Source organism: Pinus tabuliformis, chromosome Q, assembly GCF_031772625.1.
Source record: "Pinus tabuliformis cultivar Carrire ecotype Pingquan chromosome Q, CPIR1, whole genome shotgun sequence".
Taxonomy (NCBI): domain Eukaryota; kingdom Viridiplantae; phylum Streptophyta; class Pinopsida; order Pinales; family Pinaceae; genus Pinus; species Pinus tabuliformis.
The window spans coordinates 727,414,671-727,703,028 of NC_142296.1; the positions used below are offsets into that span (position 1 = coordinate 727,414,671).

A 288,358-nucleotide genomic window follows, 5' to 3' on the forward strand; every position below is an offset into this window, starting at 1 on the left:
TATAAAGTGTGTTTTTCATCATAATTTTGGATAACAGCCTCAAATTAATATAATCTATGCTATAATAAACATTGTGAAGTACACATCTTTGTAAAGTGTGTGTTGTTGCATCCTAACTTTAGAGAAGAACCTCACATTAATATAGCTTATGCTATAATAAACATAGTGAACTACACATCTTTGGAAAAAGAGCCTTGATAAGTTAGAGTAGGGCTAGTTATTATTATTATTTTTTAAAGAAACGGGTAGAAGCTTTAAATTATAATCAAAATCTAGTTTTAAGGCCAAAACAATTCAACATATTATGATTTAGCACTATTTACACCATGCCAAAAGAGAGCAGTTTTATGCCTATACTAACTTTAACCAATTGTTCCATACAAATGCATACTATATACCCTACAAAATACTCCTAGTAATAGCTTAAACTTGCAGAACAATAATCAAATTCAGAAAAATGTGAATTATTTGTGAATGGAAGGCCCAATTTTAGGAGTAGTGTTCAACTATTCAATGTCAGCGTCCTTGGTCTGCATCTTGTGATCCAAATCTTTTCTAATATTTTTCTTTGGTGGCTCCTCACTGACGTCTGAATCTTCATGATCACCCTTTGTGCCCCTACTGAGGTTTTCCTTTGTTGTGGATAATATGGTGTTCAACAAAACCAATTCGAACTCCATTTCTACCTGCAAGTTCTTGATTTCCTCTGTGTCAGTTCAAATTTTTTATCTAATAATGCCAATGCATCCACCTTTCCTTGTCGCCCAAATCACTTTGTTGTCTCATTGCATTCAACATACTCTCCACAACCTCCAACAATTGTCTCATTGCAAGCAGGAGAGCCTGCCTGATTCTACCATACTTCAACTGATATATTTTTGACATTCCACCACTTGCCGCTCCAAGTTTCCTCAAGTTTGACTACCTTCAAATTGATGGTATGTTGCCATTGAACATTGCAATATGGAGTATTTTTGTTCTGTCATGTCGCTCTCCATATTATTAGGATTACTAAATTCTTTAACGAGCCTATGTGCTGGTAAGTCTTGTTTGTCCATGACTTACTAATATTTCGTCTTTCTCCACAACCTTGGAAGCCATTGTGCTCATTTTTTGTAGGAGTATTTCTCCAAATTCTTCATGGAAAGGGTGAATAGACTATGAAATTTGGGTTCTTTTTTATTGTTCCCTGATCCAAGGTTCTTCCCTTATTTGCTAGTGCATCAACTTTAGAATTCAAATGTTAATACACATGGTAAATTTTGATATTCTCAAATTGTTAAATTTGCAAGACAATCTTTTGCAGAATAGGAGTGAGGGAGGTGATATTGTTTCTCCTAGCTTTCTTTACTTATCTGGTCACAATCATGGAATCACCAAAGACTAATAATTTGTATATTCTTCTCATTAAATCCAACTTTAAATCTTTCCATAATACCAAATATTCAACTTAGTTATTGCTTGAAATACCCAATCCCAAAAATATCACCCATCCCACTTTAACTTTTTTTCAAACTTATTTATATTTCATATTTTTTTATTATACTAAACTAATTACCTACACTATGACAACAGACAATTTTATGAAAAATAAAGCTAGAACATCTAAACTTTTTGTTTATCTCAAAAAAAAATTGAGAACATGCAAAAATATGTTTACAAGTGATACATGCCGATTTGATAAGTCTATTTTTCATTCACGGGTAAAGAGTGAATTTTAAAGCCAGCTTCTTAAATACCTTCATAAGTATGCAACACAATTGATGACAGAAATCTTGATTACCACAACCATTAATACAACATTAAATATCGAAAAACCAAGATCAGTGACTTTAATGGCTTTCCACACAGCTAAAACCCAATTAAATTGGCTTTCTACTATTTATGATTTTGTGGAAATTCTGATGCAAAGGCATCATATTCTAGTGGCTGACCTCAAGGCACAATTGTATATAAGTTTTGAAAAAATAATCTTCGATATAAGGATGCCCAAAAGGTCTTTTTCCATCATAATAGAGTATTTAATATCTTAAATCGCAACATTTTGACATAAAGATAAACTTTTTTGCTACTATTTTTACCGTTAATAGAGTATTTAAAATCTTAAATCTTAACATTTTCACATAATGATAATTTTTTTTAAACTATATTGTTTAAAAACATTTAAACTATTATTTTCTTGGTTGATGGTTTTCTTTAAATTGGATTTATTTTTTAATACATAAAAACACATTAAATTTTAAAGTTAGAATATTACTTTACTTTACAGGTAAATTACGGTAATTTGTTTTATTGTATAATTAAACTTAGGATATGTTTTATTGTATAATTAAACTTAGGATATTTTGTTTTAAGTTAGGAATAGAAAGTGGAGACATATTTAGCTAATAGCTAAATCTTAGAATAGCATTGAAAATAAATGAGGAAGTTCGCCAAATCTTAAATTGGATTTATTTTTTAATACATAAAAACACATTAAATTTTAAAGTTAGAATATTACTTTACTTTACAGGTAAATTACGGGTAATTTGTTTTATTGTACAATTAAACTTAGGATATGTTTTATTGTATAATTAAACTTAGGATATTTTGTTTTAAGTTAGGAATAGAAAGTGGAGACATATTTAGCTAATAGCTAAATCTTAGAATAGCATTGAAAATAAATGAGGAAGTTCGCCAAATCTTAGGGCAGTGACTTTTATGGTGGATGGGTATATGGTTTTTATTTTTTCCTTTAATTTTTGGTTTCAGTATTTTCATTTTCATTTTATTTTTTTTAACATTGTTCTGGTATATTATGTCATTTTATTGTGTTACTTCATCAATTTTGAAGAACCAGAATTATATTATAATAGTAAGCGAATATAAAAGGTTCAAATTACCTACAAAATTTTTGTTGAAATGTGTTTAAGTAATTTGTATGTATTTTTGTTCTATATATAAAAGCTTTGTTTATTAATAACTATGTAAATTTCAGCTACTTAAACTTACATTGAAATTATTTTTATAATTTTTTTAGAAGTTTATGTGAACGAAATCAATATGATTTACAGTGACATTTAGACGCTCCATCACAAAGACTTCTTATAATGTGAAGAGTTTTCTATGATGTGAATGATGCTAGTGCACATAAGCTTTGTCAAATCAACTTGATTTTAGGTATTTATATGAATAAATATTTGTGTTTCGCATATATGATAATAATATTTTGTTTTTCTCTAATCAGGGTGACATGACAGGTAGAAAGGGATGTTGGGGGGCACCCACCACCCTGCCACCTCCCATGACATTTAATAGGGGGGTAGTGTGGCTTACCCATCCCATGCTATGCATGCAGAATTGAATTCAACCTTTTACGATGGACATCTTTCATATACTTTTTTACCCTGGGCATAGCTCTGTGCATGGTGGTTATTTATGCTAGTTCTAGTTGTCCTTCCTAACACTAGTGGGATTTTTTTGTTGGAATTCAGTCATGCCTAGATTACAGTCAAGAAAAAATTATGCAAAAAAATGGCATGCAATTTGGCTTTTTGCTATGATGAGGTCATCAGCGTTTGGTTTCAAAGCGTCAGTGGCCTGGGCTTGTCACCCCCTGCTACTGGAGGGAGTATTTACTCGCCAATCTAAAGGTATTAGGCCAGTCTTCAGTAACTTGCCTGTTGAGTAGCAGCGATATTTTTGGGTTTTCTCTACAAATGAATTGCTTACTTCCAAGGAAGTATGGGCAGTAGATTCAGACTATAAGTAGCCCATAACCCTTTCGGCCATGGGTAAATTTAGAAGCTTTCTCAAGACTCTAAACCGCGGTTTGAAATATGAAGTTATTTCTCCATAACATTCAGGTTGTGCAATTTATCAATACAGTTTAATTCGGGGGGGGAGGTTAATTGGAGGGTTTTCCTTGCACCTAATGCCTACTTCCTCATCTTCTTAGACATCCTGGGACAATGTTCTCCAAGAACTGGCTTTCTTACTTATCCATGTTTTATGTTCTCTCCTCTCTAATTTTCCATGGTTCTTGGTTGGTGTTTTAATCCACCCAGGGGTTTTCGACATCCTGTGCCTTGAGATATTATGGTGTGGGGGTTACTTTCCCTAGTGGGTGTCTTCTGGACCTGTAGTGATTTGTCCTTGATTAGTGGGTTGGCTCCATCTTTGTCTTATTGCTCCTAGCACTCTCTCTTATCTGCACTTGGTGGGTACTCATATTCTCGTTTGTCTTTGTATATTTTGGTCCACAATTCCCAAGCAGCATATGTGCCACAGTAGAGGTGGATGTGGGAGGGGCAGTGGTGGTCGGGGTCTACAAGGCCAACTGTGTGCCCAAAATCAAGCCTAGGAAGTCACTTCAATCGTCCATTCTGCCACTCCTCAAGAAACTTGAGACAAATTTCTCTAATGTGAATCATGGACCTGTTGTAGCGGCTGCAACCACCCTCCAAAATTTTGCCATTGCTTAGATTTTGGAGCATAATTTCCCTTCACAAGAGCTTACCTTGCACCACTATCAAGTATCTATTCTTTTACTGATGTTTATCTTTCATTTTTTCTTGTGTTCACTTTCTCTTTACTTAGCAATTTTTCTAAGTCACAAGATGACCTCCTGTCAAAGCCTTGAGCAGCAGTAATGGGCTTGCCTCCTCAAACTGCACAATTCATGAAGCTAGTCCTGACCTTGATGTCCAAAATTGTGCAATCATGGCTCGCAGCCTAGCGTTGAGCATAGAAACTGCATAGTCATGATAGGTGGCCCAGCACTAAGCCTAGAAACTACACAATCACTCACTTAGCTTAGAAAACACACAGTGCACTGAGTCGGGGCTGCCAGTTCCCCGGAACTGCGCAATTATGCCCAGTGATGTGCATGGCAAGTTTTCCTAGGAAAAGCAAAAAAACTGAGAAGAGCAAAAGGCATCCCTAGAATCTAGGGATCTATTTTTAGTAACCCAAAGGTAGTGCACCTGTTATTTTTGGAAATTGTCACCATGGGTCGCTTTTCCCTTTATTCGTGGCATGTGTGTCATAAACCTTAATTCCTCAAATATATGTGGTCTTCGCTCCTAAAGCTCATTCTCACGCTCGATCTTAGAGCTCTAGAATTCCCAAGGAGATCAAGTAACCTTCTGTGCGATCATCGTCGCTTTTCTGGGCGAGTTTTGCACTTATCGCTTTTAGTCACTTTTTGTCGCCTTTTGTCGTTTGGCTTCAGTGAATGTTGTTCTACTTATTTCTTTGCATACATGCTGGCATTTTAACTTGATTTAGCTTGTAGAAGTGTTGTTTCATGTTATCATTTTCCTTTCACAAGTGTCAAAACAGCTTCTTCATTTTTGCACCGATGGTCATCATTGCGGCAACACTCCTCACTGATTTGGTTTTCTTCTCGATTAGTTGGTTTTTGCACTTGTTTTGTCTTATTTCATTTACACAGTCAAATATGCACTCAATTCATCACTATCTCTCAGATCTGCTTGTTTTCACACTTCCCTTGGGCAGATCTACAATTTCCTGGGCCTGATTTCACCTTACCCAGTTGGGCACTACGCAATCTGGAGGCTCAAGCTAAGAGTTTGGCCTCTGGAACTACATAGTGTGCAGTACAGGTTGGCCCAACTACTCATTGCGCAGTTCTAGGGCTCGGTCTGCATCCCTTGCCATTGAGAATGTGCAATGCGCAATCTCTCCTAGCTCAATGCCTAGGGTGAACTGAGCATTGCACAGTTTCAGACCTCACACTTCAACCTTGACTATTAGGACTGTGTAGTGCGCAGTTCCCATAGGCAGCCAACCCCTCTTTCCAGTGAAAATTTTTAAATCCCCTCCATAAGATGCTCGGTTTTCTACATGAACGTGCCTTGAAAGTTGTTTTTCTTAAAACTGATGTTTGCTTTCCATGAGTGCCTTGTTTGTCCCATAGGTACAACAGTTGTTCAGCATTTCTCTAGCATTCACTATCACAATGACACCAAAGAGAGTTTCCTCAAAAGAAACCACTGAAAGCAGTATTGGGGAAGTAGTTGAGCAAGTGCCAATTAACTTGCCAGTATATGCAGACACTCAATTGTTTATGGAAAATGAGTTAACACTAACATGGCAGCAATTCTAGCAACAGTAGCATAAGGTAGCCATCTGGTACAGGACAAGGAGAAGAGGAAGGTTGCTGACAGTGTGGAGGAGGAACAAATCTAGAAGATGAAACGGATCCAATCCTTACAAAACAACTTTGGCTATCGAAGCAAAAGGAAGCAAAGGCAACAGAGAGCAAAGCAGAGGAAGTAGAGCTAAGAGCGCAGAAAGCAGAACAAGAGTTGAAGAAGGAACAGGAGGTTAGAAGAAGAGAACAAGAGGAGAGACAAAAGTAGGAAGAAGAAGGCAAGCTGCCACATCAAAAGAAACGACACCCATACAGGTTGAAGAGTCAGATACAGGATCATCCAGCAGCAAAACAAGTGAGCGGCTAGATGCAGGAATGAGAGTTTTCTAAGGAGGTTGAACAATTGATTGAAGTCACAGACAGTGAAGTTGGACTGGAACCGCAAGATGAATATGTGGACCTAATGCCTAACGCACCTCAAGCCACCATTCAGACTCCACTACCTTCAACTGCAGAGTAAACCCTGAGCAAGGAAGGGGAGGTAGTTCCCCTTGATGATGATCTAGTGATAGATGTGTACAATATATCATTTGGTGAACTAGAGAAGAAGATTGTACAAACACGAAGAAAGCACTTCCCAGTTGATCATGCGTCTCATGCATTCATGAGTGAAAGGGTAATTGTGGGGGACACCTGCAGGAATCCAAACACTATTGCCGAAGCCAAATTGGCCTTCGCAAGTGCTACGAAATCAAACACCCAGTACATGACGGTCGAGAACAAACAGTTGGTACAAAACCTACAGGTTGCTAGCAAGAGATTTAAAAACTCCGCACAACAACGCAAAGTGCAGCTTCCGCACAGTTCTACCTAGAAGAAATGAGAGTAGCGATACTTGTTGAAGTATCCGCACTTGGAAACGCTATGGGGGAATTATATGAGGAGCTCATGACTGTGCATAAGGCAGTTGTCTGATTGCACAACGTGCATCTTCAGTGCAGAGAGTTTGTCACTATCCTTAAGAATGTGCAAGCTTCCATCACTTATGTGCATGATTGGACAACGCGGTACAAGGAGGCACCACTCACATTGGTAAAGATGATGAAGCCGTAGGTAGAGCTAGAGAAAGCAATGGTTCAAGTACTGATCCATAACAACAAGCAGCTTGCCATGTTCATCACAAACACTCATGCTGCATATGCACAGTTGTACAACCGTTTAGACATATTGGTGAGAACCCACAAGATCCCATCAGACAGTTCACTCGCCCACGCTAAACGTAAGCACCAAGTGTGACAGGAGATTGGTGAGTACTTGGAGCAACATGCAAAACTACATTGATAGCCCTGTTTAGATTTGAACGATGTTGTTCCTGACTGAACAAGAGGTTTTGACCGACTCCAAGACATTTTACCCAAATAGATATGAAAGCAAGACTCTGCTTCCATCTTGACACCATCTCGCAGTTTGGGAAGATCATCGCACAATACCAAGCTTGGCATGAGTATGTGACCGTGAGACATCAAGTTGAGGTTGTCTGTCTTGAGTTCACCCAAACTTTGGCATCATAGTGTTTTGTCTTGTTAGGCTATCAAGTTGTTTCTACCCTATTTTGTCTTATATGGGTATGAGTGGAAAATGTATATATTTATAATTATTGTAAAAGTGAAATTCCATGTGTCCATGATGGAATGTGAAGAGTCATATGTAATGTGAGGAGTCATGAGGGGAGTCCAAGAGTCACCAAGGGGGCATGCCAAGAGTCACCCCCTTTTGGTTATAAATAGATCCTCATAACTCTTGTAATGGGCTTTTGGGAGCCAAGCCTTTGGCTAGGCTTAGGCTTAGAGAAGGCTTGGGAGTTTTTTGTCAGCCTTGGCTTCTGCATACCATAGAGGGAGTATACTTCTTTGGGACGAGCAGGTGTTGTTGACTTCACGTTCCACTATTGGGGCAAGTGGTTCGTCATGTTGTATGTATGAATGGAACTTTCACTTATAATATAATCAGAGTCGGCATGTCTTCATGCATATATTGTAAATGTAGTTGGACTATTATGGTTATGTTTGCGATGTATGTTGTTTAACTTACGCATATGCTTATGAACTATTTCGTTTTCATTTGTACGAATCGTGTTGAATGCGTGCTCATGTTTTAATCCATCACCTTTAACTTGTCGACTATTCTGCTTGTTAGTTTGTGTGATGTCTTTTCAGCTCGTGTGTTCCTTTCAAGTTGTGTACTATTACAGGCTTCCAAGGGGCACACTTCCTTCCCCCTTTGATGTTAGAACCACTCATACATCATATTGAATTTCTATAAGGTCACCCACTTTCTTTAACCAAAGACACAACACACCACTCTATGTGTTTTGCGATCCAAGTCATATCATTAAACACCCCATTGTTGGGACTCCTACTCCAAACGATGTGAGGTCTAGTTGGGACTTCATATCGGAGAGATCCCCTGAATGTTGGTGGGTCCAACATCGTCACATTTCTAGCACTAGAAAGAGGGCCAGATGACAAGCTGAGCCCTTGAACTCTGTTTTGAATTTCCACACCCATTTTATGAATTCTTCCATAATCAAACCCCCGGCATGTTTTTCCAGAGATAAAATTACAAGTGTTGGCGAATATCATTGATGACTTGTCACATCTTAAGTTTAATGGTGAGGGTGAAACAACCTTGCTTGAGCATATTGAATGTTTTATTCAATTTTTCACAGAGCACAACATCTCCCTTGAGGATGTTGCTTGTAGGTTGTTCATTCTCACACTCGAAGGGCGCGTAAGGAAATGGTGTTACACATTGACCGATACCTCCATTCACTCTTTCAAAAACTTTGTCACATAATTGTCTCGTGCTTTTGGTAGATATGATCACGAACATCTATGCCAAAAAATTTCAGAATTGTGAAAATCACCCGATGAATCGTTACGCCATTTTCACAATCATTTTGTACATCTTTGTTATGAATTTCCAGAAAATGAATTTGATTGGGATAACTTAACCGAATCATTTCTACATCTTGTTCGCATTTCATTAACTTCTCAAGACTTGGAATGTTTTAAGTCACTCCCAGCATATCACAAGGTTATAGCTTCCAAATATGTGACGGACAGGGTTGTTGTTCCAAGTAACCCCCCATCCGCTTCTCATCAAACAACTCTAGTTTTGCGAGTTGAGGTGGAAAAAATTGTGAATCTTTCTGTTGAACTATCACCTTCTCTTCCCATCTTACATGCTCATAACTGCTGCGCAATTTTCGACTGCAAGTATGATGTGTGTGATGAAGTGTTTTCCCCTCATCCTCCACCCTTCGGTCCCTCTAATCCTCTGAATTGTGAGTTTGTGTGTTCATCTGTTTCAAATATTTTCTTTGATGTTCATGAGGATCAGGTGTTGGATGGAGTTGTTGTTGAGCAGCCAAACTGTGATATCATTTGCGATGAGTATGTCTGGGAGTCAAGAGTCGAACAAGAATCTGCAATGAAGGATGATCCTATTCCTTCCGCAACTCTTCCGCACTATCCTGACACTGTCTGTGATTCTGTCATTCCAGTTGAATCATGTGAGAATTCACTTTCTGATCATATTAATACTTCCAATCATTCGCAAAATTCGTGGAATGCTAGTTTTTCATCTAAATGTGGAGAGGTTGAATTTGCTATCACGGATCTTCCCAATTCCTCATCATGCCTTTCTAGAAACATAAAGGGTGAAATTTCTCATTTTTCATCTTCCCCTCTATACAGTTCATCAGATCATGAGGATGCCCCCATTGGCGATCTTGAATTTTCTGATCATGGTTGTCATGACCTGTTCATCGATTCAGCTGGTCACAAAGCTGATTTTTCCACTGTTGATTTTTTGAAGCCACCTATCTCTGATGATCTACCTTTTGATGAGGTGGAACTTCATCAAGTTGTCAAGACACTTCAACTTGAGCTGATGGTTATGTCAGGTTCTCGTAGCCTTGAGGTCAGTTCCATCTCTGATCAGAAGAATGTTGAATTTATCGAGGCTCCTCATCACTTCACCGCACATATTGAAAATCTTTCTGTTTTACAATTTTCGCATCCTCCATCCATTTTTCACGACCCTATCGCTTAATCTTTGGAGGATTCCTATTTGGCGAGCACCACAGCAAAACGAAAGTTTCTTTCCTTCTTTATGTTTACTCAACCTTGCAATTCGAAATTTTGCGTGTGTAAGTCTTTGTCTTGCGGTGTGTCCGGACACCATGACATAATCGTGGAATGTCACCCTTGTTCTTTTCGCTCTTATTTTTCCGCGCATTCATTCAAACTTTGAATGTTTTGTTTTACATTGTTTTATCTTTCTTGTTTTGTGTGTTACTTGAATATTTTTCTTGACATGTATCCTCGTGCCTGCGTAGGCCTACCAATGTGTCGGTGGCCGCATTAGAAATATCACTTTACGTGAGATGGGCCTACTTTCTGCTTAGGTTAGGAGTAGGACTAGTGTTCGCTTTTCATTGTTCTTTGCTTTGATTTGCTTTTGCTCATTTGATTACAATTTTTCTTCTTTCCTTTGTTTGTTTGTTTTAGTCTTAGGATTGTTTCCGCAAGAGTGTGTTTGGCTTCGGAAGAAAGCATGATTAAATCCAAGAGGAAAGATGTTCTTCTACCAACACTTGGTTTTCTGGCTATTCACTCTCTCTGTGAAAATCTTACATTTCTATTTTGGTTGATGATAATCAGACGGAAAATATGTTCCTTATCAGAGAGAGTCATGGTGAAATCATGATGTTTGGGTTTTGACTGGTTCCACCTACTCTAATCATTTTTTATATATTTGGTTAATCCTTGTCGCTCTAGTCAAGTAGAGTAAGGGGGCGGAGGATAACAAGTATGTCAAAGGTGTACATAAACATATTTCTCTAAACGAACAACCTCTTCTACTTTCAATAAGTCGGGACCCCTCTTCCCCCCATGAATAAATAAGTGAATGTGCACTGCTCTTTGAACAAACAAAAAAATGAAATAAAGGGCGAAAGAAGAGAAAGGATTCCTCTATAGAGAGGTGAAGCAAGCAACTCCTTCGAGGTACTATCCAGGTTCCCTGGCAACAAAGCAATGCTTTTGTTTCTGGAGTGACTCTATCGGGGCACTGTCCAAGCCTACTAGCAGCGGAGCAACACCAAAGATGAAAATAAACACTAACATTTTTCTTTTACTTGTGCATCTAAATACTCCTCATCCCCAATCGAGACAACTGTGTAACTTGGCTTGGTTAGTGTTCCATCGATGAAGAGGATGGAAAGGGGATATGTCTTCAACTCGGACTAAGTGAGGAAGATGTCATAATCAATGAATTGAACAATACTTCTGAAAGGGTGAGATAGGTTTTACACAAGATAAGATTCATTCAGAGGGCTGGAGTTCTACCAGTGTGTCACCAATGTTGTAGCGGCTACAACAACCCTCCAAAATTTTTCCATTGCTAAGATTTTGGAGCCTAACTTCCCTTCACAGGAGCTTACCTTGCACTATGATCAAGTATCTATGCTTTTATTGATGTTTATCTTTCAGTTTTTCTTGTGTTCACTTGCTCTTCACTTAGAAATTTTTCTAAGTCACAAGCTGACCTCCTGTCTAATCCTTGTGCAATAGTTTTGGGCTTTCCTCCTAAAACTACACAATTCATGAAGCCAGTGTTGACCTTGATGTCCAGAATTGTGCAGTCATGACTGGAAGCCTAGCCTTGAGCTCAAAAAATTTGCAGTCATGGCAGGCAGCCAAGCAACTGTGCAATCACTCACTGAGCTCAAAAACTGCGCAATAATGCCCGTTGATTTGCATGGCAAGCTTTCTCGGGAAAAGCAGAAAAGTTGAGAAGAGAAAAAGGCATCCCTAGAATCTAGGGATCTATTTTTAGTAACTTGAAGGTAGCGCACTTGCTATTTTCAGAAATTGTTGCCATGGGTCACTTTTCCCTTGATTCATGGCATGTGCGTATTAAACCTTAATTCCTGAAATCTATGTAGTCGACGCTCCTAGAGCTCATTCTCGCACTCAATCTTAGAGCTCTAGAATTCTCAAGGAGATCGAGGAACCTTCGGTGCAATCGTCATCGCTTTTCCAAGTGAGTTTTGCACTTATCGCTTTTAGTCGCTTTTTTTGTCGCCTTTTGTTGTTTGGCTTGTGCGAATGTTCTTTCGCTTGTTTCTTTGCATACATGTTCGCATTTTAACTTGCTTTAGCTTGTAGAAGTGTTGTTTCAAGTTATCGTTTGCCTTTCACAAGTGCCGCATCGATTTCTTCATTTTTTCACCGATGGTTGTCGTTGCAGTGACTCTCCTCACCGATTTGGTTTTCTTCTCGTTTATTTGGTTTCTGCATTTGTTTTTTCTTGTTTCATTTTCCCTTAGTCAAATCTGCACTCCATCCATTACTATCTCTCAGATCTGCTCGTTTTCACACTTCCCTTGGGCAGATCTGCAATTTCCTTGCCCTGATTCCACCTTACCCAGATGGGCACTGCGCAATCTGGAGGCTCAAGCTGAGAGTTTGGCATCGGGAACTACACAGTGTGCAGTGCAGGTTGGCCCAACTGCACATTGCGCAATTCTAGGGCTCAATCTGCATCCCTGGCCACTGAGATTGCGCAATGCGCAGTCTCTCCAAACTCAATGCCCAGGATGAATTGCGCATTGCGCAGTTTCAAACCTCAAGATTCAACCTTGATTGTTGGGATTGCGTAGTGTGCAGTTTCTACAAGCAGCCAACCCCTCTTTCTAGTGAAAATCGTGACAACCCCTCCATCGGATGTCCGGTGTGCTACATGAACATGCCTTGAAAGTTGTTTCTCTTAAAACTAATGTTTGCTTGCCATGAGTGCCTTGTCTGTCACACAGGTATAATAGTTGTTGAGCATCTCTCCAATGGGCATAGTCACAATGACACCAAAGAGAGTTTCCTCAAAAGAAACCACTAAAAGAAGTATTGGGGAAGCAATTGAGCAAGTGCCAATTAACATGCCAGTATATGCAGACACTCAATTGTTTATGAAAAAGGAGTTAACACTAACATGGTAACAATTCTAGCAACAGTAGCAGAAGGCAGCAATCCGGCACAGGACAAGGGGAAGAGGAAGGTTGTTGACAACATGAAGGAGGAACAAAGCTAAAAGATAAAAATGGATCCAATCCTTACAAAACAACTTTGGTTATCGAAGCAAAAGGAAGCAGAGGCAACAGAGAGCAAAGCAAAGGAAGTAGAGCTAAGAGCGCAGAAAGAGGAGCAAGAGTTGAAGGAGGAACAAGAGCTTAGAAGAAGAGAACAAAAGGAGAGACAAAAGCAGGAAGAAGAAGGAAGGCAAGGTGCCACATCAGAAGAAATGACACCCATATAGGTTGAAGATTCAGATACAAGATCAACCAGCAGCAAAACGAGTGAGTGGATAGATGCAGGAACGGGGGTTTTCTAAGGAGCTTGAACAATTTTTTGAAGTCACAGACAGTGAAGTGGGACCGGAGCCGCAAAACGAAGATGTAGACCTAATGCCCAGCGCACCTCAGCCCACCATTCAAACTCCACCACCTTCAGCCGCAGAGCAATCCCCGAGTGAGGAAGGGGAGGTAGTTCCCCTTTATGATGATCTGGTGATGGATGTGTACAATATGTCATTTGGTGAACTCCAGAAGAAGATTGTACAAGCATGAAGAAAGCACTTTCCGGATGATCATGCGCCTCATGCATTCATGAGTGAAAGGGTGATTGTGGGGGACACCAACAGGAATCCAAACATTATTGCCGAAGCCAAATTGGCCTTCGCAAGTGCTGCAAAATCAAACACTCAGTACTTGACGGTTGAGAACAAACAGTTGGTACAAAACCTACAGGTTGCTGGCAAAAGATTTAACAACTCCGCACAACAACGCAGAGTGCAGCTTCCGCACAGTTCTACCTAGAAGAAATGAGAGTAATGATACTTGCTGAAGTATCCACACTTGGAAACACTATGGGGGAATTATATGAGGAGCTCATGATCGTGCATAAGGCAGTTGTCTAATTGCACAACTTGCAGCTTCAGTGCAGAGAGTTTGTCACTATCCTTAAGAATGTGCAAGCTTCCATCACTTATGTGCATGATTGAACAATGTGGTACAAGGCGACGCCACTCACATTGGTAAAGATGATGAAGCTACAAGAAAAGCTAGAGAAAGCATAGGTTCATGTATTAATCCAGAACAACAAGCAGCTTGCCATGTTCATAACAAACACTCAGGTCGCATATGTATGGTTGTACAACATTTTGGACTTCATGGTGAGAACCCACAAGATCCTATCAGTCGGTTCACACTAAGCGCAAGAGCCATGTGCGACAGGAGATTGGTGACTACTTTGAGCAACTAAAGCAGATCACCACAAGGGAGGAGTTGAAGTTGAACAGACAAAACATGCAAAACTACATTGGTGGCCCTGTTCAGATTCAAATGATGTTGTTCTTGATTGAACAAGAGGTTTCAACCGGCTCCAAGACATTGTACCTGAATGACTATGAAAGCAAGACTCTGCTTCCAACCTGACAACATCTCACGATTTGGGAAGATCATCACACAATACTAAGCTTGGCATGAGTATGTGACCGAGAGACATCAAGTTGAGGTTGCCCTTCTTGAGTTCACCCAAACTCTGGCATCATAGTGTTTTGTCTTCTTAGGTTGTCAAGTTGTCTCTACCCTATTTGTCTTATATGGGTACGAGTGGAAAATGTATATTATTTGTAATTATTGTATAAGTGAAATTCCATGTGTCCATGATGGAATGTGAAGAGTCATATGTAATGTGAGGAGTCATGAGGGGAGTCCAAGAGTCACTAAGGCGGCATGCCAAGAGTCAGCCCCGTTTGGTTATAAATAGATCCGCATAACTCTTGTAATGGGCTTTTGGGAGCCAAGCTTTTGGCTAGTCTTAGGCTCAGGGAGTCTTGGGAGTTTTTTGTCAGCCTTGGCTTCTCCATAGCGTAGAGGGAGTATACTTCTTTGGGAGGAGAAGGGGTTGTTAACTTCACGTTCCACTATTGGGGTAAGTGGTTCATCATGTTGTAGGTATGAATGGAACTTTCACTTATAATATAATCAGAGTCGACATGTCTTCATGCATATATTGTAAATGTAGTTGGACTATTCTGGTTATGTTTGCGATGTATGTTGTTTAAATTACGCATATTCTTTTGAACTATTTCGTTTTCATTTGTACGCATCTTGTTGAATGCGTGCTCATGTTTTAATCCATCACCTTTAACTTGTGGACTATTCTGCTTGTTAGTTTGTGTGATGTCTTTTCAGGTTGTGCGTTCCTTTCAAGTTGTGTACTATTACAGGCTTCCAAGGGGCACACTTCCTTCCCCATTCGCTGATAGAACCACTCATGCATCATATTAACTTTCCACAGGGTCACACACTTGCTTTAACCAAAGACATCGTACACCACTCTATGTGTTTTGCAATCCAAGGCATATCATTAAACGCCCCACTTTTGGGACTCCTACTCCAAACAGTGTGAGGTCTAGTTGGGACTTCATATCAGGGAGATCCCCTGAATGTTGCAGCTCCAACACCGTCAACAGGACCTCAAATGATTGTTAGGCTTATTTTGATTTTGAGATTCTAGAGGAGGTGTCCAACTAGGTTTCTAACTCTGGCCATACCAAGGAAAGACAAAATCAGTATCTGAATTCAATCACCCTCCACTGACATATGAAAACTCTTTTGGGACATGTCCTGAAATAGAAGCATGAAGATAGCCATAATGAAATCATATCCTCTCTGAAAAGGAATAATCGAGTGCAACAATATTAGTGTACTTACTTGGCTAGATTTGATGCTCATTTGGCTCATTTAGAAAGCCACCTCCAATGTGATCTCAAGCCTTCTACTCCAATTGTTGAGTGCACAGGATCCTGCTCCTGTGACTTCTTCTAATACTTGAATCTATGTGATTTATTTTTATTATTATTTTGTTTTTCTTTGTATTATAACATCGGACAATCCATGATTTACTTTGAACTAGAGGTATTATTTTTGGCATTTTTGCTTTTAGATTACTGGTCAATAGATCTGGTTTCCCTTGTAGTAGATTGAGACTAGTAATATTTTAAACTATTGTAATAATTATGATATAATTTCATTTCTAAGGCAATACAAATTTAACCTACGAAAAAAAATGGTTTAGTTTCATTCAAGGTGTTATTTCTACTTAGTAGTAATGATTTTGTATTTAGTTTTCCTTTCCTTTGAAAAAGGGTTAAAGGTTAATTACATTTAAAAAGATTTCATTCATTTATTTAAGAAAATAATTTGCTTTTAACTATTTCAGAAATCAAATAATTGATGCACGTCGAGTCCTTTAGACATGTCACACTAGCAAGGTTCATCACAGTGACTATCCGACCAACTTATGATTACTTTACTTCTGGACTACACCTCTAGCACTTATACTTCTTATTCATGTGTAAGACTTATTATGTTAGTGGAATTAACAGTCATTCTTTAACACAAGTATAACTCCAAATACATTAATGAATATCTACATATAACCATGAACATATGGTACATAAGAAAAAGTTGCAAGTATATAACATCACAATGTAACCATGAGAAGAGTGTGAAACATATATAAAAGGGAAGGGAGACCTTCAGTTCACCCCTTAATTCCTTATGCAAATACAAAATGAATCTGAAATATATAAGGAGTTGGGCACCCGACCTACTCTCAAATAGAACAATAAATAGCCCACTCAGTTCCAATCCGAGTTTGAAACATAAACAAGAGACATCCACACCTAACCCTTCCTTACATGACTCTAGCACAAGAGCTCATTCACATAGGCTTGTGAGGATGCCCATCTTGGCCGCAACACCTCTTGACATGTTGTTACACAATACAAATCTCAAACTCGTGGCTCACTTCTCCAACTCACACATGAGGCAATTTGGTTCACCTCCTCTACTCAACTCCTACTCTACCACAAGGGTAGAGCGATTCGGATGTGAAATTATCTACAACTCGAACTTGTGGCTTGTCTAGATAAGATATGAGTGCATCATTCCTTGCTTCAAATCGTCTCTCCACTTGAAAATATATACATAACTCATAGTGAGATGAAGGGATGTGTCACATGAATTGATGCATCATTGCGGTTGAGATGACACTAAGCATAGCTCGACCAACCTTCGTTCTTCCACATATATCAAAAGAAACCCCCAATATCCAACCACTTATATTCAAGCTGGCTCAACATGGGTTAATTTGGGTGCTCCTAGACAACTTGTTCATAGTCTCATACATCGCAACTCTTCACAAGGAACACAAAATTTTCATTGGTCACAATGTTTCTCTCACAAGCTAACTTGTCTCAACCACTTGGCTCAGTCATGCTCGTCTTGACTCATGTTCCCTTGCTTTATCTCAACTCAACTCGATGAGGATGAATCAATGTTTGGGGCATTCGGTGGGGATGAATCAATGTTCGGGGCACTCGGTTGAGATGGTGACTTGAATTGAGATGCGAAGCACAGTCATGGGAACCTAGTGCCTTTACATCCTGCCCACCACGGTTCATTATTATCCTTGTCAACCTTAGCACATTTAGGTGAATCTCCTCCCTAAACTCGCAAATCTATTTCTCCCATTGATCCAGGTGGCTCTAGAGACGCTCAAAAGTCAAAGAGGCCTCAAAATAGCTCAAAAATCAAAGTTGTCGGATTGACGTGAACCCAAGACCAGATTGTAGTGTTCATCGCCCTGATACCAACCATGCGAACAACACTCAAATACGAGTTTGTATGCTCCATATATTCGCAGTCAAATTTCAGGTCAAACTTGGCCAAGTGGCAGTGTTAACGAGGAAACAATTCGGTAGCAACCCAACGCATGGAATCCACCACCGGAACAAGCGAATTTGTTTCCTACTTAATTTTCCCAGTGACCCTTATTTTCTGGCAGATTAAAAATGACTATGTTGTTTAATTAAACAAAAAAATATAATAATAGGGGTGGCAGGTTGCCACCCCTGCATTGTATTGTATTATAATGAGTGCGGTGAGTGGGCCACCCCCGGACCGCTCAACACATATCATACCACCAACCGTTGTATATAACCAAAAAATATAATTGCGAAATGGCATACGCTAAACCCAAACTATATATAGCAACCATTATATGCCATAATGTTACCACGTCGTTAACATTCAACGTGTTATATTGCCATGTAACTATCAACATGTATGCTGACGGTTATACAATTCAAAATGCGCCAAAACAGTTGTGATATGGTGGGGTGGGGGTTCTATCTTGGGACCTTTATACCCCAAACTTAGCACTCTGCCAATGACCCATTGGCCTCTCATTGGAAAATTTGCCCATTGACTATTATTTAAACCTGTAAATTCATTCGACCGGGGGAGCAGACCAGCGAAGGAGCGGGAGATGGAACTTTGAGCGTGAAACCTGAGCGACCGACAGACGTGTGGAACCCTGAACATGGAGAATCTTAAGATCCCTAAAAAGATTCCCTTAGAGGGCCAGAGATGCTAGTGTCAGAATTTGACAAGTTGATAGTCATTTTTGCACATTTTCTCGCCATAAGCCCAACCGTGCAGTGAAAATCTACATCTGAGCAGCACAAATTCAAGGGTCGAGCAACAAGGAATCTTTGGAGAATCTTGTGGAATCTAAAAGATTCCCTTGGACGCTGATTTTTGACCGAGGCAGAATGATGCCAATTTTATAGTTATTTTTCACAGAATTTCGTAGGGAGCGTAGTGGTGTGCTCAGAATCTTCATCCGAGCAGCGGATTTTTTTGTTGTCTTCAAGAAGGAATCTCTAGGGTAATCTTCAAAATGCCCAAGAAAAATTTGACGTTGCCATAAAGGGGCAAATTTTATAGCCATTTGACACAATTTCGTGCCACAAATTCAGCGATGATGTTTGTTTTAGCAGATGAGTTTTTCATTTTTCGTCCATCCCTGAGAGTAGAGGTATATGATGCAGTTATGCCATGTTTTTCTTTTGATTTGCTAAGATGATGTTTTTGTTGTTGATATCCCTGATTACCATTATGTTTAGGGATGCATGTATGCCACATCATGTGAGATTTTATTAGCTTGTGACACTGAAGGAAGACCCATTCGAGTGAGAGTTCCTATAGGGAGAACATCTCATTAAGAGACATGCCACTATGGTTGAGGGTATTCATCCTTGTAATGACAAAGAACATGCCATGTATATCAGCATCATTTGTAGCATTAATGACGCAGCCTCCCCACTCTTGACACCGGTGCTCGAAGACATAACCCACACTGGGTGAACTCTGTTCTCAATGTGTTGTGTTTGTGATTTGATGGTCGTCTTTATGTTTCCTCTTCTTTACGGTATGCACATGTGGTTGTTCTATACTCTTTTATATGCAGTTATGCTAACATCACAGAAGTAGAAGATCTTGGTTAATTATGGTAGCTAAAGAGATCCAGATCAAGTTTGGTATTAGAGCGGTCTTCTCACTTATGTGAATTGCAAGTGTGAAAGATTGAACTTGCCGCTAGAAAGAAAATGGAGGATGACAGAGATATGTACGAGGCCTTCTACAGGATGTCAAAAATGGTAGACATAATGTATGCAACTTATGAGAAGAAGATGGCAAGAGAGTAACGAGAGAAATAAAGAGCAGAGGACAATGCTCCATCTACCCCCTCGAGTGTACATTCATCTTCTTCATCGTCTTTTCATCATTTAGATGAGGAGATCAATCAAAGCCTTCAAGAAGAGAACATTGAATTGAGGAGACTTCTACGGAAAGAGAAAGAGGAGAAGCAAAGATTGTGGCTTCAGCTACGAGCCACAGAAGAGGCCTTGGAAGAGTTGGCACGCAACGAAGGCTTAGCGAAGCGATCATCACATGTTTCAAAATCGACAGCTGAGGTAAACAATGTTGATCATTCTTCAGTTTCGTTTTCACATGACATCATTTCTGTTGGAAATATGGAGGTACCCATTACAAGAACTGACATGAGACTCCTTACAAAGATGGGGTATAAAGGAGGAGGACTTGGTGTTAATGGCCAAGGGATGACTCAACCATTGGAGGTTGTAAAAAGACCTTGTTTTGCAGGTTTGGGATACATTGAAGGAGAATGCTCAAATGTGTCAGAAGCTTCTGATACATTGTTGAAACCATCGAGGAAAGAGAATGATGGGAACACATCATCATCCTCCCATGACAGTGCACATCGCAAAGGGAGAGCTAAGGCAAGCTCTCATCGTGCGAATCGCACCAGAGACAGTGAAGAGAGCTATAAATAGTCTCAGTATTCTAGAGTTCATTTTGATTACAAACATATTGTTAATGATGAACAAAAATCATAGCGTAGGAAACCATGTACTTTTTGGGGCTTTCATAACCATGTGGTTGTTGAGTGCTAGAAGAGAACGGCGGCAAGAAAGAGGATGAGGCATGAAAGGCCTTCTCCACATCAAGGAAGGAAGCAGGTTAAGTAGCGCTGAAGGAAGAAGACTTTTCGTTGCAACAGAGGTGGACATAAAAAAGCCACTTGTTGGAGGCTCCATCCAGGGCAGTGTCTCAAGGACAAAGCACCCATGCAGGAACCAGTTGGAAAAGTATTTCGACAAGTGAATCTGCCATAGGGAGATGACTCATTCACCATGATGAGTGACAGATGGTTTTACTAGATATGATAGTTTGCCATGCCCGCATTTTGTAAATCATATATTGTGATATAATTGTAAAAGTGATGATGTGTTTTCCATCACATATTAAGGCAACGATGATGTTTTGGCCTTTTATTGATAGTTGGGTATTGAATTATATTCTGATGTAAACTTGACCAAAGATTGTGTCTTATAAACTCTTGGCAAGTATGGGGATGCTTGGGTCATAGTTGGTCATGTAATTAAGCATGTAATGTGCAAAGATTGTAATACAAGTTTGCAGAGGATGTAGGTGTCAGTTCATCATTTATGGCTCTGAAGGACAAAGGTGAAGGAGAAGGAAGGGTGACCTGTCAGGACACTTGTGGTGCAGACAATGTAACACAACAGTTGCATATTATGTTCATGCTTTTGGAGGATCAAAATCTCCTCAGTGAGGAGGAATGGTCCAAGTGGCCCCAAAGATGCTCAAAAGTCAAGAAGGTCTCAGAATAGCTCAAAAATAAAAGTTGTCGGGTTGACGTGAAACCAAATCCTAATCATAATGCTCATCACCCTGATTCAAATGGTGCTAACGACACTCAAATTCGAGTTTGTATGCTTTAGATATTCATGGTCAAATTTCGGGTCAAACTTGCCCAAGTAGCAGTGTTAACAAGGGATCAATTTGGCAACAACCGGCACATGGAATCCGACCACCAGAACGAGCGAATTTGTTGCCTACTTAATTTTCCTATTGACCTTATTTTCCGGCGGATTGAAAATGACTATGTTGTTTAATGAAACAAAAAAAATATAATAATAGGGGTGGCAAGCTGGCACCCTCGCATTGTATTGTATTATAATGAGTGGGGTGGACAGGGCACCCCCCGACCGGTCAACACATATAATACCACCCACCGTTGTATATAACCAAAAAATATAATTGCCAAATGGAATACACTAAACTCAAAATATATATTGCAACCGTTATATGCCATAATGTTACCACTTCGTTACCATTCAATCTGTTATATTGCCATGCATGCCAATGGTTATACAATTCAAAACACGCCAAAATAGTTGTGATATGGTGGGGCGGGGGTTCGATCTTGGGACCTCCATCCCCAAACTTAGCACTCTGCCAACGGCTCATTATCCTCTCATTGGAGAATCTGCCCATTGAATATTATTTAAACCTGTAAATTCATTCAACCGGGGGAGCGGACCAATGAAGGAGTGGGAGATAGAACTTTGAGCATGGAACCCTGAGCAGGTGTATCCCTGAGCAATCGGTGACCTGTGTAACCCTGAATGTGGAGAAACTTAAGATGTTGAAAAGATTCCCTTAGATGGCCAAAGATGCCAGTGTCAAAATTTGACAAGTTGATAGTCATTTTTGAACGTTTTCCAACTATGCAGTCATAATCTCCCTCTGAGCATCGAAAATTCAAGTGTCCAGCAGCAAGGAATCTTTGGAGAATCTTATGGAATCTAAAAGATTTCCTTGTAGGCTGATTTTTTACCAAGGCGGAATGATGCCAACTTTATAGTCATTTTTCACAAAATTTCACAAGGAGCACAGTGGTGTGCCTTCATCCAAGTAGTGGATTTTTTGGCCATCTTCAAGAAGGAATCTTTGGGCGAATCTTCTAGATGCCCAAGGGTCTAGAATTTGACATTATTAGAAAAGGACAAAGTTTATAGTCATTTGACACGATTTCGCACCACGAATTCAGCAATGATGTCCGTTTCAACAACTAAGCTATGCATTTTTCGGCCATCCCCGAGAGTGGAGGTATATGATGCAATTATGCCATGTTTTTTTTTATTTGCTGAGATGATGCTTTTGTTGTTGAGATCCCTGATTACCATTATGTTGAGGGATACTTGTATGCCACATCATGTGAGATTTTATTAGCTTGTCATGTTGAAGGAAGACCCATTTGAGTGAGAGTTCCTATAGGGAGAATGTCTCGTGGAGAGACATGCCACTCTGGTTTAGAGTATTCATCCTTGTACCGACAAAGAACATGCCATGTATATCATCATCGTTTGTAGCATTAATGAAGCAACCGCCCCACTCTTGACACCAGGGCCCAGAGACGAAACCCACATTGGGTGAACTTCGTTATCAATGTGGTATGTTTGTGATTTGATGGTCGTCTTTATGTTTCCTCTTTTTTACAATATGCACATGTGGTTGTTCTATACTCTTTTATATGCAATTCTGCTAACATCAGAGAAGCAAAAGATCTTGGTTAATTCTGATAGTTAAAGGGATCTGGATCACCCATCCCCAAAGTGACTCTCATCTCCCATCCATCCTTCGTAGGTGCATTCTTCCAACGCGTGAGATACTCTCACTTCCTATTGTTTTCTATTCTCTTAGTCTTGTAGGAAATTATCTCCTTAAGCTCCAAATTTGGATGATAAAAAATCAATGTTGGTCCACATGATGGCTCTACTCTCTTAGGGTCCTCTATGTTTGACCAGTATGGTTTCAATTGACTCATGTGAAACATTGGATGGTGGTCATGCAAGTGGAATGGAAGCTACAACTTGTAGCAAACATCTATAATCTTATCAATCACCCTAAATGGACCCTTGAACCCCCTGATCAAGGACTTCAACATCCCCTTCGACAATGGAAATTCCTCCTTCATCATCCTGATGAAAACTATATCACCCACACTAAGTTGTGGATCATGTCTATCCTTATCTACACACTTTTTCAACCTATCTATTTCCTTTTTCAAGTTAACCCAAACCAACTACATGTTCTTCTTCCAGCCTGCCAAAATCCTCAAGGGTAAAGGACTCTTCCAATGAATGCCTACATGACTACATGATGTGCAATTGGAATTTTCCCATTGACTAGCTCAAACAGAGTATAACCCATCACAAAAATATTCTAAAGGTTGTAAATTAACTAAGTTGCATCCAATAGATCCAACCAATTCTCCTTATCGTGTTAGGGTCCAACCCTAACCCCTTTATTAATGTAATAGGCCCAAAGGGCGCCATAAGAGTGATAATCAATTAGTCTAGTAAATAAAGCCCATAAGCGGTTATCTGCATTAATGATGATTGTAAGTGGTTGACCCTCATTCTAAAAAAGGGGACCACGATTAGTTAGTTTAGTTAAGGATGATGAATAAATGAGCCATAGATTATAAATAAAGTGGTTAACCTGCATTATGCAAGGGACCACAAGTATTTAGGGTTTTGGATCTTATGAAACTATATATAGTTAGAGATAGAAAGGGATGTCTTGTCTTGTGTTGTGTAATTGAGCTTTTCTCTACTAGAGGTTAACTCCTTGAAAAGGCAAGTGAACAATATTGCCATAGATCTTAATAGAATATTTCCATTTCCTATCATTGCATTGCGTTATTTTCTGTGGTATTTCTGGCACATTACGCACTTCTGATATTTTTTGCAAGTTAAGCATACTACAAGTGGTATCAAAGCTCTTTCCTAGGCCAGTCGCAACCCCAATTTTAGCAAAAATTAATTAGGCTAGAGACATGTTCTAGCATATTTAAATACAAATATTTGTCATTTTGTGCATCAACTTGCAGTTGGGGAAGCATACACACAGGAAATACAAGAGGTAGTCACACTTGTTGGACTCCCTTGTAACCCTTGTTGGTACCCCTTCGAGTAGTAGCGCATCAAACAACACATGTACACGGAATGCTCTTCCACGTACCTCTAGTATATCAGAAGTTCCCCAAGGTTACCTTGAAACTGGCCTTAGATAAGTTGTCAGTCGTCTTGCTACTACAGTTCGCCAAGAACAACACTCAAGGAGATTACTTGCATGTACCCAGGGTAGTCGGGTAGTACGGCTAAGGGCACGGTCAATCCTCCTTGGTGCTCTGAAGGATTAGGTTCAGTACTACTATTGAACCCTTACAGTGTATCATGATGTGGCACTTGACACTCCTTTACTATAATAGTTCCCTCAATTCCTACACATTTTGCAGTATCCAAAAGTTGGGGTTTTTGTCGTCGCAATACAGATCAATGGGAGAAGTTGGGATTTTGGTCACCGCAGTGTTGATCAGTTCAAAGTAATATTCCTCTCAGAGTTCAAAAAAAAGTTTGGTGGTCTCAACATGCTGCGTGCAAGAGACCTAGCCCACAGGATTTAGGAGGACGAGCTAATCATAGTGATACCATCCACTGGTAACCTTCTATTTTTCAAGTGATCCCAATTTTTCGAAAGTGCTTTCAAGTGACCTAAAACAACAGATTCCTCACCTCACACCCATTCCAACCACACTACTCTTAAGTAAGCCAAACTTTGACCCGTGAAATTGTATGGTAGGTACATGAGCTCAAATTATGGAAAACCTTCGAAAAGATTGAAAACCCTAGAGGAATCCCTCGGCGCTACACTCACAACCATAGTTGAAAAAGCAGTGGCAAAGGCCATGGAAGCCTGACACCTCAAGGCTAAAGACCCCATGGGGAGGGGAAAAGTTAAAGAAAAACTTAATCATACCAAGCTCCTTACACCTTGGAAATTCTGAATTTCCTCCTCCATTCTTTCACCTTCAACTTATAATCAGAAGCCAATCTCCCTATGTTTTCTTCCTAATGAAAAATATGGTCACGTCCCCTTTGAATTCAAACCATTATGGCTCCAATATCCTTATGCTTAGCAAATCCTTGACGCAACATTACAACATCCAATTCATGGCTCTACCTCATTTATGTAGAAATAAAAAATAAGAGACACAAATAAACAATTGAATCCTTGGGTCAGAGCCTCCATCCCCTCTCCTTCTTTAGAACAAGAGGTAACTAAACACAACATGGGCATCTTCCAGTCTCTCATGGAATCAAAAAGATAACACCAAAGGTGTTAGCACAAGTCCATCAAGCATTTACGAATGTTTAACACTCACAAATGATAGACAAGATGAATATAAATGTGAGATACTCTTTATTCACAAAGAGTTACATATTAATACATTGTCTTATGACCCTTGGTTTTCATCTAAGTGGTCTCTTAGACTTCTCCAACTGCTCACATTCATCCACGCCAACCCTTAATGGATTAGGCGTCCAACATTTCCCCATTAATCTGAAAGGGTGCATATGAGTCCAAGAAGAGAGTTGAAATACAAAAGTGAAACAATGCATGACAACAATTGGTTGATTGTGCTCTCTAAAATGGTGGTTTTTAAGGAAGACAACAAACCTGAAAGGTGGGAGAACTTGAGGTATCAACCGATGGTGTTTTAAGGTTGACCACAAACACAGGAGCACTTGGTGCAGTTCTTAGAATAGTTTTGAATCTGAATAGAAGCTAAAGTCTTATGGTAGTGGAATTGCTCCCTAATCTTCTGAAAAGGGAGACCAATGAGGTCTCAACCTGGAATGTTTGATGCAATTCCTAGAACAATGCTAAAGCTGGCTAGAAGATGTAGTCTTTTGCTAGTGGAAGTGCTCCCTAATTCTTGGAAAAGGGAGACCATTGAGGTCTCAACTTGTGGTGGTTTAAGGAAGTCCACCAACCAAAATGCATGCTCGTGGGGCATGACTCTGACTCTGGCTACAACTTTGAATCTGGGTATGGCTAACTCTAGCTCTAGGCTCAGATAGTAAGCTAAAGTTGTCACTCAGGCTCGCTTGATGTATCATTGAAGCTTGTAGATGACCATCAATCTTCACCTGCTAGATTAAAGGTGAGAAGATGAAGAAATCTCAAATGCAAGAAGTGTCAACAAATTTTGTAGTATGACCAAAATATCTTCTTGGTTGTAGAAGCCCATTACCAAGAAGCAACCCATCAAGGGGGATCTTCGTTCTTGCAGAGGAATCCTTCTGGAACATCTATTTGAATGATGAGTGTATTTTCCATAGTGCTCACAAGGGTGAAAATCAAAACATTGATCTTTCACATGGCTAACTCGATCACAGTGTTGGCATCTACAAATATGATGTTGTGGAAGAGGAGCAGGATATGAAACAGGTGAAGATGAATCGTCTTGAAGAAATCTAGCACTATGAAATTGGATGGGCTTAAAGTATTCTATAATATGAAAGGACACATCATTCTCATATCCAAGATCGATTATGTGTTTGTTGTTGACAAGCTCTTCCCAAGGTCTGATGATAGGGTTGGGAAGTGCAATCTCACTGATCTAATTAGTTTTAGGTTGCTAAAGGGAGTTTGTCTCAAACTTAAATAGAGAATTGTTCTGAACAAAACCAGTTCAGAGTGATGACTACATTGTTGTACCTGTGATTCGAGTTAGAGAAACTCGATCTTTTCCGTGCATTTTGCAAACAGGTTCGAATGACGGAACGAGAGGCTTTGTTGACATTTACCATACCATCAACTGTGGAGAGTATCAGAGTATTCAGTAACTCTAATAATTCATCAAATTTGGCCATTTTCCAACAGTTTAAATTTGTGGATCCAAATGTACTCCCAAAAACACCACATGTAAGTGTAGTGCCAAGCCTGTCCAAAATAAATGCAATTATCTTGCACTTCACTTCTTCAAAACAAGTTGCAGTAAAAATTACACAGATTTTAGTGCAAAGAATATATCAAGAGGTAATTAAACAAGCGGAAGAGATGTGTAGCAAAATGGAAGAAGGCTCTGGTGTTTAAAAGTCCCCAACCCCGCGCATTCATGTTTGTTCGAAAACCTTTTTTTGGGCTTTGGCATGGAATTGTTTCTTGCTCAGAATGTAACCCTTGCAATTGTGGAAATTATGTTTGGTGTCCCTAGGGTAATACACAATGTTGAATATTTGATTTGGTTCTAGATGGACAATATATGGTGCGCTTTTCAATCCCAATAGTCGATTCCTAGTGTCGATCATGGCATTGATCAGAGTCTCATAAAACAACTATGTAGGCAAGGCCGACTAAAAAAGGAACTCCACACATTGCAGGCTATGGACCGGTGAGGTATTCCACCATACAAGCTATACCTATGATTCTCTCTTGCATATTTGCATCAATATTAAATTGATAGTAGCATGCAAACTAGTCCACGCTCATACCATTCTAACCAAATTCAAACACAAGCTGATGTAAATAGATTTCACGTTGACTTATCTTCAAGTACAACTCACATTAGAAGTCAGTGCTTATCATTTCTTTGGACAACATACCAAAACTCTGTGACATAACGCTCATAGAAAATGTGTTTATGACACCATATTTGTCTCTAACCAAGCCTTCAAATGTTCAGCAAGGAAAATTTTGTAGCACTCTCACTGCAACTCCACAACTGCTTGTGATGCTACTCTTGGATGTGGTAGCTTAGCATCAGTTTCAATGTGCTTTCTTTCAAAAGTCGAAACAATAAAAGATGATGTAGTGTCTTTGTCGCAATCTTCACCTTGATGAGCTACAACAACTCAACACCAGAGAATAAAGTATACATATTGTAGTTTCTCATTTTCTTCAAACTAGATAGCTCTGTCGAGGATTTTGATTAATGTGAGATGTCGGCCACCACTATAATAGTGATCACTAGTGAAAATAACATTAAATGCATTGAGATTCCAAACAAAGAAAAAACATGTGAGTTTACTAAAGTCACTTTTCTTTCGAAGCTACAGGAGGGGAGCGAGAATGTTGTTGTATCCCATGCTTTTCTGCAAGAGCATGGAACATTAAACATGCAGGGAACGTTTTTGAAAACTATAGTAGAAGTGATGGGAAGAGAGATAAGCTAGTGAATATATGGTGAGGTAGGGAATTAAGTAGCCACTAAGGCGATGTAGCTAGAAAGAACGTAAATGAAACAACCTAGTATTTTTCAAAGGACAGGCGGGTCTACAATGTGACAGACAAAGGGATAGGCTCAAAATGGCAAAGTGCTTAAGTTGATCAGACCACAAATCAATTCAATTTCTAAGAAGGCCACAAAACCATGGCTCACAAACTTTAAGCAAGAAAGGAGTTCGCCTACTCTGATACTATGTTAAACACTCACAAATGATAGACAATATTAAGATAAACGTGAGATACTTTCTATTCACAAAGATTTACATATTACTGTAGTCTTATGACCCTTAGTTTTCATATTCCAAGTGGTCTTGTGGACTTCTCCAATTGTTCATATTCCTCCACATCAACCCTTAGCAAATTAGGTTTCCAACAAGGAATGAAGAGTAGTATTGGTTATTAAAATCCGAAGGTCTTTAGCTAAAAGCATGTAACCCTCCCCACACCCAAAGAAAAAAAAGCATAAACAAGCCAAAAATTGCCAAGCATGCAACCATGCATTGGGGATAAACCTTCCAGATGGATGAAAAGTGACCAAGTTCAATGAGTTTCTAAAGGTAGCCAAAGAGTATTACAAGAACTTGTATCCATAGGGATCATCAACTTCAACTATAGCTATGTAGGATATGCTTCAAACCATCCTTGTAGTAGTAACCATTGAAGAGAACCTATCATAAATGAAGTGTCACATACCAAACAACAACGTAACAAAATTAAAATATGGGAGGGGGCTAACTCTACATTCCTAACACATATCAAAATAAATCAATCCAAATACCTTTGCATGGTTTAGACCAAGATATTTATACAACACCTCTTACAAGATTCTAGCAAAAATTATTGCTAGCGAGTTGAGTGCTTTACAATTTCCAAGCCTAATTTGAAATGACCAAGGAGGCTTTGTTTTAAAACCACAAATAGTTGATAATGTTACTCTTGTTCAAGAGGTTACACACTAGATAAACAGACAAAAAAAGGACAAACACAATAAAGCTTGACATGCCCAATGCCTTCAACAAAATAAAGCATTAATTCCTTCTTGAAATACTCGAAAAGACTTTATTTTTGTAGGGTTATGGTAATCAAGTTGATTCTCACTGCTTCTAATCTTCTTGAGCTTTATTCTAATGCAAATGCTTAGAGAAACTTTTGAAGAATTGTATGGCAGGGGGGAAAGGTCAACAACAAAAAAAATCAATTTCACACGTTAGTATATCAAAAGCAGATTATGAAAGGAAGGGGATTGGAAATTCGCAAGCTTGTGTCTACACATGAAGCTTTGGGTGCTAAACTATTGTGGCAATACATGTCAAGAAAATTGAAGTGGTGGAGAGGGGTTTTATGGGAAAAAAGCATATATAAGAAGAGGAAGGCTTAGACCTCGAACGACCCCTTGCTAAATGGCTCTCCCACATGGGCCATGTTCAATGCGTCTACTTCAATTATTCAAAGATCATATATCATGGATATCCAAAAATGACAAGCTAATCAGATTTGGTCAAGGAAAAATGGCAAGTCCACTTCCCTTGATTTGGGATGTATCCCTCCAAACATAAAGGCTTAGATGACAATGCAAGGAATCATAACATTCTAACTTATCTCCCTGGAGCAAAAACATTTGAGAGGGTGGATTATCAATTGCACCATCTAAAAGAAACAATAAACCCATTTTCCATTTGGGGAATTTCGAGGTAAAAAATGGGCCTAAAAAATGTACTAAATAAACTAACTTTTAAAGAACCAGTAGGTGTCAAGGTGATGATGCCATCCCCAAGGAAGAACATTTTGGAGGGAAAATAAATAAATAAATAATTAGTTTTTAATTGTATTTTTGGCTCATCTGCTCGTATGTTTACTCAAATGTCAAGTGTAAACACCTATTGGATGTGGAATTAAATTCCACATCCAACAAGTACCACTCAACATACTTCTAAGTAGATCCACATCGAAAAAAAATACAAAATACACGAAAAATTTGTGTTTAACGTGCTTTATTCATGTATTTTCAACTTATTTTTTTATGTGGGTTACTCAGAAGTATGCAAAATGGGTAATCATTGGATGTAGAATTTAATTATGCATCCAAGAAGTGTCTATGCTTGACATTTGAGTAAACCTATAAGGATATAAGTCAAAGATACAATTAAAAAATAGTTTCCTTTATTTTTCTTTAAAAAATCATAAGTCTTATTTTATTATTTTAACTATTATTCTATTATTTTCCTTAGGAGGCCCATTTTAGACCTCAAAATTCCCCTAATGGGATGGTTTTTTCAATACTCGGGAACAACATACACTCAAGGATGGGTCCATCCAACAAAAACCATAATATAAATTATAGTTACTTCATTATATTAGCAAACCAAGACTCACCACCAATATCAATAATGTAGCAACACATTTAGGAAGGGTATTGTCTTTCACAATAGAGTTTTTTCTAGATTTTAGCTCACACCAAAGTATTAAATGTGGAAAATATTCATAAAAGAGGAATCCAAAGGCCCTTGGTATGTTGTTTGTGCATTGCAATAAAAGAAACATCTAAGTCCTTGTTTTTGGAGTGTGTATTCACCATGCATGTTTGGTAGATTGCTTTTGAGGAAATAGGAGCTTGGAGTGTGTATTCACCTTTGAGTCATTAGCAAATGGATTAATATTACTCAAATGTTTGGCACTACAAATAGTGATGAGGAGTGTGGGGGGCTAAGTTGGTACTACATGTAGGTTTAATGCAATAGACGACATGTTTTGATAAACTTGGCATTGGGATATGGATTAATATTGCTTTATTGTTTGGTACTACAAATCTAAGTGAAGTTTCTTTCTGTCAAGCGCAAGAGAGAGGTCCCTTTCTACTAGGTGCTAAAGAGAGCAACCATCCCCCTACCCCAAGCTCTAGCCCCTTCTACACATGTGAGAGCTACTTGTTTGAGTTTATTCTATAAGGAATTGAAGTTATCTTAACATTTCAAAGCTAGTTCATCCTATAGAGGTGGTGACTATGGCAAGTTGTCATTGTGGAAGTGGATGTTGTGGTATGGGAGTTATGAAAGGTTGATCAAGGGGTGAATGTAAATTTTCAAGCCCTAGATGATTGCTTTCTTATGCTTCTCTCAATCAAATAAATCAAATGTAAACATATTTAATCACATAAATAAATATTTTTTAACATCCAACAATCACATGTATCACCAGAAAATCAATAAGAGCATAACATGATACACATACAATTACCCCTAAATTAATTTTTCATTTAATATTCCAAGCGTACAAAGAAACTTCCACAAGTTGTCAAACTAAAAGTTGTACAATATACACAAAATCAAATTTATAGTTACTAAGATAAAAAATCATGTAGCACAACCAAGAATATGATTGTTTAAATTGTTGAACAACATTGTTTGACTCCATCCATATAAAGTGGCGTTTTATATCTAAGTGCTTTGATTGGTCATGAAACATTAGATTCTCAAAGAGTTAGATACAACTTTGATTATCTCAGTAGTGGGATCCAACTCCTAATCAAATAAACCTACAAGCAACTTATAAAGCCAAATGACCTCACAACTTGTTGTATTAGCTTCCATATACTATGCCTATGTTGAGCCAAGTGCCACATTTTAAATTCTTTATACCGGCTATAATCTATTTTATTTCAACAATTTAAACAAAACTTTGAAGATATTTATCTCAAATAAATTATGAAACTACTGATAAAATAAATGCGTTGATATGTTAACTCAGAAAATAATTTGCAATGGAAACAATTGCAGGAAATCAAGCATGCAACAACAGAAACTTCACCCAAACAATTCTCCTATATTTTTATTAAATATGGAAAATATGGGTTAGACCTAGAAAGAAAATTTTACAGAGATATTTTATTACTGCAAGGAGACCTGTAACTCAACCTCTTCTTGAAATCGACCTCAAAAATTCAATGTCAACTGGAAGAAATCAGCCTGTAAGATTTTTCGTCATGTTGTACAATTGTTGTATATCACCCTTGCTGCCACATGTGTGGGCTCATCTTGTTGCTACTGCACGTGTATACTTGGTTTACTATACTCATCCTCCTCTCAGTAAACTAGTCTTCCTTCTCTTGTTGTACTCGGCCTTTTCTCTCTCTCTCAAACTCGACTCCTATGAATTTCTCACCAAATCACCTCAACAAAATTCCCCTCTTCCTCCTTAGTCAAGTCAAGCATCTCTCTTAAAAAAATCTCTTGCTCAAGTGGTCAACAATAATAATGTGTCTTTCACCTCATCATTAGGCTTATTTAATGATTTCATTAGGCCAAATTCCTAACCATAATTTCCTCAGTGATCAATGTCTAAAATGAAATCCTAAGATCAAGTATTGAGATTATATCGTTTAAGTCACTTAAATAAAGTAACTTACTTATCATTAGACATAGGCCTAATAGTACTCAATAAATAATTATTGACGTATTCTTAAGTTAAACTTAAGAAAGAAATCAAAAATCACTTACAGCTCATATAAAATCACTTACACCTCACATGCAAGCACCAAAAGAGGCAAATCAAAGTCTTCTCCATGCTAAGACACGAAGTTAGAAGAAGACCTTTCACAACTACAAAAATCAGCACTCCCTCCGAGCCAGGAAGGGATTCTCCACCACCCCCAACTTGTCCTTGTAAAGCATGAACTTTCCCTCAACTAGAGGCTTGTTGAGAACATATGCAATCTACTCCCCTATATGTATGTATTGCAATCTCACAAAATCTCTTTAGACCGTGTCTCTGATGAAGTAATACCTGATCTCTATGTTCTTGGACTTATCATAAAACATTGGATTCACTAAAATCTTGACACAGTTTTGGTTATCGTAATGTATCACGGTAGGTCCATTAGAGAAATTTTGAGGTCAAAAATGGGCCTCGAAACAAAAATGTACAACCAAAATCATCTTTATAAGAACCAATAGGATTCAAGACAATGACGTCAACCAGGGGGGATGATTCACCATTTTTAGAGTAAAACAAGTAAGAAGATAGAGAACAAAAAAAAAAAAAAAAAACTATTTTTTCAACTTGTATTTTCAACTTATCTCCCTACGATTTTACCCAAATTTCGAGCGAGAGCACTCGTTGGATGCAGAATTTAATTCCTCATCCAAGGAGTACCCATGTTGCATACTTTCGATGGACCCTACTACATGAGTCAGCATTTAATTCCTCATCCAAGGAGTACCCATGTTGCATACTTTCGATGGACCCTACTACATGAGTCAGCATTTAATTCCTCATCCAAGGAGTACCCATGTTGCATACTTTCGATGGACCCTGCTACATGAGTAATCATGTAGTAGGGTCCGTCGAAAGTATGCAACGTGGGTACTCGTTGGATGAGGAATTAAATTCTGCATCCAACGACTACTCTTGTTCGAAATTGGGTAAAATCGTAGGGAAATAAGTTGAAAAAGTAGTTTTTCTTTTCTTTTTTCCCTCTAAAATTTGATGATTTAATATAATCTTATGTTATTATTTCATCTATTATTTTACAATATTCCTTAGGAGGCCCATTTTAGACCTCAAAATTTCTCTAATGCCATATCAATATCAAATAAACCTATGAGCATCTTACAAAGATAGATGGCCTCACAACTCGCCAAACTCATTTCCATGTACTCTATCTTTGTTAAGCTAAAAGTGCCATTGAATGTTGCTTCTTGTTGAACCACAAGATCACTACTAACCCTAAGTTGAAACAACACCCAAAAGTGGATTTCAAGTCTACTGCACTCCCTTCCCAATCAGAATTTGTATAGCTTTGTAGTTATATTCCACCAACTCTGACATACCTCGGTCCAAAATCCACTGTACCACAAAAGTACCTCAACACATGCTTCATTACCATGCAATGAACTTTCCTCGACTCCACCATAACTGGTTCAGTGTGTTCACTACAAAGCATAGATCTAGCCTTGCATTAACAAGATACATCAAGGACCCAATAAGCTTCTTGTACAAAGTGGGATCCACCAACTCACTCTTGAAAGCACCAATCCTCCTCAAGTTGGAAATAATGGGTGTAGACATGGACCTACAATCTGTAACGAATAAAATATATAAATAATATAAATATAATGTAAATGATAATAATCATAATTAATTATTAGTTAATTAGTAATTAGGTTGAAGAGGCATGTCTAAATGAGACATGACTCTTCATGAAGAGACACTTGCCTGATATATAAGCAAGCCTCTCATTCTCATTTGTAAATCATTCATTCTCATTCATTCTTATTCACATATTTAATATATATTATTTGTATCCTCATGGATATCTTGATATTCCAAGTCTTCTGGAGTAATTAATTTGTAGAAGGAACTTTGTTCGCTTGATTTGGTATCAGCGCAGTTCAGTCCTCTAGGTTGCTTAACCGGTGCACATAGCTCATTCTCCGATCCAAGTCTTTGGTTATCGACTCTTCGTCAAATTTATTGTTATTGCAGTTCAAGCTTTTTGCTAAATATTTTGGAGTTTCTCCTTTTCTCCGTTTTTCTAGGCCTTTGGCCATCCATATATATATATATATATATATAAGAAGAAGAAAAAAAAGTAACAAAAAAACAAAACGGATACAAAATCTCATACCAAGTATATTTAAAACTTTTTACGTGGAGAAGCCCATGGTTTTAAAACCAACCCATGGTAATTGCCCATGGTATTTTAAAAAGTCAAAAAATACAAAAGGAATACATTTTACTTTTTACGTGGAGAACATTTTAACGAAGGTTTTAAAAACAACCCATGGTAATTGCCCATGGTATTTTAAAAAGTTAAAAAAAAAAAAAAAAACAAAAACAAAAAACAATTTACTTTTAGCCGGAGAACATTTTAACGGAGGTTTTAAAAACAACCCATGGTATTTTAACATCGTGACCATGTCATATGAAAAGACGTGACCTTTATATTTATTAAGTGGGGTGACATTCAAAATTTATCAAGGAAGTAATTAAGTATATAAAAAAAGGGACCAATTTATTATTAAAAAAAAAAAAAGTGAAATTATTATTATTATAAGATAATAAAGTTATTTTGAAAAGGAGTCTTAATATAAAGAAATACACACATATATAGAGGGCAACAATATAAAGGAGTATTTTTTTTAAATAAAAGGGTATTCAAGTTTTAACAATCCACATTGAAGGAGAATATTTGGAAAATATATATTAAAAAATAAAAAAAAAATATATATATATATTAAAAAAAAGAGTAATTTAAAAAATATTTAATATTCAAGAAGCAAAAATGGAGTCTAATACAAAAATGAAGGCCATAAGATTCCCAGAAACCGTACCCAGAAACGGTAAAGCGTTACATTTGTATCACAATTCTCAGTTCAGACCCTATGGAACAATCAAGGTGACATTATTTTGGGTTTACCTTGGATGGAAACTCTAGGTTCCTTTATTCTAAATACAAAGAAGAAGTTTTTAATATTTACTTCACAATTCTCAGTTCAGACCCTATGGAACAATCAAGGTGACATTATTTTGGGTTTACCTTGGATGGAAACTCTAGGTTCCTTTATTCTAAATACAAAGAAGAAGTTTTTAATATTTTCTTACAGGAAGAAGAAAATAACGCTCCAAGATTTTACACTAAAACCAAATTCAGTAACACCAGAAGATATCTCAGATATTTCAAAAGTAATGTTTACAAAATATGCAAAAAGAAATTGACAAAATCAATGTTGACAAAAATGAAGAAGTTTCTCGATTTAAAAACCATAGCGAAAAATTACTATCACAATTAAAAAACTTAAGAAAGATAAGAAGTCATTAGAAAACAAGGTACAACAACTTATCGAGAAAGAAGCATCAAATGTAGGAACTCAAGTTGATAACAAAACAACAAATACCAATCGAGTGAATATGACAACTCAAGAAGACAAGTTAGTTAAAGAAACGACACACGTAGATGTTGCAGTTCAGACAATGAACATCCCAAGTGAATGTTCCATAACCATCTCAACAACATCTTTGCCAGAAGAAAATATAAAAATTGGCACATGCCCAGTAAGGAGAAATCAAAGCAAAAAAGTTCCATATCGGCATCTGAATCATGAGAACAGACGAATCAACCATGCTACATATTTGAACCAGTCAGAACCGAAACAACAAACTGATGTTCCGAATAATAGTGATGTAATCTCAATCCAGTCTTATGCTGACAAGTTGTTACAAAATTTTAGTGATTAGAATGTTATATAGAAGATTAATTTAGGATGGTCTGATCCCTTCTCAGTGCGACAATTTTGTTTGTCACTAAGAAGATCATATCAGCTTGTATCGACGAAGATGACTATTCCGAGACAGAAAGACATTCGAAGCCGAAAAAGAGATCAAGTCTTTTTTCATCGCCAAGCTTTGAGGACAAAGCTTTTTGAGGAAGGAGGCAATGTAACGAATAAAATATATAAATAATATAAATATAATGTAAATGATAATAATCATAATTAATTATTAGCTAATTAGTAATTAGGTTGAAGAGGCATGTCTAAATGAGACATGACTCTTCATGAAGAAACATTTGCCTTATATATAAGCAAGCCTCTCATTCTCATTTGTAAATCATTCATCCTCATTCATTCCTATTCACATATTTAATATATATTATTTGTATCCTCGTGGATATCTTGATATTCCAAGTCTTCTGGAGTAATTAATTTGTAGAAGAAACTTTGTTTGCTTCACAATCTACTCAAATTCTCAACTGAATGCTTGTTTTGCCCAAGGAAAATCTCTCGAAGATGTTGTCGCACCTCCAATCCAAAAATGTAGTGCATGAACCCAATATCCTTCATCTTGAACTCTGAAGTAAGGTCCTCCTTGCACATCCTAATGAGCTTCTTTAATCACATCAAGAAGAAATCATCAACATAGATTACCAAGATGAGTGGTTCACCCTTAACAAGTACATAGTACAAATTTGAGTATGCCTCACTCTTGGTGAATCCCAATCCAAGAAGGAACTCATTGATCCTAGAGTACCTTATGCATGATGTCTGCTTAAATCCATAACTTCTTCAATCAAGATGCACGAGACTCCCTCTTATGCACCTCAAATCCCTAAGGTTACTCCATTTACACTTCTTCCTCAATCACCCCATTGAAGAAGGAAGTCTTCACATCCATTTGATGCACCTCCACCTCATCTTTAAAGTGCAAAGGTCTCCTTGTAATCCACTCTCTCCTTATGGGAGAACCCTCTCACCACGAACCTTGTCTTGTACTTCTTGACACTACTATATCTTGCATGCATGATCTTAAAGACCCATTGATAAGTGATCACCAACTTCCCACAGACCTTGGAACTGTGTCCCACAAATTGTTCCATGATGGAATTGCACTCCACCATCATGGCATCCATCTAAACCTGCTAATGTGCTGCTTCCTCAAAAGTAGAAGGCTCGGAATCATTGATGTTTCTCATCAAGGCCTTATAACTAGAAAATCTAGTTGGTGGTCTACTTTACTTGAACATCCCTCTAAGCGTCTCCACCAGCTCCTCTACATCCCCCAAAGTCTGCTTGGCCCAAATCAACCTCCTCTTAGTAGAGCTAGAAGGAACATCTCGCTCCTCTTGAACTGAAGGTTGTGTCCCTGGTGTTGTTGGTCCCTCCTCAACCTTCGAAGCCTCTCACTCCAGCTCCTCTACCACCATTGGTTCAATATCATGTAACCTCCTAAAGGTCCTGCCTTCCTCGAATCTGACATCCTTGATGATGACTCTCCTCTGCACTAGAACGTAGACCCTGTAGGCCTTTGAGACCTCACTATAGCCCACAAAGGTCCATGTGTCTGAAGAGGGATTCAACTTAGTCCTCTTCTATAATGGAATATGGACATAAGTTGGACTACCAAATATACGAAGGTGGTTCACCTCCAATATCACTCCTATAAGAGCCTCCTCAAGAGTCTTGTCCTCCATTTCCCTACAAGGAATCCTATTCTATAGGTATATTGTTGTATTGTAGACCTCTGCCCATAAGAACATAGGAAAGTCTTGATCATGGATCACTTCCTTTGTTGCTCCAACTATGATCTTGTCCTTCCTTTTTGCAGCCCCACTCTGTTAAGGGTTGTAATGCATTATGAGTTCTCTCTTGATTCCTACCTCCCTGCTAAAACCCTTGAACTCCTTGGAGGTATAATCACCCCCATTATTTGATCTCAACACCTTGATCTTCTTCCTAGTCTAGTTATCCATAAGAGCTTTAAACTATTGGAACCAACCAAAGACCTTATCCATGGCCTTCAGGAAGTATATCCATGCCCTCTTGGAATAGTCATTTATGAATGTCACAAAGCAACTAAAACTTGTGATCCATAGCACTGACATAGAACCACATACATCTAAATACACCAAGTCCAATACTACCTTGGCCCTAGTCTTGGTGTGAGGAAAGGTTGTCTTGGCATGCTTTCTAAGCGTACATCCTTTACACGCCCTCCTACTCCACCTTGATCTCTAGAAAACCAGTGACTATCTCCCGCAACAGTGGTAAAGCACTGTAGTGAAGATGTCCCATCCTCATGGGGCAAAGTTCATTCTAGTTGTCACTGTCATGCACCAGGGCCTTCACAAGTTGTCCTCTCAAGAAATATAGGTTGCTCTCCCTGATCCCTATCACATGCCTCAATGGAATCCGCTCCTCTAGGCCTCACAGAAACTTCATCTCTCATGAAGTTTCCCTTGAATCCCCTTTCCACTATGGTCGATACAGAGAGCAACTTCTTCAACCCAAGTATATATAACACCTCTTTAACTTCCATAGGATGCCCTAAGTCCAACTGGAATTGTATGTCGCCAACACACTCCACTGCAATTCTCGCATTACCTCTGAGCTCTTCATGGAGATCTCACGACTCCTTGTCGAAGCTGGTAAAGAGGTCTTGAGATCCCATCATATAATGAAAAGCTTCATTGTCCACTAACCACACACACAAGTGATGTTGTCTAAAAGGCAAGAGACCAAAGCAAACTCCTTTCTGAACTTATCAAAGAACTCGTCCATCTGCAATGTTGTTGCTATAGAAGCTTTCCATTTTCCTTTCATTTTGTTGGGACATTGTTCGACATTATGATCAATCTTGTGACATGCAAAGCATTTAACTTTGTTCATCTACTTTTTCCCTTGAGAAAGTGCTCCTCCACCCTTGATCTGCTTGGATATGCCCTTGTCCTTCTTCACTTGTGATCCAAATTGGATCATTATATTTTTTGTCATCCAATCTCGATGCATTGGGAGTGGAAAAAGTGGAGGAATCAGCTCACGAGGCCATTTTCACTGGCAAGACCCAATTTGGCAAAACGAGGTCTGAAACCTTCCAGGATCATTTTGACGCATCAAACAACATTTATTGTGGGTAAAACTTTTCCACTTTAGTGTTGCACCCTTTCATATTATTCCACACACAAAGATCTTTCCAACGATGCAAGAAGTGCGTCAATCGAAGTCTGTATGTGAAAATTATGTCACTCAGAAGTTGACCTTCATGTTTCCACCACCATGGTTCAAGAGGATGTCGTGCCAGCCCCCATTGTTCATGGAAAAGGGGCTAGACACGTGATTGTGAGGAATCAGCTCACGGGACCATTTTTACCGGTGGGATCCAGTTTGGCAAAACGAGGTCTAAAACCTTCCAGAATCATTTTGACGCAACAGGCAACGTTTTTTGTGGGTAAAACTTTTCCACTTTAGTGTTGCACCCTTTCATGTTATTCTACACACAAAGATCTTTCCAACGATGCAAGAAGTGCATCAATCGAAGTCCGTATGTGAAAATTATGTCACTCAGAATTTGACCTTCATGTTTCCACCACCATGGTTCAAGAGGATGTTGCGCCAACCCCCGTTGTTCATGGAAAAGGGGCTAGACAAGTGATTATGATGTAAAAGACTCTAGAAAATTCTATATTGTAACTATGGTTAAGAGTTGAGGTAGTCAAACTTAACCACTAGTAGGCTATCAGGTTGTGTTATAACCGGGCCACTAGGAGGAACAGGCATTCCATCCTTTCAAGTGCATGTGTTCCATAGTTGAGCAAAAATAGCCAAGAGGGAAAGGAGGCAAAGCACATAGAGAGGATTTCGAAACTGTAGCACCTCACGGGCCACAAGCCATACTTCTTTGTACTTGCGGCCATATTTGCAGACAAAAAAAGAGAGCGGAGCGACCTCACCTTCCAACTGGGTTTTCTCCCTAACAGGTTTCCCACAACATATATTGTGTCTTATGTGTGTGAGAGCTTTTATTTTGTCGTTCTCTATTTTTTGGCATTAGAGAAATTTTGAGGTATAAAATGGGCCTCCTAAGGAATATTATAAAATAATAGTGGAAATAATAGAATAAGATTTGATTACATCATCAAATTTTAGAAGGAACAAAATAAAATAAAATAAAAATAAATAAAAAATAAAAAACTACTACTTTTTCAACTTATCTCTCAACAATTTTACTCAAATCTCGAGTGGGAGCACTCATTGAATGAAGAATCAAATCTTGCATCCAACGAGTGATCCTGCTTTAAATTTGAGTAAAATCGTATGGAGATAAGTTGAAAATATGAGTTGAAAAAGTAATTTATTTTTTTCATTTTTTAATCTTTTTACTTTTTTACTCCAAAAATGGTGAATCAGCCCCATGGTTGACATCATCATCTTGAATCATATTGGTTCTTATAAAGTTGATTTTGGTTGTACATTTTTCTTTTGAGGCCCATTTTATACCTCAAAATTTCTCTAATGATAATTTTCATTCTCATGCATGCACTAATTACAGTGAAATCTACAGATCTAGGAATTTAATAAAAACTATAATAGTGCAGAATTTCAGATTTTTAATATAATATTATCATATTTGTTGTGAAGAACTATCCAGTGGAATATCCACGACATTTTACGGATCAACTTTCCCAACAAGAGCAAGTATTTCCTCGTCTTTTCCCTTGCATTGTCCATCAGTGATTGAACTTTACTAGATCTCCTTTTAGGTAAAGTCATCCCACAACTGGTTCCAATCTAGAAGCTCTTGCCTGGCAAAGATCCCCTCTACAAAGTTGGCCCATTGCTTTGCACAACCCTATAGAGCTACTTTTACAAGTTCTGAATCATTCATGGATTTCCCCACAACTGATAAGTTATCATGAACCTATTGAATCCCGGTGAGATAAGAAGTCACAGTCTTATATATGTTCATGCAAATGGGGTTTAGCTTCTCCCTTATCACCATCTTCTTGCCCTGGTCACTTTTATGATATAGCCTAGTCAAGGTTGTCCACATCTTTCCTGTTATGTGAGGGGTCATGTGAGCCTTCACGCCATCCAAAATAATGCCTCTAGTTCTTATATATTCTATCTCATGTTCAGTTGCTTGTGTAGCATCCAAAGGAACTTGGATCTTTATGCTTGCAATTTCCAACAAGCCATTCACCATAAGAACAATGGTGATCCTCTCCTTCCATGAACTAAAATTTCCAGCGCCCTCCAACCTGTGTTCATACTTCATATTTGATGATGCCATATTATCAAATATGCTTTAGCCACAAAACCCTTCTCAAAATAAAAAAATATGTCATCATAATCATGTATCTCATATCTCCCTTCTTTAGAGTTTTACAACTACGATACCATGTTAAATTATTTATACCAACTTTAATCTATTTTATTTCAACATTTTAAACAAAACCCAAATATGTTAGACAAAATAGTTATCTCAGATACATTTTGAAACTGATAATAAAATAATTGTTAGTATTTTAACTCGGAATATAATTCGCTGTGAAAACAATTATAGGAAATCAGACATGCAATAGCAAAAACTTCACCCAAACAATTTTTCATCACTTTTATTAAAATCTAGAAAATATGGGTTAAGACCGACAAATAAAATTTTACACAGAGAAATTTTGCTACTGCAAGCAAACTTGTAACTCGACCTTCTCCTGAAATTGACCTCAAAAATTCAGCCAGCTAGAAGAAATCATCCTACAAGAATTAGCCTTTTTATGGTTGTTGTACATCACCCTTGTTGTCACAAGAAGGCATGGCCTACTACTACCGCACGTGTGGACTCGACCTACTGTTGGCCTCCTCTTAGCAAACTCATCATCCCTCTCTTGTTATACTCGCCCCTCTCTCTCTCCAACTCGACTCCTATAAATTTCTCCTGAAATCACCTCAACAAATTTCTCCTCTTGATTCTTAGTCAAGTCGATCATCTCTCTTAAGAAAATCTCTTTCTCAGACGCACAACAATAATAATGTGTCTTTCACCTTATCATTAGGCTTATTTAATGATTTCCTTAAGCTAAAACCCTAATCCTAATTTCCTAAGTGATCAATGATTAGGATTAAATAATAGGATCACTTGAGATCAACAATTGAGATTATATCATATAAGTCACTTACATAAAGTAACTTATCATTAGAATTAGGCCTACTAGTTCTCAATAATTAATTATTGAACTTTTCCTAAGTTAAACTTAGGAAAGAAATCAAAAATCACTCACACCTCACATGCAAGCACACAAAGAGGATAATCGAAGTCTTCTCCATACTAAGACACAAAGCTAGAAGCTTCCACAAATGCACAAATCAACACCACAGAACCCTCCTTCTTATTGAGCCAGGATATCATCATTGATCCCAAACTAAAGCAACACCCTGAAGTGCTATTCCTATATGTTGCAATACCTACACAATTCAAGTTTGTATACCCCTACAACTTCACTACAGCATCTCCAAATATCTCAAACCATACTCCACAATGCCTTCCAAATAATTAAGCACATGTTTTGTCACTACTCAGTGCTCTTGCCTCTACTTCAACATGAACTAATTCATGGTTTTCACTACAAAACATATATCTACTCTGACGTTAACCAAATACATCAAGGGACCTATCGACTACCTATACAACATGGGATCCACCAACTCTGAATCTAAAGTTGCCACCTTCTTCAAATTGGTGATTATGGGTGTGGCCATAGGTTTGCAATCCTCCATTTGAAATCTCTTCAAGACGTCAATTGCATACATCGCTTGCCCAAGAAATATCGCCCCTGGTTTCTACAAAACCTCCAAACCCAATAATTAATGCATCATGTCAATGTCCTTCATCTCAAACTCAATTACCATATCTACTTTGCACCCTACAATGACTTATATGCCTATCATAAACAAGATATCTATATATCGCACCAAAATAAGAAAAATACTCCCAACAAGTATATAATATAAGTTAGGATCTTCTTCATCCTTGGTGAAGCCCATACTCAACAAATATCTATCAATCCCGGCATATCATGCTCTTGATGCTCGCTTGAGTCCATACAAGGATTTCTTAAGCCTAAAAACATGGAACTCCCTCCATCTACCTCAAAGCCCCAAGTTTGCTCTATGTACATGTCTTCCTTAGCGATCCCATTAAAGAAAGTTATCTTTACATCCATATGATGTATCCTCCATCCCATGAGTGAAAGTATAGACATAACTACTCTAATGGAATTGTACTTGGCAACTAGAGCAAAACTTTCATCATAGTCCACTCACTCTTTCTAGGAGAACCCCCCCTTGCCATGAACCTCACTTTGAACTTCTTAATGCGGCAATTTATAGTATGCTTGATCTTGTAGAACCACCTACAACTCACAATTGATTTCCCCTCTGGTCTTGTCACTATGTCCCAAACATCATTCTTCGTGATGGATGTGTAATCTTCTATAATGGCATCCTACCATACCCATTGGTTTGTTGCCTCCTGAAAATTGGAAAGCTCAGAATTAATGATTTTGCCCATTGGGCCCTAGAAGTAGGAAACTTCTTTAACAGATGTAACATCATTCTTCGTGATGGATGCGTACTCCTCCATAAAGGCATCCTACCGTACCTATTGGATTGTTGCCTCCTAAAAATTGAAACGCTTGAAATCAATGATGTTCCTCATCAAGCCATGTAAGTAGGAAACTTCTTCAAAGGCCTACTCTCCCTAAATGTGTTCCTGGGAAGCCCAACATAGTCCTAAGCATCCCTCAATTTATGTGTAAAACATTGAGGTCTCTTGACAAAACTAAAAGGGGTTTGACTTTGACTAAAACACCAGTCATTGATGTCAAACAGTTAATGAACACTTCTTATATTTGTCTAGATAACATCAAGTTGGAAGCTCCACTTTTGGATGCCTGAAAACCCTAAGTTCTGGGTTTGGGTTTCCTAGACTAAGGATGCATCCCACACATATTGGAAGTTTTTAAAGAAGAAAATCATGGAATTTGTCTTGGAGATCCTTGTCATTGGACTCTCCTCTTCAAGATGTTTCCAGTGGTATGTCACACGCCCCGAGAAGCCTCTTGGTTTGAGAGATATTTAAGTTTGAAGTTGATGACCCCAGTTTCTGTGTTAAAACCCATAGGGATGGTGACTTGGAATACTTTTATTGGTTGTTAGGCATTAAATATCAAGCATGAGGGTTTCTTGTCATATTTCATGGAGAGATCATGTTAAAGAATGGGTTTCACCAATATGCTTGATAAGTATAGCTTAAATTATATATATAACAAAAATTATAATTATAATAGAAAAAAGGAAAGAAAAAGAATAATAAAACAATTGACTTTATAAGGAATATATATATAAGCTTTCGATTTGGTCAAATCTTACATTAAGGCATCCTTGTACACGTCAGATATCTTGTTGGCCCTCTCTTTTGGCCTCTCTGACTTATATAAATAACAAAGCTTGTTCTCTCTACACTATACATGATCAAACTTGCTAAATTTTGTCCAGCACCTAGAAGGATGAACGAATTTGTGATTTCTCGGCCATGTTTTTTGAGGATGTATTCTAAAGCATATCCACTATGATTTAACAAGCAAGAGAATTCTAAAAATCATCTGCGGCTAGGGTATCATAAGTTTTGGTTGGCTTGCGAAAAGGGTCTCGTTGGATCTTGTTGATGATTAAAGGTACATCTATTGAAGAAATTCCTGAGCGTGATACAAGCCCAGAACAATGACATCAAACCTACAATCTTATTGAAGAACTAGTTTATTGACTAGCAAAGAATCTGATCTGAAGCTCTTTTAAAATCACATTGAAGATCCGAATCCAGTTCTGAGATATAATTTTTGGATTTTGAATTAAAAACCACTCAGTTTCAGTGGCATTTTTGTTCACAAGGAATCGACTTCTCTTGTCAATACATCGTTATGTTATGCATGGAGCCTATCACATTTGTGGCCTGTGGAAGTTTTGTTGAAAAACCAACGAAGGGTATTTTGGTCAAATCGAATTTCATTTTGTATTATACGTTATAACTATATGATGAGAGGTACGCAACGAAATCCCCACATAGCTACGCTAATTATATAAAAACAAGTCGGAATATTTATAATAATGGCCAGTGTTACATGGGATATACTCATTCATCTAAGATCTCAGGTCGTTGGCATTTAAACAAGTGAAATATATTTACAACTATACATAAAACAATTGGTATGCTACATATCATATGGTAAGTAGTTTGGGTCCCACATTTTTTAATAACATTATTTTTGCTTTCCAGTCGATTTCATTTTGTTGATTAAATAGAAGTCCAAAATTAAAAGGTTTAATTTGTAGCAGGGTGACTAAAGTATCGAATCGTAAAATAGTTTAATATGTTTTGATTGTATTGGTATTTTACTTAGTTGATATAAGGTCTCATGTATAGTGATTGGAAGGCATTGGGAAAATTTGTAGAACACTTTAATATGGTTATCTTGACATCTTTGTGCTAGTAAACTATCATATGATACTTCATAGCTATATCTGAGTAGCAATAAGACGCATGCCAGTAGGCCTCTTTGGGCAGAGTTTGAGACTCTTGCAAGAAGGTCATAGGGGTGATATAAGGCATCTTGGATTGAGCCATCATTACACCTCAGTGATCGTACTTGCAGCAATATTAACAGCTTGGCACGGTGATTTGGACACACTGCCTCATGAGCCTTTGAACCCATATTCATTCATGAGCAGTGCAGCGCTGTGGCAGCAGCAGAGACAATGTATTGTACAATGGTCAGTGGATGTAACAGTATTAACAGTTAGGGTTTGACGTGCAGTTTGTGTATTCACTTGATTTGACATTGTGATTGAGTAGATGTCAGTTTGGTGAACAGTGTTTTACAATGGTCGATTAGAGCAGTGTTATGCATTGTGGCTACTAGGACTTGTTAGTGATATCCATACCGAGCAGAGCAGAAAAATCTTCTTTACAATTATTTTATATTGATTCAGAGCACAGAGGGGTCCAATCTGAAAATTGTGAAACGTGGTCTGCCAGCTTGTCAGGATGGCAGGGTGGTGCAAGGCAAGTGAATGGATTCACCTTCAAGTTGGAGCCTTAGAACACTTCAAGGTGGGAGGGTGCTGCTAGGGCAAGTTGTACCCTACACAGGGCATTGAAGCGTCCATCCAGTTGCAGCTGGTACACAGGGTGTTAGAGCATCTGTCAGGTTGGACCCTGATATCTAGGGTGTTGGAGCATCTTCCTAGTTGCAGTTGGTAAACAGGGTATTGGAGCATCCTACAGGTTGGAGCCTATAAATCAGGCGGTTGGAGCCTCCTTTAGTTGGAGCTGAAAACTTGATGTAATTATTCTTTTTTAAGAAGAAGGCAAATATTAAGAAGCATTCGGTGGTTTTTGACGTGGAGGGGGTTTTCCAACTAAGAAAAAATATGTGTCCACTATCTTGAATATTATGCATAGTTGAATAGTGTTGTTTACTGCTTTTGCTATCTGATACTGGTTAATGTTAAATATTGTTGAAGATTAACTAATGCTTTGAAAAGATTAATAAGTTGTTAATTGCTAAGAAATATTGATTCACCCCCTCAGTATTTCCAACATAATGTCCCCTCCACCTCACCTAAAGGTTGTTGTCTCGATCTGGAAATTGTTGGAGTCTTTAGTGACCCTAACTTAACCTTCAAAGCTTCCTGCGCCTCATTCTCCAACACTGAAACATGATCATGTGAATACCTAGATGTAAAGTCTTACTCAAACTTTAAATCCATGCATATTATTGTCTTCCTCTACTTTGAATATAGACCTTGTAGGCCTTTGAAGTCTCATTGTAACCCACAAATAAGCGCTTCCTACTAAATCGCTCATGTTTGGTCCTCTTTTTTATAGGTACATGGATATAAGCTGGACAACCAAAGATGCAAAAATGACTTACCTTTGGCTTCACACTAGTGAATGTCTTATCAAGTATCTTATCCCACAAAATCCTATGAGGACACTTGTTTTAGATGTAGATTGTTGTGTTGCATGCCTCTGCCCAAAACATATGGGCAAGCCCTAATAATGGATTATGGCCTTAACAACCCCTATAATGGATCAATTCTTCCACTTGGCCACCCCATTCTATTGTGTGTTGTCAAAAATTGTCAACTCCCTCTTGATTCCAACCTCCTTGCCAAAATCCTTGAGCTCATTAGAGGTATACTCATCCCCATTGTCTTATCTAAAAACCTTGAAATTCTTTCATCTCTACTTCTCAACAAGAGATTTGAACTTTTGAAAACATTATAAAGACCTCATACTTGATCTTAAAGTAATAAATCCATGTTTTGGGAGAGAAATCTTCAACAAAAGAAACATGGTACATACTTCCCAAAATTGATGTTATTAACATCAATCCACAAACAAACTGAATATACTAGGTCAAGAGTCTCTTTAGCCCAATGCTTGTTCTTTGGGAAAGCAACCTTGGCATGACTGCTAAGTGTGCACCCTTTTGCATATTCCTTGTTGCTCAATGTTGAACTATGGAAGACCTATGACTATCTCCCTCATTAAAGGAAATGCTTTATAATGTATATGCCCCATCCTCTTGTGCCATAACTCACGCAAGTTGTTACAGTTATGAAGTAGGGCGAACTAGGCTCGAACAGGTTCACCATGTAGCCTATACAAATTTCCTTCCCTAACCCCTATCACGTAAACTACTTTTGGTCTAAATTCCTCTGTCCTAATAAGGACTTTTCCATTCTTGAACTCTATTACATAACCCTTATCCTCCATAACCAAAATTGAAAGAAAAAAAAAATGGAAACCTAGAACAAACAAAACATCATCAAATTCTAAAGAGTTACTTCCCTCAAGTTGTAAGGGAATGTTACCAACTCCTAATATTGAATACTTAGCATCATCACCAAGCTCAACCTATACTCTTAAGTCTTACACTATTAGACTAGAACATAATTGTCACGTTAATGTCATATAACAAGATGCTCCATTGTGCATATACCACACATTCCTCAAACCATGCTAGTAGAGAGGCAAGATACCATTGAGAAATCTTTCGCAAACTTTGGCAACAAGCTTGTTCATCTAAGTTTCTACAAAAGCTAATACCTGCTTTTATTGTTGCTTCCCTTTGTCTTTCTACTTTTCTAGACATTATGATGCTTAATGGCCTAACTTGACAAATGAAGCACTTGATTTTACTCAAGTCCTTATTTCCTTATTGTGAAGTTAACTCCTCACTCTTACCCTCTCCCTTACTGGGTCTTTTCATTTTCCCTTCTTCATCTAACCAAGTAGGGTCGAGTTCTCATTAACACAATTCTTGTTGGCCTTTGACTCCATCTGAGTTTCCTCCTAGAGACAGTCATCCCACAAAGTTTGAAAGTTACGAAGATTTTCATGAGCACAAACACCCTTGACAAATGGTTCCTATTGTCGCACAAAGTGTCTAGGCACCACGACAACGCTCAGAGTAAGGGCTGTCACTCTTGATCCTTACTCTGTTTAGACTCTCTCCTATGCAAGTCAAGGGGAATAGTCCCTAAGGTAAATGGATGAGAAAGCTTGTGGAACACGGGCTCTAGGAGATTTTAGTGATGAACAACTTGATGAATTTATAGCAAGTCTCGGTCAATTACAATAGATGGATTAAGATAAGACACAATTACAAGATATAAATGACTACAGACCATTGCCTTTTATATTGAATTAACCATATATTAAGTAATAACAAGTCATCCAGAGAAAACTTACAGATGTGGCAAAGAGACGATCATGAACAATTAATATAAATGCCCAAAACTTTAACATGCAAGAGATTCTAGATTTAAAATAATTTTTATTAATGACTAAGATCCAGAATTAATTAATTTTCTCTTATCGTCAATATAATTTTTGAAACATTAATCGCACTTGACAATAGAGAAATATCAAAAATATATTTAATCACCAAATAACACTAAGGAACTTCAGATAAACAATTTAATTATTCCTTAGGAACTTAATTTAATGTGAAAAAAGAGAAAAACAAATCAAAGGGTCAATAAAATAGATTTTTAATGGGCCATAGGCCACATTAAAAATACTTAATGTGAAAGCGCAAGTCCTTTAATTTATTTTATTCCAAATTCTAAAGTCACAAAAAAATAGATTTTTTAAATGTTTTTAAATCTTTAGGATTTTTTAATTTTTAGGATTTCTTATGATTTTTTTAGAAAATTTTTAATATTTATCTTAATTTTTTAGATTTTTAGAAATTTTTAATGTTTTAGAATTTTTTAATTTTTAAAAAATAAATAAAATCAAATTCAAAAAATTAAATTGAAAATAAAAGGGAAAACAAAAATCATAAATAAAAAGAAATGTGAAGTCAAAACAAAAATAAAACTAAAAATGCAATCAAAATAAAACAACGAATCAAAAAATCAAAATTAAATGAATTTGAAATAATCTAATCCTAACCTAACTAACATAAACAATAGAATTTCAAAACTAACTAAACTAATGCATATATGATACAAATATGAAAAAGAAAAGAAAAGGAAATCGAATATGCCAACGGGAACTAAACAAAACCCAAAAGTAATTATAAACAAACCAAACAAAACCTAAAAGTAGATATAAACAAATGAAACTCAACTAAAAAAAAATTGAATGTGTGTTTGTTGTAGGTGCAAGTTAGACGGTGGTTGGAGTAGAACGGAGGAATAGATGCGTAAAGGATGAGGGCAAATGGAGGAGCGATGAGGAGCTATGCAGGTTGGCGGCAAAGGGAAAGGCAATGGAAAGAGCAACTAGAGGAGGCAGCACGCAGGAGGGAAGCCGCAGACAGTGATGATGGATGCATGGGAGCATGCAGAAGGGAGTCACGGGGATGAAGGTCGAGGGAGCGAGGGAATGAGGGTTTTGCAAGTCGACGAACAGGAGGTGGCACGCAGTTGAGGGATCCAAGGAAGATAGGCTGCGGGCTAGATGGAATTTCGAGGGGTTATGGCAGGTGGGAAGAGGATGCAGATGCAAATTTGAAGAGTATTGAGCTGCAGAAGATGGAGTTGCTTGTGGATGGAGGAAGGACCAGCCGAGGGTTTGATGGACGTAGAAAACAGCATATGAGGGTTTTGATGCAACGAAAGGGCTGAATTGGAATAGGCTGAGAGCTGGATGGAATGCAAATTGGATGAATGGGACTATTGGATATGCAGAAGAATGACAGCAAACAACCAAAAGAGAATGCAAATAGGGGTTTGATGGCTGAGAGGGTAAAAAAAAAATTCAAATTTGCACAATGAAACCCGAAAACTAGGCAACAAATCACAAAAATTGGACAAATGGTAGCCCAGAGACCCCTTAAATCCACCAGAACTTGTTTAAGAATTTTCCAAAAATCTTAATTTAAAATTTTGAATCAACTTGTTTCAGATTTAACCCTAAAACCCTCACGAAATTTCTAGATCTGAATTTAAATTTAAACACCTGAACTGCAAAATGTCTTAATAATATCAATGGAAAACGATTTTAATGAACCCCAGAGATCCAGATCTTACCCTCCAGGGCCTAGATATGGACTCTACACAGTTTTCTTCTTCAGATATGTAGCTGCAAGACAACAATAAAACACCCAAACGATGTATACAAAAACCCAGAAAAAACCCAAGTTAGAAAACCAAAAAATAATTACAAATCTATGTACATGAATGGCAGATTTATCAGATCTGGGGAGTGTGAATCCAACTCTGCTCCCAGATCTGATAATCTAAAGCTCTCAACAGCGAAATCTATTGATTTAGCACAAAAAAATTAATTTTTTGAATTTTAAAGGAAGAACTGAGCTCAAAACCCATCATGCATCACCCATAAAAAAATATCTTATGATAAGCCCGGAATCAAATTAAGTTGGGCTCTTCAGAGAACACGGATCGAGAGTTGGTTGTTTCAACCGAAAACTTCCCCGAACGCCTGATGATCTAAAAATCAAGACTTTCCTGCAAAACTCAATTCAGCCATCAACATAGAGCGAGAAAATAATAATAAAACTCAGACAAATAGAGATACCTACTATTACGTTCAAAATTTAGATTATTATTCAAACCCCAACGACTGAGCAAGATACTTGTACTCAAATCACTCTTCAGAAGCTATTATCAATGGTTAAAAAAAATTACGCATGAAAATAACACATCTTACAGTATTCCCACGAAGAGTAACACCGGCGAAAATTAGCCCCAAAGCCTTCTTTTATTATCCAAAAAGTTTACACGAGCTTTTCGCTTAGTACACTATCGAAAGATCGGATGAACTGATTAACAAATGATCTCCTATTTAAAGATAAATCCTCCAACGGCTAGTTCAAGTGATCCTCGTCAAAGCAATCTCAATTGTTGATGAGAATCAAAATTTCTTTTAATCTCATCCGTCGAAATCTTAAATTCTTGAGGAAATTCGAATTTTTCAATTAAATGAATTTTAATTAGTTCAAAAATTAAATTTTTGAATTAATTTCCTCATAATTTTGACTTTGACTTAACCCCAGGGACCAAAGGCTTAAAATTTAGCAAAATAATTAATTTACCTTCGTCCCTAAACCTCTTAAAATTAAAATTTTAAGGACCTACGAATTTTACCTTTAGAGAATTTAAATTTACCTAGGACCTAAAATTAATTAAATTTCTGGCTTAGGATTTTAATTAATTTTTGGCCAAAAAAATTAATTAATTAACCTATGAGGGGACAAATTATTTTTCCAACCGTCAAGACACTTTACATCACAAATTTCATATTTTTTACATCTCAAGGGGGACTACCCATTTGAAATAGACCCTCATAGAATACCCATTTCTGCGACATAAATATAATCCAGCAAACCAAGCAATTTGTAATAAAATAACCTAACCAAATGGTTAGGATTATTCCCAAATCACTTTTACATAGACTCGATCTATAACACTAGGACTCGCCTAAGATCCCAATGACAATCCATTCCGGCTTTGGGGTAAGGCTAAATGAAAGCTCTGCCGACCATTCGAGAATGAATCGGTGAGACAAAAAACCGCCCAGAATGTAGATCATCACCAGAAAAGTAGGTTTACCTAGGCAATTGCATACACGACACGGATCTACTGAGATTATTTACATTTTACACATGCAAAAAGGGTTTACAATATAACATGATTATCAGACTGATGATGATAGTGGAACAGCACGAACACGTCCATCAGGCGTTATTCCTTTTGTGAAAAAATGGGGTGTACTGCTATGGGTCATTGACACGTAGTGGTCAATAGTTTCCATAAAGATGGGAATCCATTCAATGTCATCTTCACCAACTCTGTGTCTACCACCTTCTCCCCAACTATTGCAAGTTGATCATGAATCTACGTGACCTTCATCAGATAAATAGTAATGTTGTCTAATCTAGTCATCTCTATGGATCTATGTTTGTTTTGCAATATCATCTTTTTGTTTATGTTCTCACTCTAGACATTAACCATGTAATCAAGCATCCACTCTATCATTTTCTTCTTTTCTTCTTAGATAGGTGAAGAATCAAATGATATTTCATAGCATCCAAGATAACCTGCTTGGCCTTCACTTCCTCTTATGTGTTTCCAACTAGTGTGGATTTGTAGGTGGAGTAACTACATTCTCAATGATATCCCACATATTTTTCTTTAAAAAGCAATGTTGCCCTGGCTTCCCAAGACAAATAATTAGAATCACCGTGTAATATGTCCTCAAATCTAAGGCACATCAATGTCATCTCTGAGATCTATTGCACAAACTCCCAAATCTAAAAATTAAAAGAAAACAATAGCCCCACAAATTACGAAACATTGAACTCCTAGAATCAACCGAGCACTTATACCACGTAAATTTTAAAACCCTGGGTAGCTATTGTCCCATGTTTCTCTTAATTAAATAAAATCAAAACTGAATTTATTTAATCACAAAAAAAAAAAAAAAAAATATGAACATGTAACAATCACACATATAGCTGGAAAATGAACAACAAAAGAATAAACATGATACCAGATGGTTACCCCTTCAAATTAGCTTTACCTTTAAAGATTCAAATTTACATGAAAACCTTCACAAGCTATCAAACTAATAGTTGTATGGTATACATGAACAATCAAAGTTGCACTTACTGAGATAAATTTGCTTGTAGGACAACTAAGAATATGCCTACCTGAATTGTTGTACAATGTTTTTCGACTCTATTTATATGATTGTACAGATTCGTCCTTTGGACTACTTCATCTCGACTTCTCTCCTCTGAAATTGCTCAATTGATCTCTATCCAATCTCCTAAGTCTTTTTGATATATAAATTGTAGTGGATATTCTATTACACAATTCGTCACAACATATCTAATAAAAATATACCAAAATCTGAAATAAATACCATTAGAGTAAATTTTTGTTAGATTTTTATGTATTTATTAAATTATTGTTTTCTATTAATGCATGTGATATATAAAATGCAGAAAATAAAAGAACAAATAAAACAATCACTAACTAACTACAATAACACCGAGACATGACATGGGAAATGCTTTTAGGAGAAAACCCAGTTACAACTCAACCCCTCTAGAGTCTTCTACACAAGGCCCATGTGGCTATCCCTTTTTCCATGAGTAATGAGACAGACGTGGCATACTCTCAAATTATGGTGGACAAAACAAGAAGGTTAACTTCCAAGAGGCATATTTTTTGCATATGCACTTTTATTAAGCTATTTTTTGCATGTTTGGAAAGGAATCCAAATGTAGAACAACAATGGACCCCAAAAAACTTCATTAAATGCCTCAAACTACCTTTGAATGGTTTAAACCCTAATTCACCCAATTCGGGCCTTCTGATAAAAATGGTCGTGCTAGTAAAGTTGTCATTGATGTCAATATGATGTCAAACCATAGGTGCATTGTTGAAGCAAACCCCGAGAGAAAACCATAAGTGCAAATCCTAAGAAGAAAACCCTAATATGCAATAAACCCTAGGTCTATGTAAAAAATCCCTCTTGACAAATTTGGTCTTGGATATGCAAGTGAGCCTTCTAGCAAAAGTGATGCAAACCCTAAAGCATCAAAAGACAAGAATGTGGAGAAGCTTGAAAAATGTGTTAATATCTCAAGCTTAAGCAGAAGCAAGGAGATGAGTCAAGACTCAAAATAACTTTAGACGAACCTATGCTCCAAGAAGTTATGTCGATGTTGCAACTAGCAATGAATATCATCAAAGAACCTCAAGGCAGAACAATTTCAGAAATGGTCCAAGACAATCTTCAAGGTATCAAACTACATTTTTTGGCTATTCTTATTCTTGTACAAGTTTTGGGCATATGGCAAAGGATTGCAGGGTTAACAAAAAGGACTATAATCAACTCCCTAGAAGTAAGATTGTAGGGAGATACTCCAATACATTAACCTACAAAAATTATGCTCCAACATTCATGTACAAAATTGAATGCTTCAAATGCCATAATATTGGACATATAGCTAGAAATTACAAATTAAGGTGGGGCCCTAGAAAATCTGAAGAATCAAACCAAGCATGAAAAAAGAGTCACAAAGGTTTGGAGGAGGAAGCAAGTTGCACCAGAAAAGGATCATGTCGAATATAATGCTCAAGGCATCAATTCATGTTGATCAAATTAGGGCATCACAGGCAGAAACTATGTTCCACCAAGGTCTTGCCTCTTAAGAAGATCAAGCATATTGTTAGGGGGAGCACAAGTCAAACACTATGATAGCGGAAGCAGCTCTATGACAAGAAGACCAACATGATGACAAGAGGAGTAGCACCATGGCAAGGGGAGCAACACCATGACATGGGGAGCATCATATGAAGAGGTTGCCATTGATGTCAAAGGGGGTGGGGGGGGAATGTTGAATGGAGAAGAGTATAGCCATCAATGACAAAGCAGGAGATTGTTCGTAAAGTTGCCATTGATGTCAATATGATGTTAAACACTAGAAGCATTGTTGATTCAACAAACCTTAGGAGAAAAGCCTAAGTGCAAATCCTAAGAAGAAAACCCTAATGTGCAAGAAACCCTAGGTCTATGTAAAAGATACCCTTGTCCTCAATTGTTGAAGCAACTCCCATGTATATGATTGCTAACCCTACATACATTGTTGTTGATAATAAAACCCTAGATGATGATGAAACCCTAGCCCTTGTTCTAATGCAAATGATGAAATCCTAAATCCTTGCTCTTGATGATACCTTAACCCTAATAAATTAATGACCTGAACCCAATCGTAGGAAACTTTGTTCTTGATGATGCCCTTACCACAATACCTTGGACCATCCATATACTAAAGGACCTATTCTAGATAACCTTACCATAAACTCCTAAAGGCTGCCACAAATTCTAAAAGATCATCATAAAAAATTAATTTACTAGTGACATTAAAAACAAAATTCTGATGTGGCACTTACACCAACTAATGGAGGACCCTAAGACCTTTCTAACAGTACTTACAATCTCCCAAAATCCTTGTCGTTAAGAAGAATCAATTGTTTTTGAGGAAAATACATCAAAAATAATAAATTGATGAGCCTATATAAGTCAACTCACACAACTCTCCAATAGAAATGTTTATTCATATATAGGCTAAACACTATATATTGGCAATAATGTCTATCCATTTGGTTGTTGGAAAATCTATTAGGGCAGCATGTTTTATCATTTTCCATTACTTGACATTTACTTGTGAGTTTATGTTCTTCTTGTTCTTAATTATGTATGTGTTCTTCTCATCAAATAAATGCCAAAACAATATGTTAAAATTGGCAACTAGGGCCAAATTCCACTCTGGACAGGTCTTTTGAAGAAGATAATTATGGCATTGAATTCCTCTTTTCAAGAGGACTGAAATCGACCTAAAGATCGTCAAATTTGGATAAGGAGAAATGGGTTTTTGAATTTATGCTCTCTCACATGTAAATTATCAAGGTTGGCCTCACCTCTATGTCGGGTCATCAAGCACAATGGTCACGTCTCTTGACCCCCATTGAATTGTATATATAGAGATGCCTTCTCCCTCATTTTACACACATCCATATCTTATTATTCTCTCTGAAATAGCCACAGAATAAGAAGATCTCCAGCGAAGGTAATTAGGGCAAGGTTGGGATCTGTTTTGGGCCAAATTCCTCAGGTAGGAGGTCAAGGTCAGTATGGAGAAAATCTGGGCTTATCTGTGGCTCATTTATCATCAACTTCAGGGCCGAGTTAGAGGCAGCTTGAGGCAAGGAGGACGAGCATCTTCTTGGGTGCAGATTTGTTGTAAAAGTGAGCCGCAGACCTAAGGTAGTTTGAGCAAAGACTTGAACAATTATTTGGGGCAGCCTCTTCTGTGATTAAGTGTGGCTTCCTTATCAGAACATGCTGCTAGACTGAAGGTGAGTTTGGGGTCTATTTTTATGTGTTTTTATACTCTGAGTTGGACCACAGGAAATGCTAATACAGCAGTTGATTGGAAGAACTTGTGGAGAGACCTAATGGCCTAATTTGAGTCTTCTTCCTCAGCCGCAGTCAAGGATAGAAGGCCGCAGTATAAACAGAGGTCTTTACTCTTGTTTGTAGGCAGATTCATGATATCGTTGGGTCAGAGATGTAGTGTGCCTTGACAAGGAGCCTCAAGTCCTTGTTCATTGTTGGATACCTAGAATAGGTCAGCTATAGGAGCAGCTCATTGGGAAGGATGATCAGTGACTTCTCCGAACCCTAACAAGGTTGTAAGCTATGTCAGCCTTACAGAACATTGTTTTGGCAAGGCTATTTTGATTCATATTATTGTACTCTCTCTTGGGGTTTTCCCCATCTTGGGGTTTTTCCCTGGCATGAGCCATATCATTGTGTTCCTTTGTCTTGGTTTGTCTTCTGCATTTACATTTAATGTTCTTATATTAGTTATGTCATATGGTGATGGTTAAAATGATTGCTTATGGTCAAATGGAATTGAATCTTGATAATGAGCTAATGAAGTAACTATCCTAAGCAAAAAACATGTTAACTCAAAATTAACATGGTATCAAAGCTCAGGTGAGGACAAGCCCAAGCAAGAAGAAAGCAATCACCAAGAGAAGATTGTTGGCAAATCTCCATGGTCTCCTCCTTGTGAAAATTTGAAGGTCATAGCAAGGTCTCATCTCATCAAAAGTCAAAAGGGTTTTTGGGATTGTTTTCTTCGCTGGGGTCTCCAAGCTCTTTTTGATCTCTAATATGGTTGACATTTGGATATGATCTCGGCTCCTTGTTCCAAGCTTATTTTTGCACCAGGACTATGAATTTTGGAGGTTTACTATGGCATGAAATTTCAACTCTCTGAGTTCTCTGTGACTTGTGAGTTATAGTGCAAAATTGTTGTCTAAGATCTGTATGGTTTTTTTTACTTCCAAGCTGGTGTTAAGTCTTCCTACGTTGATCTTCTAAGGCCTGTAAAATATTCGGCAGAGGCTCATAAATAATTTTCGGCCTGTTACAAAATCTGTCATCTATGTTTGAAGCATCAATTGTGATAATCTTAAACCTTAAATTTGAGCCCAATTCGAGGAAATACTTCTCTGACTTATTAAGGCATTTGTTAAAGTCTTGTTGGATGTTTTGAGTGAAATCTGAGGCAACATTTGTTCATCTTTGAGGACTGTCCACATGGACAATCACATCAAATCTATTATGCTTGTGATCTTCTTAACTCTCAGCCCTGGGTGTCACAATGCAGAGCATGGATGCTTAACATTGTATGGCAGCATAAGCCCTATTTTGTGACATCAAAGTTGCATCTGGATCTAGGATTCATCTATTCTGCCAATTCTGAAAGTCTATCTAAAGCAGTCACAAGAAGTCTCTGTCAAGATATTCACTCACTGATATGACACAGTTTAAAGAAAGGTGCAGTGATATTTTTTGCTTCAGGATCTCAGTACAACAACTATGTTTCACCTTGCTCTTGATGTACCTATGTCTGATGATAATGGCATAGGAAAAACTACAAACATAGCTATATTTTTACGATGACATCTCTATATCAGCTTCTACTCTATTTTGTGGCTCATCTTCATGAATCTCTACAGTGGCGTAATTGTGTCTCATTATATCTTCACATCGGCTTGATATAATAGTCTTGCTCAAACTCGGTGGATCGGTTCTCTGCTTGAGATTCGCATGATTAAGTTCTCTAAGTATGCTCCAGTCAAAATCAAGATACTTAATAATAATAACAAATCATCTCATAATATGCAGGGCCATTTGACCATCTGTGCAGATCTTTTACCATTCTACTCATCCTCACTGAAACCTTTTATGGAGACTTCTTAATGCCTCGTCAAGCCTATTTTGTAGCCAAATTCAAGTCTGGCTGATGTAAGATAATCACCCTTCTTCTCCTTTTTCTAGGGTTTTTATCACACTGGGAAAAGCAGTTCGGGGTTTATTTCAAAAGAAATCTACTTATTGGCTAAAGAAGATGGTGTTAAGATATGCTCATTTTTGTGGATCATCAACTTCCAATGACCCCAGAAGATAATAACCAGTTTGAATGGTTATCTCAAGGATTTGAATTATAGATATTGGATATCGAAATGTGTGTGCTGACCAGCTCATTGCCGCATCTATGTTGGACTTCAAAGTTCCAATGATCATTATAGCAAGTCTCCCACGAACAAGAATGCATCTAACTTATAGGAAACTGAACATATTAATATCAAGTCCCTAGCCTCCTCCCTTTCAAGGCAAGTTTGTCCATGGCGTATTGCTTTCAATTATGAAACCGATTCATGAGGCTCGTTTTTGTTTTTGGGCCTGGGAAGACTGCACATTCAACATTCTGATTCATCAGAAGGAACTCTGCAGGTTATCTCTTGTATTTAAAAGGCAAATTGAGTACTATCTTAGATGGTGTCAGGATTGGAATGATGATGAATACTCTTGTGAGAGATGTGTGATTGATCTTATTATCACCAGTTAACCCAGAAGTGCAAAAGAGAAGAAGTGCATGGCACTATAGAACAGATCTTTATATCAACCTCTGTTAGCGTAAATACTTTGAAGAAAGAAACAGATTCGGTGATTTCTTGATCATAAGGAGCAGAAGATTTTGATTTTCGCACCTCGGTTATGTTATGCCAGAATCATATGAAGGATAGTTTTATAGACATAGATGTATGAATGAGAAAGGCTCTTCCTTATCATGGATTGAGTAAATTGATACGCTGGTAACAGTCATCTAGCTATGAAGGATCATTCAGTTGTGTTGAAGAAGATCCTCAGAATGATCTTATTTGATATGAATCTTCCTAATCATATGGGAAGCCCATGATTGAAGCAAAGCTTCAGAGGAAACTATAAAATCCCTGGATTAATAGCAGATTGAAGATAGTTCGATAATTATGTTTTGGACAAAGTTACCCTTCTCGATATTCAGAGGGAGCTATGAAGTTGATATTGTCTGTACAACAAAATGATGAAGACAATTTACGAATAATTGCTTATTCTGATAGTGCACTACAGAGAGTTGTTGGTTGGGCTGTATGGTAAATAGTAGAGAGCACATCTAAGTGTCGTATCTCTTGAGGTCCACTTTCAAGGACTGAAGTCAGTTACTTTGAAAGAGAATGCACAAAAGCAGCCAGCATGGCCATTTAAGTAAACTCCACAACAGCCATTTATGCACACATTGTTGTATATTTCAGAATAGGATTCAGAGAATCCTATATTTTACATATTAACAATAGATACCACTTTATATGGTACAGCAAAGGACATTCCTGTTTATGGAAGAACACTACCAGAATTATGGCATGTTTGATTACATTAATAAATTATCTACAAAGTGGATGGATCTTATGACACTTTGCACTCTGGAAAGACAACCCTAGGCTTGTGGTCTCCCTGAGTAAGAGGGAGTAAGAACAGTTAAATATTTTCTTCATCATGATATGCAAGAAGCAGAGGATTGCGAAGTACTGCTAAGATCTCTGTTGTAAATCAGTAGGTCTATAGAAAGTTGTGTACACATCTATATGTTGCTAGGTGGAGCTATGAGGCTTCCATTGACGATTCGGTCAGCGATATCATCACATAGATCTAGTCTTGGTTAAGATGGAACATTGAGCTCTAGGAGCTCCTGAAGACTTGGGGTACTTATTGAGCTATGAGCGACCATAGGGTGAGTGGTTCACCTTCCCCTACAATTGATGACACATGTGTGTAGGGTGAGTGGTTCACCTTCCCCTACAATTGATGACATGTGTGTAGGGTGAGTGGTTCACTTTCCCTTATGGTTGATGACATATGCATAGGATAAGTGGTTCACCTTCTCCTACGGCATATGAGCAGGATGAGTGGTTCCCCAGTGAGAGATGCATTAAGGTATCTGCTTTTGGACATGTCGGTGGGACATGGTTCACCTTCTCTTGTGGATACCCCAGTGAGAGATGCATTCAGGTATCTTCTTCTAGACATGTCGGTGAGATGTGGTTCATCATTTCCCTACATGTAGGATGCTCATTCCCTACAATCGATGATTGACATGTCGGTGGGAGGTGGTTCATCATTTCCCCACGAGTAGGAACCTTCCTATGATTGATTGCAGTTCATCCTTTCCCTACTCTCAGTGATTTGCATGTGTGTAGGATGTGGTTCATCCTTTCCCTACATATGGTAATGACATATGTTTGTAGGATGTGGTTCATCCTTTCCCTACGTATGGTTATGACATGTGTTTGTAGGATGTGGTTCATCCTTTCCCTACATGTGGTTATGACATGTGTTTGTAGGATGTGGTTTCTCCTTTCCTTACGTGTGGTTGTGAGCAGGATGTGATATATTATTTCCCTGTTAATGTTCTTGCATCATCCTACCCATGTAGTTTGGGACATTTGGGATGTCCAATGAGTTGAGAAAAGTGATTTGGCACCATAGCACTACCGACCGACACATCCTCTATTGTCGTACTCCCTATGTCTAGGATGAATGATGTTCAACAAACTTGATCACTTGGGATCAAGTCTGATTGTGATTTTGCATCTGTTTTATGTTTTCCCACCAACTGATAACAGTCAAATAGACTGCTCACTGATGGGAACAATTAGAAGCACATCTCCATCTTCACACCCACTAAAAATGGTTCATATGGTGCATGCCTTGGGTGAGGATGCTTCCTTCTTATAAAAAGAGAGATCGATGATTATTATTAGACACTCCACTAAAACTTGTTTAACCGGTGCATGGTCTCTATTCTGTATGGATGATTATTATTAGCCACTCCACTAAAAATAGTTTTTAAGTGGTGCATGCGTTGGGTGATAATCTTTCTTTCCTAAAAAGAGGAAGGGGAATAAGTACTAGTTGAAATCAAAAAATTTGAGGCAATAATATCCCAGTTAAGGTTCAACCTTTGTATGGATGATTATTATAAGTCAACGGTAAACTCCATTGTTCATTTGTTGGAATTAATAACGGTATTTTCTTAACAATTTTAGATGGTTCACGAAAGCAAGAAATATGAATGTATATACTATACAGGCAAAAAGGGTAATGTGCATGGGAGAGAAAAATGAGATTAATACTGCAAATGAAACTCATCTAACTCAGGAAACTCATTATCCAAGGAACTATTCTCACCAGGATTTGAACCTGGTCCATTAACCTGGAAACACACCATCTCAACCACTCAACTATAGCCTGACAGAAAAGGGAACATTTCTATAGTAGTGTGTAACCAGCTCCTTGTTGAAATTTGAAATCAACGATACTGCATGACAAATAACATTACTAAAATCAATGCTACTTTACACATTCAGTTTTCTGCTTTCCCGCCTACATTACTAAAATGCTACTTTACATTTTCAGTTTTCTGCTTTCCCACCAACTGATAACAGTCAAATAGACTGCTAAAAGGCTCGATTGTTGGTCTAGCACAAGGGACTTCAAAAGTAATACGACCACAAGAGTCATGTTTTCCAACTGCTGAATCTGATTTCAGACATTTATATGTAGATTAATTCAGGGTGAAAGTACTTATCTTTTGGATAGCAATTAAGAAGAATAAAATCAACTGTAGAAACATTTGGATAACTGGATAATAATCAAAATCAATGCTCATTATTAGTTCTATTATACTCAACAAATGACAATAATGGAGTCTGGAGATAATCTATGGATTTACAAATTTAACGCTGATATTATTCTGCAGACCTTTTGCCTAGAACAAAACTGGCAAGTGCAATTCCAGAATGCAAAGCTTATGAGATTACATCCTAAGATTAACACATAAATCTCAAACACCTGCATGGTTAGCATTTCTATGCCTCTGAATGCCCTAAACCTTATTGATGGAAACAATCCCTCATCCATAGATGCAATGATTGTATAGTACTCACCTGCTCATTTCATATATTCCAGAACATCTCGGCTAATTTGATCAAGAAAAGAAACAAAACCCATCCCATTACTCAATCCTATTCCATCAACATCCTGTTCCTCAATAAGATACTGCTCAAAGGGTTCAGCATTATCATGGCCGCTACGAATCAAAAGAAGTTTGGGTGTGATACTTCTTTCTTGCTTCAGCTTGTTAATTATAGCTCGTAAAAGACCTGTTGACATAATGGTCAGATGGTAAGTCAAGTGTAAACACTGGTATCTGGAAGCCATAGCATGGGAGAGTAAAGTAAATGCTCTCACAAAATTTCTGTTAACAAAAGATCACAATTACAATTTTTGGGAATTAACAACCCTCACAGGAGAGAGATGTACTAAACAATATCACAAAATGGCCACCGTGTTTGTTACATCCCTCGTTTTGATGTGAAAGAAGAAAAAAGAGCAATTGATTAACAAAGCATAGCTTAAGCAGTATTTAGATTTATTAATAGTAGCTAAATTGAGAAAGAGATTAGAAACACTATGGTGAGACAGTCATTTCTTTTACCTCACAATTAGGCTTAGCTTAGAGTTAGGCACATCCCACTATTGGCAATAGGATGATATCAACATGGTTGTGGTCAACCCAATGTGGACAACTGTAGGTAAACATAAAGAATAATACGTAGAGTGACCTTGAGGACAGAGGCAATACTAAAGCACGATAAATATGCCATTAAATTCCTTTGTTTTTATCATATCCCTTTCTTCTCTTCATTGCTCGGGTACAAGTATTGCTTAGTACTTGAAACTGTTTAAACTCTAATGTTTTTGGGCTTATTTCTGGTGACATTTTACTTCAAAATTGGAACCACCCTCCTTTCTCATGTCAATGCCTATCTACATGGAAGAATTTTAGAGATCATTACAGATCAATCTACATATTTTTGTGTTTTGTAGGCAATAACTTGCCTTTTTGCATCTACAATTAGATAGCATCCCTCATATTTGTTGAGTTCCACTGATGTCCCATCATTTCAACAAAAGCTCCACCAGTGCACTGGATTGTTATATGTACTGTTATGCATTATTGGGACCATTTTGCATTCCATTCATCAAAAAGGTCCCAATATTAGCTTCTACAAAAACTTGCACTTTTCTGCATCTGTTGACATTGGGTTGCAACTCACATAGTGTTTCTGTTCCATTTCAAAATCCTTCAACTTTTTAAGGGATTGGTCTAATAATTGTGTGGCTACTTATAGTTATCGGTAAATTTCTAAGTTACATGACACGGTGAAATCTGTATGCGTTTCTGAAATGGAAAGACACTGGAAACATGACATATATATATATATATATATATACACAGCACATCCTATTGGAACTTGGAAAGAAATCATTGTGAATAAATGAGAAAGAACATTTAAATGACAAACAATGTTTTGTTAATTTTTGTGTAGCTCAGGAAGTTTTCCCACATGACTACAAGCTGACCCAGGAAGAAGACAAGTCTACCCAGAAAGGAGACAAGTCAGCCAGCCAGTGAAGGGACGTGTCTCTTGGGTTGTCACCTACCTTGACATGTATAAATAAGTTGATGTGATGTCTCATTTGACCATCAAGCAAGAGCAGGTCTTCATTTTCATCTTCTCTCTCTTGGACAGCTGCACGTGTGAAGGAGGGCCGAGTTTGACTATGTTGACCAAGTTGCTTGACCAAGATTTGGCCAGACTGTTTGACCGACAGTTGACTGCAGCTGTATGGATCCACACATGCAGATTACAGTTTAACCAGCCACAGGCCACACATGCGGATTTGACCATAGGCTGTTGAATGCAGGGCCGATGTTGACCAGGCCGAGTTGACTGCAGGAATTGACTGTTTGACCAGCATTGGCTTGCTGCTAATTTGACCAGAATTGACTGATATTTTGACTTGGATGTTGGCACAGATTTCTAGACAAATTGCTGATTTGTAAACCTTGCTGAAGAATAATTTCTCTTATGATAACTTGTTGGGTTTTCTCCCATGGTTGGGTTTCCCAGGGTAAAATTATTGTATCTATTGTGCATGGCTGTCGTTCTGTGATCTTTACTGTTTCTACTACATTTACTATAATTATTCAATGATAGCAGTGGCCTAAGATATTGTGTGCAAAATCATTAGGAAGCAACCATCTGGCAGCAAATTGTATACTATTGTACTTGTCATAGAATTTCAACATGATATGAGAGCTTTGTTGAAAGATCGGCCATTGAAGTCAGTCTAAGAGACAGTATTCAGCAGCTTGATTGGATTTTTGACCTCTGGTCAAAATGGTGCCAAGGATCAGAGTAGAAGACAAGTTGGATGGTGGTACAAATTTCAGATCTTGGAAGACCAGGATACTCCTTGTCTTGGAAGAAAATGAACTTCAGGATCATGTGAAGCCTGAAAGATGTCATTCCAGGGCCAAACGGAGCTGAGGAGAAAGCCAAGTATAAAAAGAATGAAGCCAAGGCTAAGAGAATCCTGATAGATTACATAAAGGACCACTTCATTCCTAATGTTGCTGAGTTGAAGACAGGGAAAATTTTAAGAACCCCCCCTAAATTTATAAATATAATAAATGGGCGAATCTCCATGGTATATAGGAAAAATGGAAGGCGATTTTATCAATAATATAATATGTATATATAATTTTTTGGCGAATCTCTCACCAGGCATGGCGAATATTTTACTCAATTATAAAATCTTGTAAGATCTTGGCGAATCTTTCACTAAATAATAAAACTTTGTAAAGTCCTAGTGAATCTTAGCATAGGCTACATGCTGGTTTAATTCCCCCATTTAAATAAGCTACATTCCAGGTGAATACCATGGGTCAATACCATGTGCCATTTTGGTGAATACCATGGGTCAATAACATGTGCCATTTTTATTTTTATTAATTCTAATATTAGGGTTAATAATGTTTTTTTGCATGGTATTAATAACAATCTAGTCCATGGTATTTGTCCCATAGTATTTTGGCCATAGGTTTCACCTAAATATAACCCATTTTTGAGTGTTAAAAATGTTTTATTTGTTTACCATACCTCTCGTTTATTTATATTTTTATTAATTTACCATACCTCTTTTACAAATATGGTATTTGGCCCATGGGATTCACTTAAATAAAACCTCTTTCTTGAGCCTTCATAAATAAAACGAGGGTTATGGACTAAATATAAAAAGAGGTTTTATTTATTTACGATACGTATAGTTTATTTATATTTTATTTATTTACCATACCTTTTGAGTAAGTATAAAAAGACGTTTTATTTATTTACCATACCTCCACTTTACTTATATTTTTATTTGTTTACACCCTTACATGTATATAAGTTTACACCCTTACATGTATATAAGGTGACTTATGGAGTAAATATAAAAAATGTTTTATTTATTTACCATACCTCTTTTATAAATATGGTATTTGGCCCATAGGATTCACTTAAATAAAACCTATTCTTGAAAATGGGCGAATGGATTCACTTAAATAAAACCTATTCTTGAAAATGGGCGAATGGAAGGTTGTAAGTCCTAATTTCAAGGGCTAAATTTACCTTTTTTACCCTCTCCCTTCAAATAAGGTGGGCTATTTGAGGTAATTTGTAAAAATGTACTATGATACAAAATATTCGCCCACTAAAAATTTAAAACCCCTTAATTTCGCCAAAGGGCGAACATTCGCCCCTAAAATTATCCTTGGTTGAAGACTGCCAGAGAAGTGTATAATGTTGTGGTAGGATTGTACAAGATTATCAACACCAGCAGGAAATTAACCTTGAGGCAGCAACTTCGTAGTCTCATGATGACTAGATCTAGTTTTGTTGTCTCTTTTCTTATGAGAATCTCTCAGTTGAGAGATGTGTTGAGTTTTGGTCGCTAAGGTCGGTATTCAAGTCAGCCCTAAAAGGAAATCAAAAAGAAGAAATTTAAAATTTAAAATTTAAATTTTGAATTTTGAATGTAATTTCGCTCCAAAAATGAAGTTGGCCTAGCATAAGGACAGGTCGGCCCAGCCAAAGGGACGTGCCCCTTGGGCACCACAAGATCACTATAAAAGGAACACTCAACCTCTTCTTGTTGAAGTTTCTAAGTTTACTTAGTTAGAAACCCTCCATGCACTTTATCTGATTTATTCCTACCTCCAAGTGACCCTCCAAGTGACCCTCAAGCCTCTTATACTTTTCTTGTTGACATATCAACGGCCAAGATTAAGTCCCTAATCAACGGCTAAGATTAGATCTGGCTTGATCCAATTCTTTGGACCATTCTAACACAGATTCATATTAATACACATTAATATTTTATTTTCCCTAAGTTTAGACTTAGGGACTCCATTAAAAATATTAATTATTTTAATATCTCCTGATCTGTTTAGGATCTGCCCAAACCCTTTCTGGGTATTGGAGATCTCATGTGCCCCAACCTCTCCACCAAATTTCGTGGCTAGAGCACATCCGATGCTACCCCAAATCAACACTCCCTCTTAGCGAGGACTGTGCTCTAACAATACTCCTCATTGAGTATTACTCTAATCATCCGACATCGATACCTGTGCTGATGTTAGGCCTTCCTGCCCAACATCCTCTGCACTGTTGTATCATGTATTGCTACCCATGGTTCTGCCACTGCCACTGCTACATCTGTACGACAGCTCCCTCTGCATTTGCGTTGCTGCTAGTCCTTTCTCCCAAAACTGCATCCGCACTGCACCTCCTCTCATCATGTTGCATCGTGTTGCCCACTGCTGCACTGCAACTCAGTTACTGAGAAGTAACTGATCTCCCAATCTGACCTCCCTGTTGGGCTAGAGACACCCACTGATGTTGAAGCTCCCTCTGTCGCTGACAAGTGCTCCCTCTCTGACCTTTGCACTGTTGCAACAACTCCCTGCATCTCGCACCGTTGCACACCTCTCTGTGTCGTCTTGCACTGGTGCAACACTCCTGTGCCTCTCGCACTGTTGCAGCCTACTAGCCTCACGTTATTTTGAGACTCCTGCATTATAGCTCTCTTTGTCGCTCCATCCGCATCCGTCTCTACCCACTCAACCAATCCTACTACTCTTCGGGGCTCCCGTAGCAAGGTCTAATCCAAGAGGTTGGGTACCTCGAGGAGCCTGCCCCTCATCGCCTGTAGTCCCCCTGACTACAGCTCGATGTCCCTACACTTTCGCTCAGGTGGTGCATGTGCACTCATGGCACAGTGATCATCTGTCAAAACTTCCTTCTCTGCCCATGCTAGCACTGCCTTAGTCTTGGAAGACTCTTCCTTACTCTTCTTCCTTGGACACTGGGTCGCATAATGACCCAACTCCCCACAGTGGAAGCACTTGACCTTGGAGAGATCTTTCTTCTTCCGCTTTTCCCGCTTTCCCTCAGATGCTAAGGCCACATCTTCCACCTCCTACTTGACTTTGATCCCCTTGCTGCTGCTACCCATCTTTGACTGTCGTCTGATCTCTTCCTGGCGAAGAGTTTCCCACATCCCGTCCCAAGGTGGAAGTGTCCCTTTGCCCAATATACTCTGGACAAATACTTCCCAATCTTCTGAAACAACATTCAAGGTTGTCCTCACCATTAGCTCCTAATCCGATGTCGCTCCTATAGCAGTCAACTGGTCTCGGATCCAATTTAGTCCTCTGAGGAAGGTGTCAATCGATTGTCCCTTCTTCATCTGATACGACCTCATCTAATTCTCAAGCAGCATTCTTCTCTGCACAAAAGTATACTAGTATAGCTTCTTGAGAGCCTCCCACATCTCAAATGTCGTTTCCTTCTCGGCTATATGTGGTACTACATGATCCTTGACCCCATCAAGGATAATGCTCTTGGCCCTCACCATCGCCTCCTCATACCTGTCATTATCACTAGGGTCGACTGGGACAACTATTACCTTCAAGGCGAAGTTCTTGACACGATTCCTATCAAGCACGGATAAGATTCTGGCCTTCCAGACTACGAAAGTTCGATGCTCCGTCTAGTCTATCCTGGTTTCTTACCCCGTGTAGTGCCATGATGCTCCTCTTCTTCCCTCCCGGAATTTCTCTATACGACTCCTCTGAGTCTCTACTTCCCATCTGGAAGTTCTCTTTTGGACTCCCTCTGAGTCCTGATTTCCCTCCTAGAAATCCTTCTACCGCTTGTCGAGATGCCCCCTATTTTGATCGTCTTGTGCAACTGCCTTGTTGATCCGGGTTCCTCGGCTAGAAACCCTCAATAACAACTCCTCTGGCCCTGCTCTGTCAGGTACTATTTTGACTACAGTACCTCACCAGCTCCACTCTGCAATATTCCTGCAACCTTCTAGACCCCAACAACTGCCTCTCTATGAACAGTGTCAGCCCCTCTCTGCCTCACGTTGGCCCTGCGTCAGCCCTGGATGCCCTGCATCAACCCTCTGGCCCTCTGCGTCAGCAACGCTGGCCTCTCTGAGGCTCTGCGCAGCTCCCAGCTTCCTTTGTGTGGCCCTAGCTGGCTCTACGTCACACTCCTTGGCTTCTGCGCTCCTAAAAACAAACCTCGGGACAGTTGTTTTCTGCTGCTATTGCTCTGCTCCACTGATGTCTTTTAGTCCTCCTGTGATCTGCAATCACGCTCAGATACCATGTTGAAGTTTCTAAGTTTACTTACTTAGAAAGCCTCCATGCACTTTATCTGATTTATTCCTACCTACTTGTTATTTTTCTTAACAAGTTATTTACAATGTAAATACTGAAAATAAACACTAATGCATGCTCAACATATTACAAATCAGCGACTAAAAGAAACAAGAACAAGCACACCATATGACACCATTATTTTTGGACAAATGTCCCCGGAAAAACCCAATGTGGGAAAACCGGTGCAGCTATCTGAGGGTTTTCTTATTAAGCAATATCAGAGTACAATCTGGGTACCAAAACTGGCCTACCCAACAGAGAATTTCCTTGGCAATAATACCTCTCAATTTCTGACAAATCTAGTGGCTGAAACCCCGAATAAACCTTCCGGCAGCTACTCAACACCAATCTGCCCCAGAAACCCCAGCGTCTGCCCAATCTGGACTGCGTCAGCCTCTCTTGGCCTGCATCAGCCCCAAGAGGCCCTGCGTCAGCTCACTGAGCCTTTGCATCAGCAACGCTGACCCCTCTGGTGCACTGTGCAGCACTTAGTTGCCTCTATGTGGCCCTACGTGAGCACTGGCTGCTCTTGCGTCTTTCTTTCTAGTTGCTCTGCTGCTATCCCAGCACTACCTCTGCCTCTTTGTCTCTCTATACTCAATGCCCCTCGACTGCTCTCGGATCACTGATTCTATCTTTCTTAGCAAACCCCGCTCTAGAGAATAGAATGACTGATCACTCTGGTGTATTCTCCAAGTTACCCTCAAGGTTCCTCTTATACTTTTCCTATTAACATATCAATGGCCGAGATTAAGTCCCTAATCAACGGCTAAGATTAGATCTGGCTTGATCCATGTCTTTTGGACCATTCTAACACAGATTCATATTAATACACATTAATATTTTGTTTACTCCATTAAAAATATTAATTATTTTAATATCACCTGATCTGTTTAGAATCTGCCCAAACCCTTTCTGGGTATTGGAGATCTCATGTGCCCCAGCCTTTCCACCAAATTTCGTGGCTAGAGCACATCCGATGCTACCCCAAATCAACACTTCTCTTGTGACAAATTCGGATCATCAATAATATCTTCTACAAGTCTGTTCACACGTGTGAAGGAAGGACGAAGTCTTATGAGGTTTACTCGAGCTTGTGGAGATCTGTTTGACCTGCTTTCACCAGGATATTCTGAGGTTTTCTGAGGCAGGATTAACGGAGGCACGTTGAAAAAACTTTCTGAAGCAAAGTTTGACTTGCATTGACCGAAATTTCTCTGTGATCTCTTGACCGAGTTTTTTGGGCAATTGACCGAATCTGTTTCTGGAAATTTGACCGCAGTTGGCCAAATTCCTAAGGCAGTTGCATGAGGCTGAAATTCAGCCTGTTTAACTCTAAGTTGACCAAATTGCAGAAAGTTGAAATTTGGTCAGTTTGACCAAGTTTGACCTATGGTAGATTGATGGTCTAGTTTGACCAAATTTGACTCGGAAAAATCATATTTTACTTTTGATGAAATGAACTATTTCTCCTAGAAAAGATTGTTGGGTTTTCTCCCAAGTTTAGGTTTCCCAAGTGAAAAAATTTGTCGCTTTGTGTGCTTAGCTATCTCTTTATGATCCTACTGTCATTATTGCATTACTGTTGAGATTTTCTATGTATAATTGCTTAATGATGAATGTGACATAAGTGAACTTGGCTTCCAATGGAAAGTAATCATTGGCAAAAGCTAGTTCAAGAAGAGAAGACAAGTTAGAGGTCTGGTTCTGTGATTCTATCTTGGAAGGTCGGGTATGTCATCTATTAGAAAGGAGGTTATTATGTAAATCTTAATTACAGTTTGTAATTATTAAATAGAAAGCGAAGGGCATGATAATCGTCAAGAGGCACCCAAGGTTGTATTTAAGCCAAGGGCCTCCCATATTTGTAGCATTCATTCAATCATTAATAATAAATATATATAATTCTGTTAATTTTTGAAATAATCGCTCCAGGTGGTATCAGAGCTTGTTCGGTTCTCCGGCAAGTCGATGCACAGAAACATATTACTCCCAACCATTGTCGCACCATCTGCCCTGACAATTCCCTGCAGACTATGTTCACTCCACTATCTGGCCACGTCCGTTCCGTTGTCAAGCCGTCCGAGTCCCCTTTCGTTGTCAAGCCGTCCGAGTCCCCTTTCATTGTCAAGTCGTCCTGATCTTCCTTCCGCTGGCTCGATTCCACTCCCCACCAGTCACGCGTCATTCCAATTGCAAGTTGTCGTTGTTGTCGTTCCAACCACAAGTTGACCGTCGTTGTCATTGGGTTGAACCACGAACAATGCCGCATTTTATTTTAATCGTGGGTATTAATATATATTACAATATATACAATATAGTATATATATATATATATATAATTATTATTATTATTTAATTAAAAAAATAGGATCAAGTTAAGAAAAGAGTTAAGTTGGATAAATATACTCCACCTCAGACCAGTGCTATGGCTTCATCAATGTCGATGGCTGATTTCAATAAAAGATTGTTAGACCTTGAGACTAAGGTGATTGGACAGGGCGAAAAAATCGAGGCACTCTAGGATACAACAAAGAGAATAGAGAGTCAGCTTGAGCAAAACCAAAACGAATTTAAAAAGGATCAAGCAGTCCTTTCAGATAAGGTGGATCAAGCGATGATATTGTTGACCTGTATTTGTGACAAGATGAAGGTTACACCCGATCAAATACCCCGAAATAATGAAGCTACTCAACATCTCAATTCTCCAGATTCGTCAAACTCGTCAAACTCATATGAGAAACCCGAGTCTCCATAAACATCTTCCTTGCCTAATCAAGAAAATAGTAACACGAATTTTCAAAATATGTAGCTCTGGAATCCATACACCAATATGTCGTTTTCAAATCAATACCCCTTCTTCGCGTCGTCGATAGCTAGATATCAACGAAGAGCAAAACTTGAGCTATCCAAATTTGACGACAACAAAAAATGCAGCGTTGCTTGGTTCAATAAAGTAGAAGAATATTTCGAGATTTACGGTATTGACAATGATGACGAAAAGATCAGGCATGCTTCCATGCAAATGGAAGGCAAATCATATAATTGGTATATGTGGTGGAAAAAGACAACCTTGCTATCAGTTGGAGGAAATTCAAAAATGCATTCTTTAAAAGGTTCCAAGGTGTCAAGGAAGAAGAATTTTTCTTGACACTCACCAGATTGCAACAAAAAGGAGATGTTGTCGAATACACTTGAGAATGGGAAACCTTAGCTACACGAGTACCTGGATTATCAGAAACTCGTCTCATTCAGTTGTACACCACAGGACTTAAACCCCATCTCCAGGCTGAGCTCGACCTTCATGACATCACTTCTATATAGATAGCCAGCTAGAAGGCAAAAGTTGTTGAAAAGAAACACAAAAAAATGCAGTGGTCGAAGGTTGGAAGAGTATATTCGAGACGAAGATTTTCCCAAACCGCGAACACAAATAACACAAAATATGTTCCATCACATCTTCTTGAAGGAGAAAAAACTAACTTGGAAATGCAAAGAATGAAAGACAGCAAGTGCAAACATTGTGGCGAAAAATGGGACCCTAAACATAGGTGTGCTAAAGGAAAAGAGACCAAGAATCTATATAAATATGAAGCAACTAATGATTCAGATAGTGATGAATCAGACGTAAAAGAAATCGAAGATTCCCCTCAATTTTCTCCAGAACCAGATGATGAAAGCATTCCACAAGTATCATTATCGGCTATGATAGGTATATCATAGCCCCAGACACTAAAATTAAAAGGACATATCAAGAAGAACAATGTAATGGTTTTGATCAGTAGCACCCACAATTTTTTGGACTCAACCATGGCGAAAGACTCAACATTTTTACATTTCCCATGCCCAACATGAAGGTTATGGTTGTTGATGGTAAGAAAATTGAAAAGGTAGGGAAATGCCATTAAGTCGAATCGCAGATTCAAGACTATAATCTAGAATCTTCGTTCTACATTGTACCATTAGGAGGAGTGGATGTGGTCTTAGGTATCCAATGGCTACAAACCCTAGGTGGTTATTCTGCCAACCACCAAAACCAATTTATACAATTTAAATGGGAAGGGCAAAAATACAAGTTATATGGGTTCCAGCGACCTGAGAACCAAATTGTATCATCCTCCAAGATAATGAAAATGATTCGGAAGGGAGCACCAGCTTATGCAGTACAGTATCATCAATTAGAAATGTTAACTTCGAATCTGGTGAACCAAGAAGCACCAGAAGTCCAAGAGCTAATTTAAAAGCACAAAAAAGTATTCCAAGACCTTCCGATGAAGATGCCTCCTAAAAGAGAAATCAAGCATACAATAGAAGTCAAAGCAGGATCAAATCCCATTAACATCAAACCGTATCGATATCCACATCATCAAATAACTGAAATCGAGAGATTTGTCGAAGATCTTTTAAAGTGTGGCATCATCACAAAAAGTAAAAGTCTATATGTTGCTCCAGTGGTATTAGTTCGAAAAAAAGATGCATCGTTCAGATTATACATCAATGATCGAGGACTAAACAAAATAACAATTAAAAACAAGTTTCCAATTCTTTTTATCAATGAAATGTTGGATGAACTACATGGTGCTAAATACTTCTCAAAATTGGACTTAACATCAGGGTATTACCAAATCAGAATAAGGTTGAAAGACGTAGTAAAAATCGCATTCCGAACACATTAAGGTCATTACGAGTTTAAAGTAATTCCTTTTGGTTTAACCAATGCACCAGCAACATTCCAAGCTTACTATGAACGAGCTATTCCGTCCATATCTAAGGAAGTTTGTGTTAATATTCTTTGATGACATTCTAATTTATAGTAAAACATGGAACGAGCACCTACAACATTTGGAACAAGTTCTTACTGTATTAGAAAAACATCAGTTCTATGCCAACAAGTCCAAATGCACTTTTGGGAAGGAAGATGTAGAATATTTCAGACATATAATATCAAAGGAAGGAGTAAAAGTAGATCCTAATAAGATCAAGGCTTTAAGGGAATGGCCCAAACCAGTTAATATCTCCAAGTATTCTCACTTTATGGGAATGAAGAAACCAGACTCAACAAAACAAATCGTTGAGATATTTTGCAAAAAAAAATTTCAAACTACATGGATTTCCCAAGGTCATTGTGAGTGATAGAGATGCCAAATTTAAGGGTAATTTATGGAAAGAATTTTTCAACCATATAGGAACCTACATCAACATGAGTTCAGCCTACCATCCTCAAACAGATGGCCAAACAGAGGTTGTCAATAAATGCTTAGAAACCAACCTACGTTGTTATACCACAAACAAACAAAATAAGTGGGCTCGGTGGTTACATCTCGCTGAATGGTGGTACAATTCTACTTACCACATGTCAACAAAAATCACTCCATTTCAAGCTTTGTACAGTTACGAACCTCCGAAATGGAAGGACTTTGCTATCTTCGAGACGAAACTTCCAGCCGTTAAACACCAGTTAGAAGAAACCCAAAAAGCCCTCCAAACCCTAAAAGAAAATCTAAATAATGCAAGAAATTGTATGAAGCAGCGAACTGACCAAAACAAAACAGAGAGAGAATTTGAAGTTGGAGAATGGGTATTTGTTAAACTTTAACCTTACAAGCAATTGTCCTTAAAACAGAAGGGAAAAAACAAATTGGCACCAAGGTTTTATGGACCGTACCAAATCAACAAAAAGATCAGCCAAGTAGCATACAGTTTAAGCCTTCTTGATAGAAGTCGTGTTCATAATGTTTTCCATGTATCCTGCCTTAAAAAGGCACTTGGCAAACATCAATCAGCACAAACAACACTTCCGACTTTAGATGACGAAGGAAGGGTCATTCTAGAACCAGAAGGTATCATCGCCGTCAGGGAAAAGAAGTTGCAATCACGAGTAATCAAAGAATACCTTATCAAGTGGAAGGACTTACCAGAAGAAGAAGCTTCTTGGGAGACAGAAGCGTTTCATCAACAACACTCGTCGCTACATATTCTTTGAGGACAAAGCATCTTTTCAGAGGAAGGCAATGTTATGTAAATCTTAATTACAATCTGTAATTATTAACTAGAAAGCAAAGGGCATGATCATGGATCATGCTCATTCGTCAAGAGGCACCCAAGGTTGTATTTAAGTCAAGGGCCTCCCACATTTGTAGCATTCATTCAATCATTAATAATAAATATATATAATTTTGTTAATTTCTAAAATAATCGCTCCAAAGGATGGAATGATGTTGGTCAGATTACTCTTGCAATATGTTATGTACAAGAAGGGAGGGCCAAAGCCCTAGAAGAAGGTTGTTAGACCTCAAATTTGCTAGTAATAATAGACCAAAAGCCCTCTGGTTTGTGTAGAAGCCTCTGTGAGAGGGTTGAAGCCCTAGTTCAAGGCCAAAAAGACCTAGGCCAAATTGAAGGGAGGCCAATAAGCCTCAGGTCATGAGCACATAGACTTAAAAGAATGGGCCTCAAATATCTGAGACTAGGCCGCAAGCCTAGAAAGGACTGACAGGCCTCAAACTCTTGAAGTAGAGTTGAAATGCCTTAGAAGGCCAGCAAAGGTGGGCATAGGTTGTTGATGATTTAGGAGGTCTTGTTTGACTAAGCATATTGCAGAAGGTATTGGTCATACATACATCCATCTCATCCACTCAAGAAGACAAGAATTTGTTAAATTGTTGTATTTTTCAAATTTTGATGCCACATTTTCTTATGATTTTTTTTTGACATAGAATCTTGACATCTAAGACCTCAATCTGAGACCAAGCCTTTAAAGGTTATTTAAGGATTGTTTGAAGAACAAATTTTGGACTATAGTAAAGAACCAAGGTTAGCGTATTCTGACAATAGACTGAGGGTCGAATTTGGCAGCAAAGAAATTGTGGACAAAGGAATTAATTAAGACCTATTTGAAGACCTGTTGAGGAGCAGTTTAGGACCTGGAATGGAAGACTAATAAGGCTAGGACAAAGTGCTCAAATGAAGAAGTTTTTGCAAGATAGCTTGTGTAGCGATCAATGGTCAAATTCCATTACAAAAGAATGATTGATGCCATCTGAGATAGTCCACAGTATGTATGACTCAAGCATGTCATATGATGTGATTTGAAACTATTAAGTATAGCCACCAACCTACATTTGACATGGAATAGTTGGCTTGAATTTTGGGCCAAAGAGAAGCTATAAATCTTATTAGTATACCTCATGATTCATCAATCTGTAACAAACAAAGTTCGTCTACTCAAAGGAATGCTTTGATACAAATGTAACGAACAAGGTTCATATGCTTAGAGGAATGCTCTGATACCAATATTACAAACAAAGTTCGTATACTCATAAGTTAAATACTCCAGAAGACTTAGAATATGAAAATCTCCATTGAAGATACAAATATATATTAAAATGTATGAATGAAAATGGAGTTACAAATGAGAGTGAAGGTCTGCTTATATACCCTAGGCAGGTGTTCCTTTACGAACAATCATGTCCTTTAGGGACATACCTCTTCGTTAACTAATTACTAATTAATCATTATTTATGATGTTTTACTATTATTCATATTTACGTTATGTATATCTATATTTAATTCATAACATTGCCTTCCTCCTCAAAAAGATTTGTCCTCAAAGCTTGCTGATGAAAAGGCTTGATCTCTTTTTTTGTTTTGAATGTCTTCTTGTCTCAGAAATGTCATCTTCGTTGATACAAGTGGATATGATCCTCTAAGTGATAAACAAAATTGTCACACCAAGAAGGGATCGAACCATCCTAAGTTAATCTTTTGTGGAATCTTGTGGTGGCTGAAAACTTGTGATGAATTGTTATCACATGAGTGGATTGTACAAACTTCAATATTCCTTGGAACATAAGTTTTATGTTCTGAGTGATATCAATACGTAGATTGATTGAAATGTCTACTCTTATGATTCAGATGTCGACAAGGAGTTCTTCTGTTTTGACTTTCTCTTATCATGTGTGTGGCAATTTCCTGATTTACTTTTGGTACTAATGTTGTTGAATTGGATACAAAATCTTCACTTGGAATTTCCATCATCTGAACTGTAACATCTGAATATGTTTTTCCTTCAACTGGTTTGTCATTTTCTTGAGTTGTGATATTGATTGGATCGATGTTCGTATCTTCAATGTGGACTGAAGACTTTGACACTTCTTTCATGATGAATTCTTCTAATTTTTTGTTCAATGATTTCTTATCATTTTTAAGTTTCTTAATTTGAGTGAGTAGACTTTGATTATGATTTTTGAGACGTAAGAGTTCCTCATTTTCTAAGTCGACTTTACCTTGGCATTCAAACTTCTCATTTTTTAAACACTTAATTTGTTCTAATAACCTTTGATTCAAGTCTTTTAAGCACAAATTTTCTTCTTCTTTCTCTGATAGAATCTCGTTGAATTTCTTCTTAACACATTCATTTTCTTCTTCTAATTTTTCTTTCTTTCCTTGGACTTCTTGACCTTTGCAAGTAATTTTTGGCTATGGTCCCTTAGACGCAAAATTTCCTCGTCCTTTTCTATTAATTTTTGTTCCAGTTTTGCAAGTTTTTCCTCTCGTTCAGTCATTTGCATCAGTACATCATCTTGACATTCTTCCGCATTAAATAATTTTCCACATGTTGGACAACTTAATTCGCAATTTTTATGAATCCATGGATATTCAATGTATGTTATACAAAATGGACATTTAGTCCAAAATAATGATTGTTGTGTGGAACTCATCTTCTGTGCTTTTCTTGAATTCCTTTCTCAAATCACTTTTATAATAAATTTTTTATTTTTTTTAAATTAAATAATTATAAAACTACAATACAATTATAAACTATATAATTAATTTATATATCGTTTATATATATGAGTTTATATAAAACATGCATATATATATATATATATATATATGGGGTAAGTTACAAGTGGAAAGGAGAATTGAATCGGTCGCTCAGAGATTCCGACAGCTGCGACAGGGGATTAATGGATTGGTCGAATAACATTGACGGGGGACAATTGCACTGACCGTTGAAAGGTGTGGATGGTTGATTTAGTAGTTTTTTGGCAGTTGGAATAGGTACGCATTGCAATAGGGCACAGGGTGCAGCGCAGTGGAGGAGACGTGGAAGGGTTTTCGGGAATTATCGACTAGGGGATTTGATAGTAAAAACGTTGTTTGGGACAGTAGCGGGAAGATGTTTGAGGTCAAAGGCGATGGTTTTGACAACAAAAGCAGTGAAGTGAGCAACGGCTCCAATGCAATGTGCTATTGCTCGGGTGACTATGGCAGCTTGTCTGTTAGCAGTGGATGGAAAAACCTGATTTTGGTTGTGTGGTCTCACTCCCCAATCTACATATATCACCCCCCTTCCGCTCATTATAATCCCATTCATCTCTCCTCCCACCTCGGTCCACAAAGGTTCAGCCACCCCCTCCTCTTTTCCCACACCTTCAGTTGGGCCCAGAACGATGCCCGGAGGTTGATTCAAAAGAAAAGAAAAGAAAAACTATAATTGGCCACATTCAACAGGAAATTGTACCACAAAATGCAGAAGATGGTCTGGACAAAGTTGAGACAAACACATTTCGCACATGGGCAAAAGCCAATACAATAATTATACCCCCCTTCCATGGTTATCACCCTAGTTCCAATAGGCTCTAGATGAGCCTCCTCTATCATTCAGAAACCCGTGATTGTCCCAACCCCTAGTGGGCGATGAACTACCCCACCTTAAAAGGGGTATCCACTGCTATACTTTACACATCATGCCCTCATTCCCTTGAGCCTCGAGAAGTTAACCAAAAAAAAATCATAAAAGGCAAAAGGCATATGAAGAAGGGTGGAAAAATCAAGGTCGAGGTAACTCATGTACCACAATTTCTCCCTCCTACACATCATTTACCCAAGTATGGGCTTCCCTTTCATTAGCTACCCTTGTACCATGGCATGTGACCCAGGTTTTCCCCATCATCCCCCACTCTGTTCCAACACTTCATCACATGCCACCAGCATTTGAAGGATGTACCATGGACATACCACCTCCTTTAGAAGCAGAAACCACCTAATAGGGTTCTTGGTTAACCCCCTTTTGAGCTTGGAGACATTTGCACATGCTAAAGCCCACTATGGAAGGGTATACCATTATGAAGTGCCCACATGTTTTCCATGGTTTGTAAACTCTTTTAGTTGATTTCTTTAATGACTTGGTGTACTGGAGGGCAAGGGGACACATTGGATCTTATGCTGAATTACAGATGGTCTCCATTTTGGGTTTGGTCTCCCTATATGGGGTCCTAACCCTCCAAAGAGCTACATTGGCACTTGTAGGGTGTGTGTAGAGAGCCATGGGCCTCCACAGCAACAGACAACATTCCATCAATCCTGAGAGTCATTCAGAGATTATTCGTGGTCCACCTATTGGACAAAGAAGATGCACCTAGTTCACCATGCCCAGTCGGCTCCATAGTTGCACGATACACTTGGCAGATGATCCAGGATCTATATGATGATGTGGCTTCACTTATATCATCATCCTAGCCCTTGCAGATGATCTACAGGAATCTTCGATCTGTTTGGAGACCCATGAGGACGTTTGTGTGCCCCCACATCCATTTGGGAGCACCACAGATCTACTACTTGGAGAACGACGGGCCAAACCCTTGTCCACTAGTTTTGGAGTCTTATTTTGCATTATGGCACCCATGGACTTCATTAGGCCTCCTTTAAGGTCCAACGACACTGTTATTGATCATTCGACCCTCTTGAGAGGCTTACTCCTTTGTTATTGAGCTAGTTTGGTGGGTTTGTCACCAAAAGTACTTGTTATTTTGCACATTATTTTATTCTAGGGGCTAAATTAGGCCAAATAAGCTAAATCGAATTCATTAGACATTGTATAAATAGAAGATGAGTCGATTCATTCTCTCATCATCACTTGGATTGATCATACTCTCTTGTGAGATTTTTGTTATTCTCTTTGAAGGACGAAATTAGATGGATGGATGAATTTTGATGCTTGGGTATCTACATTTTTGTCTTGGAGCTTCTATATTGGCATTTGATGATGATTGGATATACGTGTTCTCACATGTAAGTGCTCTTTTAATGCTATTTTGTCATACTTTTCTTTGTCACATAAATGATGTTGGGATTTTCGCTATATTAGGCCGAAATTTTGTTGCTTTTCTTGGGTAAAAGGGTATAAATTCGTCTTTAGTTAGCGTTGCATCATGTTATCGACCATGTTTGAATAAGTGAATGTTCTTAGAGATATTTCATTGAAATTGACCTTGACAAATGACCATGAAGCAATTTTTCTCATGCCCTAATTGACATGAGAAATTGTTCTAGAGGCCTCCTTGACTTAGTGAAACCATCCTAAGCATTGGAAGCATCTTGACTCCATTTCTCCCAAAGGATTAGGCACTAATCCTCCATAGGTGATCACCTAAAAACATATTTTTCTCACCTTCCTCTCTTTCTCTCTAGGCATATCCTACATAGGTCACCTAGGGCATCAATTATCTCGCAATCTAGCCATCCAAACACTTGGACTTTTGGTCCACATTTTCATTGGTGTTTTCTCTAGAGGCCCTCCAAATTTGAAGCAAATCTAACAATGGGATCTTGAGATATTGCAAGCCCTAGCTCGAAGACTGTTTCTTGCCCTAGGTTTCCCTTGGCTAGTGACCTCATTGGGATCATTGCATTATAGCTTTCATTACAAAATATTTGTTTGGCCTCATTCTCCTCCCTAATTAGGTCAAGTACATCATTGACCTAATCCTATCCTCGTGACCTAACCTAGGGTTCACTTGGTCCTATGTGGTCCCATAACTTTTGGAAGGTAATTATCTAGAGACCATTTGGAAACCAGGTCTTCATAAGGCTTCTAGGAATAGGTCATGTTGACCATTATGTGTCAACGACCCATAGCAGTACACCCCCTTTTTTTCGCAAAAGGGATAGTGCCTGATCGATGAATTCGTGTCGTCCAGCGATCATCATCAGCTTGATCATCATCTTATAATGTAAACCTAGTCTGCATATGTATAATGTAAATAATCTCTGCAGATCCGTGTCGTGTATGTAATCACCTAGGTAAACCTACTTGTCTGGTGGCGATCTACATTCCGAGAGGTTTTTTGTCTCATTGATCCATTCTCGAATGGTTGGCAGAGTTTTCCTTCAACCTTACCCCAAACTCGGAATCGATTTGTCATTAGGATCTTAGAGGAGTCCTAGTGTTCTAGATCGAGTCTATGTAAAACTAATTTGGAAATAATCCTAATTATTTGGTTAAACTATTTTATTACAAATTGCTTGATCCGCTAGATTATATTTGTGTCATAGAACTGGGTAGTCCATGACGGTCTTTTGCAAATGGGTGTCCCCCCTTAAGATGTAGAAAATGTGAAAATCATGATGTAAGGGGTCTTGAGGGTTGGAAAAATAATTTATCCCCTCATAGGTTAATTAATTAAATTTTTTGGCTTTCCCACGGGGTTTTGGATTAACAGTGAATGGGTGCATTGTTAAGGCACTCCTTGCGATAGATCACTGGTTCAAATCCTCCGTGGGTGCTTACCTACCAAAAAAAATAATTAAATTTTCTGACCAAAATTAATTAAAATCCTAAGCCAGAAATTTAATTAATTCTAGGTCCTAGGTAAATTTATATTCTCTGAAGGCAAAATTCGTTGGTCCTTAAAAAAACAAATTTAAAGGTCCAGGTACTAAGGTAAATTAATTATTTTGATAAATTTTAAGCCTTTGGTCCCTGGGGTTAGGTTCAAAATTTTGAAGAAATTAATTCAGAAATTTAATTTTTGAATTTATTAAAATTCATTTAATTGAAAAATTCGAATTTCCTCAAGAATTTAAAATTTTGATGGATGAGATTAAAAGAAATTTTGATCCTCATCAACGGTCGAGATTGCTTTGACGATGATCACTCAAACTAGCCATTAGAGGATTTATCTTTAAATAGGAGGTCATTTGTCAGTCAGTTCATCAGATCTCTGAATTGTGTACTAAGCTCTCAAGCTCTCTTGTATACTTTCTTGAATTAATGCAAAGGTCTTTAAGGTTTCAACCTGTTGTAGTGTTCCTCTTCATGAATTTATGGTAACATTGTTTTAATTTCTGCTTAATATTATGTGAAAACTATCAATCAATAGCTCCCTTAGAATAATCTAAATACAGGTATCTTATTCAATTTGTTGGATCTAGGGTAACATTTTTAATTTTGATTGAAGTAGCAAGTATCTCTATTTCTTTATAATTTTATTGTTGTTCTATTTCTCTACTTCATTTGATGGTTTATCTAGTGTTTGCAGAAGATCTCTTAGGTTCTCATTGAGCGTTTGGGGATAGTCTTCGGTTGAACCAACCAACTCACAACACATATTTTCTAAAAAGCCTACTTCATATAAGCCTCAGGATTTATCTAATGATAATCTTTTTTCTACAAGGTGTTTTTGGGCTAGTACCTCTCTAAAATTTCAAAATCTTTTAAATATTTTGTGGAAATTTTGATAGATCTAGCTATTAAGAGCCTTAGATTATCAGATATGGGAGTGTAGTTGGACTCATACTCCTCAGATCGGATAGATCTGTAAATTATTTGTATAGATCTATTATTTACTTGTGTAGATCTGAAATTTTGTAACATAATTTTGAATTTTAACACTTGGGTTTTTGGGATTTTCTCTATTTTTGTACATATTGGGTATTGGATTTTTCTCTTTTCAATTGTGCAGGAATAGATCTGACAAATTAGCCAAAAAAATCTTCAAATCTGAACTAGAGTTAGACCCTGGAGGGCAAGATCTGGGCTCAAAGATTGTTTGCAAAGATAGATCTGAGAAATCAGCCAAGAAAACTTCAGATCTTAGCTAATTCTAGGCCCTGGAGGGCGACATCCGGGCTCAAAGATTGTTTGCAGGAATAGGTCTGGGAAATCAGCCAAATAAATCTTCAGATCTGAGATTTTTTCAAGCAGATTTGGGGGTTTCAGACAAATCTAGGCCCTGGAAGGCAATATCTTGTCCCAAATATTTTTGCAAAGCCAGCATTAAAGATTTTGCAATAAATCTGAAGATCTGAAGCAAAATAATTTTTTTCAAAGTAAGGGTTTCAAGTTTTGGGGCTCCTAAGCTCAGATCTGTCTTCTCCTAACCCAATGCTAGTCCTATTGGGCCTAGTGCTAGCTCTCATTTGCCCTAGATTCCCCTTGCTTCATTTCTGATTTGAATATTTAATTTTCTAAAGCTAATCATTGGTGGGTTTTTGCAGAAAATTTGGTAAAAATTTGTGCTTTAGGTATTGAAATTTTTTTTGGCAACTTGGGCAAGTGATCTTCAAGGCCTGGGGCCTAAGGGTTTGATCTCTAAACCATCTTTTTCCTCACTTTTGCTACAGCAGTCATATACCTTTCTAATAGTAATGAAAAACACATCTAAGTGGTTTGAAATTAATTAAAAAAATTCATAAATACATTGATAAGTCATTTATGTTTGATGTGTATCAAAAATTTGGCCTAGATCTACATTTTGGGTGACTGTTATTTCTGAATAATTCTGTTTCTGAAGTCTAAAATATAACAGTGGCAAAGTTTCACGTAGATTAGCCTAAAATCAGTTCCTAAGTTGTCTAATACATTAAGGAATTAATTTCTTGAGTTGGGCATTCATCATTAGGCTTATTTCATGTTTTAATTGTTGGTTGTAATAAGTATATCAGATCTAATATAATTCTGGAAATCACATCATAATAGGCTCAAAATTTTTGATAATTCATGTGAGCAAGTTTGAAAAAATTTCGGTAAATTTTTGACATAAAGATATCATTGATAGCCTACTTTTTTCATTGTCATATTGCTACTGTCATAAAAAATTTCTTACTGTTGTCCTAAAAACTAATTTCTGAGAATTAAGTACTCTGTCACGGAATTGCGATAAAATGCATATATTTTGTTTCATAACTAAGTATTTTTTGAGCATCTGTTGACATTGATTGCAAAGAAGTTTTTGTTCTCTTTGAGCTATAATTGTATCAAAAAATATTTGAAATAATTTTGTGGTTTAATTGTAATATTTTCAGGGGTTTATTTTTAAGTCTTCATCCAATAAAGCGAACATTTTATTTTGGTGATTAAGGGCTTTTGCGACACAAGTGTTTCTAATCCTCGGGTCTAACTTCTTCTCATCATCTGGTGCATTTTCATATAAGTTAGTTTTGCATAAATAAAATTTATTTCCAGGCATAAGCTTGGTTGATAGAGAGATACGTATCCATCCATCTTTGCTTGAGAAGCCTACTTTTAATAGTACTTAAAACGGTGACCTTGCAGTCATCAGAGCCACAGCTCTCTGCAGCGTCGGAGGATCGTTAATCACACCTTAGTGTGCTTCAGCTTGTCTTCTTTCTGCCAATTACTATGAAATCAAGCTCAATATAGAAAGAATCAAAGGGTTAAAGCTTAGATAGGAATTTAACTAAAATTAACCAAGATTCTTGCATCTCATATTAACTTTAGGATCTGCACTTCATATAAGATAGTCATTCATCCAAGTAGCAGTTGCAAATCAATTACTTGGTCCTAAATTTCTTAGCAAGATAGTTGACTCCATAAGGCACTGGCATCAATTGCTTAAAATCTAATCAAATCCTATAAATCTTGCTAAGTCTAAATCAAGTACTTGGTCGCTTCACTGTGTCTCCCAAACTGGTTGGTTTCCAACTAGTTCTCATTCATTCCATTTTCATAGGGTCTACCCCCTTAGCCTGTTGTAGAGAAACAGCTTAAATGGAGAGATTGGGGATCAAAGTGACAGCCCCCGATCTGAGTCGTTGTCGCAATGCCTAGACATTTTGTGTGACAACAGGTCCCTCCTTAAGGAATCTCATTCCCAAAACCTAGCCCATAAGACCCTCTTGGCCCTTCTTAGAGAGCCTTTCATTTTGCCTCTTGAGCAAGCAAGCCATATATTGAGCCACTCTTGTGAATAGGCCTCTTTAGGAATCACTCTTTTCCCTTTATTAACCAATTCATCTAGGTGATTCCCTTCATATCAGGTCTCCTCCCATCGATAAAAGTCTGTAAAGAGTAGGGAGGTTTAGCTGAGGTGACAGTGGGCTACTACTCCATTGTTGCCCTTGACCTAGTAGTTGCCCCTCTAGGATCCCCTTTAGGACCCCGGCTAGTTTGAGTGGTAACAGGAACCATAAGATCAAGATAAAAGGAGCACTCAATCTCCTCTCTTGTGATGAATTTAGATCATCAATAATATCTTCTACAAGTCTATTCGCACGTGCGAAGGAAAGAGGAAATCTTCTGAGGTTTAGTCAAGCTTGTGGAGATATGTTTGACCTACTTTGATCAAAATATTTCGAGGTTCTCTGAGGTAGGATTAATCGAGCTTTTGAAGGCAGGTTGATCAAACTTTTTGAGGGAGAGTTTGACCTGCGTTGACCGAAATTTCTCTATGATCTGTTGACCAAGTTTTTTGGGCAGTTGACTGAATCTATTTCTAGCAGTCTGACTGCAGTTGGCTAAATTCTTGAGGCAATTGTAGAAGGTTGAAATTCAACCTATTTGACTTTGACTTGACCAAATTGCAGAAGGTCAAAACTCAGTCAGTTTAACCAGGTTTGACCTGTGGTAGATTGATTATCTAGTTTGACAAAATTTGACTTGGAAAAATTAGATTGTACTTTTATTGAAATAAACTATTTCTCCTAGAAAAGATTGTTGGGTTTTCTCCCGATCTTGGGTTTCCCAGGTGAAAACTTTGTGTGCTCGGTTGTCTCTTTATTATCCTACTAACATTATTGCGTTATTGTTGATGTTTTCTATGTATAATTGCTTAATGATCAATGTGACACAAGTGAACTTGGCTAAAAAAATAATTGGAAAGTAATTATGAGTTTAGAAGATCAAATTTCTCCTAGAAAATCAACAACATGAACTTAGAGCCATTGGAGATACCATTGATGATACAGAGCTTGTTACAGTGACTCTTAATCGATTTCCTTATTCATGGAAGCCATTTGTTCAGCGAATTTGTGCACGAGGAAATTTGCCCAAGTTTGATAAACTATGGACTGATTCTATCTAAGAGGAGGCCAAATTGTTGTCCAACAACAGCTTGTAGAGACCTCAGGATGAAGAAACTCAATCACTTGCAGCTCATGCAAAGAAAGGAAAGGGAAGAAGAAATATTGGAAAGTTTGATAAGAAGAATACAGGTAAAACATCAGCTCCAATTCCAAATCAGAAGAAGAAGGATATGTGAAACAGTGAAAGATCAAGTGCTTCAATTGTCATGATTTTGTCATTATGCCTCTCAATGTCCTCAGAAGAAAAGGAAGGGAAAGCAGCATGCATCAGTAGCCAATGTTGATGATGATAATGATGTGGAGCATCCACCACAAAAGAAGTCGAGGGCTATTTCTCTATCTCTAATCTTACAAGCACTATAACATATGGTAGTGATGTTTGGGTGGTGGACAGTGGTGCTTCTAGGCACATGACTGGTTTTCAAGATTCTCTCGCCGATTTGAGAAAGAGAGAGAGATTCAACATTGTCAATGGAACTTGGGGATAACACCAAGTAAGCAGTGAAAGGAGTTGGGTCAACATCGTTTCAACAAGAGTCTGAAGATTCTTTACACATGAGAGATGTTTTGTTTGTGCCAAGATTGAAGAAGAACCTACTCTTTATCTTAGCATTGGAGGATAGACAATACAAAGTTGCATTTGTTGATGGTCAGCTTCTTGTATGGCCTAGGGTCTCAGGTGTAGACTTAGCAGAAGTGATGGTGTTTGAGAGGGAGTACTATAAAGAATGATAGGCGTACAACCAATGCATTGATACATGAGAGTATCAAAGTAGAACCAGCAGAGCCAGTGAACCCGTCTTGAGATGTTGTCGTGATTAGGAAGAGGCCAACATGGCTCTGTGACACCTTGCACGATGCAGAAGGACATACAACTCCCAGAGGTACCTTCATGGAGAGTAGACGACCACAAAGGTGCTCGATGTATATGGCATTGATGAGTGACATCATTTATTTTGAGCCTTCCAATTATGAGGATTCAGTAGGCCAGCAGTTTTGGAAGGATGCCATGATGCGGTATCAATCCATCATGACGAATAATGTGTGGGAGATAGTTCTGGGACTAGAGGGAATTCAGTGGTGACTTCCAAGTGGATCTATAAGATCAAGCATGCGATAGATGGCAGCATCGAGAAGTGCAAAGCAAGGTTCGTGGTAAGAGGGTTCTCCTAGAGAGAGGGAGTGGACTATGAAGAGACGTTTGCTCCATTCGCCAGTACACTTCTATCAAGACTATTGTTTCTCTTGCTTTTGTTATGGGTTGGAGGTAACATAATATGGATGTAAAGATTGTGTTCCTCAATGGTGTAATTGAGGAGGATGTGAACATGGAGCAACCTCAGGGCTTTGAGGTACATGGGAAGGAGTCCCATTTCTGTAGATTGAAGAAGGTTTTGTACAAACCTATGTTGCAGGAAACACTGGGCTTAAGCATGTTTCTGGGCAGAAACAGTACGGAAACACGTTTGGTACGGCCTAGAAATGTGTTTTAGGTCATACTACCATTTTCACGTGTGGGAAACATGGCCTAGTACGGCCTGAAACGCATTTCAAAGTCGTATAACCATGTTTCAACGATAAAGTGACTTTTTTTCAATTTCGTTTTTTCGATTCTTCATTTTTATTTTTTTATTTTCGCTACCTGCCAATTCAAGAGTGATAGAGGGAGCTATTGAAGATTGGAAACATTTTTTTTTAGTGAGGTAGCCTAATGTTCAAGCCTATGGCCCTAGTGTTGATATGCATCCTTCATTTTCATCCTTTTACTTAAATTGTTAACATTACCATGAAATGACTCAGGATGTTTGAGACTAGTTTCGCGCTCATTGGATTTCATACGGAGAAAGTAGAATTTTAGAGCTCACTCAAAATCCAGCAGACTTATTATTTTTTCGAGATTTCAGGATTGAGGGGATTGCAATGTGTCCATTGGATTTTGTCATGTACTAGGGTATGGAACTTGTATTTAATCAAGAGAACCAAGCCCCCTATGCAGGGGAGACTACCAATAATCAAGAGCACCTAGGGTACTAGGGTATGGAACTTGTACTTAATCAAAAGCACTAAGGTTGTTCGATTATGCAGAATGAGACTACCAATCAAGCATGAGACAAGAAATTAGAAATTTCTCGTGGTGGATTTTGGATATTGTTATTTTCATTATGTGATCATTCATGAGTAAATGTGATGTAAATTTAGAGACTTATAGTTTATGCATTGACATTTGACAATTTAATCATAATTATATATATATTGTGTTTCCCCGTTTCCAAAATTTGAGTGTGTCACGTTTCATACCCGTACCTGTTTTGAAAACTCGTACTCGTTTCCCCGTATCATGCAACTTAGGTACAAACTCAAGCAGGCATCCAGGGCTTGGTATTCCAAGATTAATGGATACTTTATGAGTTTGGGCTTCTCCAAGAGTGATGTGGATCCTAACCTTTACTTCACAGTTGTTGATGGTGATCCTTTGATCTTGGTGTTGTATGTTGATCATATGTTCTTTATTGGGGCAGAGATGCTCATCGTCAAGTGCAAGAGGGAGTTGACCTCAAAGTTTGAGATGAAGGATTTTGGCTTAAAGCATTACTTCTTCAGATTGGAGGTGTGGTGAAGACCCAATGAGATCTTCTTTGGACAAGGGAAGTACATTGTTTGGATTTTAAGGAGATTCGACATGATGGACTACAAGTCCATGGCTACACCTATGACGACAAATTTGAAGAATTTGAGTGCCTACTTCAAATTTAAATTTGGTGGATCCCACAATGTACAGTCAGTTGATCGGATCCTTGATGTACCTGATTAACACCAAGCAAGATATTTGCTTTGCAGTGAGTTGATCATTTCGTGTCAACTACCCTATAGCAAAATAATTTTTTTTCAAAGCAGTCCATCATGTTCAAGCGGTCAAAGATCATCATCATCTTTTAGCCTTGAAATCCAAATTTTGCGACCCTATGTGGCCATTGTAAAAATGATTCTAGTATGACTATAAAGCCATGTAAAAACATCTAGGTAAGCCTTTGATTCTTAGCAAAGAATTTCACTCCAGGGAGTTTCTTTTCTCCGCCAAGTGTTAGCGTTTCTAGACCCTTATAACTAGCAACGTTTATCTCCCACACATACCCCAAAGCTAGAGTGGGGCTCGATGGTAAGGCCTTAGGTGAGTCCTAGTGTTATAGAGCCTATGTGATTATCATACTAGATCATGTGTATTGGGTCGCAGAATTTGGTTAAGTCTAAGTGTCTATTTTTAATTATTAAAATTTCCAACTGGTCGGAAATTTAATAATTATTTGGATGTAAATTGTAAAATCAAATGTTTGTAAAAGTTGAAGGGGGTAGAGTACTCATAATTAGAACATCTACACCTCAATTTAGTGTTTAGACACTTTTTGTGGGTTGAAATTATGTCTATCCCCTCAAATTACTTTTATTTTGGGTTTTATGGCAAAAATAGCAAAAATATAGCCAGAACATAGTCAAAATTTTAAAATTGAAGGAAATAAAATTCTATGCAAGTGGAAAAACGAATTTTTGGATAAGGTGGTCTTTCCTGAGGAAGAAATAAATTTGGCAAACTTAATTCCAAGGCAGAATAACCCACAAAAAAATCAATGGGACCAAAAAATAATGATTTTTTCAAGAAAATTAATTTTCTAGGTCTAGTTGGTTGAAGAAAATTCGGGGGTCCAAAAGAAATTAATTTTTCATGGTCCTCCATCAAGGAAAAAATCAACTTTTTAAGAAAAACTGAACTTAATGGACCAAAGTGGTTAAGTCAAAAATGATTTTTTGAGAAAAGAAATTCAAAATAATATTTTTTGGACCGAGAAGAAGGGGATTTATTATGGAATTCGAATTTCTTCATCCAATTCAAGGGACAAGATTTAATTTTGGCATGGATCAAACATCTAGTAGTTGTTATTCTCCAAGGATCAAATCAAAATTGTGCAACTTTTTGGGCCTAGCCGTTTTCCACTTGGAAGAGGATCTAGATCTCTCAATTTTCTATAAATTGAGCTTGAAGCTTCTCACTGTAATATCTTTGGATGGTGATCTGGCTCTGGAAGCTATGTATTTTTTTTAATAAAAGCAATATCTTTGGGGTTATACTATAGTGTTCTTCTCAGTTTATTATAGTAATGTGTTCTGAATTGTGCTTATGATTTCTTTGCCTTTTAAATTTTTGTTAAGTTAATTAGCCATCTAGATTTATAGTTGCTTGTTTGCAATTTTATTCGGGTTGGAAGAATTGTTGATTAGCTAGATCTAGTAAATTCTTGTTTGAATCACTAGAACTTCTTTTCATTGTGTGATCAATTCATCTGAATCTAACAAGATCTATTGAAGTTTTGTAGAAATAATTTTGTGATCAGGTGTCGAGGACATGGGGAAACTCTTGTTTGAATCATCTAAGTACTCAAGTTAGGCATTTGGGGACGTTCTTGTTTGAACCACCCATCTACTTGCCACATAAAACTGAGAGCCCATAGCGGGTATTCTGAAGACTTGATCATTCGAAATTCATAAAGGGGGTTTTCTAGCCATTAGCCTCAAAAAATTTATTAAATTCTTATTCCAAATTAAAAAGAGTTTTAATCGATACATCTGCTTATAAGAGCTTCAGTTATTGTATATTTGTAAATCAAAAATTGTGAATAATCCACCTAACCCTTGTTCATATTTGCATTATCCCTTGTATATAAATAGCCATTTGGTTTTTCTTCTTTTTAACTCTGTTTTGGCAGGTTTTTCTAATCCAGATCAAGGAGGGCCAAAATTTTTTAGGGCTTCAACATATTACTTCATTTTCTGAAGGTCTTCTAGGTTTTATTCAAGACTGTTAGGGTTTCTAGGCCTTTTAAGGCCTTTAAGGCGTCAAATCTATCCATCTAGTGGCTTTTGGAGCAGTCTTGAGTGTTTCAATTTGCATTTGTTTGGCTCTTTGCCTCAACCAAATTGTTTTTGGGGCAGCCGCAAGGGCTAGAAGCCCTTATCTCACCTAAAGTTTAAATTTTTGCAAGGGTTTCAAATTCAGAGAATTTTATGACTAATTTTGTGAATTGTTTTGGAATTTCTCATCAAAATCTAACTGTGGATGTGGTCTTGCAAGCATAATCTCATAGTTTTGTGGCTTAGTTTCAATTTGGAGGACTTATAGTGTTTGATTGCAGGCCTACTGTTAAAATTGGCAACTAGTGCCAAACTCCATGTGGGTCATCTTATTAATGGCAGCTGATATTTTTCTTACATCCCTCTCAGCAAGAGGTGTAGGATTGATCTAAAGATCATCCGATTCTGATAAGTATTCATGAAGATATGAATTTATTTGTGTTATGGGACAATTCGTCAAGGTCGGCTAGCAATCAAATAAACCCCACATGTGCTCAACGTTTTAGTATAAATAGAGGTGCCTTGAAAGTCATTTGGACACACACTTGGGATCTCTTCCTCTCTACATGTCTTTGGGTTTTAGTAGGAGGAGACATCCTAAGGGATAACGCTGCCCTAATCTAGAGGTAGTGCCCTAGGCTATATGTTGCCCTAATGAAGAAGCCCTAGACACAGGAGGAAAGGGAGATCTAGCACGGTGAAGAAAGCCCTAACGCTGCCCTATGAAGAATCAGTGATACACAGCCACGGAGGGTCTAAGAAGAGACCCTATCCGCTGTCCTAAAAGGCACCTATACGCAGCCCTAAGGAAAGAGACCTATACGTTGTTCAAAAGAACCTTAGCCGCAGTCATGAAGAGGTTCAATACTGCCCTAGCCGCAGTCCTAAAGAGGGTGGTTTAAGCCGCAATCCAAGAGAGGAGATCCCTGCTCCTATACGCTGCCCAAACTGCCCTATACATTGCTCTACCCTGCTCCTAAATGTTTCCCTAACCTGCTCCTATACGTTGCCCTAGCCTGCCCTAACTCGTTGTCTAAAAGAATGCCCTAACAGCAGTCACCAGAGGCTACTTAGCCGCAGCAAGAAGGGAGTTGTTTAGAGGATCATCTATACGCAGCAAGGTAAGACCTAAACGCAGTCATACTACACTGTTTTGGAAGGGTTTAGGACAACCCTTAGACGCAGCAACAAGGAGACTTAGCCGCAGTCTATACATAGCCAAACGCAGCCCAAAGATGATGATTGGATGCCCTTGCCGCAGCAAGAAGAGACAACAAGGTAATGTCACTTCAGGACAGCATGGAGAGCTTAGATCAGAGGCCAAGTTGTTGTTGAAGAGCGGATTAGTATGAGGGCTGTTTGAGGGTGCAAACAGGTCCTGAACAGGGTTGTCTCAAGGATCAAGGAGCTGTGGGTATGGCTGTTGTGACCAAGCCCAAAATCAAGATAGTTTGGACTGAAATCAAGATAGTTTGGACTGCAATCAAGATAGTTTGAGAGAGTTGTAGATGACAGCTATACTGTGATAGGCAGCAGGCCTTATCACCTCAAAACAAGAGACAACGTGGATAGGCTTGGGGCAGATCTGTGCATAGTATGTACAGTAGCATAATGATGTGATAGGTGGCAGCATGATGAAGACATATGGTGTTGTATAGTGCAGCCTTGGGACAACAATGAAGCTTGATGGAGCAAGCAAACGGGACAGCAGTATGGCAAGCATGGAATGACAATGTCACTAACAGTGGGACAGTAGTATGGTACATGGGACAGCAGTGGCAGCATGAGGTCCCGCAATTGAGTACAGCATGGTGCAGCACTGTGAGGTGCAGCATGTGGACGAGATGTAGCACTATGATAGGTGAAGGAGTCACCTTGGAGAATCAGTTGAAGAGATGATCTCATGTAGAGATGATCTATTCTCTTATCTAGAAAGTCTAAGTGTTGACTTCTATTGTAAATGTATTATAAATCTCTCTCTCTCTCTCTCTCTCTCTCTCTCTCTCTGAACTATTGAAGAACATATAAGAAGAATTGATCAAGGGTTTCCCCACATTGGAGTTTGTCCCTGGCTAGCACCACATCTTGTGCCCTCTTGTCTTGGCTTGTCTTCTGCGATTTATACTTATGTTCTATCCGCAATTTACTTTAACGCTGATGTGATTGCTAATCTAGAAAAGATATTAAGCTAATTGTGAAAATTAAAATAAATTGCTCTAACATAGAACATACCTAAAACTAACACCTATTTACCTTTTTTAGCCCTAGCCGCTGGCTTAAGTGACCTTTCGCCTAGCCATAGGCCTAACCAGGCCTGGTTACCCTAGCCGCAAGCCTGCAGGGTTGTCTTTCCCTTTTTAAAGGAAAATTTCTTGAAGGACTTAAGGCATTAAAGGAATTTTTTGAGGGTTTGTTTTCTAATTTGTCTTGTTTTGCAGGTCTTTAAAAGATTATTTAGGGTGGCCGCGGGCCTAATAGGCCTTGCTTTCCACTCTTATAACCCTCATTTGTTTTTAGAGGTTGATCAAAAATATTTTGCCAGGATTTCTCTAGGGTCTAGCTCCATCAAATTCCTTTTCAAAAAGTTTTTTCTTTTTGAAGGTTCCTCTAAGATGTAAGCCTCGGATCTCATTTTTCTAAGCTATCTGCTAACCTTAGAAGATTTCTTGAGGCATGTTGTTCTTGTTTCCCGTAGGCAATCCTTGGCTACAAGAACTATGCCAGGAAACCAACTCAACCACACTTTAGGTTCAAGTTGGCCACTGAACCAGTGGGGGCTCCCTCAATTGTTACATGGCTTAGATTTAACGCCGTTCACCTGTCACTGAACAGTAGCGTTTGAAGCACAATGGCCAAATTTATGGTTTTAATTGGGGATGGTTGGCGATCAATGACAATCCCTATTCATGATCAAAGGCCTCTCTCGCAGGGTCCCTTCTCAAAGTGTTAGCTTTCAGCCTAACAGAGTGACTTAGCTTTTCAAGGATTATGATAGAAGAATGTAAGGGGATTCCTAATAATTGAGCAGTCAGCCTGACAACTTAACAACTAGGAAAATTTAGATGCGTGTAGAATATTTCTACAGCCCAACAAAACATATTCAGGAGAAAATAGAAGGACAAACAATAATCAGTTCAAAGAAGAGCTAACTCAGACAAACAGTCCAATATACTGATCTCTTTAAACGATTATTAATTTGCAAGGAATTTCAGAGAGATTGAAACTCAATCTATTCTTACCCATATAATACTTTGAACATGTGCAGAAAACAAGTTATGGAAACACTAGAAAGACATACTAGAAACACAAATTCTGTCATAAACTGGAGCCGGAAGGCTTTCATTAGAAATCCTATAATAGAAGTTATTACAAAGTCAAGAGCCTTGGCATCAAAAGCCAACCCTTTTACAATGAAAAAGAAACAATATATAGAAAAATAATCAAGCTTAACTGTTTCTAGTTTTCTGGAATAAAAATCTCAATAATGTATCAAAATAAATAATATCTCTTGATTAGTTGCAGGAAATCTGGAACTGTTGCAAGTCTTCTTCCTTCGATTCTGGAAATTGATTTACTGGCACTGATTTTCCTCCTTAAAATTTGGATCTGATCCTTTGATTAGTGAAACTTTGCTCATCAAATGGGTTACTTAGTCTTTAACAGCTAAAGGACTGCCTGAAAATTTTGGATATGTTCAACTGATCTCTCGAATGCTTTTGAAAACACTTCACCCTCTTCTCAAATGAAGTCAGAATCAGTTTTAAATCTGATGTAAAACAAAGTCATGTAACTGCACTCTTCACAAGGTTTATGCATGTAACATGAACCTCTCATATTGCCCAACAATGCTGAAAAGAATCAATTGCTTTACATATGACTCTGTTCCTCAAGGCTGTCACAAAAATAATTCTCGTCTCTAAACTTCAATAAAATTAGTCTTCCAATGCAATCACCTCGCAATCATCAATGTTCAATGTCCTTTCCTTGATACTTCAGTAGATAGAATGCAACAATGTTAAAACTTGACCACCTGATGAGTGGCTTTTAGCACTTTTCAGATTTTGTTTGCCCTTGATTTTCCTGGAATATATATTTTTGTCTCAGAAGCAATGTTGCTTGTGACCTTTTATTTTTCAATTGATCAGGCTGAAATGAATTGAGTTTATTGTCTCTTTATTCTCCTCTGTAATGTGCTGAGACTTCCTATGATGCTTCATAAATACTTGCAAACTTGAACTGAGGGAAGATATTCAATTCTCCCTTCCTTCTAGACTGTAACAATCTGATGATGAATGTTTTTGTGCTCACCCCATCATGAAATATATGAATGATCTATACATCAAAGCCAAGCATATCAAATTGAGTAGAGAATTTCTCCACTTCATTTCCTTGATCTAATTCAAGAGAACAATATGTGCACTTCTCAACACAAACATGGTTACTCATACAAGAGTGATCAGAGGAATGGCCTTTCTCTAGAACACATCGCCAAAAACATACAAAACATTTACAACCACACACAGAAAGCCCCTGCTTCAATTCTGCTAGGGCTAAAATTGCCTCCAGTTGCAACTTTTGTATATCATTATTGCCAGAAAATTCTGCAGTGTTGCTGCAAAGCCACTTCTGAACACGATCATGCCGTCTCTCAGTCAATGCCCTTAAAAAGTCCTGAAATTTAGAGTGCCACATATCACCATTTTTTCCTCTTCTTTCCAAGACACTTTCTAGTGTTGATCTGAGACGACACAATATTTTATCATTCGATGTAGATTCATCTAGAGCTGCAAGCTCAAGACCTGTGTCCTGCAAATCAATGCATCCTGCCTTAACAGCAGAAAACAAATTCCTGCGAAGGATATCAACCTTCATAGCAACACACTTCAAATCTACAGGGGACCAATCCTTCGCTGCTATCTGGGCTATAACAAGTTTCAAATCCCTCAAGAAGGCACGGCCACTCTCATAACTATGTTCCAGCTCTTCCTCTACAGCCAAAGCTATATCGCAAGAAGAAACATCAACCATTGATTCCTTGATGCGAACAAGTATATTGAAATCAAAGAAATCTTATTTCTCTCAAAAAGTTTTGATTCTTCATCCTTAATCTGCTCCAATGCCTCCACCTCCATGTTGATCTTGTCAAAATAGTTTGTGACATTATCAAGCTGCCGAAACAATGGAGATGCAACCTGCCAGGTGTTAAGATGATTGGCTATTGCACTTAATTTGGAATAAAGTGTTGCTGTAGTCCGAATTACTTCCAGCTTTTTGGTTGGGAAACCTTCAAACTTCGCCAAAACCTGGGTTTCATCTGTCAGCACCTCAAGGTGAAGTTCAACATTGGGATGAAACTTCAACAGTTCAGTGAATTCACCCATATTTCTCATTTCAAAAGCATTCGATAGCATTCTTCATATCCATAATCTTGTGTCCACTGAAAATATGATGACCTGCACTTCTAGTTATTTTTGCTAGGGCTTTAGCCTTGCCTTCAGAGCTGTTATGCTGCCATCACAAATCAATTTTCTGCGAGCTTGTGATGATTGGCATGTTTGGCCAGCTCCCTCCACATTACCCTTCAAAACTCTATAGAGGTTACCTATTTGACTTGATCTCTTCAGCTTTGTATTTTATCTCCTTGAGCACAAAGCTTTGATGGCATTCAAAGGTGGTGGAGGTGGGATGTGAGTTACCAGAAATCAAAATTTCTGGAAGGCAAAGAAAAGGTGGAGTAAAAACATTCACAAAAGTACCAGGCTTCACTGATTTTCGGTTGCTCTCTGGCAAAAGCATTCATCATCCTCATTCATCTCAAGTACACGCCTTGCCCTCCTACTTGTATCATCCAGCTTCTCAAAAATATTTTGACTTAGTCGTTCCAGATTGGAAGCACCATCACATGGCTTTCGACAGCAGCCTTGACTTCTGCCGTTCTTAGAATTAGTTCTCTTCAGAGCAGAAGTGGATGCGCTAGGCACTAAAGAATGTTCCTATCCCTCAAAGCTTGCATCATTTGCTCTCCTTTCTTCAAAAAAACTACCGACCTTACAAGCAAATGAGTCTATGAAACTATCTTCCGTTACTAGAAGTGTCTTGTAAATTGTTGTAATCTCTGCATGTCATCAGGACGTTTCAAATGATAGATTTACAATGCTAAAGAACGTTCAACCAAAATCAATATCAAGACAGATAGGCTTTTGAGGACCCAAATGAGAATGTTGAAGGTAATTTCTGTGGAGACTACCTTTGAAGTGCTTCCATGGTGCTGGATAATAACCTGTTGCACAGCTGCCAATTCCATTCTGGAGATACGCTGAAATCATTGTACTCCATGAGACTTTTCGCCAAGCTGATAGGCTTGAACACGCCTTAAGCACAAAGTAAAATGTGAAGTTGTCTGGCCGTATCCCTGCCTGGTGCATACTGATTTCTTTCTCCAACTTCCAACATTGCCTGTTCTTACTTGTAGGCAGAAACCTGAAACCTGGAACATAAACAAGTAGCTGCCGTTCTCGTGGAGAAGATAGATGCTGTGCATCTGAAACATGGCCACACAAGGATGTTATTGCCACCTTAAACCCTACTTGGCAGAAATAACCTTTGCATTGTCCCTGAAACCACCAGCGGATTTCGGAGAGGGTCGATTATGGTAAGTGGATTTCAAGGGGGGGGGGGGTCCGAATTCTTCTCACTGATGCCACGTAATCATGGGTGGTTTTGTGAAACATTTAATTTCGGACCCCCCTCCTCCATTAAATGTCGAAAAGCTTGAGGGGGTCTGAAATTAGATATGTGCCTTTGATTTTGCAGGCATCTCTCATCACCGTTGAAACCTGCATACTCTTTATCCCATGCTTGGCATGTTATTTTATGTGTTGCCCAATGAATAATGAACTTTGGCATATAACTTGGAGATTGAATGCTTGGTCTAATAATTTCAACAAAAAGTTTTAATAATAAATAAATAAAATTTATAAAAATATATATAATATTTCTATAGATTTTACATTTATTAAAACTTTTATTAAAATAACATCATTTACCAACAACTTGATAATTGTTTCAAAATAATTGGGCCAAGAACAACTGCCAAATTCCACTGAAAATTTGTAATTTTCAGAGTAACAAATTATGTTACAACAAGGCAAATGCTTGGATCTGGTATCATTTTTTGGTCATTTAGTATAAATTTGAGACCCTAATAGTGGAGGTTGCAAGCATTTAGAGTTGGGTGCTTTCTAACCTGCAGACCTTGGAGGAAACGTATTTAGGAAGGCTGCAAGCCTTTTTAGCTTCTCAAACCTTTGATTTATCAATACAAAAAAATATATATATATATTCTCAAAGGTTTTGAACAGGCCGCATTCATTTTAAGATAGCCACAAAGAATTTATTTTTTTAAGGCTCCTCTTGGCCTAGCCACGGGGCTTTCAAGGTCTGTTCCATATCTATATTATTTGAAGACTAACCCTTGTCTTTTTGCAGGAGAATCTGAGCATTTTTAAGGAGGGTTTTAACATAAACTTCATTGAAAACATTGCCACATATTATTTTGATCAATTGATAAATTTCTTGGCCATAGCCACAGCAGTTTAGAGTATACTTCGGTATAGGGATGTTATGTAAACATTTATTTAATTTAATTTTCTAAAATAAAGGGCACAATCAAAGATCATGCCCCCTCATGTAATGGCTCCTGGGTTGTATTTCAGCCAGGGCCTTCCACCATTGTAATCATCAATCATTCATATTATTAATAAAAATATATCTTTTGTTTTGTCAATACTCAGCTATACACTCCATCTGGTATCAGAGAGTATAAGAACTTTGTTTGTAACAAGGCCGCACACTTATAAAGCCTTAATTTACTTGCAGAGATTATACAGTAAATTTTGAAGGGGATTATCACTCGTTTTGGGCATTCATTGTTTGATCTAACACTGTTGTTTGTTAAGGCAAAGAAAGTCCCTTGAAGAGGCCTATTATCCTTTAGCACCGAGCCTAAAAATTTTACCTTATCTCTGGTATGAAAGGGTCTGAAGTGACTTGCACAAAAATATTAAAGCTTCAAGTCTTCGAACAAATTACCCTTGAAAAATTTGGCATTTAAATTTTCCAATCAATTATTTGGGAGTTAATTACAGGTATATAAACTTTTTTTCTCCCTCGCTAAGAGCATCTTATTTACCGATGTAAAGGTGTTTTTAGTGCTTGATTTGGTGGATGATACATCAAAGGCATGTGAAGATTGCTTTCCTCAATGGGGTGATTGAGAAGGAGGTGTATATTAAGCAGCCTCAAGGCTTTTGAGGTGCATGCGAGAGTATGGGTTGAAGCAAGCTCCATGCACAATGTACGTCAAGATCGATGGATATCTTCTTGGTTTGGGGTTCACCAAGAGTGAGGCAGACTCCAACCTGTACTATTTACTTTCTGAGGGAGAGCCACTCATCTTGGCACATTATGTTGACGATCTTTTCTTAATGGGATCAAAGAAGCTCATAGGCATGTGCGAGAAGGACCTTGCTTCAGAGTTTGAAATGGACGAAATCAGCTTGATGTGCTAGATTTTGGGATTGGAGGTGTGGCAACACCTAGGAGAGATTTTCCTTGGATAGGGAAAGTATGCATTGGAGATATTGAGGATATTAAGGATGGAGGATTGTAGCCCTATGACTACACAGATGATAACCAACTTAAAGAAGTTGAGTGCTTTTGATAGTGAGCTGGTGGATCCCACACTTTATAGGTAGCTAACAGGGTCTTTGATGTATCTAGCAACACTAGGCCAGATATCAGTTTTGTTGTGAACACAATCATCGAGTTCATGGCGAAGCCAAGACAGGTTCATCAGGTGCCTATAGTTGACTTTGGACTGAGATATGTTAGAGTTGGTCGAGTAGTTGCAGGGATACACAGATTCTTATTGGACTAGGAGTGTTGTGGACAGAAAATCCATGTCTAAATATTGTTTCAACTTGGGATCATCCATGATCTCGTGGTGTAGCACAAAGCACCAATCAATGACACTTAGCTAAACAGAGGCAGAGTACATGGCAACGAGTCTAGCAAGTTGTGAAGCCATATGGCTTCACAAGATGCTGACAGGGCTATTTGGTCTTGAGATGAGGCCAACAGTGATACCCTATTATAATTAGAGTTGCTTTAAGCTCTCTGAAAATCCTGTGTTTCAAGACGAGTCCAAGGATATTGAGATCATATATCACTTCATCAAAGATGGGGTCCAAAAAGGTGTTGTGAGATTACAATACATTTCCATAGGGGAGCAAGTGGCAAATATTCTCACTAAGCCTCTAGTGAAAAGGAAGTTTGTGTTTCACAAGGACAAGTTGGGGGTGTAGGAGAGAATCCCCTCCTTGCTAGAAATGAGTGTTCAAGCTTGTGGTAGCTTTGGAAGGTCTTCTACATGAGCTTGGAGTATTAGCATGTAGGAGACAGTCAATTGCCTATTTAGGTGCTTGCTTGCAGGAGTAAGCGATTTATGACTTCTTTCTTAAGTCTAACTTATGAAAAGTACAATAATTAAAGTTAATTAATTAGTATTGACTAATAAGCCAAAAAACTAAAGATAAATAATAAAATTATTTAAGTGACTTACATATGATCTCAAGCGAGGTGAGATCTAATGTCAACCATTGATCACTTAAGAAATTAAGGTTAAGGATTTGGTTTGAATGAAGTTTATAAAGAGAACCCTAAGGGAGAGTTGAAGACACAAGACAAGAGGCAGCTACTGCATTTTGAGAAAGCATTTTTCTCAAAGAGGGAAAGAGTGATTTTTCCCAGTGCGAGAGGCTCATATAGACTGAGGAGAAAGAGGAAGATTGCAAGGTGATTCGTTGTTGAAGCTTGTGATAGCTTCGAATGGTTTTCTACATAGGCTTCGTATCTTAAGCATGTAGAAGATGATTTATTGCCTCTTTAGGTGCTTGCTTGGTGGAGTAAGTGATTTATGTCTTCTTTCCTAAACCTAACATAGGAAAAGTACAATAACTAAAGTCAATTAATTATTGTGGACTATTAAATCATTTTCTAAGGATAAATAATTTAATTATTCAAGTGACTTAGAAATAATCTCAACCATTGATCTCCAAAATCTTCTAGAAGGGATATTAGGGTTAGGGATTTGGACTTAATGAAGATTAGAAAAGAAGCCTAACGAGAGAGACACAACTACAACATTTTTGAGAAAGTGATTTTCTCAAGAAGGAGAGAGCAAATTCTCTAGAGCGTAAGGCTCAATTCGACTGAGGAGAAGGAAGAAGAATACAAGGTAATTTCAGGGTGTTTACAGGAGGCTGATTTGTTGGAAATTGGAGAGGTTGAATTGTTGAATTGAGGAGGCGTAGTTACTGGGGAGGTCGATTTGCCAAGGCCCAGTTGTGAGTGCGCAGAGGCCAAGTGAGAGCTAGGAACAGAGAACAATTTTTTGTTGAGAGGAGGGTCGATCTTCTTCAGGCCGAATTTCTTTAGAGGTCGATTTCTAGTTGACCGATTTTCCTTGGGTCGAATTATTCAAGTGGGGCAAAGATGCAGGTTCCAGTTACTGTATTCTTCTTTGTAAATTCTCCATGGGTTGGGTTGAAACCTTGATTTTCTAAATTCATAAATGACATAGAATTGTTGTGGGTGAATTATTTCTATTGAATGTGTGATTGATCTTCTCTGATTTATTTCCATTGCATATATTTTTATATGTTAAAATATCAGTGATTTTATTTTTCAGTAATTCAAGGTTTATTTTGTAAATTAAATAAATTCCAGGGAATAAATAATTGTCGTGAGAAAATAAATCTGGGCCGGTATTAGGAGATTTAACATTCGGGAGTATTGCCAGGAGGCCGAGATCTGGAGATCAAGGGAGGCCGAATTGCTGAAGCGTGAAGGAGGCTGTCAAATGGAGAGGTCGATTTATCTAGGGGCCGAATTGCTGGTGAAAGGAGGGGCAAATTCTCCAGGCTGAATTTCTTCAAGGGCTGCTTTCGAAAGGGCCAAAATTCCTTGGGCCAAATTATTCTCAGTGAGGACAAGTTACAGGTTCTAGTCATTGCACTTTTTCTGTGTATTTTCTCTGCCGGTCGAAACCCAGATTTTCTTGAGATTATTAAATGAAGGAGAATTGTTATGGGTGTACATTTGTTGTTGTCAAGTGATTGATCTCTCTGTTTTTATTTTTTTGCTGCACATTAAATTTTAATTTCTGGAAGTTAAAATACCAGTGATTTTATTTTTGAGCAATTCAGAGATTTTTTGGGTAGTAAAATAAATTTCTCGGAATAAATAATGGTTGAGAGAAATTAAATCTGGACTGGTATTAGAAATTTAACATGCATATATCTCGCCACGTCAGAACCACACAACTCCCAGGCTGAGCTAGCTCTATAGTACGTAATGGGTTCTAAAGTAATAGGTCTCTTCTTTCCTAGATCATTTATTTAGTAGCTCCAGATGGATCTGTATGTTCAGTTTGTTATGCCCGGTGGGGTGTAGTTTTCTTCATAATGACTGCATGATACCTTCTATCAAGGATATACCTACTGCAATTGATGCTGGAAAGTCTATGGGATACCAGATCAGATAAACACAAGTCACATGCTGAGTTATTTAAACAAGAAAGCAAGAAAAACCATAACCATCTAAGCCCAGCCAGTTAGCTACCCCCATCCAATGTTGTGAAAAGCGCGAGCGGGATTAAATCGACACGGGGAACGAATCGGAAAAAATCGGAAAAATCGGAAAAAATCGGAAAAAAGCGGGAAAATATCGTTTGGTACAAAAATATTCATTTTTTTTTCAATTTTTTTAATATCTAAACCATCTACAACATAAAATAAATACATGGACACATAAATATGATAGAAAAACTAATATATAAGATGTTTAATATCATTTCTAGCGCTAAAATCACACATAACATTGAATCATGTCCTGAATAGTAAGTCCTGACTCCTGAGTCCCAACTCAGCCTCAAAATATCAACAAAAAATATGATAATGTATCTCATCATGTCATAATGTCATATACAATAAAATGAGGTCTAATCCTATTGATTTCCTCTGCCCCTCTTGCGAGAAAATGCCACAGCTTTCCCATTCCCTCTAGATGTAGATGTTGGTGCCTATGCTGGTGGAGATGGCAGTGGAGTCTGATGTGCTCTAGAAGCTGAAGAACTAGAAGTAGGAGCTATAGGAGGTAGAACATGTCCTCTACTGGTGGCAGGGGTAGCCCGAGCAGGTGGTGTCACCTGGAAACATTACAATCTCCCAATCCTGAAATCCTGAAAAACTGATAAGTCTGCTGGATTTTGAATGAAATCTAAAATTCTACTTTCTCCATATGAAATCCAATGAGGCTGGAACCACTCTCAAACATCCTGAGTCATTTCATGGTAATGTTAAAAATTTAAGTAAAAGGATGAAAATGAAGATTAAGGAGAATGTCACTTTTACTTTAAGAATTTAACATTACCATGAATAGCATATCCATACTAGGGCCTAGACTTGATCATTAAGCTGCCCCACTCAAAAATTATTTGTTTCTTTAAAAAAAATTGCATGAAAAAACCCAAATGACCAAATGAAAAACCAAATTTTTTTTTATAAAATCGTGTTGTCCCGGCAACCCCGCACTTTTTTCGGAAAAAATCGGCAAAAAAAAAAACCAATTTTTTTCGTGTAAAAAGCGCGATTAAATCGGCGCGGGGAAAAAAGCGCGATTTTTTCAAAAAAGCGCGATTTAATCGCGCTTTTCACAACACTGCCCCCATCTAAGCCAAAGTCTGATGTTGATGATACAGCAGCAGTACTACCACACCCACCACCTAGCCTGCCAGGACCAAGTCCAGATAGCCAGCAAGCCCAAGCCATAAAGCTTAAGCGCATTCATGACCCAGCAGCTAAGGCAGATGTAGTAGGAGTTCCATCACTATCATTAAAGGAAGCTAGACAGATGATAAGCATAGGGCAGGGTACCACCCTAATAAGAATCTGGCCCAGCAGAAGCAAATAAGCTGATTTTGGGCAACTACACTATCTGCACATTCCTTCATCAAATACATAGATATGGAAGGTATGCTGTGGGTGAAACAACTGCTACTGTCTCCACTGTTCGATATGCTATTAGAGATGTTGCAAACACATGAACCAGAGGCAGTGAAGACAGAAGTAAAGGTGGCAGGAATTCTACCAGCCACAGAGAAAGCACCAGCAGCGGAGGTAGAGGTAGTAGATGCAGATATAAATGCAGCAGCTGGAGATCCAGATCCATATGCAGAAGCAAGCCTATGCTCGCACTTGTAAAGGAAGTGGATTTATGACAGTTGGCCAGCCCCATCATTTTGTTGCTTGTGTGCCTATTCCACATGTGAAAATGATGTTAATCGGAAGTGATCAGGTGGATGTGAGCCAGCCGATTGGCTCACAAAGTGAAAGGAAGAGAGAGAATATGTTAAACCACTATTTTGGGATTCGGCTGAAGGCAATCAGTGAATTTCTTTCCACAGACTGCTAGGTGTCTTTTACTTTACTCACTCCCTGTCTGCTGCTGAGTGAACATGCATCAGAGGAATTTTGCGCAGATTGAGTGATATCTGAGGAAACCTTGGTAAATAGAGGACTAATAGACTTACATTAGCTCCAACAAACTCTGAGCGCCAAGGCCCAAAACCCAATTCCAGCTGGTAGGTGGGTGCCCACTACCAGCCACAAGGGCAGGCAAGCCGCGAGACCCAGAGCTAATGAATAAGGCTCTACTCTACTGGTCCTGGAAGAAAGGTCTTACCTTACCTGAGCTAGCTCTGTTCTTCATGTGGTTCTCCCAACCCGGAAAGACCATTAACACCAAGCAAGCATGGCGTAACAGAAGAAAGATGTGGCCCCCTCCAAGCCAGGTCCATCACAAGAGTAAATTGATAAGCATAGTAGGTTCAATGTCAATAGCATAGATGCCTAACTGGTAAGATAATTATCTTTTCTTATTCATCTGTTTGTGTTGGACTAGGCATTGGCCTGAGGTTTTATATTAATATAACTGAATTATCTACAACTTCAACTATGAAAAACCTACTTCACCGATCAAGAACTGTGCATGATAATTGTACATATAGGAAACAATGACAATCCACTCATGCTCACCACAGACAATAACAACACTCTATATAGGACATTATGACACTTCCATGCAGTGAAACTTGCTGCAAATAACTTATCTATTAGAAAGTAAGGCCCCATTTACTTTAAACGCAATTGTAAATATTCTTTCAAGAAAGACAACAGCAACCAAATTCTATCATAATTGTGATAAAAAGGTTATTAATGCAGAACTAATTTGATAGCTGAGGAGATGAACTTACAGTTCTGTGGAGGAGGAAACGGCAATGCAGGATCTGCTGTTGAAGAATAATAAACAATGAGAGTAGTAAATGCATCAAGAAAGAAAATAGGACTGCCACTGGTTATGAGCGCTGCCCGGCTTAACGAATGACGAGGATATGCCTGCTTATCTGGAGTTGAATATGAGGACAATACTGGATATACAGCTCGTAGGAGGGAGCTTGGCTCCAGAGCACTGCATCCATAGACAGTAAATCTACTGAGCCTTACTCGGATAATTTTTCATGAAAAATCCTAACAAATAACTATGCAAGAACATCACATTAATCAAATCAATACAAAAAAACAGAACAAAAAAAAAACCAGGTGGTCCTACACAAATAGTCAGTGTCTGACAGGATGAACATAACTATACAAAATTCCATCTCATGCAAAAATAAAAATAGCAAGCCATGCCATTTCTATGCCCCACCAGGATAGTCTCATACATTGCATACAATGATTAACATAATTTGACTCTTGAGATTTGCCCCAAAAAACAACTACACAACCTCAACGGTTTCTCACCCAGACTGGGTTTTAGAGTTGCACTTATACTCCTTACACTCGATTTCACAAATGAAAAGAATGTCAGAGATAGTTAAGAATAGTTCTAATCTCCAGAAAATCACAATGTATCTGCAGAAACACAATTCTCCTACCTGAACTACACAAGCTAAACAATTTCTCACCCAGACTGTGGGCCAGATGACTGCCCTAATTTCTTAAGTATATTCCTTACATTTTATTTCAAAAATGAAAAGAATGTAAAAGATAGTTCACAAAACTTTTACTCAACAGAGAGTTCCAAATAATAATGCAGAAGCAAAAATCTCCTACCTGAAAAGGCACTGAAGATAAATTCGATAGTCTGGGTGTATACCCTCTTCATGAAGACGGAGAAGTGGACTCCTCAGTAGCGCAAATATAAGTCTTGGTAATGGTTGCAACTGTGGGCAATGTGAAAATGCAACATCAAGCGGACCAGTGGTACCAGGCTTCCCAAATTCAACAATCTTATAGGCATCATTGTATTGAGCTGTGAGAATGACAAGCCAGTCATGCAGTAACAATCTGCCCTCCTTCACACCTTGCTCCAAGGAAGCTGAAATTACCTGCATCATATATCAAGCAAGAAACAAAGAAATCTGATGAGATCAGTTGTACGCCATCCAAATAATGCAAAATTCAGTCCTGAAACATAGAAGAACTACGCGTTACTGCAGGCCGGTGCATACTACAATGCTTGATATCTTGCACATGGTGGCTGTAACGATAAGAACAAAATAGATATTGATCTTGGTCAGCAAATGTTGACAGATATTGGACCATATTAATCCCCTGCCATCAAATCTCATGATAGAACACATAATAGCTATGACAGAAAAATTCATAAAGTGATAGAACGAATAAATAAGAACATTTGGTTGACACACATGTTCATGACATATTCTGAACATCCAATCTAATTCCCTTTTCAGATATTCTTCTCCTTTCATTTATTGTTGAATGTAGTTGATAGGAGACATGGAGCCACAAAGGATAATAGGATCACGGCTGGTTAGAAGAAAGGCTAGCTTGAGTACTTTTAGTTCATATAGTAAGCTCAAGATTAAGTTAAAATTTAAACCAACCCATAACCTTGAGAAAAAACTGTCCCTTTTGATCAAGGCAATAAAAGAAGAAAAAAGAGATGAGCCTTATTTTTCCACCATTTTTTTACAACTATGCTAGAATGTCCAAAGGAAACCTGGAAACCTCATGTCTTGTCTACGTGCAAAAGTTTTGGTGCAAGCATATTTTCTGTGATAATTTAGGTACTTGTTGGAAAGTCAACAATAAATACTCGCTCTGAAAATGAAAATCTTACCTTGTGAACTAGGTTAGAAAGTATAACTTCTGCATCAGCACTGTCATACAGTTCATTGATATCTCTCGCTATTCCATACTGCAGTGTGCGTATTCTCAATCTCCGTTTAAGTGAATACTTTGGCCTGGACAAAAGTGAAAACATGAGTCCTAAATGAAACATAGCCGATTGAACCAGAGAGCTGCAAATCAAATTGAAAAAGTCCATTCTTTTGAAACATAAGAAACTGTCAAGAAGAAAGAAAATGCTAGTCACTACAAATTTACATAAAAGAATATCATATTCTAAGAAAAGATGGAAATAAGATTTTGTTATTTTATTCAACGCTTTCAGAAACCTAATTTGTAGAAAAGTACTAAACAAATACTTAAAATTATTCCTTTAAAAAAAATGATGTTATATGCCTGCCCTAGCTCAATATAACATTCTAGATGTGAACCCATAAGCAAGAAAAATGAATTACCACTGTGATATAAAACCAACACTCAAGTTTCATAGTAGTTTCACTCGAGTGCTCAAAGCAACCGATTTCTGCTTCTTGCTCATCTAGGATATTGAAGCAGAACCTAGAGAGAAGCAACATCCCGATGTGCTTTTACAATCCACCACACTGCCAGCCCAGTCAGCATCAGAATAACCATGGAGCCTTACATTCACGGCAATGTATCTCAGTCCATAGGTGATTGTGCCCCAGAGATATATCAAGAAATTCTTGGCAGCAATCCAATGTATGTGATGAGGCTCGACCATAAGCTGACTTAATGTATTCACTACAAAACATATATCCAGACGGAAGTTCACCAAGAACATCAGGGCCCCCACGAGTTGACGATACTCAGAAGGATTTCCCAAATCGGGCCCCGCAGCACTTCCACATAACTTCTTGAAGTTAAGTTCCATCAAAGTAGTCACAAACTTGCAATCTACCATCCCAAATCTTTCAAGTAGCTTCACAATGTATTTTCCTTGAGAAAGGAAAATTTCACCTAGCTTTTCCCAAACCTCCAACCCTAGGAAACAATGCATCAGTCCTAGGTCCTTCATCTCAAACTCGGAAGCCAACTCCCTCTTGCATTGATGAATGAAAGGGTCTGCACCTGTCAGAAAGAGATCGTCCACATAAAATACCAAGATGAGAGGTCTGTCATTCTCAATCTTAAAGTAAAGGCTCGGATCAGCTTCACATCTTGTAAAACCCAGCTTCAACAGATAGTTGTCGATCCTCTCATACCAAGATTGGGGAGCTTGCTTCAACCCATAGAAGGCTTTCTTCAACCTGCATACATGTGTCTGACGATCTTGAACTTCGAAGCCCTCGAGTTGATCTACATAGACTTCCTCCTTGATTGAACAATGCAAGAAGGTGGTTTTGACATCCATCTGGTGTAGGTTCCATCCTAGCGAGGTAGCAAGGGCTATAATCGAACGGATGGTGGTATATCGGGCAATCGGTGTAAATATCTCATCATAGTCCACACCTTTCTTTTAAGAGAAGCCTCGAGCAACAAACCTGGCCTTGAACTTTTCAGCACTTCCATCAGCTCCATGCTTGATCTTGTAGAGCCATTTCGAGGTGACAATGGATTTGTCCTTCGGTCTAGGGACCACATCACATACATCATTCTTCATAATCATCTCATACTCTTCGTTCATAGCATCCTTCCAAACTCAAGTGCTTCACAGCCTCTTCAAATGTGCAAGGGCTCAGATTGAACAATGGTGCTCATGGCAGCTAAGTACCCTTGGTACCTATTTGGCTTCTTACTTTCACGAAATGTCCCCCTTGGTGCAATATGTCTCTCAGCATCTTCGAGAGTTTCCCTAAGCCATGATGATCTCCTTTTTTAGGAGGAGGGCTCATGAGGAGGTGGATTAATGGGATCCATTGGTCCTTCAACATCGGGCATAGGCTCATCCTGCAGTTCTCCCTGTTTTCCTATATCTGCTTCTTTATCCTTCCTAGGAATAGGAAGGTTACTAATCTTCCCAAGGGCAGCATCTTCGTCAAAGGTGACATCATGACTTATCTCCACTTCTCTTTGACCAGGCACATAGATTCTATATGCCTTAGAAGTTTCACTGTAGCCCACAAATGTTCCTTTCTTCCCAGATGCATCCAATTTGCTTCTCTTTTCTTTTAGCACATGAAAATATACGGGGCTACCAAAAATTCTAAAGTGAGAAACATCAGGTTTCTTACCGGTGAAAACTTCTTCGAGAGTTTTGGAGTCCAACGCTTGATGAGGGCATCTATTTTGAACGTACACAGCAGTGTTGGCAGCTTCCGCCCATAAGAACTTCAGAAGGCTTTGATCATGAAGCATGGCACGAGTGGCTTCTATAATGGAACAATTCTTCCTTTCAGCAACACCATTTTGCTCAAGAGTATATGCGGTAGTAGTCTCCCTCTTAATGCCATCTTCTCTACAATAGTCATTGAACTCATTTGATTCATATTCAGTTCCATTATCAGTCCTCAATATTTTGATCTTCTTCCCGATTTGATTTTCGACCAAGGATTTGAAAGAACGGAACCATGAGAATACTTTATCCTTCTTCTTCAAGAAATATATCCAAGTTTTGCAAGAGAAGTCATCCACTAAGATAGCATGATATAAATATCCACCCAAAGATGTCACAGGCATCATACCAAATAGATCAGAATGAACCAATCGCAAAATGTCGGTAGTCTTGCTATCACTTGAGGGGAATGGTCCCCTTGTATGTTTTCCTTTGGCACATCCATGACAAACACCTTCATGTTCTACTTTAAATTCGGGCATACCTGTCACCATCTTCATACATCGGGTAGATCCTTATAGTCATAATGTAGATGAGCAAACCTCTGGTGCCATAATTCAGATTGAAGAGATGTGTCGCAAGACACACTGCATAATGGGCTTCCTCCAACTTGATATAGGCTATCAACCCTGAATCCAAGAGTAAATGCTTCTTTGAAATTTCTATCCCAAATAAGTACCTTTCCATCAATGAATGCCACCTTGAATCCTTTGTCTTCCATCGTCGAGATAGATACCAGGTTCTTCTTTAGATCAGGTACATAGATAACTTCTTGTAGATGAATGGTGTTGCCTTGATTCAATTGAAGAGTAACATTCCCAACTCCCTTCACGGGATAGTTGGCATTGTCCCAAGAATGATCTCCAAATTTGTATCCTTTTCTATCAGATTTGAAAGAGCTTCCTTATACCCAGTAAAGTGCCTTGAGGAACCACTATCAATCAACCAATTTCCCAAGGTATCCGAAGGAGAGGTAGTAGAGAGGGCAGATATAAGATAAAATTCTTTTTGCTTGTTATCTACAACATTAGATTCATCATACCTGGAGTTTTTTGACCTTTTGGAGGTCAACCATTTCCATGTTGAGTAGCGGGAGCATTCCTTTTTCCTTTGTTGTTGAATCTGCCATTCCTTTTATTGTTGTTGCCCCTGAAATTGTTGTGGTTGTGGTTGTCATCATCATTAGGTGTATCCCTTCTATTAGGACACTCCCTCGCATAGTGGCCAAACCTGTTACAAATGAAGCATTTTCCCTTCCATCTTTGAATCTCATTCTTCCTTGACATTGCTTCTTTGAACTTGCATTGTTCTTCTTTTTAGCATGAGCGGAGCATGCAGTAGGTTCATTCCTATTTGAAGGCATGTCTCTCTCCATCATCCTTGTCTCTTCTTGAGTACATCTAGTCAACAATTCATCAAAACTTGGAATCTTGTCATTGTTGAGGATAGTAGTGTTGAACACATGCGATTCACGAGGGAAACCTCCAATGGCAATGAGAGTGAGCTCTCTATCAGCAGTAGCTTCTCCAATTGAAAGAAAATCATTTTTTATCTCGGTAATCCTCATGAAGTAGGATTGGATGTCTTCACCTCTTTTCTTATTTATGTCCTTCAACTTGCTCTTGAGGAAGAGAACTTGGTTTGCTTTGCTAACTTTGAACATGCCAACCAACTTGTCATACATCTCCTTGGATGTGTTCAAATCAGAGATGTATGCAACCAAATGCTTGTTAATAGAATCCCTAATGATCTTCCTTGCTTTGACTTCACCATTCTTATACTTTGTCTTAACAGCAGCGAGTGCATTTGAAGGAGGTTCAGTAATCTTTCCCTTCACATAATCCATAACATCCTGCTCTTCCAAAGTCAAATCAAGAGACATCTTCCATGCATGATAATCATAGTTATCATTGAGCTTGTCATCAGGCTTGAAGTAAGATGTGAAGGCCATTGACTCTTGTCCTTGTCAACAAATCATAGTGATTGCTCTTTTCACGCTTGCTTGATCTTTGTCTTCACCTCAGCTCTGATACCATGTTAATTTTAGATAACAATGGTATGTTCCATAATTAAGAGCAATTTACTTCAATTTTCCTTATTAACCCAATATCAATTTCCAAATTTATCAATCACATTAACATGATAGTGAATGCAGATAGAACATAAATAAAAAGCAGGAGACAAGCCAAAACAAGAGGACACTTTTGGCAGATCCTAGGGAAAAACCCCAATGTGGGGAAACCCTTTGATCAAGTCTTTTTATTATTCTTCAAAAGTTCCGCAGAGAGAGAGAGTACAATATACAAAATTCACTTGCCCAATCACAATCAAATATGTCCAATCAAACTGCAATCAACAGGATGCCCTAACCAAAAAGTCAACACTAGTCAACTTAGCAAAAATCTTCCTCCAAATCAGTTCGGTCAAACCCAATCAATTCGACCTCCAAGGATAGACTAAATCAGCCCAAAACAGTCCAGAAAAATCTGGTCAAACTTGGTCAACACACAATCAACTTTGCGGTCAACGGGTCTGCAGTCAACATTGGTCAAACAGCTGCAAACACCTCGATTTTTGTGCCATAAGCTGCGGCCTAAGAAAAACGAATTTCCTACCTGAAAAATGCAATCAAAAGATGAAGTTTGAACCTCGATCAATGCAGGTCAACGTCCCTGTAATAGCCCAAAAACATATCTGAAATTTTGGCCTGCAATTTTAGTCAACCCAGGTCAACGCATAGAGAAGAAGGTTGCTCGTGCTTGCTATATGAACTAATGAGGAGAGGAGAGAGAAAGATGAGTGATTGATGTGTGTCTAAATGAGGTAGATGCACCTTCTATTTATATGCAACGTTGAGGATGAAAAGACATGTCTTTTGGGCTTCTGAGCCTACATTAGTTTGTTGACCGACCTTGACAATTTGTCCATAAACAAAATAAATTCATAATTCCATTTGTACATGTCAAAATGAGATGATCTTTAGATCAATCCTACACCTCGAAAAGAGAAATCAAATAAAAATATCAGCTTCATCATATGAGTTGTCCAAGGTGAAGTTTGGCCCTATTTTCCAAACATAACAAAGACCCTATCTCTGATACTAATGATGATGAAATCGATAAGGCCTTTGCTCCTACCTGTCCTCCTTATGATCCAATGTTCAAATTGTTTGAGCATTTAGATTATGATTTTGAGGAAGAAAACCCCATTGAATATAGCACTTCACCCTCCCCTTTACCTTTTTCTCTTATTCATCATTATGAGTCTTCCTCAAGCGATTCCCTCGCCCCTTTTCATATGATCTCCAGTGACCATGGGCCCTTTTACCTTCCTAGGTATGATGTTGAGGAAGAACCATCCACTAGATGCATCCCTCATTTCCCTCGTACCCTTGGGTTTGTGAATACAATCACTCCATTAAGCAATCGATCTGTTGTCCCCTTTCGTGTTTCAAGTCTCCTTTCTCCTCCCATCATGACCTTGTTACACCTACAAAGCATAATGTTATAAACAATGATTGTGATAGGGAGTTCTTGTGAGTGATCATTCATTCCACCATTGTGCACTTAGAGGGAAAGCCCCGCACTTCTAGATTGACTTATTTTCTTTCTCCTAGGGCTTCCATTTACCTCGAATGGAGATCATATATTCCCACCTCCCACCTTCTTCATCCTCTATGTGATTTTGTCCGCATTCGCTTTGGGATTTGCTACATGAGTAATCATATGGGCCGGCGTATTTGTATTGATTTGATGATGTGTTGGTTGCATTGGCTTTATGATTACACTTAGTATTAGCTTTGTACCATATGCATGTTAGGTAGGATGCATTGCATGCTAATTTTCTCATTAGAGCTAACATCATATGATATTATCATGATAGATTAGTTTCATTTAGATTAAACTTGCACTAAAAATTATTTTTGTTTCTTGTTGATTTTTATGCACTAATACTAAGCATGGGTGATCATAAGACACCACAAAAACATGTTGCCCTACGTTCTTGGTCTTTGACATGTGCAAGTGATAGGTTTGCGATACCAAGAGATTGTTGGTGTTCTCTGACCTCCTGTCCAAGTGGCTTTGCACACCCTTTCGAGAGCTCATGTCCTAATTGGAGCCAGATGTTACCCAGCACCTGTGGGTAGTGTATATAGGAGAAAAAAATTCTCCTAGACGGTCCTCAACCAGCAGCTCCTTGTAGTCACCAGATAGCTCGATGTGCCATTTTCTTTGCCACCTAAGCCAGACTTGTGGTCCCTCGCCCATCTGTTATGAATGTATGTTTGAAGATGGGCCTCCCGACTCTAAAGGTATGACATTTCATTGGTTTGGTTGAGTAATTTTGTTTACTTTTCATGGGTGCTTTGTGGCATGGATTGGTGGGGGGATTCAGCGGAAAGAGTGGGCCAGGTCTATGCTCTTGTCTATTCCACCCGATTTGGTGTTTAGCCTTATATCCTAGTCTCGTGTGATCTCCTTTATTGGCCATTAGCTTTAGGGTTGGCACTACATGGGAAATTCTAATTTTGGTTGCGTGGTTGCGCTTCCTGACACCATATACATCACTCTCTTCCACATATTTTAACCCCATTCATCTCTCTTCCCATCTGTGTCCACTGGGTCCACATAGGGTTAGCCTCCCCCTCCCCTTGTCCACACCTTGGGTCGAGCGTGGAATAACGCCCGGAGGTTGATGCAGCTAAAAAAAAAAAGGAAAAGCATAATTTGGCCACTCTTAACAGTAAATGTACCACAAAATGCAAAAGATGGTCGGGACAGACAAATTTAGCTCATGGGAAAAATTCAAACATGACCTCTACCCCTTATCCATGGCCATCAACCTGGTTCCTATGGGCCCTAGATGAGACCCCTCCATATGTAAGGAACCCATGATTGTCCCAACCCCTGGTGGGCGATGAACTACCCCACCTTAAGGGGGTATCTACTGCTATATCCTACACATCATGCTCTCATCCCCTGGAACCCCGAGCAATTATGAAGAAAAATCAATCAAAGGCAAAAGGCATATGAAGAAGGGTGGAAAAAACAAAGGTCGGGGTAACTCATGTACCATGATTTGCTCCCTCCTACACTCATATACCCAAGTGTAGGCTTCCCTTATTATAGCTACCCTTGTAACATGACATGTGGTCTAGATGATTCCCGTGATCCCCACTCTGTTCCATTACTATATCATTTGCCACCTGCCACTTGAGGAATGTACCATGGACATGTCACCCCCTTAAAGGTTGAAACCACCTAATAGGGTCCTTGATTAACCCCTTATTAAGCTCAGAGACACTTGTACATGCCAAAGCCCGCTATGGAAAGGCTTGCCACCATGAAATGCCCCATTGATTCCATGACTTGTAAACTCTTTTTTGATTATTCCAATGATTTGTTGTATTGGGAGCCAAGGGGACACATCGGATCTTATCCAAGATTGCATGTGGGTCTCCATTTGGGGTTTGGTCTCCCCATACAGAGTCTTAGCCCTCCTGAGGGCCACATTAGCACTTGTAGGGTGAGCGTTGAGAGCCATGGGCCTCCACCATAGCAGAGAATATTTCATGGATGCCCAACACTAATCGTTGATTGCTCGTGTTCCACCTTTTGGATGAGGATGATGCACCTGGTTCACTATGCCCAGTCGGCTCCACACTTGCACCATGCACTTGGCAAATGTTGCAGGTTCTTGTGTCTCCAACTGTAAAGGGAGGGCTTACATCATCATCCAAGCCCTTACAAACGATCTACAGGCATTTTCAATCCACTTGGAAACCCACGATGATGTCCTTGTGCCCCCCACACCCACTTGGGAACACCATAGCTTCTTGCTTGCAAAACAAGGAGCTAACCCTTTTTCCACTATGTTGGGAGTCCAGTTTTACATCATGGCACCCTTTGGACTTCATTAGGCCTCTTCAAAGGCCCAACGACTCATTTTATTGATCATTTGACCCACTTAAGAGGCTTATCTTTATGTTATGGAGCTATTTGATGGACCGTGGGCTTGTCACCAAAAGTATTGTTATTATGCACATTATTTTATTTTAGGGGCCCAATTAGGCCAATTTAGCTAAATCCAATTCATTAGAGAGTGTATAAATACAAGTGAGATGATTCATTTTCATCATCATCACTTGAATTGGGTTATTAGCTCTTGTGAGATTTTCTCTATCCCTTTTGGAGGACGAGTTTGGATGATATGGATGAATTTTGATGTTTGGATCTATCTATCTTGTCTTGGAGCTCCATTATTGGCATAATTTGATCATCGGATATACTCTTTTGTGCATGTAAGTGCTCTTTCCATGCTAATTCTTGTTATTTACTTTGTCACATGACTGTTGCTAGGATTTTCGCTCTACAAGTCTGAAATTTATTGCTGCTGTATACGAAATTGTGGAATTTTTGTATTTTTATAGTGTTGCATCATGTCATGGGCCATGTATGAATGGGTGAATGTTCCTAGAGATATTTTATGTCAAATACATCTCGACAAGTCATCATTTATTGCAATCAAGGTATAAAGTTTTGAAGCAACTTCTCTCATGCTCTAATGCCATGCGAGGCTATTTAAAGACCTCCTTGATTGGGTAAAACCTTTCCGAACATTAAAACCTCCTTGACTCCATCTCTCCCAAAGGACAAGGCACTAATCCTCCATAGGTGATCACTTTCAAAGCTTATTCCTTTCACCTCTCCTCTCTTTCTAGGCCTAGCCTTCATAGGTCATCTAGGGCATCACTTATCTCACATTCCAGCCATCCAAACACTTCAATTTTTCGTCCACAACTGCGCTGAGGTTTGCTCTAAAGGCCCTCCAAATTTGAAGCAAATCCGTCAGTGGGATCTCGCGTCATGTCTCTTCTCAAACACATTTGTAACAAGGTGTTGCTACACAATTTTAGCTAAGGAAGAGAACCCATCATTTTCGACTTAGGGACTTAGGAGGCAATTCAACTTAATTTGGTTGCTAGTGGAATGTGGAGGCCACCCACATGGGAATTTGAATTGAACCATTCGAATAGCTTGGAGGGAAAATCAAATAGGTGGATGAAGGGCCCACATGAGACAAGGAAGGCCCAAGGAGTTATAAGGAGGGAGCAGCTCTCATTTTGGAATTCATTCATACATCTTGCAAACAAAATCACTTGATTGTTCACTCTGTTGTTTAGCTAAGTCAATTGGCTGTTTAGCCACGAATCTCTCAAGCGGAAGATTCAACCTCTATTTCGGGGGACCATCTGTGCCCACCCTAGAGAGGCAGTTCTACAAGGATATCAGAGGTTCCGGGGAAGTGACAGCACCACCAACCAACGTAGAGCAAGAAGTGCGTATTTCTTGGCAGCTAGGAAACACGCAGAGAGAGATTGACGCAAGCAGAGATCTGATTGCTTGTCCGGGAGTTGGGGAGCTGAGATAGCAGCATTAGACCAGCGTTCTTGCTAGGTTTTACAGCCAACATTCCAGCCATTCGAACTGTTGGGCTAGGGGACAACCCAGAGGCCACACAACAAATTTTTGTGGTAATTGGGAGCCGTTGAGTTGGGCCAAGAGATCATCCGAGGAGTCAGGGATTGGATAGCACGGGTGAACTTAGCATTTTGGAGAAGTTTTCAAGTGGATTTACAGGCAGTTTCCAGCAAGTTGAAATTGGTAGCTGGAGCTAAGGTGAGGCTCCAAGGGGGTTGAAAATCAGAAGTCTAAACCAGCCAAAATCCTTTCTAGATTTTTCTGGGTTCTTCTGGGTTTTCGACAAGGATCCCAAATATAAAGTTTCATAATTTTTTTGAGCAACATTGGTGGGGTTTTAAGCCGTATCTTTGCAGCAGACATTGTAGAATTGTTGGGGATTGAATAGTGCCTTAGGGGGTCGATTTTGGGAAGTCCAAATCGAGCCAAACCATTTCTGGTTTTTGTGGGTTTTGGCCAAGGAATCTAGGGTTAAAAGCATGTAAATTTCTGGGCAGTTTCGATGCACCTTCCAGCCATTCGAACTTCAATAGAGCAGCAGTTTTTGGCAGCGCAGTGCAGATTGCTGCAGCAACTAGGCAGCGTTCAACTCAGCCATTTTCCTACCTGGGTTTGGTCCTGCTTGTCCTTTCAAACAAGCCCAGGTGCACCATTCCATCATCTATTGTATTTGACTTGCAAACATATAATAAAATGGCTCAAAAGTTCTCCATTGGCAAATTTTATATGGGTGTTTGTTGAATATTTCGTTTTTGTAATTTGTTGCATGTATTATTTGCTTGTTATCACTTGTATTCCTATTAAGGATCATTACATCTCGCGATATAGCAAGCCTTATCTCAAGGACCATTTCTTGCCCTAGGTTTCCCTTAGATGGTGTCTTCATTAGGATCATTGAATTCAAACCTCAAAGCAAAATTGTCCTTTGATCCTCTTCTCCTCCCTAATTAGGTCAAGTCCCTTATTGGGTGATCAACACCATACCCGTGACCTAATTTTGGGTCCACTTGGTCTCTTGTGGTCCCACAAACTATTAACACCATTTTCACAAAGATCACATAGAGGCCAAGTCTACATAAAGATCTCTAGGCCTAGGAGCCTTCTTGACAAAACATACTCTCGAACCCTAGCCCTAAAAATCCTCTTAGCCCTTCCTAAAGAGCTTATCACCTTGCTTCTAACGCAAGCAACCTATCTAATTGAGTCTCTCTTGCGAATAGGCCTAGAAATCACCTCCTCATCTTATCATTGACTAAATATTCTTGTGATTCCTCACATACTAGTGTTGGAAATACTGGGGGGGTGAATCATTATTCCTTTTCAATTGTTACTTTTGCCAGTTAGATCACTTGTATTTAGAACACAAAAATGAACAATAGAAATAAATGTTGTTATTAATATAATCTTTATAATGAATCAAGTACAATATGGGTTGGACTCCAACCCTTAATGAAGATACTCAGCCTCCAACCTAGGATGTGCCAAGCACCTACTTGGACTTTAGTGAGGCTCCGACCTCTAGGGCTTCAACCCTATCATATTCAAAGCACCAACCTTGAGTTTAGGAGCACCAACTCCAAGTACACCAATCCCTTAGCTTTGCTTTGTCAAGATATGTTAGCTTGTTCTTCACGGCTCCCAAAGTCTTCTTCAACGAGCCCTGTCAACCTTCAGCAATCCCTTCGCTTAATCTCCACGTCACATCATCAATGACAACCTTGTTATATAGAAAGTGTCACCATTGTTCTTCATAATACCCAATCAATCTCTTCAAGTTACCTCATCATGACATCAACACTGCATTATGATCTTCAATACAACACTTCAATGTGTCTTCAATGAACTGCACCAAGTTCTGCACCAGCTCTAATAATAGAGTTGCACCTCCTTCAAATCTGGTCCAAGGTTAGTCCCAAAGATTACTTCAAGATACCTCTAAAGGCCTGCACCAAAGTTTGCACCATGATTTCTGCACTGCACCAATATTTCAACACCAGATTACCTCAAGACTACCGGACCACTGTTGCACCAAGACTTCAGCGCTAGATTGTGACAATTCTTCTTTACAAATGTCCTTGCACCACACTGCACCAAACCACTATTCAAATTGTTCCAATATTTCTACACAAGGATTTATGCACCATACTGCACCATCTATTCTGCACCACACTTCTTCATCAATTCTACACTAATGTTCTTGCACCACATGTCACCAATACTTCACCAACAGTTCTTCACCACAACTCACCAATTCTACACCATCTATTTAGCAACAATATTCTTGCACCATCCTGCACCAGTACTTCGCCAACACTTCTTCACCACAGTTCACCAATTCTGCACCATCTATTCAACAACAATATTCTTGCACCATGCTGCACCAATACTTCACCAACACTTCTTCACCACAACTCACCAATTCCACACCATCTACAATTCCTCATTGTTCTAAACACCAAGCTATACCACTATACTAAGACTGTCATAGGTCTAAAGTTTCTTCCAAATCCGAACTTCTAGATAAGTGATTGTTTAATACACTATGCCTAGAAACTTGTTCTTGTAGGTCTGTTCACTATTCTGAAGTCTTATATGTCTACAGGCAGTTGTTCAAAGATTCAAGCCACTGTGCTACACCACAGTCTGAGGTTTGTTGCAACCCAAACAAATATTTCTCCAAAAAACTTCCTCGGTCTCCTTGTTGTCCTTATTTTGTCCACAATTCAATGAATAGAACAGCAAAAGAGGACACCCAAGCCGAGGTAGCACTATCCAACAAAAATGTAGTCAAGGGCACTTGTCTGCAGTCTTGTTAAGGTAGCATTGTCAAGGATTTTTCATCACACTAGCCGCACTTATGCAGTTGTTACTAGCCTCCAATCAGCACTGTAACAAGTCTCCCATAATGTTATCACAACCCTTCATATAGAACTATCACTAGTCCGCAATAAACACTATCACAAGCCCGCAAATAAACGTTGTCACAAGCCACCTGTCCAAAGGCGCCACTGCCCAGTTCACAATGCAACAGAGTTTGTCAACAGGTCCGTAGAGAAATCCAAGTTATTGCAATGCACCACTGTAATGATCCTGAGATACAGTCCACCAATCCGAGTTTTCACAATCTAGGAGTTATCAATAGAAGATCTAAATCTCCGTCTTAGAAACTGGACCTGTCAACGTGTAATATCCCTGTCCAAATTTAGAAAAATAACTTTTGTTCAGCTTTCATACTCTTTTTCTTCTCCTTTTTTTATGTTCTCCTTCCTTAGAGTTCACGACATGTGAACTATTTCTCCCTGTCCTGTATGATATAATCGAATTGAAGGCTGAAGAATGAATGCGTATGGGTTAATATATAGTGTTCAGGGCTCTTATAAATAGGCTAACATGAGTAGGCCAGTGTAGGTCAGCTCACAGTCCAGAGGTATAATTTAACTTGTAAAATCAATTTCTCTCTCGTTATTTGGAATTTCAAGACATGTAATAGCTCATTAGAAAGGTAAAATTATGCACTTCAAGAAGGTCTAGGCCTCATGATGAGATTCTTCCTCTAAGATGGAGAAAAATATTATTTAATGTGACTGATCATTCATTAGTGCAGAAATGGAGGCAAGGCAGAATGCCTTCGAGTGTTGGGCTTCTTCATTGATTGCCTTCTTAATCATATCCTTGTCTTCTTCAAAATATTGACATCAATGACAACTAGATTAACAACCGGGACACCTCCCATTGGTGAAAGCCAGTAAAGAATAGGGAGCTTTAGCTAAGGTGACAATGGGCTATCGCTCCATTGTTTCCCTTGACCTAGTAGCTTCTCGACAGGATCCCCTACTAGTTTGAGCCGTAACAAGACCCTAGTCCCTTCATTCTCCCCTGCAATCTGCCACTTGTCACATTTTTGTCATACTTTGCAATAGTTTAATGTTTAGTTGTCATTTATTGTTGTGTGTTGCTTTCTTTGGTATTCATTTTAAAAGTTAATTTCAATTTTTCCAAGACCTTCCCTTACAGGTTGCAATTCTCACCTAGCTTCCTAGGTTGAAAGAGTTGAATATTAGGTATGTTGAAAATGTAACTAGGTTCGGTCTTCATAATGTGTATATATATATATATATATTTATATATATTTATCATTGATTTATTTATTATATTTTTGTCAAGCATGTTGTTATGAATAAAATATTCATAATATTAATTATATAAATAATATTAAATAATAATTAAATTACATAAATTATAAAAACAGTATTATGAAGAGGTAAAACAGTCAAAGGACATGACTATTCATTCCTCATGGCCAACCACTACCTATATAGGCAAACTGCCACGAGGGTATTGTACACAATCAGATTTTTCATGAATATAAATAATTACTTATACTTACTCACATTGAATTTACATAAATTCCAAACTAGCATTTTTGTCTCTTACAGCGGTATCAGAGCCCAATGAATCCTTCCGCCTGTGTTGGTTTCACTCACCATCCATCCATCCACACCTTTGTATCTGCTGCATTCCATATACGCCCTTGCCACCGCATTCCACACTCCTCCTCTCAGTGTTGCCGCTCTGCTGCCCCATTCTGCATCGTGCATCGTCGTCCCCTCTGCACTGCCACCGTACCATATTCCATCCACCGTTATTGTCCTCACCCAACCACTTCGTTTGTCCGCTCCGCAGCCCGTCACAACCTTCGTTGCGACTCCATCACACACTACCTCTGTCGTCACCCTTATGCCGCATATCCTGCCCCAACACGCCTGTTATCGGACCCCAGCCGGTGGTTTTGTATGCCACGGTCAACAAGCAACTCTGCGTCAAAACAGTGTGGACCCTGCGCCTTGACTCTGTCCCGACACTGTAAGCTACCAAAATCCATCGACCATTTATCACGTGGTCAACTCCGTGTCAAACGGTGTGACCCTCGGATCACCAATCCAATTTTTCAATACATATCAATATATTACATAGTTATAAAGTTTTTTTCCAAAGTCATATAATTAAATTAATTAATTTAATTATTTAAAATATATATATATATAGTACTAAGCTAAGTCACATGACACGAGGACACGAGACATGAAGGACACGTAAATACGAGTATTCAATACGAAACGCAGCGACCTGGAAACAGGACATGGGGGACACGTTTTATATATATTTATTTATATATATATATATATATATATATATTCAATACGAAACGCAGCGACCTGGAAACAGGACATGGGGGACACGTTTTATATATATTTAATATATATATATATATATATATATATATATATATATATATATATATATATATATATTTTTATCCATATTAAATTGCAGGTTGCAGCGTATCTAATCAAATTAAAATATAATTACACTTCTCAAAGTTCATAGTTCACTTTAAAAAAATAAATAGAATCAAAATTTATTATTTAGAAATTAGAATGTGATATGCTTGGTCTTGATTCTTGAATATTCAATGTTCATTGTTCATGTACAACTTACAAGCACATAAGAAAATAACTAAAGTCTAATCCTATTGATTTCCTCTGCCCCTCTTGCGAGAAAATGCCACAGCTTTCCCTTTCCCTCTAGATGTAGATGCTAGTGCTGGTGGAGTTGGCAGTGGAGTTTGCTATGCTCTAGAAGCTGAAGAACTAGAAGTAGGAGCTATAGGAGGTAGACCATGTCCTCTACTGGTGGTAGGGGTAGCCCGGGCAGGTGGTGTCACCTGGAAACATTACAATCTCCCAATCCTGAAATCCTGAAAAACTGATAATTCTGCTACATTTTGAATAAAATCTAAAATTCTACTTTCTCCATATGAAATCCAATGAGGCCGGAACCACTCTCAAACATCCTGAGTCATTTCATGGTAATGTTAAAAATTTAAGTAAAAGGATGAAAATGAAGATTAAGGAGAATGTCACTTTTACTTTAAGAATTTAACATTACCATGAATAGCATATCAATACTAGGGCCTAGACTTGATCATTAAGCTGCCCAACTCAAAAATTATTTGTTTCTTTCAAAAAAAATTGCAGCTTATGCAAGCAACGTTTTCTACCAACGAAATACGCGTTTTCCAAATTCAGGACACGACGAAAACCGGCGAATACGTATTCCATTTTACAGGACACGATAAAAACCGTATTCGACACGTATTAGGGCCGTTTTCGTGTCCAGTACGTAAAATACGGGACACGGGACCCTGGTGGACGTGTCCTGTGACTTAGGTACTAAGTTGCACGATACAGGGAAACGAGTACGAGTTTACCAAACGGGAATGGGTACGAAACATGGCCCCCCAAAAAATTTTGGAAACAAGGAAATGCATATATATATATATATATATATTAGGACATTTAAGAAATATGTGCAATCATAAAGCATACATGATACATTCTAATTTATTACATTATGATTAAATTGTCAATTGTCAATGCTTAAACTATAAGTCTCTAAATTTACATCACACTTACTCATGAATGATCACATAATGAAAATAGCAATATCCAAAACCAGCCACAAGAAATTGCTAATTTCTTGTCTCGTGCTTGAATGGGAGTCTCCTCCTACATAGTCGAACGAACTTAGTGCTCTTGATTAAATACAAGTTCCATACCCTAGTAACCTAGGTGCTCTTGATTATTGGTAGTCTCCCTGCATAGAGGGCTTGGTACTCTTGATTAAATACAAGTTCCATACCCTAGTACATGACAACATCCAATGGAAACATTGCAATTCCCCCAATCCTGAAATCCTAAAAAACAGATAAGTCTGCTGCATTTTGAGTGAGATCTAAAATTCTACGTTCTCCATATGAAATCCAATGAAGGCGAAACCACTCTCAAACATCCTGAGTCATTTCATGGTAATGTTAAAAATTTAAGTAAACGTTTAACATTCCGCTGCCCCACTCAAAAAAATCATCTTTTTTATAACTTGGGAGAGGCATCTAGAAGCATCCATAAGACATTTTAGTCGCCTAATAAAATATTAGAAGCGAAAAGAAACAAACAAACAAACAAAAAAACGTGATGTGTCAACTGGAAACTCTGTCGTACGGCTTGGAAACTCGTTTCCGGCCGTACTGGCCACGTTTCCCCAGCGTGAAACAGGCCAGTACAGCTGGAATCAAGTTTCTAGGCCGTACGGTATGAGTTTCCTCATTTCCGTTTCGTTTCTGGCCAGAAACAGACCCCTGGGCAACTTTCCCTGCAACTTAGTTATAGTATTATAATAATAATAATAATAATATTTATTATTTAATTACAATTTAACAGAGAAAACATAAACAAAAAATTAAAAATTAAAAATTAAAAAAAATTAATAATAATAAAATAATAATAAATAACATAAAAAATAAATAAATAATAATAATAATAAAATTGGTTCTACTAAGAAAAAGAACAAAATGGGGTGTAGTAGTGACGACACGAATTCAAATTAGTTTCAAAACGAACTCGATAGAATGTGCAAGCGCCTTGACAATGTCGAAAAAAGCAAGATGAATTCAGAAAGGGCCAAGAAAAGTTAATTAGTAAAATGGCAGATGATATCAAAGAATTGAAGATCATGATGAGTCCGTTTATGGGAGGGACCAATCCACCTTTTAATCCCTCAAAGACACAAAGACTAAAGACTCCGGAAGGTGAAATTTTTCCAAGTCATGAATTTTCATCGATGCACGAAAATCCACAAATGCTGTGTATACAGTTCAAAGGAAGTCAGTACCATACAAAGTTTCCCGAAAGAGACTACCTTAAAATTAAAAGAGAATTACCTAAGAACGATGGTAAGGACCATAAGGGCACCATTTTCGGAGCAAACCCACCAATAAGTGAACAAGAGAAGGTCATGACCGCATCCAACAACCCAGAAGCTGAAGCATATGATTGGTTCCTATGGTGGTCCAACAAATGTGTGGCTCATTCATTCAACTGGGAAAATTTTAAAAACGCTCTATTAAAAAGGTTCCATGACAAAGAAGAAGGCGATGTTTACGAAAAAATCGTTCACCTCAAACAAAAAGGATCGGTCAGCAAATACACCCACAAGTGGGAAGTATTAGCTATAAAGCAAAGGGGGTTCTCAGACGAAGAACTACTTGAAATGTACCGATGTGGACTTAAAGAATATATTCGAGAAGAATTAAAACTATGTAAACCCAAAACAATTGAAGAAGCTAGACATGCAGCAATAATTATTGAGAGAAAACATAAGCTCAGAATGTCATCATTCAAGGAAAATGAAGAGCAACAACAACACTCCGGAAAAAATAAAAAATAAAAAATAAAAAAACTAACAAATGTAGGTATTGTGGAGACAAATGGACATTAGAACACAGATGCCTTAACAAAAAGTTATATCCCTATGAAGTCGAGAAGGAATCAAACACTTTAAGTAATGAGTCAGAAAGAAAAATAAAAAAATAAAAATCATTGTCACAAATGTGGAGAAAATTGGACACCAGGACACATGTGAAGACGCATCCCTGCGCTACTATAAAATAGTAGATGGGAAGCAAGTTGAAGTACAAGAATGTGATGAAGGAATCGTTGTCACACACAATGAAGATTCAAATTCTGAGGAACCGTCATTAGCTGCAATCTCATGTGACTGGGAAAACCATGATGAAAATAGTAACTCTCCCAAAGATCAAGAACAACAAGCAACTGCAAAATACGTTCCACCACATCTTCGAAAGAAGAGAAACCAATCTCCAAGAAGGAACATTAAGCTTACTACACCACCAACAAACATGAGGAGGAGATTATGTCCTAAAACCCTAAAGCTCAAGGGACTCATAAGAGGCAGAAATGTCAATATACTTATAGATTCTGGTAGTACTCACAATTGTATAAACATCGATCTTGCTAAACAACTTGATCTTTGTATATGCCCAATCAAGGACCTGACCATGTCTGTCGCTACTGGGCAAAAGTTCAAGGAAATAGGAGAATGTCATAAGGCTTCAATCCAAATACAAGAATTGGAGCTACAAACAGATCTATTTGCCCTACCACTCAAAGAAATGGATGTAGTTCTAGGTGCATAATGGTTAATACAACTAGGAAGCTATACTACAAACCTGGAAGAACAATTCATGGAGTTTAACTGGCAAGGATGACATTATAAATTAAATGGTGTTAACACTCCTAGCTTCAAGGAAGGTACAATTACTCGTGAAGATTGCACCAGTCAATGAAAGGATGCCACTCCATAGCAACAATGTTCAACTAGAGGAAACCCTTCTAGTTGTGCTTTGAGGACAAAGCATCTCTAAAGGGGGTGGCAATGTTACGAATAAAATATTCATAACAATATTAATTATATAAATAATATTTAAATAATAATTAAATTAAATAAATAATCACATAAATTATAAAAACAATATTATGAAGAGGTAAAATAGTCAAAGGACATGACTATTCATTCCTCATGGTCATTCATTGCCTATATAGGCAAACCACCATGAGGGTATTGTACACACTCAGATTTTTCATGAATATAAATAATTACTTATACTTGCACAGAATTTACATAGATTCCAACCTGGCATTTTTGTCTCTTACACATGTTCTCCATGCTAGAGTCAAAACGAACTTGTTTTTGAGTCAAAAGAAAGTTATTTTGTATCATGCCCCATTTGGACATTTAAAAGAAAGAAAATTTGAATTTGTGATATTCCTACTTAGCAATTTTGCTAAGTAAATTATAATTTTTGCCAATTTTGAAGTTTTGCTATCTTAGACATAGGAAAGTGGGTTAGGAGGACCCCACTTGGCATTTTTGGACTCAAGGAGGCTCCAACATAGGAAAAGGAGGAAAATCAAATTCCTAGTGGAAGGTGGGGCCACCCCAAGAGGAATACACACCCCTTGGAGGAAAATGCACTTGTAGAGAGTGAGGGAGAAGAAGGGGTCGATGTATGGGACCCACATGGAGAGAGAGAAAGCTCAATGATAAATAGGAGGAGGCATCATTTGGGGCTTTTCTATATTTGACAAACAAACTCTCTTGTACACCTGAGTTGTTGAGTCAAGTCTATGAAGTGTTGTTCAGCACACGAGATTTCTGAGGGGTGATCTCAACTCCTTCAGTGGACTTCCAGTGCCACCCTAGGGGAGCCTTTGCTACATTTGTGGAATTGTTCCCGAGGAATTCTACAGGGAGATTCAAGCTACTTTGGAGCAAACTAGGCGCAAAAAGGGACCACTCACTCTTATGGGAGAGAGAGCTTCAAGGCAAAGCTGATTCTGGGAATTTAGGGGCACATTCCCTTGGTACTTAGCAACATTTTTGCAGTGGATTGACGGGAAGATTGGGTGGCCATTCTTCAGGCTTAATTTCTCATTCCTGGGCTTGCGCAGAGGTGGCTTGATTGGGACCTGCGCAGTCACTTGAGGAGGGCATTCTTCGTGGAGGCTTGACCGGGAGTTTGGGGTTGAGTTTTGCTAGGTAACATAAAGAGAATTATTGGAGGGACTTCCCTCTTTTGGAGGGCTTTGGAAGCCTATTCTCAGGTAGTGCGAATTACCGAGCTGGAGGAGGAACTCGCACTGATTATGAGTAATTTCGAAATGTTGGAACTAGGCCCAACCCTTTCTGGCTCTTTGTGGGTTTGATGAGGAGAGCCCAAGGTTAATTTTACAAAATTTTATGAGCACTCTAGAGGGGTCAAACGGTAGTCTCTTTCCAGCAAGAAGTTGCAAATTTATAGGGCCAGCACAGAGCTTGAAGAGGAATTACTTTCCAGCATCCGGGCAACACATTTTCTCACCTAGGGTTTGTCTAGCTTGCTTTAGCAAGCCCAAGTGCACATGTTCCATACATGTATTGTACATTCCTCTTGATAATAAAATGGCTTAGCTTGGCGTAGTTTTTAGCTAAAGTTATGGGTGTCTAATTGCATGTTGAATTTTTGTGTTGCATGTGGTGTTTTTATTTTCATTATCACTGTTAATTCCTAGTAGGAATATTACAGTGGTATCAAAGCATCAGTCGTGGCTTAGCTGTGGTGAAAATTTCCAATGACCACAGAAGAGAAGCAAAACATCACCTACAGGAAGCATAGATACAAGAGTTGGGAAAGGGAATTGGAGATTATACCTGATACTGAGACCCCAGAACCAACAAGCAAAGAGGAGGCAACATTCAATAGTCTCTTGAAGGCTTTGAATGACTTGGCAAAGGGGCAAAAAGAAATGTTGGAGGAGCTTAAGCAGTAGAACCGTGACAAGAGTGTCCACAAGGATTTCATGTTTGGGGAGACTTCAGGGGCTTCCCAACAGTATGATCACCATTCCCCTTTAACTCACCCACACGCTTTCAGTGGGCCAACCAAAACCATATTGCCCATGTTTTTACCTACAGGAGCTAGTGAGCAAGCTAGGCCGGATGAGATGCCCATGGGAGAGTACTTTCAAGAGTGGCAGTCGATGGGGGAGGAATTTCGTGTTGCACTAAGTTTCAGGGACTACTGCCAACTCAAGCATAATGACAAGGGAAAGGGAACAGGAGGTTCAGGCACATAGAACTCTGAGTTGCAACGCACCACAAGGGCAAGGTTGCAGGAGGTTGAGGCACGTAGAACTCTGAGTTGCAGCGCACCACAAGGGCAAGGCTGTAGGAGTTTCAGGTACGTAGAACTCTGAGTTGCACTGCACCATTGGGAGGATGTATTTTCCCACATTCAACAGTTCATCCAAGTGCATGGCTAGGGCATGGGTGGAGAAGTTAGATACATATTTTCAACTTAGTCGGATGACTAAGGTGGAGGCCATTAAAATGGCTACGTTGCACTTGGAGGGGGCCACACACCACTGGTGGTTCCATGGGTTGACCACACTAGGGCATGCCAATGTGACTTCCTATGAGGACTTACCACAGAGGGTTGTGGAGCATTTTGACTGGAGGGATCCAAAGGCACATTTCCATGAGTTGACTCAGCTCAAGCAGACAAGCAACCCTGAGCATTACATCACATATTTCTTGAGGGTGTCGGTGATGGTGTCAGAGTTGTCAGATGTCAAGAGGGTCTAGACTCTACACCTTTGTTGAGGGTTTGGTTGAGCCCTTGTGTGGGTTAGTAAGGCCAAGCAGGCCCGCTATTTTACAGGAGACAGTGAATCGCACAAGGAATTTGCAAGACGCAATTTCCAAGACTAGGGCACCAATTCCACCACAAGCTCCTTTTCCACAAAGCGGTCGTGACACTAGACTAGAGTCAACTCCCAGATTAGAGTCTGCCCAAATGATAATAAATATACAATTTTTACAAGTATTTTTACATCCAGAGTCTTTGCCAAGAACCCCAAAATTCACCTTGACAAACTGCCCAAAATCAGCAACTTGGCCTACTCGTTCAAGGTCGCCCACCTCGCCAGGTCGGGTCGCCCTTACGTTCAGCAGCGCCCTCGCTCGTCGTGTTGTGCAACTCGTTCGGGCAGAGGCGCCCACCTGCAGGTCGCCCTCCACAACTCGTTGCTGGGCAGGGGCGGCCACCCTCTGTGTCAACCTCCGTTTTCGTTCAAGTAGCAACACCCAACATCGTATCATTCACACAGCTCGTCCGGGCAGAGGCGCACGCCTCGGATCACCCTCCGTAACTTGCCGTTGGGCACCAGCGCCCACGCTATCATGTCACCCTCCGCAGCTCGTCGAGCAAACACGCCCCACCGTCAATCCTCTGCACTGTGTTCATCTGTTCGGGAAGGAGCGCCTGCTGTAACTCGTCTGCGGGCAAGGTCGCCCACCTGCGGTCTGTTTGCCTAGAACATGCCCAAAGTCTACACTTCGTTCTTCTTTGCCTCAGCTTAGTATTGTGACCCTCGGTCCGTCTGTACTTCGCCCAAGTAATGCATCCTTTGACTTGCTTGTTGGATGAATTGATTAATGCCTTACTCCACCAAGGTCGCCACCAATATATACGCTACCTCCAAGAGCTAAGGTGGGTCGGCCTACCCAGGCCGATCATACAAATCACCTCATAAAATATCAAGAGATGCGTCGGTCCACCCAACTCGTCGTTCTGCACGTCGGCCCACCGACTCGTCGATTTTTCGACACTTCTATAGCACCCTTCTATACTTAGCCAATTTTTCCCTTTCGGTTTTTCGACCCTCTAAGTAGCTCATCGTCGCACGCTCGCCGAGGCAGTTAACCGAACGCACCCGCTTGTCGTCGCAACTTGGCTCGTCGCCTTTAACCAAAGTTTGCCACCCCTCTATCGCTTGTCACACTTCCTCAGCTCGTGGGCGTGACATGCTCCCCCACTTTAAATGGTTGTCGTCCTCGACAACACCATCCCAACAACTACCATCGCTAAGACTGCAAATCCATGTATATATGTATGGGTATCCAAATGTGTCCACCTCTAACCCACCTCGTGCCATCGATATGTCAAACTATGCAAGAAAATCATGCGTTGGTACCCCTCATGTTGGTGACTAGTGGGGTAGCTAATCCAACCATACATCGCCTCCATAAGAACGCATGCTCGTACATCATCATGACTCACCTCTGCAACCCGTTGCCAATCGTGTCCATCTCACCCCAGATGTCTGCTCAAAATATTGGAGACTCACTGCCATGAGCAACTAACAATGAGCCTCATCCCATGTTCTAAGAAGAGGGGGAGGAAGTGGAGGTCGAAGGCTCTCCCTCTTCCTCACATATCAGCTCAATCCATCTGTCAGGATCTTCCACCTCTAATCTCTGCAAGTATGCTTCCCGACTTTCCATCTGGTCATCAGGTCTAGCATCATCATCTTTCTCCATTGCCTCTAGTCTGCTTGATAGATCCAAGATACTATCAGACAATGCTCTAATCACCTGTGACTGCTCCATAAGTTTTGCCTCTGTACAAGACAACCTCTTATAGACCTCCTCATCTCGCTTGACCTCCTCCACATTCATCGTTGTCAACTTACATTCGGCTGTCGTAGTCCCTATGGTTGGCACACCAATAGGTTCTTCTTCACGCCCGTCGTAAATGTACAACTTCTTCATGTGTGGAACTATCATAGCTTCAAACTGTTTCATAAATTCCATACCCAGTACAGCTTCATAGTCATCTATCTGCACAATTGTGAAATCGACTTTCCCAGTCCATTCACCTATGCTCACATCAACTTTCTCAGCTACACCGATCACTGAATCTGGTGGAGAATTCACTACTTTCAATTGTGCTTGAACTGGTATAAATTTCAGCCCAATCTTCCTCGCAGTATCTTCACTCATGAAGTTATGAGTTGCACCACTATCCACCATCGTGAGAATAGTGCCTTTCCCAATCTTCATCTCCACATATTCCAACTTGTTCCTTTTGGGATCTCATCGTGAGACCACTTCTGTAGCCACTGCAGCTCCCAAAATTTGCATCACTCCAACGGAAGTTTCTTCTTTCTTCTTCTTCGTATCAGCTTGTGCTATCACTGCCACTTTTGGTCTTGAAGGACAATTCTTCACCATATGTGGTTCTTCACAAATCCAACACTTAAGAGGCTTCTTCGTCTTCGACTTGTCATTCGATCTCTAAGGCTCTTCTTTTGTAGATTTCTCTTTTGGCTTATCATTCTTCTTCTTTCGTTCCTCGGTTCCTTCATCATAATGTTCTACCAAGCGATCAACCATTGCAAATGCTTCTTCTAGTGTCTTGATCTTTTGTCTCTTCACCTCATTGTGTGCCCAAGGTTTCAATCCTATGATGAAATTGAACACCTTGTCCTTCTCCACCATATCAAGTAACTCCAAGATCGCACTTGAGAACTCTCGTTGATATGCTTGTAGACTCCCTGTTTGCTTCATATATTTTATCTTCGTCCTTGCATCCCAAGTCTCATCTTGTGGACTAAAATGAGTCTGCAAAGCTTTCTTCATGTCATCCCACGAAGTGATTTCCACAGCATCACCACTGGCAATCTAGTCCATCTTTCTTCGCCACCACATCTTAGCATCTTTCGTCAAGAATTGAGCAGCTACCTTCACTTTGGCCTCATCATCAAACATACCCAAATGCTCCAAGTATTACTCCATATCCCATAAGAAATTGGCAAGAGCTTTTGCACTCCTCATCCAGTCATAAGATTTAGGTTCTTTGACCTTCACATGGGAAACTCCTCCAATGGAACCTTGCCCAACTGCTTTCTTCAAAACAGCTATTTCATTTCGGGCATCATCAAGATCCTTCTGCAACTTCAAGATTTCTGTCAAACCTTGATCTCTTGCAGCTCCAATCTCTTTGACGTCTTTCTCTGTTTGTGTATAACTGCTTTCTTCAAAACAGCTATTTCATTTCGGGCATCATCAAGATCCTTCTGCAACTTCAAGATTTTTGTCAAATCTTGATCTCTTGCAGCTCCAATCTCTTTGACGTCTTTCTCTGTTTGTGTATACAGCCATTCTGTATACTCATATCGGACTTTGAGGTCTTCGAAATCTTCCTTCAACTTTGTGTGCTCTTCCTTCACACTTGCTGTCATATCCCGATGTTCAGCGTATTCAGCCCTTACCAAAGCTACTTCAGAAGGGAGTTCCTCTATCTTATCCAACATTCGATCCATAAAAATTGTCTCGGCATCCTTGCTAGATTCCCCCGTCATAACTTGAGGTTCCTCCGCTTGATCCGCCATCAACTTCGCTTGTGATCTCGTAAAGGCCATACACTTGCTTATCGTTCAACTTGACCCCTTACTTGCCCCTCTAGAACTTTCCAAAGCCCTGTAGAAAGTCTTGATAGCACCTGGTACGAAGCACAGCGAAATCTGCTTCTTCCGCAATTCAACCTTTGATACCACTTGTCACGCCCCTATCCTGGCGGTGATCTTTCAACCGCACATAGGCAGCTGCAGCATTGCTATCCAAATTCTTTTCACCAATACTAAGGAGTATAGGCTACGCCTAACATTCAACACTTAGTTATTTTTCAGCAATTCTACTAAGCATTCATCATTTTTACACAACAGAAATAACATTCATCATCATCATTTATAAATATGCACAGCGGATAAACTTCTTTTAATGGGAGGGGCAACTCCTAGATTAGAGTCTGCCCAAATGATAATAAATATGCAATTTTTACAAGTATTTTTACACCCATGGTCTTTGCCAAGAACCCCAAAATTCACCTTGACAAACTGCCCAAAATCAGCAGCTCTGCCTGCTCGTTCAGGGTCGCCCACCTGACCAGGTCGAGTCGCCCTTTCGTTTAGCAGCACCCTCACTCGTCGTGTCGTGCAGCTCATTCGGGCAAAGGCGCCCACCTACGAGTCGCCCTCCGCAGCTCGTCGCTTGGCAGGGGTTCCCACCCTCCATGTCAACCTCTGCATTCGTTCAAGGAGCAGCGCCCAACGCTGTATCGTTCACCGCAGCTCGTCCGAGCAGAGGTGCCCACCCCGGGTCACCCTCCATAACTCGTCATTGGGCAGAAGCGCTCGTGCTGTTGTGTCGCCCTCCGCAGCTCGTCAAGAAAACGCACCCCACCGTCATTCCTCCACACTGCGTTCGTCCATTCGGGCAGGAGCGCCCACTGTAACTCGTCCGCGGGCAGGGTCGCCCACCTGCAGTTCGTCCACCCAGAACGCGCCCAAAGCCTGCACTTCGTTCTTCTTTGCCTCGACTTAGTATTGCGGCCCTCGGTCCGTCTGTACTTCGCCCCCCTCGTTCGCTCACCCTTTTGGCTCGCCCAAGTAATGCATCCTTAGACTTGCTTGTGGGATGAATTGATTAATGCCTTACTCCACCAAGGTCGCCACCAATATATACGCTACCTCCAAGAGCTAAGGTGGGTCGGCCTACCCAGGCCAACCATACAAATCGCCTCATAAAATATCAAGAGATGCATCGGTCCACCCAACTCGTCATTCCGCACGTCGGCCCACCGACTCGTCGGTTTTTCGACACTTCTATAAACTCGTCGCACACGCCCTTCTATACATAGTCAATTTTTCCTTTTCGGTTTTTCGACCCTCTAAGTAGCTCGTCGCAACTCGTCATCACAACTCGTCGTCGCACACTCGTTGGGGCACGTTTAACCGAATGCACCCGCTCGTCGTCGCAACTCCACTCGTCGCCTTTAACCGAAGTTTGCCACCCCTTTGTCGCTCGTCGCACTTGCTCAGTTTATGGGCATGACACCAGGGGCTAAAGATTGGATACAGGAGAACTAGGACATCCTTAGGGCTCTCAAGGATAATTTACAAACAACCCAAAATCAGCATAAGATCTATGCAGACAAGCACAGGGTTGAGAGGCATTTTGAGGTTGGGGACTTAGTCTTTTTGAGGCTCCAACCATACAAGCAACCCACTCTGAAGTAGAAGGGAGCTGAGAAGCTCAAACCACGTTTCTATGGGCCTTACAAGGTGACCAAGAGGTTCAGAGAGGTGGCCTATGAGTTGGAGCTCTCACTTGAGAGCAAGGTGCACAATGTATTTCATGTCTCATGCCTAAAAAAGGCTTTGGAACAACAAGTGACAGCGGTTGTTGATTTATCCCCTTTGGCTTATGAGAGGCATTTGGTGTTGATACTAGAGGCTATTTTGGAGGTGAAAGAGAGGAGGCTTAGGAACAGAACGGTTCGAAAGTTTTTGGTGAAGAGGAAGGACTTGCCAGATGAGGATGCCACTTGGGAAGGGGAACAAGTACTCCAACACCCATCATTGTAGTTGCTTGAGGACAACCAACATTTGGGTGGGGAGGACTGTGATATTCCTACTTAGCAATTTTGCTAAGTAAATTATCATTTTTTCCAATTTTGAAGTTTTACCATCTTAGACTTAGGAAAGTGGGTAAGGACGAGCCCACTTGGCATTTTTGGACTCAATGAAGCTCCAACATGAGAAAGGGAGGCAAATCGAATTCCTGGTGGAAGGTGGGGGCCACCCCAAGAGGAATATGCACCCCTTGGAGGAAAACGCACTTGTGCAGAGCGAGAGAGAAGAAGGGGTCGATGTATGTGACCCACATGGAGAGAGAGAAAGCTCAACGATAAATAGGAGGCATCATTTGGGGGCTTTTTTATCATTTGACAAACAAAATCTCTTGTACGCTTGAGTTGTTGAGCCAAGTATACAAAGTGTTGTTCAACACACGAGATTTCCAAGGGGAGATCTCAACTCCTTCTTCGGTGGACTTAGAGTGCCACACTAGGGGAGCCTTTTCTACATTTGTGGAGTTGTTCCTGAGGAATTCTACAGGGACATTCGAGCTACTATGGAGCAAACTAGGCACAGAAAGGGACCACACACTCTTATGGGGAAAGAGCTTCAAGGCAGAGCTGATTCCGGGAATTTTGGGGCACATCCCCTGCGTATTTAGCAGCATTTTTGCAGTGGATTGACAAGCAGATTGGGTGGCTTGGCTGGGGCCTGCGCAATCACTTGAGGAGGGCATTTGTTGTGGAGGCTTGACCAAGAGTTTGGGGCTGAGTTTTGCTAGAGGACATAATGAGAATTATTGGAGGGTCTTCTCGGCTATTTTGAAGAGCTTTGGCAGCAGATTCTCAGATAGTGCAAATTACCCAGCTAGACAAGGAACTCACACTAATTGGGGGTAATTTCGGAAGGTTGGAACTAGGCCCAACCCTTTCTAGGTCTTTGTGGGTTTGATGAGAGCCCAAGTTTAATTTTACAAAACTTTTTGAGCACTCTAGAGGGGTCAAACAGTAGTCTCTTCCCATCCAGCAATTGCAGATTTCCAGGGCCAGTGCAGAGCTTGAAGAGGAATTACTTTCTAGCATCCGGGCAACACATTTTCTCACCTGGAATTTGTCTAGCTTGCTTTAGCAAGCCCATGTGCACATATTCCATACATATATTATACATTCCTTTTGATAATAAAATGACTCAGCTTGGGGCAGTTTTTCGCTAAATTTATGGGTGTCTAATTACATGTTGAATTTGTGTTGCATGTGGTGTTTTTGTTTTGATTATCGTTGTTAATTCCTAGTAGGAATATTACAAAAAAAAAAATGTTGAGTCGTAAGTCCACAAGATGACCAAGTCAGCCTAGCCCTCCAAGTGGCACCTATTCAACCCTCCTGGACAGTTATATACAATGTTCCACCAAGTTTTCGGGACGAGAAGGCGAGGGAGCGGGGATACACAGGAGCGGCCTAGGCAAAAGCTCCCCACCAATTTGTAGAAAACATGGGGGGATGTCGGGGTCTTAAAAACTTATAAATATAAAATATAAATCGATGAATCATATAACTGAAACAAATTTAAAACGAAAAGCATGATCAGTCATATCATTATCATATAGATTATAATCATACATCATACATGTAAGTTTGTAACAGTACAGTGTAACTACTAGTCTACTAACTTACTAACAATGCACAATGAAAATAGATTATAAAATTATAACTGCTTAAACTTTTAAACCTTAAACTTTAAACCATATTGATGTTCCACTTCCAACTATGAACATTGAATAGTGAATTTTGAAATAAAATTATAAAAGTCAAGTCTGATACATCAAGAGTCAAAAATTTTAATCTTAGAGTCAAAATAACATAAGAACATATCAAAAGAGAAATAAGCATACTAGCTCAAGGAAATCCGTTCAACAAAGGAGCAGACAGAAGGTTTCTCTGCGATGGCAACAGCTTTCCGTTAAACGAAGGAGCAAATAGAAGGCTGCTTGCTGATGGTGGCAATGTTCATTTCAACGAAGGAGCAAACAGATAATGAAATGTGAAATGAACATAACGTAAACCCTTCCCAATCGGTCAACAAATATTATAAATTACGATTTTTTTGTTTCATAAAAAAAAATTGCGAATTTTTTCTAGGGAAATGACCCCTCAAGACGCCTTAAGACCTCTTTCGCCTAGGAAATGACCCCAATAGGAGGAAACGACCCCAAAATTGGAGGAAACGACCCCTTTCAAGTTTCCTCACGTAACCTGTTTTTTGGGAGCGTGGGGAAACGACCCCCTCTCATCCCCAAGTCCCCGGAGCACGAGGGAGCTAGGAAACTCAACCCTTAGGGGGGGGACGCGACCCCATGGAACACTGGTTATATGTAAGAGACAATGTCAACCTACTTGGAGCTCATTCATTCATCAAAATAAGAAGTACATCAAAACCTAGCAAAGGGCAAGAAGTTGAGTCAAAGGAGAGAGAAGACAAGACAAAAGCCTAGAAGAATATTCCTTCCTAATCGAATCTTTGACTATTACCAATTTGCACGTGAAAGGATGAATTTTTTGTGTAAGAGGCCGAAAAATTCAGAGGTAGTTGCATGTCGAAATTCAGCCCTAGTTGCAAGTTTGAAACTCCGAAGTTTGACCAAATTTGTAACAGTTTGACTAGTGTTGACTTTGACTTTTGGAGGTGACATGGAGGATAGTTTGACTTGGCATTTTGGTTGCATTTTGCTCTTGGTCTTGGATTTGATATCTCTCTCAATTTGATCTGATTCTATAAGGAAAGGATTGTTGGGTTTTCCCTTTATGGGTTTTTCCCTACCTACTAGCCTAATTTCTAGTGTCTTTTATCTCATTGTGATCTCTATCTTTCTTGAATGATTGAACAATTGTATAATCACTTGATAAAGAAGACATAAGGAGTAATAAGAAGACATCTAACATTCAAAACTAATTATCAAGAAGAGGAATTAGGTGTTAAACTAAATTGCACTTGGTTTCTCAACATGGTACTAGAGCTAAGATGAAGGAAGAAAGCTCAAAGATCACACTCTTAAAGACATCATTGTAGCAGCTCTCTCTTTTACTTTCAAGTAAGTACTCTTCTATTCTCTATGTCCAATACTTCTAATCAAATGGCATCTATTTGTAAGGAAGGCAACAAGCTTGAAGGAGCATCCAGTTTCAAAGCTTGGAAGAAGAGGATTGATCTAGTCCTTATAGGAAATGAAGTCATGCAATTTTTTGAAGGCAAAGTTCCAGCACCTGATAAAAGCAATGCTCAAGAAGTGGCCAAGTATAATAAGGGAGAAATCAGAGCTCAAAGGATTCTCTTTGAATCCATCAAAGACCATCTCATTACTTTTGTTTCAGAATTATCTACATCCAAGGAAGTTTATGACACTTTAGTGAACTTGTACTCCATCAACACAACAAGTCATAAAATATCTTTAAGAAATCCACTCTATAGAACAAGGATGACGAAGGAGTACAATGTTTCATATTTTATGAAGATATCAAAAATTGGAGATCAACTTCAATGGATTGGTGAAACCATATCTGATTTTGAAATGATAACCATTATAATCAATGTTTTACCTAAATCTTGGGATGGTTTTGCTAGAGGCATTTATACTCAACCTTATAATGAAGATTCTCAAGCTTTTGCAGCTAGATCAAAGAAGAAATTTGGAAAAAATAAATTTGGATTTCAAAACAAAAGCACTAGTAATAGATCTAAAGAAATAAAGATATGTCCAAAGTCCAATGCTATGGATGTCATAAATATGGGCACTACAAGAAAGATTGTCCTAAGAACCCTAAGAACAATAAGAGGAAGGAAAGACATGAAGCATCAATAGTTGAAGATGAGGAAGCTCCAAAGAAACCCAAGGATGAAAATCATAAGGATCTCTACTATTAGAAGATGATGAAGAACTTGGCAGGCGGAATCCTACATCCACTCTTGTAATAGGTTTGAAGTAAAGATTTACTTTTCATTTTTGTGTTTAGAAGATGATAGTCCGAATAGAACCTATTAAGGATCAAATAAGTTATGTAACCTATGAGAGCTAGCATATTTGGGATTCACAAATAGGAGTTTGTCTAGATTTATTCAAGCGAATTAAAATTAAGAGGGAGCTCTTGGTCACATATAGAAAGAGTCGATTCTTTGAAGATATACGAAGTCTCCTTGACTACTAGTCGAAATACCTATTGATAAAAGAAAGCGATCGCATGGTAGGAACTCTTGTGTCTTCAAGAGGATAAGACATTTCTTTCAAAGAAGTAAGGATGACATGAAGGCAGCCAACGTTTTGGTAATAAAAGAGGAACAAAAAGCAAAGAACGTGTTAAGAAGTCTATTGTCTACTTATGAAAAGTTAAGTCCTAGCTTGTAGCAAGATAGGAATTCAAAAACAAAATTTTGAAGATTTCTCCAAGCCAAAAAGAGTTAACTTTTGATTAAACATTTGCTCCAAATTCCAATATAGCTAATTCGAAGAATGAGCCAATGCCTCTACTACAATATCTATAGATGTTGGCTAGAGCAGAACATTTCAGTTTAAGAGAGTAGATTTTTGCACGACAATGGCAAGGATTACGTAGACTCTAACAAGCAAATGAAAGAACTAGGAGGACATAACAAAACAAGAAGACGTTTCTAAAACTAAAGAAGCAAGCAGTTTAAAGTAAGAAGTCGAGATCTAGACAACAGCATGGAAACAAGATTTGAGAAGGTTCTCTCATTAAATAAAAGTAGTTCATATCTCGTTGCCCCAAATTTGTTAAGGATATGAAAAGAGGAGTCTCATGATTATAAGACCTCACACTTTGAATTATTCAAGTGACTCGTGAAGTTAAAAGAGAAGCGTATTGTTTACAAAGGAAGATGGAAGCAAAATGTGACATGGAGAATCTTGAATTGATTCACTACTACTTGGAACTTGGTAGAAAACTGATGATACTTTCCTTGGTAAAAGGAAGCTTATGGTCAAGATCCTCCAGAAATTTAAATGATGAATTGTAGAACTAAGGAAACTCTAAGAGGTGAAGAATCTTGGTACCGTTGATTCATCATTATACCAGTGGCTGATTGGTTCCTTAATACATTTAATACAAGGGTACATTGATTGGATTAGCAATGCTAATGATGAGAAAGGATACTCCTAGTGGATGTTTCTGCTTAGGATTTGCCATGGTTTCTTGAAAAAGCATGTAGCAGGATTTTGTTGCAGTAAGCATTAACAAGGCAAAAGAAATGGAAGTTTGTGTTGTTAACTTGTTAACCAGTTTGGCTCTGTAAAATGTTTGATAGACTTATTGATGGCGAATTGAATTCGACCATGATACTTTGTTGAATGAAGATTGTCCGAGAACCTGGTTTTCATAGAAGATCGAAGCATGTTATGATTCGAGATGTGTTGCAAACAGGAGCCTAGAAGCTACAACAGATCTCCACGGAAGAACAGGTAGTTGTTCTAAGGGAAATATGAGTACTTCTGAGACAAGCTTGGGCTTGTGGGTTAATCCTCCCAAGATTGAGAGGGAGTGAGGATGGACACCTAGCTCTCCATGTGTCATGTATTGTGACTAGGGCTTACCACCTTAAATCAAGTACATGGACACGGATAGGGAAAATGGTGGATTTGATAAGCATCTTGGACAGAGATTCTTTAGTCATGTACCTTGGTCGATTAAGATTAACACCCTAGTCAAGTACATTGACCCAGTGGAAGAAGGGTCTATAGAACTGACATTTCCTTGTGACAAGTAGGAAATGGTCTTGTTGACCACTTTGTGTCAACGACCCCATAATAGTACACCCCTTTTTTCGCAAAAGGGATATATCATGTTCGAGTGTTCACACCATTCAGATTTCATCATCAGTCATCAATTTGTTAAAGATGTAAACCAATTCTGCATGGTTATAACTTATAACGTAAATGATCTTAGTAAGACCATCATATATGTAACAACCTAGGTAAGCATAGTCTATTGATAACGATTTCTACCTTAGGATGTTTTTTGTCTCAACGATTCATCTGTGTCTCTAAACACAAATGATTGGCATTGTTTTTCCCTCCAACCTCACCCCAAAGCTAGGGTGGATTTTGTCATCAAGATATTAAGTGAGTCCTAGTGTTTTTTATTGAGTCCTTGTAAAAGTAATTTGGGAATAATCCTAGCTAATTGGCTAGATTATTTTATTACAGATTACTTGGTCTACTAGATCATATTTTGTGTCGCAGAAATGGGTAAATGTTGAGGGTCTATAACAAATGGGTGTTCCCCCTTCATGTATTAAAAAATATTTAGTGCATGGTCCTTCATAATTAGACACCATGGCTAAATATTACAGGGTTGGAAAATTTATTAATCCCCTCATAAGTCAATTAATTAAACTTTCTGGCAAAATTAAATTAAATCCTAAGCCAGAAATTTAATTAATTGTGTATTAGGTAAAATTAAATTCTCCAATGGTGAAATTCGTGGGTTTTAAAGAAGTTAATTTTGGAGGTCCTCGGCCAAGGGAAAATTGAAGAAATCAAGAAATGTTGGACCCTTGAGCCTTGGTGGTTAAGTCAAAGTCATATTTTTGAGGAAATTAACTCAAAATAATTAATTTTGAGTTATTTAAAAATCAATTAAATGAAAAATTCGATTTTTCCTCAAAAATTTAAATAATTTCGACGGTGATGATTAAAGATTAATTAAATCTTTGAAAACGGTCGAAATTAATTTGACAGGGATCAAGCCAACTAGTCGTTGGAGATTTTACCTATAAATTATAGGTCGGTGTCAGTCTGGCTTTTCATCCGATCTTTGAATCGTGTACTAAGCTCTCAAGCTCTCTTGTATACATTTTGGAATAAATGCAAAAGTCTTTGGCGTTTCAACATGCAGTGGTGTTCCTCTTCATGAATCTATGGTAACATTGTTTTAGTTTCAGCTTAATATTATGTGAAAACTATCAATCAATAGCTCTCTTAGAATAATCTGAATACAGGTATCTTATTTAGTTTTTTGGATCTAGGGTAACATTTTTTAATTTTGATCTAAGTAGCAGGTATCTTTATTTCTTCATAATTTCATTGTTGTTATATTTCTCTACTTGGTTTGATGGTTGATCTAGTGTTTGCAGGAGATCTCTCAAGTTTTCGTTAGGCGTTTGGGGAGAGTCCTCGGTTGGACCAGTCAAATCCTAGCATATATTTTCTGAAGAGCCTACCTCATATAAGCTCCAAGATTTATCTAACGATAAATTATTTTTCTGCAGGGTGTTTTTGGGCTAGTGTCTCTCTAAAAATTTCAAAATCTTTTAAATATTTTGTGGAGAAATTGATAGATCTGGCTAGTAAGAGCCTTAGATTATCAGATTTGGGAGCAAAGTTAGACTCATACTCCTCAAATCTTATAGATCTACAACCTTTGTGCATAGATCTGTAAATTTTTTATATAGATCTGCAACCTTTGTGGTTGAATAGTGTATGCTTTTGGGTGCTGGCAAGAGCAGTCAGCTAAGGCAAAATCTTGAGGAAGGCAACGTTGTTGTTTGGTTATCATTTGGGAAGACCGAAAACTACAGCTAGTTGTTGTGCTAGGCCACAAGCCATAGCACACAGCTGGAGGTTGTGTTAAGAGCAGTCAAGGGTGGACAGAACTTTTGGAAGGCAACTTGGCATGAGAGAAGGGTCTCCAAGATAAACCGCGGTCCTAAAAGGACTTGTCTCCTGACTGTGTGTTGAACTAAGGCTACTTGACATGCCCTAACCAATAATGCAGCAAACCACAGTGCTAACATGTTGCAGCAATGTTTTGTGAAGGGCTAATGGATTGATGAACTCCTAAAGGGTATGCCACAGCACTCTTAGGGATTGTGTGAAGACTGTCATAAGAATTCAGGGTTGCAACAAGTGCCCTAACTAGAACAATCATCATTAGCAGAATGATATCAGTATTATGAGCAGCATTTGGGCTGATTGAGCTAACTGTTGGAGGCTGAAGTTGACTGGGCTTGACCAAGCCATTTAGAGGAAGATTCTGTCCTGTTTGACCAGCATTGACTTCTCTGGTCAAGGCTTTACTGTTGCTGTCATAAAATATCAATTTTATATATTTGTACTATCTCTCTCTCTACTTAACTATTGAAGAATATAAGAAGAATTGATCAAGGGTTTCCCCACATTGGGGTTTGTCCCTGGCCAGTGCCACATCTTGTGTCCTCTTGTCTTGGCTTGTCTTCTATTGTTTATGTTTATGTTCTATCTGCATTTTACTATCATGCTGATGTGATTGCTAAACTGGATATTGATATTGGGCTAACAAGAAAATTGAAATAAATTGCTCTCAAGCATAGAACATACCAAAAATTAACAAATTCAAAAGAAAAATTTTAAAGTTTTGATTTTAAATTTTTAGGTGGTTTTATTTTTTGAAAGTTCGCTTTTTTTTGTCTTTGTTTTTTTTATTTTTAGTTTCGATTTTTTTTTGTTTTTGTTTTTGATTTTTTACTTTCGATTTTTTTTGGGCGTGGCTTTAATTTTTTTTTTTTTTGAATTACAATTTTCATGTGACCTTTGGACCATTAAAAATTAAATTTATTTTCTTGCCACATTAAAATTTTATTCATAAAACTTACCATTTTAAATTTGCCAACGGAATAATTAATTTTTTTATCTAAAGTTCCTTTTTGGGGTTTTTGTGTTAAGGGTTTGGGATTTTTTAAATCTTAAAACCGAAATCTTTTCAGGGGTAAAAATTTTTAAATTTCTCTATAATCAAAACACATTTAAATATTTTTTTAATCATCACTAAAGTTTGACTATAGGAAAACAAGAAATTTTTTCTAGATTGGGGTCACTTAAGAAAAACCATTTTAATTCTGGAATTGTTTGAAGTGTTTAGCATTTGAATTTCATGGTTCTTCATGGTATTTAATTTCAAAATTTAATTGCTTAAGTCTTTTTGCATTCTAAGGGTGTTTTTATGCTTGACAACTATTGAGATTGCTAGTCATTTAATTAATCCTAAGCATGGTTTAATTACTTGAATTATTGGATATTTCTTGCATATTTCTTTTAGAATTTTTCAAGTAATTGTTAAATATTGTTCCATGGAATTGTGATAAATTGCATATCTTTTGTTTCATAAAATGAGTATTATTTTTGAGCATCCATATAATTGGCATTGATATTAAATTGTGAAGAAGCTTTTGTTCTCTTTGAGCTATAATCGCAATAAAAAGATTAAAGTGAGAAGCTTGTGGTTTAATTGAGCATCATATTGTGATATCGCTGAGAAGTTCATCTTTCAATTTTTGTCTAAGTGAAGTGAATATTTATTTGGGTGATTAAAGGTTTTTGGCTTATAACTCTGAAGCAGATCAAGGCATAAGTGCTTTCAATCCTTGAATCTAGCTTCATCTCATTTTCTAATCATCTCGTCCATTTGCATATTATGTTAGTTCTACATAATTAAAATTTACTTCCAAGCATAAGCTTGGTCGATAGAAAGATAGGTACCCATCCATCTTTGCTTGAGAAGCCTACTTTTAATAGTAATTAAAACAGTGACATTGCAGTGGTCATAGCCACAACTCTCTACGGTGCCAGAGGCATCAGTTATGTTTGATTTTCAAGAGAGGTATCGTTAATCACACCTTAGTGTGCTTCACCTTATCTTCTCTCTGCCAATTACCATGAAATCAGGCTCAATATAGAAAGGATCAAAGGGTTAAAACTTAGATAGGCATTTAACTAAAATTTACCAAGCTTCATGCATCTCACATTAGCTTTAGGATATGCACTTCATATAAGATGGTTATCGATTCAAGCAGTAGTTGAAAATCAATTACTTGATCCTAAATTTCATGGCAACATAATTGACTCCATATGGCACTGGTAACAATTGTTTAAATCTAATCAAATCCTATAAGTCTTGCTAAATATAAAACAAGTACTTGGTCGCTTCAGTGTGTCTCCCGAACTGGTTGGTTCCCAACTAGTTCTCCTTCATTCCATTTCTGTAGGGTCTAACCCCCTTAGCCTGTTATTGGGAAACAACTTAAACAGAGAGATTGGGGATCAAGGTGACAGCCCCCGATTTGAGCCGTTATCGTGGTGTCTAGACATTTTGTGCGACAACAGCTCCTATGGATCCTCGCCCACAGGAACTAACCATTCACACCTCTGATACCCCCAATGAATCATTGAGAAGTGAATTGCCCTCCACCAAATTGAATTCCAATGGAAGATCTGATTAATCTTCCCCTATAAAGAACAACTCACCCATAATGGTGGTTGTGTTGTCAAGTGTTATAATTCCAGGGTCCCATGCTAATCCCAGAAGGAAGTTGCCATGTTGTCGTCGCGCCACTCTGATCATAGCTAACTGTTAGCGCCCACATGTGCCCCGTCACTAATCCCTGTATGCAACCAACAGATGGACACCATGTTTCATGAATCAATCTGGTGCATGCTAAATTGCCCTGCTCTTACCTAATCACACATCGGATTGTGTTACCCTATCTCTTGGTGATGTACCCAATCACTGTTTGGCGCCCACACGCCTTCCTGTAAAAGGGGCCTACCATCCACTATGCTGCATGCTCGTACAATGCCTCGAAATGTCCTACCGAAGGTGTGTCATGCAACTCTCTCCTGATCATCTTCCTAGGTGTGTACTCAGGGGCAGGATATATGTTGCCTCTACAATGGGTCACGCCATCCCTAATCATGTATCTGTCAACTCGTGCTCCTACCATATGCCTCAGCTAGGAAGTCATTAGCATGTCCATGATGCACTGTGTCTCACCCAATTGTCTCAGGTGACCCCCGTGTTTCCTGCTATTTGTGATGAGAGCATCAAAGAATAATAACAAAAGCCTCTACAACAATATGTCGAACTGGAAAGTGACCGATGCATGGGTCAATCCCAAAGGCGTGATCAAGAACCCATATGGATACCCATGGGTAGTCCTACGAGTAACCTACTCTTTGACTCTAGCTAGGTGATGCTCCAATCGAAGATCAAACTTCGAGGAATGCAATGCTCCCTGACGCTCATCCATCCACTCATCAATCCTAGTTAAGCCAGGCCCATTGGTATGCCCAATGTCCCAATCAATCTGTCTCCCCAAAAGCAATGCTTTGAGATCCTACTGTGCATCACCATACACCACTGCATAAATCGAAGATCAAACTTTGAGGAATGCAATGCTCCCTGACGCTCATCCATCCACTCATCAATCCTAGTTAAGCCAGGCCCATTGGTATGCTCGATGTCCCAATCAATCTGTCTCCCCAAAAGCAATGCTCTGAGATCCTACTGTGCATAACCATACACCACTGCATAAAACCATGCATCATCGTACTCCTCTACATACCCTTGCACACCATGGCATATCCCTGTACCCCACTGGTTATCCCCACCTGTTGCTGACACACCCTGTACCGTCTAGTATCCCACATGCATCAACGTATCTGCGATCCTGCCAGTGGACCCATCATGATGTGAACCATATCTCTTCTGTCCCGGTAGACCTCAGTGGCATGACTCCTCACATGCTAATGGGGATGTCACTATTATGTAGATCCTCGACGGCTCATATGCCCAATAGATCAACGGAAGAACATCATCCCCATATACTACTATATCTGGTGGCATATAAATGTCATCCCATCTAGATAACTCTCATCAGGTTATTCTGACCACCCGGCCACTCCATGCATGAATGATGTGCCAAGACATCTCCCAAAGCTTGCACACTCCTGCATCAAACCAATTAGCCACTAGTGATGACCATAACTCTAATGGAAGTATGAAGGAATGTGAATGTTTTGGCATTGGGTCAATCACCCTATCAATGCCATAGTCATCCTTCACACCTAGTAACTGATTGAAAACTCCACCTAGATCCCAATGCCAACCAGAGTCTCCAGTATCCACCCCATCCGTGTCAACCGAATCTGGATCCCAGGTCTAAGTATCCTCATCTGAAATATATATGTATCCACATCCCACGGGTGTATAATCAGAAACCTATGGAACATACCTCTCTACAAGTGCTTGTTCCTCTAGGTGCTCTGTGTGCTCCACTATCACAGGAGCCTCCTCCATCAAATCATGAGTGTCCCAAACATCCTCTTTGGTGATGGTTTCCCTAGAAGAATGTACACAATGCAACTCCATACAAGGTTGCTCGACCTACAACTCTGATTCTTGAAGGGCCATTTGAGTGCTCTTCAAGGACTCCTAGGAAATTTCAAGCTTATAATTAAGCCTATTCTATTGACTTCCTCAACTTTCCCTACTAGTGCATCAAGATATATCTCAATAAGCATTAGTAGGTGATCTCTATCTGAAAGGAGGTATAGGTAGTTAGATTTCATCTCTACCAATGCCTTCCTGAGAGTCTAAAAATCTGCAAGTGAAGGCTCTCCTCCTAAACTATCATGTGCCACTGCATTTCTCCAACAATAATCTGTCGCCAATACCAGTGCATCATCATATCGCCTCGTGGCTGCCCTTATCTTGTCTGCGTTCATCCTCAATTGGTTTTCCAAGTTATAGGCATAAGTAGACTTGTGAGCAACATTTACCTCATCAACTGATGCGATTGAGTTTCAATCGTCGACCACTTGTGTGTTATCATCTTTGCACACCTCTTGGGAATCATCATCAACTGTTGCGGCCTCATGATTTTCTTTGTACTCATCATCTAACACAACAATCTTGCTAAGTGATGACAAACATTCTATAGCAATTTCTTATTCTTTTTCATCCCAAACGGGTGATAACTTCATTTTCATCGGGTGTGACTTTTCTCAATTCGTCCTGGGAAGTTTGTTTATGGTTTTCATCTTCAATCCTTGCTTCCTGATATTTAACTACCTTTTCATCTTTGGGTTTTCTATTCCTTTTGTATTTATTGCATTTGATGACACCCATGCTTCCATGTCCTCTATCACCTTTGCAAAGGTTTTGTATAATTTTCAATTTTTTTGGCAAATAATTCTTCTTGACTTAGAAGCATTGTTCCCTTGTTATAATCCGCCCTTTGAACCCAACAACTATATCTTGACACCTTCAAAATAAAGTCCTCAAACTTGGCTTTTCAAAGATAACCCACGGTTGAGCCAAAATCAATGCTCTGATTCCACTGTAGTATTCCAACTCAAAATAACCTCGATTTTCTCACTAATTTTCTGAATTTGCAATTAAATTTCGATGGCAACTTTCTTCAAACAGTTTGAATGCATTTTGTTGTAGGTGATGTTTTTATAAATTTGTTTCAAGGAGATAAACATAGTAGGCACATGCATCAAAATATCATTTTTCAGAGGCTCAAACAGATTCATTCCATACTCAGAAATTTATTTACAGCTGATACATAGGAATGAGAACAAACTGGAACAGCTTCCCTCCTTTATTTCTTTTACACTCATTATACAATACACACAAAGAGAGGGAACAGATGAACCTGAGAACTTGCCACAATGAGATAGCCTCAGAATATCAGTCAAAGATGAAGTTCAAATCAGCTATTTGACCCAAAATTATCAGCTCCAATAAATGCTACAATATCACTGCTGACAGAGGGAGTGTGTAACTCAGCCACTCCTTCCAGCTCAGATACTCCCTTCATTCAGCCAAGAAAGATTCCACGCAGAGGTATATTTACTCCAACAAATCGATTGTAGTATTTGTCCATCACCCACACGGTGAATAGAAGAGTATTGTGATGTCAATACAGAGGGGACTCAGCCTTTGAATCTCCCACATTCCTATGCACAAGCCAGGTGATTAATACGCAGCCCAGGGAATGAATACTTGGCCTGATAATATCACTGAATAGGACCCACAGTCATCAAACTTAGCTCTGCTATCAGTACGCAGCCCAGGTAATAAGGAAACTCGTCCAACATTGAGATAAAGTAATAGGTACTCAAGCTGCCTTCAAGAAAGAGTAAATCGAACCATTGTGTCTTCAATCTTCCACCACGATGAGAATAGCCACTCAAAACTACAAATTCGACCTCTGTTCAACAGTGGAATTCGTCCTCACAGGCCCAGAATTGGATTTATGTGCTCAGACTTTCAAGAAATCTTCCAACCTGCCAAATCAAATGGAAAGCACCAAATAAGCTTATAAAATCCACTGATAACACATGGATACCTCAATATTTCTTGTGAATCTTGTTCTCCATTGAAGCTCAGCAGCGAAATCTGAGTAATTTCACTCTTGAATCCCAAACTAGGGTGTCTCGTTGCAACACCAAAGTCTGCTATGGCAACTAGGATTCCAAACCCTCAGGTTCTCCTTCAAACTCTCTCCAAGAGCTCTTTCTCCAAACTCACACACAATCCACGAATGTGGAGTCTCCTCATTTTGCTTATTTAATGAGTTTAGGGTTGTCTTTTCACCTTCACCTTCCCCTTTTTTCTTTTCTTTCTGTTTTTTTATAACTCACTTACCTTTTCCCTCCAATTAAATATTTAGAAGCGATTTTCATTTCTTTATTTAATAAAGTGACTTTTATAAACTAATTAAAGTCACTTTTAATGCCAAAAAATGCTTAATTCGCCTTTGTGGTCACACTAGCCACCCAAAGCCCCTTTTTTATCATTCTGCCTTGTAGATCTTTTCACCCTAATTCCAACGAGCTATTACACTAAGGTGTTTCTCCAAGTAATCAGCCTGAAACAACACCTTAAGCATAAATAATTAAAATATGCCTGTTATTAACGCCATTTTATGAAAATCGTCGGAATGCAACGAAACCAAGAGCAAACCGTGCAGAATTGATCTCGATGATGAAATATGGTAAGCGATCCCATTCGGACCCATAAAACTCCTCAAAAACCCTTTGGGCCCACCAATGGAGTAATCCTTCCCCAATGACCACGCTGACACAAGCTTGGAAAACCCTCCTAAACACCTCGCCTAGTAATCCAAAATTTGGGGATATTACATTTTGCAAGCCGAAATTTGGCCCTAGTTACAAGTTCGACTCTCTGAAGTTTGACCAGATTTGTAGCAGTTTTACTAGCGTTGATTTTGACTTTTCTTATATGAATATTTCAACTTGATAATATCCCGATGAGTCATTATGAAGACCTCCCTAGTTAAGAGGGAGTGTTGAAGATGTAACTAGGTTCGGTATTCATAATGTATATAGATTTATCACTGATGTATTTATAATGATTTTGTCAAGCATGTTCTTCATGCTAGAGTCAAAAAGAATTTGTTTTTGAGTCAAAAGAAAATTATTTTGTATCATGTCTGATTTGGACATTTAAAAGAAAAAAAAAATATTTTTATTTTGAGTCATAAGTCCACAAGATGGCCAAGTCAACCCTCCTAGACAGCTATATATAAGAGACAAGTTTGACCTACTTGGAGCCCATTCATTCATCATAATAAGTACATCTGAACCTAGCTAAGGAGAAGAAGAAGCCGAGTCAATGGAGAGAGAAGACAAGACAAAAGACTAGAACAATATTCCATCTTGATCGAATCTTTGACTAGTACCAGCTCGCACATGTGGAAGGTTGAATTTTCTTTGTAAGAGGCCAAAAATTTCAGAGGCATTTGCCGGCTGAAATTTGGCCCTCATTGCAGGTCCGAATCTCTGAAGTTTGACCAGATTTGTAACAGTTTGACTAGTGTTGACTTTGATTTTTGGAGGTGACTTGGAGGAGGGTTTGACTTAGCATTTTGGTTGCAGTTTGATCTTGGTCATGGATTGGATATCTCTCATTTTGATCTGATTCGATAAGGGATGGATTGTTGGGTTTTCCCCTTGTGGGTTTTGCCCTGGCTACTAGCCTAAATTCTGGTCTCTTGTCTTATTGTGATCTCTATCTTTCTTGAATGATTGAACAATTGTATAATTACTTGATGAAGAAGACATCTAATATTCACAAATAATTATCAAGAAGAGGAATTAGGTGTTAAACTACATTGCACTTGGTTTTTCAACAAGGTACTTCAATAAAGTTGATAAATTCAGTCAAAGTTTCCCGTTGCATTGAAAGACCACTTATAAGAAATGTTTCTTAAAATATCTCCATCAATAAAGATGAATTTGACCTTAACTAGGCCTAAAAATGAAAGGAAAGGAAGAAGATAAGTTAAATATCAAAGCCAAAAAATGAAAAGGAAAATAAAGAGATTAGAGCACCCACAGAGATGATCATTCATTCCAAATACCTGTCTAGGGAAATAGATCCTTTCTTGACATTTTCTTCAGGCGGTACAATGATTGTATATTGAAATGCAAATTGCAAAACAGGGGGAGCATCCGAGTTCCTGAAAAGCAAAAGAATAAAAACAGAGTGAAAAGATGATAATAATTCAAATACTAAATACAGGTGTGTGACATTAATGCTCTTCAACATACATTTTTTTCTAAATCGCAGCATAATTAATGTAATGGCCTAGCACAGAGAAACCATAGTTTTTATTTCCTGCAGAGAACAATACCCAAGTTTAACCAATGTGCAAATGTATGTGTTATTTTGACAAATAAACTGGAACCTATTGCCACTTACATAATCTTTGCTCTCTGTTTTCAATAATTCTTGCATACAGCTATTTTATACAGAAACAGTTGTATGAAAAATAGCAGACAAGACCTTACACTTATACAACTGTCAGGAGTGTTACCACCTGAAAATGCATGGTGAAATTAAAATGCAGTGGAGCAGTTAATCGGTCATTTTTCTATCTTAAGACTTAGGAAGCATCTTAACATCGGCAGTCATGACTCAGTACATAAAGATGTGAATCCTTGCAGAAACTAGAACAATGATTGCAGTTATGGGCGATGAGCAGGGACCCAGAGGACAATTTTGGTGGTTTGATTTTATCGCGGGCATACTTGCATTCATCTCTCATGACCAATCAGCAAAGAAAAGGACTAGTGGTGAGCACTTAGCTTGATGGTGAATTTAGTGACCTTGAAGGCACTATTTTTGAGGATTACGGGCACAGCTATGATACTTGGTGCTTCCAAAGGCGTTGTGTGTTTAAGAGACTGCCAATATGGACTTTACATGATGCACATACTTCAATATGACAACTAAAATATCCTTATAGTAGGAGTGCCTTCCTATAAGAGGGATTTCTGGACCTAGAGATGATGTACATGTTCTGAGAGTCTGAGACGTGGCATAGAGTACTCTACAGAGGAGCACTCAGCTTAGGGGGTCCCAAAGTGGCCCCAAAATCTCCTTTGTACCATGAAACAAGGTATATAAACATTTTCTAGAGGAGCACTCGGCATTGGGGTATGATATGGGGACACAAGTCACCATTTTGTGCATGTAACAAGGCAAAGAAACCATCCTATGAGAAACGCTAGTGTGGAGGAGGGCTTAAAGTTGACTTAATACCTTATTCACACCTTGATTCAAGGGAAAGGCTTAATTGTCTGAGGAGAGCCAGCTATGGAAGGCTAACAAGTGGACCCTAGCCCCATCCACATCTCAGATTTGTTGAAGCTTGTGGTAGCTTTGGAAGGTCTTCTATATAGGCTTGGTGTCTTAGCATGTGGAAGATGAGCTATTGCCTCTTTAGGTGCTTGCTTGGTGGAGTAAGTCATTTGTCTTCTTTCCTAAGTCTAACTTAGGAAAGTAAAATAATTAAAGTCAATCAATTATTGTGGACTATTGAGTCATTTTTTAAGGATAAATAATTTAATTATTTAAGTGACTTAGAAATAATCTCAACCATTGATCTCCAAGATCTTCTAGGAGGGAGAATAGGGTTAGGGATTTGGGCATAATGAAGATTATAAAAGAAACCTAGCGAAGAGGTGAAGACACACAAGAACTCAAGAAAGCGAGTCACAACAAGAGAGAGTGATTTTCTCTAATGCTAGTGGCTCAGTAGACTGAAGTGCAGAGGAGAAGTACGGCAGAATTTGAGGGTTAATCCAGCAGGCCGAGTTGTGGAGATCGCAGGATCGAGTTGCCGAAGTGAGGCGCAATTGCTGAGGAGGCCGAATTGCCAAAGCCAAGTTGTTGGGCACCAAGGATGAGTTTATGGTGATCAATGGGGCCAATTTCCAAAAGGCTAAATTCCTTGGTCCAAATTCATCCTATGGGAACTGAGATAGAGGTTCCATTTATTGTATCCTTCCTTGTATCTTTGTGGGTCAAAAACCCAGATTTTCCAGATTAATAGATGACGGAGAATTGTTGTTAATGAATTAATTTTGCAACGTGTGATAGATCCCTCTTATTTTAAATCCGTTGCATATATGTGTGTGTGTGTGTGTGTGTTAAAAATACCAGTGATTTTACTTTTTGGTAATTCAGTATTTATTTTGCTAAATAAAGAAATTGCTAGGAATAAAATTAATTACCACGAGAAAATAAATATGGGTTGCTATTTGGAAATTTAACAAAATTAGGGTTTTATGAGGGAACCAAGTTAAGAGAACATTTCCTGGAGAGCACTTTGCTTAAGGGAGTGACATGTCGACTTAGAACACCTTTACACCTTAAATCAAGGGCTACAGGCTATTATAGGGGAAGCACTATGCTTGGATAGAATCCCTTGGAACATTCTAACTCATTTTTGTGGAGGGAAAGAAGGAGATAGACTGATTTATTCTTTCCTTTGCCTTGACCTAATCACCTTTGGGTATAAGGAAGAGCTATAAAAGGGGAATATCATTCATTTGCAAAGGGGAGCTCAAGTGAGGGAGCAATACCCCTAAAGGCCAGGTAAATTATTCGTTTACATGATGGGTGGAAAGGCTTGGTGTGTAAGGTTGCAAATAGAAATTTGTCGTTGCAATCCCCTTATTCAAAGTTGTTTTCACTCATTTGTGTGTTGCTTTCGACTAAGGTAAGAGGCTTTGATGTGAGATATTTCTCCTCCTTGGCCTTCATGATGCAACCAAATCTGTTATGAAAAAGTTTGTTGACTGTTCATTTGCTTTTTGACAGATGTACTACAGTTTTCTTTGCATTTTTCGTTGCACAGTACATGAGTTGATGTTTAATTGGATGCAAAGTTGTATCATTTATGAACATTATATTTAGTTTTTCCTATGTCATCTGACAGGATGACAATGTTGAGAATCCAATAGGGCAATGAATATGTTAATTCTCTTTAACTTAACTGTTTGTGTTACCTTTTAACTTATTAGCTTTATTCCTTATTATTATAACGTGAAATACATCAAACAGCTACCAAAACAATAAGAACAGTAACACAGTATATAGGTTGCAAGCCAGGGCCAAAACCCCTCCTCTTGAGGGGAAAACCCTTAATCTCTTCACTTCTTATAGATCCTTCAATTGACAAATACCAAGACCTTGTGACTCAGACAAATACCCTCCAAGATCAAGATCAACTCGGCCTCCTACTGCAAGAACTTCAACCTCCAACTGCAGATCCAAAAATTTTGTCTGCCTGGCAACTGTTGCTACCCCACTTGAAGACTTTGATCTTCTTCCTAGAGCCTCTTCTTCCCTTCGCTTGCATTTCCTTGAGACTTAGGACTAGAGAGATACCCTAAGTGACCTTCGCCTGACTTATTTCCTCTCTTTCTTCCAAGATCGAACCAGAGATAACCCTTGCGCAGAAACCCTAGCTTTAACTTGCAAGTGGGAGAGAGAACTAGCCCAAACACTTTGACTTCCTTCAACCTCTTCTACGTCCTTCTTCTTCGACCCCTTCTTCATCCTCTTCTTCGCATAGAATGAGAGATGAGTGAGTGATGCTTTGGAGGACGAGTTCCTCTCTTTATATAGGCCTCTTCAAGGGGTAGACGTGGCTCTTCACTTAGGCCGACTTGACAGCTTCTAGGCTGACTTGATCTTGGAGGGCATTTCGACACTTTAAAGACAAAAATATTTTTTCTTTACAAGATACAATGTGCCCATTGGGGTCTTCAATATATGACAATGACTCTTAGACCTAGGACAAACCCTAGAAGCACTCAATGGGTGCTTGACCTATAAAATAAAAGAACTTGAACATGAAACCCATGCTCCAATAATAATTTCTTTTCATTTTATAATTTACAAGAATACATTTCATACTTATGAAGACCGAACCTAGTTACACATTTTTCAACACTCCCTCTTAACTAGGGAGGTATTCATAAGAGGTGCATGGTTATTGTCAATCTAAAGAGATCTCATAAAAAGATTCGGATTGTTAACCCATCTGTCTAGCATCATATTAACCACCATTGTCACATAGCAAGGCCTTAACTAACAGCTCTATCTCTCCACAAGGTCAGAGCACAATGTTGGTGAGACCAATGATTTATAGACACCGTCATCATTGTCTCTCAAGGTACATACTCCACCCGAGTGTTCACCGAGTATGACCTTCTTTGGATTATTCTTATCTTGGACAGCTAGTCCACAAAGAATATCAGTCCACGACTACTCTTGTCTTGAATGCCCTACCACATTCTCAAAGAGTATCAAATGCAGATGGTTACCCAATCCTCCATTCTTTCTTCCCAAGTGAAAACAAAAATGTAGTGTCAATCTCTCCCTCTCAATAAGGGAGGATACATCAACCAAACCAAGCTTGTTTCTCAAGTACACAAGCTTCTTATTTGGAAGTGACTTTGTCAATATGTCAGCTACCTGCTCATTAGTGGAGATATACTGAAGTCACAACACACCATTTTGTACTAGCTCTCGAATATAGTGATACTTGTTGTTTATATGCTTTGTCGTTCCATGAAACACTGAATCTTCAGACAAACATATACAACTGGTGTTATCACAAATTATCATTGTAGGGTTCATCAGTCCTTCAAACAGGTCAGATAGCAGCTTCCTCAACCATACTGCTTCTTTGCTTACTTCACAAGCTGCAACATATTCAGCCTCAGCACTACTCAAAGCAACTGTGTCTTGCTTTCTGCTCATCCATGAGACCATGGAGGATCCCAAACTGAAACATCCTCCTGTAGTGCTCCTTCCATCTTTCTCACTGCCTCCCCAGTCGGAATCTGTATATCCAATCAGTTGGACATCATTCCTTCTATCATACTTCAGACAGTAGTGGATGGTTCCTCACAGATATCTTAGAATATGTTTTGCTTCTATCTAATGATCATGCTTCGGCTCCACTTGGAATTGACTAAGAACATTTACTGCAAAGCATATGTCTGGTCGAGTATTCACCAAGTACATCAGCGTGCCAACAAGTTGTCTATACTTGGAAGGATCCACAGGGCTTGATTTAGAACTTCTTAGTCTCTTCAAGTTTGTGATCATTGGAGTGGTCATGGATTTGTAGTCCATCATGTCAAACCTCTTCAGCATCTTGGTCACATACTTTCCTTGACCCAAATAAACTTCATCAAGTCCTTGCCAGACTTCTAGTCCCAGATAGTAATGCATCATCCCAAGATCCTTCATGTCAAATTATGTTGCTAGTTGCTTCTTACATTCTTCAATTCTACCTTCTACACCTGTCAAGAGAAGATCATTCACATACAGATGAATTATTACAAGTTCTCCATCTATAACATTGATATAAAGGTGCAGAACAACAGAACTTTTTGTGAAGCCTATTCTTTGCAGGTATGCATCCATTCTACCATACCATTCCCTTGGTGCTTGCTTGAGGCCATATAATGCTTTATTCAATCTGCAAACATATGCCTTCTTATCTTTAACTTCGAATCACAAGGGTTGCTCTATTTAGACTTCTTCATTTATTGTGCCATTCAGAAAAGCAGTCTTGACATCCATTTGGTGGATATTCCATCCCATCGATGCTGCCAGAGATACTAATGAACAAATAGTTGTATATCTTGTTGTCGAGCAAATGTCTCTTCGTAGTCGATGCCTTCTAGTTGAGAGAAGCCCCTAGATACATTTCTTACCTTATACTTATCTATACTTCCATCTGCCGCATGTTTGATCTTGTAGATCCACTTGGAAGTTACCACATATTTGTCTTCGAGCCTAAGTACAATCTCCCAGAGTCCATTCTTCATTATAGATTGTTATTCTTCATTCATGGCATCTTTCCTTTCCTGATTATTTAAAGCCTCTTCAAAAGTGGATGGTTTTGCTTCTATAATTTTTTTCATGTATGCAGCATAACCAAAATATCTCTTGGGTTTCTTGCTTTCTCTAAATGATCCTTTCGTTGCCCCATGACCTCTGCATCAAGTAGTGTAGATTTCAACCAATTAGGTATTTTCCTTGTTTCAGGGATGACCACAAGTTGAACAGGCTCACTAGGACCTTCTTCTTCATGGTGTGATTCTTCTTCTCCCTTGTCAACTTCTTCCTCAAATACAGGAAGTTCTTCATCATCAAATTTTACGAAAAGTTCCTTTGATTTCTTGAAAGCAATGCTTTCATCAAACATGACATCACGACTAACTTCTATGTGATGTCCTTCTTTCATGTAGATCCTATAGGCTTTCGATGAGTTGTTGTACCCAACAAATGTTCCCTTCATGCCTGAAGGATCCAGCTTCTTTATTTTGCCCTTTGGTATATGGATATATATAGGACACCCAAAGATTCGGAGATGATCTACAGATGGCTTCTTTCCAGTGAACACTTCCTCCGGAGTTTTATTGTCTAGGGATCTGTGGGGACTTCGATTCTGAATGTAAACAGCTGTCTTCGTGGCTTCTCCCCACAAAAACTTAGGTAGATCCTAATCGTGTAACATTGCTTTTACACTTTCTTCAATGGATCTATTCTTCCGTTTTGCAACTCCATTTTGCTCGAGATTATATGGGACTATCAGCTCCCTCTTAATCCCAGACTCCTTATAAAATGCTATAATCTCTTTGGATGTATATTCTCCTCCATTATCAGATCTTAGTATCTTCATTATAAGGCTCTTCACTTCAGCTTTGAATTCTTGAAATTTTGTAAATACTTCGTCCTTGGTTTTCATTAAGTAAACCCAGGTCTTTCTTGAATGATCATCTATAAATGTGACATAATATAGATGCCTTCCAAGTGATTTAGGAGTCATAGGGCCACATACATCAGAGTAAATGAGATCCAAGACCGTGAAGCACTGCTTCCAAATGGTCTCTTGGTATTCTTACCCAATGCATATCCCTTACATACTCCTTCATGATCTTCCTTCAGTTCAAGAATTCCATCTACTATGGAACTTAGAGTTGGAAGGATCTTGAAATGTAAATGACCAAATCTTCTATGCCAGAGTTCACACGGGCTAATTTCAATGTGAACTAGGACTTGGGCCACAAGAGATATCAGTCTGTAGAGTCTTCCTTGTCGAATGCCAATGACTTTTGCTTGTTCTATACGTGAGTATTTCCTCCATACAACAACCTTTCCAGCAATGAAAGCTACTCTATAACCCTTATCTTCTAAACTTGAAATGGAAAGTAAGTTCCTATGCAAACCTGGAACAAAAATAATGTTGTTGAGGTGAATGTTGCTTCCATTCTCCAGCTTTATAGAGGTTGATCCAATACCCTTTACGGGATAGCTATTGTTATCTGCAAGTTCCACTAAATAAGTGAAGTATCCTTTTGATAAGGTCTTCAATCGTTTGGAATGGCCAATTATGTATCTTGATGCACCACTATCAATTACCCAAATGTCTTCATCTTGGAATGTGCCAGAGAGAACCGAGAAGAGACCTTCATCCTTTACCTTGATTGATACCTTCTTTGAAAATAAGAGACTCCAAGCTTCCTTGATAACCTTCTTGAGATGGCTTGCTATCTTCTTGTTACGAATAAAATATATATATATAATATAAATATAAGTAATAAGGATAATTGTAATGATGATTAGTTAATTAGTAATTAGGTTGAAGAGGCATGTCTAAATGAGACATTACTCTCCATGAAGAGGCAGCTGACTAATATATAAGCAAGCCCCTCACTCTCATTGTATCATCATTCTTTTATTCATTCATTTAATATATAATCTTGTATCTTCAATGGAGATCTATATATTCCAAGTCTTCTAGAGTATTTAACTTGAATAACGAACTTTGTTCGTTCCATTTGGTATCAGAGCAATTCGATCCTCTAGCCACAACACCGCTGCACAAAGCTCGTTCTCCGATCCAGGTCTTTGGCCATCGAAATTCGTCAACTTCGTTGCCATTGACGCATTTCGCTACAAGCTTTTGGAGGGCCTCCAATTCGCCAGTTGGCCTTTGGCCATATTAAAACAAAGAAAAAAAATCAGAGAAAAAGAAAAAAAAAAAATATATATATATATATATAATATAAAAAGGGAATATAAATAAATAAAATCAAAACAAAACCGTCAATAGCCACAGTCGTTTGCGACAGCTACCACCGGACACCTGACCAAACAATTCCGACAACACCGCCCTCCATAACCTTCGACTACGCCACCATGGCAGCGGCCACCACCAGATAACACCCATGTCTATCGCCGCGTCCATCTCAAGCAACTGCAGCTCAAGCCACTGCCAACAACGCCAGTCACAGTTAGTAAAGGAGCTCGTAGTTCGACTTGGATTTTGATTATTCTCTAAAAATCTCATCCACCGAGCATACAGATTATTTGTATTGAAACAATATCAGCAAAATATATTTGGCATTTTAAGTCACGTTTGTATACTTAGGAGTCTCCGCAAATAGGCGCGTCCTTACAATAAAGTCGGTTCCAGCCACTCTGCGTCCGTGCAAATCCGATTGTCAAGATTTCATTCTTATGTGTAAAGACTTCCATTGTTACGACTAAGGGTGAATACAAAATTAAACGATAAAATAAAATTATCATAGTGAGGAAAAGACTCTCTATAGGTGAATTCGTTGATTTTTCATGCCCAACTCTGTCATCCACCTGAATCCATATTGTTGCCTCTTCCCATTCTTATTATCCATTCTGCCTTCTGCTCATTATTGACCCCATAAAGCAGAATCCACACCTGTCAAACTACAACTGCTCATTGTAAGGAACATTGAAAGGGTCAAATTGTGAGGACGCACCTTTGGAATATTTACGACATTCATGCCCATTGAAGGCACCCATTCATCTTAATCTACGAAGAATAAAACAAAATCCAAGGATTATAGTTAATTGTTTAATATCGTGGAAAATCTCAAACCGTTGTTCGTTATATCTTAAATTAATGAAGAAGACCATTAAATCAAATTTTCTTGAGATTATTAACTCATTGAGGTAAAAGTTATTAAGGAGTACTTTAATTGGGTTCTTTATGCTCCTCAAATTAAAAAGAAGGAAAAGGGCTAATTCAAGTATGCAGGAAGGAATTATTATTATATTTATATATTAGAGAAAAATAAGGTGAAGGATTTAATTAGGGCTCATAAAGAATATAAAAGCGCCAACATAAAAAAGTAATATTACATATAAGGTTAGTTTTTTAAAAGTAAAGGCAAGGTTATTTAGAAAAAAGGAATATTGTATAATATAAAGAAAAGAGCGAAAAGGAGATTTAGGAAAGGAAAAGGTTTGAAATTTATAAGAGTTATCAACAAAAGAGGGTGACTTTAAAAAGTTTATATATAAAAGAGTTATTATTTCACTTTTAAAATCCCTAAGTTCATACCAAAGAAGCAAAATGGGGTCTAATTTGGAATTGAAGGAAAGAAGAATTCTGAAAACTTCACATAATTATGCTTCAGTGCTATTTAGAATTAAAGGGTCCATTGCGGGAAAAGATGTCACTATTGCTATCTCACCTACCGAAGATAAAAATTATATAACGCCTAAAATCGCAAACCAATTAGTGATCCCAGAGTCAAATATAATCGAAAAATTACACTGTTTTGGCAACAAAAAATATGACCTAACCAATTTACAATTAAACATTGAGGATTATACATTTGTATCGCACTTCTCAGTGCAAACCCTATGGAGCAATCAAGGTGACATTATTGTGGGTTCACCCTAGATGGAAACCCTTGGTTCCTTCATCCTGAATACAAAAAAGGAAGTTTTTGACATTTTCTTACAAAAAGAAAAAAAATAACACTATAGGATGTCACTGTGAAGCCAAACTCAGTAACACCAGAAGACATCCAAGATATTTCAAAAGTAATTTTCCAAGAAGGTAAAAAAGTACTACAAAATATGCAAAAAATTGACAAAATCACTACTGATAGAGATGCAAAAGTTTTGTGACTTAAGGATCATGGCAAAAAATTACTAACACAAATTAAAAAGCTTAAGAAAGACAAGAATTCGTTAAAAGATAAGTTAGAACATTGTATTCAAGAGGAAGTATCGAAGTCGCCAGTCATAACATCCCCGGTTGAAGATAAAGAAACAAATACTGAACCAGTCAATAGCACAACTCAAGAAGAGGAGCAATCAGTTGAAGGAAAAACACACTCACATGTTACAATCCAGATGATGAAAATTCCAAACAAAGATTGTGTACCTAACTCAACAACCATAGTACTAGAAGGAAATCAAAAAATTTCCACACACCTAATAAGGGAAAGTCAAACCAAAAAGTTCCCTATCGACATCTGAATCATGAGAGTAGACGACTCAACCAAGTTACATATCAGGACCCTTCAAAACAGAAACAACAAACTGATCTTCCAAAGAATATTGATGTAACCTCAATCCAGTCCTATCATGACAATTTGTTACGAAATTCCAGCGAGCAGAATATTCCACAGAAGATTAATCTAGGATGGTTTGATCCCTTCTCAGTGCGACAATTTTGTTCGTCACTTAGAAGATCATAATATCATATCAACTTGTATCAACAAAGATGACAATGCCGAGACAAGAAGACATTCGAAACCAAAAAAGAGATCAAGCCTTTTGCATCAACAAGATTTGAAGACAAAGCTTTTTTGAGGAGGAAGGCAGTGATATGAATAAAATATATATAAATAATATAAATATAAGTAATAAGGATAATTGTAATAATGATTAGTTCATTAGTAATTTATTAATTAGGTTGAAGAGGCATGTCTAAATGGGACATGACTCTCCATGAAGAGGCAGTTGCCTAATAGCAGGCCCCTCACTCTCATTGTATCATCATTCTCTTATTCATTCATTCAATATGTAAACTTGTATCTTCAATGGAGATCTACATATTCCAAGTCTTCTGGAGTATTTAACTTGAAGAACCAACATTGTTTGTTCCACTTTTGAGGAACTTCTTCACTATAGAGGAGATCTCCATGATGCCCTTCAATAGCCTTAGCTCTGATACCATGTTGAGAATTCAATAGGGCAGTGAATATGTTAATTCTTTTTAACTTGATATCTGTTTGTGTTACCTTTTACCTTATTAGCTTTATTCCTTATTATTATAATGTGAGATACATCAAACAGCTACCAAAACAATAAGAATAATGACACAATATATACGCTACAAGGTAGGACCAAAACCCCTCCTCTTGACGTGAAAACCCTTAATCTCTTCACTGCTTATAGATCCTTCAATTGACGAATACCAAGACCTTGTGACTCAGACAAATACCCTCCAAGATCAAGATCAACTCGGCCTCCTGCTACAAGAACTTCGACCTCCTACTGCAGATCCGAAATTTTGTTTGCCCGGCAACTGTTGCTGCCCCACTTGAAGACTTTGATCTTCTTCTTAGAGCCTCTTCTTCCCTTCGCTTGCCTTTCCTTGAGACTTAGGGCTAGAGAGATACCCTAAGTGACCTTCTCTTGACTTCTTTTCTCTCTTTCTTCCAAGATCGAACCAAAGATAACCCTTGCGCAGAAACCCTAGCTTCGACTTGCATGTGGGAGAGAGAACTAGCCCAAACACTTCGACTTCCTTCGACCTCTTCTTCGTCCTCTTCTTCACATAGAATGAGAGATGAGTGAGTGGTGCTTTGGAGGACGAGTTCCTCTCTTTATATAGGCCTCTTCAAGGGGTAGACGTGGCTCTTCACTTAGGCCGACTTGACAGCTCCTAGGCCAACTTGATCTTGGAGGGCACTTCGACGCTGTAAAGACAAATATACTTTTTCTTTACAAGATACATGTGCCCATTGGGGTCTTCAATATATGACAATGACTCTTAGACCTAGGACAAACCCTAGAAGCACTCAATGGGTACTTAACCTATAAAATAAAAGAACTTGAGCATGAAACCTATGCTCCAATAATAATTTATTTTCATTTTATAATTTACAAGAATACATTTCATATGACCAAACCTAGTTACACATTTTTCAACACAGAGGACCTGCAAATAAGAGTATCCGACACGAGACATGGTAACCCCAGAAACAAGACACAGAGGACAAACAAATTAGTGAATATTACACATACAAATATAAAATGTAGACATAGATTCAATCTCTTTAGAAATAGAAACTGAAACATTTACAATTTTATATGATGATGATACAAATCCAATCATACAACTAGTACTATGTCAGTGATGATAAAATGACAAACAGACAAGAAATTATAACCATAAACTGCAGTTTTCTCATTAAGCCTTCAAAATCAAGATGTACTACATAAATATTGAGTCATTGCTACTATAGGTGGGAATGTTGATGGCAAATAAAAACTAAGGTAGATACTAAAGCAGTAGATGATAGGGTCCATGATCTTAATGGTAAGATCTACCCTCTCCTGCCAACCTTCATCTAAAACTGTATCCTTGACCCTTTTTGAAGAAGCTGTATCAGTCTTTCTCCAAAAAGACCAAAACTCCTCATTTTCCTTTGACCTTTAGCAGCTTCCCTTGATGATTGAGCCATAATCTCTGTGAAATGAACAAGACAGTTAAATGCTGTAGGGAAAAAAAACTTCAAGACTGGTGGACAAATCCACTTGCCCAGCACTTGGAATCCTAACACTGCACAATAACCCTCAGCTGCCCTCCAAATTGCCGCACAGCTCCAACTTGCTGAGTGAAATGACAAAAAAAGAAGGCAAAAACATGATTTAATGCCACTGACATGGGGAACACATGTCCAATTTTCGAGACAGATTGAGGGCAAGTGTCCGACATGTGTCCTCGTGTATTGGTGTCTGGCATGCAAAATATGGAACACAGCCCCTAATTGGACATGTCCGGTTACTTAGTTTTTTCCACATCAATTTGGTTAACCTAATTGGTAGGGTGTATTGCTAATTGTCTTGTAAGTTTTCTCTGTTCCATTTTGATTTTCAAACTTCTTTTGTCATCTTTGCTGTACGGACTCTATAGCCCAAAGAATAAGGCACTTCTCCTTCTAAATTCCACCATTTTATTCCAAAATCCTAAAAATACCAAACTTAATCAATATGATTTTAACATCTGCATTTAAATGACTGTATAGTGGATTTATTCAGGATTCACGCTTGCACTGGAAAGAAACCAACCTAAAGCAAGACAAATGCTGCTGAGGTCACAGTGGGCAGAATGCTGCATGCACTCAGCATTGCCCATTGATGTGATGGACTTGACATTTGAAGGTGCAGCTTTGGAAGGTAACATATTGGCACCATTGCCAAGGACAAAATCAAACTCTGTGGATCCAGTAGATATGCTGCAATGATGTGATTAGACATTCCTATTGAAGATGGAATTTGTATGCAGTGTTACAAATCAGCCAGGGTATGATTCTGGTGCTTCATCCTATGATGAAAGATTAGCCCTATTTTCCAGCATCAAAAAGCCAAAAATTCCAACAGAAATTTCTGTGCCTTGGTTCATGACCAAACACAAAAAAAGGATGTCGTAAAATGGATGAGAAGGTTGGATAGGTCCAGTAATTACTTCATTTCACCTAGAAGTGTTGCCCCCTTGTAGAGTAGGGTAGGAAAAATAAGGTTGATCTGCTTAAGGCTTGAGTAGTAAAATAGGTTTTTCCTTCTACTTTCTCTTCGGCATTTTGGCTCATGCCTTGTATGTTACTATGTAGAGGCTAGAGCCCCTTGCTAATGAAGTAGATATGTGTGAACACTCTCAAGTGAAATTGTAATACGAATTTGAACGAAACATATGATGTATGATGGAACAAGGATGTGAAGTTTTTGATCCATCCCGTCACAAGTAGCTATTTATGTTTGATCATATTATAGGTACATTCAAATCACAGAAGGAAATGAGTTGGAGATCCCGGAGTTCTCTTGTACCCTGTAGGGGAGTGTAGTGCCCATACTGAGCAATTGTTACCAGCTGAAAATGCATGGTTCAATTAACATGTGGAGAAGTTCTAGTTCATTTTTCCACCCTAGAAAGGCTCTTAAGGTCAATGAGCAATACATGTGAAATGTGTTTACTTGTCGAAAGCTGAATATTAGTTGTAGTTAGGCATGATCCGCTATGTTACCAAATCCATCGACCTTGGGGGATGGATATGCAGGTTCCCGGATCAGAAACAGATTCAAATCCACATTCACCTAGATCCACCTAGGATCTGTTCTGAAACAGATCTTTAACAGATGAAATATATCTTGGCAGCACCCTAATGCCCCAACAACTATTTTCTGGAAGCCGACAGTGCATCACATGCTTGGCCTGTGAAAGATGCATGAATGAGAGTAGCAGCATGTCTAATTAACAGGATATGATGCATTCCACATGTTATCTTGTCTTTTGGATCGTTAGACTTGGTTGGATTAACTCAGTCTTGGTTTTTTAATTTAATGGTGGAGCGCTTCGCGAGATTGACATCAGTGCAAGGAAATTAGCAGGAGTTCATTTTTTTTTAAGTTTCAAGATTGAAGCAGCACTTTTCCAACCTGTGCCTAAACCCCATCCCGACATTGATCCGACCTATGCCTAAATCCCATTTTCCTTGTTGCCAAGGTATGTCCTTCGTAAAATAAGCATATTTGGGCTCAGGTATGGTTTATATTTTAGAGATATTATAACTTTAGAAAAATAAACTTTATACGTACATATTGTTGATGTGTGTAGCTCAAGCAGGTACTTCTACATCTTCATAATAGACAACCCACCTTCATAATAGAAGTAAAAGATATTATTTTGAGTCAAAAAAGTCCATATGAACCTCCAAGCACAATTCGGCCCTGCCAGAAGAAGTCGGCCCAGTTTGGGGCTATTCGACCTCACTAGAAGGCTATATATAAGAAGAACTCAACCTCATTTGAGATACACATCTGCAGTTCGATAAAAAGCAAGAAAAGGGAAACAAGGAGCAAAGACCTAGAAGAGAGATGCAACCACTGATCCCACTTATTTTGTTTTTTTGTAGCGTAACAATGTAGGTAGGCTTCCAAACATTTATTGACAACCTCCGTTTGTCCATCTGTTTGAGGGTGGTAAGCGGAACTCATATTTAGGTAGGTTCCTATATCGCTGAACAACTCTTTCCAAAAATTACCCTTAAATTTGGCCTCTCTATCACTCACAATGACTTTCGAAAAACCGTGTAATTTATAAATACTTTTGCAGAATATCTCAGCGATTTGTTTCAGTGAGTCTGTCGACTACTACGAAGATCTTATCCTTGCCTTCAAATACAGGTAATCCCTCAATATAGTCCATTGATATTTCTTCCCATTTCTTATTCAGAATGTTTAAGGGGTGAAGTAATCCAGGTGTCATAATATTTTCACTTTTATTTCTTTGACATGTATCACACTTCGCTACATACTTTTAAATATCGCGACTCATCCCCTTCCAAAAGAATGATTGACGTGCATTGTAGTAAGTTTTAAAGAATCCTACATGTCCGATTGATAGTGAATAATGTGACTCCTTGAGTATCTTGGATTTAAACTTGGAATTTGAATTCAGATAGATTCTTCCTTTGTACCATAGAATCTCGTTCTTCCATTCAAATTTTGAGTTGTCTGGAAGGTTATTGATTATCGCAGTTATTTCTAGATCCTTAGCATACTCACTTTGAATCTCATTAAGCCATTCAGGAACAGCAACCAAAACTGCAAGTATGTCGGTTCTTCGTCTTTCCTAGACAGGGCATCTGCTACTACATTGTCTTTTCCCCTTTTATGTAGTATCTCCATGTCAAAGGCGGCAATTTTTTCAATCCATTTTTGTTGTCCTTCGGAAAGTGTTTTTTGTTGAAAGAGGTGTTGGAGACTGTTATGGTCTATTCGAATGGAGAACTTACTTCCCAAAAGATATTGTCTCCACTTAGCCAGTGCGTGCATAATAGCGAGACTTAAGACGTTCTCTTTTATTGAGCTTCCTGCTTTCAAAAGCTATTGGATGCCCTTCCTGCATTAACACTACGCCTAAACCGAATCAGGAAGCTTCACACTCGATGATAAATGGTTTAGAGAAATCTGGAGTTGCCAATACTGGGGCATTAGACATAACTTCCTTCAGTTCTTCAAAACACCTTCATGCTTCCTCATCCCATTGAAATGAATTCTTCTTTAAAAGGTTTGTTAGAGGTGTAGTTATATGTGCATAGTTTTTAATAAATCTTCGGTAATATCCAATCAATCCTAAGAACCCTATTAGCTTGAATATATTAACTGGTTTTGCCCATTCCTTTATAGCTTTGATTTTATTAGGGTCCACTTTTACGCCTTCATGAGATATGATGTATCCGAGATATTCTACTTCTTCCTTTCCAAAGGTGCATTTGGATTTTTTTTGTATAAAACTAATGCTCTTTCAATACTGTAAGAACTTTATCCAGATGTTGTAGGTGCTCCTTCCAAGTTTTACTGTAAACTAAAATATCATCAAAGAATACTAATACAAACTTCCTAAGATATGGACGAAATAATTCATTCATTGTGGCTTGGAATGTTGCTAGTGCATTGGTTAACACAAAGGGCATTACTTTAAATTCATAGTGACCTTCGTGTGTTCGGAATGTCGTTTTTGGTATGTCTTCTAACCTAATTCTTATTTGGTAATAGCCTGACCTTAAATCCAATTTTGAGAAGTATTTTGCGCCATGTAGTTCATCCAACATTTCGTCGATAAAGAGAACTGGAAATTTGTTTTTAATCGTTATTTTGTTTAATCCTCTACGATCAATGCATATCCTGAATGATTCGTCCTTCTTCCATACTAATACCACCGGAGCAGCATACGGACTCTTACTTTTCGAAATGATCCCACACTTTAAGGTCTTGGATTAATCTCTCAATTTCCGTATTTTGGTGATGTGGATATCGATACGGCTTGATGTTGACGGGGTCTGACCTTGCTTTGACTTCTATTGTATGCTAAATTTCCTTGTTAGGAGGCATTTTCATAAGCAGGTCTTGAAATATCTTTTCATGCTTCTGAATTAGATCTTGTATCTTTGGTGACTCTTCGTTGATCATGTTTGCAGATAACATTTCTAATTGGTGACATTGTACTACATAAGCTGGGGCTCCTTTACAAATCATCTTCATCATCTGAGGATGACAATACGAATTAATTCTCCAGTGCTTGGGATCCGTATAACTTGTACCTCTGCCCTTCCCAGTTAAAGCTTATGAATTGTACTTGATGGTTGGTAGAATAAGTGCCTAGAGTTCATAGCCATTGGATACCTAAGACCACATCTACTCCACTTAATGGTACAGTGAAGAAAGAGAATTCTAAATTAAAGTCTTGAATCTGCAATTTGACCTTATGGCATTTCCCTCCTTTTTCAATCTTTTTACCATCAGCTACCATCACCTTCATGTTGGGTAAGGGAAACGAGAAAATGTTGAGTCTCTTTGCCACGGTTGCATCTAAAAAATTGTGGGTGCTATCGGAGTCGATGACAACCACTATGTTGTTCATCTTTATATGTCCTTTCAATTTTAGAGTCTGGGGTTGTGATATACTTGTCATAGCTGATAGTGACACTTGCGGAATACTTCCATCATCTAATTCTAGAGAGAATTCTGGGGCATCTTCTATTTCTTCTGTGTTTAAATCATTAGTTGCTTCACATTTATATAGGTTCTATGATTCTTTTCCTTTTGCACACCTATGTTTAGGGTCCCACTTCTAGCCACAACGTTTACATTTGCCTTCTTTTATCCTTTGCATTTCCACGTTAGATTTTTCGCCTTCACGAAGATTTGGTGGAACATATCTTGTATTATCTGTATTCCCAGACTGGGGCATTCTTCGTCTCGAATATACCTTTTCCGGTTTTGACCACAGCATTTGTTCAAATTTCTTTTCAATAGCTTTTGCTTTTTGTCTTACTACTTCTATCAACAATGTCATGAAGCTCAAGTTCTACTCGTAGATGAGTTTTAAGTCCAGAGATGTATGATTGAATTAGACGAGATTCTGATAACCTAGGTACTTGTGTCGCTAAGGTCTCCCATTCTCAAGTGTACTCATCCACATTTCCTTTTTGTCGTAATCTGATGAGTGTTGAAAATAACTTTTCTTCCTTCACACCTTGGAATATTTTAAAGAATGCATCCTTAACTTTTCTCCAACTGACGGTGATTGTCGTCTTCTTCCACCACATATACCAATTATATGCTTCTCCTTATGTTTTCATGGAAGCGTGCCTGATCTTTCATCATCATTGTCGATGTCGCAAATCTTGAAGTATTCTTCCACTTTATTCAGCCACGCAACACTGCATTTTTCGTTACCATCGAATTTGGGCAGCTCGATTTTTGCCTTTCGCTGATATGTCGCTAATGGTGGAGCGAAAAGAGGGTATTGATTGGCGAATGAATTCCAGAGTTGCTTATTTGAAAAAGTCGCGTTACTATTTCCTTGATGGTGCGTGGATGATTTTTTTGGAGACTTCGCTTTTTCATGAGAATTTGTTGAATTTGATGAATTGTGTTGTTGATTACCTCCATCATCTTGGAGTAGTTGTTCGGGTGTAACCTTCATCCTGTCACACAAAATGCTCAGCAATGACATTGTCTGATTATGATTCATTTCGGATTTCATATGGTTCTGCCCGAGCTGTAGTTCTATCTGATTTGTCGTATCCTGAAGCTTCTTGATATCGTTAGAATGCCCGATAACCTTACTCTCGAGATCGACTAATTTTTTGTTGAAATCATCGGAGTGGCTAGTAATCCTATTCTCCAGATCAACCAATTTTTTGTTGAAATCGGCCATTGTCATTGACGACATTGAACGGGTTTGTGGGGGTGTATATTTGTCCGCCAGCTTAACTTTCTTCCTTGAATTTTTTTTTTCAACTTTTTTTAATTAAAGTTAATTAAATAAATTATGTATAGTCATAAACTATATATTAACTAATTAAAATTTAATTAATTGAACTATAGATATAACTATATATTCGTACGGACATTAAGTGAAGAGGGACGCGGAGTTTTGGGCTGAAGGAAGTCGAAGGTGAAATGACGGCAGAGTTTTGGGCGGAAGTGGCAGGTGTAATAGTGACGGAGAGCTGGAACCTGGACGACTTGACATCAAAGGAAACAAAAAGGGGCTCTAAACGTACATCTAGGGCAACGGAACAGTGGTGGGGAGCACGGTGAGGGGCAGCATAACCAAACGGACGACGAGGGAATCAGAACCGGTTTTGTCAGGGGGGTAAGAACAGCGAATAGGTATGTGAATGAGTTCGTGATTGCAGTAGAAGAGAACAAGGGGACAGACGGCAGCGGGTGAGCAGAGAAGGTGGACGCAACCAAGCGATAGAGGAACCCCGCACTGGAAAAATCGGTGGCCTCTCAGCAACGAGGAGCGACCCGCTCTGATACCAGATGGAACACACGAATTTAGCAATTGACAACCATGATATATATATATATATATATATATATATATATATATATATATATATATATATATATATATATATATATTTTATTAATAAATGAATAGATGATGTTTACATTTTGTGGGAGGCCCTGGCTATATACTGCCTTGGGTGCCTCTTGGTGAATGTGCATGATCTTTGATCATGATCTTTGCCTAATAACTTATAAACTAACTAATTTTTTATATAACATGGTTCTAGGGTTTATGTAGAAGGGCCGAAAGTTGCAAGACAATATTGTAGATTCGAGATAGGGGCCCAAGTTGAGACTTGAAGCAAGTTGCCAGAAATTCGACCCTTGTTGACTTGGTTGATCTTTGTCCTATTTTGAGAAGATTCTTGGAGGGGTGAGTTGGTGCTTGGAGGACTTCGTCTAGGGTTTTTGGGTCTTGGTTTTCTCATTTGAAGCATATTCTATAAGAAGAAAAGAAAATATTTCTGGGTTTTCCCCTTGGAGGGATTTTGCCCTAGCTTGGAGCTTATATTTGTGTCCATTGTTTTTATCATTTATGCTCTTGATAACTGTTTGTTGAATTTAACCTAATTAAGAATATAAAAAGTTAATACAAGATCACAAACTTTTATCAGGGATAAGGAGAAAAGGAGACCGCATTAATTGATCCAAGACCAAGCTCTTTTGGTAATCATTTGACTGCGGACTTAATTCTAGTTAGGGCACACTTTGACAACAGTTGACTGTTGTTGACATGGGCAGATTGCAAGAGGACTAGATTTGACTATTGTTGACTTCATCTCTCTCTCTCTCTTGTCTCTGATTTGGATAGTTGCTTGGCATATCAACTTGAATGGATATTGGATATTGGTTAGTCAAAGCTTGACTTTGACTCTTGAATGATGTACTCTCTCTACTGAACATTTGAAGACAATCTAATAGAAGAAGAATTGCAAAGGGCTTCCCCCTTGTGGGGTTTTCCCCTGGTCATTGACCAAATATTGTCTCTTATCTCTTGGTTATCTTTCATGGTGCACATTGTATCATTGTTCTATCTACTATTGCTCTACTGTTATTGGTTAATTGAAGAAGTGGAAATTGTAATTTGGATGCTATTGGAAATTATTGAAGTAATAGTTGCAACATAGAACAATACTTGAAAGAAAATTAACATGGTATCATAGATGAGGTGAAGACAAGCCCAAGAGACATAGAGCAAGAGCATCCATCTTCTAGCAGTTATTTGAAAGGGCATTTTGGTTTGGTAAAAATGTCTACCTCATACTTCAAGGATAATGAAAACCTAGTTGATGCATCTAACTTTGCAGCTTGGAAGACCAGGATTAATGTCACTTTAGATGAGTATGATGCCTTGGAATACGTCGAAGGAAAGATTTCAGCACCACCTAAAAATGCTCCCCAAGTTGTCAAGTCCAAGTACAAGAGAGCTGAGATTAAAGCTAAGAAGAACATTATTAATTCTTTAAGAGATCATCTACTTGTTTATATCTCATCTTTGACAATTCCAAAAAAATGTGCAATAGGATTGTTGGCACGTATGAAGTGAAGAATTTGAGCCACATTTTGGACTTGAAAAATCAACTGAAGGAATCTAAGATGCACAAGGGAGAGACTAAACAATCGTGAACAATTTGAGCCACATTATGGACTTGAAAAATCAACTCAAGGAATCTAAGATGCACAATGTGTTGATTTTGGGTAGCATCGGATGTGCTCTAGCTCTGAAATTTTGTGGAGGGGCTAGAACACATGAAATCTCCAAGACCCAAAAATCGTTTGGAGAAATTCCACCCAGATGAGGAGTTATTAAAATAATTAATATTTTTAATGAGTTCCTAAGTCTAAACTTAGGAAAATAAAAATATTAATGGGTATTAATAAAGACATGGGTGGGAAGCTTTTAGGAGACGAGGATCAAGTCTGTTTTAATCTTAGCCGTTTATTAGAGACTTAATCTTGGCTGTTGGTTCATCAACAGGAAAAGTATAAGAGAAGACTTGAGAGTCATTTGGAGAGACACCGGGAAAATACTCAGTAACCCGAGGGAAATCGATTCTCAAGGAGAAGGAATTCGATTTCAGAGGGAGAGTTGCAGGCTGAATGAAGAGGAGGGCATCAGCAGCAATGAGACACTGAGGAGGAGGTGACGCAGGGCATTTGAGAGAGCACCGAGGGAAGAGCAAGGAGACAACACCAATGGAGACGCAGTCCTCACGCAGATTGACGCACGCAAACTGACGCAGATGTGGGTGAAGGGTCTCCGGGGTGTCGAAACTTCCCCAGGAGGAGGAGAAACTTTGTCTCAGGTGTTTCTCTTAGAAGTGTCTTAGTTTTTTCTGTAGAACCATTCCTTGTAAAGCGATTGTTGCTGAAGATTAATAAATAAACCCTCATCTGCTACACCGGTTTTCACACATTGGGTTTTTCCGGGGACAATTGTCCAAAAACAACCGTGTTGATGTGATTGATTCTTGTGATTGTATATCACCGTTATTTTCTCTATGTAATTATGTGAGAACTGTAGTAGAATTTATTTTTAATGTTTACTAAAAGGTTTCATAAATAACTTATTGTGAGAGATAAGTAGGTGAAATAAATCAGTTACTGCAGTAGAATTTCGTGTTAGGAATTTTCACACAAGGGAGAGACTATACAATCATTCCTCATGAGAATCACTAAAATCAGGGATCAAATCCGGACTGCTCAAGAAATTGTACCGGACATGGAATTGGTGATCACTGCCCTTAGTGGTCCCCCTTCATCATGAGACATGTTAGACTCAGATATGTTGTTGGTGATGTTAGACTACATGGATATACCGATGCAAATTGCGCTAGTAGTGTTGTCGACAAGAAGAGTACTTTCGGATGTTGTTTTAGTCTAGGATCTGCCATGATATCATGGATGAGCAAGAAGAATAAGTCTATAACCCTTAGCACAGCTGAGACCAAGTATATTGCAGCTAGCTTGACAAGTTGTGAAGCAGTTTTGTTGAGGAAGCTCTTTATAAATCTATTTGAGCAAGTTCTTGACACGACAGTTATCTATTGTGACAACAAGAGTGGGATTTGTTTGTCAGAGTATCCTGTGTTCCACGACAAGTCCAAGCATATTGAGATCAAATATCATTACATCTGAGACATGGTGCCGAGAGGAGTTGTGGGACTCCTTCACATATCGATAGATGAGCAGATAATCGATATCCTCGCCAAGGCTTTGCCACAAGGGAATTTCTCGATCTTCAGAGAGCGGCTTGCACTAGTTGAGATGACCCTTTCAAATAAGGGTCCTGGCTTATCAAGAACACTAAGCAATGTTGTTCCCCCCTAATTGAGCTCCTAGGGTGAGAAATGGAGCTAATGGGCTCCTGTGGATGAGAGACCTCTGACCAATAGCGTGTAGAGACATGGGATCTCCCCTAGTTAGAGTATGCCCCAGTTATTGTCCTGCCCACTCTGTGGGATAACCTCCCCATCTGGCCAATGGGATGAGGGACTTGGGATAGAGTGTGATCCCTACCCCTTGCAATAGGTGGATCTCGCCCAAGTTGGTGGATGCAAGTGTTCTACCATCTGACTCTTTAGGGTTAAGATGGATGATCAGGGACAATAGGGTAGAGTGTGATCCTTACCTCCAGTAAATTGATCTCACCTATTGTCAACGACTTTGGGATAGAGTGTGATCCCTATGCATTGGGGTAGGTTGATCTCGCCCATTGTCTTTAGTTTTGGGTGGTAGCTATGGCTCCCGATGGTGATGATTTTAGGTGGTAACAGAGTCTCCCCGATGGTGATAGAGTGAGGTTGGTAGCTGGAGCTCCCCTACAGCGATTCTTCCTTAGATTCTCGAGTGTTTAGCATGAGATGAGCAGAGACAAGCAAAGATGAACAAGGATGCACATGACATGGTCAAGGTACTTGTGATGATCACATGACGCAGTTGGAATTTCTCCCTAGCTGAGAGGGAGTATTAATTTGGCAGCTCAATGACGAATTCCGACCATTGCATTAAATTCCTCTTTCCAAGAGGGCCAAAACTGACTTTTGAAGCACTCAATTTGGACAAGGAAAAATATATTTTTGATGGAAAACCCACATTAGCACATTTGTTCAGGTCATACTAGATGCAAAATGAGTAGCCCTCCAACACATATAAATACAAGTCGAGTCCTCCTCATTTGGCACCTCATCAACACAACACATTCTTTTCTCTCTTGATCAAATTGGTTCATAGTACATACAGCTCAAAAATCACAGGTTTCTTTCACACATGTGATGCAAGAGCATTCAGGCCTAGTTAGCAATGTGATAGCATGATCACATGTTGTGACTAGCAAGGGGTTGAAAGACAAAGAGTTTAGTTGATTTTATTTATTTAAATGTATGAGAGTATTTATTTATTGTCAAAATGATTAAAAAGGGGCATAGTGGCTGATTGATTCTCCCTGTGTGGAGATCAGGCCAAACTGTTAGATTTAATTGGTTTGAATAGAAAATGAGGAAACTGAAAGCTTGATTTAGTGGTTGTTTAGAAAAGAGTGGAGCTGAAGAGACTTTTTAGGAGAGAGTGAGAGATTTTTGGTTCTGAACCAGAATTGGTTCATGAATCCACTTTTGTATAAATTGTGAGCTTTTGTCTAATTCAGAGGTTAGCTAGACTAGGAGAGAGAGGTTGGATAGGTTAGATAGATCGATGTTTTGAGAGAAGTTAGATTTTGGAGTAGTTTTCAGCCTACAAGCAGATTGTAAACAAAAGGCCACTATAAAGAGGAATTAGGCCTGAGGAACAAAGATTCCATTCTGTAATTATTCATTTGTATTTATATATATACAGAAATTGAGTAGGACTGTAGAAATGCGTGATTGAGTGTCGAATGATAGCCCAAATGCATCAAAGGATTGCACATACATATATATATATATATATATATATATATATATATGCAGGCGGAGTGCGTGAACACAGAGAAGCGGAGTTCGATGAATACACCGAGAGGAATGTGCCAAGGAGGATTCTAATGGATTGTTTGAATCCATTAGAATGATCAAACCAAAGCTCAGAAGATAGCGCACATTGGAAAAACCAAGGGACCAAAACTTTTAAAAGAAGCCGCAAGCCACAGCCAACACTGAAATTAGCGTAAAAACTCAAGTAAAAGGAAGAGTGAGAAGTGAAGCATTGACGCTCAGCAGTCGTTGGATCATTTAGATCAACGGCCAGGATTAAATCGCGTCGGCATAATCCTTCTGAGAATATCGGAACGAGCCTTTGAAATGGGGCGATCGCGATCATGCGATTAAACGTGGACTGTCGGATCAAGATTTAGATCGACGGTCCAGATCTAATCACAATTCGCGTTATCAGCAGTTTCAAGTGGAGCGGTCGGTCAGCGCATATGTAATACACCGACAGCGATAAAGCGATTGGCGATCGGGCAATCGGAGTTCGGCTTATCGGCAAAGTGGAGCGACATAGGAGCGGACCCGATATATTTATGTATGCGGATACATAACCCTTGAGATCCGGCCTTATGGTAAAGCGGAGTTTTTCCATGGATTTTATGTATTGTGGTCACATATCGGATGCGATAAAGGCCGAGGGATGACTGTGGGGTTGGAAAGTCCCGATTGCGATAAGTGTTGTCTCGGGAACTGTGCGAGTTTGTACGGGAAGGCGGAAAAGGTAAGAAATGTGGAGATTTCCTTTGTAATTGATGTAAAGAGGAATTAAGCGTCGATATATGGGTTTGCGTGTTTTATATATATTAACCCATGTTATAAGGGAGAAAGGTTAATATATATGCGACTATGGTCATATAAAGGTCCTGAAGGGATTCTTAAGTTCCGATAAGGAATATTTGAGGGAGGCTTCATTAAAAGGGATAATGAATGTTTAAAGGGTTGATATAGTCCCGATAGAGGGTTTAAGGCAGGGTGATTGTGTTCCGATAACAAGGAACGGTTATAAAGGGCTTAACCATTTATGTTTTGAAGTTTTGACTCCTTAGGGAGTTAAACTCCTCGGACAATTATTTTTATGCGTTTCATGCATACTGTGGGTATGTGCAGGGGTAGCCCTGCATCAATATGGGAAGGAAGGGATATCTTTTCTGTTTGGCCGAGTCTATCTTCTGTTCTGGGACATTGACCACCATTGACTTGAGTGTGTTTGGCATGGTTTGACTGTATTTTTTTGGTGGAGTATCTCTGTTCTAGCAGGCCGCATCTATTGGCACAGAATCCAAGGTAATCTGGGCACTTTGACCACAGACCTAATTGCAGAACTTTGACACAGGTCTCCTCTCTTCGTTGACCAGGTTTGACTGCTCAGAATTGGACTGTTCTGGGCTCATCTCAATCAGCAAAGAAGTCCGCATTAATTGATCCAGGACCGAGCTCTTTTGGAGATCATTTGACAGCTGACTTAATTCTGGTTAGGGCACACTTTGACAACAGTTGACTACTGTTGACTTGGACAGGTTGCAGGAGGACCAAATTTGAGTGTTGTTGACTTCATCTCTCTCTCTTGTCTCTGATTTGAATAGTTGTTTGGCATATTGACTTGATTGGAGATTGGATATTGGTTTTTCGATATTGGCTAGTCAAAGCTTGACTTTGACTCTTGAATGATGTACTCTTTCTGCTGAACATTTGAAGATAATCTAATAGAAGAAGAATTGCAAAGGGTTTTCCCCCTTGTGAGGTTTTTCTCTGGTCATTGACCAAATATTGTGTCTCCTGTCTCTTGGTTGTCTTTCATGGTGCACATTGTATAATTGTTCTATCTACTATTGCTCTATTGTTATTGGTTAATTGAATTGGATATTGTAATTTGGATGCTATTAGAAATTGTTGAAGTAATAGTTGCAGCATAGAACAATACTTTAAGGAAAATTAACAGAAAACGCTCTCTTTCTTGATAGCCTAGAAATAATACTGATGACATATATAGAACATTAACTGGGGAGAAAGCAACTCATATCTTGTTTTCTATTTTCTTGCATTTTTTTGTCCTTGAGAATTGGAGGTCTATTTTCAAGCGCTAGTCAAAGTGTCTTTATAAAGACACTATAAATTAGAAGTACTTTTGTACTGTGTTGTAACAGATGTTATAACAATGTTATCTACAGAACCCATAAGTATTCATCCAAGAAATAGCACCATTTGGCAAAGCATTTCATCTAGCAATAACGTTCACTTAAACAAATAAATTTGTTTTCTATTTTATAAGATTTATCCTAGTTATAACTTACAACAGCATAATCATGCATGATGGTAGGCTCAGATTTTATGCAACAAGCCATGCCTAAAGACTACAGGTTGAAACCTTACTGGCTACTTGGCATGCAAGCACATGAATTTTAAATATAGCAAATCATTAAAGGAAAAAAAATGACCGTTCCAAACAGCTGGATGTATGTCTGAATTTTGAAATACCATATAAAACAAAAATCAGGATTGTTATACCTGCTAAAGCCATTGCTGTTCTCGAACTCAAAATCATAGGCATAAGTGGCATACGTATCACAACAGATGATATGTTGCACATTCTCATATTGTGGATCTGGGAAAAAGTGACCATGCTGCAAAAGAATTCAAATACCTGACTCTAAGGAAAACCAATTACGCATTCTAATAAACACAAAGAACTGAAATAAGAGAAGATGCAAACACATAGCAATTCAAAAGGTCTCCTTCAAGTATGAAAAGAACGAATACTATAAACAATAATTGCAAAAATGGAACTTACTGAACGACCAGGTCTGAATTCGGGCGATGTTCTGAGCCTCAATACACAAGCAAAAGCATATGGACGACTCAACATTCGATATCTGCAGAAATAGATTTGCCAGTCATGCCCATTTCATCAAGCATAATGCAAAGAGAAAGAATGGTCTTGTTTACTCAGAGCAGATCATGAAGTGATTGAACAACCCAGAGAATATTGGTCAAAACGATGATGAAGCCCATAAAGCATTGTCACAATAGTTAGTCACAAGAATCATATCTAACATCTGAGTTGTCACAACCATAGCCATGCATGCCAGTCAGTACGTAGGAATCGGAGCCTTATATATTCCATCAACAATTGATATGAGGAAATTATGGTAAAGACAAGTAATGTTCTCTCCAGGGATAGTTAAGCACCCAGATGAGATATAATGACATTTTACAATGCTTTCAACATTCAAGAACTATTGCACTCTAAAGGCTGCCTTTTCCATTACAGATAGGTCACCATCTCTCTAAGGAGACTTGTTCAGTTTTCCTGGGGTAATTTCATTAGTTGAGGTCCCAAGATGCATTGCAAAGGTAGTACAGCTTCCTCAACTTCAAAAGTTTAACTTGGTTAGTAAGTCATGGTATACAGTACCCTACGTCCATATCTGGTGCCTCAATCTGATCAAACTTGTGTATTTGCAGTTAGTAATTCTCCAATCTTTCTTGCCAGAATTTATAAGTTTTCTGAGGGGTCTTAGATAAAGACATGGGAACACTGCTGTTAGTGGAGAATGTTTATCTACTGTTTATGATTTTGTAGGTCCCAACTGTCACTAAGTTACATAAAAATCTTTGTATTCTTATTTCAATTATATGGTCTTATGAAAACTGCATCTATGATGGTCGATACTGCAGAGACACATGTAAGTTCACAGAGCATGCTGTCTCTAGGGGCTCATGCTTTTCATGAAACCCTGTGTGTCAAAGAAAAATCCATGCAATGCTTAAACATTTGATAACCTTCTCCACAAGATACAATCTCTAGATGACTCAACTTCAGGTAGAGAGCGGTTCCCTTTCCAAGTACTTTGCTCCTCAAATGGGATCGCTGTTTCTGCAGGCCTCCCCCTGGACAGCGATGGTGCTGGTTCTCAAAGGAAACTTTGCCGCTGAAAGAATATGGTCTTATGAAAACTGCATCTATGATGGTTGATACTGCAGAGACACATGTAAGTTCACAGAGCATGCTGTCTCTAGGGGCTCATGCTTTTCATGAAACCCTGTGTGTCAAAGAAAAATCCATGCAATGCTTAAACATTTGATAACCTTCTCCACAAGATACAATCTCTAGATGACTCAACTTCAGGTAGAGAGCGGTTCCCTTTCCAAGTACTTTGCTCCTCAAATGGGATCGCTGTTTCTGCAGGCCTCCCCCTGGACAGCGATGGTGCTGGTTCTCAAAGGAAATTTTGCCGCTGAAAGAAGGCCTTATTATAAAACCCAAGTACACATGGAATCACTGGATGCATAGCCAATTCAGGGTTCATTCGCATCGACCTTGGATCAAGACATATCATCACATTTCAGATCATAGAAGCTCTTTCAGGTTTGTCACAAACAGGACACTGAGTTAGAGGAGCACCTTATTAGGGGGAGATTCCCTTTTTATTACAGAGTGTGAAGGATTCCTCACTACTTACCTCAGATACTCAGACCAGAGGTATTAGCTCTTTTCCTGACTGTAGTTATTGGATTCAGGAGATAGATTTTACAGGGACCATACAAGACAAACCATGTTAGGATGTTCACTGCCTTCTTTCCCTCAATCTCAACAGTAGAAGAGCATAAGTAAGGCGCTAAGTCTTGAATACATCAGCTTCCAGACCAATGAGACCTTGTACTTCTTCACAACTTGCAACTAGCATACTGATCCCTGCCAGGTTCACATGGAGGCTCACTCACCACACATTTCAGCTACTCACCCCTCCACCATCTCTAGCACTCATAGGTCCATCTCCAATTTCTTCCCCACAGCCTGAATGTTAGGAAAGTTTTGGCAAATAGTCAACTTCCACCCAACATCAAACATATTGGTCCCCTCAGTCTAGGTTTCTCTCTAGAGGAGATTATCAGACTGTCTCAACCTCTTATCTATGATTGATGGATTATATTGGGGTGTCATCTTCAACTTAGATGTTCCTTCCTTACCATTGTTTAGATGGTAGCATTTCTTTTGTTTTATTGTCAGAATAATATGTTTTCTATTGGCATTATATCTGTATTATTCCTTGTTACTATAGTCTAGCTCTCTCGCTATTTTTCTTTTCTGGTAGGTTAGTGATAGGAGTTGCTTTTGCACTCCCACTATGTACTTGCACTGGGTTATACTTCTACTTCTTATTGTCCTATTAATGTGGTCATTTGTTGGACATTAATAAAATATTCCTATCTTATCTAACCTTCTTCTTACACCATCTTCCAAGCTTCCTGCGTAATTTCCTGCCAGAAAAATAATATTGAGTTAGGCAATGATTGTTCTACAATACTGTCCTCTTCCTCCTCTGTACTCTTTATCTCAAGGCTCTTGTCATCCCCCTCCTTTTCACCTGAACACCATCTTTTTCTCATGTCTTCCCTTTTTCAAGTCCAAAATTAGAGAAGAAAAAGTTTCTCAGCTATCTCCCCACATATTTCTACTTCTGGATGTCAATGTTGGATGTCATCTTTGTTAATGTCTGAATCCACACTCTTGCAATACATGCGTTAAAACTTAGAAGAAATTGCAGATATAGTGGCTTTGGAAAGTTTCACATGAAGCTTAAGAATCAAGGCAGTCAAAAGATGGTTCAGGTTCCGGTAAGTGTTCATGAAAATAAATGAAGATCTAAGACTTGTTTTCAGGAATGCCATGACATACAGCAAGTCACAGAAACCAGCTTCCAGTTTGTCAAAGGTTTCAATTCAATATCTGACTCTGTTTCAGATCCGCTTCATAGTGCGCAAAGTTGTCAAATTCGATATTTGATGCTTTTCCAGATTGGTTAATTAAGCAGTTGAAACAAGTGTCAGCTTTGGTTTTAAGTTTTAACTTTTAACTTTTGACTAAGGACTAGGATAAAGCTGAGAATCGGACTGTACATTGAGTTTGACTATGGATTCGTTCAGCAAGAGACACATTAAACTTAAACTTGGACTTTGCTGCAGATAAACTTCATCCTCAAATTAAAGATGAGAATAATGATTGTAGCATGGATAAGATGTTTAATCTCAGGAAGAGGCTAGCATTTTAGCAAAGATTTAGTTTAGTTTTATTCACTCAGAACTGCTGAGAACTGCTGAGTGGATTACACTAAAGTTGCTACATGAATTACACTAAAGTTAGCACCAGGATCGGGACCAGCCCAACACCGAGGAGAATCTTCTATCAGTGTCTTTAGAAGGGACTGATGATGTTTTTAGAAGAAGAGCACTGTTGTGAAGATAATAATGTTGCTTCCAGCTAAAACATGATATATTTTAAGGAGAAGCATTTCCTTGCTTTCAGCTAAACATGATATATTTTGAGCAGAAACACTGCCTTTCTTTCAGCTAAAACATTATATATTTAGAGGAGAAGCATTGCTTTACTCTTGGGAAGTATCCTATTTCTATTTAAAGAGAAAACCAACCGTTCTGGACAATGAAATTGCTAATCCTATCAATAGGAAAGGGTGTCATGAGAGTAAGAAAAGATAGTGCTGCCGTTTGTGTCTTATTTAAATTTCAGTGTGTATCAGTCAAACATAGCATGTTGCTTTTGTGCTAAATAAATCAAGTAATCAGATAAAGAGGTACCGCTTTTCTGTTTATTTGGCTCTGTTTTTGAGGAGTAAATAATTGTTAGAATTGGACCAAGGGCACTACCTTTGTCTTTCTTTAGAGAAGGGAAAAAACTCAAGCAGATAGTGCTGACTTGTGCTACATTTACTGAATGGATAAGATAAGGAGGGTGCGGTTTTTAGGGCCAAATTTAACACTGCTTTGTCTAGATTTAACACTACCTTGTGTGCCAAGTTTAGTGCTCCACTTGTGCAAATCTGGAATAGACTTCCATTGTAAAGGAGACTTCAGGAATGCAAGAAAAGGCATCTGTACAATCAGTCATCCTCCAACAAATCTTCTATCTTCCTTCTTCATTTTATGTCAGAATCCATAAACTACCAAGTGTCTTTTACAAATCAAGAAGGTTCTTAAGATCTGATACTTAGATCCATTGGACAAGTCTTGATCTGACTGTTTCAAAACTTTGTACTGGCACCAAAACTGATTAATAAAAGTAGCTTGTTTCATCAATGAAAGTATTTGACTATTTACAATTGCTTTATGTGATGCCTCTCTTAGATTGATGGTTCAGAATCCAGATTTATGTTTTGTTTATCAGCAAGATTCAATTTATAATTGCCTTGCTGGTTTTCTTCCTTCTTCCACTTTTTCTCCTGCCCAATGGATATAATGCACCAGTCACTCACACAAAATAGACAAATCTATTATAAGTTTATGCACTGATTTTCAGATACTTACTCACAGCTTTCTGGAATCTGTCCATTTCCAGAACTCCAAATATTAATTGCAGATCTGAACACTTTGCTTGCTGATTTGAAGTGTTAGAATGCATATTTTCAGATTTCCAACCAACAAAACACTTTAGAGATGACCCCCTCAGATCAGAAAAACACTGGTATGGAAGTGAGGAAAAGTGGGAGTTACTGTGGTGTTTTTCCTAGACGATCCATTTGGAGCCACTTTTTCTGAACAATAACAATCTTCATCCTTTTCACTGTCCTCTATCACCGTGGTCACAATACACATTGTCATTGTCTTCTTATTATGATTCCTCTGATTCCTCATCCTCTATCTTACCAGTTCCAGTGTCTAATTTGTCTACCACAACAATCAAACTACGCCTCATCTTTTCACGAGGGGTTTTTCTCTAAGAATGTATAAGTATTTCTCTTCTAAAGTTAGGAGTGTTAATCTCCTTCACATCTGCCAATCTTTTGAAATTGATAATGAGCAAAGTATTATCATATCCTTTCTTTGGAAATTTTATGCCATACAAGAGTCCCATTAGATAGGCATCAAATAAAGAAAACAAACTCCACGTCCCTTGCTTCCCTGAAAAGAGTTGAAGTTGAACCCAAATATCATATGTCTCTCCCTTCCAAATGACTTGCAATTACAATGCCAAATTCACAGCCAAGGAAGTTAAAGTGGCTACCGTCATACCATGTAGTTCTACTCTAACCTTGCTAGCATCAGTCAAGTGTTCTGTGTGATTCATTGCACGAATTGCTCTAAAATTTCATATAACCCATTATCAAAGTCCTTTGGTTAGAATTACCATTTTTCCTCTAAAATATGCACATGTTACTCTCCCAGGATTTACACATGGATCCATCAGGTTTTTTAAAAACCAGAATCCGGATATAGAAGGGAAAGTAGTACACAGAAAATACAAATATTTTTATAATTAAAAAAATGAAAATCATATCTAGGAATAAAACCATTCAATAATCACAACATTAGATAATTAAAACAAGTTTAATAATGTGAGAAAGGAGATTTCCACAGTTATAACTTATTCATATTGTCTAAATCTTATGGATATAAACTGTGTAGTAGTTTTCCTTGTCCGACGTTTCGGGTGGCCACTCCACCTATCATCAAGGAACAGAAAGCTAATTAGTCTTTATGTGACCGTTGATTTTAACCAATTTCTTTTAATAATGAAGTGTATCCCTCATCTCTTGACCATTGATTTTTAATTTATTAATTTGTTATTTTTAATCCTTGTAACCATTACTCTAATATCAGCACTCTTGTTACTTATAGATTTGATCAGCTCTCACGCTTACCATCTTAGATACTTCTCTTGCCCTTCTCACTGGACTCGGCCTCTCCTTTGAACCTTTTGCCTTTGCCCTTATCTGCAAGAGCAAAATGTTGAAATTTGGTAGCGGAGGACAGGTGGTTCCCTAAGGCTTTGATTTTTGGCCTAGGGAAAAGTGTTCAAAAGAATTTAATTTTTCTCCTAAAGTGACTTTATAATTTTTATAAAGTCAAATCTAATTTTAAAATGACTTTAAGTGATAAAGTTACTAAAGTCTAATTTTAAAGTGACTTTAATAAAGTCAATGTAAAATTAGAAAGGAAAAGTGACTTTGGAAATAAATGACTAAGTGGGTCTTTATTAAAGTGAGGTGAATTAAAAAATAGAAAGTGAGATTTAAATGAGCATTTAATCTCAGCCCTAGATCTCAATCTATTTCAGCCATTGGATTTAGGGATTCCCCAAAAGTCACTTAGAGTTAGATTAAAGGAGGAAAATAAGGAAAAGGTCATTCATTCTTTCATGAGCAGATTGAGAGAAAGAGAGCAAGAGAGCAAGGGAAATTTCTGGACAGGGAGGAGAAGGAGGCAGCAGCTTGGCACACATTCCGTACAGTTGAGTTAGCACACAGTAAAAGGCAAATATTGGGCACGATTTTCTAGAAAGTCGTACAGCAAGTGCACAGAAATCGAGGAGGAATCCGTACAGCAAGTGGCTGCACCTTGGCACGCAAATTGAGGCAAATCCGTACAGCTGTACTGCTGGTTTTTTCCTGCACGCAAATCGAGGAAATCCATACAGCGTATTTATGGCAGCTTGCACGCTTTTCTAAGAGGCCATACAGCATTTATTGCTGTTCTGTTTTGCTATTTGCAAGTTTTTCAGTTGGCTATGAGGCACGGAAAACGAGATAAGTTGTAAAAGTTTGCTTGTTGATTTTTTGCTGAATATTTCTCACTGTAAAAAGAATTTTCCAGAAATAAGAAGGAGCTTTCGAACTGGTTTTCCCCAAGAGTTGTAGGGGGTTTTTCCAGGGTCACCTTGACCAAAAATGATTGTGTTTAAATGTGTTGAATGGCTGTTTGTATGTGCTGATTTTATATTTCTGCATTTCCCAGCATTCTATAATTTTTCCAGAATTTGTGTTTTTAGCAAAATTTATTTTTTCAGTTGTTGAATGTATGGATATGGGAAAGGGCATTTAACTATTTTGGAGAAATAAGGTGAAACTGAAAACCGGGGTGGGAAATGAGAAATTTTTACATGGTATCAGAGATTGAGTGCTGAAGTGCAGTTTGGGAGAGCAAGGAGGAAAATTACAGCCTGCTGATTTTTCACTCAGAAAATTCCAGCAAGCTGATTTTTCACAAATAGCAGTTTTATCCTTACTACAGCAGTGCTATTTTTCATTTTTAGGACAGCAGGATGTTATTGGGATTGAGGGTGGAGGATAGGTTGGATGGGCATACCAATTACAGCATTTAGAAGGAGAGAATGCAGAGTATCTTTGAGGAGGCAGAAGTCTAGGACATCATGGTGCATACCACACAGAACACTGTTGTTGTGCCCACTGATGCCACTCAGTTGGCTGATTATAATAAAAAGAGCAACAAGGGTAAGAGACTGATTCTAGACGGAGTCAAAGACCATTGCATCCCTCGTGTGAGAGGAAAGAGAAATGCCCATGAGATGTTAACAGCATTGTCCAATCTCTACCAGAGTACCAATGAGAACCGGAAAATGGTTCTGAAGGAGAAGCTGAAGACCATTAAGATGGGTAATGATAGTGCAGCTGGATATCTCACAAAAATTACTAATGTGAGAGATGAGTTGACAGCAGTGGGAGAGGTCATTCCACCCACAGAGTTGGTGCAGATTGCAGTGAATGGCCTCCCCCGTTCATGGATGAACTTTGCTGATGGGGTTTGTGCACGTGAGACCCTTCCCACATGGGAGAGGTTTTGGGATGATTGCATTCAGACAGAGATCAGGAAAGGTCAGCTTGGGGCAGCCAAGCCAGTTGAGCAAGATGAGGATGTAGCACTGTTGGCAGGAGGCAAGAAAGGCAAAGGGAAGAAGCAGGATTCCACAAGCAATGGTGGGGGCAAAGGCAAAGGTAAAGGTAAACAGGATAACACACAGAAGGACTATTCCAAGGTGAAGTGTTGGAATTGTCAAAAGATGGGACATTATGCAGTTGTGTGTCCCGAGAAGAAGAAGAAGGGGAAGAACCAGAGCATGGCAGCTTCAACAGAGGTTGAGGACTTTGCAAATCATTTTGACCGGGAGTTTGCGTTCACTGCGTATGAGTCCTCTAGTGCAGGATCACCTGCCACATAGGTTCAAAGGGAGCATGCTTTTCCCTCGATTAACGGATCATCCTCGGGTATCTGGTATGTGGACAGTGGGGCTTCACATCACATGACAGGAGTCCGTGAGTACTTCTTCGAGATTTCAGAGAGTGGCACTGATATAGAGGTAGTACTCGGCGATGACAAATTTGTTAGAGCAGTCGGGGTGGGGACACTGACATTTCAGAGGGAGTCCAAGCCTCCCTTGAAGGTGTCAAATGTTCTTTATGTGCCAGGGATGAGGAAGAACCTCATATCCGTCTCAGCTTTGGAGGACAGAGGATATGAGGTACTGTTCAGGGGAGGACAAGTGTTGATGTATCCTAGGGTCACTCCAGCTGATTCAGCTAGAGTGATAGGTGTATGCCATGCAAAGGTATACAAGTTTGCATTCCAACCCCTTTTGGCATTGAGCAGTAGTACCGACAGCAAAGCTAGCAGTTCTGAGCTGTGTGAGATTTAGCATCGCAGGATGGGGCATATGTATCATGGAGCCTTGAGGACCTTGCGAGAGATCACTACAGGTGTGCCAGATTTCAGTACTGATCACTTTGATACTTGCAGAGGATGTGCGATGGGCAAGTTTGCCAAATCCCCTTTTCCCAGCAGTGACAGTAGAGCGATTGGGATACTTGATTTGATTCATTCCGATGTGAGCGGTCGGATGTCTCATATTTCCTTGAGTGGATATGAGTACTATGTTTTATTCATTGATGATCACTCCAAGAGGACCTGGATTTATTTCTTGAAGACCAAGAGTGAGGTCTTCAAGCGGTTTCAGGAGTTTAGAGCTCTTGTGGAGACACAGACAAGTCAAAAGATCAAGTCCCTGAGGTCGAACAATGGGGGAGAGTACACCCTTGGAGTGTTTGTTGACTATTGTGCAGAGGCAGGCATTAGGAGGGAGTTCACTGTTCCTTACAACCCCCAACAAAACGGGGTTGCGGAGAGGAAGAACAGATCCATTGGAGGGGCTGCCAAAGCCATGTTACATGATCAGGGGTTGCCATTGTTCTTGTGGGCAGAGGCCTGCAACACAACTGTTTATTTGCAGAACAGGAGTCTGCATCGTGTCTTGGGGCACATGACTCTGGAGGAGGCTTTTTCTGGGAAAAACCCTGATATTGGTCATCTTCGTATCTTTGGGTGCATTACAAAATCTTACATACCCAAGGAGAAGAGGACCAAACTAGAGCCCACTGCAGAGAAGGGTATCTTTGTGGGCTACAGTGAGACCTCAAAGGCCTTTCGGATTTACATTCCTGCACAGAGGAAAGTTGTTGTCAGTCGGGATGTGAAGTTCGAGGAGGACAAGGCCTTTAGGAGGTCACGGGAGTTAGAGTATCTGGATCAGCCAGACCCTCAGCAACAGTTGAGTCAGTCGCAGGGATCTAGTGGGCAGGGATCAAGAGGATCAGGAGGTACATCTATGAGGATGTCAGGTCCGTCAGTGAGCAGTGGCTCGCCGAGCCAGAGGGGTGATGCTCCAGGCAGTGTGCAGAGCAGTCCACAGAGCAGTTCACTAGGGAGTTCACTGATGGACAGTTCACACGGTACCTCAGCTTCTACAGGTTCAGGTGCAGGCAGGAGGACAGCAGACAGACAGTCAGGAGTTCAGGCTCCTGATGATGATGAGGAGGAGGAGTTTCATTCTCCAATGGGAGAAGTACGCTCAGGGAAGAGGAAGCCCAAGTGGCTTCAGGACACCTTGAAAGATGCCACATCTGTTGCTGAGCCTAAGAGGCCAGTCAGAGAGAGTAGACCACCTGAGAGGGTTTGTAGCTATATGGCAATGGCTACCAGCATCCTTGACTCTCAACCTTCTAGCTATGAGGAGGCAGCTAGCCAACAGGTCTGGAGAGAGGCCATGCAGGAGGAGTATTCTTCTATCATGAAGAATGATGTTTGGGAAGTGGTGCCGAGGCCTAAGGGAAAATCCGTGGTTACTTCCAGATGGCTTTACAAGGTAAAGCATGCTGCAGATGGCAGCATTGAGAAATTCAAAGCGAGGTTTGTGGCTAGAGGGTTCTCCCAGGTAGAGGGAGTTGATTATCAGGAGACCTTCGCTCCCGTGGCTCGATATACTTCGATCTGCTCCATTATATCGATAGCAGCAGAGATGGGTTGGAAGATCCACCAGATGGATGTGACGACCTGCATTTCTCAATGGCTTCATACAGGAGGAGGTGTACATTGAGCAACCACAGAGCTTTGAGGTGCATGGGAAGGAGTCCCATGTGTGCAGACTGAAGAAGGCCCTTTATGGCCTGAAGCAAGCTCCCAGAGCTTGGTACTCCAATATAGATACATACTTGCAGGGGATGGGTTTCACAAAGAGTGAGGCAGATCCGAACCTTTACTATATTGTGATAGGTGAGGAGCCTCTCATTCTAGTGTTGTATGTGAATGACTTGGTCATTACAGGTGCAGAGAGACTCATAGAGCACTGCAAGAGAGATCTTGCGGCGGAGTTTGAGATGAAGGACATCGACTTGATGCATTACTTTTTGGGTTTGGAGGTGTGGCAGGAGGAGGGGCATTTCTTCCTGGGGCAGGGGAAGTATATTGTGGACATCCTTGGCAGATTCCACATGGAGGATTGTAAACCCATGTTGACACCGATGATCACCAACTGGAAGAAGCGTCATACTTCGGATTCCGAGTTGGTGGATCCCACATTGTACAGGCAGCTGATTGGTTCCTTGATGTATTTGGTCAACAATAGACCAGATATTTGTTTTGCAGTCAACACGATGAGTCAGTTTATGTGTGAGCCTAGGAAGGTTCACTGGGTGGCTGCAAAACACATTTTGCGGTACTTGCAGGGGACAGTGGATTATGGTCTGGACTACAGGCAGGGGGATGGAGTGAGATTGGCAGGTTATACTGATTCTGATTGGGCAGGTTGTGCTTCTGATAGGAAGAGCACTTCAGGGTGCTGTTTTGGGTTGGGTTCGGCAGTAGTGTCATGGTTCAGCCAGAAGCAGCAATCAGTAGCATTGAGTTCAGCAGAAGCAAAGTATATGGCAGCCAGTCTAGCTAGTTGTGAGGCCATCTGGCTTCGCAAGATGTTGTTTGGTTTATTTGGTCAGCCGTTGAGACCTTCAGTGATTTACTGTGATAATCAGAGCTGCATTAAACTCACGGAGAATCCAGTATTTCATGACAGGTCAAAGCATATCGGGATCAAATATCATTTCATCAGAGACTATGTTCAAAAGGGAGCTGTGAAGCTTGAGTATATTCCCACTGATGAGCAGGTTGCAGATATTCTTACCAAAGCCTTACCACGAGGCAAGCATGACTACTTCAGAGACAAGATGGGTGTGGTGAGGAACACCTTCCTCGGTAAGAGGGAGTGTTGAAATTTGGTACCGAAGGACAGGTGGTTCCCTAAGGCTTTGATCTTTGGCCTAGGGAAAAGTGTCCAAAAGAATTTAATTTTTCTCCTAAAGTGACTTTATAATTTTTATAAAGTCAAATCTAATTTAAAAGTGACTTTAAGTGATAAAGTTACTAAAGTCTAATTTTAAAGTGACTTTAATAAAGTCAATGTAAAATTAGAAAGGAAAAGTGACTTTGAAAATAAATGACTAAGTGGGTCTTTATTAAAGTGGGGTGAATTAAAAAATAGAAAGTGAGATTTAAATGAGCATTTAATCTCAGCCCTAGATCTCAATCTATTTCAGCCATTGGATTTAGGGATTCCCCAAAAGTCACTTAGGGTTAGATTAAAGGAGGAAAATGAGGAAAAGGTAATTCATTCTTTCATGAGCAGATTGAGAGAAAAAGAGCAAGAGAGCAGGGAAATTTCTGAATAGGGAGGAGAAGGAGGCAGCAGCTTGGCACACATTCCAAGGCAGCATTTTAGCAAATCTGTACTGTTGAATTAGCACACAGTGAAAGGTAGATATTGGGCACGATCTTCTAGAAATCCGTACAGCAAGTGCACAGAAATCGAGGAGCAGAAATCCGTATAGCAAGTGGTTGTACCTTGGCACGCAAATCGAGGAAAATCCATACAGCTATACTGCTGGGTTTTTTTGCACGCAAATCGAGGAAATCCGTACAGCGTATTTATGGTAGCTTGCACGCTTTTCTAGGAGGCCGTACAGCATTTATTGCTGTTCTGTTTTGCTGTTTGCAAGTTTTTCAGTTGGTTGTGAGGCACGGAAAACGAGATAAGTTGTAAAAGTTTGCTTGCTGATTTTTTGTTGAATATTTCTCACTATAAAAAGCATTTTCCAAAAATAAGAAGGAGCTTTCGAACTGGTTTTCCCCAAGAGTTGTAGGGTGTTTTTCCAGGGTCACCTTGACCAAAAATCACTGTGTTTAAATGTGTTGAATGGCTGTTTGTATGTGCTAATTTTATATTTCTGCATTTCCCAGCATTCTGTAATTTTTCCAGAATTTGTGTTTTCAGCAAAATTTATTTTTTCAGTTGTTGAATGTATGGATATGGGAAATTTGGAGAAATAAGGTGAAACTGAAAACCGGGGTGGGAAATGAGAAATTTTTACACAAAATTCTCCTCTTCCTTCTCAACCTTCAACCCCTTGCCACTGTTGCTCTTGACAAGACCAAGTCTGAGCTCCTCCTGAGTGAAATCACTCCACAAGCATTCCTAATTTGGCAATTTATCTTGTCCAGTAATCCCTTGAACAAAAGTAGCCCACTCCTTGGTAAACCCTTTTATAGCAACTCGCACCAATTCACTGTTATCTGGTTTCTCTCCTACAACTGCTAGCTCATCTGAAATGAAAAAACTTCTGATACGCAGAATTATATATATAAATAATTTATTAAAAAGATGAATTATAGATGATGTTGATTACAAATGGGGTTCCTGGCTTATATACTGCCATGGACACCCTTTGGGGAAAGGGCATGATCTTATGACCGTGCCCTTTCGTCTAATTTAACTGAAAATTAAATAATAAACCTAATCTAACTAATTTTTACATAACATTGCCTTCCTCTCGAAAGAATGCTTTGTCCTCAAAGCATACATAACGACGGATGTTGTTGACAAAATGCTTCATTCTCCCAAGAAGCTTCTTCTTCGGGTAAGTCCTTCCACTTGATCAGATATTTCTTGATAGTACGATATCGAAGCTTTCTTTCTCTAGTAGACAAAATACTTTCTGGTACTAAAATGACTCTTCCCTCCTCATCTAGGGATGGAAGTGTTGTTTGCACTGTTTGATTGTTACCTAGTGCCCTTTTAAGGCAAGATATGTGGAAGACGTTGTGAACACGACTTGTCTCTGGAAGGCTTAAACCATACGCAATTTGACTAATCTTTTTGTTGATCTGATAAGGTCCATAAAACTTTGGTGCCAATTTGTTTTTTCTTTTTGTTTTAAGGATAATTGTTTGTATGGTTGGAGCTTAACAAATACCCATTCTCCAACTTCAAACTCTCTTTCAGTTCTGTTACGGTCTACTTGTTGCTTCATACGATTCCTTGCATTATTCAGATTTTCTTTTAAAATTTGGACGATTTTTTGGGTTTCTTCTAGTTGATCTTTAACAGCGGGTAGATTTGTTTGGACAATAGCTAGATCCTTCCATTTCGGGGGTTCATACCCATATAGAGCTTGAAATGGCGTCATTTTTGCTGATGTATGATAAGTGGAATTATACCACCACTCAGCAAGATGTAGCCATTGAGCCCATTTATTTTGTTTTTCTGTAGCGTAGCAATGTAGGTAGGCCTCCAAACATTTATGGACAACCTCTGTTTGGCCATCTGTTTGAGGGTGATAAGCAGAACTCATATTTAGGTAGGTTCCTATATGGCTGAATAATTCCTTCCAGAAATTACCTTTGAACTTGGCATCTCTATCACTCACAATGACTTTCGGAAAACCATGTAACTTATATATATTTTTGAAAAATATTTCAGCGATTTCCTTTGTTGAATATGACTTCTTTATTGCCATAAAATGAGCATATTTGGTGAGTCTGTCGACTACTACGAAAATCTTGTCCTTGCCTTCAGATACTGGTAATCCTTCGATAAAGTCCATCGAAATTTCTTCCCATTTCTGATTTGGAATGTTTAAGGGGTGAAGTAATCCTGGTGTTGTAATATTTTCGCTTTTATTCCTTTGACATGTGTCACACTCTGCTACATACTTCTGAATATCACGATTCATTCCCTTCCAAAAGAAGGATTGACGTGCATTGTAGTAAGTCTTAAAGAATCCTACATGTCCAGCTGACGGTGAGTCATGTAATTCCTTGAGTATCTTAAACTTAAACTTGGAATTTTTATTTAGATATATTCTTCCCTTATACCATAGGATATCATTCTTCCACTCAAATTTTGAGTTATTGGGAAGGTTATTGATTATTGATGTTATTTCTGGATCCTTGGCATACTCACTTCGAATTTCGTTAAGCCACTCAGGGACAACAACCAAAATTGCAAGTAGTGTTGGTTCTTCATCTTTCCTAGATAAGGCATCTGCTACTACATTGTGTTTACCTCTTTTATGTAGTATTTCCAAGCCAAAAGCGGCAATTCTTTCAATTCATTTTTGTTGTTCTTCGTAAAGTGTTTTTTGTTGAAGGAGATGTTGGAGATTGTTATGGTCTGTTCGAATAGAAAACTTACTTCCCAAAAGATATTGCCTCCACTTAGCTAGTGCGTGCATGATAGTGAGCATTTCTTTGTTGTATGTGGATTTGAGGCGCTCTCTTTTGTTGAGCTTCCTACTTTCAAAAGCTATTGGATGTCCTTGTTGCATTAATACTGCACCTATACCGAATCCAGAAGCATCACACTCAATGATAAATGGTTTAGAAAAATCTGGTGTTGCTAATACAGGAGCATTAGACATAATTTCCTTTAATTTTTCAAAACACCTTCCTGCTTCCTCATCCCATAGAAACGAATTCTTCTTTAAAGGATTTGTTAGAGGTGCAGTTATATGTGCATAGTTTTTAATAGACCTTCGGTAATATCCAGTCAAACCTAAGAACCCTCTTAGCTTGGATATATTAGCAGGTTTGGTCCATTCCTTTATAGCTTTGATTTTGTTAGGGTCCACCTTTACACCTTCATGGGATATAATGTGTCCAAGGTATTCTACTTCTTCCTTTCCGAAGGTGCATTTGGACTTTTTTGCGTAAAATTGGTGTTCTTTAAGTAGTGTAATAACCTTGTCCAAATGTTGCAAGTGCTCCTTCCAAATTTTACTGTAAATTAGATTATCGTCAAAGAATACTAATACAAACTTTCTGAGATGTGGGCAAAATAATTCATTCATAGTTGCTTGAAACATCGTTGGTGCATTGGTTAATCCAAACGGAATTACTTTAAATTCATAGTGACCTTCGTGTGTTCGGAATGTCGTTTTTGGTATGTCCTCTAATCTTATTCTAATTTGATAGTAGCCTAATCTTAGGTCCAATTTTGAGAAATACCTTGCGGCCATGTAGCTCATCCAACATTTTGTCGATAAAGGGGATTGGGAACTTGTTTTTAATTGATATTTTGTTTAATCCCCTATAGTCAATACATAGCTTGAATGACCCATCTTTTTTCCTTACCAACACCACTGGAGCAGCGTAAGGACTTTTACTTTTCGAGATGATTCCACACTTTAAGAGGTCTTGGATTAATCTCTCGATTTCTGTTTTTTGGTGATGTGGATATCGGTATGGCTTGATGTTGACCGGGTCTGATCTTGTCTTGACTTCTATTGTATGCTCAATTTCCCTATTAGGCGGCATCTTCATAGGTAGGTCTTGAAATACTTTTTCATGTTTCCTAATTAGATCTTGTATCTCTGGTGACTCTTCCTGGTCATGTTTGCAAATAACCTTTCTAACTGATGACATTGTACTACATAAGCGGGTGCTCCCTTTCGAATCATCTTCATCATCTGAGATGATGATACAATTTGAATTTTTGGTGCTTGGAATCCGTGTAATTTGTACTTTTGACCTCCCCATTTGAATTTTATAAATTGTACTTGGTGGTTGGCGGCATAAGTACCTAAAATTCGTAACCACTAGACACCTAAGACTACATCTACTCCTCCTAATGGTACTGTGAAAAACGAAGACTCTAAACTGAAGTCTTGAATCTGCAATTTAACCTTATGGCATTTCCCCACCTTTTCAATCTTCTTATCGTCAGCTACCATCACCTTCATGTTTGGTAAGGGAAATGAAAAAATATTGAGTCTCTTTGCCACCGTTGCATCCAAAAAATTGTGTGCGCTACCAGAGTCAATGAGAACCACCACATTGTTCTTCTTTATGTGTCCTTTTAACTTTAAAGTCTGAGGTTGTGATATACCTATCATAGCTGATAATTATACTTGCGGAATACTTTCGTCATCTAATTCTAGTGAGAATTCTTGGGCATATTCTGTTTCTTCAATTTCAGAATCTTCACTGTTTGAATCATTGGTTGCTTCACAATTATATAGGTTCTTTGGTTCTTTTCCTTTAGCACACCTATGTTTGGGGTCCCACTTCTCACCACAGCGCTTGCATTTACCTTCCTTTATCCTTTGCACTTCCACATTAGACGATGTGGTGGAATATATCTTGTATTTTTTGCGTCCGCATACTGAGGTGTTCTACGTCTTGAATATGTTTTTTCGGACTTGGACCAAAATATTTGTTCGAATTTCTTTTCGGTTGTTTTTGCTTTTCGTCTTGCTACTTCTATTGATGAAATGTCATGCATCTCAAGTTCTACTTGTAAATGGGTTTTGAGTCCCGAGATGTATGACTAAATTAGACGAGATTCTGATAACCCAGGTACTCGTGTTACTAAGGTCTCCCATTCTTGAATGTATTCGTCCACACTTCCTTTTTGTCGTAATTTGATGAGTTTTGAAAAGAATTCTTCTTCCTTTACACCTTGGAATCTTTTAAAGAATGCATCTTTAAATTTCCTCCAGCTAATGACGTGTGTTGTCTTTTTCCACCACATATACCAGTTATATGCTTCTCCCTCCATTTTCATGGATGCATGCCTGAGCTTTTCGTCATTGTCATTGATGCCATATATCTCAAAGTATTCTTCTGCTTTATTTATCCATGCAACATTGTTTTTTTCGTTTCCATCGAATTTAGGCATCTCGACTTTTGCCCTTCGCTAGTATGTTGCTAATGGTTGAGCAAAAAAAGGGTGTTGATTGGTAAAGTTATCCCAGAGTTGCTTGTTTGTAAAAGCTGTGTTACTCACTTCTTGGTGGGGTGTTGCTGATTTCCTTGGGGATTCAACTTTTTCATGAGAGTCAATGGACTTTGTTGAATCTGATGAGATGTGTTCTTGATTCTCTTCATTTTCTTTCAGTAGTTGTTCGGGTGTACAATTCATCTTTTTACACAGAAGTTTCAGCCTTGTTACAACATCTCTGATGTGTACTTCTGTTTGGACATGTTGATTTTCCATCTTTGTTTCTATTCGATTTGTCGTATCGTGAAGATTTTTTATTTTGTCGGCTTGCTCCCCAAGCTTGATCTGGAATTCATTTAATCTTTTACTGACCTCGTCGTAGTTGTTATTAATCTTATGCTCCGAATCCAACAATTTTTTCTGAAAATCCATCATTGTCATTGTCGACATCGAGCGTGTTTGTGGGGGCGTGTATTTATCTGCCAGCTTAAATAATAATAATTACTTTTTTTTAAACAATCAAAAAATATTATTAAATTAATAATAATATTTTTTTAATTAATTAATTAAAATATTATTTTAATTAATTAATATTATTCACATATATGTAATTATATATATATATTTATTATTATATAGTTTTAATTCTAAATAATTAAATTAATTACATATAATGTGATATGTAGCATGTGGAATGGATAATCACGTCCAACGGAAAGGTCACGTTTCGTTTCACTATTCACCCTTCTCGTTCCTTTTCCGCGTTATTATCACAGACAATTGCCAAAACTTTCCAATCGCAGAGCCACGCAATCGGACAGGGAACGTAACCCGTAGCCTGTTGACTTCTCGTTGACAGGCGTGTCACTCCAGGAGAATACGCACTGGTCGAGTAGTGAATGCGCAGGGGTCGGTAATGGTTGAGTAAGTGTGTAAAACAGTCGAGGCAGAAAAAGGAATAGTGACGCGGGGCAAGTGGATCAATGTTGCGGGGAGCAGAAACAGTTATACAAGTATGGTAGCGGAATGGCAGTGCAAGTGGAAGCGGAAGGTGTGGACGTAAAGGGTGGTCGAGAATTGTTGCCACGGGAAGAAGTGGGAGTCACTGCAGTGGAGGTACGCGGGGAATGGGAACGTGTGTACAAGGGTCTTCAGTGATGATATTTGCATCAAAATGCCCAGAGGATCTAAATGGCTCTGATACCAGATGAAACCAAAAAACTTCTGATACGCAGAATTATATATATATATATATAATTTATAAAAAAGATGAATTATAGATGATGTTGATTACAAATGGGGTTCCTGGCTTACATACTGCCATGGACACCCTTTGGGGAAAGGGCATGATCTTATGATCGTGCCCTTTCGTCTAATTTAACTGAAAATTAAATAATAAACCTAATCTAACTAATTTTTACATAACATCATCACGAACATTATGAACTCGGGTGAGATAGGAAGTTATGTCCTCGCCCTTTTGCATCTTGGTGACACTTAGCTTCTCCTTGAGAATCATTTTACGATTCTCAAATGGATCTCGTTATAGCTTCACAATGGCATCCCAAATTTCCTTTGTGGTATCCTTAATGGAAACATGCGGACTATATGAACCTGGAGACCATCTAGGATCATCCTCTTGCCTTTGGCCATCTGCCTTTAGTACTGCAGTAACTCGTCTAGATCTGTAGGCTCTACAACACCTTTCTCAGCAAAATCCTTCAGTCCATACTTGTCCAACAAGAATAACATCCAGACTTTCCAAACACCAAAGTTCGAGGCGCCATCAAATCTAGATTTTCTATACCATATAGAAAATCCAAAATTGTACAACTGCTAATATGAACAATCTGAAGTCTAGTTTCTTTTCATATAGACTGAATTTCTCTACTAAATTTTGCAGCAGAATAGGAACAAAAATAAACACACCTGCACAAAATTTTCTAGGGAACCCAACTGGGAAAACCCTTTGTTTGTTTGAGAATTTAATGAAAAAATTTGAGCAATAGATCTCTTACAAATACAACTTGTTCCAATAGTGAATACAATCTGATTCCCTCTACTTATACTATGCTGAAACAATCTACAAGATCGCTTATCTTGCTCCTCGATTTACTCCTAAATCCTTGCACATAGGTAGCTCCTAAATTCTTGTGCAATTCCCAAGGAAATTCCTCTCTCCAATAATCTGCACAAGCCTCTGTTAGCACACCTTTCTCTCACAAGCTCCACACATAAACGTGCACAACCTTCTCACAAAGTCGTGAGCTCTATTGTCTTGTCTCACCAACTCGTGCTTACAAGAAAATGATCAAATATGTGCCTTCATCCTCCTTTTAGAGCAATTCGAATGGCTAAAATTTTAGGAAAGTGCTTTTGTGATTGATTGAGTTAACTAACTCATGCAACTCGTCTTATCTCAATTCTAGAACTTGAGATACAATCACTCGTCCTTTTCCCAACTTAATTCGCACTAGGAGACAACAAACTCATCCTTCCACTTCTGCTCATCAGTTAACTGCCTCAATACTCATCCTAACTTTTAGGAACTAATCCTAAATTATAGAAACTTGTCCTAATATGTAGGAACTCATCCTAAATCTTAGGAATTCATCCTAACTTATAGGAATTGGTTCCTAACTTATAGAAACTCAAACATGCTAAAGAAGAACTTGTTGAGGCCTCTTTGACTAAGGCACAAGTCAAAGAAATCTTTCTTGCTATTATATTTAACACTCCCCTTAGCGAGGAAGGAAGAACCTCATCCACCCTGATCTGTCCCCAACACTACCACGTTCTCTACTGTTGCAGCAACTCCCTCTAAACTAAAAGGCTTATGGAACCTATTTTTAAGAATTGTTATTTCCCACCATGCTCTGCGAGTCCACCTCTTTAATCATAAGTGCCATGTACCTTGTGTACCTCTATGTCTACTTCTTGATGCTAGGAGACTCAACTCTCTTCCGATCTCCCTTAACCAAATCCTCTGTCCACTTGGCTCGAACTCTCCCTATACTAGGAGTCTCTGACTGAGTAGCTGCCTCCACTCGCCCTAGGCTATGCTCCTCGTCATCTTGCTAGTCAGCCCAACTGCCAACTAGCTTAGACTGAAACTAAGATACCAACTAGGCTCCATCTTGAGAGCTTTATCCTGCTCTTGCTCAACTACCACTTCTCTACTTTGAGCTCTCCCTTCCTTGTTGCTCAAGGCTACCCCTGTCTCTACCTGCAACTTGTAGAGATTCTTGATCCTCACTCCTATCTGCTTCTTGCATCTAGAAGTTGCGTCTTGCATCCAGAAGCTAAGTGTTGGAGGTATGCCTTACCTCTTGAAGATGGTATCATATCCCTTGTCCTCAAGGGTAGGCTACCGAAACAAGATTTTGCCTCAATCCTGGAACATAGAGAACATCTTTGAGATGAAGAGGATTACCTAACTCCCTCTAAGAGCTGACAATATCAACTCCTCTAGCTCCATACATGCTATCATCTCCTAGCTCGATCTAAAATTATCCTTCTCCTTCAGGCAGCTAAAACTCTTTTGGGTGATGATGACAAAAAAGCACAAGTGCAGAGGAAAAGTGCCATTCCAAATTTGAGTGGAAATGTTCCCATTGGACTCGCTTTTTCACCAGGATCAAGTAGTAAATTTTGATGTCTAGGCCCCTAATGATCTGAATATCAAAAAAGCAGAACTACCCAAAATAGGAGTTCCTCGAAAACTAGCGAAACTGAATATATAAGTTCCTTTGATGAACGGTTATGCTATCAAGCGTCTGGAAATAGACCAGTGTGACTAAGTCTCACTAGACCTTAATCCTTCAATAGCAAGAAGTGTTACTGGGGTTAACAAGGTGCCCATCCCATATACTACTATTTCACGCGTGAGATGAGGTATATCCAAAGGAATGTGTCAACTCATGTAAACATCAACAATGGAGCTCAGATTGTAGACCTCTTGTACTATAATCCCCATATTTTTGTGTTTATTTAATATAACTATGTTTTTACCCAAAATATAAACACACACATGAATTCAATATCCACTCAAATAAGAGTGATTCAATCTTTATCAATGCCGCAAACCTTCTCTTAGGGTGTAAGACAAAATACAAGCATCAAGCCATATGAACTTCAATATTAACTTATAATCAGACACAATGAATTTTTCTTTTAAACACACAACTTCGAAAGCATGGTAACCTTTCTAAGCTTTTTACCACCTTCCTACAAGGGTTAAATATGCATCTAATAGTCTAGTTCAAGCAACTAATCAATGGTCAGGTATATCAACTTCATCCATCATAAAAATATATATGTTACTCGTCCCATGTTTGTCAATGCTCCTAGGACACCTTTTTCTAGTTTATCTCAACCAAAAGAAATCTTGTAGGGAACAAATTTCCTATCCCATTGGAATACTAGACAACAAAAGACTAAGTCATTCTCTTAGAGAATAGGAGGTAGAACTTTAAAGTTACCTTGTTCCATTGGAAGTAATGTTATCAATTTCAATAGTTTAAAACTGAAATTTTTATGGTCCAAACCAAACCCTGAACAAAAACTAACACTAGTTTCAGCCAATTCAAGACAAAACCAATATAACTAGCCAAGTCCGACCCAAACCAACATTGCATGAACAAATCTAACACACATTGCCTTAAGGCCCCAATAAAAAAGAAATAAAAAAGTAAACCCCGTAACCCCCCCCCCAAACAAATTCTAGCCCAAGCTTATAATGATGTAAAGCCCATAGTAATGGAGGATACTGATCCCTCCTTGAAATGGATGATGGAGAGTCAGCTAACATCATTTGCAAATGATGAATAACTTCAAGTGGATGGATTTTGACCATATGCACCACTAGAAGTTCCAAGCACTAGTGGTGTCCCTGAGGGATTGAGGCCAGAGGCTGAGGCTGAGGATGAGGAGGATTTTAATGATTATGATGAATCATGACATGTAGTTATTTATAAATTTGTTGTAGCCTTTAATGTGATGATTTTTGGACTATGGAGGCAATTTAGAGACTTAATGTTTATGTATTTTGGTTCATATATGCATCGCACTCAGTGACAATTTGCAATGTTCCACCAAGACTCCAGGACGGGGAGACGCGGGTGCATGGAGACGCACAAGGGGGACGTGTGGGAGTACCCTCAAATTTTAGGGAAATTTAGGGGGGGACGGGGGGACGTCAGGCTATATATATATTTTTTCCTTTTTATATATATATATATATATATATAATTCATATTCAATAATGAAAACATAAATACAATGATACATACATAATTGAATTAAATAATGAAATACAATGATCCATACTCATCATCCTTACTAATACATACATGATTCATCCATAGATCACAAGATTCAATAATAAAATACTCCAATCCATATTCATTATTCATTATTCACCATTCAAGAATCTACATTGATTTAAAAACTAAATTCATCATTCATCATTCTAGATTCTAAATTGATTTAAAATTAGAATTCATCATTCATCATTCTAGAATCTAATTAGTACTAAGCAAAATAGACTATAATAGATAGTGAAATCCGAATACTAGAATAGTAAATTGATATAACTAAAACTCAAAAATAGTGGAGTGATGACTCTAAAAGTCACTCTAAATTACAAAGAGGTCTTGGTGCTCTTGATTAAATACTAATTCCATACCCTTGTACATGACAAAATGCAATGGAAACATTGCAATCCATCGAATCTTGAATTCCTGAAAAACTGTTAAGTCTGCTGGATTTTGAGTGAGATCTAAAATTCTACTTTCTCCATGTGAAATCCAATGAGGTCGGAACCACTCTCAAACATCCTGAGTCATTTCATGGTAATGTTAAAAATTTAAGTAAAAGGATGAAAATGAAAGATAAAGGAAACATTACGATGAATTGCATAGCATTAGTATGGAAATATGGTCAAATACTAGGTTTTCCCTATCATAAATCATTGTTTAAAAGCAAATTTAACAGGGGACGCATAGCCCATATTGAGGGGAGATGACCAAGAGTCCCTCTTTTGGGGAGTCGCGTCCCCCACACTGGGGAAACGTCCCCCCTACGTCTCCCCAAAAGGGGGACGTGGGGAAACGTTTCCCCAGACGTCCCCTCGTCCCAGGTGCGTGGGGTGTGAGGGGTGCGCGCACCCGACCCTGGGAGACGCGTCCCCGTGGAACATTGACATTTTGCTATATTCGCCCTTACATGTACATACATGAGAAAGCTTTGCATATTTGGTGTTTAACAGTTTGGGTTTACATTGACGTACATAAATATATATTGTTTTTGTTAAAATTTGCACAGGTTGTGTATTTTTGGATCCCCCAAAAGGTTTTCTTTTGGAAAAAAGAAAGTCACCATTTCTTGCTTTAATATTTTATATTTTACACAAACGGATTTTGATCTAAAAGACAAATTATGGTTAAACTTTAGTCTATAGCTACCAAACCTAGCAGAATTGCTAACCTGAATGACCCACCAGCATATCTAGTCAAGTTGACCAATTCCTCCAAATCTTGGAAAAACCTAGTCAAACCTGGGTTGACTAGATCAAAACTGCCCCAGTGGGAATTACTCATAAAATCAACTCAGACTCAATCAAAAATTGCCACATTTCATGCGACTTGCCAAATCAAAGCAAAGTCAACTCACCATTGCATCTATAAAGGTATTTTGAAGAAACTTATCCATTCTAGAATAAGCACAACACTTTCTTAACCATGAGAAAATAAAAATATGTTACCAACTTTGTAACCCACCGATTAAATTTTTATATATCAAATTAGATCTCTAATTTCCAAGATAGTTCACCTTCAAGATGTATATATCTCCATTTACCAAGACAATTCACCTTCGAGATGTATATGATCTACATAGATCTCCATTTACCAAGACAGTTCACCTTTGAGATGTATATGATCTCCATTTACCAAGACTGTTCATCTCCAAACTGTTGTTAGAATTCTTAATTAGTTTTTTGGATGCTATGTAGATAAATGAAGTCTCTGTTAATAGTGGTCATTTTAGCAACTATAAATGAAGATGGTAAATAATTAGGTCAAGAAACAGATGTAGAGCATTTATCCAAGGCCAGTTTTCGATTGTCAAGACTCAAAACAACCTTCCACAGAATAGTGAGGCTTGACAAGAGTGTTTATATATCAACTAAACTGACCTTTCTAGAAAAGGAAACATGTCAAAACCGTATTACAAACAAGTTTGACTGTTCATTTTTTGGTAGGTTGGAGATCCACACAATAACTCAAATCATAACAAAATCACTGGAAAGGTTACTAGCATTCATTTCCATAATAAAAGATACTACAATTAGTGAGTTTACAAAACAATATTCGAAAAAAATAAGGAACTGACAGAAAAAAAATAAAGCACCAATATGGAAAAACTTATACAGTAACACAGGCAAATTGCTTACAAATCCTGAGGAAGTGTTGAATCATCAGTGCTTGAATATAAAAACAACGAACCACCACTTTCAATGCTCAAAAACTTGAGTGAAGCCAAGTCTGTGTATTCATTTGTAACAGCAAATATATCAATGCAGACACCTGCTTGAACAGCCACAGCAGCCTGTGAAATGCATATCAGTATATATTGGTCTTAAAGATCAACATCAACCAACTTTGAAAACAAAAAGAGATTTGAAACAAAGTTACCAGATCCTTGTAAAATGGAGTCTGTTCTGGAAGCAATGCACGGTCTGCATCTTCACCCTTGCTGGCATATTGCTCACCATAGCGTCTGGTGTCCAACTGTCCAGCTCCGTAGTCAGGGGGGCCAGATAAGAAAGAAAAAACCCTTGCTGCAGAAATTTTCAAAATTTGGGTTACCAACTCTATCTTGGTGTCTATCAGATTGGGTGAAGGGTTAGTTAACAACAAGATGAATGAAGTGGATGTCCACATATACTTCGAATGTATGAAAATTCCCAAGGACAAAACGCCCACAGACACATGGTTTCGAGTAAATATACCTAATGCAAATGTATTTCCATACTCTGATCCTAGATAACTGATAAGAGCATCCATTGCCACTCCAAATCCTCTTCCACCCAAAAGAACACCATCCATTCCTTGTCCTGCAGCTGTAGTTCTTTCCCAAGAGGTTGTTGGCCTTAATGTTTCTAATGCTGCTGCAATGCAGTCTTTGTAATTCTCGACCTGGGCAAAAGAATCAAACCAGTATTGTAGCTCAAGAAGTTATCAAACTGTCAGTGATAAGTTTCACATACCAATAACTCAAGCAACTCTTACAACTCTATTTAAAGCATTACAACAAAATAATAAATAGCTTTCACCGAAAAAGAAACACCTATCCTTACTCATACAGGAGCTAAAAAAGACAGCAAAGGCATTGCATCTTCCAATTCTATAGGTACTCGTCCATCGATGTCTGGAGGAATGAAAATGTGCTTCACAACTGGAACAGGTCCCTGGACATCATACAAGCCTATCTTGTGGCTAAAGGTAATCAGTCCAAACAATGATCCTGGTCCTAGAGCTGCAGACAGGGCATAGACAAACGTGGAAAATGGGTTAGAAAACTTTCATGGATTGGTCTCTTACAAAGAATGTTGAAAACTTGAAACATCAAATCCCCATGTAATTTTCAATTAGCTTACCTTCTAATGCTGCAAGCAGTGCACTCTTCACAAGCTCCAGAAACTCTTCAGAAGCTGAATAAAATTTCAAGATGTTAGAGAATACATTATGATTTGAAATTCATTAAAGCCAGAAGCTCAACTAGTTCCCTTTAGTAGCATATGTGATAGAGAATAAGAAGATATTTATTAGGTGAGGTGATTAATAGAACAAATAAAGAAGCAAGGCCACAAAATTGTGAAAAGATAAAAGAGGAAGACTATTTTTTCTTGAAAGCAGCAAAAGACAATGACACCAGCAACATAATCAACAGAGCGTGATTCAGAAATGAAAGGAAATGATGAGATGTGCCATTCATAGTTTCCATGAAGAAATCTGTTCAGTGTTCCATATCCATTGAGATGCTGTCTTGAAACTTGTGCTCTATATTTTATTATTTTGACACTAGGCCCCCAATCCTTGAACAACACAGTTAACATGACAAGGAAGCTTCATGGAGACAAACATCTATCACACATGGAAGAATGCCAAGAACAAATTATCACCCAACATATCAGAATGAAAAGCTCCAAAGCAACACTTGTATCACTAGAAATAATGCACTTAGGCAAATATAAATATTAGGGACATTAGTTCTATAAAATGGGCAGCATCACACAAGGTCGCACCCATTGCTGGCTGTATTAGAGAGATCATAAAGGGGTTGCATGAAAACACTACATGAACTTACAACAGCCATCAATCCTTACAATGCACTAGTTCCACATGCCCAACTGCAACATGAGAAAATATGGCATGTAATAATAAAAGTATTCTAAGTAATTTCACTCTCACCCCACCGTATTGCTTTATATTAGTTGATCATTAATCTAGCTCTATGGCAGATGAAAATGGTTTAAGCTGGCATAATGGCACCAAATCAGTGTTGCGAACATCCATCTAACATTCCAATTTTATCACGAAATCGCAATTTTTCGGCCTTTACAATGTTTTCCGATTTTTACAGATATTTTGATGGTATCTTAATTTTGCTGATTCTTACTGATTTTCTCGATTTTTATGATTTTTTAGTTTTCCGGACCCTTGCCTATTTTATCCCAATGCCGATATTTGCAACATTGCACTAAATGACCAATGTAGCAATGCGATGGCAACAACCAATGGCTTAAAGTGCACTAGTACAGTGTAAAATTCCACGTATCAAACTATTCATTAGTTTAAAATGCAAGTACCAACAATTTGTTCAGTCAAAGGCCACAGCCACTAAATTTGACAAGTTCCCTAATGGGCCTAGACAAGCCTTATATTATCCTACAGCAAACTCAAGCCTTTTAGAAAATAATTAGCTTTACCAACCCTGATCCAATCCTAAGACAATACCTAAATGCTTTTAGTAAACAATTAAGGATTCAACACCATATATGCAAGTTAACATAGGCCTAATAAATCATTCATAGCACAGGATTGAGGCACAGCATCTGTTATCTTAAACAATTATTAGAAGCCCAGGACACTGCCAAGAGACCCTCACACAAAGTCTAAAATATTTATCACATGGGCATTATTAGCTCCCAAACCTGCACTGCAATGTTACAAAGTCCTTTAACAAAGAGCAACCCTAGGGGCACTTAGGAAGGTTGGCCATTGTTAACTCGGCAACAATTCCACTCACTGGAATTTACCAAGAACAGTGACTATCCAATTGGGTTATGGAATCAACAACTATGAAACAGAGAGTTTGAATCTGATGAAGAGGCATCATAGGCTATTAACAATATGCTCTAACTAACCACATGGATCAACTTCAATATGCGGAAATGAAAGGAGGGCCCTTCCAAAGAAGCACCTCACAACTCTTACAAAATAGACAATGTAAAGCCCCTGATCACTAATGACAGTAAACTGATAGCAATAATTGCCCCTGATCACTATTGAGTATTGACTGTAAACTGATAGCAATAATTGCCCCTGTTCACTATTGACTGTAAACTGATAGCAATTTGAATGATTTTCTTGCAGGTTGACTGTTTTGGATTTTGGCAGTTGTAGTGTCTATGAGTTTCTTGTATATTTTGAATGCATGCAGACCCTACTTCTAATTACAATCAGAACAATCACATAAACTCGTAGCAAGGCCAAAATGAATTTGATTTCAATGATCAACTTTGAAATACATGACTGGAAATGATTTTTTGATGATCGAGTGATGGGGTCTGAAGCTGCCACCCTCATCCGGAGTCTTGTGGCCGCTCAGGCTATACTCAGACTTGATTAATTTAATAGAACACCAGCAGCCTGCATGATGTGATTTATTGACTGGTCTCTCCTAATCCTTTGAATTCTCTACTACAAACTGGCTGCTCTGATCTGTACCATTGCCCCCAACAACAGTCTAGATAATTCCTGAGTGACTGGTGTGGAATTTCTTCAGCTGATTGATTCCCGTCCTTGTGATCTGGGACCCCTAAACAAGTGCTTGCTGCCACAATTTCGAGTAATGACTACAGGTTCAGCAGGTTCCTGAGGTGTGACCTGACTCTATGAGCCCGCAACAGCAGATCCACTCCCTTATTATTTAATATTAACAGTCACCGCAAATCAAAGGATCGGCTTGCACTCACCTGCATTAGGAACAGTCTGCCTGTAGTATCAGTGTGGCTTGACAGAATGGGCGTTCCCTCTTCTTACATCTGTTACAGCCTCCTCAAATCTCCCAATGGCCGGCAAGTTACCTAAGCAGTCACCACGAGCTCATGCGACTAATACCCAGGCTGTGATCAAACCATTGTGAACTGGTTTCGACCTGCGATCCAACATCATGTGCCCCAGCTACCCACATTTCATCCTTGCGGTCCTCCTGCGTGCTGTTCCTGCACCCGATGTGGCTACAGCCAGCCGCCTGAGCCACTGTGTACATATGCAACCGTGTGTGTGCAGTTGGCCACCTCGTGGGCACTGGGTAGCTACAGTCAGTAACCTGTGCCACTGTGTATCTATACAGCCCATCCCCGCACTGCTGATCAGTGCCTCTCCAGCATTTACAAACACTCCTGAGAGGCTGCTCAGCTCCCCCAGTTCTACACAGCCCATCCACACTTCCCCTCCTACGCACACAGGTGATCAGGATGGCGGCCCTTTCTCACTGCCTATTAATCAACTCGCAAGGAGTTAAAAGAATCCTCCCATGAACAAACACCCTCCAACAGGCTTGCACGAGTTAGCAGAACACGGCCAGATCTGTGGGCTGAAACCAAAGGCTCCCTAGCAATAAAATTTGATCCAAAGCAACTCTAGCACTAACGATATTATTCACAATAAAAATTAATAAGAGACCTAAGCGATCTCTTCTCCAACCAGCTAGGGTGGGTGGATCATCCACCAAAACTAGTACTCTCTTCAAGGGTTTTCGTCCAAGGAAGAGTTGAGGCACAAAGCTCTCCAACCCAATCTCCAAGAAAAAAATTGCACAGTGATTGTTAATTTTTCTCAAGTCTTTTGCTGTTATAATTACTTAACACAATATTACATTCAATTGCTTTCACCACTAAACAGTTAAGCAATTATAGACAGAACAGTAAATAACAATGAACAATAAAAGGCAGCCATGCACAATGAGACAGAGATTTTTGGTCAAAGACCAGGGCAAAACCCCACAAGGGGGAAAACCAAAATCAATCTTCTTCTTAGGAGATATTCATTCAATATTCAGCTGAGATACAATCCAATTTGTACATCAACAAACCAGTCAAAGTCTACCCTTTGACTTTCCAAATCAACTAAGTCAAATCCAGTCAAAAGAGAGAAAATCTGCAATCTGTTACCAGTCAACAGTCTGGTCAAAGGGCCAAATTTCAGCCTCCTGCAGCTCAGTCAACAGGCCGAAATTCGACCTGAAACTCCACAGAAAATTTTAGTCCAAGCCTGTGGTCAACGCAGTGAGAAAGATTCGGTCAATGCAGCAGAATATTCCCAGTCAAAAATTCAGTCAAACAGAGTCAAAGTCTTCCTACAATCATCAGCCTTCCAATACAGTCAAACCCTCGGTCAAACAGAAGCCAAATAGCCTGAGTCAACGAAATTCAAACAGAAGAAAGAGGCTGGTCAATGCTGGTCTGAAACGTCTCTTGCTCCTTCGCACGTGTGGATTGACTTGTGCAAATTTCAGATGAATTGGTGTGTGACGATGATCCAAATGAGCTCAACGAACTCATATTTTTATGACTTAGGAAGTGGCTTTTCCACATGTGGGGTCGACTTGTCCTTCTTGAAGTCAACTTGGTCAAGGTCAAAAATACAAGTTGTCTCCACTATTTTGCTAATGAAAATTCTGACCGAAGCTGCCAACTTCAACACTCTCTCTCAGATAGGGAGGAATTCTCGGCTGCACCATAGATCTCATCTCAGAGGAACAATGATGTCTCAATCCGTAAGAGAAGAATGACCCACAATTGACGATAGGGGAGATCAATTTACCACAACCAAATCCATGGAAGTCACATATGACCTTGGTAAAGATCACACACCCTGTGTCCACTCATTGATTCTCACCCAACTTGATCCTCACAGATCAAGTGGGAGAACAACTGCATCCAACACCTAGGGGAGATCGTTTTACCACAACCCAATTCCATGGCACTGGCATCCGACCTTGGTAAAGATCAGACACAACTAAGTCTCCTCACCCACTAACTAGATGGGTGCCAATCCCAACAAGCCTAACTATCTCAACATGGCCCTTGGTCAATAATGACACGAAAGTGACTTGCGTATAGGATGCATACTGGGGCATGTACTGAACCAAGTCCATCGCTCCAAGGAGTACCCTCACACCTAGGAGCTACTCTGCTCATCTGCCCGCCCTCACCAACTCCATGGCTGGTCGAAAGACCGGGGGAAGAGCATATGCTCAATGCTCTCAATCAGCAACGTTTCCTCTCAAGGAGGAACACGTTCTCCTGCACTCCAAGTTGGTCTTTGAAGAATAAGAACTTCGCTTTGGGCGATGGCTTGATGAGAATGTTAGCAACCTGCTTATCTATCGAAATGTGTTGGAGCCTCATTGCTCCTCTCTGTACCATCTCCCAGAGGTGGTACCTGATCTCAATGTGCTTCGACCTGTGATGGAATATTGGATTCTCTGAAAGTCTGACCCCGCTTTGATTGTCACAGTATATCACAATTGTATTTGGCACATGATCAAAAAGCTTTGCAATAAGCTTCCACAGCCACACTGCCTCACAACTAGCCATACTAGCTGCAATATACTCTGCCTCGACTGTACTGAGAGCGACAAATCTTTGCTTCCTGCTCATCCAGGAAATCATGGCAGATCCCAAGCTAAAGCAGCATCTTGATGTGCTCTTCCTGTCTATAACACTCCCAGCCCAATTTGCATCTATATACCCATGTAGTCTCAAATCATCACCGGAGACATACCTCAGTCCATGATTGATTGTCCCATGCAGATATCGCAACACATGTTTTGCGACCACCCAATGAGCATGCAAAGGTTCCACCATGAACTGGCTCAAGATATTAATAGCAAAACATATATCCGGTCTAGTGTTGACCAGAAACATCAAAACCCCAATCAGTTGTCAGTACATAAAAGGATCCGCTAGATCTGGTTTCGAAGCTTCACCACATAACTTCTTGAAATTTGTCTCCATCGATGTAGCCATGGATTTGCAATCCACCATCCCAAATCTCTCCAAGAATTTGACAATGTATTTTCCTTGGTTGAGCAAAATATCTCCTGCCTTCTGCCACACTTTTAAACCCAAGAAATAGTGCATCAACCCAAGATCTTTCATCTCAAATTCAGAGGCATGCTGCCTCTTACACTAGATGATCAGAGGCTTTGCTCCTGTCATGAACAAGTCATCAACACATAAAACCAAAATCAAAGGCATCCCTGATGTTGTATGTCCTGCCTCTTGAAGAGTAGTTTTCAACCAAACAAGCCTCTTCCGATTTTTGGAACTATTACTTGTTGTAGAGGCTCACAAGGACCTTCAACATCTTGTTGAGTAAGTCTTGATTCCTAATCAGCATTGTCCCTAGAGATATCCTCAAAGATAGAAACTTCTTCTTCATCACAGTCAACTGGAACACCCTTCGATTTCTTTTAAGCTATGTTTTCATCAAAGATGGCATCTCTGCTTACCTCAATTCAACGATCCTCCTTGATATAGATTTTGTATGCTTTAGATGAAGCACTATACCCAACAAAGATGCCCCTTATACTAGTAGGATCTAACTTCTTTTTTTTCCTTGGGTACATGAATGTAAACTGGACACCCAAATATACGAAGATGATCCACACTTGCCTTCTTTCCTGTAAACGCTTCTTTTAGAGTCATGTTGTTGAGGATCCTATGAGAACTTCGATTATGCAAGTAAACAATTGTCATACATGCCTCACTCCATATGAATTGAGGAATATCATGATCGTGCAACATAGCTCTAACACATTCTTCAATAGTACGGTTCTTCCTTTCTGCAACACCATTGCAGAAAGCTATTAACTCTTTGGAGGTGTATTCTCCACCATTATCTGACCTTAGAATTTTGATCTTTCTCTCGGTTAGGTTTTCCACTTCATTCTTGAACTCCTGAAACTTTTTGAATACCTCATCCTTATTCTTGAGGAGATATAACCAAGTCTTCCTTGAGTAATCATCAATGAAGGTTACATAGTATTGATGCCCACCAAGAGACTTAATTGCCATAGGTCCACATACATTTGAGTGTATGAGATCTAAAATTCCTTAGATCTAATTTCACTACTTGCAAATTGTTTATTTACGTTCTTGCCTAGAGCACATCCCTTACAAGTCCCTTCATGATCTTCCTTTATTTCGGGGATGCCATTGACCATTTGACTCAGAGATGGCAAAATCTTAAAATGAAGGTGCTTATACCTTCTATGCCATAGTTCGGAAGGACTCGCTTCTAAGTGAACTAGGGCTTGAGCTATAGGTGTATAGAGTATACAATGTACCCTCTCAAACCCCAATCACTCTTGCTTCATTAATACCAAAGTCTTTACCCCAAACCAAAACCTTGCCATCAACAAAAGCAACTCTATCACACTTATCCTCTAGACAAGAAATAGAAGGTAAATTTATCTTCAAACCTAGAACATATAAGATGTTGAGGTGAAAGCTTCCACTTGACTCGAGCTCGAATGATGTAGAACCAATGTCTTTCACTAGATAGCTCTTGTTGTCTCCAAGTTCGATTGAAAGAGATGAAATACCCTTAATAGGGTTTGGAATCGACTGCATTCTCTCGTCATATGTCTGGAGGCACCATCGTCAATAACCCATACATTTTCGTCCTTGAACATGTCGGATAAAGCAGAAAACAAACTTCCATCTGCTACTTCTTTTGCGAGCTTGAAGATGATATTCAATAGACAGTTCTTGATAGATATAGTGATATTTCCAAGGTACTTGAAACCCTTCCACATAACCCTTGTCATAGAGCCAATTGCAATGTGATCTTCAGTGTCCTTCTTGAACCTTAGCTTTGAAACCATGTTGGCAAATCTAGAGACTTGCATATTATAACTTATTTTCCTTAACTTGATAATTACTTGTGATGTTAGATGTTCTTTAATTACTTGTTTAATTCTGTTCATCAAGCAATTACCAAAACAAAAAGATCATCAAAAGACAAAGTACACAAGATATAGGCTCCAAGACAAGGCAAAACCCCTCCAAGGGGAAAACCCAGAAAAAAATGCTTCTCTTCTTTAGAATCTGCTTACAAAAGAGACTTCCAAACCCAAAGACCCAAGCCAACAAACCCTCCAAGCCACAAGTCAGACCCTAGCAAGAACTTCCTTGAGACAGCTTTTTAACACTTCGATATTGCCACGCTGCTACTACAACTTCGACCCCTGCTACAGAACTTTGGATCTGCAATTTTGGCCCCTTCAACTGCTTCAGAATTTCAACCTCTTGTAGCTAACAGCTTCACAAACCATAGCGAGATACAGAGAAAGATAATCCTTGACAAACTTCGACTTCAAATCTTCTTCTGTGTGCTCCAGCTACTCTTCTTTCACCTTCGCTATTGCAGATCGAACTAGGTTGAGCTCCCTTCTATTTATAGCATTTCTTGCTAAGATACCGGAAACGGCTCCCTAGCAGGCGAAAACGCCGTTTTACGTATCAGATACGTATTCACCCCAGAAACGGCTAAAAAACGTTTTTGGTGATTTGGATACGTATCAAATTTTTTTTTGCCGTTTTTCAGGCGTTTTCAAGGAAAAAACCTCCCGTTTAAAAAAAATTGATACGTTTCAGAAAAACTTAAAACGTATTTCGAAATTTTCAAAACGTATCTGCAAAATCGTGATTCGTATTTAAAAAATTTCAACACATTTCCTGACTTTGTCGCTATCACTTGCTGTCGGGAACAGAGCTTCAAAATCTGGCATTTTAGGTTTTGAAGTTTGAACTTCACTTTACAAATTACGGCACGGTTTTATTATTCAATGTTCATTCTAGTTACTAGTATCACTATCTACCCTAACCTAATCCCTAAACGACAAGTCTGAACTCTGAAGAGCGCTGACTGCCGCCGTTGAGTTCACTGCCCAGTGCCCCCGCTGAGAGTTTCACTCCGTCACTGAACTTTGGAAGTTTGGATTCTGGAACTGCTCATTGGAGTGACTGAAGTTTGAACCTGCCGGCATCGTTGGACAACTACAAGCCTACAAGGTACACAACTTATCAGTTATCACTGATCAGCGTCTATTTTTATGATTTTATCGTTCGATTCATCTACAGTTGTGCATGCCATACTGCAGTTTTGCATCTTATTTAGCATGATTTTCAAAGCTATATTAATAGCATTAACATATAAGAGCTGTACCAAAAATATCGACTGCAGTCCCTGACATATATAATAGCTGTATGATGGTCCTGGTTATACTTGTTTGCCACAATTGTTTTTCATTTTGATACGAACAGAATCAACAGATGCTCATGCTCATTGCTGAGACAGTGAGAATTCACCCTTTTTTGTTTATTGTATTCTAGCAAAAGTTCTTTAAAAAATTGGAGTTTTTAACCTGTGTACTTGTCTGCCCTTCTAATATCAAACATGGCATTGTCTTTAAACTTTAAACCTCCCAGATTACTGTATCCTACATTTCAAGCTTATGGTGTCCGTCTTTTTAAGTTTTTATGTGATGATTGAGCTTGTACTATGGACTTGGTCAACACTAACAGCCATGAGGTTCAATGAGGTTTGTCAATCCTCAAAAATTATTTTAGGTTCGTTGAATCTGAACATCATGATTGAATTTCGTCAAAGTTGATCAAAGTCAAACCTTGTGACATGGGGTTATGGTTTACTTTATGGTTATTTGTAGAGTGTAGAATCTGTAGATATCCCTGAAAAGGAGTAACAGCCACAGGTGTGTCACTGTGTTGTTCTTTTAAATGCAGTCGTATACAACTTCAAATAGTTATCTGATATTTAATTTGTTTTAGAATATTTCATTGGTCAGGGATGGGACCTATGGTGTTCGTGGTCACCTACTATGTCACTAGATAGTAGAAACAAGAAACAGGAAATGAGGACAAAACCAGAAACGGGGTCAGACGATTTTGGGGAATAAGAAATGTGCACATCCCCAGGCATGTGCAAGTCTGTCATGCATATAAAATTGATTACTAATGTAGTGTCAACTGTCAAGACGGGAATGAGAATGAGAACAGGAACGGAAATTGGAATGAGAAACAGGTTTCCAACTTGAATGTTTATGCCATATGGCATATGTTGAAAGTTGAAACTTGAATTGATGATGATGAATCATGAATCATGATAGATCATAGATGATAATTTAGATTCTGAAATATGAATGGTAATATGAATTTTTTATTTTTAATATATATATATATATATATATATATATATATTTTAATATATTTATTATGTGCCGTTTCCTGCCGTATCGTATCCAGATATTTTGAAAATTTGCCGTATCCGTTTCAAACCCCGTACCCGTATCCGTTCCCGTATCCATTTTCTGGTAACTTAGATTTCTTGAGGGTCGAATAGCCCTCCCTTAGGCCGACTTGTCCTTTCTCTTGGGCCAACTTGGTCTTGGGCTTATCCACGACTTTTACATGACAAAATAAATATTTTCCTCCATTGCAACGAGTCCAAATGGGACTATGACACATGACCAATATTATTCTTTATCCTAGAAAGACCTAGAAGACCTAAAAGCACGAAGAACATGTTTTTTACTCAAATAACTTTACAAGCTCTGATACCATCAACAAGCTTGTAAATCAACATGGTATCAGAGCTATGGTCATGGTCAATGGCAGTTTAGAGATCACTTATACATCTTTGAAGTATTCTCAGTGAAAGGTTTTGTTTGCATTTATATTGAAGAGCAAGTCAAAAGGATTCAAAGGCATCTTAAAAGGCATAGTGAGACAGTTCGGTCTTTTCAGAAAATGGGTAATCAAGCTCGGTACAAGTTCAGAAAACAAGAAAGGTCAATCACTGTGTCGGAGTTCAGATCATCTTAGGCATTGATAAAACAAGTATAGCAAACATTTCAGTAATGACAAGTTCAGATTAAACTCAGAAAAGGAGTTTTTCGGTATAAATCACAGTCATGTTATAAAAGAGATTTAGAACTCAGTGATGCATGGTTAAAGCACTGATATAAGGGCTGAAGCATTGCTATGATATATATAAGATCGAAACAGTGAGAAATTTCAGTTTATTACAGTGAAGAAAACTCAGTCATCACAGGACCGAAGGTTTGTGAGTATGGATAATCATTGTTTGGGCTATATCCACAATACCATTCTACAGTGTCATCATTAAAGAATTGTGTCACTCCTACAATAACGAAGATTAGGATGATACTACAAGTTTATGGACACTATTGCTATGTGTTTATCACCCATACAGAACCAAAGTATAAGGCACCTTAATGAACTGTGTCATCACATAAAGAATCTGAAGTCTGTCCTATGGAAAATGAAATTGATAGTCCAAGGAACCAGCTTGAAGAAAGGACTCTTTGAGGATCTGAGTACAAGGAACCAAGTATTGTTACTACAACAAGTCTAATAGGTTATCAAATTAGAGGTATGTAATCACAAGGTACGTATGTTCATGAGTTTTTAGATTTGCAATATATCTAATATTAAATGATCCTTGTTTATAGCTAGACTAGGATAAAGATAGTACCCCTAGATATCATACATATTAGAACCTTAATACTTGTTTTCTAGAGTTTTCAAATAATATAGGATATCAAGTAAAAGTCCTATTGTTGATTAGAAGAATGCACAGCTTATCATAAGATTCCATCCTCCATTAATCTCGTAAAAGATCTAACTTGAGAAACTAAATCATGTTCTTGGTATCACATGTTGTGCTTGCAAGTATGTACTACAAGTATAAAAGATCATGGCTCAATGCAAAGAAGACACTTCAAGGAATCCTTCCAAGGTTTGTCAATCTCCAGGTATGTCTTAAACTATACACCTTACAAAAACTCCCTTAATATAAAAAATATGTTCATCTTATTTTTGTAATTTGTGTTACATTACTCACATTGTTATGTCTAGTTGTATTGAATCCTAAGGATTCTTGTTTTGAGTGATTCATCACTTGATAAATCTACCCCACTCATATTCTTAATTGACTTTATAGAACCCTAGATAGGGTCTCTGGAAAACCCTAACCTAAGGGTATGATGATGTCTCGTGAAACAAAGATGACTTGATGGAGGTAGTCTCAAATCTAAGTTGTAAGGGTCTTGGTTGTCTCATTTTGAATCTATTGAAGGAAGAATTTTCACTGGGTTTTCCCCCGGAGTGGGGTTTTCCTTGGCAGCGCGCCTACATCTTGTGTACTCTTTTGTTTGTTGCTTGGCATTAGTCTTGATGATAAGAAAAGATAATTAGAAAGAAAAAATTAATAATAATGAAAAACATCACAAGATAACATCATAAGAAGAGAAATCGTTTGACTGCCACCTCTATGGAGAAATGTCAGATTGTCATATCACACATACTTTACAAGCTCTAAATCGGAGCTATAAATAGCCAATCATTGTGGCTCATTTTGATCACAAGCAACTCGCATCTTTGGTGAGATGATTTGATCTAGTTGCGGCTCTTATGAGACCTAGCTGAAGTTGAGAAGAGGACGAATCTTTTTGTGTGCTTTGGTCTGGACAGCTAGTCGAATTTATGAAGATGATTTTGGGCTTCGTTTTGGTACATATCTCTTTGCGGTTTTGGCCGCAGGTGTAGGGTTTATGTTGGAGAGGGTCAAACGCTAGAAGGAGGTCATTAAGAGCCTAAATTGGTCTGCTAAGGGAGGCTGCCAGGATTCAAGGTATGCACTAGGATTTCCAAGGGTTAGCCGAAATTCTAAGGAGCTTTCTGGGCAGGAATTCGTGACAAATTCTCTATGATATATCATTGTGGTTTATGTGTGGACAATGGTCCCCGGACCCCATGTATGTGAAAAGAAGTGTCGAGTTACCTTAAAGGTTAGCGAAAAAGGGTATCGCTGGAAAGGAAAGGTCAATGGAGGTCTTGAAGTGGTTTGGAGGCAAAATTTGTGAGACTGTCATGGGTTGTATAGGTGCCCTAACCACAGCCGAAAAAATACACAATGTCATGCTACAAATGACAATTGGATGAGTCTACAACTTGAGGTAAGTTGGATGGTTTTTCATGCTAATGTTTTAAGTTGATGAGGTTCAATATGATCAAATTAAGGAGCAGCCTTAGATCAGATTACTTGAAGGACTGTAGAAGCCTACTTCAAGCCCTAAGTAAAGAGGTAAAAAGGGCAAATTTATCATGGTTAGTTTGGGGTTCTAATGATTGATCTTTGAAGAGTTATCAAGCTTGATCTTCTGTGATTGGTCAGTGTTCTTGTTCTTGTAACAGTATGATATATAGAAATTAGAATGAATCTTCAATGATGTATGGCAGTATTGTTATCTTTAGTGATGTAGTGACAGTCTTATTATGACAGAGTTATTATAGCAGTGTTCTTACCTACATTGATATATATATGGTGATGCAGGAGCATCAAATGAAATAAATTACCTTTGACCTGACTGGTCAAAATTATTTACTAAAGGGAGTTGGACCTCTTAAATGTTCTTATTTATTATTTGTTTGTAAAAGTTATTGGAGTGCCTAGATTAAGAGTGAAGTGAGAGTTTGTTAGCTTAGGTGTGCATTAGGCCAATTAAATAGGGGTTAGGTTGTTTGAAAAATTCAAATTTAGAGAGGAGCATTAAAAAAGAGAAAAACTCATTTTTGAGGGGGGTGCTGAATGTAGATCATGTCAGTAAGGGCCAGAACAATTTTGGGTGTTGTGATTTTTCTTTTCTTAATTGATTCAGTGGAGTTTCATGGTGTATCTGATATCATCTTATGTCAAGAAATTGTTTGCTTCAATTGATGAAAATCACTGTGTTGTAGTTTTATGGTGGAATCCTGTAGATTGATATCCAGTAAATTGTGTATCTTTGAGAATTTTGCATCCAAACAAGATTGATCTCTAGATCTGCTCAATGATGTGAGTATTTTATCCTAATTGCATGTTTCCCAATGATAGATCTAAGGAATTCTCGAATTTCCATGTTTTTTCTTGCTTGAAATCGCCCCGAGAAAACAAAACCCTCAGTCACATAAGGGTCACACCGTGGGTCGCAATTGAAACAAAAAGGTCGCACTAGAATCAAAAGGGTCGCACAGCAAACAGAAGGGCTGCGTCATGGGCCGTGCCTGCAGCAAAAGGGTCGCGCCTGAGACAAAAAGGTCGTGCCAGCCTACAGAAAGGTAGCGCCAGCCTATAGAAGGGTCACGCCAATTCAAAATTGTGTTTTTAATCAACTTTTAGGAGCCCATTTCGAACTTTGATTGTTGGGTCAAGTAGCCCCGTGTGTCTACTTTCTGTTGAGTCATCAAACTCGACAAAATACCCAGGGAAAGGCCTCCAAAAATTGAATTTGCCAACCTCACTCAGAAGCACTGTGTCTGGTAAGAAGTTTTTGGAGACAGAAGTTTTGAAGAATAGAGTATTGGCGGGTCAGCCTGCCATCATTTGGTATCAGAGCAAGGTTTAGAGTATTGTTCTCAGAACTTCAACAAATATGCCACCCAGGAGAGGAGGAGTTGGCATAGGTCGGGGAAGACCTGTAGCCAATGCAGTACTTCTTGAAGAAATTAGACATCTTCGCACAAGAATGGAGGCAATGGAAACTACCCAGAGAAGAGTCCCTAATGAGGGAGATGCCAGTGCTGAAGAAGAATCTTCTGAGGAAGAAGAAGAGGAAGAAAGTGAAACAGCGAAAGTTCTCAAGATGTTCGCAAAAGCAAGTGGAAGACCAAAGGTAGAAATACCTTTGTATGAAGGAAACCTTAATGTGGAAGAGTTGATGGATTGGATTAGTGCATTAGATAAGTATTTTGACTATGAAGAGGTCGAAGATAAAAAGAAGGTGAAATTCGCAGCTACCAGATTGAAGGGCCATGCAACCATCTGGTGGGATGAGCTACAAATATCCAGAGAAAGGAAGGGAAAACTCAAGATTAAGCAGTGGGATAAAATGGTGAGCAAATTGAAAGGTAAATTTATGCCCAAGGATTACCAATTAAACCTTTTCAAACAGTTACAAAACTTAAGACAGAAAGGGATGACTGTTGGAGAGTACACAAAGGAGTTTTATAAGTTGAGCATTAGATCAGGATATACTGAATATGACATGGAAAAAGTAGCCAGATATATCAACGGATTGAGATGCGATACACAAGATGAAATCAGTCTGCTAAGTTTGAAGACAATTGAAAGTGCCTATCAAGCAGCTTTGAAGGCAGAGGAGAAATTGTTGAGGAAGCAAAGTCAAAAGAATAGAGGTAAAAATCCAGCAAGAGGAAGAGGAGCTTCCAGACCAAGATTCCAAAACTCTCATAATGAAACAGGAGGGACCAGTAATCGACCACCAAAGAGAGGAAACTTTGGCAAAGGAAGATTTGGACCTAGAGGTAGAAGCCGAGGAAGGGAAATTCGGTGTTATACATGTGGAGAATTAGGACATGGGTCATGGGACTGCCCTCAAAACAAACCAGCAAATCCAAGTAATGTAAATATAGCTGAGACAAAGGAAGAAAGTCCTCAGGTCACGGGGAAAGAAGAACCACCTGAAGTAAGAGAGTCTTTATTGTTAAAAAAGGTATTGCTAAAAGCAGAAAAAGAAGCCAATGAACCAGCTCAAAGGAAAAGTATATTTAGGACCATGTGCAAGTCTAAAGAAAAATGTTGCAAGGTTGTGATTGACAGTGGGAGCATTGACAATCTTGTTTCTACAGAGATGGTGGAGAAATTGGGTTTGGTTAAGATGGTACACCCTACTCCCTACAAAGTGTCCTGGTTGCAAAAAGGACATCAGCTCTTGGTGACAGAACAGTGCCAGGTAGATATACAAATTGGTACATATAAAGATGTGGTATTGTGTGATGTAATGCCAATGGATGTGTGCCATATATTATTGGGGAGACCTTGGCAGTTTGATAGGAAAGTTGTTCATGATGGTAGGAGGAACACATATACCTTAGAGAAGGATGGGAAGAAGCATACATTGTTACCTTTGAACGATGGAGCAGACAAAGGAACGGTTGGGGAAAATGTTTTGATGATTAGTGGAAAAGAATTGTTGCGAGAAGTCAAGAAGGAGAAAGAAATGCATTTTGTTGTTGTGGGTAAACCCAAGGTAATTTTGACTTCTACTAATTTAGATAATTTGCCTGTGGAAATTAAAAATCTACTAAATGATTATGTCAACATTATTGTTGATGAATTGCCAAGTGCATTGCCACCAATTAGAAGTATCAGCCATCACATAGATTTAATACCTGGTGCGAGTTTACCAAACAAAGCAGCATATAGGCTAACTCCTCAGGAAAATGAAGAAGTTGGGAGACAAGTGCAGGAGTTGTTGGATAAAGGACTGATAAAGGAGAGCCTAAGTCTGTGTGCAGTACCAGCAGTGCTTAGCCCCAAGAAGGATGGTGAATGGCGCATGTGCATCGATTCCAGAGCAATAAATAAGATTACTATCAGGTATAGATTTCCCTTACCACATATGGATGATTTGATGGATTGCTTGAGTGGGTCAAAGTATTTTTCTAAGATAGATTTGAAGAGTGGATACCATCAAATAAGGATTAGAGAGGGGGATGAATGGAAGACTGCGTTCAAGACTAATAGTGGGTTGTATGAATGGTTAGTGATGCCTTTTGGACTCACTAATGCACCAAGTACATTTATGAGACTGATGAATGAGGTCTTAAAAGAATATGCTAGAAAATTCGTGATAGTTTATCTTGATGATATCCTAATTTTCAGTCAGAGTAAAGAAGAGCATTTGGAGCATCTTAAGTTGGTTTTAAATACTTTACAAAAAGAGAAGTTGTTGATAAATTTGAAGAAGTGCAGTTTCATGAAGAAAGAGCTTGTTTACCTGGGATTTGTAGTCTCAAAAGAAGGTTTGAAGATGGACCCAGAAAAGATACAAGCAATTTTGAATTGGCCAACTCCAAGGAGCGTATTTGAGGTAAGAAGTTTTCATGGTCTTGCAAGTTTTTATAGAAAGTTTATAAGAAGCTTTAGTCAAATTTGTGCACCGATAGTTGAAACAATAAAGGAAAACAAACAACCATTTAAGTGGACAGAGGCAACAGACTGGAACTTCAAACTGTTGAAAAAGAAGATTACTAAAAAACCTGTTTTAGCCCTACCAAACTTTGATAAAACTTTCCAAGTTGAGACTGATGCTAGTGGGGTAGCAATTGGAGTTGTACTGAGTCAGGAGCAGAGACCTATAGCTTATTTTAGTGAAAAGTTGAATGAGGCCAAGCGGAAGTACTCATCCTATGATAAAGAGTTCTATGTTGTTATTCAAGCTTTAAAGAAATGGAGGCATTACTTGTTGCCCAAAGAATTTATTTTGTATTCTGATAATCATGCACTACAGTTCATAAATAATCAACCAAAGTTGAGCCAAAAGCACACTAAGTGGGTGGAGTACTTACAGAGTTTCACCTTCAAGCGGTAAGTCAAATAAAGTTGTTGATGCTTTGAGCCGAGTGAATTTGGTTATGCAGGAGCTGAAGATTGGTGTTTTGGGATTTGAAGAAATGATTAACATGTACAAGGAAGATACAGATTTTAAAGAAATATATGCAGTTGTTCAGAATCCCGTGATTCATAATAGAAGCCAATGGTTAGACTACCTAATTCAAGGAGGTTTGTTGTTCAAAAACAATAAACTGTGTATTCCTAAATGTTCCATGAGGGAAAATTTGATTAAAGAAAAGCATAGTGGAGGATTGTCTGGACACTTTGGGCAGGATAAGACATTCGCTCAAGTGAATGCTTTTTATTATTGGCCAAAAATGCAAACTGATGTCAAAAAGTTTGTTGAGAAATGCAGGATTTGTCAACATGCCAAAGGAAGGAGCCAAAATACTGGGTTATATCAGCCATTTCCAATACCAAACAGGCCTTGGGATGCGGTCAGCATGGATTTTGTTTTGGGTTTGCCAAAGACTCAAAGAGGATATGACTCTATCTATGTTGTTGTGGATAGATTTTCGAAAATGGCTCATTTCATTGCTTGTAAGAAAACTAGTGATGCAACTCATATTGCTAATTTGTTTTTCTCAAAAATTGTAAGGTTACATGGGTTGCCTGTAAGTATTGTTTCAGACAGAGATACTAAGTTCGTGGGACACTTTTGGAGGACTCTATGGAAGAAGTTAGGTACAAACCTCAGTTTTAGTTCAGCGAATTGCCCTCAAACAAACGGGCAAACTAAAGTGGTGAATAGGAGCTTGGGAAACATATTAAGAAGCTTGGTTTACAAACATCCAAAATAGTGGGATTTAGCACTTGCTCAAGCTGAATTTGCTTACAATGATACTCCTAACAGGAGTACAGGGATGAGCCCATTTCAGATTGTTTTTGGAATGCATCCTAGAGGAGTATATGAGCTTAGATATTTGGGAAAACAAAAGATAAGAGTGCAAATGCTGAAGAATTTGTAGAACAAATGCAGAAATTGCAGGAGGATGTCAAACAAAGGTTACAAGAATGTAGCAAGAAGTATAAACAATGGGCTGATGTGAAGAGAAGAGAAAAGAAATTCCAAGTGGGTGATTTAGTTATGGTTTACCTGAGGAAAGAAAGATTTCCTATAAGGACTTATAACAAATTAAAAAAAAGGATAGGACCTAGTAGAATTTTAATGAAGTTTTCCTCAAATGCTTATGAGATTGAACTGCCAGAAGGAATTGGAATATCTATTATCTTTAAGGAAACAAAGGCAGAATCACAAGATGAACCTGCAGATGAGGAAGTTCAAACTCTAAATTGGGAGGAACAGATGCCAAGGACAGGAAAGAGAGAAGTGGAAGCACCCTTGGAGAAGCGAGTAACAAAGAAAACTAGAGGACAAACATATTATCAGTATCTAATCAAATGGAAGGGACAGCCAATTGAAGATGTTAGTTGGATGACAGCATCGAAGTTAGAGAAATATCAAGTGAATCTTGAAGATTTGATGGAACCTTCTTTTCTTCCCCAGGAGTCTGATGCAGGAACATCAAATGAGATAAATTATCTTTGACCTGACTGGTCAAAATTATTTACTAAAGAGGGTTGGACCTCTTAAATGTTCTTATTTATTATTTGTTTGTAAAAGTTGTTGGAGTGCCTAGATTAGGAGTGAAGTGATAGAGTTTGTTAGCTTAGGTGTGTGTTAGGCCAATTAAATAGGGATTAGGTTGTTTGAGAAATTTGAATTTAGAGAGGAGCATTAAAAAAGAGAAAAACTCATTTTTTTGGGGGGGATGCTGAATGTAGATCAGGTTAGTAAGGGCTAGAACAATTTTCTGTGTTGTGATTTTTCTTTTCATAATTGATTCAGTGGAGTTTCATGGTGTATCTAATATCATCTTATGTCAAGAAATTGTTTGCTTCAATTGATGAAAAATCATTTTGTTGTAGTTTAATGGTGGAATCCTGTAGATTGATATCCAGTAAATTGTGTATCTTTGAGAATTTTGCATCCAAACGAGATTGATCTATAGATCTGCTCAATGTTGTGAGTATTTTATCCTAATTGCATGTTTTCTCAATGATAGATCTAAGGAATTCTCGAATTTCCATGTTTTTTCTTGCTTGAAATCGCCCCGAGAAAACAAAACCCTCAGTCACAGAAGGGTCGCGTCGTGGGTCACATTTGAAACAGAAAGGTCGTGCCAGAATCAAAAGGGTCGCGCATCAGACATAAGGGTTGCGTCGTGGGTCGCGCCTGAAACAGAAAGGTGTCGCCAGCCTACAGAAAGGTCGCACCAACCTACAAAAGGGTCGCACCAGTTTAGGATTGTGTTTTTAATCAACTTTTAGGAGCCCATTTGGAACTTTGATTGCTGGGTCAAGTAGCCCCGTGTGTCTACTTTCTGTTGAGTCATCAAATTCGACAAAATACCTAGGGCAAGGACTCCAAAAATTGAATTTGCCAACCTCACTCAGAAGCGCTGTCCCTGGTAAGAAGTTTTTGGACACAAAAGTTTTGAAGAACAAAGTATTGGCAGGTCAGCCTGCCATCATACAGCAATGATCAGACATTGTTGTATGGCATAGCAAAGATGCATGGCATTGTCCTGATAACAGTGAAAGTATGGCATGTCAATAATACATGGCTTTGTCCTTATAGCAGTGTGACATTGTAACACCCTCCTCCCACGTCTACCCAAGTAACCGGCCAACCAAGGTAAACATGTGACGAGAGGCTACTATGATTGGATTCAACCTCCTAGGTGACCTTAAGGAAATGGAATCAACGGAAACACATCATATAGACCTTTCGCATTAGCTATAGGACCCCTGAGAACCATCCCAACACTTTTTATAACCAACCCCTGGGTCCCACTAAGGTTTTAGACCTTTAGACGCTCCCATGCTATGGGCATGACAACGTCCAAGAGGCTCTAGACGCTCTCATGACAGGGCATGCCAGCTTCCAAGGGCTAATTTACTTAATGTTGTGCCAGTGTCCATGGGCAATTTTGCTCAGTGTTGTGCCAGTGTCCATGGGCTATTTTGCTCAGTGTTGTGCCAGTGTCCCCAGGATTTGAGCCACTTTTCCAGGCCCAGAGCCTAGGTCACTGCCCATAATTGAATGACACCTTCAGAACAGAAAGATAACAATGAAACAATGATGCAAATGCAAATACTTGAACAAGCCCTTGACTGGACCCCTACTAGCCATGACAAGCATTTCGTCAAACATATCACAAATATGTAATCTACAGGTGTAAACAACAATTCTAAGCATAGGGGTCTCATACTCATCTGAGAATTGCTAAGAGACATTGATGCCTCAACACATTAGCTGCAGTTTCATCGATTAAGTCATAGATACATTGTTAATTCATTTACAAGTAAAAACATGATGAGAGCCATACATAGCTACTGTCATAAAACATATACATAACCAGCATAATAGCAACAGAAATACCAAGGAAATCACAGCCATATGATCCACATATAAACCAGCATAATCCTCATAGAAATACAAGGAGAGATAACCTCATATTAATGATGCAAAATCCAAACCCGGGATGGGACTACCACGTTCTACCCGACCGTAGAATGGCTGAGCCAAATCTCTCTTCAGCCATCCACCCACGTGCCATATTTCAAGCATGAATGTGGGATCTCATAGAACACATCAATCCAAAACCATCCAAGGCGTCCAAAGGCCATCCACCTCAACCCATCAAACAGTGAATCCAGCTCACTGTCAGACATCACAAAACCATCATCAGATTGGTCTCTACCCAAGCTTTCCAAGGCTCCAGAGTGTTTGTTCCAACCAAGGCTTCCAAGACTAGTAACTCCACCCACCTAGAGCTTCCAGAGTGTTTGTCCAACGATGGCTTCCAGGACTAGTAACTTAACCCAAGTTGTTACAGGGCTTCATGGAACTAGTAACTCAACCCAAGCTAAAGGAAACATGAGAACCAACCAAAACAAAACAAGGAAATAAATCCACAATCACCATGGCTATCCAAGAAATGGCAAGGCTAGGCAAATCCACTATCAATCCAAGCAATCCTCCATCCCAGTGACAAATTATGACCAATAAACCACATGCATATGCCATGCATGCCAAAACTAGTGAAGAAAACATACATGCAGCTCGATACCTACAAGAAAAGCTCGTTATAGTTGTTGATCCCGATGTCCTCTTGTGCTTTCCTGCTCTTCCTTTGCCTTCTTGCTCCAAAACTCCAAGTATGCCACACCCTCCAAGAGTGCTCCAAGAAAACTCTAAGTGTCCAAGAGTGAGAGAGAGAGAGAATAATGAGAGAGCTCCAAAACTGAACTGACAAAAGGTTACAAACTGATCCTCATAGCTACTTTGACGGGTAGTTGGATCAAAGTGTGCACAGGTGTCAGCTCTAGGAGGGAGTTGTGAGATTGTTGCAGGAAACAGCAGTGTTGCCGAGTGAGTTGGCTAGACATGGAGCTTGAGTTCAACATAGAACGGGTTGGAGATGTGGTCTTGACTGGTTTGGTGACTAGATAGGGTGGGAGTTATAGTGGATTGATGGAGAACTCAATGCATAGCAGTATGTTGAGTGGCGGATTACCAACACTATTGATGGATTTCTATCGACTTGTCAAAGTAAGTTGAGACAGCTTAGATACCTTGGCAAGGAGTGTTTTGGCATGGACGAGGTAGCTTCATGTGGATTGCAGTGTTCACCTGCAGCTCACCTTGAAAGGACACAAGTTCAGCTACAACACTTTCTAAGATGGAAAGCAAAGTGAGCCAAGAGCTGGTTGTGTAGGCTCAGAGGGAATCTGGCTTTAGAGAGAGTCAACGGACTCATAGGGAGAGTCGGTCGCCCACTGGAAGTCTAACCTTCAGGTTCAAGAGATAAAGTGAAGTCTTCCAAGCCAAGAAGGAAGTCGTGATCATGCAAGGAAGCCATGCACCATGCAAGGAAAGTCATGATCATGCAAGGAAAAGTCATGGCACATGCAAGGAAGTCATGGGCATGCAAGCAAAAGTTATGGCACATGCAAGGAAGTCATGGACACGCAAGCAAAAATCATGGAGTTGGAGGAACAAGGAAAGTTGTGGCTCAAATGACCCTGTTGGATGCTCTGAAGCAGGAGGCTTCTAGAAGTATGGTGTCTTCAAAGACCCAAGTCTTCCAGAAGGATGTGGTTGTGAATTAGATTCAAAGGCAGGGTCACTTCCTCACTAAGAGGGAGTGTTGAATTTTGGTAGCTTGGAAGGTATTTCCAAGTGGAAAAGCCTTTTGGGGCTTTGTGGGCAAGGCACACAGGAAATGAATTTTGGGGTTTGGGGTTCTGACCCAAAGTGGGTGGGCTTTGAACCCAAGGAAATGAATTTTATATTATAATTTAACATTGAGTGTTGAAGTGGGGTCTCTTGAAGGGCAAAGAGGGTTCCCAAGACACTTAAAGGAAAAGTATAAGTATAGGCCAAAAGAGAGGCTAGAAGACAAGTGAGAAGGACTTTTATTTTATGGAGTGTGAGGAGGCTAAAGTGACCTAACCATAGCTAAGGAAGGAAGAAAGCAATAGGACAAAGGGAAGAGGACAAAGGACAACCTTAAGCTTGCCAAGAGAGGCCACGGCAAAGGACAACTAGTGGCCGAGTTCTATGGCCAGAAGGTTGGCTAAGGATAAGGTCTATGGACAAACCAATCGTCTCGCAAGGGCATCTACTAGCCTAAAGGAAAGTTGCAGCCTAAAATGGAGGAACAAGAGATGGTCTGTATTACTGTACAAGTCGCAAGGATAGAAGGCCTGGTTAAGGCCATCCACAAGCCAAGAGGAAGGGCTGAGCCCTAGTAAAGGGTTAGCCAGCAGGTTGGAGAAGAAGCCACTAGCCCTGGAATAGGCCGTAGCCACAAGGAGGCTACCCGCAGCTAAAAAGAAGTCACTGCAGCGCAGATTAGTAGGCTGAGGGCCTGAAGTTGTTAATTTTAGGCAACAATGGTATTTAAGAGCAATTTTACTTCAATTTCTTTATTAGCCCAATATCAATATCCAGTTTAGCAATCACATCAACATGATAGTACAACGCAGATAGAACATAAACATAAACAGTAGAAGACAAGCCAAGACAAGAGGACACAAGATGTGGCACTAGCTAGGGACAAACCCCAATGTGGGGAAACCCTTGATCAATTCTTCTTATAGTCTTCAATAGTTCAGCAGAGAGATAGTATAGTTTACAAATCTGATAATTTATAACAGCAACAAAAGAGCCCTAACCAGAAAAGTCAATGCTAGTCAACAGGGCAGATTTGACCCTCAACCATTCGATCAACTTTAGTGAACTTCGGCCTCCAAACAACAAGATGAATCAGCCCTCAAAATAGTCTGAAATCAACCTAATCAAAATCTGGTCAAACAGTCAACCTACGGTCAGCCCTAGCCGCAATCAACATTGGCCAAAGTCAACAAATTGCCTCGATTTTTGTGCCCAAAAATGCAGCCTGTTGGGACAAAATTTCTCCACCAAAAATCACAGCCAAAGAGGTCAACGTTGTTGGTCAACGCTTGGTCAAACTATCCCAGAAATTCAATCAACATACAAAACAGAAAATTCACCTTCTTTCCTTCGAGAGATGCTGCCCAGAAATGCATACCCAATCAATGAGGAGCGAGAGAAAGATGTGTGAAGATGAGTGTGTCCAGCTGAGGCTAAGTCACCTTCTGTGTATATGCCATGTTGAGGATGAATAGACGTGACTGTTGGGCTTCTAAGCCTACATAAGTTTGTTGGCCGACCTTGACAATTTGTCCATAATCAAAATAAATTCATAACTTCATTTGTACATGTCAGAATCGAATGATCTCTAGATCAATCCTAAACCTCTTAGAGAGAGGAGTCCAAGAAAAATATTAGTTGTCATAAATAAGATGACCCATGTGGAGTTTGGCCCTAGTTGCCAATTTTAACACTCCATCAATGCACTGCTCTGCTGAACTATGAAGAAAAAGAAGTGATCGAGAATGTATCATACCATTCTCTACTGACCCGAAGTCAGTCCCAATCAAAAGAGAGTGTCTCATACCACTCTTACTGACCCGAATTCAGTTCCCATTGATCCCAGATCAATATCGGTCATCCTAGCATAGGGAGTACGATAGTACATGATGCGTCCATCGGTAGTACTATGGTCCCTATCCTCATTTCCCTACTCATTGGCTAGATGAGAGGTACTTCCCATGAGTCCCAGACTGCATGGGTAGGATGTCGCGGCAAGAAAAGGATGAACCACTCATCCTACCTACATGTCACCAAGGGGTATCACAAGGGAAGGCTGAACCACTCACCCTATACACAGCAAACCACTAGGGGAAGGCTGAACCAATCACCCTATGGTTGCTCACCGCTCCAAGAAGTACCCCAAGCCCCCTGGAGCTCCCAGAGCTCAATGTCCACTCATACAGGTCCCTCATAAGAGGGTCTCACCACGACTCCAAGTCGGTTCTCGGAAGGCCAAGAATTTGACCTTCCCCAGGGATTTTGTTAAAATATCGACGACCTGCTCATCAATCCCAATACGATGGAGCCTTATTGCTCCTCGTTGTACCATATCCCAGATAAAGTGGTACCTGATATCTATATGTTTAGAGAGATCATGATACACGAGATTCTCTAATAATTGGATCCCAATCTGGTTGTCGCAAAAGATCACAGTGGTATCCAACACATGTCCAAACAGCTCACTGAAGAGCTTCCTCAACTAGACAGCTTCACAGGAGGCCATAATAGCAACTATGTATTCGACCTCGGCGGTGCTCAAGGCAACCTATTTCTGCTTCCTGCTCATCCAAGATATCGAAGCAGAAACCAAAGAAAAACAACATCCAGAAGTGCTCTTGCGATCCACCACACTGCCAACCCAATCAGCATCAGAATAACCATGCAGCCTCACATTTCCGACAATGTATCTCAGTCCATGAGTGATTGTGCCCCGAAGATATCTCAGAAGATTCTTGGCAACAATCTAATGTATATGATGAGGCTCAACCATGTATTGGATCGATGTGTTAACTGCAAAACATATGCCCAGACGGGAGTTCACCAAGAACATCAGTGCTCCTATGAGTTGACGATACTCAGAAGCATTTCCCAATTCAAGTTCAGCAACACTACCACATAACTTCTTAAAGTTAAGTTCCACCAGTGTAGTCATAGGCTTGAAATCCACCATCCCAAATCTTTCCAATATCTTCACAACATATTTTCCTTGAGAGAGGAAAATTTCACCTAGCTTTTGCTAAACCTCCAACCCTAGGAAATAGTGCATCGATCCTAGGTCCTTCATCTCAAATTTAGAAGCCAACTCCCTCTTACATTTGTGAATGAGAGGGTCTGCACCTGTCAGAAAGAGGTTGTCCACATAAAGTACCAGAAGGAGAGGTTTATCATTTTCAACCTTAGAGTAAAGGTTTGAATCAGTTTCACTTCTAGTGAATCCCAGCTTCATCAAATAGCTATCAATCCTCTCATACCAAGCCCGGGGTGCTTGCTTCAATCCATAGAGAGCTTTCTTCAACCTACATACATGAGATTCCCGATCATGAACCTCAAACCCCTCGGGTTGTGTTCCACATAGACTTCCTCTTTGACTGAACCATGCAAGAATGCGGTCTTGACAACCATCTTATGTAGGTTCCATCCTTGCAAGGCAGCAAGGGCTATAATCGAGCGGATGGTGGTGTATCAGGCAACAGGTGCAAATATCTCATCGTAATCTACACCTTCCTTATGAGAGAAGCCTCGGGCAATAAAGCAAGCCTTGAACTTTTCAACACTTCTCTTTCGACACATGAAAATATACAGGGCTTCCAAAAATTCTAAAATGACAGACATCAAGTTTCTTACCAGTGAACATTTCTTCGGGTGCCTTGGAGTCCAATGCTTGGTGAAGGCTTCGATTTTGAACATACATGGCGGTATTGGCAGCTTCAGCCCATAGAAACTTCAGAAGGCCTTGATCATGAAGCATGGCACGAATAGCTTCTACAATAGAGCGATTATTCCTTTCAGTGATACCATTCTGCTCGGGAGTGTATGGCATTGTAGTCACCCTCTTAATGCCTGCTTCTCTGCAATGATCTTGGAATTCATTGGATTCATACCTGGTCCCATAATCAGCCCTCAATATCTTGATTTTCTTCTCGAATTGGTTTTCGATCAAGGCTTTGAAGTGTCGGAACTAGGTGAACACTTCATCCTTCTTCTTCAAGAAGTAGATCCAGGTCTTGCGAGAATAAACATCCACAAAGGTGAGATAATATAAGTACCCTCCCAAGGAGTTTACGGGCATCATACCAGATATGTCAGAGTGGATCAATTGCAATATGTTTGTGGTCTTGCCATTACTTGAGGGGAATGGACCCGTTGTAAGATTTCTTTGACACATCCCAGACATACACCTTCCTGCTCTACTTTGAACTCTGGCATAGCTATCACCATCTATCTCACATCGGGTAGGACCTTATAATGAAGATGGGCAAACCTCTGGTGCCATAGTTCAGATTGTAGAGATGTGTCGCAAGACATGGCTCCTAATGGACTTCCTCCAACTTGATATAAAGTGTCAACCCTAAACCCAAGAGTAAAAGCATCTTTAAAATTTCTTTTCCAAACACGTACCTTTCCATCGATAAAAGCCACCTTGAATCCATTGCCTTCCATTGCCGAAATGGACACCAAGTTCTTCTTGAGATCGGGTACATATAATACTTTTTGCAAATGAATAGTGTTACCTTAATTCAATTGAAGGGTAACATTCTCTACTCCCTTCACGGGATAGGTGGCATCGTCTCCAAGGCTGATCTCTAAGATTGTCTCCTTTTCTATTAGATTAGAGAGGGCTTCCTTGTATCCGGTGAAGTGCCTTAAGGCACCACTATGAATCACCAATTTCCCAAAGTGTCCAGAGGAGAGGCAGTGGAGAGGACCGATATAAGATAGTACTCTTTTTACTTATTGTGAACAACATTGGATTCTTCATACCTAGAGTTCTTTGATTTCTTGGAGGGTCAACCATTTCCTTGATGTCCCGCATTCCTTTTTCCCTTGCCATTGGACCTGCCATTCCTTTGATCGTTGTTGTTGAAGTTGCCCCTGGAATGATTATGATCATCATCATGCGATGTATCCCTTCTATTTAGACACTCCCTTGCATAGTGACTGTTGGGCTTCTGAGCCTACATAAGTTTATTGGTCGACCTTGACAATTTGTCCATAATCAAAATAAATTCATAACTTCATTTGTACATGTCAGAATCGGATGATCTCTAGACCAATCCTACACCTCTCAGAGAGAGGAATCCAAGAAAAATATCAGTTGTCATAAATAAGATGACCCATGTGGAGTTTGGCCCTAGTTGCCAATTTTAACAGAAGTGGAGGACCAAGGGTCTCTTTGGAGGGTCAACAAGGTTTGTGCTAGGTGCCAAGGAAGGTAGGCCAAGGCCTACACAGAGCTAGACAAAGGTCAAGGAGCAGGCCACAGGCTGAACAGGAGCTATGGAAGTGAAAGGGTGGCCGAGGCTTAGACAAGGGCTGTTAGAGGTTGGTATAGTAGGCCAACAGACTAAGGAGGACTAAAGGAGCATTCTGAGGCTAGAAAAGGAGCTTCCAAGTGGGCAGAGGTTGACTGTAAGCCTAGAGAGAGTGCGTTGGGCAATTTTAGTTAAGAAGTGCCCTGTGTGTTACAGCAGAGAGGTAATGAGTTTGGTGGCAAAGGACAGCAAATGATCTAGGGTAGATGAGAGCTAAAAGGACTTAGTCTCAACCCAGGCATTTTGTTATTATATTTGGCATTCTACTAGGGTTTGTAAAGGGCCATGATCCCTGGTACAAGAGTCGTATGGTTTTCTTGTTAATGGACAAATAAGGAACATGTTTGGGCCATAAATCTCGTGTACCGTTATTGATCTCATTGCTGTTATATTATGTTGTGCAAAGTTGTTTTTGGTTGGGCATCTTCAATGTGTTTATGTTCCTAGCTAAGGTATAGGCCAAACCTGGGGTGCATGGATTTCCAACAAAAAAGCCATTACCTTAGCATCCATAGATGTATAATCGCGAGTGCTTAAAATGGAAAAATTATCTGAACAAGTTTCTTTTGCAGATTCTACTAAAATGTAATAATGAAACAATATTGACTTTAAATGTTTGGCAATTGAGAAAAGAAGTATGAAAAGCAACTCAAGGTGGACCACAATAGATCAACAATATTGTTCAACAAGGTCAATGGTGCAGAAAACAATCAGAGCAAGAAAAACAATAGAACAAGGTTATTGACTTCATAGCTGTGTTTGCTTGATTTTCCCTTTTTTTAGTTGTGAAGATAACATTTGTGTATTGCTTAGCACCATTATAAATTCATATTTTTTGGTATCACAACCCAAATGTCTATTGATCTATGAATCCATAGGGATTTTGGAGTTTGTAAATCGTGAGTATGTTAATACAAGCATAAACATTTGGAATTTACATTCTAAAAGGTAGATGAGGATTTGTGGAGTCAACTCATAATGTATCCAATATATATTTAAGGTATATAACAATATGAAATTTCTTCTTCTTGGTAAAACAAGTTGACAAATTCCCTCATTCGCCAATATTCAAACTAAATCATAGCCATAGAAATACCCATGCATCTTTCATTGATGCATTGATTAAAGTGAATGCATAGTAACCTTCACCTTAGTTTTTTATCCAATAACCAAATACACATATTAACTATGTCGTAATTGTTTATTGGGAAAGAAAAACATCGCAACAACTCCTTCAACTTAGATTAAATCCTAAAGGATGAAAGAGTTAATGAACCTCTCTATAACCCCTATCATACAAGTTATGTTGAGATTTGTTTTTTGCTTTCATTGTCTCTAAGTCAAATATTTTACATTGGGGGCCTCACCAATACTGCATAAAGAATTCCCCTTTTAACCTCTCAAACTTTGTAAGTGGTTGAACTTTATAGTCATTCTTCTTGATAATAGTGTCAAACCCTGTATAAGTTGCATGTTAACCCTAAAACACCTTATTAAGTCGTAGATGTTGAGTGATTACATTTCTATTGTTATATTGTCTTGTAGGCTAGAACATTTCATGGTCCCGTTTTATTATAATTGGACCCTTTGTCTCCTATATATATACCAAGGAGATTGAGTCGTAGGATAATCAATTATTGTCTCATACATTCTATTCATTATAAAATGGGGTTTCCCCCTCAAAGTGGATCGTAATTATTGGCTTATTATCAATTTTAAGTTGCAAGGTTCATAACATTTGGTATCAGCTTAAGGTTTTGTTGCTTCAAATGAGTCATTTTGGAATTTTCTGTTGAAAATGTAACTCTGGTCAGTCTTCATAATTGCTATTATACTTCATCATTATGTATTTATTGTAAAATTGCAAAAGAAGAAAAAGAAAATTATTTTGAAGCATGGGTTTCATGCTCCTTTTATTTGTTCATTAGGTCAAAGCCTCCATTGAAGGCTTGTAGGTTTTTCTTAAGTCATAAGAGTCATCGTCATATTTATTATACCCTTCTTGGGCTTTTGTGTCATGTAAAGAAAAATTGTTTGGAGTCAAAACAATAATATTTCACCTCCTCGCCAAGTTGGCCCTATTTGGGGCAATTTGACCATGTGGTAGCAGTATAAATATAAGGAGAATTCGACCTATTTGGCATCCATCCATCAACAAGTTTGATCCATAGTGAAGGAAGGAAAAAAAAGTGTGAAGTCAAGGACAAGAAGGTCAAATCAAGGGAAGAACAAAAATCGAAGTTTTGAGGCATCTTCTCTCTCACACGTGCGAGATTTTTAGAATTTTTGGTCAAGTTGCAGGGGCTGAAACTTCTATAGTGACTACAGGTCCGAAATTCTGAGTTGCGGGCAGCTGAAATTTCTATAGTGACTACAGGCTCGAAATTCTGAATTGCGGGGAGCTGAAATTTCATATTGAATCAATTTTAAAGGAATTGACTATTGTTTACTGAGACAATGTTTGTCTACTTGAAAAGAGGGCTCACTTGGTGATTGGAGGGGTTATTTGCCTTGGTCAAAACGTCTTGGATTGTCTCACTTTGGCTTGCTTCTATTATAGAGAAAGAGTTTGAATGGGTTTTCCCCTAGGAGAGGGGTTTTGCCTTGGTGGAGTGCCTACATCTTATGTCTCTTGTTCTTGTGATCTTCATGTATTTTTTTATTTGTTAATTGCTCGATGAAAGATAACATAATAAACAAGTAAATAAGCGAACACATATCACGAGTAATTATCAAGAAAAGAGGAATTAAAACCCTAATAACTACATGCATTGATTTCTCAACATGGTATCAAAGCTAAGGTGAAGGAATGATTATTTGAAGATCACTTTGTTAGCTATCATTTGAAGGAAGGAAAAGCACTCTTGGAAGGAAGATCTCTCTCATCAATGGCAAGTTATTTGAAAATGGGACTCAGAACCCTTAAAGATCACTTAAAAGTTGCAAGAAGCTTTGGTGTCAAGATCATCTACAGACTATCCAGGAGAGTAAAAAATGGATGATTCTTGGATGCACTTACAAGTACACTTAATGATGACAACGCTTGAATCATTCATAGTGGAGCCTCAAGACACATGACAGGAGAAAGTAGACAACTTTAAACCTTATCAACAGGATCATCATCTCATTCAGGAATATCATAATAAATATGAAAGAGTCAACAGTTATAAAAACTACTAGAAACTAGAAGAGACAAGTAAATCTATTATCTACTGCTAATGCTTGGGCCTCTTGCAGCCGCGAGAAATGTCTAATTTTCTAGTCTTGTTGGAAAATCAAGATCTTTGTCATTAATATCACCCTCATTAACATAAGATAGAATAAACATAGCATGTCAAGTCAATATTTTGTTCGAGTGATGGTTACATTTTTAGTAGGGTCGTGATAGAGGAGTTCGACAACCAATGTTACTAACATCAAGGTACATAGAGGGATTGGTGCTCTTCATTAAATACGAGTTCCATACCCTAATACATGACAAAATCCAATGGAAACATTGCAATCCCCCCAGTCTTGAAATCCTGAAAAACTGATAAATCTGTTGGATTTTGAATGAGATTTAAAATTCTACTTTCTCCATATGAAATCCAATGAGGTTGGAACCACTCTCAAACATCCTGAGTCATTTCATGGTAATGTTAAAAATTTAAGTAAAAGGATGAAAATGAAGATTAAGGAGAATGTCACTACAAAAATAAAAAATTGCAAAAAAGGCTAGGGAGCAAAAATTTCGCTCCCGAAATTCGCTCCCATGAGGAGCGATTTCGGGAGCACGTTCCCTTTGGGAGCGGGTTCAGGGGCGGGGGCGCTCCCCACAACCCTAGTTGATCTCATTGTTGTTATATTCTGCTGTGCAAAGTTGTTTTTGGTTGGGCATCTTCAATGTGTTTATGTTCCTAGCTAGGGTATAGACCAAACCTGGGATGCATGGATTTCCAACAAAAAAAGCCATTACCTTAGCATCCATAGATGTATAAACGTGAGTGCTTAAAATGGAAAAATGATCTGAACAAGTTTCTTTTGCAGATTCTACTAAAATGTAATAATGAAACAATATTGACTTTAAATGTTTGGCAATTGAGAAAAGAAGTATGAAAAGCAACTCAAGCTGAACCACCATAGATCAACAATATTGTTCAACAACGTCGATGGTGCAAAAAACAATTAGAGCAAGAAAAACAATAGAACAAGGTTATTGACTTCATAACTGTGTTTACTTGATTTTACCTTTTTTCAGTTATGAAGTTAACATTCGTGTATTGCTTAGCACCATTACATGTGATTACAACAATATCTCGTAGAAAAAAATCAATAAAAAAGTTATTGACATCATAACTCTGTTTGCTTGTTTTCCGTTTTTTTCCAATAGCGAGATTAACATTTAACATTTATTTATTGCTTGGCAACACCAGGTGCAATTACAAGAATATCTAATAGCTTATACAAAGTGCCCATAAACGGGCTATTGAGAATGGCAACTAGATTGGATGATCACTACCACCCTTCAAGCACAATATCAAAATGATAGGCAACTACGCTGATGTCTACCACAAAAGTGTCTACTACTGGTGAGGAACAAATTTGGAATCTCCATCAAGACCTATTAAGCAACTCCACCGAAATTGAAATGCAAATTTCTCGATGATTAAAAGGTCTCGTGATGAATTTATGCCTAATTAGCACTTGGCATTTTTTTCTTGATTTTTTAACGTTGTGGATTTTTTTAATTTAAATTTATAAGCATGGATTTTAGACATCCCATCCATACCGGAATGTTATTAAATAATAATAATAATATATCTTATGTGATTTTTTCCGAAATATGTTAAAAATATTATGGATCAGAGAAGTCTTAGCTCAAAAATTTCAACCCTGCATGGGAGGGCCATCGTAATCAAGGTTAATCATTTTGAGAAGGCACGTTTGCAAGTATCTAAGATGAAATCAGATCTGGTGTTCCTCAAGAGATGTAGAGACTCTTCCATTGTTCTTGCATTCGCTAATATTAAGCATCACCTTAAGAATTCCAGGGACAATCGTATATTCTTAGCTGCTAGCATGGGCCTTATTCGTTCTGAGATTGCGCGGGTAAGAAAGAATCTTGATCTTGTCTCAAGAAAGTTGCTTGCTCTCGCCCTTAGTCAAACTAGCTGTCACTCACTAACAGCTAGTTAGCAGCTCTCTACATCTATTTATTTCATTGCTCGGATCTGGTTCCTCATCTTATCCTGAAGATGAACCACACTGGCTGGTTCGAAAAGCGTTGATAAGAATATATCTTATGTGATTTTTTCCAAAAGATGTTGTTAATAATATTATGGATCACAGAAGTCTTAGCTCAAAAATTTCAACCCTGCACGAGAGGGCCATTGTAATCAAGGTTAATCTTTTCGAGAAGGCACGTTTGCAAGTATCTAAGATGAAATCAAATCTGGTGTTCCTCAAGAGATGTAGAGACTCTTCCATTGTTCCTGCGTTCGCTAATATTAAGCATCACCTTAAGAATTCCAGGAACAATCATATATTCTTCGCTGCTAACATGGGCCTTATTCGTTCTAAGATTGCGCGGGTAAGAAAAAATCTTGATCTTGTCTCAAGAAAGTTGCTCGTTGTTGCCCTTAGTCAAACTAGCTATTACTCGCTAACAGCTAGTTAGCAGCTCTCTACATCTATTTACTTCATTGCCCAGATATGGTTCCTCATCTTATCCTGAAGATGAACCACACTGGCTAGTTCGAAACGCGTTGATAAGAATATATCTTATGTGATTTTTCAAAAAGATGTTGCTAATAATATTATGGATCACAGAAGTCTTAGCTCAAAAATTTCAACCCTGCACGGGAGGGCCATTATAATCAAGGTTAATCATTTCGAGAAGGCACGTTTGCAGGTATCTAAGATGAAATCAGATCTGGTGTTCCTCAAGAGATGTAGAAACTCTTCCATTGTTCCTGCGTTCGCTAATATTAAGCATCACCTTAAGAATTCCAGGAACAACCATATATTCTTAGTTGCTAGCATGGGCCTTATTCGTTCTAAGATTGCGCGGGTAAGAAAGAATCTTGATCTTGTCTCAAGAAAGCTGTTCGCTGTTGCCCTTAGTCAAACTAGCTGTTACTCGCTAACGGCTAGTTAGCAGCTCTCTACATCTATTTATTTCATTGCCCAGATCTGGTTCCTCATCTTGTCCTGAAGGTGAACCACACTGGCTGGTTCAAAACAAGTCGATAAGAATATATCTTATGTGAACTTTTCCGAAAGATGCTGTTAATAATAATAATAATAATATATTGATTTGACATATACACAACTCCCTCCCACTGGGCAGTAAAATGCACTCACTTCTCTCGGTGCAACCTGATCATGTCCAACTTAGATACAAGAGACCAATTGGAAGAGAGCTTACTGCAGCTCAAGATGGTCAACCACAGTCAAGGCCATGCACAGTCTGCAAGGCAGAACAGAGTCCAACAAGAAAGAGGTTCTTTCTTGTGTGGATCTTACATCCATTGAAATATCCGATGATGGTTCAATTGTCTAGCACTGTGATGGTGATTAAAAGTTCTGTAATTGGAAGACGAGAAGCTCCCAAGCCGTGGTGAGAATTCAGATGTCTTATAAAATGTTTAATATAATGAGGTTACGTTTGAGCACTGAGCTTCACTAACTCGAAATCAAGAGCTGATTCAGAGAATTTATTAGGTGACAATCAACTTCGACAAGGGACTAATGTTGACTGAGCCTGACCCTAATGTCTGTGAATGTCAACCCTGAGTACAATGGAAGGTCATAAAGGACTATTGTTTTTGTGCACATTTCACATGTTTGAACTATTGGAAATATACTAGGCATACCTGACAAGTCAACTGCAGCAACATAGACCGGACGAGCCCGCATCTCCTCGTCTCCTGATCCATCATCTGCTCAGAAACGAAAATTCTTTAAATCACTTGAAAATTTGAGAGCCGAGAAGCACAAGTGGGACAAATTAGGAGTGGAGCTAACCTTGGAGTTCCAAATCGACGAAGGAGGAGGACAGCTCGGGGCAGGATTGAGGAAGGGAATAGCGAGCAGCCATCTGAGCGGAAAGGCCGTTGAGGGTGCCGCAAAGGGCACAGTTCCATGCCCACTGTTCCATCTCGCAGAGGGCGTTGAAGTAGGCCCAGCAGTTCTCGCAGCGGGGAAGGAGGTCTCCATCGGTGCCATAGACGGGGTGGATGCCCGTTTCGTCCGCGGCAGCGAATGGAGTGACTGAGATCCCCCATGGCAGACCACCCTTCTCCTGTACCTCTGCCTCGCTTGGGAACCTCGACACGCTCGCCTTCACAGCCATTGAGATCAGCCCACCGATAGCACACGCTCTCGGTGTTAACAGATTTTAATGGCGGGCCGATCCAGCGACAATGGTTGCCAATCTAAATTGGCACTCTTGTTTGGGTTTTTTTTTCAAGTGGTACCGATTTTCATGATGACTTTATATGTCAAGGCTTGGACTGATCGCGGTCGCAATTCGAAAATGATTCGAAACTTTTTTTGCTAATGTCAAAATTATATATCGTTATATATATATGACGAAGTGATGTGAACCATTGGTTTTGTCTGGTTGTATCATTGCTTTTAATAAGTTGTTCGAAAGGAGTATAGCAACATCGTTACTTTGGGTATGTTTTGTCTATCATTTCCTTATGGACTGGATCTTATGGGTTGCTAAAACTATATTGGGATATTTTGAAATATGTTTTATAGCTATAAAATATTTTCTTTCTTTTTTTTTAATGAGTGATGTTGCTATTTTTGTGTTTTTAGTTATTGGAAAGTAGAAGTAAGCAGTATGGTTATTCGGAGGTGAAATTGATTCTCATTTGGAATTAGTAACGTGTAATCATTATGTTTTGGGAGGTTTGTTGTAGTTATTTAGATTTTTTTTTTTTTACGGAGTGTGTTTTTTAATTAAGGGGCGGTTTTTAGGGAAGAAACAAACTCATATTAAATTTGGAGTTTACTTTATTTAATGTGGATCAACTTTGTTAAATGGGATTCTCTCATATTTAATAGAGATTAATCTCTTTGTTATATTGAGAATTTTTGCTTTAGAAAGGATGTAAGGCCTTGTAAATTTTCATGCTCCAACAACATTACGTAGGACGATCTGACTCAACGAAAATCTGGAGATGGGGTTGTCTGGAGTTCAAAGAAGATGTATGAATGAAAATAAATTTGTAGATCTAAGATAGATATCTTCATGGAAGCTTTCTACACTTACCCTATGATAAGAAGGTCAAATCTATAATAGTGAATAAAGAGTTAAAGAGAGGGGACGTCCCCTTAGAATTGTTGAGAATTCATGGTTTCATGATAGAACTAAGAAATATCACCAAAAGAGGAAATATTTTGTTGTGGGATTTGAGAAATAAAGAATGACAAGTTTAAAAGGAGCCAGAACAAGAAGACTTGAAAAACACCCATCTCTATATGGACATGTACTTCTTTTCAATAATAATCAATCAAAACACCAATCACAATTTCACATTGGTTGGGAATATTGGAAGAGAGTGAGAAATAGAATGAAGATCAGTTCATTACATTGGTTAACATTATGGATGATGTGGGCCTTTAGCTTAATTGTCTAAACAATAGCAAACTTCAATATGAGTATATAAAACAATCGTGTATGCACTAAAGAGAGGGAAATCACTTTGATATAAAGCTTTAGAAGTTTTTGTGAAAAATTCTACATTCTAGTTCTAATAAGGGTCAAACATAATTCCCCCTTCCATTGAGATTTACATGAAAACTATCATGAATTCATAGTTTTTGATATTCAAAATATTGTCTTAAAAGTTTTTATGAGAAAGTCAACATTCTGGTTTTAATGAGAATCAAGCATAATTCCCTCCTCCATTAAGACATACAAGAGAGCTATTATAAATTCATATTTTTGGGTATCACGACCCAAATGTCTATTGATCTATGAATCCACAGGGATTTTGGAGTTTGTAAATCGTAAGTATGTTAATACAAGCATAAACATTTGGAATTTACATTCTAAAAGGTAGATGAGGATTTGTGGAGTCAACTCATAATGTATCCAATAAATATTTAAGGTATATAACAATATGAAATTTCTTCTTCTTGGCAAAACAAGGTGACAAATTCCCACATTTGCCAATATTCAAACTAAATCATAGCCATATAAATACTCATGCATCTTTCATCGATGCATTGATTAAAGTGAATGCACAGTAACCTCCACCTTAGTTTTTTATCCAATAATCAAATACCCATATTAACTATGTTGTAATTGTTTATTGGGAAAGAAAAACATCGCAACAATTCCTTCAACTTAGATTAAATCCTAAAGGACGAAAGAGTTAATGAGCCTCTCTATAACCCCTATCCTACAAGTTATGTTGAGAACTTTTTTTTGCTTTCATTGTCTCTAAGTCAAATATTTTACATTGGGGGCCTCACCAATAATGCATAAAGAATTCCCCTTCTAACCTCTCAAACTTTGTAAGTGTTTGAACTTTATAGTCATCATTCCTGATAATGGTATCAAGCCCTATATAAGTTGCATGTTACCCTAAAACCCCTTATTAAGTCGTATATGTTGAGTGATTACATTTCTATTGTTATATTGTCTTATAGGCTAGAACATTTCATGGTCCCGTTTTATTATAATTGGACCCTTTGTCTCCTATATATATACCAAGGAGATCGAGTCTTAGGATAATCAATTATTGTCTTATACATTGTATTCATTGTAAAATGAGGTTTCCCCCTCAAAGTGGATTGTAATTATTGGCTTATTATCAATTTTAAGGTGCAAAGTTCATAACATTTGGTATCAACTTATGATCCTAAGGTTTTGTTGCTTCAAATGAGTCATTTTGGAATTTTCTGTTGAAAATGTAACTATGGTCGGTCTTCATAATTGTTATTATACTTCATCGTTATGTATTTATTGTAAAATTGGAAAAGAAGAAAAAGAAAATTATTTTGAAGCATGGGTTTCATGCTCCTTTTATTTGTTCATTAGGTCAAAGCCCCCATTGAAGGATTGTAGGGTTTTCTTTAATCATAAGAGTCATTGTCATATTTATTAGACCCTTCTTGGGCTTTTGTATCATGTAAAGAAAAATTATTTGGAGTCAAAACAATAATATTTCACCTCCTCACCAAGTTGGCCATGTTTGGGGCAATTCGACCTTGTGGAAGTAGTATAAATAGAAGGAGAATTCGACCTATTTGGCATCCATCCATCAACAAGTTTGATCTATAGTGAAGGAAGAAAAAAAATTGTGAAGTCAAGGATAAGAAGGTCAAATCAAGGGAAGAACAAAAATCGAAATTTTGAGGCATCTTCTCTCTCACACATGTGATATTGTTAGAATTTTTGGGCAAGTTGCAAGGGCTGAAATTTTTGTAGTGACTGTAGATCCGAAATTCTGAGTTGCAGGGGGCTGAAATTTCATATTGAATTAGTTTTAAAGGAATTAACTATTGTTTACTGAGGCAAATTTTGTCTGCTTGAAAATAGGGCTCACTTGGTGATTGGAGGAGGTATTTGTCTTAGTCAAAAGGTCTTGGATTGTCTCACTTTGGCTTGCTTATATTATAGAGGAAGAGTTTGAATGGTTTTCCCCTAGGAGAGGGGTTTTGCCTTGGCGGAGTGCCTACAACTTATGTCTCTTGTTCTTGTGATCTTCATGCATTTTTTATTTGTTAATTGCTCGATGAAAGATAACATAATAAACAAGTAAATAAGCCAACACATATCTCAAGTAATTATCAAGAAAAGAGGAATTAAAACCCTAATAATTACATGCATTGATTTCTCAACATGGTATCAAAGCTAAGGTGAAGGAAGGATTATTTGAAGATCACTTTGTTGGCTATCATTTGAAGGAAGGAAAAGCACTCTTGGAAGGAAGATCTCTCTCATCAATGGCAAGTTATTTGAAAATGGGACTCAAAACCCTTAAAGATCACTTGAAAGTTGAAAGAAGCTTTGGTATCAAGATCATCTACAATCTATCCAGGAGATTCAGAAATGGAGGATTCTTGGATGCTTACAGGTACACTTAATGATGACAATACTTGGATCATTGATAGTGGAGTCTCAAGACATATGACTCAAGAAAACCCTAGAAGCCTTCAATGGAGGCTTTGACCTAATGAAAAAAGAAGTCATGATCCAAGCATTGTACAAATATTTGATATTGATCAATACCTCCCTAGTTATATTTGAAGCATTGTCATCATCAAGTATACCTGTAAGTGCATCTAAGAATTGATCTAGGGAGGTACTCATAGTAGTACAAATAGGTACAAGGATGAACTCAAATTGACATGTTCTCAGAAGATTATCAACATACACAATGTTAGGGATGGCTTCAAATATAACTTCAAGATATTGATCTAGAGCTTGCTTCAAGTTAGCAAGATACTATCACAAGACAACCATAAGGATCCAAAGTTAGACCTCCTTTTTTGTCCATAAAATCCTTTTTTAGTAGCTTGATTAGGGCTTGTGATGGAGGCCTAGTTTATGTCTTCTTCTTTCATAGTCACACCTCAACAAATTCAATCTTGTACAATGCTTCAACCCACAAGCAATTCTGACTTGATGGAAGGCTTCTTCTCCACAAGAACTTGGGCTTCTCCACAAAGGTATATACCACAGATTTCATTATTCTTGACAGAGTACTTTCGGCCCTCCTCCATAGACAATATACCACAGACCTTTGTTGGCTTCCACATAAGTTATACCACAAACCTTTTCTCCTCTAACACAAATATGTAATCTCAATTGTTTCATCCTCTAGCATAGAGGTATAGTCACAGAAACTCGCTCTTCTAGCACAGAGATATCCCATAGTATTTTGCTCCCCTTCAACATAGATAAGACACAAAAATTTGTTCTTCTTCAACAGAGATAAGCCACATAAACTTCACTCCACTTGTATTGTCTTTCTTTGCTTGAGATCAAAGATATGTGTGTGTCTTAAGTAGTTCAAATCTCTCTTTTTTTTCGTCAAGTTCTTATTAGCTTTTCCTTAACAAAGGTCAAGGTCTGTCTAAAAAATGCTTCTAGAGGACTGAAATTCGTGCCACAAGAGGGCCAAATCTTCAATAATGTATAACTCTAAAAGAACTTCAAGGATTGGTCATTTAATCATTCAATAACCCTCTTCTTTATAGGTTTGATGTGTCACTTCCTTTCTTGACTAAGTTTATCTAGCTTCACCAAATTGCATCTTCAGATGTCTTCCCTTTTTTTGACCTCCGACTATTTTACTTCATATCCTACCTTTCTACTCCCTTAGATAACCACAAGTTGGGTATTTATAGTGGCTGAGAGGTGGCCCTATACAGGAGCCAATTTGTGTATGATTAGTTTTATATATAGCAATCTAATGAATGTGCTGAAAGGTTCATCTATTTTTCTTGTGAACGACTTGGTGTAGATGTAAAAGATTAATGAAAAATTATTAGTGTTGTTATGTTACAAGACTCGGGCCTCTACAAGGTTAGAGTGAATGGGTATGACGCTTGTAATGACTATTAGCCAAGTAATTTAAAAATTATGATTCTTATCTTTAGTAAAGAGATTGTCAGGGCTCACTACCTTCATTATCTAAAATAAAAGCAAATACTCTATCCATTGAATCATTCTTAGACTTCCCTATATATGAAAAGAGGCCTGAAATTTTCTCAAGATAGCTCATGAGACATGGAAACCTATCAAGGTTCTAAAGAAATCTTATGAGACATGACAAACTAACAAGGGTTACTTTATTCCTACAACTTGGGGGACACCTACATTGCTCATTGAATTCATCATCAAGGATGATGTCACTATATCTAGCCCTTGCTTTACCATCAACAATAACACCTCAATAAAAGAATCTCCCTCGAAAGGATATGGAGATCCAAGGAAATCATGAACATAAGAAGAAGCTTTGTGTTGAGACTCAATCACATATGGGGAGTATTTTATCACAATTGGAGAACACAAATATTGAATGACAAAACCATGATCATGAATCGATGTAATTCACAATTGTACTAAGAGGGATGTGAATCAATATAATGACAATTTTTACTTATTTAAAGCTAGTCAAACATCATAAAGCATCAATCTCATAAACTAAACAAGAAACACAAGGTATACATGAAAACCCTTACAGGAGAAAACCATAAAACTTCTTTATATGAAAGATCTGGTAGGCACCAACCCACTTATTACATCATTTTGTAGGCACCAAGCTACTATTACATCAATTTGTAGGCACCAACCTACAAGAGACACCAATCCCCCATGTTGCTTTGCAGGAACCAACTTATAGGAGACACCAATCCCCTTTGATGCAAGATTTGGAATAGTTGTGTTTTGATCTTCACAATTATGCGTGCATTGTATTTACTTTGTCTACACAACTATATATATTGGCCTCTCTCTATTTTGTACATTGAACTTTCCTTGTTATATACACCGCACTAATTTCAAATTGAACATTGCTCCCCTTTACTTGCTGACTCTTATCATTGCGCACTGTGGTTTACTTCATGCTTCCAAACTTGCACTTGTCTACGCTTGGTTTTTCAGGACATGTTGTCTGTAGTTTACACATCCTCCTCAAACTTCTTCATGCTCCACCCTTATAATATGTTTTTGATTAGTTCATCATATCACCTTTACTCACACCATATATTTTCAGTTTGAGTTATTTATAGCACATTTCCAAATATGGGCCAACAAATACTTGATCAAGGTTGATACAATGTGAGAGTAAATTGATCAAAGTTGATAGAATACCTTGGAGCCCTTATAGGGCTAATTTTATGAGGTGATTAAAAAGCATGGTGTTAATTAAACATCGGTGCCCCAATTCAAACATCAAAACGACTAGATATCTAAATTACTCAGTTTTCTTTACCTTTCGTGACCTTTTAACCTCAAGGGATAAACTGTGGAGCACCTATGACCACATGTCATGAACAAGTATTATCCCATATTAGATTTTGGATATTGGGTTTTCTTTCCTTCTATACCAAGAGCCCGCTATGGCAATATCCTGATAGACATAGCCCTTAGGGTTGAGTCCTTTACCCCTTCATGAAAAAATGACATGACCTCAACCTTCATACCATAACACTACATACCATAGGCTTACGCACAATTATTCGTCCCTATACCCTAACAACTTTTCTTATCAGTTAACGGACTCCATAATATGCAATTGATTGTATTTTCCTCATCATATTGGGACACGACATATTGAAGTGCTCAAGTATTGATATCCATCCTTGATACTTGATACTCTGGTACATTGAACCACTGTAAAACATGTCCCCAACACAGAACTGTGATAGGTTGGAACTATGACCATTCATGCCATATATTGGGACTTTCCTTCGTATTAGGAGTTTGAAATTACACAATCCGGCACAATATGTCTAATATGCACATGGTCCTAAGGACTGAGCCCTTTGCTCTTTATGTCCATGGCTCACAACCCCAAACTTTCAGCTAAAAACATTAACACTTGAAAATTTTATTGAGCCTGGTATTGGCACTCATCCTGAGACTGTTATTTCTACCACATCAAACCACCATGGACCAATCATTGTCCACCACGTGGTGCATCTACTATATGCCTCTTTCTAAGACTACCACGTGTCACTTGCCAAAGACCTATTAGCTGGCCAAAAACCTCATTTTTGCCTGCCATGTGTCACTTGTTGTTGTATCCACATCATCATATCTACCACCTATTGTCCATGTGGGAGTTCCACATCATCTCCTTGCCATGTCATCTTTTTTCCATGTAATACAAGATATCAGTCTACCCTTTCCAACATTTACACAAGATAACATCTGGTGCCCAATACCCTGGTATCATATTTTTGTTAAATGATGAAAAAGTGGTAGGAGTTCGCAATCAATATGGATCAACAATTTTACTTGTTGTGTGATCTGCCTCCTGAAGTTGCACATATTTTAACAAATTTAGGGTTTGCACCAAATTTCCTCCTTTACACCTTGCTTTGTTCTTGGTACTCTCATGCTCAATCTTGGGCAAGCATCCACCTAACATCGATGTATTCATCTTGCTCCTTAGCTTTGACATCAACGACGACACATTGTTCAACATGAATTTTTAATCCAAGATCCACATCATTAGAGCTTATAGCCAACACCAAGGAACTGCAACATTCTGAATATCACTGCGAGGAATTTTGTTAGTAACGGTCCCATAACATAGATATTCTAGATTAAGCAATATTTTTATTTACACCATGTGGAATCCTTGCAAAAGGTAAATATTGCATTCATGATTTTAGAACAAGACCAACAATTATGGTGTTGATGGCGTTGTGAAAGGAGAAAGGATTATGTTATATCTTGGTCCATTTTTACAGAGGAATTGATAGCACGTTATGTGGATATTAAATGTATTATGTTCTTTAGTCAATTGGTAAATCTTCAACAAAAAGGTCCAATTATAGAGCACATTCAAAAATTCCAAAAGTTGAATCTCAATGTAAAGAAAATCTGAGGGAATAATTTGTTAGACCTATTTATGGGAACTTTGATAGAAAGCATCCAATATGAGGTGTGTTTATTTGTACCTAAATCCCTAGAGCATGGTTTTAGTCTAGTAAGGAAAGTTAAAAGCAAAAATATGGCTACTAGAAAATTGTTCACTGGAAACTATAGAGAACGTCATGCTCCCTCTCCTAACCTCGCTCAACCAACAAGGTTGACACCTTAACAAATTGATGAAGGAAGAGAAAAGGGCTATGTTTCAATTGTGACAAGAAGTATTCCGAGGGGCATAAATGTTGTGAGAATAATTTTTTCTACTTATACTATGAAGAGGAAGCATATTAAGAATTGGAACTACCACAATATCTAGAGCTAGAAGAGAGTACTACGACAATATCCTGCCATGCATTGGTAGGCATCCATACTCCACAAACCCTTGAGATAGGAGGGTATATCAAAAAGAAAAAGTTGACAATGTTGATTGATTATGGCATACCCATAACTTCATCAAGTACGAATTATAAAAACTTCATAATTGTTTTGTATATCCAACGCCAAAGTTTCAAGTAATGATTATATATGGAGGTACCATAAAATTTTCAAGGAAGTGCCATAGTATTAAGCTCAACATAGTGGGGGGGGAGGGGGTATTTATCGGATAGTCTTGTGATTGCAATACTAATGGGTGGTGTTGAAGTTGTATTGGGGGTCTAATGGTCATAATAAACAAGAACAATGACATTTAATTTTCAAAATATTTTTATAAAATTTACCTTTGAAGGAAAGAAAATTAAGCTTACAGGTATCCAAGGGAAACCCTCTAAAGTGAAATGCGAAAACTACCCAAAAAGGGCCATTGAGGTGTAATTTCCAAACTATGTTCATTAAATGTTCAAACATCAATATTATCCATGCTAGGGGATCTCCATAAAGTTATCAACAATCATTCCAAGGTATTTGGAGCAATGCTTAAGGGTCTTCCACCTGCTCAAGATCATGATTATGTTACTCATTTGTAACCTGGAATTGTACCAAAGACAAATGAAGAAGAGAAAATCATACTAGAAGCAGAAACAATCCTCAAAACAAGGATTATGTATATGAGTAATCCAACAATTGTGGATTACCTCATCAATTAGAAGAACCTACTAGTGGAAGAGGTGACAAAGGAACAAGACTTATTCATGCAGAATCACTAGCAGTTAGTTAAGTGTTGAGAACAACACTTCTCTAAACTGGAGGGGCATGTTAAGCCCCATGTTAACCCTAAAACTCCTTATTAAGCCCTAGATAGTGAGTGATGACATTTCTATTGTTATGTTTTTATGTAGGCTAGAACTTTTCATGGTCCCATTTTATTATAATTGTACCCTTTGTCTCCTATATATATGCTAAGGAGACCTAGTATTAGGATCAAAAAAATTTGTTTTGTACATTTTATTCATTGTAAAATGGGGTTTCCCCGTTGAAGTGGATTGTAACTATTAGTTTCTTATTAATTTTAAGGTGCAAAGTTCATAACAAATGGTTTGTAATTGGTTGAACTCTATAGTCACCCTTGCTACCAATGGCCTACAAATTGTCGAACTCTATAGTCACTCTTGCTACCAATGGTTTGTAAGTGGTTGAACTTTGTGGTCACCCTTTCTAACAAAACATAGATAATTACCTTAGTGACCTCCATGGTTGAACTTCATGATTCAGTAGTTCATTAATTGTAGATATGGGATATTTGATTGGGTATAATGAAAAAATAAGAAAATGAAACAAATATGCTATGGCAACACACCATCTCAGCTTAAATTATTTCATGTATAACAAGGGTCCCGAAATAACTAGTCCCTATTTGTGATTTTATTTGTTTTTTGCATCAACAAAAACATTTAATAAGTGAATAAAATATTGGAATATTTTGAATAATATATTTGGATTAGATATGCTTGAAAACATTAAGCAAGTCCAACTAAGAGAACCCATAATGTATGCATAGTTTGGAAAGCAATAGTCTTAACTTCCCCTTGACAAGGAATTGGCTAGTTTAGAAGGTTGGCAATGGTGAAAAGGTCAGGGTTGGAATAGACTCATGGTGTGGTGTAGAGAATCTCATAAGTTACCAAACCATTTGATCATATTTCCTCGTAAGGAAGGTATTTTCATTGTGGCTAGAGCAACCTCAACCAACTCACAATACGATAATAATGATGGAAGATGGTTGAGAAATTGAGATTATAAGATCTAAAAAATGAGTAATGTGAGGCATCTACAACAATGCTAAAGGTAAACAAGAGTGACAATAGCTTTGAGGAAAACTTAGGGCTTTGCCAATTCTGTTGAGAAATTTAGGAGCATGGCTCCTTTCTGAAGAGGGGGACTAACCCCCTCCTACCATAACACATCATTGGATTAGACAATGTTACCGGCTCAACTGGGGGCCCACAAAGACCCAACAATACAAGTGGTATGCAAGGTCCATCTAGTACTTGACAAAACAAAAACAAAAAAACAAAAATTAATTGGAGGATAACATACAAAAACAAGAGCATGCATTCCATAAACCCAAATATCAGGATACCTCCTCAAAAGTTGGGTAAATAATTTAATACATGCAGGATAGCACTCTTATTGGGAAATTTCTAAGACCATGGCCCATTGAAAGACCTATAACCAATTAGATTTGGAAAAAAATGGCAACTATAAGGAGATTTTGGACTCAAACTATGATCCAAGGGATTTTTATGACGTTAGTCAACAAATTGGAGGATTGCAACATAAATTTTTTAAAAGGCATTTACTTTTCAACTTTGTAGGATTATATCTTCAATTTTGAAAGGAACACTTTTTCCCATATAAAGAAGATTCCTCAACAGCTCTAGCATGGATCAAGCTATATTCCCTCCCTCAGGGATTTTTGGATGATGAGACTCTAGACATCATAGGTATTGCCTCGGGATCATGTGTTATGTGCTTAGAAGCTACCAAGTAAGGTTGATACACATCATATGCATGGATATGTGTTTACATTAACACATCACAACTATTGTCAGCCAATATATTCATCACCTATCATGATAGTTCTTGGTACCAACCAGTAGATTATGAACCCATATCATTCAAATTTAGGAAATTCCATGACCTAGCTCTTTTCAAGGTTTCGTCAAGAAGTCGTTTGTTTGGGTTACTCGTCCGTCCAAGATTCGTCCACAACCATCTGATTGATTTGTTTGAGGCTATTTTACTACTTGTCTTCTTTCTGATTGGTCTCTAGTGTTTGATTATTGAACCAATTCCTCAAATTGATTTGGTTTCCACACTATCGAACATAGATCACATTTGTTAGGATCAGTTAGGCTTACACTTGCTTGTTTGTCATTAAAATTCCAAAAATAAAAAATATTGCATTCATACAACATACAAAAGTGAAACCACTTTCGCATTACAGAATTTTCATGATCGAGAAATTAGAAGGCAAAGTTCAAATCTTTCATTAGTAGTTGCAAGATAAGTGTATTGATGCATTGTGTTTCTTAGTGCTTGCATTTGCTTGTCTTGGTTTGAGTTCGCTTGGAAATGAACTTCTTACCCTCATCTAGGTAGTTGTTCATTGAAAGGAATGGTATTTTACTCATTGTAGTTGCATCCTAGGAATTGTTGAAATACATTTGATAGGGCCTGAAAACCGAAACTTAATCCAAGATTAACTCTTAAAATCTATTGAATGAACCTAACAACGCATTGGAACTTAACGCACATTTATCTAGAGGTCTAGGCTAGAGACGTGCTCCGGCGTCGTTAAACCTAGTCACTATTGTTTTCACTAAGGTTGGGTGATTCCTCCTTCTGTGATTCAATAGCCACTAGTACGGACTTGTGCTCCCCATACCGTCGAGTATATATTGGGAGACCCCACTAGGTTATCAGCCTATTATCCATAGGAAGCCGAGTTTGCTGCCTTACAAACCGTAATGCACCAAACACAGCATTCGGGAAGATTGACTGCCGTACGGAAAGTCCTTGGTCATTTCTCTTTCATTTGATCACCAAGGTGTATATGTAGTTTTGCGGTTTGTCTGGTAAACCTCTTGTCTAGTACTCCAGAGTAGTCACTTTCATTCCTTTTCGACTCCTTAAAAGAAAAGGATCATCTGAGCACTTGTCCTTTCAGGCTCATTAAACATTCGAAGGCGACTAGAGTCATCTTTTGTCCTTTTTCTCGACTCTTTAAATATGAAAAGGTCAAGTTTCGTTCCTATGTCTTAAAAATTTATTTGACCACGCTCACATTTTCCCTGTTAATCTTGACTGTGTTTTTGGTTCGCGTAGAGTTGTGACCCTACTCGATTATCTCTTTTCCTCAGATTTTGAGTTAAGTCATCCTGGCGGACTCACCAATCCCGTCCCCTTTACCAAGCGACCAAGACTCTGCATCCCCTGTCTCTTCTGAGGTATCGGTTGTTAGTGATACCCTTCCTATTATCTCGAGCATTCAACCCCTTGACTCTCGAGCTCCGGGAGGGGAACCTTATGATATAAATTGGAATCCTCTTTGGGAACCTTCAGAAGAGGACTTCCCGTTTACTCCCCCTGGTGTTTCGGTTGCAATGTCTTCTTCTGACATGGATGAGACGAGCCCTGTTACTGGTGAAGAGAACCTTGTGTCAGGTGGAGAAATTCCTCTTTCCACGGAAGATTTCCCCTTTCACTCGGGTCTTGGCGTGACCTTGCCCCTATGTTATCGTGCTTTGTCTGACATCATGAGTTCCATATCCCTAAACCGGAGTTCTGTGTGGTCTCATACTATAGCCCCAACCTCAGATTCATAATGTATCGGTCACGTCTATTCCGTCAATGCCTACTGTCTTTGTGGCCTCTACAGCTCCTATTGTTAATGTCGTTATTGCGTCTTCTGTGGTTACCATTGTTGTTGGGCCTTCAGTTGAACACACTAGGGGTGGTCCTTCAGCCTCGGCGTCCAGAGTTGTAAATCCTATAGGTAGTATTCCGCTCTCTTCCGGTTCCATTCTAGCAGGGTGGTCATATGAGCAATACATGTTTGCTCTTGAAAACCCGGATCCACATAATCTGTTGCATTATTATGATCCTCGAGGGACTCATATTTATCATACTGGGTCCCTCCCCCATCAACCCACGGTTGAGGTTTTCGTTTCGTTATCCGTTGCCTGGGCTTATACTACTTACCATGGTGGCCAAGGGTAGCCTTCTGGTTTCCAAGGGCTTCCGTATCAAGGACAACCATATCAAGGGTAGCCATATCAAGGGAAACCGTATCAAGGGAAACCTACAGACCTACAAGGACAACCCTTACAGGGATAACCTTCGGCCCTTACAAGTTCCTCTTTTATTTACTTAGGGAAACCTTCTTGACAAGTAGGCCAGCCTCAGATCCAGCAAGGCCAACCTATTGTCCAGCCAGGTCCACCTTCTGGACAAGTAGGCCAGCCTCAAATTCAGCAAGGCCAACCTACTGTCCAGCCAGGTCCACCCTCTGGAAAAGTAGGCCAGCCTCAGATTCAGCAAGGCCAACCTACTGTCCAGCCAGCTCAACCCTCTAGTCAAACAGGCCAGCCTCAGCTTCAGCAAGGTCAATCTATTACCCAACAAGTTCAACCTTCTAGGCAAATAGGTCAACCTCAGTACCAACAAGGCCAACCTTCTAACCAGTTGGGTCAACCCCAGTTTCAACAAGGACATCAGTCCGGTCAAATCAATCCATCTCCCAATCAACTGGGCACTCAAGCACTCGTTGTTTCTCAAGCCCCACCCAGTTTCTAAACTCAGGCTAGACTCCAGACCCAACCTGGTCTCCAAAATCAAGTTGGATTTCAAGCCTAACCTCTTTATCAAATGCAGCCTGGGCCTTAGGTGCAGTTTGGAGTCCAGCTGCCATATGGTCTTTAAGTACTTCAGCAACCCCAAGGGCAACCTCAGAGCGCTCTGTATCAAAATTATCAGCAACCGCAGGTCAATCCTTATCAAAATTTTTAGCAGCCCTATGTTGCTCCTGTTGGTCAAGCTGGTAACCAATGGGTTGCTAGTGGTCAAAACCCGGGTCAACCGTCCGGTTATACTTATAATCCCTATGGACAAAACCCTTACGGACAAAACCCTTATGGGAAAAATCCTTCTGGCCAAAACCCATGGGGGTAACAAGGGGCTGGATGGAACCCTAATGCTGCCTCTTATCAGAAGCCCATGATGTCCTTTAATCCTCAATTACCTTTCCTGACAACCTTGGCACTGCCTAATGTGTCCAAGCTGACGAATGATCCGACCCTTCGTAATCCATATTGGCCACCAGTTCCGACCAAAATTCCCGGTGATTGTCCGAAATTTGATGGTAAATCTGGAGAGGACCCTTAAGCGCATGTCATGACTTATCACCTTTGGTGCTCATCTAACTCATGGTTTGACGATTCTATCCGCCTCCGTCTTTTCCAACGGACTCTCATTGGTTCTGCCGCGAAATGGTATATTGAATTTTCTCATGGAACTTTCCAGGATTTCAATTCAATTGCAGTGACATTTCTTACTCACTTTCAGTTACTGATTCGTTATGAAACGAGCACACACCTCCTTACATCTTTGAAAAAGGACACGACGACACACATCTTCGATCATATTCATGAATGGAGAAGGCGACATCGTTTGATTAAGTTCCAGATCCCTGATCAGCTTTTTACTGACTGGTTTACTACCTCGTTTGCTGGTCCGATAGCCCGAGATATTGCCATGGGGGCATGTGTTACTGAAGAGAAAGCTATTGCGCATGCTCAGTATCTCAATTTGGTTTATTCCCAATCCGGTACGCTATATGATTACTTGCTTGACGCTCCGCGACTTGGAACTACTAATGCTCCGTCTACGCCATTCGTCGACGGTGTTATTGGTTTCGTTACTTCATCTTCCCGAAAGTATTTTGCGATCCTTGTGAAGCAAAAATCTACTGCTCCCAGTGAAAATGCTTCTCAGGCCCCATCTAATACTGGTAAAACTTCTGAAGTCAATGTCGTCCAGTCCACCGCGGCAAATAAAGCTTCGAAAGGTAAGAAAAAAGGGAAAGGAAAAAATAAAGCCGATCCACCGAAGCAGGACCCTCCTAAGCCTTCGACTGATGATGGTACTAAACGCAAACCCAAGTACCCTTGCCTCATCTGTGACGAGGATCACTACACTAAAGACTGTCCTAGACGGTCTGAGGTTAGTCGTTTGCTCAAGGGGACTCCCGGAACTCCTGCCATGCTTAAAGAACCTTTTCCCTCTCAAGAAAACCAAATGGAGGTCGATCAACCTCAGTCCTCTTCCACTTTTGGCTCTCAAGTTTTCATGGTTGGGACTATTCCCATTCATATAAGTACTCGATCGAAAGAATACCCTCCACTCGCTGGAAAGGAACCTGAAGCCCCTTCAAATGTTCCTTCATCCAATTCTGGCCCTCTTCATATTGAATAGCCTAGCAATGAGTTAGTGATTCGACCTCCTACAAAGGGAGTGCTCCGGAAATCTTCTTATAACCCCAATGCTCATGCCGCGCAACACTATAGCATTGTTGAGGACTTAGCCCAAGCCCCTTCAGCTATGTCTACTTTGGAAGTCCTCTAGATTTGTCCCTCCCAAAGGAAGTCTCTGTTATCAGCCATTGGTGGCATTGACCCGGCCGATTTGGATTTAATTACCTTCGATCTTGACAATCATGTACCGCGATTGCCTCATCAGATTGCTTTCCTCATTCAAGTCATCATTAACTTGAAAAATATTCATCGTACTATTATTGATGAGGGCACCTCCACTTGCATCATGTCTGTTGCTTTTTGGAAGGCCATTGGTTCCCCGACATTGAGTCAATCTCCTAATACTTTGGAAGCCTTCGATGGAAGAGATTCCCATCCATTCAGTATCCTCCCGCGTTTGCCCATCACTCTAGAGGGGAAGACAGTTGAGATTGAAGTCGAAGTTCTTGACGCAAATTTGACTTACATCCTTCTACTAGGATGAAGTTGGACATACGCCATGCGCGTTGTGGCCTCATCTCTATTCTGTGTCCTTCGTTTTCCCCACCAAGGGAAAATTGTCACGGTTGATCAACTGTCCTTCTTCGCCTCTTCTTCTTCAGATGGCAACGTTCCATTTGTGGAGCATACCTCCGTTCCCTATGAAAGTGTGGGCGCTGGACTCTTCAAAGATCCTACCCTTATGGGTGTCTTTTCGCTCCCATCTCCCAACATCACCCCCACTAACATGATCTCTATCCGTTCTAACCATTGGGTCGTCCCTCCCATCAATTGGGTAGACTCCTGGGGTGACATTATGCCATTGAGTCCTGCCGAGATCAACTATGTCGAAATTGTTTCCGCATCGGCTTCATCCTCCGATCCTGCTCCATCGAGCAGGGCTCTAAATGCATATATGCAATCCCCTTGGCTTGGAGATATTGTTTCTTCGGATCCGTTGCAAGAGATATTTCCTTCCGACGAAGCAATTTTAGAGACTTTGTATTTTGAGGAGCCTCCTTGGTTTGATCATCACCATCATTCCTCGTTTCTTCCAAGCCATGGGGCCATGACTACCTGTCCATAAAAGTTTGCTTCCTGTATCCCCTCTCAGCTACTTCAGATGCCTATTTAGATTCATGAATTTTTCTCTGAAGGAAATATGGGGAATATTACGGAAACTATGCCCATTGACATCTCTGTCAAACTAGGGATTGTTGAGAATATCCACATTGGAGTTACTTGTACTCCAGAGGAGATCCAGCTTTATACCGATCTTTTCAGAGAATTTCATGACGTGTTCACTTGATCATATGAATAAATGTCCGGTATTGACCCTAGTATCGTGGTACACGAGATCCCTACATATCCTGGTGCCAAGCCTGTTCGACAACGTTTACGCCCCGTGCACCCGAGAAAAGCTGTGGCTATTAAGGGAGAAGTTGAAAAACTTCTCAAGGTAGGGTTCATTTACCCTATCCCACTAACTGATTGGGTCTCTAATAATGTCCCTGTGACCAAAAAGCAAGGCACTATTAGGGTTTCTGTTGATTACAACGACATTGATCGCGCATGTCATAAAGATAATTATCCCACGCCCTTTATCGACCAGCTCATTGACGATTGTGCTGGGAGTGAGATTTTCTCGTTTATGGATGGTTTTTCTGGTTACAACCAAATTAATTTTTCGCCTGCCTATCAACAAAAAACTACCTTCAGCTGCCTGTGGGGTACCTTTGCTTACAAGAAGCTTCCTTTCGGCCTTAAAAATGCTGGTTCTACCTTTCAGCGAGCAATGTCCTACGCATTTCATGACATTCGTCACATTGTTTAGCCATATCTGGATGACCTCTCGGCTCATTCAGCTAACTGATCTGACCATCCGAACCACCTCCGCGAGATTTTTCTTCGCTGTTGACATTATTTTATTCGCCTTAATCTACACAAGTGTGTCTTCTGCGTCGAATTCGACAGAATTCTTGGGTTTGTCATCTCTAAATAGGGCATTCATCTAGATCCTCTGAAAGTTGAAGCGATACTGAATCTCCCTCCTCCTGCTTCTTTGCAGCAATTGCAGATTTTGTAGGGCAAAGCCAATTTCCTATGTCGTTTTATTCCTAACTACGTTGAGATTGCTAAAGGTTATACGTGCCTCCTAAGCATGACACTCCCTTTGTTTGGGATGACACTGCCCAAAAGTCATTCGAGCAACTCAAGGCACTCCTTGTTTCTGCTCCCTTATTGCGTCCACCTGACTACCATCGTGACTATACTCTTTATCTCACTGCTGCCGACAACACTATTGGCATGGTTTTGGTTCAAGATAACGATGATGGTTCCGAGCACATTATTTATTATCTTAGCCACAACCTCCTTGACATTGAGACTCGATATGCTTATGTCGAGAAGCTCGCCTTGGCAGCCGTTCACGCTGTACAACGTTTCCTTTAATATATTTTGTTGCGCATGACGACAATGCTTTCCGATTGCAACTCGATGACATACATTTTGTCACGTCAATTGCTGGGGGTCAAGTACTCGAAATGGATCGTTATCCATCAAGAGTTCGATTTGGAGTTTACTACTGCCAAGTCCAAGAAGTCCCTTGTCTTCGCTGAATTGATTTGCTCATTACCACCCGCTACCGCTCCCTCTCGGATAGAGGATCACATTCTGGACTATACTCTTTTCTTGATCAGTACCCTCGATCCGTGGTACACTGACATTATTGTCTACCTCCAGACATCTTCCTTCCGTCCTGTTCTGTCTAAGGATGCTCGGCGACGTATTCGTCACCATTCTCAGCCTTATTATATTGTTGGGGACACTTTGTACCATCCTCGTTGTTTGACATTCGAGGAAGTTGAAAGGGTCTTGAATGACTGCCACTCCAACACCTATGGTGGTCATATGTCTGGTTATGCTACTGCCTAAAAAATCCTCCATGTTGGTTACTTTTGGCCCTCTATTTTTAAGGATTACATTCTCACTGTCTGTTCATGTCACGCGTGCCAAATTTACCAACGGAAGATGCATGCGCCACCATCCCCTTTGCATCTTGTCATTACTGTTGGCCCTTTTGCTAAATGCGGCATAGATTTTATGACCTGTAACCCTCAGCCGAGGGGCATGGGTATATTATCGTTGCTGTCGATTATTTTACAAAATGGGCCAAAGCGATGCCTACATTATCCAATGATGGTAAAACAACGGCGCAATTCTGATTCAATCATGTGATTACTCGATTCATAGTCCCCCAAGCTATTGTCACTAATCACGGTTCTCATTTTCGTGGTCATATGATGACTGAGTTAACAACCCAGTTAGGCTTGCGTCACGATAGTTCGACGCCTTATTACCCTCAGGCCAATGGCCAAGTCGAAGTCGTCAACAAGGTGTTGGTTATGATGCTTCAGCGTACCATTGGAATGCACAAGTCTAATTGGCATTTGATGTTGTTTTCTGCCTTATGGGCCTACCATACCTCAGTGAAGGATGCAACCGGATTCACACCGTTTCAACTCGTTTATGGTCTGGAGGCTACCCTTCCGATTGAATGCGAGATACCTTCTCTCAAGTTAGCTGTTGAATTACTCCCGAATACTATTCCTGTAGAAGAACATCTTCTTTACCTAGAGCGGCTAGATGAGACCCGTCAACTTGCTTCTTTAGTCATCGAAGCACAGAAGAAGAGAGTGAAAACTCACTTCGATCAGACTATTACTCCTCGTTCTTTCATTGAGGGAGATTTAGTCCTGTTGTATGATCAAGTGAATGATAAGTTGGGGGCAGGCAAATTCGAACCTATGTGGCATGGGCCTTATATTGTGAAACGCGTTTTGTAGAAAGGGGCCTATGAGCTAATTGACTATGAAGGAAACCCTTTAGATAAGCCCCAGAATGGGCTTTATCTTAAAAAATATTATGCATGAGTTTTTCGTGCATCTGTTGTGTACATACGTGTGTTTTTAGTGTGTGCATGTTTGGCTTGGTGTGTAGGTGTTATTGCCGCTTATTGTGTCTTTTTACTTCTTGTGCAGATGTTTGTTGCACCTTATATCGGTTTCGTTGATGGTGCCTGTCGCAGTACATGAAATCTTTCCTTCGCGGCATGGGTGATCTACGATCCTCACGGTGAGTTAGTAGACCTTCAAGGTGTGGGTGTACCACAAACAATGTTGTTGAATATAGCACCATCATTGAATTATTGGTTGAGGCTATTAACCTCAATATTTGTGCATTGATTGTGAATCTGGACTCTCAACTTGTTGTTCTTCAACTTAATGGGCGTTATTCCGTCAGAAACCCTCAAATTTTAAGATTGTATTTGCGTGTTCGCTTACTGGAAAGAAATTTTGATTTTATCACATATCAACACATTCCTAGAAGGCTAAACACGTTAACTGATGCATTGGCAAATCATGTATTAGATAGACATTTACGCAATTTATAATAAAAAACATTATATGCAAGTATTCAGATGCAATAATAAAACATAGATAGTTGTATATTGTGTGGCGCACCGAGGCGCTCAAAAAATAATGTATATGTCCAAAAAATAATGTATATGTTCAGGTTACAATCCGAGACACATGTCTCTCAAAACATTAGAAAAGGAAACCTAGACGACTACTGTGGTGGGTTCTGCTCTCTGTAGCAGACCACTGCCCGAACTACTCGTCTGAGCAGTCTATGAATCCTGTTTGACACACCCGCGGTGTGTCGCTGGTACTGTCGCGGGATCTCCTCGAACCCTCTGTAGTCAGGGATCCCCTCAGTCAAGCCCTCCAAGTTCCGGGCTATCTCCTCCTCCACGTCACCACTTGGTGGTCGCAGGGCAAGCTCTCTGTTCTCCCTCCGAGCCGTAGGAGCGAGACCCACCGGTCTCTTAGGTCCGACGTCTGCAAAATTTAACATAATTATTAGGGCACATACATTTAAAATCCAAAAACAATAAAAAACTAAAAGTGTGATGGTCAACCCAAGTATGTTACCTCTTTCATCCCACTGCTCTCTGAGCAGAAGCAGCATATTCACATCTCCCCTGAAATCTGTACTTGTGTAGGGCCAGTCCTCAACCACTACCTACTGGCGATGCAGCCACTCCATGAAGTCAGGACCCCATGATACTAGCTAGCCGCCACCTCCTCGTGGCATCACAAGGGCCCACCTAGTGATTCGGGTCTGTCGTGGTCCCGACCATGGGACTCACATGTCCTACAACTGAAGTATGGGTACCCACTCCAGCATGAGCGATACCAGAATCGACCCGTACCCAAACTGTTTTGTCTCTCCTCGCTGGCATTTAGTTAGCTACCTCTTCATATTCAGAGACATTGCCTCTGCCCAATCGAACATGGTAGGATTGAGGCAATCTAAAGCCAACCACAGTTGTGTTTTAGTTGCCTCATGTTGTTCCTAAGAGCCTGCTGCCCTTGCGATAGTGAACAACAATACACGCAATGGTAGATTGTTCACTGTGGAATTTGTAGCTTCCCGCTACTAGGTGATTTTCGTGCCCCTGGGCATGCTCGTGCAATCAGCATGTCTAAGGACTCTCCAATGATCCGCACACCACCCATGCGGGGTCTCTCCCCTTGTCGAGATAAACCAGTGAGAAAATATATGTATGTAGAGTCAAACTCAACCTTCTACCTTCGGATGATAAATTTACCCTTCGTCGGGTTCCATGATCGAATCAAGAATTCAAGGAGGTCCAATTGCGCTCTTAATAGCGGCGTGAGGAAGAATTTGAGTAGTCCACAGTTCCGGAGGACCTGCATGCATTGAGGATCTGTTGCCCCTCTCTCGTCATCAACATCATGTGTGGGTTCTGATGAGCCCCAAAAATGTACAATTATTTGGGCTCATTCAACCTCCTAATTTGGCTTAGTCCACCATTCTCATTAGTTTATTGCATGTTTTTGATTATTTTTATGTTAATAGAGTGAATTTGGTTAGTCATTATGCCAACAAGTCTAATGGGTGCTTTGTGTAGCCTTTTTGGTCAACTTGGAGACAAAATTGAAGGTCTTAATGAGCACTTGGCAGCCAAATTCGTGGGAGAACAAGCTAGAGGATTTGTAGGAAGGTGTCCCCCTCATTTATGGGCCCTTACCTCGAATTCTCCACCATCAGCTCGGAGTTCAAGGGCCACCGAATCAATCAGCTCAAGGGCAGCCAAGCAAGTCAAGTTGGACTGCTGTTAACTACAAGTCTTGGGCAGCCAAGTCCCTAAATTTTAGGAGGACTGTTGGGTCCTCAAATTGTATAAATAAGAGGGCTTAAGACCTCATTTCAGTTAGTCATTTTTGGGATTAGCTAGTTAGTCAATTTGGTTAGCCAATTAGTCTTTTTGTAAGCCAGTTTTGGCATGATGTTAGACTCATGATTATTCAATAAAGGCAGGCAGCTTTGGATTCAATTCTGAGTTTTTAAGGGAGCTATAGCTCTCAGGTTAGGGCCCAACCTGAGAGCAATAGACCTCCTCTTCCTTGTATCGTTACTTGTTTCCTTGCAGCACTTTATTTCCTTTGTTTTGACATGCATTTAGAATTTCCAGTCTGCTGATTTGATTTGTTTTGTGTGATTGAAGTAGGATTAGCTTATGGTTTAAGTGCTTTTAGTTGTTTAGATTAGAGGAGGAGGATTGTAATTCATTAGAGTGAAGAAAAGGTTGATAGTGCACTCGTTGCCATCTCTGGTTAGAGATTGGGGGTGTGGGCTGTACCAACCACCAAAAAAATGCAGTCTTATGCTTTCATGCAAGCTGCCACATAGTTATTTTAATTATAGATCCATGCATGCACTCTTTCTCCACTTTAGTTCTCTGTTCCTGAGCCATCACAAGCCTCATTTCCATCCTACTTATTCACCCATACACTTCCTCCACTCCTCCATCACCCAAAACTCCAACCACAGACTTCCTGTAGAAATCCCTGAGTTTCCTGTAGGATCCCCTGCAGACATCCTGTAGAAGCCTGCAAACTTGGTTGCCGAGCACCTGAACGTTGTAGACTTCTGTGGACTGATGCTAGGGACCCTCTGGGACCTCTCCTAGCCCTCTTGACCTTTCCCAAGCTTTCTCTCCCTTCGCACCACCTCTGCACAGCCAAACCCTAATAAGAAACAAAATCATAATCACTCCAACCACTTAAGCAAAAATACAAAAACAATGTTCTTTTCAATAGAAGTAGTTTAAGTTCATGCATTTCATATCACTAGAGGTAATGGCATCATTCTTAGACATTTGCACTCCCACCATTGCATCATAGAGATTAAGCTAGTCAGATTAGGGTTTATTAGGGTTTCCATGTTTTGGTTGGCTTCCAGCTCATTTTTGCAAAGTAGATTAATTTCCTTTGAGATAGCCTTCGTTCATCATTTAGCAAGCTTCTTCTGAGAGCATATAGAAGTTGGCTTGAGCCCTAGCGGACTTGTGCCAGCTGACCAAGTGACAACTGCGACAAGAGCTAGTACTTGTGCATACAGCACCGTCGCTTCCAAGTTTGTACGAACTACCGGGTTGATAAAATTAGAGATAGGAAGCCCCAGGAGTTGTAGCATTATTGCTACAATACTGGAGCCCACCAGGTTCTTGCCAGGAAAATTCCATTCTACACTCTGCACATGCAAGCATTCTCTGATTATAAATTGTTTGGTCCTTTTTCATATGCCCAAATGATGTAAAAAATAATTTTTTTGTGTGTTTCCGCGCTCGTCACAGCTGTTTCTAAAATAGCTGCGACGGTCAGATTTGACAGTTCACAATTTCTCGGATCGTCATAGGAGTACATCCCTATCCTGCGACGATGCCGATTTTGGCTCGTTTAAAATTCACGGTCGTCGCAACCCCGCGTGGAACTTCTGCGATGACCGAGGCAAATTGTTGAAACAAAAATCCATCTCAAACTCGGCCAAAACGCATGAAATTACAACTAAAAGCACTCAAAACACAAAGGCAAGGGCAAGATACTTACTTGGAGAGAGTTTGGCACGAAATGTGTCACCACAGCTATGGAAATCGACACCCAAATTCACAAAGGTACGTGTTGTCTGAGTTTTACAACGGTTAAGAAACTAAAACAATGTAATTTGTGTTTTTACCATATGCCTTATATAGTTTTTTTTTGGAATTTAGGGCTTTACACTATAGTCTTTTGGGTTTTGGTTATGGTTTTAGGGTTTATGACTTAGGTTTTTCAAATATTAGTCGTGTATCCTTGTCGAATGGATCTTATGCTTGGGTATCTTTGTGCAAGAACATGTGTGTTGGATGTGGGTACTGATCGATACGTGCTTGGTAAATACCACAAAAATTTCTCACGAGTCCTCTTTAAGCTCTTTTTTGACTTGTAAAAGATGAAAAGATTGCCGAGTATTGTTTCCCTTTTTGACTCGTTAAAGAGAATAAAAATGGAGGTATGCATTTAGCTCTTTTTCGACTGTTTAAAAAACGAAAAGATGGTCGAGCTTTTGTCATTTCAAGCTTGTTCTTGGTTATGAAACATCGTGTCTCCAGTAAGTTTTCTACTTTTTCGGACTAGAAACACTATTTACGAAAAGTACTCCTTGACCGAAATGGTCAAGTGTTTCTCTTGAGTATTATTTTCTACCTTTTCGGGCTTAAGAGACACAAATTTACGAAAAGGGCCCCCCTTAGAGTTTTCTTTTTTCGGGTCTTTTTCAAACTCCCTAAACATGAAAAAGACTTCGATTTTTACCTATGTTGGACTCGTTAAACCCTGAAGACATTGGACTCATCACCATGATGAGACCCGAGCTTCTCCTCCCTAGGGCTCGTTAAAAATTCACTAGGTTGGATTTGTCCGAAGGATGAACTTATCTCACAAGCATATGATATCCCCTTCAAGTTTGTTTTTCAAAAATAATTAGGGTACTCGCCAACAATGGTGGGGGAAAATTTGGAAATATACCATTGGTTACCTACGACAGCTAGTCACTCTTAAACATCGAGACTTTTGGCTCTCGTCGGGTTTGGGATATCCTCATATCACCATTGGCCTTCTAGGGTTTGGGTTATCATTTTGCCTCATTCCATTTGATCCTTGTTGTCTCCACCAGACCTTCGATCCCTTGGTACCAAAATGTTGTCGTATTCTGGAGTCATGTTGCCGATATGTTCAAGAGTTTAAACCTTCTACAGTTTGCACCCTTACACCCTCCTATGATTCTCTGTCTCGTTCATCTTCATCTCGTTCCTTGTCTTGTGTCGTTGATGTGGGAAACATTATGGCCCTCTTGCAACGGGTTGCTTCTTGTCAAAATCAACTCATTATCCAGGATGTTGATCTAGAAACTCCTTTCGAGTACCTTGGAGCTTGCATGCCTCAATGGCAAGTTCTTCGCACTCGACGACAGGCTTGGAACGGGTGATTCCACGAGTGTTCGACTCCAGATCATTCTTCACACTTTGTGGATTGTACTAGTGGTACCTTGAGAACCATTGACATTACTAGTGGTCTCTCTCGCGTTTGCTAACGGTTTACATCATTAGCCGGTAATCAAGCGATTTTCTAATATGCTCAACTTCAGCACATCTATTCACATATTAGAAATTGTAATATGATCGATTGGGATTCAAGACCTCGGACTAAGCTTACATAAGTTCGGGTTGCATGGATTGGTTTGTGATTGCATACATGACTCTTTGATTGGATGGCTGCAACCATACCTCTATCTTTATATGGTCTTATCGACTGCGTGGTTGCGTCCATACCACAGATCAAGTTTTATCTGTCTTTTGGATGGCTACGCCTATGCCTAGACTGCATGTATTTCACTATCAGAGATATCAGTTGTACTTGTGCCTATAGGTTCTCAGCGATGGTGTTCCAGTTCGGTTATGATTTCTTAAAGCATTTCACCCCTCCCATTCTCTTAGCCTTCATGCTTTAGGGGGCATCTATTACACAATAATTTGTCACTGGCTTCATATCCCCTGATCTCGGATAAAGTCAGTGTTTGAACGACATCTTCGCTATGTCATAAATCAAATAAATGTGTCCACATCTTCCCAATCATTCAAGAAGATTAACAAGTGCTCTTTAATCATGAAGATTGACCCTTTTTACCCATGTTTCAAGATCATCGCAAGTAAACCTCATTCTACTTGCGACGGTTCTTTGTAATGAACTAGAACGTCGCGATGTCATCGCAGGGGTACATCTGTTCCCTGCGACGGTCGAATTTTAGGGCTCGGCACAAGTCCTCAAGATCTTTCTTGCGACGATGGCTCTGAATACACTATTTCCTTGCGATGTCGTCACTGAGTCCTAGTGTATGACTTGCAACGATCCAGATATGGCGAATTAGTTCAAACAGAATGCTTCTGGGTGGTTCTGGAACTGGTTGTTGGGTCAAGGAAGTTCGCCTTTCCTCCTCTGGGATGGTGGTTCCGCCTTTTGAGAAACCTCCCTTAAGGATAAGCTCCCTCTCCCTCATTTATGGAGGCTCCTCCTCTTATAAAAGCACTCCCCATTGCTATGATCAACTAGTTTTTGGTATTGAGCAAATTAGCTAGCTTTGGTGTGAGTTTGATAGTTTGTAGTGTGAATTGCTGATAGTTTAGCAATTGGTTGTGGATTGCCTTAGCCTTGTACTAGTGCTTTTGAGTGAGAGAGAGAGTTATCATCTACTTGGGAGACCCTTTTGAGAGTGAATGCTTGAAGAAACATATCGGTTGGACCCTTCGAGGAAGCTTGCGACATCAAGGCTTGGTTGTAAGCTTTGCTTTTATTCATTTTAATACAATCAATGGTGATTTCCTATGTCTTGTGTAAAATATACTTGATAGCTTATGGTTCCTTGACTCTGTAAGTAAATAGATCATTGTTGTACTCTGTTACGTGTTCTGTTGTTCTCTTGTGTTGTTTCAGGTGAATCTCTCATCAAGGAGAAGGAAACGATAGCTGAAGTGGCGCAACGAAAGCTCCATCGAACACCGGTTTGAGGTAGGCTCTTTCAACAATGACTGTTTAAGGAAATTAGTTGTTGTTTTGTCTTGCTGTGACTAGACCCACTCTAGGGCTAGAGGGGTTACCTCTATCCGTAGAGGGAACATTTCCTACATCACAATGAGCACTTGTACTTGTTATTATGTTGAGTTGATGGTTGTCATGTCTTGGTTAATATTCTCGTTGTATGTTGATTATAAGCATGGTTTGAGATGCTCTAGCTATGGCTCTTGTTATGCTTTGATAAGTTATTGAATGGTTGATGAATGCGCAAACTAAGTAGTGTGTTACAACTACTTGGGAGGGCATTAGACCTTCTCGGTGATTTTCTGATAAAGTTCAGCGAGATATGCATTCATGACCTATATCTTAAATGTTTACCATATGTTTAACGAAATGTCTAGTGTGTTCTATGCAGTCTAGGTCAAGTTTTTTATTCAAGTTTGAAGCTTTAGGATTGTTGCTATGTCAAATATGATTATGGAAAATTACAGTAAGTTTTGGGCAGTCATTTGGAGGTTATCTTGGAAAAGTGGCTCAGATATCGGGACCATGAGCATTGAACTGAGGAATTTAGGTCATAACCGCATGGAGACAAGCCTATGCGTGTGGTTTGAGGCCTATAACCACACCCTTACCTTGTTGTGGGTGCGGTTGACGTGTTAGGTCAGTGAAAAAGGGGTCCAACTTAGGGATTGACCGCTTGGGTTGGTTTAAAATGTTCTAAGTGATATGTGGTTTGCGAGGGGTGTCAGTAAAGTTGTCAGTTCATTGGAGCCACTTCCATAACTAGAACTGGAGGTCGGGTCATGTCATAGTAGCACTTTGCTTCACATTTACCTAGAGGGATTGTAAAAGTAGGTAAATGTGGGGAGGGGCGGGTTACAGATTAGTATCAGAGCTTCCAGGTTCAAATACTTGGACTGCATCGATAGGATGTGATTGTTATGTCTGCATGTCATTTGTATGCATGCATTGTAGTGGCTATGGTTTTCATGTATATAGTTGGTATTGCAGTTTGTGGCATCATGCATGATGATTGATATTATGTCGATATGTTGATATATATATATGATTTGTGTAGACGAGATAACCTCCCCTGATAATCATTAAGGTATGCTGAATTATGTTTCTATTTGGTTTATCTAACATGGTATGTTTGCAAGAAGAAGAAGATCAGAGATGACGAAAAAAATGGTGGATTACATTTCACGTGACTCTCCTTATAGATTAGTCGAGCAACAAGGAGATGTGTACTCTCCTGATATAGTAGATACCTTGAGAAGTTTGAAGGAAGAAATTTGAAGTTATAATGTAGACAATGAAAGGATAATTCAGTCACAGGAAAGGCTTTCCATGGCTTAGGAAAAGCAAGCCGAGCTTAATGTAGCCATCATTCAGAGTTTATCATATTTGCAAAGATGAGGAAAACCAAGGATCAATTATGGACAAAAGGAAGGAACTAATGGGGCATATGGTAACAGATCTCCATTAGGGAATAGGTTGGATAGGGATGACACAGTCAGAGGTGGCAGATGTATGGATACACCTGACAGGAGAGGTAGTGGTTATGGGTTATATTCTAGTTCACATTCAGATAGACATCATGGTCATCATCGTATCATCCTTACAGGAGGAGTGAGAGGGTGTATTTTCCAGATGAGTTTAATAAATCAAAGCCTCCTAACTTTCAATGAGAGCTGAAGAAACCAGAAGATGTAAAAGCATGGTTGCTTTGGATGAAGAAGTTATTCAAATTGCATGAGTATACATAGAATATGAAAGCTAGGATAACTATTTTCAGTCTCAAGGGAAAGGCAAATATCTCGTAGGAAGATGTGAAGCGTGTCAGAGGTATCATGATAGAGGGGTTGGTTGGCATGAGTTCAAAATAATCTTTAGAAAAAGTACTTGTCTGAGAGATATTATGATTTAAAAGCTAAGGAGTATACTAAGATGAAGATGGGGACTATGACAAATGAAGAGTACACGACTAATTTTTGGGAGTTGTTTGGGTATGTGCATTACCTCAAGGATGAGAATATGAAGGTTCAAAGGTTCATCAATGGACTGTCATTAGCATTCAAGGATCAAATTGAGTATGATGATCCTCGGTCATTGGAGGAAGTCATCGGGAAATTTAAGCATTGTTATGAGCAATCGAAGCATAATTCTGAGCCTAAGCATGGTTTGAAAGGTAATGACAAGACCAAACGAAAATGGCCTCCAGAGTGGGAAAGACCTCAAAATGTAGGTAGGAAAGAAAATGTGGTTCCTTAAAATAAGTTTAATGCAGTTGAGAAGGGACATGGACCTTAGCCTCGAGAGCAGCAGAATAAAGGCAGTGGCAGGGAACCGTTGCAATGTTTGATTTGTGGAAGGATCATCGTAAGAAATATTGTTTGTTGTACCAGGGTGGTAGACCTTGTATTTATAGGGTCAAGAGGCTAGACAGTTTGGGATGTTGGTCAGATCATTTCTCTAATTTATGCAACATTTGATAACAAGCAGGTGGATCACAGGGAATCCATTATTCAAATGGAAGGTAAGCTTTGTAATTGAGTTGTTTCCATTTTTGTTGATCCTAGATCTAATTATAGTTATCTTAATCCTAGCTTAGTGGATAAGTGTGGCTTGGGTAAAGAACAGAGTCTTGTTTGGTGCAGTTGGCTACAGGGACCAAGAAAAAAGTTCATCATTGGGTGAGCATTTGAGCTGAATGGTATGCCTACGTCAACACATTTAAATGTGCTTCCATTGGCTTCATACAACATTCTTTTGGGAATGGATTGGTTGTACCTTCACAGGACTAAGGTATATTATTACGAGAAGGTTATTGGGTGCTTGGATGATGATGGAGAGAAGAGAAATTTGTAGGGAGAGGAGAATTTTGTAGGGTAAGAAGAATCCTACATCGAAGAGAATGGTTACAACTATGCATGCAAAGTGAAATTGCAGAAAAGGGTGTGTATTATTTGCAGTGCATGTTTATAGTGACAGGGGGAAGGATGTTGAGGATGATGAAGTCTTGAAGAGGTATCATGTTTTTCAACAGTTTCAGGATGTGTTTCTGGTAGAGATTTTAGAGTTACTGCCTCATAGGGAAGTGGATTTCTCTATTGAGTTGGTACTAATATCGACACCAACATCAAAGGCACCTTATATGATGAGCACTCCAGAGTTGGTGTAATTGAAGTTGCAGCTTAAGGAAATGATTGATAAAGGATACATTAGGCCAAGTGTATCACCTTGGGTGCACCAATGTTGTTTGTAAAGAAGAAAGACGACACTCTCAGGTTGTGCATTGATTACAGGAAGTTGAACAAGGTGACATTCAAAATGCTAAAAATATGCAACTCCAGTTAAATTACACTTTTTACAACTCATCTGATGGATATGACAATGGAATTGAATTCCTCTATTCAAGAGGACCAAAATTAACCTAAATATCACTCAAATCGGATAAGGGAAAGTGTACTTATGAAGGAAAGCCCACATATGCACATTTGATCAAGATCGCCCCTAAAGCAAATTGGTCACCCTTGGAAGCCTATAAATACAAGTGACCTCAAGCTTATTTGTACATCACCAAGCATCTTCTTCTTCTATTCTTTATTGATTGGTTCGCACAAGTCTGAGGTTGGGATGACAAAAGAAGTTCGTAAAGGTCTGAAATTACAAGGTTTGAGGCTTGCATCTATTTTAGAGTTTTGGGTTACAGTCGTTGGCTTGCCACAGGGTAGATTCAGCCATAGTCATTGGCTTCATAGGCTCAAGGGAGTGACTAGAAACCTTCAGTCGCACGCACAACTCCTCATCCTTGCGACTGGGAAGTTTGACTGAGTTTTGACCATTCACTATAGCTGACCGGAATTAACTGCAAACATGAAAATTTGTCTCTGATATATCTTGATGCTAGAATCATATTTATGAATGTGATTGGGTTATTGGATGATATTGCATTAATCTCATTATACTCTTTGCTCAACATTTTGTGACAATCTAATAGAAGAATATTTTTCAGAGGGTTTTCCCCACAGTGGGGTTTTGCCTTAGTCCTTGACCAAATCTGGTGTCTCTTGTTGATGTGTTGATTGTCTCCTTTGTCATTGCATTTATTTTTCTATCTTCAATTATTGTTTATGAATGGAAAGACTAATTATATTTAGAAAGATTGCTAATTGAATTATTGAATTGGGCTAAAGTAATTGATACAACATAAAACAATCTGAAAATTTAACATGGTATCAAAGGTAAGGTGAAGGGCAAGCCCAAAAGGGGACAAGCATTGAAGTAAGCATCCTTGGAAAGTTGAAGGATCTAATCTAGTCAAGTCAATATGTCTTCCTTCTTAAAGGAAAATGAAAAGTTGGGTGACTCATCTAATTTTGTTGCATGGAAAGTCAGGTTGGAGATCAAAGCTGATAACAATTATGTTATGGATTGCAATTAAGGAAAAGTTTCTGAGCCTCCGGAGAATGTTTTCGCCACTGTCAAGAACAAGCACAACAAAGGTGAGTTAGAAACAAAGCAAATTATAGTTGATGGTTTACAAGATAATCTACTTGCATATGTTGGAAATTTGAGAAGGTCTAAAGATATGTATGATAATATAGTTAGCATGTATGAAGTCAATAATTTGAATGAAAACATCTCCTTGAAATATTAACTCAAAGACATTAAAATGAACAAGGGAGAGTCTGTGCAATGCTACATTACCAGGAAATCTCACCATAGATATCAATTGCAAAGAGTTGGGGAAAATGTGTTTGATAGGGAATTCGTGATCGTAACTCTAAGAGGTATCCCTCTTGTTTGGGAAACCTTCATCACTACCATAAGCAGCAACAATGTCCTCCCATCATTTGATGAAATTGTTGGAAATCTTACCCAAGAAGAATCAAGGATGATATCAAGAGGAAGGATTCAAAAGCATGAAGAGGGAGAGCTTGTTGCATTCATCACTCACGACAAGAAGAAGAAGAAAGGGAAAGGAGGTCCATCAAATTCAAGAAAGCCTCCTCCTCGAAATCCAAGAAAAGAATAATTTCACATTGAATTCTACAATTGTCACAAGAAAGGCCACTATGCTCGAGATTTCCCCAAGAAGAACAATGGACCACACTACAATACTAGAAGCAACAACAAAAGGTTCAATATTCAAATAAGAAGAGATGAATGAAGGAACGAATGCAATGGAAGAGATGAAAGAAGAAGAAGAGATGCTCTAAGTGACCATGAAGAATATCATCATCCTAAAAATAACTCAAGATAATCCATGTATGAAAGTAATGTTGGCAAACAATCTGAATATATTCTTATTTCCGCTCTTACTAGTTCCTCTCCTCTGAATTCGTGGGATAGTTGGTTGGTTGATAGTGGGGCCCCTCATCACTTCTCTGGTTATAAGGAAGTTATCTCTAATTTGGTGGAGAGGGATTCAAATTTTAAAATCATTCTTGGAGACAACTCCACCCATCCCATTAAAGGTTTTGGGTCCGTCAAATTTCATTTGAATTTGAGAGAATCTATTTTACTCCACAATGTGATGTATGTGCTCGGGTTAAAGAAGAATTTGGTATCAATATTCGCTTTGGAAGACAAAGGGATCACGATTGCCTTCATCAGGGGAAATGTTCTTGCTTGGCCTGTTGGATCACCTATGAGAGATGCATTCACATTAGGAACAAGATATGAAGGACTCTACAGGGTTACTAGAAGACCACTTCTAGCATTGGTCCATGATACTAATCATTTGAACGAGTTATGGCATCGAAGATTGGCCCATCTACATTATGATGTTCTTCTCAAATTTGAGAAATTGGTATAAGGGATTCCCAAGGTTCAAACCCAACATGATTGGAGTATGTCTAGGATGTGCCAGTGGGAAGAATACGAGGGGACCATTCCCCTCTAGTGATAATAAGACAAAAGACATCCTCCATCTCATTCATTCAACCTCGGGTGGTACAATGCTTGTACACTCTCTTGGTGGCCATCTATTTTATATCACCTTCATTGATGACTTATCAAGAAAGACATGGATATACTATTTGAAGCAAAAGGATGAAGCCTTCGAAATGTTCAAGGAGTTTAAAGGTTTGATTGAAAATTAAACAGGGAAGAAAATTAAGTATTCAGGTCCGACAATGGTGGAGAGTACACATCAAAGGATTTCATTGATTTTTTAGGAAGGAAGGTACCAAGAAAGAGACAATTGTGCCATATATTCCTGAAACAAATGGAGTATTTGAAAGAGAGAACATATCCATTATAGAAGTCGCCCATGCCATTCTCCATGAGCAAAAGTTTTCGAAGTTCCTTCGGGGAGAAGCAACAAATGTCGTCGTATATGTTAAAAACGAGGTGCCTCATCAAGCAATGGAAAACAAGACTCCCGAAGAAGTATTTACAGGTGTCAAGCCCGATGTTGGTCATATCTGTATCTTTGGCAACCCCGTATACTTCTATGTGTCGAAGGACAAAAGGAAAAAGTTGGAAGCCTCAGGAAGAAAAGGTACATTTGTTGGATATTATGAAAACTCTAAACCATTTAGAATATATATTCCTGGTCAAATAATGGATGAAATTAGAAGGGATGTCACATTCAATTAAGATGTCACCCTTGGAAAAGAAAGGGACCTTCCTTCGCCTCCTCCTCCTCCTGAGGAGAACAATGATATGGATATTTTGATGGTCCTTCCGTTCCCGAATTTGAGATAGATATTGCTGATAATCCTGTGGATCCCATGGATCCCTTAGATCCTCCTCCATGTGATCCTCCCACTAGGAAGAGGTTGCTTTGGCTTCAAGACACATAGGATGATGAGAGACAAGCTCCCGTTCGAATATCATTTTGAGAAAGAAAGAAGCCATGCAGGTACTAGTGAATATGTTGCAACCACGAGTACCATGATTCAAGCCGAACCTCCCACATTTGAAGAAGTCGTAAAAGAACAAGCTTGGAAATATGTTATGGATGAATAATATGAATCAATTATGAATAATGAAATATTGGATATTGTGCTAAGACCGAGAGGGAAATCTGTGGTAAATTCAAAGTGGTTATTCAAGATCAAGTAGAGGATTGAAAGACGAATGTTTGCAGGTTGAAGAAGGCATTGTATGGTTTGAGGCAAGCCCCCAAAGCATGGTACATCGGCATAGATAGTTACTTGATGAAGTTGGGATTCACAAGAAGCAATGTCGATCCCAACCTCTACTTCAATGTAGTCCAAGGTATGTCGTTGATTTTGGTTTTATATGTTGACGATCTATTCTTGACAGGTAATGAGCCTTTGATGATTGAGTGTAAGAGGGATCTAGCCTCTGAATTTGAGATGAAGGCCCATAGATATTTTCCTTTCAAAAGGAAAATATGTTGTGAAGTTGTTAGAAATATTTGGAATGATAGAATGCAAGTCCCTACTCACACCAATGGAAATAAACTTCAATAAGTTATGTGGAGAGCCTGCAAGACCCGATTTGGCGAATCCATCCGAGAGTAGACAGTTGATTGGGCTCTGATGTTCCTAGTGAACACCCATCCGAACATATGCTATGCAATGAACACATTGAGTCAATTCATGACCGAACCTCTCCATGCAAATTGGATCATTGCCAAACAAATTTTGAGATATTTTTGCATGGGATGATCACTCTTGGTCTGAGATATTCTACTATAAATGTTTGACTTCATGGATACACTGATGCTGATTGGGTGGGAAATGTTATTGATAGGAAGAGTATGTTTGGATGTTGTTTTAGTCTTTGATCTACCATGAGATCTTGGATGAGTAGGAAGCAGAAGTCCGTAGCATTGAGTATCGTTGAGGAAGAATATATCGCTGCTAGTATGGCTAGCTACGAAGCAATTTAGTTGAGGAAGCTCTTTGGAGAGGTATTTGAGCAGGTTTGATACATTACAATGATATATGTTGTGACAAAAAGAGTGGTATCCCTCTCGCAGAGAATTTCGTGTTTCATGACAAGTCCAAGCAGATAGAGATTCAATATCACTTCATTCAAGACATGGTGCAAAGACGAGTCATTCGATTCCATCACATATCAACAGATGAGCAGATTGCAGATATTCTCACCAAGGCTTTGCCGAAAGGGAAGTTATTGGTATTCAGAGAGTAACTTGGACTGATGGATGTGACCCCTCCTGATAAGGGGCATCGCTGATCGAGGACACTGAGCCAACTCTTCCCCCTTGTTTGAGCTCCCAAGGTGTGGAATTGAGATAGAGGGTTCTTGGGGTTGAGGGATCTCTGGAAAATAGGGTATCACTCCTATCTATTACCCATAAGGTTGGAGTAGTAGCTCCCATGTCTTGGTCTTTGCAGATTATACGCCAAATGGCATCATACCCACAAGTTGGGCTTGTTGGGATTGCCCCTCCTCGTCTGGCCAATGGGTTGAGGAGGCTTGGGGGCATGTGATCCTTACCTTTTGGTAAGTCGGTTATCTCACCTAAGCTCGGATTATGATGTAGGTGTTCTACCACATGACTCTTGAGGGTCATCATTAGGAAGATCGGTAGGCAGTAAGATGGGTTGAGTAGTATCTCCCCTATATCACCTATTGCTTGATATGGGGTCGAAGATATTTAGCTCCCCCGAGAGAATATGGGTTGAGATGTACTCCCCGATGTGTTTTCAGATTGAGATATGCTCTCCGACGAGATAAAAGGTGGTAGCTTTTGATCCTTAATGATTCTTCTTATTTATATTAGAGAATATTTCAACATATAGAGTTGATAAAATATGGGACATATGATGACATGATGACATGTTTATCGATGGACAGATATTGATAGGTGGATTCTTAATAGTTGAGAGGGAGTGTTAAGAATATGAAACTACAGAAAAATTCTACTTTGGATAGCTCATTTTATGGATATGACAATGGCATTGAATTCCTCTTTTTGAGAGGACCAAAATTGACCTAAAGATCACTCAAATTGGATAAGGGAAAGTGTACTTATGAAGGAAAGCCCACACATGCACAGTTGATCAAGTTCAACCCTAAAGCAAATTGGTCACACTTGGAAGCCTATAAATACAAGTGACCTCAAGCTCATTTGGACATCACCAAGCATCTTATTCTTCTCTCATTCATTGATTGGTTCACACAAGTTTGAGGCTGGGATAACAAAAGAAGTTCTCAAAGGTCTAAAATTATAGGGTCCAAGGCTCACATTTATTTTAGAGTTTTGGGATATAGTCATTGGCTTGCCACAATTTGGATTCAACCATATTTGCAAGCTTCACATGCTCAAAGGAGCGACTGGAAACCTTCAATCACACGCATAACTCCTTATCCATGCGACCAGGAATTTTGACTGAGTTTTTGACCATTGACTGCAGTTGACCGTAATTGACCGCAGTCAGGAAAAGTTGTCTCTGATATACCCCTATACTTGAATCATATTTATGAATGTAATTAGGTTATTTGATGATATTGTATTAAGCTCATTGTACTCTTTGCTGAACATTTTATGGCAATCAAATAGAAGAAGATTTTTCAAAGGGTTTCCCCCCAGTGGGGTTTTACTCTGGTCCTTGACCAAATCATGTGTCGCTTGTTGTTGTGTTGATTGTCTCCTTTGTCATTGCATTTATTGTTCTATCTTCAATTATTGTTGATGAATGGAAAGACTAGTTGTAATTAGAAATATTTATAATTAAAGTATTGAATTGGGATAAAGTAATTGATACAACATAGAACAATCTGAAAAATTAACATAAGACAAGTATCATTTGTCGCAGATTGATGACTTGTTTGATCTATTGAAGGAAGCAACAATGTTATCGAATATTGATTTGAGATTAGGATATCATCAAGTATGCATAAAAAAAGAGGAAATCTACAAGACCACATTCCGTACCAGTTACTGGAATTATGAGTTTGTGGTGGTTCCTTTTGGTCTTAGTAATGCTCAAACTACTTTCATGTGTTTGATGAATAGTGTGTTGCGTCCTTATCTGGACAAGTTTGTGATAGTTTTAATTGATGACATATTGATATATTCTAAGAACGAAGAAGAGCATGCAGAGCACCTGGCGGCATTATTAAGATTGATGAGAGAGCATCAGTTGTATGACAAGCTTAATAAGTGCAAAGTTATTTTAGATTGAATTTCATTACTTGGGACATGTTGTTTCCAAGGAAGGTATAACAGCGGACCTGGAAAATATTAGAGATATCATGGAATGGGCATCTCCTAGGAATGTGGATGAGTGCAAATCATACATGGGACTAGTAGGTTATTATAGGAGGTTCATCATGAATTTCTCATGAATTTCCTATCATATTACATCATTGCAGAGGAAAGGAAAGAAGTTTGAATGGACTAAGGAGTGTGTAGCTAGTTTTGAGCAGTTGAAGCATTTTCTTACAAATGCTCTAGCCTTGAAGATTGAAGATTTTGACAAAGAGTTTGTGGTGTGTATAGATGCTTGCAAGAGAGGACTTGGTGGAGTCCTGATGCAGGAAGGACATGTGGTGTGTTATGAGTTAAGGAAACTAAATGACCATGAGTAGAACTACGTGACTCATGATCTTGAGTTGGCAACTATCGTTCATGCCTTTAAGATGTGGAGACATTATCTTCTTGTCAGGATATTCGTCTTTATGAGTGATCATAGTGGATTAAGGTACATGTTGTACCAACCGAATCTGAATGCCAAGCAAGCTAGATGGTTGGCTACCCTTAGTGAGTTTTATTTCGAGATCAATCATCAAGGGTAAGGAAAATAGGGTTATAGATGCTCTTAGCAGGAGAGTGCGGGTGAATCATATTGCAATACTGAGTTCTTATGGGACAGATATACAAGAGCAGGTCTTATGACCAAGACAACATGATGACAAGTACCAACAGTTGAGGCACAAGTTACAACAATAGGGTGAAGGTGATAGGGGTGAGGAGTATCACTTCATGGAAGATGGCTTGGTTAGATTTAGGAATAGGATATAAGCTTCGGATAACAGTGAGCTCAAGAATGTTATCTCTAGGGAGTTTCATGTCAAGTTGTATTTAGGTCACCTAGGAGATCAAAAGACATTGACTAAAGTTAAGAGGTTCTACCACTAAACGAACTTGAAGAAAGAGGTGGTTGAGTTTTTGGCGATATGTTTGGACTGTCAGTAGGTAAAAGCAAAGTGTAAGAATCGAGGTGGTTTACAATAACCAATTCCAATTCCAGAATGGAAATGGGAGGTCATTTACATGGACTTCATTACAGGTTTGCCGAGGACATTGAAGTAACATGATTCCATCATGGTTGTGGTTGACATGTTAAGTAAGGTAGCTCACTTCATTGTAGTTAAGTCTACTAATTAAATTAGTGAGGTAGCTTAGATTTTCATCAGGAAGATAGTGAGATTGCATGGTGTTCCCAAGAATATTATATCAAATAGAGATGTCAAGTTCACTTGCAATTTTTGGAAGGAGTTGTTTGCAAGCTTGGGAACAGATTTAGTTGTGGTCTGGTTGCAGGTGCAAGGGATAATCGTTCAAATCCAGAAACGATTTCCTCAAGCGCAAGTGGAATTTCTCCTTCAATTTCCTTTTCAGTTTCAGTCATCCGTCTCCAAACTTAGATATTCTACTAAAATAGCAGAATTGCTAAAATTACCTGAAAATTAGCAGAACTTCACTTACCCCCGGAACCGAAAGGAAAACAACAACGTTGTTCACAAACTTCTCGCATTCGCCTTTCTCCCAATGTTTATCGTGATAATTTTCCACCGTCGATCCTCTTTCTTCAATCCCACGGTTGGTACTTTCCCAGCTCGCAAACTGGCCGGGTGATACTCCACCATTGATCAAGCCCGCTTGATCCAACGGTTGATGCTTAATATCGCATGGAATTCTTGCTGATGTTTATCAAGCCAAGAGCACGTGAGAAAAGTAGTTTCTCTATGCTACGTGTCGGCTGCAAAATGGAACCGCGTGACTATCCCAAAATACCGCTTACCTCCTTGAGCCCGCGCGAAAATAACTTTCGCCTATGAAGACTACTTTACTCCTCTATTTAACTTTGATGCTTGTTTGCACGAAACTACTGTAGATATAACGGTTCTGTCGATATAACGGTTCTAGGCTTCTTCAGGTTCCTTTGCAAATTTATCAGACTTTTCTCCTTCCATTATGATTTTAGCACTTTCGCCAAGTTTAGCTCTTCTCTATGGAATTAAGAGCTTAGCTAACTAAAGCTCTGTGGTTTAAAACACATTCGATTTAACTTAATACACAGTGAATGAGGAATTTAAACACGATAACACCAGATCATACAGAACTCTAATTTTACAGGCCAAACTGGAATTCAACAATACACAAAGATATTTCAAAGGAATTCAACCTCCGGGATTTAACCTTTCATGCATAGAATACACAGAGATACAAAGATATTTCAATTCTTTTACAGTCTAATTCTCCATAGCCAAATCCAGCCAAATCCTCTTACAATAGTTCAAAACTTACATAAATACTTTACATCCAACAATTCGATCCTCAATCAATGGATCGAATCTATCTAATCCTAGATAAATACCTAAACTGCTTGATATTCTCCTCGAGAATCTCAACTAAGTCTGAACTACTTGGATTAATTACAAAATCATTCAAATACCTATATTCTAGCTCAAATCCTATCTAGAAAACTTTGTAAATTGACAGCTAAAGGATCCCACTCCTTTGCTTGTAATTTTTTTTTGGATTTTTGGAATAAAATGAAGCCTTTTGTCTTCAAGCCTCATGCTCCTGCATTAGTTAGCCTTTAGTACAACTTATCATACGCAGATAGATGGAAAGACGGAGAGGGTTTACAGGATCCTTGAGGATACATTGAGGATGCATGTCATGCATTAACAAAGGAAGTGGGAGGAATATTTGCCACTAGTAGAGTTTGAATATAACAATGGGTATTAGGAGTCCTTGAAGATGAGTCTGTTTGAGGTTATTTATGAGCGGAGTTGTAATACTCCTATCAACTGCAGTAATCCAGTGAACATGGTGTTGATAGGACCGAATATGTTGGATGAGATTGAACATGAGATGCAAGTTATTAAGAGGAATTTGAAGGCAACATAGGATAGGCAGAAGAATTATGCAGATCAACATAGGGCATTTAAGGAGTTTCAGGTTGGGGAGTATGCGTACTTGCGCATCAAGCCCAAGAGGAGCTCCTCGAGGATTAGATCATGTGCCAAGTTGACACCTCGGTATTGCGAGCCTTTTGATATCCTTGAGAGGATTGGACCAGTGGCCTACAGACTTGCACTGCTGCTGAAAGTGAAAGTCCACAATGTTTTCCATGTTTTATCGCTTAAGAGATATGCACACGATGTTGATCATGTGATTGACTAGTCTGCATTGTAGGTGAAACCAAAGGGAGAATTCCATCCAAAACCTTAATGCATATTGTAGTGGAAATAACTCATGCTCTCAAATCAAACAATCGAGCAAGTTAAAGTGCAGTGGAAGCACTTTGGGCCCGATGAAGTTACATGGGAGATGGTTGATCAAATGCGGGCTTTGTATCCTTCTTTATTTGCTAGTTCAAGCAATTGATTTTTTTGTATATGAATATATGTATGGTTGTAATTGTCACGATGAGCTGGGTTATAAAGCTCCAATAAGCGGTATGTTTGTTTTTCTTTCAGCGTGATGTCATTGTAAATACTGCATCGAGCTATGTTATAAAGCTCCATAGGTAATATGTTTTGCTTTCAATGGTTTGTTGGTCATAGGTGTCATAGAACACTGAGGACAGTGTTTCCCCAAGGGGGAGGGGTTTGTAACGACCATGGATTAAAGTTCATGTAATAAAGCATAATAAAGGAAAAATAAGACCAAGGTCACGGGACATGTATTCTAAGTTGAAAGTTGGGCAAGCACTATAGTGAGTATCACTTTTGGTTTATTTATGGCTATGGAAGGTGAATAGAAAAAAATTTGCATGTTAAGGAAATTAGAAGGAAAATTAAGTAAAATGAAGAAAATAGAGACATCAATAATAAAAATAAATTAGAGAATCAATTCACAACTTTTGTTGGTTTATCTTTTGTCAGCTTTGGTTTGAGAGAGAGAGAGATAGAGAGAGAGCTCCAAGAGGAGAAAACAAACAAGCAAGTAAAGGAAAAGTAAAAGAAAAGCAAAAGAAAAACAAAGGAAAACAAAGGAAAACAAAGGAAAACAAAGGAAAGCAAGGAGGAGGTTGGATCAACATATTTAGTAGGAGGATTTTACAAGTAACATGTTGCATGTGTAATTTCCTAGCTGAGGTGTGAATGCATGGTTCATACATTTGCATATTTGGTTCATTTGTTGTCATTGGCATGGGATTTTCCTAGTTTGATAGTGGTTTCAGCCTTGCCTTGCAACTTCCTGGATAACCATCGCGCGATGGGATTCATTTCTTGGTTGAAATTTGGATTACTGGAAGGTTTTCGAACTGGGTGAGGTGGTCTCAGGAAAATTCTCAAGGGTTGCGGGTGGAGATGGTTTTCTTGAGAAAGCTATCAACCAGTGCGTGGAGATAGACAAATTCCTCAAGGTATGGTGTAGAAATTCCTAGGAATCCGAGTTTGGTTTGGTTTTGTGATCTCAGGACTGGTTTAGGCAAGATCACGGTAGTTTGATGGTGAAGGTGGTTTAACCTATAGATTCCCTTGGTTGTTTATGCTTTGGTTTATCCCATGAGATCCCACATTCATGTTTGGAATATGGCACAAGGGTGATTGGCTGAAAGAAAGATTTGGTTCAACCCAATCTATGGTTGGTTAGTATGTGGAAGTCCCTAACCTGGTTGGCTTTTGCATAAGTTAATAAGATTTACTCCCCTATTGTAATATATGAACACTTGTACTTATTATTATGTTGATTTGATGGTTTCTCTATCATGGTTAATATTATGGTTATATGTTGGTTATAAGCATGGTTATATGATATGCTCTATCTATGGCTCTTGTTATGCTTTGATAAGTTATTGAATGGTTGATGAATGCACAAACTAACTAGCGTGTTGCAAATACTTGGGAGGGCATTATACCTTCTCGGTGATGTTAAGTTAAAGTTTAGGGATTTACACTCAAATATGCATTCATGACCTATAAATTTCATGTTTACCATATGTTTAACGAAATGTCTAGTGTGTTTTAGGCATTCTAGGTCAAGTTTCTAATTCAAGTTTGAAGGTTTAGCATTATTGTTATGTTAAATATGATTCTAGAATGTTACAAGAAGTTTTGGGCAGTGGTCTGGAGGCTAGCTTAGGAAAGTGGCTTAGATATCGGGATCACGTGCACTGAACTGAGGAATTTAGATCATAACCGTATGAAGTCCATCCTATGCGTGAGGTTTAAGGCCTATAACTGCACCCTTGCCTTGTTGTGCATGCGGTTGGGGTTTTAGGTTAGTGAAAGGGCCTAGCTTAGGAATTGACCACTTAGGGTTGGTTTACAACCTTATAAGTGATTTTTTGTCTTTGACGGGTGTCAGTAAAGTTTTTAGTTTGTCAACCCCACTTCCATAACTGGAACTTGGAGGTTTGGTCATGTCATAGTAGCACTTCGCTTCACACTTACTCGAAGGGCTTGTAAAAGTGAGTAAATGTGGGGAGGGGCGGGTTACAATAGAGAATTGAGGCTTCATAAGGCTTCATGTATAGCCTTTACACAATTGCACTACTTAGGGATGATAACTTGGTGCTTGTTTCTTATGAAATATTAATGGTTCACAAACCATGCATTCTAGTAACTATTATATATTTTGTAATGCACGTGAATCATGACATTTTTGTGATGAAATTTTGCATTGTGAGAGGATTTTCATTATGATAAGGCATTGTCTGTCTGGAATAGTTTGTGAACCACTTAATTGGTTAAAAGTGATTGCTATGTCATTTTATGTATAACTATTTCTAGCACTTTCTTGCACGAGATCTAATGTATGCCCTCATTACTGCATAAAAACTTGTTGGTATGGTAACAATGGATACAATTGTGTGTGTTTAATTGGTTTCCATTTTGTAATCCAACATTGTGCCATTCTATCACATAATATATTATTACAACATATGAATTGTAACAACTTAGCATAGGCTAAGATATATGATGTCTTAGGTAACCTGTCTCCCACTTGTAGTTCAACACAATACTAACACACAAGCATGAAGTAGTGCTGCAAAAAACAATCATATGCCAAAATTAAACACATCATGGGCTAAGTTGTGGGATTTCATAGCTTAACTCTCTCATGAAGCTAAATTTACAAAACTTTAGGTCCCTTTCTTCAATATTCCCTTTAGAATGATGTTTGGTGCGATGGAAGTCGGACTAATATTGTTTGCTTGAGGTAATAGACTTTTCTCATCTAGCATATTAACCCACACCTCTACACCTCTATTCTCGATAATTTTCTTTAAGTTTTGTTGATATATAGTCTTACTAATTACTACATAGTTGTTGAGTCTGCTCATATTTATACATGGTAGTGGGAAAAAGGAAAGTTCAATTTTGGAATGGTTTTAGCACACATATTTGGCACTCTTACATATAAAGTAATAAGATATTTGCTAAAACACATGGCAATTGATTGATTGGCCAAGTTATTTTGATTTTAAGTATCATAGTCCTACTTAATACTATGATATCTCGTATTTTTCTGTATCCTCCAAGAGGAAAGATCTTGGATTACTTTAGAAGAGATCAAAACTTGGCTTGCGGCATGAATTGTGCTATTTGGTTTCTCATATTCTTGGACACGGTTTTATTTATGACAAGTCGTAAAAAATATACTTTTTCCTTTTGGGGTTTCTTTTGTTTTTGAGGTAGTTGGCAATGCTTTGCCTTCCCTATGGAAAGAGATGAAAATAATATCCCATTTTGGTTAACTTCTATGAACTTTTCACTTCCATTAGAGGAGAGGGTTTTATGAAAAGGGCTAGAAGAAGTTAGATGTTTGTAGCAAAGTCACATCCACCCGATTCCATGTGATTCTATTTGCTTTGTGTTTATTCATTTCCACATTGTTAATATTAAACTATGGTATACACATTGCCAGACGTGGTTTTCATGACATGTTATCCTCTTAGGGCATGAAATTAGTTTATTTTCCTTTATATTTCTAAGAAACTGGTGAGCATCATAACTAGTCATCAAATCTACAAGTGGTGCATTTCACAAGTCTAAACCTAGTTGCAATAATCTTATGTACATTCATATATCTAGAGATGTAATTCCTTGATTGAAAGTACTTCCCATTTCTTGTAATGATGCATGCATAGAACATCGTGACTTTAGCACAAATATCACAAATTCCCAAGGCTTGATACTTGCACTTATGTGTCATGCAACATCAAAAAACACATCTATAGTGTATGAGATATAAATCCTATGGGTATATTTTTGATCACAGTACCCTGCAATTTTGTAGGACTCAGAGAAAGGATTCCTATCTACGTGTACATTAGAATACCAACTATAAGTCACATAGGTTTCAAGAGTAGCCCTCATGAAGTCATGTGAAAACTAATTATATGCACCATGAATAGGAAGGATTTGTAGTACAAGTCAGTCTCCTTGCCTTAAATAACTATCTGTTTTGTAACCACACATAGAAGGAGAACTATTGGCATGTAATGTAATCTCCAGACATTAAACATAATCACCACCATCTGACATGCATTTCCATGGTGCATCACACAGTCTCAACCATCCTAGTATTCATAGATTACACACAACTAGAGGTTTCTTGACTATGGGAATTGTAGAATCTCGAACTGTTGGGTTGTATATGTACATATATATATTAGCTTGAAATTATGGTTTGAAACCTTATTAGACTTAGACCTACAAGACAAAAGATTCACCTTACAATTGAACCTTTAACCCTTAGTATTAGAGTGTTAAGAGTTAAAATGAGAATAGCCAAATTCAAGGGATGATGTTATAGGGTGATCTCCACAAGTATAAAAGGAGACCTACACAAAATGAAGAACCATAACATTAAATGAACTTCACTTAAAAAAAAAGTGTTGTGGGGGGGGGGGGGCAATAATAATGATGATATAATAATATAAAATAATGAGGGGGTATGTTAGACATAGGTTATTGAACAATTTGTACATATTATTGATAACATAACCACTAATGCCATGAAAGGCTCTGGCAAAAGACGAGACTTGTCTACATTATCTATTAAAACAAGGGAACCTTTTGGATATCCAGACATTCTGAGATCCATGAGGGGCTTTAAAAGATACTTACAATGCATACGAAAAAACAAGATCCCATTGGATAGGTTTGAAATTCCATTTTCCCTTGGTATGGTTGTCCTTAGATAGGTATAAACCAATGTATGAACTAAAGGAGATAAAGTAGTTTTTGGGAGCAGAGGTTAGGATGGTAGCAGGGTTTAGAGCACCAACAGAAGATACAAAATAAGGCTGCATCGAGGCATGCAACAAAGCAAGTTGGGGGGAGATGTTGAGCGCTTGAATTGTACCCTTTGTTATCCATTTATCTTAACTTGAAGCTATCTTAATTTCTAGCTAAGAGAATTTGTCAAAAAATTTCTATGCAATATAACTTTTATAAGCTTTTACATGTCTTTTGGAAAGTATACACCTCCAAAGACTCTATGTTTCTTAGGCTAGTTAGTAGGCAGATAGTTAAGGAAAATAAAATTGGGAAATAGGTTATAAGTATAGTTGGCCTTAAGGAATTCTCTATGTAAACACATGTTGTTTAGGCCGCGATCCATGCACATATTTTTGACTAATTTGATTTTCTCATTATGGTTAAAAAATTAATTACATATTTTTTTCAGCTATGAGGTCTTCATTTCTTCCGTTAATCTTGATAGAAACATATAAGTCACAATTTTGGATTTTCCAACCCCCTTTCCAAATCTTGATTTTATTTTATTTTATTTTTAACCAAACCATACACAATACCCCCCTTTATCTTCTTTGTTTCATGGTTAAAATCAATACATTTTCCAACTATTGTTTTGATTTTCTTTCCTAAACATCCTTAGCAAATCAAACCCAAGCGAATATGATATTTTCTCTAGCAATAATGTTGCTATAGGTTTCTTTATCTTCCATGCTCTTTCTTCTTTCTTTGTCTACCTATAACCTACATAAAACAAATTAAATATAAACAAAAATATTCATTTTTGAATAGATTTTATGTTAATTTTATCATCTAAAAGGATTCTCGGAAAATAATAAAGAAGAAACAAATTAATAAAAGGAATATTGATAAAAATATTGCAAACTCATCTCATTTTCATTAAGATTTTGTTATTAAATATTTTTTAACAAAATCCTAATATTTAAAAGAAATCTTTATTATTATTTTTTCCATAGTTTTTGGCTTTTAAACTTATTATTTCTATTATTATTTCATTATTATAACCCGAATACATACATAATTAAATACTTAAGTGAAATAAATCTACCCAAATAAAAATCTTAACATCAAATATAATCACACATGATGAATTTATGTAATAAATGTGAGCTACTAAGTTTAACATTTCCCCCCTTTTTCTAATCTCTTGGCACTTTCAATATATTTTTAGTAAATTCGTGGGTCTTTTTCCAACCAAACTTTCAATAATTTTTACTATCATTTTCGAAAAATAATTTCCTCAACATGTTCCTCACACTCTCAATGTTTCAATGAGTCATTCCATACGCAATTTGGCCATTTAAAAATTAAGACATGGCTCACAAAATTTGGCACTCAACAACCATCAACTTCACCCTTAACTAATTTATGATTGTTGATTTTCACGTTCATTTCTTTTTTTCCCACATGCATTATGTAATTGTGATATGAGGTGTTTATATTGTATTTGCTACCGTTTTGCTTGTGTGCGAAGTATGTTGTTAACTATTGTCGGTTTTGTTAATTGACATTTAAGCAACCAAAATTTCCATTAACCAGGTTTTGTTAATAAACATATAAAATTCTCGTTAACTAGGCATAAAAAATTATCAGATTATGTTGTTAACTATTGTCCAACTGTTAAATTAAATTAAAATAAAAATTAACTATTGTCGAACTGTTATGTTATGTTATGTTATGTTATGGGAAAATTAACTATTGTCGAACTGTTATGTTATGTTATGGGAATGCACTCTTTACTCAACTCACTAATGAAAGGATGAGGATATTTGATCCGAATGGGATCCAAAAAAGACTGTCAAAGAACCATGAGCGAATCAAGTCGAACCAATCTCTAAAGAAGTCCAAAACAGCATCAAAAACACCCTGAACCAGTGGCAATGGCAGTCGGCGTGGAACAACGAGGACCTCGGTCAAAGCACGCTGACCGAGGCCCATGGAGACCATGCAGGAGGCCAAAGTAGCCTCTAGGAGCCCCGGAATGGGAAAAGGAAGAGGTTTTTGATGCGCGATTAGGCGAATAGGGCCCTGATGGGGAAGCCTGAGCACCCGGTCGCGTGGGGGAACCAGAGGACCGCAAACGGAAAAGGAAAAAGCGCTAAAACACAATGGCGGGACCCGCGCTCTGGAAAACCGGCAGTTTTGATTAGGGGGCCCTTGAATGGTAAGAGGTTTTGGACAGGAGCGGAGTGATTCCATACACCGATCGACGCGTGGCAGGCCGAGGTGAGAGAAAACCACCCTTGATTGCGCGCTATCGGTCGAGCAAGTCAACCGTGCAAAACGTGCGTATGGCATCGGATTTGGAGGGCCCAGATCGGACGGCTGAGATCACGCCCGATGGAAAGAAGCGGAATCGACAGGGAATTAAGCCGTGTTCTAAAGGGGTTTGGAATCCGTTTGATCACCACGGTGGAGGAAGAATGCATCCATGGTGTAACTGAAGAAACGAACCGACGAAGCATGCTGGCGCCCTTTAGAGGAGGACAAGTGGCCACTCCCTGAGCATTCATGATGACGCCGAACACAGGGAACTCCAAGCGCAGCTGCAGAAGGCGAATCGATAGGCAGAAGAGGAACCGAACAGGCATAGGAATCGAATGGCTAAAGCCATGAACAAAGAAAGAAGACAGTCAGAGAAAGGAGTTGAGAAGAGTCCAAGCGACCAAGAGAGACAATGAACAGTGAACTGAGAGAGGAGGACTGAACACAGAGAAAAGTAAAGCCAAGCAGAAGAGACAAAGGGCCGAGCTGACCAGAGGCAGCATCGAGCACCAGAGAGCTTGAAGATTCAAGCCTTCCCATAGACGAATCTATCCGGATTGAGCATCATAGTTGGCTCTTTCCACTATAGACCAGAAGGTCACAGAGCTGGTAGGAAGAAGAAGAGTTTGTGTACTACAAGTGGCTTGGGGAATCCAAGAACCACCCTGCCAAGCAAAATCTACTTCAGGAGAACTCATATTGAGTCCCTGTATTGTAATTTCTCTGCTTAAAGACACAATAAAACAAGGCCACCACTGATAGCTGGACCGGAGACATAGTCCTGGAGAATAGGGTGAACTCCTTATTAAAAATTATTTGTGTCTTTGTGTTTGCTTACTGTATTTCTCTGTTGTCTTTCCATTTTATTGTCTGTGTATTGGCAATTTGATTGATTCGTTGTTTCAATAACACAGAACACACACCAACACATGAGTC

The 288,358-nt window shown here is 38.9% G+C and overlaps 1 protein-coding gene across 1 annotated transcript; it reads right to left on the bottom strand.

Moving 5' to 3' along the window:
- Positions 1-62,962: 62,962 nt before the first annotated feature.
- LOC149221599 (sec23/sec24 transport family protein) lies at positions 62,963-240,221 on the bottom strand. The gene is made up of 14 exons (XM_089385149.1): positions 239,700-240,221; positions 239,549-239,614; positions 204,998-205,051; positions 204,704-204,876; positions 204,350-204,536; positions 204,033-204,178; positions 203,792-203,946; positions 178,999-179,080; positions 178,716-178,831; positions 151,865-151,963; positions 108,214-108,337; positions 107,184-107,458; positions 106,325-106,539; positions 62,963-63,478 (listed from the first exon to the last, which is right to left on the bottom strand). The coding sequence occupies exons 1-14, from the start codon at positions 240,025-240,027 to the stop codon at positions 63,267-63,269; spliced, it is 2,232 nt and encodes a 743-aa protein (XP_089241275.1). The 5' UTR covers positions 240,028-240,221; the 3' UTR covers positions 62,963-63,266.
- Positions 240,222-288,358: the final 48,137 nt, after the last annotated feature.

Bases quoted from the DNA above. Each gene is read 5' to 3' on its own strand.
- LOC149221599 (XM_089385149.1), bottom strand. From the start codon at position 240,027: ATGGCTGTGAAGGCGAGCGTGTCGAGGTTCCCAAGCGAGGCAGAGGTA. The intron at 107,459-108,213 runs GTAAGATTTTCA...TATATGATGCAG, and splicing joins TTTCTAACCTAGTTCACAAG to GTAATTTCAGCTTCCTTGGA. The intron at 63,479-106,324 runs GTAAGTTCATCT...TTATGTCAACAG, and splicing joins GTTTCCTCCTCCACAGAACT to GTCTTTTACGAGCTATAATT.